General features: G+C 43.8%; 1 protein-coding gene across 1 annotated transcript; it reads left to right on the top strand.

The window, feature by feature from the left end:
- Positions 1 to 116,528: 116,528 nt before the first annotated feature.
- KCNMB2 (potassium calcium-activated channel subfamily M regulatory beta subunit 2) lies at positions 116,529 to 257,748 on the top strand (the record flags this gene model as incomplete). Its single annotated transcript, XM_082287914.1, has 5 exons — positions 116,529 to 116,617; positions 242,871 to 242,981; positions 248,987 to 249,157; positions 251,626 to 251,821; positions 257,464 to 257,748. The coding sequence occupies exons 1-5, from the start codon at positions 116,580 to 116,582 to the stop codon at positions 257,746 to 257,748; spliced, it is 801 nt and encodes a 266-aa protein (XP_082144040.1). The 5' UTR covers positions 116,529 to 116,579.
- Positions 257,749 to 288,358: the final 30,610 nt, after the last annotated feature.

The following is a 288,358-nucleotide window of genomic DNA, read 5'->3' as shown; positions in this document are numbered from 1 at the left end:
GGGGCACAGCATCAAGCTCAGCAGCAGCAGCACCAGCAGCATAGTCTCCAATGCCTGGAGCCTGGGAGAGCATCCAGGAAGGGTCCATATGGGACAGGACATATCAGCCCCCCCACCCCAGGAAGGGCACAGAGCTGGATGTGGCTTTTGGAGGATGTATGTTAATGAACCAACAGCCTCAGTGCAGCAGTGTGTCCAAGATGCTTTAAGAAACGTGCCAGATCTAAATAAGTGACAGGGGAAGATGGACAGCCCTCCAGAGCTATATCTACGCTTCACATATGAACCTCAGCATGTGAGGCAGAATAAATATACCTGTAGTTTAGCAACCTGAGAGCTGCACACCTTTCCTGTCTGGTTTATACGTTTTATTTGCAGTGAAATCGAGGCTATCTGTACAAAAAACCAGAGAGCTGCTTTTTCACAGCCTGCAACCTTTGCTGCATGTTCCATATAAATCGGGCTGCTGCTGTTTGCTCTAAATGGAGGATCTCATCTGCGTTTTTGCAGATGACCTGTCTCACACAGACATGACACATAAGCATTTCCAGAGACATTTCTGTGACCCACTATCATGCCATAAACCATCTGGCTACCTCTATAGTAGCAGAGCTTAAAAACGAGGCCACTCCCTCTGCAATCTGTGGAACAAAATAAAACAAAATTCTGTGAAGGGTTGTGCTGCCACAACCTCAGGTTGTCACGTGCCAGCCTGGAGCTGCAGCAGCATGTTCCAGTCACAGCCAGCACTACATAATGTATTTGTCAGCTCCTCATGGCACAGAGCTGCTGTGTGGGATGGTGCACATCTATCAGCCCTTCCTCAGGTGAGAGCAAGCAGGACCAGGCTCATTAGGTTATGCTTGGTAGAAACATAAACCTTGGATAAAGCAAATTTCCCCCTGCCAGGGGCTGAGCAGGGGAAACACATCTTTTCCACTTCTGGAGGTCATCACTATCAAGCAAGGAGGGCAGGATCAGGGTGGGCTGAGAACCAGCCTGAAACCACTCGTGTGAGTGTCTCTCACGTGAACATCATCAGTGAGATCCCTGTCAGGGTGGTCCTTGGAGGTGTTCAGCAAAGCAATGCAAAAACCAGAAAAAAAACCCCAAATATTTTCATGGCCCAAACACTATGTGAGACTGTTTAAGCTGCCAGAAAGGCCTGGTGCTCTGGGGAGAAATGAAAAGATGTATTTCAAAGCACAGCAATAAAAGCACATTACGGCACCTGAGCCAAAACGTGCTCTCAGTTCACCTTCCAGTGTAAGATCCAGAACAAGGCTTGGCTGACATCCACACGTATAAAGGTTTGGTCTCAGAAATAAGGACTTCCAAGGCTGTTTCCCAGTACAACAAGTTGGGGCACAAAGGTGTTTGTGGTGTTGGCTTTCCCCACGCCCCAGGGGTCTTGCTGTGATAGTTCCAGGCATTACATCCAGAGATTTTCTTGTCTGACCCCTGAGCAAAGCAAGCATAATTCAGTCATCTTGTATCTGACAGCTCTTCTACCTGCCTGTGCAGCTGATTTCCCTTAAAATAAGTATGACAGAGAATGTTTGCAAGGAAGATAACTAAACAACAAAGCCCCTTGAAGGAAACTAACCAAATGTTAGAAATAGCCCCTCAAGCAAAGGCTTTACAAAGCAAGTGCACATCACAAGAGCAGCAGTGGCCTCTGAGATATCATTTCCAAGATTAATTCATGCTTAATAAACAGCACAATAAAGCCAGTTGATAGCAATTCTTTTCTCCAGGCCAAGTAATGCTTACTGCCTTTATCCTGCCTGGTGCATACACAGAAGGGAACATGTGCCAGCCTTGGTATGAAAAGGCAAATTACACTTAATAGGTGAGACTAAAGGAATAGATGAAAGTGTTTGCACGGGGGAAAACAGTGACCTGAAGTGGTCCCGAGGTCAGACCTGGTTTTCAGCGGGGTTCAAGAAAATCCATTCTCCTAAAGGGGAAGAGATAGATCCTGCCAGGTGTAGGTAGGGGCAGCATGCCTCTGTTACCCACGAGAGAGAACCAGGCTGCAGCAACTAATCCTGACCTGGAGGGGTCCTGACAGCCCCTTGGACCCCTTTAGCACCAGCTCCACCACAGACCTGCATCCCTTTAGCCTGGCAGCAGAAGCACACAACCTACACTCATCACACGCTTCTCAGGCTCCTTCCCAGCCTGCGAGTCACTTGTGTTTTTCAGTCTGCTCTGGGTCACCCACACTTGCTTTTTCCCTGAAGAAGGGGAAAAATAAATTAATGAAACACCACAGCATGCAAGACGCCCTCCCCCTCACCGCCTGGCTTCTCCTGTGAAGACCGCCAGTGCTTCACCTCCTATTTGATGTATATTCAGCACAAGACAGGGAGGCGCGGTAGTTTCTGTGGGCAGCAGAAATGAAAGGGAATGACAGAGGCAGGAAAAAAAAAAAAAAGGAAAAAGAAAGATCTTACAGCTCTTTGATTGTGCTCGCTCTTTGTTTGAAGTATACAAAAAAAAAGCCCAACCTGCTGAAGGATTTGTCTCCTCGAGATAATAACCTGTTCAGGAGACTTGTCTCACCTTTCAAGCACGGAGTTCCTCGGAAGGGATCCCACCTCTCAGGCGGCCCCTGAACAGCAGGGTTATTTTTGGTCAAGGCTGAGATTCTCTTCTGAGCCCTTTTCGCCCCAGTTTTGCCCCAGGACCACGGCTCACCCATGGGGAAGCAGCCACCCTCACTGAGCTGTGCGTGGTGCTGGGCTGGAGCAGCGACTCCCTGCTCAGGTGTGGTGGGGGGCATCTGCAGGAGCACGCTTGGGAGAGGGGGAGGGGGTGTCCCCACTGCAAAGCCTGGACATCAGGGTGCAGAAGAGACAACAAGCAGATGGACATGTCACAGGCCAGATCCTCATGGGGTGTAGATCAGCAGTCTGTGCCCAGACTCAGAGCAATGGATGTGTGCTGCCTGCAGGCTGCCGAGAAAGAGTTAAATTCCATGATTCAGCAGGCATCTGCTCAGCTCCCAGGAAAGCTTCTTTGCTCAGAAGATTTATGTCAGTCTTGAAAGAAGGGAACCAGACCAAACTAAAGCAAATCAATGGCATCTTAGGAAAATATCCTTTTCCCCCCTGAACTTCTGAGAATTTCCTCATTACATCTGCTATATTAATTTTTTTCCTTTTTGTGACACAGCCCTGCAAACTTCTAGTCCTGGGAATAACTTCAAAACATTTAAATCATTCTCCATTCTTCAACATTTGGAAGTTAAAGTGCTTTACAAGTGTTCGGGGGTGTTGGCCAAGTTTTTCAAAAGCAACTATTTATTCTATGTGCCTGCATTTCTGGATGCCTCCCTTCACTGCAAATTTTTGTAACAGGGCTTCATTCTCAGTGGTCCTGGCACAGCCTCCGCTGATGGACTCAGAGGAACAAAGCTACTTATCTCTTTTAAAAACTTGATCTTTAATTTGACAATACCTTTGTGAGAGAAGAATAGGCAGGAGATGGGGGATACATCCAAGGTCACATAAGAAGGCTGGGACAAGCTAGGCATGAAGTAAACTTTGCTCAAAATCACCTTAATTGCGAGACCATTCTTGTGTTAGCTCCAGTAGAAAAGAAATGCTTTCTTTGCAGGAAAAGGTTGTTCTTTTCATGACCAAAAGAGCTCTTAAGGAGAAACAAATGCACTATTGGCAACTAAAACACAATCTACTGACCTTTGATTTTTTTTTTTTTGGTTTTGTATAATTTTAGCTTTTTGAGAAAACAACAAAGATACTGAGGCAAAAGACGAAAACAAATGTGGGATCAAACTACATTTTGCCAGAAAGACAAGCGCAGAGTCCTGGACAGAGTTTGCCAAATAAAGACAACTTGGCTGATAAGAATGGCCCAGCAAATGAAGCATGTGAAGAAAAATTGTAGTAATCAAAAGGGGCCTCTAGTCCCATTTATTCATTTTTTTAACATATGACAATGACACAAAGGTAGAAAGGAGAAATGACATTTAGGCTTTAAAATCATCACTGCAACCTTGGAAAGGGACTGACTGATGGATTGGGTTAATTAACTGTCCATTACTGGTGTGTCCAGCCCAGCAAGCGCCAGATCAGCTGCCAGCCGATGCCACACGCGGTGCTGGAAGGATTTCACACAAAGAGGTTTGGAGCAGCGAAAGCAGTTCCTGCTTAAATAACTCCTAATGGAGGACTGTGTTTGAACAGTGATGAGAGGCTTTTATGTGCCTTCAGCACTGTGAAAGAGCTTAAAACGTGAACTCTCAGCTCTCTCCTGGCCAGAAGAGATGAATGAAGGTTGTCATTGTTCAAGGCATCATCGCCATCAGAAGAAATTTTAGACTCCGCCGGGAAGGGGAAGCAGTTTTTCATCTGAGAAGCCTTATCTATTGTGCAGAGCTGTATTCACAATACAGATTTTCTTCTGGCCAGAGACAGTACAGCTCATTCTTGCCCCACTCGTGCTCTGGCTGGCTGCTCCGATGCCACAGGTGTGCTCTGCAGGACACTGAAGGACACGGTGACAATGTCCCTGTGGCAGGGGTGGCAGGGGAGCAGAGCCAGCCCTGGTGGTCCTGGCTGTCCCACTGAGCTGTGAGCTGCAGGATGCTGCAAGGACAGGGCACAGGCACAGAGCCTGTGTGTGCAGGGCTGTGCAAGGAAATGGCAGCCCTGGAAGCCTCCTGTGAGCTGTTAGAGCAGCTGCAAACACTGTGCTGACACATATCATGTGTCTCTTTGGCCTTTCCATGAGCCAGAATCCAGAAGGAGCAAAGTTATTATAAAGTTACTATTGCTTTTCCCTTCTGTGGCTTCAATTTCTTTACCATTCTCCTTAGGGAATACAGGATTAAATTGGATACAAAGGTAGGATTTTGTTCATGGCAGTGCAGTGGTCAAGAAGAAGAGATTTGGGGACTAGTAATGCTTCTTTGGTGCTCATCTCTTAGTGAGCTGCTGAAACAAAAAGAAGCATGATTTGAACACAGTTCTTGGGGGACTTTTGCAGTCCTGATTGCTCAAACCCCTACTTTTTTTTTGTCCATTTATGCTCATATTAATCGCACCTTATGTCCCACAGAGTTTGGTGGCCTGACTTGGACCTCCATACCTGTGTGTAAGCTAACATAGTTGTCCATCTTCCCTGGTGAATTAAATTCCATGGGCAAGGAATACCAGTAATCAGTAATGCCCCTTCTGAACAAATTGAGTGTAGCAAGACTTGACCACAGATGCATTTTTAGCCGATTGAGGCCCATGCTTTCAAATTGAGATACCTTTGCATGTACAGTCCAGCTGTAGGCTCACACTGAGGTATTTTTGTAGCCATTTCTCAGAAAGGGATTCCATATCCCTCTGAAAAAAACACCTAAACGGGATTAACACTGTCTGTGTATAGAAAAGCAGTGGAATGAATGAAAGGGATTGCTAGGCTCTGAATTTCCCATCTGCTGGCTGCTAGTTTGTGACAGGATGGTCTGAAAATTGTTCCAAGGGAGGAGTGCATAGCACAAAACATTTCCAAGAATACAGCTCTTTTTCCAGGAATTAATTCTTAATTTCGACCATTCAAATTAACCTGCCATGAGGCCCCCACAGTGTGCACTCACAAACAGGAAGCTCTTCACTCATGGGGAAAAAACACATTTCTGAATCCTGCATTTGACTTAAAGATGTGAAACCTGTAATTCTTCGACTAATTTTAGGAATGCATGGCAGCAGAGCAGGAGACCAGCAGAAGCTGAGAACCCTTTTGCTGGCAGCATTTGGAGCAGAAGCAAACAAGGCAACCTGAAAATTAACCAAAACAGTGCACACTTCTCAGGAAACTAAGCAATTATTCATGCAATGGAAAGGCATTTGTGAGTGGATGAGCAAATAATTTTTCCATAGCTAATGAGCCTGAAGGAGAAAGCACAAGAGAATTCATTTCTGTGGGATATAATTTGCTCAGTGCTGGTGCAAACCCTTGCAAAGGGCCTTGCTTTGGCCCCTCAGCCACAGATGCCCAAGGAGCAGAAGGGAAGCACAAGAGCCCTGGTTCTGCAGGAAAGTGTGAGATGTTCCAGGGACTGAAAACACCGGAGTTTATTGGTGTCCTTACTGCCATAAGGAAACAGCCCCAGCAGGGGAGGTACCACCTGAGGAGACTGCACTGCCCATCCCCACTCCAAGCAAGCCTTCCTCGCCTGAAGCACTCAGGAGCATTTTCACACCTAGTGCCCCACATCTCCCCTGAGTCCGTCAACAAAGCCAGAGCAAAGGTGACATGTCAGGAACAGGGTGCAGGTTATAAAAGCCCTGACCACAGCATTGGTCCAGGGACATCCAACAGGCCAGGGAGGTGGCCAGTGAGCAGAGGAACAGCTGTTCTTCCAAGCCCTACTCCATCCCCCACACTGATGGAGCACAAGTTTGCCTTGGTGGCACCTCAGTCCAATCCCTGTGTCCAACTGCACGGACACAGCGCCTCTGGAGATATGGTGGATCTGGCCTCACTGTTTTCATAGAGAAGACTAAAAGTAATTGAACAAAATCTGTTTCTGATTAAAGAGATTATATCTTATAGAGCTTTTCTCTTTTTTAAATTGCACTTAAATGGCTTTTATGTAGCTTGTTATTTTGCAATAAGATTAACACCAAGGTGGATTGAATTACCTGTTAATTCAACACATAATTTACTGGTACCTCCATGTGCCATCCAGGATATATTTAAAGACGTCTTGACAACGGATCCATAGAGCACACAATAAGGACATCATTACTTAAGAAGATACATCCCCAAAGAGACACATGACATTAACCCCATCTGTAGATGAGTAATCAGAGCTAAATCAGGAACGTTCCCATTTAATCTAAAAGAAATGGTGCCCTATAAATTCCACATACAAAAATCCTAGCAATTTACCACATGATTAAACCATAGTGATTTTTTTTTATACAGCAGTTTTGCTGAAATATTTTAACTTGGGATCCTAAAAAAGAGATTTATAGCTCTGAATGCAGTGCTCCTGCTTGGAATAATCAATACTGATTTTAATATACTTTTTAAAAGATTTATTTTCCTTGTTGCAGAAAAGATTTAAATTGCTGGGTGCCAACAACTGATGAATTATGATTTAGGGCCAAATCTGTTTCACTTGGAAGAATGGTGATTTTAAATTCAATGAAGTTTCTCTGATGAGTAGAACAAGGAAGTTTTGGCCCATATTTTTCTTGAAAACCCACCAATAAAGTAATTATCTTGTCACGATGACAGCCATGTGTATTTATGGCTGGAAAGCTTCACGCCCTGTAGACATGTGACAAACAGGCACTTTCTCTGCAGCTCCTCTCCCAACACTGCCTCCTGCTGTGATGGAGTGAGGGTGGGAGAAGAGCCCAGGAATGCGGATGTCAGGTCACAACAAGTGCACACACAGCTCCACACTTTGAGTGTGTTTACTTTACATACCTGAGGAATACTTTTTAAGATTTTTTAAAAGCTCTGTATCTGGGACCACGGTGGGACTTTCCTCACCACTGCACACTGAGATGGGGTGAGATCCTAGCCAGGGGCCACCAGCCTCTCACTTCAGTGCCCTGCTCTCACCCGAGCGATTAATGCTCTATATCCACAGCACGAGAGTTGGATAAAAACCTGGTATTTAATCTTGTCCATCCCCAAGCAGTTCATGATTGCTCCCCAGAGTCTATTCATGAGCGCTTTGTTCATTCCAGTTTTAAATGACTCAAGAGCTGATAGGGACTCCACCACCTCCCTTAGGAGATAAATCAGTACACTTAAATAAAAGACAAGATGGTATCTAGCATACTGTTCCTACATGATTCACCATTAGTTCTTACCCCAAGGCAAGCATGAAATAAACATTCCCTGCTCCCAGGTTAAGTGCCTGCCTTTCCTTTGGTACAGTGTGGTACGGACTGTGCTATCATCAACATACGAAATTAACTTCTACCCAACGCTGACAGAGACACATTTAACATACATAGTCTGGCACCGCATCCAGCATTAATTTCCCAGCCCCAGACACGAGGAACGGAAAAGCTTTATTAGATCACTCAGTCCTGCTCACTGTTAGGCAAATGATTTGCTTCTTAGTGACAGCCCCTGGAGTTTTCTGCAGTCCAAATTGCAAAATCCCACAGCACAAGGATCACCTCCCTGTAGACTGCACATTTGTCTTCACGTTTATATTTACATCCGTATTTTCTGTATCTCTCTTAAAATTACCTTTATTTTTTCTAACTGCGCCTCTAGGATGCCCTTTCACTAATTCCTTCCCACTCTTTTTTTGGCCCTGCTGTAGGATCTTTTACAAGTTAACCAGTCCATCTCCTCATAATGACTGTGAGCTTTTCAGATTTTACTTCTACTAATTAATGTCTTTCTTATGCAGAGGCCTGAAGGCTGGAGGTGGCATCTCAAGCAGGTTCCCTACAGCCACTGGGCAGATGTGCCCCTATGAAAATGCCTTTGCTGTGTCCTTCCTCCACCAAGGCCAGATCCCAAAGGTATGCCAAGCTCCCTGTTTCCACCAGCACCCTTGCTTCTTTCTGTGATGAGATGTATTATTTCTCTTTACATGGATTAACTGCAATTTTCCTATTTTTAGTGTTAATGGTATTTTACTCCAACCACATTTTCCTTCATATCTAGGCAATTACAAGACAATTCACTGCAAATTTTCATGGGGATAGTTCATTACGTACTAGAAAATGTACAATAATGAAGCATGAAAAACATGGCAGCTTGCAGTGGCATTTCCTTTGCAGACTGTGAATAAAAGTGGAGAAATAGTGTTCTGTAGAGCCTGGGAAGTCTTTGAATCAGGAGAAAGCAAGATATTTTAAAATTGAAAAATAGGGCAGAAACTTCCCAAAGAAATTACAGTGTGACTAATAATGTATCGATCCTACTTCTTAATTCCTCCTACAGCATTTCAATTGCCTTTTAATTTTCATGATTGCACAGTTAAAAAAATCCCTCAAAAACAAAACTAAATGGTAACACATGGCTACATGGTTGGAAACCCATGGCTCCATGATAAATGTACTATAAATGTTTGCTTAATGCAAAAAAAAAAGCAAAATTCAGTACCTCAAGGGTTAGACCAAATTCCTAAATATTGATTCTGCTATCTGAATAAGTACCTTGTGCTGAAATTGTCCTTCCTCAGAGTGGATGATCAAACATCATGGTAACAAATTGGTTTACTTCAGACCAGGTGCTCAAGTCAAAAGATGCTTTCAAAAGGACAAATCTCTGGCAGGAAAGAAATGATTCTAATCACACTGGGCTCTCCTACATGAGCAAGCTCTCCAGCACATACAGACAGAGCAGGCACTGTTACAAGAAATTGTGCAGCAAGCTTGCCTCAAGCATTCCACTCTCCCACAGGCTGTATAATAAATGCAAGAAATGATTCAAAAGGACCATTCTTGCTTCCCTCAGACATATTTTGCTAAACCATAGCAATAAAGATCAACTCTACCAAACAGTTTCTTTTTCTCCTGCCTCATGTCTTTCTGCATCTGTCAACATTAGACTTCATCTAAAGAGTGGGTTTTGTATTTTACAGCTCCTTACAATGAGGCAGGCAAGAGATAGATCTTACACCAGGCACAGGCTTACTGGGGACTGGGGGGGAGTGTGAGAAAAGGGTGTCCCAAAGGTCTTGGGGAGTCTTCTATCTCACTGCTAGCACTTGTGTATGCACCAAATGTAGTATTCCATCACATCAGGTCTGCATCTGCTTCTCCTTCCACTGCAAGGAATTCAAAACATTTTCTGGTTGCTGCCCTTTAGCTATCAAAGCCAGCACTTGGAATAGGAACAAAATATGTAATGGTTTCAGAAAAACTTGCTTCTCACAGATCCCTAAAAATGGAAACAGTTTTAGTAGCAGTCTCTGAAGACGGGATGGACTGGGGATTTTATGGAAGAAGGGGGCATTTGAGGAGCCTGCAGGTGGCTTGCACTGCTCACTTTTAATGCCAGATCTCATCTCCTGAAGCCTGAGGAGAGCAAAGGACAGTGTTGGGAGCCAACATATTAAATGCCTCAGGCTCTCCAGAATAAAGACCAAGAGCTGCAAACAGGCAGAAATGTTGCAGCAAGCTGCTCAAGGACCTTGCTACAGTGACACAAGAGAGGTTCCTGTTGCTGGGCACGTCTTTGCACATCCACAGTTCTCCAGGAGACAGTAACCCTGCTGCCTAGCAAAAGCTGTCCCCAGGTCTTGGCATTTGACCTCTACCAGCTGATTCTTTCAGCTTCCCAGTAAACAATCCACAGTTCCTGCATAACCCCACCCCCAGCCTCTGCTCTGCCCTTGGACAGAGGCTCCCTGAGGATCTGCCTGCCGTGCTGATCATTGCTTTCTCTGCAAACCCTCTGGGGAGTAAAGCCATGAGAAATGCTGGATTTACCTCTGCACACCATTGCCAGCTTGGAAAGGAAGACAGCCTGCTATTCCAGTGGGCAAAGAGTTAAGTTCTCAATTATAAAACTGAGAGAAGAGTTCCTATAAAGTGAAATGAAGCAATAAAATGCAGCTACACATTGTATTTAACCAGATTCTTTCTGAGCTGTTTCAGAGCCTCAGCTGAGGCAGTGAGTTGAGCTTCCATCCAGGGCTGGCTGCTCTGGGGCTCTTCTCCCAGCCAAGGGTGCTCTGTCCCTCTGCCAGGCTAATCCTTCTAGCTTAAAATAGCCTCTTGCTGCAAGGCTCTCACAAATGTTCTCCAAATCACTGATCACAAGCAGCATTCCCTGTATGCATTGCTTATTAAATGCACAGCAATTGCTTTGAGTTCTTCATGAAAACCAAGCCTGTATTCTTCACAGGGAATACATATTTGGCATTTTGGTGACTTCAATAACCTTGCTACTTTCCTATCCTTCCCAAGCACAGAACTAGAGTTGATTTGGGGTGTCCTGATGAAAAAATGGCCATTTACAATTCATTATTCTGAAATGATGAAAACAAAAAGGATGTGGATTATCACACAGAAAACAGACTGGTAAGCACTAGACAAGAGTCCAACAGCACATTGTGTGGGTGAGGTAGGTTGAGGGGCTCCAGTAAAAGTAATAGGTATAAGGAAGGGAGGACTCACACGGTGTGATTCTCATGGTGTCCTGCATAGGGCCACGAGTTGGACTCGATGATCCTGATGGGGCCCTTCCAACTCAGCATATTCTGTGATCTATGACTGAAATACATGTCAGTTGCTAATTTACAGCATCATTTTACCTTATTCTTCATCAGCTACAGGCAGTGCTTTCATGTAACCCTAATAATTTATCATCCTGTATGCAACATCCTAGTGTTGAGCCCTAGACCTTTCTGAGGTGAGAGGAGTGCTGACTGGCACAGAATGGGTGCATGGCAGTCATGCAAATGGACCTAATTTCTGAGAGTCTCCTGACGTGATTTTCAAAAGCACAGAGAACTAGAGCTGTGCAGAGTCAAGAAGAAATGGAATGCTGAGGTGAAAGAGGAGCTCAGGAGTCTCCAGCTCCAACTCTTCAGCTATCATTAGCAAATTCCCTTCTCCTGCTTTCTCATTACGGGTGTTTTTCTGTGAGAGTTAACATCTGATGGGCACTGCCCAGCTCAGGGGCCCTGCTCTGTCCTGCCCTTGCAGGGCACTGCTAACCCAGCCGGTGTCCCTGGAACCACAGCTTGGCTGAATGCCTGCAAAGAGGGCTTCTGGTGTTTTCATTTCTCCTGGAAGTGTGTGTCTGGGAATGCCCAGGGAGCCTTACTTAGCAGAACAATGAAACACAGGCCCATTACTCTGCCTGTCAACTTACTTATACGCTTCTCCATCACTGTAGTACCTACTGTCTTTATATTGTTGTAGATGAAAGGAATTTATCCCCCAAGGTAAGGTAATGTTAGCCCTAGCCTATGAACCTTGAGCTAGAGGCTAAGACCACACAGGGAAGTTTGTGGCTCATTGGGGAAATTCACTGTTCTCTAAACCAACTCCCAAATCCTGCTTTCCTCATCAGCTCTTCTCCATTTCATTACAGCACGTCCCTTGACATCAAATAAGGCTTTTGCATCTATTTTTCTTTTATGTTCCAAAAAGAAACTTCTGGCAGTCTTTCTTGAATTTAATATTTTCCTGAAAAACAATATTTTCACAATGATCTCTAATGAGATTCCACAGCCAACCCCAGAAATAGATCCTGTATTTCCAATTCTTGCATGAAGCAAGGAAGGCGAGTAAGAAACCATATCATTTATTTTCTTAAGGACACAAAAATACAACTGAAACAATCTTCCTGAAACCTTGTGAGAGCACAGATGCATTTGGTCATGACAAACTCCTAGGCTGCATATTCTCCTTGAAACTTTAACTCTGCCTCCAAAACCACTGAAATGAATGATTTTCCATTGGGGTCTACCTGTAGGAAAATTATTATGTACATCAGGGGGGCAAAACCAGGTCTGATGTGAAGTGATGCTGCAAATATTCCTCTAACAAGCTTTAATGCCCAAGTGTGTTTAGGTGGCAAAGTCCACAGACAGTGAGGGCCTTCCTCCTATGGGAAAAATGGCTTAATTTCTTGTAATATCATCCATGCCCAAAGCCAAACATTTGCTTCTCAGGGATGTTCCTACTCCCCCCAGATAACTCATCCTGGCAGGGATGACTCAGCAGGGGATAAATTTCATCAGGGGCCAGGAAATCACCTCATCCTTCCTTTCAATGTAATAGGAGGTTTTTAATCAGGGACTCCTTCTGATTACTCCCAAGTGCCATAAACAACCAGGATTTGCTATCATGCTTTTGGATTATTACCAAAATCATAGTGATATAATACACACCATGCAAAAAATTATTACCACTGCAAGTAGAGAAAATGCTTGCAATTAAAAAGCACTAACTTCCATGCTGGCTGCTCTAAACAACTCCAGCTATTATCATCTCTGATAATAATTAATCCTTATCACTTACACAATCCAGAGCTCCTCTGGCAGATTTGAAAAAGCCCCACTTGGGTTTGTTTGTCTATTTATTTATTTATTTATTTATTTTAAGAAGCATTGTCATCAAGAAATCTGTGAGACCCAAGAAAGAGTTGATGGATCACAAGGTCCTATCTAATGTCAAAGCTGGCCCTCACTGACCTCCCATCTATTCAGAACTGCTTTGATTTAATCTACAAACTGGCTGCCTCTCCTGCCTATGAGTTCTGTCTGTAACCCATGTGTCAGTGTTTTGAGATATGACCTGTTTCACGCTTCATTCATCTCATCTGAAGGACGGAAATTAAACTGGAGGGTCAGCAAGGGGCACAGCTCAAAATACACACACATTAAACTGGAGTCTTTTGTTTGGGCCCATCAGAAGAGTTAGAGCAACCATCAAAAATGACATTCAAGTGGAATTGATTTTCTTTTTCCTATTGAAATTTGTACTACTAATAGATGTGGAAGGGTGGCAAGCCTTGTCACAGAAGAAGGAAAAATAATCATGGTGCCTTCCTAGAGGTTTGTGATGCTTTTAATTGTGTCAGTATATGTGTGTGAGCACCTCCAGGTTTAGTAGTGTGCAAAAGGCAGTATTTCCATTGAAATTCCAGCATTTCAAGCCTTTTTATGATGATCATATTACGGCTTGAGCTGGAACTCAGTGGAAAGTTCACAGCATGGATCACAATATTTTAAACCTCATCTGTCTTACTTGGGTTTTGTTATAATTTGGAAAATGCTTAGCTCCAGTTCTTGCCCTGTGGAACACAGCCAGCAGCTCAGATGGATAATTCTCAGGGGTGACCACAGCTTTACAGAGCAATTTGCATACTGACTTTTCCTTGGTGAGAAGAATGAGTATGAAGGATGAAGCCTCAATGGCCATGCCAGCCTTCATACACTCCTACAGCTCTGTCATGAGCTGCACTGACTCAGAGATGTACTCCTTGCCTGAACTACAGGGCAGGCCAAGGCTCCTTCAGGCTGGCTGCAGGTGGACCAGGTGAATCTCAGCTCCACAGGTACCAGGATGCACCCTGAGATGCTCAGGTGTCTGCCTGCAGCCCAGACACTCAGTAGAACATGCAGCTGAGAGAGCAGATGTTTCTCCTTGCAATCCCTTCTTTCTCACAGGTATGTAAAAATTCCCAGCCTGAAGACACAGTTCATAGAATTATAGAATATCCTGAGTTTGAAGAGACACACAAAGATCATCACTCCAACCCCTGGCCCTGCACAGCACACCCCAACAATGGACTGAGACCATTTTCAAAACGCTTCTTGAGCTCTGTCAGTCTTGGGGCTGTGACCACTCCCCTGGGAGCTTGTTCAGTGCCCAACCACCCTCTGGTTGAAGAGTATTTTCCTCATATCCAACCCAAAATCCCCCTGACACAGCTCCATGCCATTCCCTCAGGACCTGTCAGACAAGGGATCAGTGCCCGCCCCTCTGCGTCCCCTCATGAGGAAGTTGATATCATAATTGATAAAGGTTCATTGCACTAACCTCTTGGGTATGTAGATTACTACCTAGTGATAACATTTAACTAAAGTAGCACCATCCCTGCTAACAAAATAAAGCAAATAAAGGGGCTCAGACTCAGTGCTCCCTTGAGAACATTGGTGGTTGTCACCATTCTTGTAAATCATCTTGTCAGTTCAGTAATATAAAAAGCCCAGATCTCTCTGTTTCACGTCTTTCTTCAACCTAGTATCTGTAAGAAATTAATTCAATTAAAAACCCTAACAATTTAAACTTAAAAGCTCAAGGAGACATTGTTTTGGATGGTATGCTGCTGTTTGCAAATCTGCCTGCCAATCAACAACAGAAAAAAAATAGTGATTTGTAAAGATGTTTCTTCATTGGAAGAAAAAACCCAGAATGATATTTATCAAAGGCACATTTGCCCTTGAGCCTGAAAAAAGAAAGCATGAAGATGCCTTCAAATTCTTTTTAGTTCTAAGGCATGTCTTTTTGTTCATGCTTAACTGCAGAAGAAAAATTAGGAACAAGTGTGTGCATATCAGTGCATGTGTTAGCATAGGCTTTAATTGGCTAGGAGTAAATTAATGGCTGCTTGCAATATTTCTGGCAATCTGTTATAAGCTATGTAAATTTTTAAAAGAGGTTTCTTGAAAAGGCTGGCTGAAATCTTGTAATTCATATTCTGCTGGGGGAATTGATTTGAGAAATAATAATGAAATGTTTTACCTCAGTGATGAATCTCAGTTTTGTAGCACTGCAATTTTTTAAATATTCTTGTAAATAATGCTATGAGTGTTTCTAAGAATAATCTACTTGAAATAAATATATCTGTCTCTGAATGAATAGCACTTTTTTCATTGCTCTTTTTTACCTCTTTTGTATGCTAGCATTCCAGGGGTTCATTGCAAAGCCAGCATTAGCTTTGATATTATTATAATAAATTAAAATGCAACATTTGTTACCATGTGACCTGCTCCAACTGACTTTATTATCAGTTTTGCTACTGAATTCAGTGGGAACTTAATCAAATCTTTAAGAGGTAGGTCCAGTTTTATAGAGATGAGTTGGAAATGGCCCAACACAGCCCTGACACTTCAAGGTGAGCCTGCCTGGGTCATTTTGGTAGGAGCCACTAAACATTGATTGGGACAGTGGAAAAACACCTAACTTGGCTGCTCAGGGCACTCATTAAGGCTGCAAGAGAAGAATTAAAGTCTCTCATGAGGTAGAGGAAGGGCATGGAGCTGAGCCTCCCACAATCACTCTCCTTCAGCACATTCAGGGAAAGGGAAAAGCTCCCACGGCAAAGAACCAACTATAGAATGACCTCGTCTCCTCACTGCACTCATTGATTCAGCAGCTACCCCTGATCCACATGGACCATCCAGGCTCTAGATGGTCAGTGACCAGCCCTCAAGACCAAAACATAGGTCTTTAAAAGGCTCACAATGCAATACCCAGGGTTTCCCTCTGGTTTCCAGGGAAATCACAGCGATTGCACTCCAGCTGAACACACACCATATGCCCAAGCTAGTTTTAATTGCTGTTGGCCTGAGGGACGCACAGGCAGAAAGAGATGATTCCACTTTTCTGGGGAACAACCCCAGCAGCAGGAAACTCAAGCCAAAGAGTCTCACTCCTGAAACAACAAAGAAAATTGGAAAGTTTTATTGCTTGTCCAAGGCAGGTAATACTGAATGTCTTTGGAGGAAAGCCCCAAGACAGGAACTGGCTAAAAGCAAATTACTGGTATAGCTTTTATTATGGCTGTAAGTATAGCTCCTGTAATTTGCCTGACTGCCTTAGCTCCACTTTTCCCTTATCTTGTATATCTGACATTTTCCTTTTTATTGCTTAGCAGAATGTAAGAAAGTATCTTGTACTGTCAATAATGCTGTTATCCTTTAATAAAAAATTAGAAGCTACCAAAAAAAAAAAAAAAAAAAAAAAAAAGAGTGAGGGAGGGAAAGAGAAGGCTGTGAAAAAATATGGCTCAATGCCTAGAAAACTTCAATATGCTGTAAAAGGAAAAGACTGCTAATTAGGTCTTGTGTAGCCTATTCTAGTCCCCTCCATGCTGCAAGAAATTTAACCCAGCTCACTTGGCTGATGGTTGGAGAAGTGGGAATAGAGTGTGGGAGTTCTGGAATCAGATTATTGAGATGATCTATGAAGTAATGAGTCAGTGAAATGCAGCTGGATGCAGGGATTTCACTGTTGGGCTCAAAACACAGGGAAAAGGTTCTCAAATTAAACAGAAGGCTGGTCCTCACCCCATGGCTCATCATTACTCTTGGCTGTATTGAAGCCTCCCACCAGACTGGCCCCACATTTGGTTGTGTGCTGAGTGATGCAAAGCAGGGGGAAAAGGCTTTGGAAAAGCTGACTGCTACTCCAGATGCTCTCAGAGATCAGCCAGGCTGTTTTGGAAAAGAGGAAGAAAATGACGCAGGGAATAACACGACAGCTCTGCAGACCTTATGAATGGCCACCTTGAGCTCCCAGCTTTTAACATCTCCATCCAAGCTCCATGTTTCTCTGGGACAAGTAGGATACAAACCCACGTGGAGTGGAGAACATGACCTGGAGTTTGGGAAAGACAAATGGGATGGAAATGCACCTCTCAGAGCAGTCATCCTCAGAGTTCTCAGCTCTACTCCTTGCACCTCCTACAGCCCAGGTGGGCTTTCCCAGGAGCCACCAGCTGGATCTGGTCCCTGCTTATCCAAGGGAAACCAAGAGGAAAGAGGCTCTCATGCAGGACCTCCAGCACAGCTGCTCATGTCATTCCCACCTGTTATTCACTGACCTGCTGGTTTGGGAACAGCTGCTCCCAAGTCATTTTAGGTTTGATAGCGTTGGGTTTTCCTCCCTGCACTTAAAAATGACCTGCCAGCAGCTTTTGCTGCTGTTGTTATAATGACCTGGGTAAATCTGTCATCTTGCAGAGATTTTGATGACTTGAAGTTGGTAAATGGTGTCCTGATAATGATTTCACTTGGGAAGGATGATATTTTGAAATCTAACTACATGAACTTAGCTGGAGATCAGCAGCTCAGTTACAAACATTTACAGCCATGAAAAAGTAGTTTGAAAAATATGAGAACTTTCAGCGTTGTATCTTTGGGCAGAGGCAGGTGAAATGACATGCACACCTTCCCTGCTACCATGCAGAAATAGAGATGAGTTCATAAACAAGAACACCAGCTACCTGCTAGACCAACCAGGCAGTAGGCTTGGAAAGATATATGTATACACGAATAACACATGGCTTAATTTGCATACTAATTAATCTGTAACACCTTATTTGCATATATATTAATCTGAAGGTGCTATATAAAATACTTGCTTTTAAGGAGTGCCAGTGCATACTTGACAGTCATGATAATCTTCATTTTAGCTTAAGAAAGGAATTAATAATGACTTTGGCTATTATTAAAATGCAAGTTCAAAAAGACAAATGGAAAACATCAGCAGCCTTGAGTCATTGGGGTAAACACCATTGAGGCTAAGGAATTTATTCAGCCTTTGCAGTTCACTGAGGTGACTCAGAGAGTCAGAGGGGTTCATCACAGCCCTGTCTTCCCCTGGGCAGGTCACTTGTGCCATCAGCCACAGAAATATGGTAATTCATCATGAATTTAATGCTGTCTCTCCTCCCAGAAACTGCAGCAGGCATCACAGGCCGAGCTGCCAACAGGCAAGTGCTCAGGGAGATGCTTCAGCTCAGCCAAGGCAGGGAAGGGGCGATGGGAAAAGCCAAGGTGGATCTGCTCAGCCCACAGCCTGCATGGGGCTGAGGGGGGCGAGGTGTGTGTGAGGCACTGGATCACTGTCCCAGCCTGGTTGTGTGTTTACACCAAAACAACACGAACCAGACATGCTGCTTCATCCAAAATGCAACATTTTGTGGAGTTACAGCCAGTGTGAAGGCATTTTCTTCAGGAAAACTTTGGGGACAGAAGGCTTCTGGGGCACTCTGGACCACATGCAAAGCTGGACAGAAACTCCTGCCTTCCTGACCCACATGCCTGGGGACATGGTTTCATTGTCAGGAAGGGAATTCTCAACTAGATGAGTTAAAAAATGCCTAAACCCATAAAAAACGGTTTAGTGGCAGTGGTCCACTAAATCTTTGACCCCAGATGTAGACAACTTGTGTTCACATTACTGTGGGGTGCAGGTGGGCTTCTGCTGCTTGTCCCAAGCAGCACATATGGGTGAGGATCTCCTGGCTGGAGCAGTCATTGCCCTGCCTTTTGGGAGGAGTTCCTGTCACAGGAGAGAGTGCTGAACAGGAGTAAGATGATTTTAAGACAACTATTATTTACTGCGCAAGCTGCCATTGTAAGCTGTGATTAAAGGTGCTCTTTTTGCTAAGACAGAGATCTTTTTTACTGCAAGCTCTGCCTTTAAATTCTGCTGATATTTTGAAAAGGACAGGTGCAGAGGGAGTGCAGTGGGGGTTGGGAAGCATCTCCAGGCAGACCAGGTTGAAATGGCTGCAAGCACAGTGTGCTTTTCTCCCTGGGGCAAGGAGACAACTGTGGTGGCCAAGGAGATCGATATGGCTGTTGATTTTGGGAAGAAGCCTGTAGTGTTCGCATTTCACAGAAGAGAAAGCTCACGTACTGAGTGATACATTCCCAGGTGATGTTACAGACCCATTTAATCCAAAAATATTTAGCAAATCTATACTGAAATCAGCTCCTGGGTAGGCTCATATGTAACAGTGCCATGGTGATAAAATCAACCCTGTGTGATTCCTGTCCTCCTCACTGGGGTGACTGAAGGGACTCAGGTTATGAGACCTGGCAGCTGGAGATCACTTCTGGGGACCTTGGCTTGTGCCATGCAGCAAGAGGAGGGTAGAGGGGACATGAACATCAGCCTGCTAAATGCTCTGCTCAGTGAGATCTTGCCCAGGGGAAAAACCTTGCAAATCCTGCAGCTTGCAGAGCCAAGGCAGCAGCTCACGTGGAGGCAGCTGCCTTCCCCTCTCCCATGGCCACAGCTGTGCTGGAAGTTCAGCTGGGGCCAGGGGAATCCTCCTCACTCAGGGCTGCTCCCTCTCCTCTCTGCAGCTGGTCCCTCTGACTGCCATCTGGAAATACCTTTCCTCCTGCTTTGGTGCCAAGGAACAGCTTGCTTACACCTTGCTGCTTCTGCACTACCCTCCATAGCCCTCCTTCTTGCCAAATTCCTCCCTGCAGTCCCCAGTGAACGCACAACTCCCTCGTTACTGATTTGTTTTTACTGCCTGCCTACAAGATTTCCAAAGAGTGCTTCAGCCTTAGGAAAACATCCTTCCCCTTAGCAATTTGGATGCTGTTTGCCTGGCAAAAGCCTTCAGGGGATACAGATTCTGGACCATCACAATTTTAAAGAGGGCCTAGAGAGATCATAGTGCTAATTTTAAACAGATGGCCTTGACACTAAGAGATACCTTGATTAAATTAAATCTGTGCTCAGCAAAGCTCTGGCATAGCTACAGTGACCCTATTTATAGAAGATGCCACTGTACTGATATCTGTAACATGGACTCTGCTTGGGTTCAGCTTCTTATCGCCTGAAGGGAATAAACAGCACTGGGAAAATGCAAAATCTTCTCTTTTTTTCCTTTTTTTTTTTTTTTTTTTTTTTTTGAAGTGAGTTAAGCAGCAGGTGAGGCTTTCTCTGCAAGGAAGGAATTACACCCACGTAGCAAATGCCATGGGAACGGTGGAGCTCCAAGCACCCATTCCCAGCTGCCTCCATGGGGAGGTCCCCAGGGAGGCCCGGCCATTCCATCTCCTGCGCCTCGGAAAGCGCCAGAGAACCCAGCCCGGGAGAGCCGAGAGCAAACATGCAAAATATGCATTTAAACTTTAAAAATTAATGTTGGAATTTATTTAAAAATGAGAGCTGGCAGCTCTCCAATGGTTCACCAAGTACATTAACTTAGTCAAACGCCCATTACTTCCTCCCCTTCCCACTAACAAGAGTGTTTTGAAGAGGCGAGCTCTGCAAGCTCCGCAGCAAAGCGCATACCCTTTCCTTTTTTTTTTTCATTTAAGCTGCTAAAAGCAAAGACTATTTATAGACAGTGGATCAGAGACAGGCTTGGAGAAATCTAGATGAGGGTGCCCTAAAATTTACAAGTGAGAGAGGATTGCCTCAGAGTCAAGATGTAAAAAACAGGAACGTGGGTTCAGACTTGCCTCTGTGCATCCCAGCACCCAACAACCCCTCCTGCTCCCCCCAGCCCTCCTGCAAGGCTGGGATGACTTGGCACACTTCTGCAGTCAGTGGGCTCTGATCTTCACTAGCAGCTACGAGAGTCACAATAACACAAATAATGTCCCAGGCAAGTTCATACCTAGCTTTGTCCCTACTATCCTGCTATCCTGACACGACACTGACCCTGGAATTTCCAGCCAGAGCTGTCCCTCCCTACACCAGCCGCAGCTCCCAAACTGTTTTTGACAACAAACACCAAGCCCAACGCTTTTGCAGCACCATCTGTGATATTTGGGGTGCAGTATTTCTTTGAGCACAACTGTGCAGTAACGAGCACATTCTGCAGCTGTCTGTTGGACACGGGAGATGTAACTACAGAGCTACTTGGGGAATTTCTGGTGCATCCATTGTTATGGTATCACAGCATTCAGACATATGAGCTGACAAATTTTGTGGCTGTAAACAGCAGAGGCTTGCTGAGAATCTGGACACTGGTGTATAAAATGGGAATACTTTCCTAACGTGAAGACAAGTGAAATCCTTATGGTCTTTCCAGGAAGTCTCTCTCAGCCCACTGGAAAGCCTGCAATTGCTATATGGGAATAGTGTAATTTCAATATTGCCAGATTCCATAAGGACTTAGCAGTGAAGAGTGCATTAAATACTAGTTTCAGAAGCCAGATTTGTAAGCCTATAGAAATAGGTTTTAGGCTATGCTGATGGAATGAAATGAGAAAGGAATATCTTTATATAAATCTTTTATGATTATGGGTATGTTATCTATAGACCTTTGATCTTCAGACCTGCTCTAAGTAAAGAAGCCAATTATTCTCCAGAAAGAGAATCCAAAAAGACAAAAATCACCACCAATGTTACATTTCCCAGTAGATAATGGGTCAGATTCTGTGCTCTTTTACAACTAAGGAAAGGTAGAATGACTGGAGCCCTTGGCTTCAGTCCCACAAAGTTACCTCAGGTTCATGCCAAAGCAACAGAGATCAGACTTTGGTCCAATTTAAATTTCTAATTACTTTTCCCCTCAACACATGTTTTCTTCTGAAAAAGGATGTGGTTTCATTTTTGAGAAAACTTGCCAAAGTGCGTAAGGAGCCGAGCCCTGCTGTGCTGGTGATAAAGCTGTGAGGAACCACTGGGGTTCCGGAGGGAGGAAGGGACCGGGAGGGATGAGGCTCTACACACCACAGATCCAGCCCACCCCTGCTGCAAGGGCTATGAATGCAAAATCCATTCATAGTGTGCCCTTTTGCACATTGCTACTGCTCCCATAGGTTGTACTAATATTATTAAACTATTTAAACCCAGTTGGGAAAAGCCCAGCACCTTCCACACAATGCTGGGCACGAGGAGGAAATTTGGGGCTCTCCCATTCAGCATCCAATCCTTCTCCCTGCACCAACCACAGCAGCAGCCTCACGGTTGGTTTGAGATGAGATTCCTGCTTTGCTGACCCTGTACACTTCTCCTACACAAAGAACCTTTACACTGCTTTGGAGAGAAAGGGGTGGATTTTACCCAGATAGCAGAAAAATAACATTGCAGATTACTGCCATTGAAAGCCTTGTTAGACTCTTGCTGTGCAATCTCTGCCATATATTTTAGCAAAATACTCGCCCTACACTCCAAAATCTCATTAAAAATCAAATTTAAAATGGAAACATTCACCCTTTCTATCTTATAAGCTTATTGCATGTGTTACATGTGGGTGGTGAGCATGTTAGGTACAATTTAGAACATAATTTCCAGAGAATTGAAATGTCACCAAGGAAAGGATTGTAAATAATGAAAGTTTGAAAGGAATCTGAGATCTTCATAACAGATAATCACATTTTAATTCTGACTTATGGCTCATCCAATTGCCTACAGTTAGAGAAAAACAATTTCTTTTTCTTATTATATGGAAATCAGATGAATCAGATGAAAAGCCATCAACATCGCAGCTTGGAAAACATATACCAATGTTCAGTGGTGTGAGCAAAGCCCATGAAACTGCTTCAGTTTGTGACCCTTTTTATTGGTTTTTCCTCAAATATTTGTAAGAGATCTGTGTTCATAAAAATGTTAGTTGTAAAGTTTTCTAGAGATATCACAGATCACAGAACTGTTGAGGTTGGAAAAGCAAGTTCATGGAAGGACTCCTACTGAGTTAGGCTGCTAGGAAAAGCTGGAAATCTCTTTTCCTCTCTGTAGGCTTTTCAGAGAGTCAGCCAAGGACCAAAATTAGTATTAGATCACATGGTTTCTCAATCATGGGGTTGGAATGACTATTGAATGGTAAATAGTCAGAGTGAATGGTTTATCCATAGCCCCAACAGGCAGGAATGTGCTGGCATGATGCTTCAGATCTGATTTGAATATAAAAAACAAAATGCAGAGACATCAAACACTCTTTTAGTAAAATTAGGAAAAGTAAAATTGGAAAAAATGCATCAAATAAATTATTGCAAATGCTTTGCCTAATGACTGTTACCACAAAGACAGGCTGCAGTGTCCAAGAAAAACAAGGGCAGAGGATTTCACTGCATAGACATGTTCTGATTTTGGTTTAAGCCTGTTTCTCTCTTGTTGTTCCCCAAAACCTTGAAGCTTTATACTAAGGAATTGTCACTAACTGGGACTTTTTGCAGCTGGGAGACCCGCTCAGGGAGAATTTCTGACGTGAGCCATCACCAACAAGCAAAAAAGGTAAGACAAGCCATAAAGGTAAGATTTTGTGTAACATCCATCCCCACTGCAAAGAAAAGCTGTATCCCAGAGTGTCCATCAGCCCATGAGCAGAGAGGGAGAGAGGACCTCAAGATGCATTTGCCTCCCCCTTGTAATTTTTTGCCTTTTGCCACAGCCTTGTGAATTTTCCAGTTCCCCTTGCCCAGGGCTGCTGAATTAAACACACACTGATGCTCATGCACGTACACACACCATTTGAGGGAGGGGAGGAAAAAAAATAGCTGTAGAGCAACTTCCAAGTAACTCATTTTACTCATTAGGTTCTCCAGGTATCTTACTCTAGGTCCTCTCTGCCATCCTGCTTTTTGCTAAACAAAATTAAGATCAGTGCTTTCTCATTCCCTTCCTAAAAGAGACTGTACAAAACTATGGCCAGGCCCTTCAGTTACCGACCCAGGAACACTTCACAAATGTGGATGGTACAACAGGATCACAGAGCAAGCCCTCATTGCTCCCAAAGGCTGCATCCCAGTTTCCACTGGCCTTGCACCAGGGTCCCTTGCCTGTCCCAGGAGTGGCTGTGCAAACCCTGCTGGGTGAGTGTGCGTGTCCTGGGCTGGCCAGGGGACATCCAAGACACACCACAGACCTGTAAATAACTGTTTTTCCTGTTGAGTGTCTAACCCAAGAGTTAGGGAATGAAAAAAAAAAAAAACCAAAAATCACTTTGTATTGATTCAAAGCAGCATTTTTCCATGTTTTCTTGGCAAGAGATAATTGTGGTAACAAGCCAAAAAGAAAAATGGTATCTGTTTAAGATCTGACTAAACAGTCCATTTGCATTTGTTAACCCTTGGCCTGATTGAAGCTGGGCTACTCCTGTACCTGAGAATACCATATCGAATATTTTAAAAAGGAGTCAATTTCCCCCCCCCTTCCCTTGTTCTCCACCAGGCAAACTCCAAAACAGTTCGCTGACAAGCACCCTTTGCATCTTCGTGACTCCCTTCCCACCCACGTCTTCCTTTTTCCAAGCTTTCCTTTCTGCTGAGAACCCGCCTCTCTGGGGGGAGATGCTTTGCCATAAAGACACGATTGTTTGAGATCCCAGTGTTGGCCTAGTTCAGCATTTGATGTCATTCCTTCAATTACCAACACTGAATTGCCTTTGTATTAAACAGGACAAAAACAAGGAAATGAATGAAAAATCCCATCTATGATGATACAAGACCCCGTCAGAAATCATCAGACATTCCGCCTCTACTCATATCCTCCAGAAAAAATAGCCTTTCCATGAATTTAGACCCCTGATGTCAACCACAGGCTGCTCTAGGTAAACACAAGGAGACAGAGCAAAAGCACGGGTTTGGGGCTATCCTGGGATGCTTTGTGACAGCAAATGAGACCATGTTACTGTTAAAAAAAAAGAGTATTGTGTGGATATGGAACGTTTCCAAACAAGAGACAAGGTGAATTTCTTACACACTGCAAAACTGACTGGTAAATTTTTTTAATAACTACGTGTGTTTTATTATCTTGGACTTTTTAAAGCCTCACATCTCTAATTGTAGTAGTAATTATTAGGTCAGTTAATGAAAGCTTTGGAAACAAGATTGTGTGGGAGTATTTTGAGTCATGAGTTAAGTCTTTTAACTCAGTAATTGCCAAGGATTAATTCATTTTTCCGTTTAAGCGCCGAAAAGCTGAAATATTATTTCCTTGAAATGTATTTGTGCTTGGCAGTTCTGAGTTAATTACAACTCCGTGAACCCCTTTAAATCAAATTCAGAGGTTTCCAGGTGTGCATATCATGAGGTCCTGGTAAATCCTTCAACATCTGCTTGGAAAAGGATTACTGAACTTGAGTGATGATGCTGTTCTTCTGAAGGTCTGCCTGTTCTGTATCTACAGCCATTAAAGGCACTACAAGTGCAATGGCAGTAAAAAGCTACGGCTTGTGGAAGTTCTCACATAAATAAGGATTACGCTCATGAACGTCTGGTTTGGAAATCATCCACCTTAATTTTTCTGGATGGAGACAAGGTCTTGGTCAAAGCCCTGCAAAAATACAAGTGCATAAATCACCGGTTCACCTGCTATGACTGGTGGAAGAAGCTGCACTTCCATAAGGAAACTGCAACAACCACAGCTCATCTCTGAGCTAACCTGGGCTGACATTTGGCCCATTTCTGTCATTACAACCACCCGTGGCTCTCTCTGGCCTCTCTCTGTGGCTCTCCCACATGGGGAATGAAAGAGTGCACAAAGAGAGGGACACAGGGAGAGCCAAGAAGGTGCAAAGGACACCCTGCACCAGTGGAGCTCTGTCTCCCTGCACACCCTCAGGCCCACAGAAACAGGGGCTCAGGGCAGCCCAGCACTCAGCACCAGCTTCTCTTGCCTTTCCCACAGTGCTCCTAGCTTCCCTGCCACGACCATATGGAGGCATCTTCCCTCTCAAACTCAGAAGGACTGAGAACAGGAAAGGGACCAAAAGGGCATTTCTTTCCCAGTGGCAAGGAATAATTTCTTCAAAGCCACAGAGAGCATCTCCTGGAGAGTGCTGATCCTCCTGCTCCACCATGGCTCTTTATCTATCCCTGGTGGTGATTTCCTCTTCCTTAAGGATGCTCCCAAGCACTAACACATCCCCAAGCTGCTTCCTGGCCCAGGTAACCTTTGCTTTCCTGACTCAGGGCTCCGGCATCTGCTAACCCGGAACCCTCCCTGCCCTGGGGACAGCAGGGTTTGCCAGCACAGCACAGCACTCTGCTGTGATGCCACAGTGGAGGAGGAGCCACATCACCACAGGGAGAGAAGCAGCCGTGTCAGTAAAGGCACTGACATCTGTTCTGGGTCCCGAAAAACACATTTTACAATTCCTGCAATGCACTGAATCCCACTCCTGGGCCCTGATCCTTGCTTCCAGCACAATTTCTGTATTTTCTCCACTGAGATTCAAACATAAAAGACCAAATTTGGTCTAATTTCCTTTTTTTTTTTTTTTTTTAAATTATAACAGTTGCTTGCAATCTAGGTGAGGAAACCAGGATGCTGATCCAACTGGAGAGAGGTGTCTGCTTGCAGCCCTGCTGCAGATGCCTGCACAGACAATATTTAAAGTGTTGTCCCATCCTAGGTATATCCTGTGGCTCGCTCACTCCAAACTGGAGACATTGCCTAGGTTTCCACTCCACACTGCAGGAGAGAAGCCAGCCAGCACTGGGATGTGGTTGTCACCCTGGGTCTCACCAAATGGCAGAAAGGGTGGCAGCTACCTTGAAAATGCCCAAATCACTGAGCATATCTAACCCTCTGCCTTTGGCTAAGCCTGGCAAGGAGATGAGAGAGTTTCCAGGCTGAAAACTGTTGGAGCAACCTGTTCAGAGACAAACTGACTCAGCTAGAAGCTGGACTGGGACGAAAAAGAACTCCTCGACTTTCAGCTCTCTCTCTCAACTAGAACATTGTATTCCCATATTTGTTGTGGTCTATTACTCCTTATTTTTAATTCAAGGTTTATTAAAAATTAACATCTGTTAACCAGAGACTCTTATCCAGACTTTTAAAATTCTTGAGTGCCAATTACCCTGGACTGCTAAACCAAAAATGTGTAACTCTACTAAATCTTGTTGAGCATTTTCTTTAGTGGTTATTAATCTGAAAATTATTTCCTTTTCCTCATCTAGTGTGAGCACAGCTCTCTGCTGCTGTTTCAAAACAGCACAGAAAATTTTAATCAAACTTGTTTGGTTTTTCTCTGCATCATTACACTAAATTAAATCAATAACTTTCAGGTGGGAGGGAGAAATCCATGATTTTCATGTTAGCTCTTTGTGCAATTATCTTTCTTCATTAAAGACACCTGAGACCCCCTGCCAGAATATATATTAATATATATTCCAACTTTTAAACTGCTTTCTTTATTAATGTTTTTTTTAATGCTGTTGCTAACTGTCACATTAGAGGTCTGGCAGGTTATAAGTGGGATCATTAAAAATAGCTCATTTTAGTAATAACACAGCACTGTTCATATTTTATTCGGTATTTAACAGTCCACAGGAGACTCTCATGCTTTCTCATTTGCCAGATTGTCTCTTCCAAATGTCATTGTCAACCACTCACATCCAGTTCATCCTCCTGAGCAAAATGGCTTTCATAAAGCCTACCATAACCAAAGCAGCTAAACAGATGGCAGACTGCATCCCTGCAATTTCCTCAGGCTTGAGTTTCATCCCTTTAAAATAATAGCTCCTCTTGAAGTAAGTATGTTTCTTTGTATTAAAACATGAAATATAATAAATACAGAGGCTATGAAACAATTCTCTCAGTCACTGAATGAGCAAGATAAATAAATGCAGGAGCAGGTAAGGAGACTGGAGAGGGTCCTACACACACTGACCCAAGGTAGTCTGGGCTAGATGCTGAGAACTAAACTCAAATTTAAGTCCCTGTGTTTAGACTCACTGGAGCAACGCTTTTCTGGAGCTACTCAACTCCCCGTGGCAATTCCTTATGACACAGAGGTGAAAAGAGGGAATATTTCAGCACAAGAAATGGAAAGCAGCAGTGACCTGGATGTCTCGGTGAGGTGCCATCGCTGGCACAAGCGCCTTCACACCCTCTTGTCCCACAGCCTGACGGTCACAGCTGTGCCAGGGTGATGTAGATCCTTCTAGGATATGGGTTCTGTTACCTGCTAGTGTGGCCTTTGTGCTTCACTACCACTAGGCCTAAAAACCTCAACCTGAGCCTCACAACAGTGAGGCAGCATTAGGCACACAGGAAATAGAACAAGGGAAGTGAGGAAAATGGGTGAAGACACATGAGTACCTTTGGATCTGGGCTTTTGCTCTGAGGGAAAACTAAACTGCAGCCCATCTCCTCTGTCCAGAGTCTAAAAAAATATAAATCATGAGGTCCTGAAGATGGGGTGTGGGCAGCCTCATGCCAACAAAACCATGGCAGCTTCATCCTGGGCAGGACCAGCCCTGCTCTGCTTCCTGCCCCCCTCCCCCCCGCCCCATCACCCTCTGCTGTCCTGCTTTCCACATATGTTCAGGAAAATGACTGAGAAAATGGAATGCCCCTCTGCTGGACCTTCTCAGCCCCACAGCGTAGGTTGTAAACCTCTTACAGAGTGAAGACATTTGTTCCCACTGGAAAAACAGCTACGAGCATGGGTTCCTGAAGAGAGACAGGAACAAAGCCGTATTTGGTCATCCCAACAGATCTTGCAGTTTAAACTCTGACTTCTAAGAGTTCAGCACCTCTCAAAATTCATGCCAAACTCCTGAGCTAGTGCCAAGGAAGGGGCAGGTGGATATGGGACAGCCACTGCTGCCCTGGCTGAGGCTGGTGCTTGGCTCGACACATGCAACTCAATGGAGAACTGCTGGTCTTCCCAAAGGTGAAGCCAAAGGGCTGAAAAGATTCTGTGCATCAGCCCCTGCCCACTGCTGCTTCAGGAGCAGCTTTCTATGGAGCTTTAACCCCACTAACATCTGCTCCTGTGCTTTGAGATAACCCAACCTTGAAAAGCTGCCCGTGAGACTTTTGCAAACTGGCTAACCTGAAGCCTGGATCACAAAGGGGAGTTAAAAACGTTGGTTCATGCAGCCATAGCTCCTAGTTTGGGATGATTAGTTCTATTTTCATCTCCTTGCCTATCTGATTTATTTCGATTATAAACTGCAACCCTCACTACAGTTTATACAGTTCTTAGTGTAAGGAGATGCTAATCTCTGTGTGGGTAACTGAGAGTAAATCAACATCACAAGAATATATTAGTTAAACTGTTTCATCCAAGGAGATTAAGAGAAGAAGATTATACTATTATTAAACTTTTAAAATTTCAATAAATGCTGTCTACGTGCCATTTCCTTTTTCCAGGGATATTATTTTGTTGCAGGTTTATACTCTATCCTTGCAATGAGCCTCTAAGCCCTTCCAAAGGATCTTCCTTCTCTGATACAGCCACCTCTGGGGCTGGCCCATGACAGCTGTTCAACATCACACTGGGGTACAAGTAATAATAGTACTCACAGCACTGACATAGCATTTTATACTTTCAAAGCACTTAAATTAATTAGTTACAGAGCTAAACTATAGGTTCAGGCAGGATGTGAAAAAGAGAAGTATATCCAGTGGAAAGTACAGGGGGAATTTAGGGAAATGTAATGTAATTACCCAGTTTGGAACCTGGCCAGAGCAATGCTGCTCCAAACTCCAGGGGACTTCTCTGACCACACATGGTCCGGACCTCGGCTTCGTGTCTGCTCCAAAAGATGAGGACAGCCCTAACAAAATGTGCTCAGTCATCAGGTACAGGAAACAGATGACTATATAAAATCCAGTTGCTCCCCCAGACACCTCACAGCTACAGGAGCCCGTATCGACTCAGACCTCAGGAACTTCCAAACCTTTTCAATTAAACTGTTCCAACTTTTGATGATATTTACAAATGATCCACCTCATAATTCCATTAACTGGTCTTAATTGGGTTAAAATCCCCAAGCAATTACTCATCTCAGCCATTCCCCTCTGCACCCCCCTCCCCCAGCACACACATGTACCCTCATTTTGGCTAAAACAAGCACCTCAGGTGGTTGTGTTGCTGAGCTACAGCATTGCTCCAAGCCAGTTTGGAAATGTTAATGCCATGTAGACATGCAAATGTCACCAGGGACCAATTTTAGGATGCACGAAAGAGGGACCACTAATTGGAAGGAAGTGGGAGAAAGTGATTACAATTCCTGCTCACCTCAGCGGTGCCGCAGGAGAGGAGGCAAAACGCTGACAAAACCCAGTCAGTCCTGCTGGCAGTGCTTGATGTGTGCCACATGCCAGAGTGGTGGGGACAGGGCCATTGCAGCTTCACACCCAAATCAGCACGTGGTAACCCCCATGTGCTGATTTGGGGCAGAACACTCACAGCCTGATGCTTCTTCACACAGCTGGATCCTCTGATGTTCAGCCTTCCAGCAATACCTGGATGTGGGTCCTGAGGGATCACTGGCTAAAACTGAAGCAAAAAATGCAAGAGCTGCTGGCAGTTACCTTTCCAAGCAGCCAGGGAACTCAGCTTAGCTCAGAGAGCCCCGGAGCAGCTCTGGGAAGGTCAGGGGGAGAAAGGGGCAGATGGGGAACCTGTCTGGAAGACTGAGCACCAAGGGGTCTCTTGTGCCTGTCAAGGAATTTGGACTCTCAGGTCTCATCATCAGTTATCATCACACTGACTACTGAGTGCTGTGAGTGTAGAGAGTAAGGAGACACTTTGTTATAAACATTTAAAAACAAAAAGAGAAAGAAAATTGACCCTATTGATTTATTTTTCTCAAAAAATGTTACATTTTGTTAATGGAGTTTTCCAGCATGTGGAAAAAGCTCATAAAGGACAGCTCTTGGTAATATCACACTCTCCTCTGACAGACTGCAGGGACCAAATCCTCTCATTTACACCTCGGTCACATAAGCATCACTCCATCAACTTCTACAGATATATTCGTGATTCTTACTAGCGTAAGTAAAACCAAGCTCAGAACTTTGCTTCCATTTTCAACTTTCTAGTATTCTCATCTCTTGCAGATCTTTTAAATCCAGAGCAGAGCATGTCTGGAGTTTATTTACCCAATACATTAATTGTGGTTGTGTTTGCAAACACTGTCCCTGGTGGGGAATCCTCTCCATGCCTGAACCTCTGCATTTGCCGTGCAAACAAGTCCCAAGCTCAGATTGCTCTGCACGTGCATTTCTCCTCATCACCACAAACACAGCCCCTTCTGAAACAACAATCCTCTGCTTATAGGTCTGTCCTGACAGCTCTAATTAGGTTGTTCCCTCAATACCCAGCTTTGGCCATCATCGTGTTGGCATTTCCCTGCTGTGGTTTTCCATGCCTTGCTTGAGCAATACGGGACCGTGCTACCCCCAGCACCGGTGTACCAAGGGTAGTGTCCTCCACCCAAAATGACCACACCACAGTAACCAGTGAGACCTCCAAGGTATCTCCTCTGAAATTAGACTTGGTTTTGTGTAGTTTAGAGAACTCTTTTATAGGATTAAAACTCACTTGTCCTCATGCTTATTATAACTTGGAAGTGACCAAGCAGCAGGCAGGAGGAGGAAAGAGACCTCTTCTCATTAGAGGCTGCTGTTTGTTGGGTGAAAATAACAGGTCTGAACCTAAACAACTCTGGGTGACTCAACAGGACCCAGCAAGGATGTGGGATCCAATCTCAGCATGATGGATGTGTTCAGCTCTGTCACATGTGTGCTGTAATGAGCTGCCAGGGCACCGGGGCACCAGCAGCACTACTGGTTTGCTGCTACTGAGAAGGACTCGGTGCTCTGGTTTGGGTAATGATCTCCCTTGTACACACAGAAACAGGCACAAAAAACTGCTCTGGCTGTCTTCAACAGCACAGGCTCTGGCAAATACATCCCATCTGACCTTCTACCACTGCACCAGCCTTTCACAAAATCTGGAGTCATATTCAAGGTCCAGCTCCTGTTATCTCTCTGGGAGGGTCAGATGCAAATGTGGTGCTGTTAGTGGGGTGCACAAGGAGTCATAGTCCATCTGCACAGACAGCCTTTGCCCCCAGGCATGCTGCCCTAGGCCCTCTGCAGCCATGCTGGTGAAGCAGGTCACAACCAGTGGCTTTTCACTGTCAGATGCCACCAAACCAGAGATGCATCTTCTGTGGATGTTTTCATGTTTTGCAGTTTTTGTAGAAGGGTTCACTGGCTGGATCTAAAGTACTCCCAAGAGCATGGGTACGTTTCACATGTTTTCTTTTAAGCAGATATTTTAAAGAGAGCCTTTATGTTATGCCCAGTCAGTCAGGAACTGCAAAATAAATTAGGGCAGGGTGCTGGTATACTGACTTTAGCAGATCCCACAGTGACTTCAGCAGGAGCAGTGCTATGGACAGAGCTCACCCTCGAGTGACCAGGGTGAGAGAAAAGGCTGTGTGTGTACAGCCTACCCTTGGGAGAGGCTGGGGCACCATGAGTCATCCCTAGTCCTACTTTACCCCTTTTCTGGCTGCATATAGCAGTCAATAGTCACAATATAAAAATGTTGCAGTTTACTCCCATGGCCTTCCACATTTCCTAGAGAAATAAGCCAGTTTCTGTGCTCATCAGAGGTCGGGGGAAGCCAGGAGAAGTCCAGAGGAGGTCTGACTTCCCAAAGTAGCAGACAACAATAGTGCACCTTGTTCAGTTGGCTTTGTTTTAGCACTGCTTTGTGTCTGAATCTCTCCGGTAACACTGAGGCTCGGGCACAAAGCAGGTTGTCACCCCCTGAGCTGTCACCTCCCCCAGGAGGGATGACCCTCAGCAGTACTGGGGAGCCCTGCATCCCTCTCTCCAGCACTCATCCCGCTCCACACTTCCACACGATTTTCTTGTACATCAACCCATTTTACTCTGGCAGATAAGCTATCTTTCAGGGAAAGGAAGGGAATTAGGTTTCATCAACGAGCTTTTCAACAAGTTGTCACCACCTCAATGATTTAGGGTAGGCAGAACACCTCATATTCCCAGCTGCCCTCATGCCACCACAAGCTGCCAGTCAGTGTGAAAGCATAGCCCACTACAGCATCTGGAAAGGTCAGAGTTGAAATGTTTTCACAGAAAGATAATCAAGCCGTAAGATAAATGCCTCATCAGGAGGAAATGTCAGCTTTGAATGAGGACAGTTATTACATAAGACATTTCTTTACCTAAAGGAAGCAGGTTAATACACCTCCAAATTACTATTTATCACACCATATAATGTTCAATTTCCAGTGTAATTTCCACCATGCTCTCTACTGCATATGTGGAAATCAATTCAGAGATGAGTGAATCCTTTCTTCTGTGTGTTTACAGCAGCAAGTAAACTAATTAAGACGCCACAACAAAGCAAAGGACCGTGTGACAAAGAAAAATAATAATGTGAAGTGGGCTTTTAAAAAAATTTCAGCCCTTTGCAAGGCCTTGTATGTCCAAATTTAACACATCACTTTAACACATCATCTTTTGCAGCTCTAATAGGAAAGACTCAAGAGGGAGTGTGCTTGGGTTCCAGCAGGGAAGGCAGAGGGGCACAGTGCAGAGGAGCTCGGAGCAAAGAGCTTTCGAGGAGCACAAAAGGCATTTAAAAAATGTCTCGAAGGACTCATCAGCAGACATGAGGTATAAAAGCATGAGAGAGCTCACACAGGAGCCCTGGGAGAAGAGTCAGAGGCAGCTTGATGTGAAGGAGGCCGACAACTGTGTAAGAATTGGAGAGGGCTGGAAAAAAGCCACAGAAGTGCTGCAAGGGAAGAGGGCAATGCTGCTCAGAAGAGCTGAAAAGTTAAAGCCAAGTGTGTTTTAGAGTGCCACACATTAGGAGAGTGATGGAGTGACAGTGGATTTGAGAGTCTCAGAATGAGGAGTAATTTCCTTTCAGGAAATACGCGACCTTTTAAAAAATTCCATTGATGAACACTTTCCAAGGGGCTCCAAAAAAAACCCCAACTCTTTTCAAGCTTTTAAATGACTTGCAAAGCAGCCTAGATTATTTTTACTGCAATGTCCTTCTCCTTCGTTTCCTGGGCTGAAAGTCCTCCTTCCCAGGCCTGCTGCATGCAATTATAGGAGCCTGCTCACAGGGTCTGCTGAGACCAATGCTTCTGAAAGCCCTCCCTGCACAGCCTCTATGGGTACCTGGGAATAAACCTCCACCAGCCTGACCACTTCTTCAGCAATTAAAGAGAAAATAAAGAATGCTCACATGTGCTGCTTAGAGCCCCACAGAATTAGCAACTTTAATATTGCTGAGCTCTTTCCTGATTTCACTCTTATTTTTACAGCCCAGCAGTTTTACATTTCCAAAAGGTATTCTGTGACCAGCTCCCAGGCATCTTACACCTGATCAGGAGATCCAAACCAGATACATTTCCTCCTCAGCAACTCTCAAGTCATTCAAGAGATCTATATTTTTTTGCCTTGCTGACAAGATCTACTTTGGGCTATGTTGTTTCTCACCCACCACCTTGCTCTAATAACAGTTACATTTTACAATTTTCAAAAGCTGTCAACATCATCGATCTTCCAGACTGAATGCACTTGTCTTCTATTATATGTGTTGAATTGCTTGTGCCACAATTAAGTCTTTATTTGGCTGAAGGCAGCTTACCTGTACGGCAGCATGTCATTTGCTCTCCAGCAGAGTAATAATGGTGTAGGGCTAAAAATACATATGTACATTAAAAAAAAAAAAAAAAAAAAAAGACTCCAGCAGGGTCTTGTGAGATGGACACTCTCCACATGGTAAACTATCAGTCTGGTGGGATAATTGGTTTGGTTTGATCAAAACTGCGTGCTCTTACAGAACGGAGCGTCTGGCAGTACTCACAGCTCAGCATTAAAAGAGAAGATTGTCTTTGTCAGATCTGTCATGAAAACTGGAAAAGGAGAGACTGGACTGCACTGAGCAAAAATGAAGGGATGTCCTCTAAATCCAAAAGACTGTGTGCCTTAGTAATCCTAGTGCTGCACATTTAGTCTCTACTGTAAGTTCTCTGTGATCTCTTTTGAGGTCTTCTATTAAAGGCAAGGAAAGCTGCTAGCAAAGACATCCCACAGAAGGCCTATCCATTTCTTCTTGCCTCTTTAGAAGGGCCACAATGACCTGAGCACTGCTAACTCATGCAGGCAATGAAAAATGAAATAATGCTGCCTGCACCATTAATTGGAAAATGCATATTGTTTTATTGCCACCTAGAAAAATGACTGTTCAGGTCTACAGCTGACACACTCCAGGTTTGCACACAGGAAAGGGTGCAGAGAACATGGCAATTAGCTGCCCTGATGGCCTCATCTCCAGCTACTTCCAAGCACTGGGTCCTGCTTGTGTTGCAGACCCTCTTCCAGAAAAACACCCCACCTTGGTGGCAGTCCTGGGAACACACAGCTTGCAATGCCCAGTTCTGGTTGTTTCTAAAGCCATCTGCACTCCCCACAACCACCATGCCTAGCAGCAAGTTACTGGTTATTCATCATATCTCCCAGACTATCTGCACCTGGATCTTTTGTGGTGACCCTCTAACACTCCTGGCATTTAATGAGATCCACGCCTCACTTGACAGACATTTGTAAAAGATGCTATGTTTTGATATGCAGAACAAAAACAAATTTGGTCTAGAATCCTGCCATCTGGTGACTCCAAATAATTTTTGCATATGGTTACAAAGGCTTGTGTCTTTTACTTTGCTTTACCACTTGTCATTTATCTGTCCTTCCACAGCCCTTTACTCTGTGTATTGCAAAACCCTTTGAATAAAAAAGGTCCTTTCAGCTGAACACAGCACTTTTGTCTTCATTTTACAAGCAAAAATATGATGACGTATAAGGGCAAGAGTCTTGGCCAAAATCACTCAGCATGTCAGAAAAAAGGGATGCAGTCCAACTCTCTGAATCTTCTGCATCCACCTTGGAACAACACTACCATCAGCCCACCAACAGGCTTGTTTCGTTTTAATAAGGTAAACTCCTCTGTTAAAATAAAACCAGAAAGAGAAAAAATCAGATGGTGTCTTCATGATATTAGACAGGAGATGCATCATTATCTTGACAAATGTTGTTTTTGTCCCACTGCTCAGTGTAGCAAAATAGAAACGGGTTTAGAAAAGAGCTGGCATGAACCCTGGCCCAGGCGCCCTCTCATTCCAAACTCTGCTTTCTCTGTTAAGTCCAACAGCAAGAACCTGCCTGTTGTCCCAGCCCACACAAAAACAGGACACCTCCCAATTTCAGCCTGGAAACAAGAGGAAAACCCAGCCCTGGGGCTGAGTCGGTATCAGTGAGTGATGCAAATAATCTTTAAGATTCAGATCACGTAATTCACGCACACGTGCTCTCCTGCGGCAGGCACAGGGACCAGCTCTGCAGCTCGCAGCTCCTCCCTCTGCCTTCAGGGCAACCAAGAGAGTTACACCTCCCGAGGATACATGCCATGACTCTTATTTGCAAAGTCCAGCATGTGCCACAATGACGTGAGCAGCAGAGATGTCAGACAGTCTCAGGCTTTTTCACAAATGGGGGAAAATACAATCCCAGAGAGTGACAGACGCTTTGAAAACATCCCGAACCATTCCCTGTCAGGAGGGAAGGAAGGATGGAAGGAGAGTGCTGCAGCTCTCCAGGGCATGTGAAATTGGATGTTCTCCTTTCCTTCTCCTCTCCCCCTTCTCAGAAGGGTCCTGAAGTGCAACTTATCCCCAGAGGTGCAAACACATACTCTGAGGGTATCCAGCTTGACATCCTGCAAGGAAACTATTGTTCTTAGCAAAGAGGTGGTTAAACAACAAAACCATGTCTTGGAGGCCTCCTCTCACACTCAACTCAATTTGCTAATATTTTCATTCCTAGCAAAGGGCTTGTGTGAACAGAGGCTGATGCTGATGGAAGAGGAGGAAAACGGAGTTAAACTGCATCTTCTGCTGATGTCAAAGAGTCTAAAACCAAAAGATAGGAGCAGACTGGCCTCAATGTATTACCATTGAGATCCTTGGATGGACAAAAAAGTATTCTTATCATCCTCATTATTGCCTTTCCACGTTTTCCTTATGGAGCTGAAGCACATGGCACCTGAATGCCACCAGGTCCCCTGAGGTCAGTGCCCCAAACCCCGAATTCCAACACAGCTCCACTTCAGCCTCCTTCTCAGCCCTTCGCTGCCTTCCAGAAGCTCTGCCTGAAACCAGAGAGGAATAGGGGCAGCACTCTGTGTCTCACAGCATGTGTCCATGGAAAGGCAAAGAGCATATGTGATCAAACCCTCCCTCCCCTGGGCCGCCCAGCTTCAGACCATGTGGAGACAAGGCTGGAGATGGGTGGGAAGCCTGAGCACCAACAGGCAAATGCACATTCAACCATCCCAAAGGATGGAAAGTCTGTAGCTCTGAGGTTTTGGTCCCAGTCCCATACTGGGTGTAGCTGTGAAGGCAAAACAATGTTCCCTAAAGTCAGCATGATTAGGCTTTCTCCATAAACTTTATTTATAGAGGGCTGGGCCCTGTGAGTGAAAAGCTGGGGCGAATTTTCATTCTGCCTGAAGGACTCGCAAAGATTAGGTGACAAAGTTTAGTGACTGGGAATTCTGCCCAGATTCAGCTTCAGGGAAGGAATTAGCAAACTGTTTTAATGGATCAATCTTTTCACTCAATTTCACGATGTGATGGTGGAGATGTGAAGTTTGAAGGAGGATGTGCATGTCCCACAGAGATTTTCCACAAATTCGTGTCTGACTTGCACACCCCCATGTGAAAGTGAGCTACCCCCCCGCCTACAGCAGCCTGGCAGGACATCAGAACAGACCAATCCAATATGTGAAAAATAATTGATCCAGCTGCCTAAATCTCTGCCATTTTCTCACTCCAAGAAGTATATTTTTGCAATTATCACACATGTTGAGCAGCTAAACATGGATGAAAGTTCGGTTTTGTCTCAGTTCACTGCTTGATAGCTATAACTGTATAACTATATATATATACTTATTTATATATATATATGTATTTATGTATGTATGTAAAACAGTGCTCCCAAATGACGTCTCCTGAGGAGGAAGCCAATAGTTGGTGCATACTCTTTGCTTTAGGTGGATTTTTTTCCCCCCACTATTTGCAGAAAACAATAATAAGGAACAGACAAAATAAAATTAAAAAAAAAACGAAAGAAAGTAGTGAGAAATAGCAATTGTTCTGGAGGGGATAGAGGAGATGAAGGGAATGAAAGCAAGTAATTGATCCAAAATGCTCTGCCATTTGATAGCCAAACAGCTCACTTTTGAGTGCTCTGAGACCTCTCAGCACAGCTCAGACACCCAGTAAACTGGGTGATTAAACAAAGCTCATGTAAGTCTTTGGGAATGAATCTGCCAACCCAATGTTGGTTCATCCTTTAGCCATGCAGATGATAAAATTTGAATTAAAATGTTCACACAAAAGGAAAGGTGTGCAAGGCGTGAGAGGAGGGAATGTTTCTTGTATTAACACTTCTGAAAAAACACTTCTCCTGCAGCTCCCACTAAAACCAGGGCAGTGAGAGCTGGTTTAGGGATGCCTCTCCTTGGGGTAGCACTGAAGCACATTTGTCCACTTGTGATTGAATATGTCCTTAAACATGGCCATAAAGTAGGGAGAAAGTGCTTAAAGCAGTTTGGATCCTACAGGTGCCTGGGGTGTTACAAGTCCATGTGCAGCTGAGCTCCGTCTTACAGTGACTTCTTATCATGGAAAAACTTGGGAGAAAAGATCAACAGGAACCGAGTCAAAGTGCCCTTGATGCCCTGAGAGCCACAGAACATACCCACTACAGCCAGCTCTGTTACATGTCTGTTGGGGCAGCAAAAGCTGGCATCACCTCTGTCACTTCTGGAAACCTGGAGAGAGATTTTCCAATTTGTAATTATAAATTTACCGCTGCTGTGTGCCCTCTACTTCCAACACCAACTCTGTGGTCGCCATTGCAAAAATGCAGGATACAAAAATGAAGGCACCAACACTGTCATTACGGACCTCACTCTACCAGCAGCAAACCCCCTAAAAATTACCTTAAAAGTCACAAATGTGGCCATTAAATGCTGCCTGATGTCTTTACTGAACACCTTGCTCATGGTGCTCTACCCCTGGACTCCAGGGAAGCTGAAGCCCCTATGATCTTGGATCCCACTGGTGTTGCTGGACCTGCCCCAGGCTCCCATGGCACAGAGCATCTCATTGATTTACCCATCAAAAAAAACCCCATCAGGTTTTGAAAACGAGCCCTGTGGCGGTGTATTTAATGCAGGAGTGATATCGAGTGATAGACCACCTGGGAAAAACGGTAAAGAGAAACTTTCATTCTTAATTTATGCAACTTTTCTTGCATTTAATTAGCGTGGGGGTAGAGGAAAGCTAAGAGGAACACTCTTCCTCTCCCCCACACGCTCACCCCGATCACCCGGCTCGTTATGAGCTGTATCTCGCAGGCACTTAAGCAAAGCCGTGTTCCCATGGATACGCCGAGGATTCTCTGCCGAGGATTCTCTGCCGAGGGCTGCACGCAATGCGAGCACGGGGAGTGACTCGGCTGATGCCACAAACACGGAGCGGAGTCCCCTTCCAGACCCACGGATCTGTGTGTGTGGATAAAGGGATCTCTCCCCCCGCACCACCGCAGGCTTCACCTGCAGGATGCTCTTGCTGTGGCACCAACCACGCTCCGCTCACTCCTTCAGCTGCATTTTAAACTGACACGCAGGAAGAGAATGGAAAAAAGATACCTCCCTAAAAAAAAACCTGAATTGCCCCCTAAAAAGCAGCCAGAGCTGATGCTGTGGCTACAGTACATACTGGGCATAGAAAATTTGATAATGTGGGTAATACAAGCAGGGCAGGCATCTCGCTGAGCCACAAAGAGAGCCAGCCTATTGTGAAACACGTAGCAGGAATCCAAGGTGAGACCCGAGAAGGATAGTGATGGTTCAGCTCACAGCAGCTGGAAGGAGGCAGGAATTTCAAGACCCAAGGGAAAGAAAGGTGTTTCCTGAGTACGGTGGGGAGCACACAGCACCGCCCACCAAGGAACACCCAGTGAGGGAGCAAAGCAGTCCCTGCGAGTCCTTGCTCCTAAAGCCAGGATGTGTCCACATGGAATATATTCTGCATGTTGAACTACTTAAGAAATTATCATTTCCCTATAAAAGAAGCAAGAACAACATGTTTATATGAAAGTAATTTGGAATCTTTTTTTTCCCGGGTATCTTTGGCAAGAATTATGGTAATAATCAGATATTGGGCTGGAAAGAAGGAATTAGTCCATCCTTCTTCCCAAAGCAGACCCAACCCCATGCACATACTTCTCAAATGTCCCCACATGTTTTTAAAGGTCTTCAGTAGTGGATACATATGGTGGTCCACAGAAAATAAACTCCATTCTATTTTTAAATTCAAGTTCATCTCTCCTGAAATACTTTTGTCATTGATCACCAGACCACCATTACACACAGAAGTCGTTCTCCTACTCTGGAACATCAGAAGCTTCTCCAATGTCATCTGGTGGCAGGCAGTGTGGGAAACAGCTGGTGTTCACTGCATACTAAATCTCCTTCCTCAGCCTTTGCTCTGCCTGACAGGAATGCTCCTAAGAGCCTGCTCTGGGAATGATAATTAGTTTGTTGATTAATCATCAATGCTCAATGATAGAGTGTCATTCCTGGTGCTTTTCAGCTTGGAGAGAGCTGTCCCCCTCGGCAGGAGGAAGCCTGGGATGGTGCAACATCAACCCAGCAGCACCTGGAGAACAGCTCCAGCCAGGGGAACGTCTGGAGTGAGACCATCTCCCACCCACGCTGCCTCTCAGCAAAGCCAGGGCAGAGAACCTGCAGCTCTGCACAGCGAGCCCACAGACCTCACCTGGCTCTCCCCCTTGCTCCAACAAAGCACTTGAACATTTCCATGGCAATTCTGGTGGTTTCCGCCCCCTCGCAAAGGCTGCCTTTGTTAATACAAGTTGTAAATTTGTTTCATTTTCTCCAGGAGCTCCCACACCATCAAGATCAAATTTAAGGTGTTAATTAAATGGAACGTGTAACACTTTACAGTCCAACAGACAGCAATTTGGGTTAATGGCAGTGGCTGGAGGAGGGTTACAGCTGTGGGCAGGGAAGGCTCCGATTGCCCCCTGTTGGCTTCCTGCTAAGGAATATTCCTGTTTTTCTATATCTTCACCCACTCCTTGGATTCCAATAATTATTTGCCTACACCTCACTGACAGCACATATTCAATTTAAAGGCTTTACTTGTCAGCATATCTGCAAAAATAATTCTCCGTGTTTATGGTTTTCAGCTCCTCAGCCTCTCAGGTGTCTTTAAGTTCAACTTTATTTTGCCATCATCTTAATTCAACAGCTGCAGAGGAGCACACAGCAACTTCCAGGTTAACTGGTTGATGGGTTTTAGCCAAACATCGTAAAGAGTTCATGGTCGACCATAAACTCATTTGAGGCAACAACAAGCACACCAGGTCACAATTTCTGCATGACAACAAGCTGCCTGCAGCAAAATCCAGCTGCAAACACCTCTCAGAAAAAAAACCAGAGTGCCCCAAAAGTGTCCCTGCATTGCCCTGTTCTGTCCACCCTGTATGCCAATATAAAAATTTATTTTAAAGTAATTTTTTGCTTAGAAATTCTTTTCTAATGGTGGTTAAGAGAGTTTTCCTGGTAATCAGATAGCTTCTATTTTCTACAGGTTTGTATGAAAGGCTGAGCTGATTGCTCAGAAAGCATAAGGTCTCTTTTAGGTATGAGCTGTCCAAAAGCAGCATCAATTTTCCAAACAGGTTTACCATCAGTTTGAATACTTTTTGTGACAGTTGGAGCTGTTCATAAGGAATTTGGTATTTGATACTGGAAATGCAGCCTCTTGTTCAATTATTTGGACAAGATACACACAGATGGCGGTGTCTTACTTTGGCCACTCTCAGAGAAAAATTTTCCAGTGTGAGTATTTGTCTGTAAAAGTTCAAAATGTCTTTTTATGCACATTCTTTGCCACTGACCTCTAATTCCCTGCTTATGCCAAAGTCTTTGCAAACAAACTGATCTGTTACAATCTCCTCAGAGCAAAATACAAGATGGGTGCAAGCATCAGCATTGCCAATCCAGGGTTTTATTTACTTATTTACAGATAACTTGGTGAGGGATTTTCCCTGCTTCAGTTAGCAGCTGCTTTGCTTTTTTTGCAGCAAACTCATCAGCTTCAGTTTCTATCGTGGTGGAATGGCAAGCCCAGGAGTGAAATGGGGGATAAAGCCAAGAGAATGCATTAATGTAGTGCACACTGTTTGCTGCCTAAAGCTATGCAGTTCAGCTCCTGTTTCCTCTGTCTTAGCTCAGTTTTTAAGCATCAACAGCTACTCTGCTCTATTGAAATGAAATGATAAATGTTAAAAAAAAATTTCAATAGAACCTTTTTATCCTGGAAGCTGCATTATAACCCATAATCACATTACCACACTCATGCAATCACCAGCATCCCACATGGAACAGAACAGGTTAATTTTTCCAAGGCTGAATCATCACAGAATTCATCTATAATAGCCCATGCAGAATAAAAAGCTAGAGATGCATTTAAATACCCCCAAAGTAATTTGGTTAGTCAATGAACCACAGTATCTTCCCCCCACTCTCTGGTTCACTTGGCATCCATCACTTTTATTTTGTATCAGATACTCATTGTCTGGAGTGATAACAGATATGTGATCCAAAGAAAGGAGCATCCCATTGAATTGCTGGCACAGAACATAACACTGTCATTATGCAGCATTGTGGTGCAAGCCAAAATACCCGTTTTTAGTGTGTTCTCTGCAAAGAAATGATGGCACCCACATCTCTGCTACATAATCTCAGCATGTTATTAAAACCAGTAACACTCTAGATTTGGTTTCATCCTGAGAAAACTAACATAGGTTGGTCGTAGTTTTAAACTCCTAATTCCACAGATAGAGATGATTTGGACACCTCTTCCTTTTTTCTTTCTTCACTTCCCCCCCCCCCCCTTTTCTTGCAGAATAACATTTTTAAGTTGACATCAAGTTTTCAGATTTTCACAGCACAGAAGCTGTGAGCACAGTGCTTACTCCTGAAAACGTATACTGTAAAGCTGACAGCTTAGGAAGAGGTGAAAATTGGATAAATGACTAGCAAAGATGGCACGAAAGTAACAAAACACCTTTCCACTTGCAGCCGTGGGTACCAAATGTAGCCAGGGAACTCAGCTTCCCTTACTGTCATGGCCATAGCTCTTTTCTGCAGCTCCCAGCTCAATTTCATTTCCCTCCCATCTTCCTCCAACAACTGCCCCACTCCTCTCTGCTCATCCTCACCCCAAGCCTGTTCTAAAGATGTGTAGTGTGTTGCACAGTAGGAACATAGCACAGCTTAATGGTTAAATATCTACAAATATTTCTTCCATATTTCTCTTAGCAAAAACACACAGTCTGGCTGATGCTCACTCCAAAGTACAGCAGCCCTACCCCACCACTGTGTCCCTTCTGGCACGTGCCCCAGCAGAGAGAAATTAGTTTTATTCCACCATACACCCCAGCAACACAGATGCTCGGAGAAATCTTCAGCAATCTCGGCTCTCAGAAACATCATCTGGCACCAAAATTTCATTCAAAGGGAATTACCTGGCTCAGAAGAAAGGCTGAAGTCAGAGCCTCACAGCTTACTTTGCTCTCTCCACCCAGGAAACCTTTAAATCCAGCATGACTGTGCCAAGCCCATCGCCGAGGGCTTAAATCCTGCTCACGGGTAGCTCTAGGCTGTTATAGCTGCTCTGAAGTCACAGGCCCTGCACCTCATTTAAAATATATCCATATAGGATTTCTCCTTTAAGTTTCTGTAACCTATTGACCGCAGTGAAACCTGTGAAAGGTAAAAACACAGAGAGACCACAGTGGGTCCCAGGATAAACCACCTCAGGAAGGGCAGGACAAGAGGCTGCAACAGAAAAGTTGGGGTTTTTGGGGATTGCACTTGGAATGCAGTGGGGAGGGTTGCCAAGGTGACAGCAGTCCTGGGGTGGAGGTCCTGTGGGGTGCATGGAAAGTGGCCGAATGCCCTTGGTTCAGGACCTCTAGCACTTTCAGATGGGAGGGGAAAAATCTGCAATATCGCAGCCTAATTTCCCACTCTGTGGAAAACATAAGAAAACCAGAGATGACTTAGCAAAAACTGCTCATGCAAATCATCAGTGGGGGCTGCCCTGGGTTCCTGCAGCATCCTGGGGTCTCAGCAGGCACACTGAGTGCTGCAAACCTCTGAGCACCAAAAGCAGCCAGTGCTTCAGTGCAACAGATACCACAGCTGAGGCTCAGGGTTTTGACTTTTACTCAGACACGTCCAGACTGTTTTGATTCACTGATTCCTGGCTTACCCAAAAGGTAAAGTTTAAAGGTTAAGTGAAACAGCAACAAAAACAAAGCCAAGAAGGATTGTCATTGATTTTTTTGAACAGGGTGAGGGAGCACTGATTTGCACCAGTCCTCCAGAAAGGGAATAATTGTAAATAAACATCCTCCACACCTTCCTCCCACACACACAGGCAGACACACTCTAAGCTGCTATCTCACTTCATTCAGCTCCAACAGCTCTGAGTTTCAAGATAATTAACCCTTTTTATTATTAGTTTCAGTGTATGGCATGCTGGCATTTTGCTTTTATATCCTGAGGCTTCTAACTCAGGCCAATTAACCTCATAGGATGAGAAGGGAAGCTTGAAAGGAGCTCTCTCAGTATAGGATTACACTCAAGCAGTCCATCCATCACATGGGGACACAGGAGCTCAGCTGGGGGACCAGTGCTGTCCCTTCACTGCACGCAGAGCCAGCACCAACACACGCTGTTCTGCAGACAAGAGCCACTTCTGAGGGTCTGACCAACCTCCATGGACTCAGGCACCATCATATTTACCCCTACTGGTCATTGAACACTTCTGTTGGTGTAATATCCATTTGAACCCTAAAATACCCACTGCTGACAGCATTATTTAGGTCCCTTTAGCCCAAAAGAAGCCCTGTGGCAATGACCAGTTCTGGGGAATAAAGGAGGCAAACCTGCTTCCCACCTGAGCTCAGCAGAACCTGTGTCTCTGCCTTTCATTTCTCTCTTCATCACTGTTATTGTCCAGAGAGATGGGGCCATGCAGTCAACACAGATTTGGGAGATAATTTCCTTCCAAAAGAAGACACTGCTGCACAGCCACTCCCTGGCCATCCAAGCTGGTTCTCCTGAGCAGGGCTGACTCAGAAACAGCATCAGGGGCTGACAAGCTGCAAATTCCCTTGTGCAACACAGCTGTCCGGCTGCAGCAAAGAATTTAAGTTTATTTCTCCAGTGGGCATTTTTCCACTTGTACAGCCTCAGCAAGGATGCTGGGCTTGGCTGCAGAGCTGTGGTGCCTGCATGAGCATGGCTGGGAGCTGAGATGGGGCTGGGCACCAGAAAATGCTGAGCCAGTGTTTCGCCCCCTCTCTGCCCTGTGCCACTGGGACCCAGCCTCTCCACAGGGCAGGGAAACGCTCGGCTGCTGTTATGAAAGACATCTGAGAAGGGGTTTGTTCCACACTCAAATTACGACAGCCTTGACCTGCTTTGGAGGCATCCTGGCTCTCTGCCAAGCTGGTGAATCAAGGGATGCTGAGCTGCCAAATCCACCGAACATCAAAGGAAATGAAGCTGTTCCCATGGAACTCATTTTGCTCTCTGGCCACAGAAACATTTCACCAGAGCTTCCCTTTGAAGAGCCAGGCAGTGAGGTGTAGTGGGATCCCCAGCAGCTCCTCACCTCAGCCAAGCAGGGCTTTATTTCCTCTGCAAAATGTCCAAATGACCAAAATGTCTCAAAATAATTGTGAAAAATCCTCTGCAAACACAATAGGAATAAATCAAAGGAGAGGTAAAAGTAGCTAAGAAAAGGGGAAAGGTAGTAAAAGAATTAAGGCCATTTCCAAATGATTTGTATTTCCAAATAAATTCCTTACTGGTTGCCAGCTGTCCGAGCCCTGAAACTTGGCATAACTACAACAGACACTGAATTTGATACAGACATTTGGTTCCCTGTATTAATCATGGAGAGTAGAAATAGAATACATGGTTTATGTATTTGCCTCATCAGCTAAGGCTTTATCCACATTAGACTTAATGGAAGCCTTCACTTTCTTTGTGGCCAAGATTTCAGCTCCAGAGCACAGCTCCAGGAAGACACTGCTGTGAGGAAAAATCCCACGCACCTGCATCCTGACAGAGAAATTCCAGCAGTTCAGGCTTGTCTCCTGCATAGTCAGGACTAAAGTGGGCTGCTCTTTTGTCCTTTACAGAGGACAGAAATCCCAAAACAAAGGAAAAGGACATCAGAATCAACGAGCTGCTTGTGCTGGAGGGGAGAGCAAGTAGGTGGAGGGAGAGCTGGGGAGCTGTGGGATGGCTGGTTCACCCTGGGCAGTCAGGACATCCCTCTCTAAGGGAGCATTTGCTGGACTGGATTATGTCAAGTGAAGTAAAATGTTTCCACGTGACCTTAAAATGTATTAAAAGGTCAATGTCTATCTTTGTGGTACAGTGAGAAAAAGCTTTTGGAGTACCACCAGCCTTGCCCACGGTGAAAAAGCCAGGAGGGGAAGAAGTGACTCACTGCAGTATCTCTCCTTTCTCCTTCAAACACCAAATACACACACAATTACCCTAAAACCAGAATGTATCAGGGGGTTAGCATAATAATACATGTCTTATGCCAGTATTGTTCTAGAAATGTCTTTTTTCTTTCTTTCAGCTACTCCCCCAGGGCAGTAAGCACAATGCATGTGCATGTGTCTGGTGTGCCACAGACATCACAAAATGAGTCAGGTCCTCAGCTGGTTTTATTCAACTTGGCTGTCCTGATGGCTTTAATATTTATTTTTTTTACTATTTCAGTTACTCCTTCCAAACATTCTCCCCTCTCACATTCTGTATGCAACAATAGCACCATAATATCTAATTTTATCATAAGCATCTCTGCAGTAGCTCACAAAAGAAAAACAGATGTGTAGATGTTGCTGACAAAGCAGCTGTGTCTGACTGGCATTTTGTTTAACAATTCCTGACATCAGATTCCAAATCCTACCTTCACTTTCCTATATAAAAAGAATTTCTCCTTCAATTCTGGTTATCTAATATACTAATCCTGAAAGTATGCTTTTGAATATCTTCATGCTGGGGGTGGATTCTCAGGTTACCCATGGCTGATGCACGAGCACAAGTCCCTTCCTCTGCACACACAAGTCTGCACATCACATCATTCCCCTGCACCAGTGATCATTTTGTCCAATTAGAGTTACTAGGGTTTATTGTCCTGCTGGATAGAAACTCTTCTGATTTCCAGAAATGTGAAGCTTTTCCTTGAAGCATTAATTCCATGTATAAAAGAGGGTGTTTTGCTTGAAGTTTTTGTCACTGTTCTGGGGAGGGAAAGCACTTACATTTAAAAGGCCCACTGACGACTTTGGTTTTGGTTTCATGTTGCATTCCTATACCTGGTGGAAGTCATCACCTCCTTTTTTTGTGACCTGGAGAACTGTGTTGCATCCAGCCATGCTGCTGCAAGGCCCTCCTATGTGTTCCATCTTACTGAACATAACCATTCCATTCTTGCAAAATGTTACCTTTTGCTCCATTGCAGTGCATCCCAATACAAGAACTGTCTTACCAACTCAGATCAAAGGTCATTCTAGCCTGAGCCCAGTGCCTTACTGTAGCCCAGGAGCAAGTAAAGATAGAGGAAAAGCTGCTTTGCTGCACTAGACTGTCCTTCCTTCCAAATGTTTGCCACACAAGGACTTCCTAGATGTTACCTGTGAAGTGTTAGCATCAAAATAGCCCTGAATAAAGAGTGCCACATTCCAACTGCATGGAAAGCATCCGTTTCATTTGATGCTCACCATCTTCATTCTGCTCCACAGCTTCCCTGGAACCAGATCCTGGAAAGGAGTGCCAGAAAGAGGGACTCTTGTGACAAAGTTGCCATATGACTTCATGACTCAGTCTTGTGGCAGCGTCTCATGACAAAGTTATGGTGGCAACATTCAGTGTGGCCATTTGTCACTCTCTAGAAGTGGCTCCTACCACCCCTTGCTCCTGAGAAGGCCCTGGCAGCTCCCAAGGGCAGGAGCTTCTCATTCACAGCCAAAAATGCCAGGTTTCGTCTCCTGGGCCTCCCACCCATGTCACTGCAGGGTATTGTACACAAAGACCTGCCTTCCATGCTCCACACACCAAATACCTGTGACCCTTGAAACACACTGTTCTCAAAACTCCTGTGAAAGAAATCTGCTCTTACAGCTACTCCTTTATTTAAAGGATTGCCCATAAGAAACACCATAGGGCACATCCACCTTCTACCCCCCCTAACAACTGAGCTCCCATGGTAATCATAATATCATTTGATTGTTTCCTGTTAATATGGAATGACAGATTCAATTTCTGTCAGCAAATACTGGATATAGGGAAAAAAAGCCAAGTTATAAACTTTTGCCTATGTATCAATCTACCAGCAGTGTGACAAATAGAAAAAGAATGGAAAAATTATCAGTGTGGCTCATCTTACATGTAAGTGTATAAAAATAGACCAAGCTCAGCAGGAGAAGGAAACAAAATCCATTATTATCCTTTTCTTACTTAAGAAACCACTGCAGTGGTTTCTGAAAGCACACTCTGATGTGTTGGGATCTCTATGAGCACAGGAGGCAAAGATGTGTGTTAGTTCACACCACTGAGCTAAAGACTGTGACACCACATCCTGGGGATCAGCACTGGCCTCCTGCTCCCCATTCGTGCCAGCCCAATGTGCTTCTCCCATTTCTTGCACTTAAATATAAAGGAAGAATCTAGACAAAGCCAAAGATGCCCCTGCTCTTTGGCATCTCTAAGTCACAATGCATCAAAACCCTCTGGCTCTAAGGAAACCCCCAGGTGAAGTGCACAGACTCAACAGAGTCTCAGTGTTTGCTCCCAGAGGCCAGTCCTGGTGAGGATGAGTGGTGATGGTGCATGGCCTGGATCTGCAAAGCCTACACTTCCAGGATCCAGATTACCAAGGAGAAGAGCTCCCACAAAAGCTCTTTTCTCTGTCAGTACCTGTTATGGAATGAGGTGCTTTCCATGATAAAGCTTACAAAAGTAAAGCCACCATGAGCTGGGACACATTTCTTCCTTACCCGTGACCATTCACAGCCAGTGGGGGAAAGGAGCAGAGGCTGGTTGGCAGCAGAGTCATTCTCTCTGCACCACTTGGCTTTGTCCCACAGAAAATCCTCGTGTATGGGAGGAATACTGAAAATCAGCTTAGCAAAGGGGCACGAGGAACCCACTGCAGGTGGGGCCAGAGCAGTTTGCACAAGATGAGCACTGCATTATGCAAGCTGAGCTGAAATACCGGTCAGAGGCAAACCTGTCTGTCTCCTTGTCTTTTCCAGTGTTTCATCAGAAGCTTTACTCTGCTGGAGAACCATCCAAAGAGTTAGGGCAGCCTTTGGAGTAGAGCAGAATTGCATAACTCCAGCTATCTCACACACATCTGTGCCTGTTTACACAAGAGGGGCATCTGGTCCTGTGGTTTCAAAAAACGGATTCTGAAAGATTACTGTTTTATTCTCAGCATTCTGAGAAGTCAGGTAAAAAAAAAAAACCCAAACACTGGAAATCAGGTGAATGAGTTCTCTGCAAAACCTGCAATTTCTGCAATAACAAAAAAAATTGTTACACACAGCTCCAGGTCTTATTTTCCCTGGACAGCCAAGTGATAGCATCTTCATTAAATTCAGCAGCACATTTCCACCTGGGAAGAACATGAACCACTATTCCCATTTAAAGGGGCAGTAAAAGAAATGCCTTTCCCATAAATCTTGCACCTCTATTCCCCTCTACCCCATCAAAAAGCATAGAGTGAAAACAAACTCTTAAACTTTCACATCTGCGATGTGAAGGCAGAGTATTAAGACACAAAGCTGCTTTATTGTTTTTTTAATCTCCAAATTAGTAAGAGGATAACTCCTGAAGACTGACTGTGTTCCAGTGCACTTTCACCTAACCCATTTAAATCCTCAACCCTTCTGAAGTGGCAAGATCTGCATGCTCCTTTTAAAGAGGTGTTTTGAAGTGCTGAAGGGTGTGTTTGTTCCTCAGCTCTACATGAATAAATTTAATATTTCAGTTGCACATACTCCTTCCCCCTCCACATTGTTGTTTGGGATTTGCTTGGGAAGCCCAGAAACAAGGAACACGACTTCAGTCAAACTCCTCTGGAAGGGTTTCCTCCATCCAGTCTGTCTGTGCAAAGCCCATTTTGGCTTCAGCAGTTCTTTCAAAGGAAGCTCTTACAAAAACCACATCACTGCTGGGAGCAGCAGACTGGGCTGTGCCAGGGAGTTAAATACTTCCATCATTATGCTCTCTAATGCCTTCTTTAGACCAGGCTTGTCAAACATTTTTGACATTATGCATTTTCCTCATACTGACAATGCTTTGGATCTCTTGAAGCTTGTCTAACTGCTGAGCTTAGTTTCAAAAGTGAACTGTGCATGAAGGCACTCATCCAGACAGCCCTGCTGCTCACTCAGGCCAACTCTCACCTTTCTACACAGCTGTCCTCTCCAGCTTTTCCTGACACGGGTAACATGTTTGCATGTGTTTTACACTTGCAAATACAAAAGCCACAAAAAGAATCTCAGTTATTAACATGATGAAAAAGTCAGAAAGAGAAGCTACAGCAAAAATGGCACCTATCCCAGACAGTTGTAGGACAAACACTCTCTGTTGAACTGCAGTCCAAGATTTGTTTGGGATGATTAATAATATATAATGACAGATGATTAATATCCCAAGAGCAGCTCCATTTCTCCTACTTACTCCATGAGTCTAACAGAGCTGACCTTTTCATAATGCCTGGTAATTTTCATATTACATCCTGAAAACATCCTGAAAATGAGCGTGCTGAAGTGCAGTGTGGGACCACAAGGGATACACAAAGCAGGGAAAAAGTGTGAGCAAAACGTGACAAATTAGTAATCCACAGCTTCACAGACCGAGGTTCAGGTCCAATTTGAGGTCCTGAGTGATATGTGTTTGATGGATTCAGCTGGGCTGTATCAGAGAGACTGGGCTATAATCCATTTATAACTGTCACACATTAGTTGATAATGCTTAGGAGAGGAATGGCAGGGCAGAATGTCACAATAACAGAATTACCTCCATCGCCCACCTTGCAAAACTGTATATTGAACTCAGATCAGAACAGTGTTCAGGACCTCATCACAACACACTTTGTTCAGAAACCACATCTCAGTTGCACAAATAACTTCTTTTTTTCTGGCCTGCCTGGCATTTAGGAAAGTTTGAAAGTAAAAACTGTTTTGGGATAAAAAAACATATGATTCACTTTGAGCTTTCCAATAAAAGGAGGGAGGGCATGAATTTCAAACCCACAAATGTTCACTTCAAATAAAAATTTCAAAACTTGTAGTTTTGACAAATATTGAAATGAAACATCTCAGTCATTCTGCCTTTTTTTTGTGACAGGTTGCTTGGCTCTTTTATTTCTTACTGAAAAATTACCTGAGGCTTATATTAATTTTCAAAATATGTTGGTTAAAGCAATTTTTCATTTTTCATCCAAAATTATCTTGGAATTACAACTGCATTTCATGGTTTTTTTTACTCCATAGACATCCTATCTTTCCAGGAGGCACATGGGATTAACAAAGTTGAATGTAGGCTGGTGGTGATAGGCCAGAGATACAAATAACTTCCTGTCAACTTCTGCAGCCCTCAGGTTTATGAGAAGGGTGCTGCAGGTCCTTTCCTCACATACTCAGAGAGGAGTTCTTTACATGGGCAACTTCAGTTTGCAGATAGCATAGGCCATGTGCAACAACTTGTCCTGCTTGAAAAGACTCAAAGCTGTAGCTGAAATAGTTGTGTCAAGACCAACCATTTGATCAGGTCTGTCTCCTTCCTTCCTTCCTTCTCAAGTGTCTTTGTGGTCTCCTTCACTCTCACTCCCCCCACTCTCCTTGGGTCACCCTTCACCCATTGCTTGTGGAAAAAGGATACAAGAAGAAGGACTATTGGCAAAACACAAAATATCACAGGGCAGGGGTCTGCAAGAAGCAAAAAAGGCTTTTCGGTAACTGCTGTGGTAGTCCTTAACCACAGCATTAATTGCAGCCATGCAGCTCATCTCTTCCCCCACAGCTCTCTTGGACTGTGCCCATTTAGACTGAGAATTTGTCCAAGGATGGGCTTTGTTCCTGATTTGGGAAATGTTAATGCAGAGTGGCCTGAATAAAATAGTGCCAAAGCAGTTCACCTCACATCCTCTGTGTACATCTGTGAAGTGCCAAGAACACCTTTTGGTGTCATACAAAAATAATAAAGATAGATGTAGTTAATAAATAGGTAAGTTCATTTTCAGCCCTCTGAGCTCCTCATTTTCTTTCAGCATAAGCCCATTTTTTACAGCTGACTGCTGTGATCTTCCAAGGGATGTGCTGATGTGGCTTGAACCAAGTTAATCTGCTTCCTTTTTCTTTTTTTTTTCAGGATTGCAGATGTCATCAAAAATAAACAGTACCAAGAGGGGGGAGAAAGAATAGGCAAAGCAGAAACTGATTCAGAAACTAATTAAAATAAAGGATAGTTCTCAAAACCTCTTTAAATTATTCAGATGCCACAATCAAGGAAAAACTGTTCTTTTCTAAGCATTCTGCTTTTTTACCTTTCTTCTCCCTGCTGAAATAATGAATCTAATTAAATGTTGAAGAAATCTCCAAGTGAATTCAGGTTAACACAGACATGGTTTGGGAGGCATACAAAGATTTCCCAGTTATAGCAGTTATAGCAGTTTTGAAGATTTAAGTGCATTTTTTCCCCAAAAGTGGTGAAACTCAGGACTCAGGAACTAAAGAGTGGGGGGCCAGGAACAGCTGCCAGTAGTCCCTGGCCTTGGTGAAAGTTATAACCAGGCACTGTACAATGAAGGGAGCAGGTCCAGCACATCTGGAGGCTCGGGCATGATTTATGGCTCAGGGATTTACAGCCCCTTTCTCTCCACTTGCCGTGAGCACAGAGGATGGACGGGCAATGAATGGCTTCTGCTGCTGCACCACTCCACCCCCTCTTTGTCCATTTGCTTGCTCCAAAGAGTGTCAGATAAACATGCAACCACTACTGCCATCGTGTTACAACAGAGGTACCAAGCAGAGGGATGCTTGTTCAGCTTCAACCCATGGCATTCAAACTGTTCTCTTGCCTTGTTTGCAACAAACAACATGAATTCCCAATAGATAAAATAGTAGTAGATTAGTGAGCTCTTCAGAGTGAATTCTTAATCCAAAGGGTGTTTCCACCAAGATGGCAACTTTCTAAAGCCTTCTCTTCATTTCACATCTCCCCAGCAGGGAATGCAGCACCCCTAAGAGCAGCAGGACAGGTCAGCATTTACCCACCATGGCAGGAATCCTTCTCCTGCCAGACCATGGGTATTGCTGAGCTCTGAGCCTTTTACGCCTCCAAGTGGGAACAAGGCCTTCAGTTTTGGGTGGTGAGAAGAGACAAAATTCTCTACCATGACCTTTTATGTCTGTGTGAATATTTCAGGGAAACACCCAAGGAAATTGCTATTTCAGGCTGGTTGTGGGGATATTTGTGCTGGCTGAACATGCTGGAAATGCATTAAAACTGCAGCAGATCATAATTCTCACTTAGCCTACTTTATATCCCCAGCAATTATCACTGCTGCTGTTGCACTCCTTCCCTAACTTACAGAAAATACCCAAATTCAGTAACTTTGATACCGCACCTCATTTCTGGTTGTACCAAGACATAACCTCCAGCATGGGGCTTCCCCCACCCGAGGAATCACTTCTCACATCCCTGATTGCTTTTCTTAATATTCTTCTTTGTGTTACCAGTGTGCAGCCTTGTGTAAATCCTCCACCCATTTTTGCCCCCAAACCCAGCCCCTGCCCATGGGTCTGGAGCTTCCCTCACCCGAGAGTGATGCTGGGAGCAATCGTGTCTCCTGCAGCTGTTAATCTGTCATTAGTGTGCCATAAGTCACCCAGATATACTGCAACCATTACAGAACCTCAACAGAGTGGAAAAAATCATTTGCTTTACTGTCAACATAAAAACTTTTTTATCTTCATTGACAGTTTTATTTAGAAAAATCTCAGCTATATTTTAATTTGGCTCTAATGATAGCTCTCGGAAAGCAGTGTCTGTATGTTAAAGTTTACTGCAATAGCAGCTGCTAATTTTCTTTTTTCCACTTTTTGGTTTTGTTTCACAGATATTTTTTAAGCAAGGATGCTTCTGGAGTATTTTTGTTCTTGTGAAAAAGCACATATTTCTGACAACCTTGCAAACTGGCTAATTATCAATGGTTGCTAAAATCGGATTCATCCATGTTACCATCAGCACTGGAATTTAAAGGGACATATTTAAATCTTTATCTAGGGAAACACCTACAAATTTACTTCACAGAGAGAATGTTACACATTTTAGTGGAATAGCATCCTGCCTTTGCTCTGTGAATATTTATCTCCTCTATAACAACAAAACCAGTGACTTGAAGTCAAATGCAGGGGCTAGGGAAGCACTTTTGTATCTGTAATTTCAGTGAGCAGGCTGGATGCTGAGGAAGGAGGTATCACCAATGGTCTGAAGCCCTGCTTTCTGAAAAATAAGGAAAAGAAATGAAGGCATCCATGCTTTTGAGCTCATTCTGTCTTTTCCCATGGTAGGTTAGCCAGATTTTCCTGGTTCATGACCACAGTGAATTCATTCATGCACGAGGAGAGTACATAAAACAGCAGCTAAGGTTCTTTATTTAGCCAAAACCTGTCTGCCTTCTATAAAGAATTTCCTTTGGAAATATCAAAGCTTCTACTGGGCTCAGCTCTGGGATTTTGTGAATCAAAGTTAATAAAAATCTATAGGCTGGTGGAAGTCCTTGCTCATAGAAAATGGCTTGCAACAGGCCAGAACTCTGGTTGTCCCTCCCTCCAGCCACACCAAACATCCATAGCAGTTCCAGTGCCCTGGAAAAGCAGCCTGGAGATGGGGACACGGAGACAGTCAGCAGTTTTGGAGTAGTTCCCGCCACACCAAGGTCCATGTAAAACCCTAAAGTGTATCAAATTAACCCACTACACTCTTCCTTTAAGAGTTATGCGTGGCACAGGATTCTTGGTAAAAATTTGACCAAAAAAAACCCCAAACCCCAAAAAAACAGAGGCTGTCAAATAAATAATGTTTGTAAAAGAAGTTCCAGGGGGATTGTGCTGTCTTTGACTAGACACGGACAGCAAGAATGGCAGATGGATTGAACTTCTTCAGAATCTGGTTTTGTTTGTTTTATTTTAAATTGTAACAGTATGAAACTGATCTTCCAAAACACTTTCTTTTTTCTTTCTGAAAGATAAAACCCCAGAGCAAGAATATTTGTGTTGGAAAAAAAGTTTCTCAGATGAATAGCTTTGTACAGATGAGGATAGAATTGCCTGAAATAGCTTTGTTTTGAAACAATATATTGTCTCGCAGGAATTTTAGGCATTCTTTATGAAGGCAGCACTTGGCATTATATTTCATGCCTTTCAAAGTATCTATTTTCATAGGAAATGAAGGAAGGGGATGGGAAAGATGTTTTTCACCAAACTGACTTCGCAGTTGTAAGGATCTCAAGCAGGAAGATGCATAAGAATGGACAGAAGAAAAAATATTATATCCTATTCATCCCAGATGGAACAGGAAAAATAAAGAAATGCTCTCTCCAGATTATATGCATGAAGAGAGATTTTCTTTGAAGAAAGTCTTCTCTTTATTGCTGAAAACATGTTTCAGCTTGACTGATGAATGCTGGAGAACTGCATAGGTGAATTCAGACCACAGCTGAAAAATATCACACCAGGATATAACATTCCATTAGCTCAAATATAGTCTCTAGGTTTTCCTAGCAGCTTATTTTCTGCGTCAGGCATGCTTGTTAAGCATTTTTTTTTTTTTTTTTTTTTTTTTTTCCCTAGAGAAAATGTCATGCAGTAATGTTTGGATATGAACCCTATTTACAGTGCCTCCAAAATCTGGTTCATATCCATCTGTGTCTAAACTCCAAGGCACAAGCTCCAATAGCTTTACCATAGCCCTGTGGATCCAGTATTGTGGTCTGGACTCACTTTAGAATTCCCCCAGGACTCAAATTTCACCTCTGGAGCATCGTCATCTAATTTCCTCATGGTTCCATCAACTGTGGGAAAGCACCACAAAGAAAATTTACAAAATCTGTCAGGTGCACAGAAAATTTCTCTTTCTGAGCTGCAATCTTCACACAACACAGAGTGTTTTTTCACTTTGTAGTTTATTCCTGTTCACTACCATCTTGCCAGAGGGCTGGCTCACACCTCAGCCCCCCAGCTTCATTTTCAGCTGGTAGTTAAACCCATCATTCAAATAATTTTTCATTTGCATATTTCTTCTGAAGAAAGGTCCATTGTGGGCACATTATTACTCACTCTCTATTTCCAGTATAAATTTTAAGTCACCTCTTTGTCCCTTGTGCTGCCCACACACTGACGCAGCATCTTCTCACACCTCTCTCCCACACAGGCAGCTCATGAAATTACACTCCTAAGCCATGAAGGGGATGATGGATGGCTGGCATTTCTCTATTTTATGCAGGACTGGCTTACTCAGAGGCTGGTAAGAGAAGTTTTAGCTGGCCCAAGCACCATGCAAGATGCACTGGCTTCCTACATATAGATCCTTAATTGCTTAACAAGTTGACTTCATAAAAAATATTTCCTTGACAGACAGCTCTACAGGCAGCCTTGGGCAAGAAAGAGGTCAAGGAGCAGAGGCAGCTGATTGCCATCTGGAGCTGAACACCACCAATTCCTCATTTGGGTGCTGGAGCTGCTCCAGAGGAGCATTGCCTAAGAGGGGTGTGCCAAGTGATCCGTAGAAGATTTCTAGAGTATACAGCTGCTGGAAGGATCCACAGAGAGGTGGAGGAGCGGTTTCACCAGGGAAAAGTAGAGCTGAATATGGTATTTGTGCCCTTGTCAGATAATACTACTGTGCAGGAGTGCAAAAACAGCTGTAGAAATCTGTTTTTCCACTCGTCCCTGCACATCAGTAATTACTTGCAGGAAATCACCCCACTCCAGACACGCTGGTAAAATACAGTCACAGCCCGTCTCGCTTTCATGTTGGGTTCTTTCTCTTCCTTGCCAAGGTGTGGAACACGAGGCCAATAAATCTGCCTTGGAAAGGAAAAGAATTAGCTTGGAGGAGCTGCTTCATCATCTTTCTTCTGCTTTTCTCTAACAGTCAGTGTGGCAATATCCGCTTAAGTTTAGAAAGCATTATTGTTACAGGATGTGTGGGAACCACAAATACCATTTGAGGCCAAGTTACAGTAAATCCTATTCTTAGTGTCATTAGTGGAAGTGCTTCCTTCTCGTCACAAAAGCAAACGAAAGGAGGTCCATTAATTTTTCACTGGTGGAGCAGTAAGGAGGCACTTTAGAAAAGGAGAAGAAGGACTCCTGTCAGGTACCCGAGTGACTACAGACCTTGGCATGCTCCTGAGCCCAGAGGCTGGAAACCAGATCTGTCTGTGAATGGTCAATACCTGAGTTCTGCTTGTTACTGTATAAATATCTTAAATATAGGCTCAATTTGAATCTGTAATTATGTTTGTGTTAGCATGATACTAGTTAGTAAGCCCAAGTGCTGCAATAAGGCAAATCATTACTTCTGCTGTTCCTGGCCACTGAATTACAGTAGAATAAACCAGAAGAAACACATTTTCTACTATTTTGAATGTAATAACACATAAGACAGTAAATATTTAACTTGGTCTTAGCATTTACACTTCCTGGACTTGGTATTTCCCTGATTTATGCCAAAATGAAGTAGGTTCAAATCCATCAAATTCAATGGAGTTAAGCTAGGGTAAATCAAGCCCTCTATTACCAAAAATCAATTTTCCATTTGTTTTAATACCATTAATTCAAACGAACTCACTTGATATTCTCACACCTCTGATATGTGCAGGCAATTTATGCCAGGAGTAATGCTGGGCAAAGCTGGGTGCTTAGGGCTGCTCAACCCACTAAGATTTGAATGACTAGTTCTAATAAAAGTATTAATAGGATTTATTTTTTGATCTTTTATACTGAAGCCAAGAGCAGGCCATCCAGTTAACTTAAAAACAACCTAGCAGAGCTCAGCCAATCAAGCATATTATTGTTGCCCATCTCCTTTATCTTGGGGTCCACTTGTATTTCCATTTTTAACTGCACACTGTTTTTGTATCATGGCTGTAAAGGCTGGAAGAGTTGTCACTCAGAAGTCAGGGTCACTCAGACCCCACTCCTGAGCCTGCCTGCCTGCTTTGGGGGTTAAGCTCTGCCTGCTCCCTTGAGAATCAGACCTGAGGGAATGTGTGGGGAATGTTTCTCCTCCACTAGCCCCAGGCAGTTTGTACAGATGTGCTTGGTCCCATGGCTCCTATGAGGGCAACAGCAATGGGATGTCTCATTCCAGGACACACGTGTACAGGAAAAGTGACAAAATCTTACACCTAAAGCTACATGACTCAAATGGGCTTCTTCAAAAAAGCTCACCCAGTGCTGCATACAGGGCACTGGTAGATAACAAGAAGCATTGTCCTTAATAAATAGGAGATCTAGTCCCCTTAAAAGTCCATCCCTTATTGCTTCACAATATTGTTGTGAAGATTGATAGTCATAATAAAAAATATCTTGGTGTGTCTGCATTTTCTTACATACATTAGGTAGATTAGCAGGATACTTCCAGCAGAAGTGCCGTAAACAGAAATAAATTACGGTTTATGTACCTTGTGAGCTGCTGGTATTAAAAGTTTAAATATTTGATCAGACACATACATCTTCACATTTCTTCTGCTTGGCTGATAAGGCAGAGAGTAGCCAATAAGAACTGAAATTAAAACAAAGACCCCTTTTGAGATATAGCTACAGAGAAAGGGGGAGCTCTGAATGGCCACAAGACCATGGCAAGACCTGAAAGGTCCCTCTTAGTGAACCACTATGAATTAAAATTCATATTGGCTTTGTGAGGCACCAGCTAAGCAGTGACACCATAAACAAGGGACCATGTTTTGGGGAATGGACCCAGTTCTTTTGGCTGTGAGAAGAAACACTCTGAGCCTACCTTGAAACATGTCTTGGCTTTCTGCAGGAAATGTGCCCTGACAAAGTTTTGCCAGTGTTAGGACATGTCAGTGCATCACTGCAAGGACAAAGACATGAGAACAGTAAAGGCAGCAAAGAGAGGAAAGGATGGGAAAGTGAGTTGTGAGAGACAAGGGAAAAGGGAACAATAAGGAAAGAAAAGCGAATTAAGGAGGGGAATGAAAGCAAGTACAGGAAAGTGCTGAAAAAGGGCCAAGGAAATCATCCCCACACGACAGTGCATTCATTTCCATCATTGTTCTGCTCTGAAGTCTTGGTTTCCAGATTCTGCATCACTTCTGACTGCCCAGAAACCCAGCCCGGGGAGAAACAATGCAGCTGCCTGGGCCGGTGGCCAGGATGCTGTCTGCCTAAGAACATTTTTATTGAACTTGAAGTTACAATTCTTTGTTTCTGAAAATGTAACATTTGATATAAACCCAGCATGCTGACCTATTCCTTTTGAAAACGTAGAAGTCATTTGAGTTTTAGATCCAGCTTTTGATTAAAAAGCTTTTAAGGGAAAACCTCAAAAAAATTCCCATGAAAATTCCATGCCAAACCCATTTTGTGGCCTTTAGTTTCCAATAACCAGGGAGGAAACAACAATAAAAACAGGGAACAGAGACACTATAAGTAACTTCCACAAGATTATTAATTTTCCTTAATAAGGGTCTTTAACAGCATGAGGACTCATGCAATATAGATAAGCAGAAACAAACCAAGAAATTCAATAGAAATAGAAAACAAATGGAAAACTCAGAAGAAAAAGCATTTAATAAAAGACTTGGTGAAGGGGGAGGAAATGAACTGGTTCCTCATGTAACACAACTGCCTGAGGGTTTTCTGCCCTTCCTGGGCCATTTCTTTTGCCTATGTTTTTTTTCCAGTACAGTAGAAGTCCTTGGGAGTTGGTAGAGCTGTGTCTTTTCCTCTGGGGATGGAGCTGGTACAATAAGGAATCCAGATTCTTCCTGTGTGTCCTTCAAACACGTAACTAGAGACCCCTCCATCACCCATCTGTCTGTTCTCTTCCAAGCAGAGAGCCTGGAAGGAACTGGCAAAGGACTGCTGTGGGGAGTCAAAATAGGGAGCATCCTCTGCTGAAAATACACTACAGTCATGGAAGAGAGATCTTAGCAGAATGTCTATGTCTGGGATTGGTTCTGTTGCACTTTTAAATTTGGATTTCACTTTGATTTATGAAAGAGGCCCCAACAGGGACAAGTATCTGTATTTTTTGGGGGGTTCAGGGTGCTCCAGTCTGGGCAGATCAGTACAGCAGTACTTCTAGACCTGCAGCAAGGGGTGGTGTGATTTGCACTCTTAGATCAAGTGCACCTTACAGTATTTCTACATGTTATCTTCTTTGTATTTAACACTGTTATTTTAGAATTTTAGAAAATATCAGAGCTAGGTGATACACTCAAAATGAACAATGACTTAATTAAAGCACCACGTTTCTGTTGTCTTTCAACCTGAGAAAATGCTCCCACTCTTTCATGCCCATCATTCCAGCATTTGCTGGGGCTTTGTTTTAATGATGACAATCTGTTGCAGCCCAGACACAGAACTAACATTTTCCCCCAGACACCCAGTCATTTCTTTCTTTGTGTGTGAGCTTTATTTTTTATGGGGCCAGCTGCTTTGTGATCAGTGAAATGTCAGAAAAATCATCTTACCATAACAAAGCTGAAAATAAAATATTCAAGGAAGCAAACTCCCATGGAAATCTTTAGAGGCCTAACAAGGGAGAATTCTCATCTCTGTGCACACGGGTGACTCACTGAAGTAAATGGGAATTACGTGACTGCATCAAAGATTTTGGGATGAAGAACACAGATTTTCTCCCAGCTTTGGCCTTTTGGAATGAACTCACAAATAAGTTTTGATGAAGATTGTAGATAGAGAAAGACTTGCTCAGTGATATCAGCCCTGACCAGAGTGATTTGATGGAGGTACAGTATCATCCTGTCAAGATTAAGTGCATGCTTAAGATATTACCTCCTTAAATGCTTTTTATAAATTGAGTGCTCACATTCAACTGTCCAATTTGAAAATGGAATGAATGACACTTCAGGGTCAATACAGGTGTGTCTTTGCAAATTTAGAGGTTAATTGACATAAAACTTGTTACAGCTTTGAATATGGAAAAAAAAGCTGTTTCTGCAAATATTGTAATTAAACAGAATGTTGTTTTTCTAATTGTTGGAGAAGAAAGCCCCAAATTACCAGGAGGGAAGAAATTAGAGCAAACAGATCTGCAGGAAAATAACCCTATGAAAAATTCACAAAGATATACTCATGATGCACCAAATTACCCTCTCAGGTTTCATAATTCTGTGAGCTAGTGCAATTAGTTAACAGTGGTGTTGTTATAAAGCTACACACTGTGGCTGACGGGTTTTGAAACTACTCCAGAAACCAAAGTCTGACGCTAAACAACCATTGTGTGTGGGTTTTAGGCAACAGGAAATCTGCCTGATGATATCTGAGTTACACCAAGCCCTGCAGCAGCCACTCAGACACTATGTCCATTTAATCTGCAGATGGCAAAGCAGATACGCCATTCACAGCTGCATGCATGAGGATATGACATCTTTGTCTATATTAATCTCATGGCTGCCTTCACATGACTCATTCAACCTTTTCTTCTATTACATGAAAGGGAAGTTAACTAGCAAGACCTCTGGTGATTTTTAAATAGGTCCAGCCCTGAATCTACGTTTCAAGCAAGAGACCACAGAGCTCCTCTCCCTGTTCCTAGAGCTCTCATTCCACACAGTTGTGCAACTCCACTGTAGCTATGCAAATCCCCCATTTGTGCCATTAGCTCATTCCCAAAACAACCTCTCTAAAACACACAGGCTCTGATGCCAAGAATATGATAAGTGGGTCAAATGTACTAAAGTCTGCACTGAGGGAGACAACATCGGCAGGCTTTGTTTTTCCAGTTATCAGTAGGGAGATGGAAGACTTCAATATATGAACAACCTTAATTTGAAAAAAGAAAAAACCTGCAGTATCTCTGTTCCACAAAGATAAGCTGACAGCTAAGGCAAAACAGGGTTATGCCCAGAGGCAGCAGGAGCAGTGTAACAGGTCCCCTGCTCTCCTCATTCTCTGTGGCAAGATTATGAAAAACACCATGGGTTTAGCTCCAAGTGGTTCACAGGAGAGCTTCACTGTTCAGAGTAGCTTGTTTTTGAGATCTTGTGCTCTGCTTTTCAATCAGAAAAATGCATCTTCAAAGTGGAATATCACTGGGGGGAAAATATCAAGCTTTTCATCATCTTTTCTTGCAAAAATGCAAAGAACACTCGCAAGGTTTGAGGATGTCCACACAATAGTACTTTTTTCAGTTATAGTAGCTCCTCCAAGCCTCAGATAAGGTTTTGTTTTGAAGAGCAAGAGACATTCCCCTCAGGACTCTCTTATCAGAGAAATATCTTCTAGAATTAGGCAAGTTACTGAAAGTGAGAAACAGAACAGAGAAGCAGAGAAGCTCTCATGGTTGGCAATGGACATATAGACCCCTCAGGGCAGGGGTTAGCTGAGGATACAAAATGATATGGGGAAAAAAACAAAAGAAAAAACTTTCTTAAAGCATTTTCATGAGGAAAAATAAACATTTTCATGAGAAATTCCTATTCTGAAGTTCAGAGACCAAGTTTTTCCATAATAACCCCATCCAGCCTTATGCAAATAAAAGTAATTAAACAAGAGTGGAATATGTCCCCCATAAATACTTGTCTCATGTGGACAGGAAGCTCCAGCTGCTTACAGAAAAGTGGAGAATCCAGGGTCCAGCCATAATGACTAAGTTTTCAAGATGTTCTTGTTTGCATCTCTCTGCTCCATTAACAGTGTGCTGCCTGCTGAAAGATGAGGCGAGTAAACTCAGGGAACAAGTTACCTGTAAAAAATAATTTGTGGAGAAAACATCTGCTCCACAGAAGTGGAAGCAGACTCTAATGAAATGTTTTAAACCTCCCAGATTAGTACAAAGAGCTGCAGGCTTCTGTAAAATATATATCATCTCCACTTTTTCTGTATGTAAAAAACAAATAAATACTTAATAAACTTTAAAGTATTTGAAGATGTCCAGATTCTTTAGGAAGGTTAAATTAAGCTTTTCAGAAGCTTTTTGATGATCAATAGCTAGATTAGCTCTGTGATTGAAGCAGGCTCACTAGCTATGCTTGGGAAGACTTTTAACTTCAAAGATTGATGTGCTTAAGGGATAGTGAAAGAAATGATTTGTTAAAAAAAATAATCTAAAACCAATCAGTAAAACTTTGATGGACACGTGTGTTGATCTGGGAACTGAATTGCAGGAGCCACATTTGTAAGTTATCACGTGTTTAAAACAGAAGTCTGTGCCGGATTTTGAAGGTCAAAAATCCAGAGCTTCCCTTGTATGGAACAAGGACAGATCCCTTGTATGGAACATATGTGTGTATATATGTTAATGTTTTTCTATTTTCTTATTAAAGAAGAGCAGAGATGCTGTTGAGTATTCCTAAAACTCTCCAGTGACAAGAGCTACAGTTCTGTCCCCTGGCAACCTGTGCTTACAAACATCTTTACCTCTTCCAGCCCCGCAGTGTGTTGACCTAAGGGAGCAATTCCCTTTCCTTTAACAATGCTTGTGGCACACAGATGAGCAGTGATGCTTATTCCTTAATCCAACCTTGCCATTACATTTTTGTGCACAAAAATAAGGTGTTGATACCAAATTCGGAAACCATGAAAAATTAAGGGGGCTTAGAAGGTGACAACAAAGACCACAGCAAGAAGAAACGACCTTGTTTGTGCTGCTGGTTCCTAGCAGGAAATACCACAATGTGGATACAGAGATGGACATTCACATCTCTGCTAAGAGATCTGCAGGGGCAAAGGTGTTTTAGTCAAACCTAGAATTTAATGTCTGGCACGAAGGTAGCCCTGGACTGAATTCCCTGCATGGAGCTCTGGTCAAAATTATTTGTCATCTTACCAGGTGATAAAGCAGCAGTATTGCGACAAGATAACCACATGGCTACTCTTGTTTGCAAGGAGCTGCTGTGTTCTTACCATCCATCCATTCAAAGGTACTGTGCAGTGCTTCTGAAGATCTACCTCAGTAAATAACCTGTCAAACCTGCAGCAAGCCCCTCAGCACACAGGTCACTATCCCTGCAGGGGTACCCAGCAAACAGGAGCTGATCCCTCCTTTGGAAACAGCATATCACTGAAATCTTGCTGTATTGCACTGAGAAAAGCAGAAATACTTTTGAAATTGCTTTTCATCCTTTTACAGTGCTGCTCTTACCTCTTCACTCCACTGGTAGGAAATGGACATTGGCAGCCACCGTCTCTCCACTGTCAAACCTGACAGCAGAATTAACAGCTCTGGTAATTAGCAGGAAAAGTCCCTTGCCAGGCACAAAGCTCAGACTGCAAGGTGATCTAAAGAAGTTCTTTCCCCCCCAGGGTCAGAGTAGGGGCAGAATCATAAAAATGGTGAATTGCTTAGGATATGAAAAGAGACAGCTGAGCTACAAATTTCAGCTTGGCAGATTGTAGTCAGATGCTCTGTAAAGACATCGGTTAACCTGTACCTCAAAGCTTGTTAAAGACAAAGCAAGCATCTTAGAAACCCAGCAAATTAGATATACTGCAGACAGTTAACAGGAATAAAGGAGGTTAAATGGCCACTAGTCACACTTTTAAAACCAGAGGAGAATTTAGTACTCATCTGAGCTGCATGTTTAAACTGGAAAGCATTCCCCTTCAGATCAACAATACCTTTTTGGAATGTAAAAACTGAAAATTTTTTCAGAGAACCTGTTGGTGATTAATTTTTTTATTTTATTTTTGCCGCAAGGAGGACATACAGCCTCCCAATCAGTTGATCTCACTGTTCATAATGCATAAATATCAAAGCAAAACAGGAATATGGAAACGGTATGGAAATACTCTTGAGGAATGACAGACTACCTAGTGGCCTAGTCTGCAGCTATAACTGAAAATTACAGTAAAACCCTCTTTCTATAAAGCCATAAAAATAATAAATGAAAAAATTTGCTGGCAAACCAGAAAAGTCTTGTCAACTTGCAGGCTTGAGGGCTACACCATATCAGGAGCAGCCTAGGAAAACCCCTTGGAGACCATGCATAAAAAACACAGTGATTTAGCACCGGGATTAACATGACATGGCAAAGCAGCACAATGATACAAACATCGTGAAGGAAGAAGTCCCCTCATTTGTTACTAATTGGACTTTGGGTAATACTGCAAATCAATATTTGTTCAAATTTTAAACTGATTTTCCTTTGTATTTGGAAGCATTATTTTTACGTATGTTAATACTAATCAAGAGAAGCATTTCTGTGTGTCAGCAGCTACCCTGGAAAATAATCAAGCAGCCGTTGTCCCTTTTGTGCTTCTAATCTAAATATACAGAGAAAGCACTGGGGAAAGGAAATGTTGTTATTCCCACCTTGGAGCTGGAGAATTGAGACAGATAAGAACTGAGCAATTTTCCGTCCTTAGAAGGGAAGTCTGTGTCACAAACTGGGACAGAATGCAAATTTTCTACAGCTATTCTCAAAACAGGTTTGTTGGCATAATTGTTTTTCGCCTGCACATGTTGCCAAATTCTGAGAAACACTTATGGAAAGCAAACCTTAAATATATATATTCAGCAAAGAGCCCTTTTGTGTTAAGGTAGCGATGGAGAGAGAGATTCTGTGCAGCTGATTTCAGAAAATGATAGTGACAAAAGTAAATGGAAGAAAATGCATGATCCAAGCAAAGTGAAACACAGTCGTGTCAGATCCCATAAGCCCAAACTGCTGTGCCTGTGTGGAAGGTGATACCCAAACACAGCTGGGTGGTCTCTGGGCAAAATATCAACTCAAGTCACTGAAGTGAGCAATGCTACTGCAGCGAGCTAAAAGCATTATAATGCACTGATTAACAAGGTGAGATCTAGACAGAGGGGCAAAAAGACATACAAATGTATGGGGGCTTTGCTGAGAAAGAGCTCCTATAAATTCTGAGTGTCATAAGCTGATACAAAGACAAATATAATAAAGCCACACACACGTTGTTGGTACCCAATGAAATAAGTGGATTTCCACCCTATGGTAGAGATAAAATTTCAGGATTGGGTGTGACTAAATTCAAATGCATTGGGATTTCACTGAGGAAGACAAAACTACAGGGTGACTGTGCCGCAGACCACAGCCACAATACTGATGTAGTTTGACCTTTTATTGAAACCCTCTCCAGAAAAAACACACTGTCTTTGGTTCCAGTGTCCAGATTTGGTACAAATCAATCTATTTTGTTAGGAGCAACTGGGTTAAGTATAGCACTTAAAGATATGTCTCGAAGGATTGGCTCACAGTTCTTTTCTGCTTATGGGATAATAAGAGGGTGGATTTGCAATTAGGGTTGCATTTTCCTAAGATTTTAAATAAAATACTAATATTTCTGTGCAACTGCTTCTCTGCTCTTTAGAATCAGAATGGTTTGGGTTGGAAGGGACCTTAAAGATCAACCAGTTCCAACTCCTCTGCTGTGGGCAGGGACACCTTTCACTAGATCAGCTTGCTCACAGCCCCATCCAACCGGACCTTGAACCATTCCAAGGACGTGACAATCACAGCAACTGCTTCCAGTGCCTCACCAGCCCTACAGTAAAGAATTTCTTCTCATATCTAATCTAATTCTACCATTCTTCAGCTTAAAGCCTTTCCCCCTTGTCCTATCACTTCACGCCCTTATGAAAACCCCTTTCCAGTGTTCTTGCAAGCCCCCTTCAGGTGCTGGAAGGCTGCTGGAACATCTCCCTGGAGCCTTTTTAGCTGTGCTATTCCCTGGATGCTTATGATTTTTCATCCCTTTAAACAAAAGGATGCAGACCAAGTAGAGCATTTGTGTGTCTGCTCCCTGGCAGGGGCTGACTCAGATCCCAGGATGATGGGTGGCTTTGCTTGCTGCTATGCCCCATCAGATCTTCCTTGTGATGACTTTGCCTGATAGACTCAGCAGAGTTCCTCCCAGGATTTATCAGCAGAAGCAATGTCAGAATAAGACCCTGTGCACTTCTGCTACAGCCTGTGGCGAAAACATGATTTCCTATTTGGGAGTTCCTAATCTATCACACATTAATTAACCATATAGAGTGTAGATAGAGCACAGTTGAGCAAACTCAGTAGAGAGGAATCTGAAGACAGTCCAATATCCCAAAGGCTTTTCATAGCTCTGCCCTCCTTGCTTGGGAATGTCATTCTCTAAAGTAGGTCTTACATCTTCAGAAGATGAGTGTGGGGAGGAGCTCTCATCTGGGATACAGAGACAGTTTCAGGCAAAATAGCAAGAGTGGCTGCTCTAGTTTAATGAGGGATTCCTCATTATATTCAGTGCATTTCAAATGTGAGAGTTTGGTTTTGTAATGATATTTCACATCATCTTTGAGCCTCCAGGGGCTGGATATAGGATACCAGAAATAAATATATTACCAGGAACAATTGCATCTTAGGGGAGAAAAAAAAAAGGAGTTACAGCTTTCCTGATTGATAGCTTCTGTGTGCCACCTACAAAGGCTTGTGTGTCTCTGCTCTGGAGTTTCCCAGGCTCTGGGGTACTTCAATTAATTGTCATTTATATAAGCAGTGCATCCCTTTCTCAGGGGCAATGAAAGCTCTGACTCAGGAGAAAGTCATCAGATCCCTTTCATCACTTGGGAGCAGGACCTGTGCCTAAAAAGCATAATATTTCACTTGGGTTTAGTCTCATCTCTGCAGCACATTGTAATCTTTGCTGCCTAGATTTTGTTTGCTGACTTCAGGACTGTACTTCAAAAGCTCCCTGTCCTTCTAATGACAGTGCTATGCCTGTCTTTTATCATGTCCTTTGTTGTAAGGTTTAGCCCATATTCCCAAATGGAAGATGGAGAGCAGGAAAACTTATTCAGCATGACAAAACAGTCATTGTGTTATAAAAAAGTGTAGTGTGTGTATAAGTGAAAATGTTAGAGAGAAAAACTCCCAATAAAGAGAGCAAACCTACTGAGATATGTTGTTCTTCTAACACTGCCCCTGCCCTGAGAAACAGAGAGAAGACAAACAGAAGAGACATGTAGAAAGGAAAGGCCCATGCAAGTCCAGCTTTAAGGAATCCTGCCGAACGGGGTTGGAGGTATGTGACAGGACATGTGGCTCCTCTGCTTCTCATGAGTCCTCTACCCTCAGCTCTATAAACCTCATATACCAACTTTATTGAGGTCAAAGAAAGACAGTATCTAAAATAATCTTTAAAGGGAAAACAAGTTTTGGACAAAAAAAATCTGTATTTGTAAGGTGCTTTATTAAAAATACTTTTCCTTGACTGATTTCTGTTTATCCAATTAAATATTTTGAGGTGTAGTAGTGGTTTGTAGTTTTATCTTCAGGATATATTTTTGATTGAGTTTGAAAAGGTAAGACTTTAATAGAAAGACTGTAATCTCAGGATTATTTATGTCTCGCTATGATTAAAAAATTTAGTATTGGTATGTAGCAAGCTCAGTCTAGTCTTAGTGTTCTTCCTGGTGAAAGTTACACAATACTCATACCTACCTCCTAGGTCTGATTTCCTTAACAGCACTTTGGACTGGATTTGCATCAGCTAATTAGTCATTCCAGAACAGCACAGCAAGTACCTTTCAATCCTAATCTCTTTTTGTGTAATTTATAGTGGCATTTAGTTAGAGCAGAACATGAATAGCTTCCTATGCTACTCTGAAGAGCTACTCATGCTTCATGTGGCTTTTGTCTCTTAAAAGCCTGATTTACCTGGGTTCTGATCTGCAGAGTCCTGGCAGGAGGGCACACACCACCTCAAGTTTCTTGAGAAAGTACAGTTAGTGATCACAGCTGTATGTCAGATGTGGGGAAAAAAAGATAAAAAATGGCATCATTTCAGGAACATCGGTGGCATCATTTGTCATAGCTCTCTACGAACCTGCTTTATCCTTTTTCCCTTCCTTCACAGCTGGCAACTTAAACTGGCCTCTAGTCTCAAAAAATCCTCTTATTTATAATCTGGCTGGCCTTAATCTACTAACTCAAACTCACTCTGGATGATTTGTAAAATGTACAAAGCAATTTTTAGGCTTCCACAGGAATCTGAGCCCTTTTTGTTCTAGTTTGTTAATTTATCTCTATCAAGAGCACAGATCTCTGTGAGCCTGAGCAGGTTACAGATCCCTGGTACTCATACACCTTTTTTAACCTGAAGTGTCTCCAGTTTAAAGAAATTTATCTCTCTCACTTGCTCATTTTACTACTTGACTTCAATCAAAACTATCTCCACTGAAGTAATTCTAGATATTTCATTTCTCTGCTTAAACACACCATCTATCCTCACTTGTACCACCTCCCTCCTCCTACTCATTTAAATGGGCTGTTATACCAGGGCAGATTAATGTCACCATCGTCTCCCTTGATTTAAATGGTGTTTGATTATATCTGTCAGGATATACTTCTCTCTAAGTATGTGTTCTTGCCTGATGTGTTAATCTGATGGAGTAAATGGGCCTAGAGACATGGCCTAATCATTGCACAACATTAAATAGTTAAGGAAAGGTTCAGGCCTCCAGGTACAGACTTGCTGTACTGGCAGTCCCCGCAGGCAGAGGAAAACATGCCACATTTTGATAATATAATAGCCAAAACACAAAAGAAAAGTAGCATTCTCCAAGTATGAGGTAGTCAGCAAATATCACATTTTCTACATTTTTACATCCCTCCTTTTTCTTTTTTTTTTTTTTTTTTTTTTTTTTTTGAGTGAATCTTAGAAAAAGCTGCTTTGTCTCCAGCACAATTTCAAAGCTGGCACGTCAGCCATGAAAGCTGCTTTTCCTGGACCTAAGAAGGAAAATTAAATTTTCACCCTACAGCCAGTCTCTCCCTTTCCAACCCTCCCCTGAGTGAGGAGAGACCATGTCACCTCCTTCAGCAGAGATAGCTTCAAGGTGAGGTGAAAGAATAGGACATAGGCAATGGGAAAAGCCCAAGGAAGAAAAGCAAGGTCTCCTGTTTTAGGCCAGACCTTACTGGAGGAGATCTGGACTCTCCTTCAGAGTAGCAAATTTTATTTGTCATATGGCATAGAAGGTGCAGTGTAGACCCCTTAAGGCCTTACCAGTCTTCTACCATAATTAAATACTGTTTTTATACCAACTTCATCAGCAAGGCTGTCCAGTCTAAGAGTACATTTCCTATTGGAGAATCTCTGAAAAGGTGGTAGAATTCCGTCATTTGCTGAGAACTCCATAAATTTGGGAATTGGTTTTAATTCCAAAATAGAAAGTAAAACTTCAACCAGCAGAGGAATAAAACTTCAATATTTTTTAACTTTCTACGTTAGTTTTTGCTTAAATATTAATTGAAATAAGCTTTTGAGACAATTGCTTTCAGAGGAGAAAAATTGTAATTACAATATTGGAACAGACTAATGATATTATTGAGGGGGTTTTTGACATTTTTCTATCTAGAATTTTAATCAAAGTTAAACCAAAGACATTCTTGTCTAGTTAAAAAATAATTTAAGTAGGGAAAATTTAGAAAATTCATGCAGAAATTTTTCTGGGATCTTGAGTAGGAACTCAGTGCCATTAAAACATGCAAGTTTTAAAGAAAGCCCCAAAATCAAATTAAAGTCTAAGCAACCCCCACAGTACTTATTTTGGATTACATCTTTTGGGAGAAGAGTCTTATATTTATTGTATCTTTCTTGTGACACTCTCTGCCTACCAGAGATGTCCCCCTACCACAGCTCTGAAGTGTTGCACACAAGAATTCATGGGATTACTTTGTTTTCCACATCTCAGCTCAGGGTCAAATCCATTGTAAAGCCCCCTACTCAAAACTGCTGCATCCCAGTCAGATTCATGCTGTATATATGAAAAAAAAGGAAATAACATGAAGAATAGGCTTCTTCCTTGAAATGAATACATCAGATAAGGATGAAAATCTTCTCTGCCAGAAAAATCTTTCCTCAGCAACTCAGATTTGTGATAGGTCACAAATGAGGAATCAAAGAAACACTGAGCATAGATGATGGCATGAAGGCTTCCTAACAATGGCAGATGCACTGATTTTTCTCCTTAGCTGCAATTTTATGACTAAGCATAACTTATGAGTGATAATAGAAAGGAAGCATAAAGCTGACAGCCTAATGTATGACTGTGGTCTAAAATGCTAGGAGATAAATGCACAGGGAGAGAAAAAAGTCTAGTGTGGTGAGGAATTGTTCTAGAGCTCTGTGATCACGGGCTTGTTAATCAGTTTTTTGCCAGTTACACCCACTATCAGGTGTACATACTATGGAAGTAACCACAATAACGTCAAGTTTCTCTAGCACCTCCTTTCTAGATGGATCATTATTTATGTAGTGCTTGGTGCTGGGCTAGATGTCCCCTACAGGAATTTACAGTCTCATTTTATTCATGATGTTCAGTTACTGCAGTGAAAAGAGCCATTTATATCTAGAGACAGGCAAGCAGTAAGAGTAGCAAACAATGGGGGAGGCAATGCAAGAAAAAAGCAAAAAAGTCAGGATCCCACAGGTTTTATGCAATGAGAAGTTTGGGATGACTTTCTCTAGCTACAAAGAACAGCTGCTTCAGGGTGATGCTTTATCATGTTATACTTTACATCAGTAGAAATCCTTCCTGTGCATATTCCCTGTGTTCATATTCATTCTTCATATTCATAAACATCGGATTTAGCATGATCTAGGGGAGAGCAACTTTCACAGCAATGTGGGACTGTGGTTATCTATAGGCCAAATATCAAAGGATACCCACAAGGGACTGCAGGACACTTCATCCCCTGTACAACTCTGGCAAACAAGACAGTCCTGCAGGGGTGGGAGAACAGATGGAGTTGTGGAGCCCACACTGCAGCTGAGTAAGTGCCATCAAGGAGTCAAGATGAGCTGATCACAGGAGAGGAGGCAGCCCCACGCCACAGCCAGCTCTGCCTCCTGTCTGCGACCCCCTAACTGAGCCCAGGCCCTCGCAGCCCAAGTGTGAGAAAAGTGCACAGACCCCAGGGGAGAGCCCAGCAACAAACCCCCTTCTCCACAATCCTTCATGAATTATACAGGGGAAGAGAAAGAAGTGATATTGCAAATAGCACAGAGCGTTGCAATTCCCAGCCCTTGACCTCTTGTTTTATGTTTCATTACCCACAATATCAACGCTTCCCAAAGCCACCTGCAACAGAGCAAAAGTAAAGTGCTTTCTGTGTCTCCTGAAATGAGTTATATTTTTTTAACCAAGAAGGTTTTTGATAGTATAAATGTGAGGGAAAGAGCTACTCCTAATTACATCCTTATAAGCAAAGAGGGTTTGGGGCAAGCGGGAAAAACACATGGAATTAGAACAGCTAGAAAGAAGGCTTGAAAGGATCCTCCTTTCTACAAAGAGAAGCTTATTGGCAACAGGAAAAAAAACTGAGAGAGAAAATGCTCTAGCAATAGGAGTAGCAGTGATTCACCATTCCTAGAATTAGATCTGGCAGTGTTATGCAAAGGCCCACCCATCCATTTACTCTTTTTCATTATCATCATCAGCTCATCCTGGCAAGGGGATAGTGGTATTTGCAATGCTGATACACAGGAATGATTTCTGGTTAACCAATCAGACTTTGTTACTGGTTAACCACCATTTACTTTGTTACTCTCACAGAATGCCACTACAAAGATATGTTATCATCCTGTATTATTTTGTGTACATGTTGTATCTACCCTTCAACCCTTTGTCCTTTCACACACTGGCTGCACAGTTAACCATGCAGGCCCCTGTGTAGCCAGTACTACATCATTAATGCACACATGTAGCTGTGAGCTACTCGGAGGCACAGAATTCCCCATGAACATGGCCTATAACTATTTTGACAAAATCCACAAAGAAAAAAAGATACTGTACTTACTATGCAGATAAAAAAAATGTTTTTCAACTAGAATGAGACTGTGTGACTTCAGTCAGAAGCCAAATACTTTTTGCTGAACTATGTTCTAATGCCGTTCTTTACACAAACATTGATTGTGTACACAGGATAATAAATGTTGGGAGAAAGTTTTTAAAATTGCTCATCTAGAATGAAAGGTGGATGTTTCCTAATCAAAATAACTGTGCATAGAGAAACGAATGAAAGGAAAACAAACCCAGCCATTATCCACACTTGGCCTCACGAACAAAGTGTTAGGCTGAGCCAAGCACTGGTATCAATTTTCTTTGCTTAATGAAAAGGTTTTCCGAGATGTAGTCCTTTCTGCTTCACTGTGGATTGACAATGCATTCTGACCTAATGGAGGCTGATTACTGTTTCCATTATGCAAGGCTGACAGAAGCAATATTTCTTCAAACCACAACCTGTTGTTGAGCACAGAGTTATTGTAGTGTGACTCCAGGCCTCAAAGGCCTTTTCATATCACATGTTCCTCATCTGCTTTGAAGCACCATACGTCCTCTCACGTGACGATGGGAAGACCTGTGGGGCTGTCCTGTGTCACTGCTGGGATTTCATTGCTCAGGATTAAAAATAGAACCATGTGGAAGTCTTGGTTCAACATGAAAACCACATGTGACCCACACTACACTTCAATTCTCTAAAGACAAAAAAGCACTGAGCACCACAACTGAGAGATTAACTGGGAGGGAAGTCCTCAGCTCCTCCTGGTCTCCCCAAGGCTTAACTGAGCACTGCCAGAACTGGCACAGGAAACCACATCCTTCTTGCAAAACAGCAAAGAAAAAATTAAACTGTGTACATCTTGTCCCTCTCCAAGAGCAGTTTCTATTTGGAGGATTTGGGAATTCACCAAAGCAGCGGCAGAGCCCGGGCTGCTCAAGCCAGGCCTGTGCTCAGAGTCACTACACAACCCTGCCACTGCCTCCTCTCAAAGCCACTTGTGTACTCGGCGTTTTGTTTGTATTTGTTGATCACATGAGTCAATGATCTTTTCATCAATTACATTTCACAGCCTCACAGCTAAAGCCAGCTCTGCCAGGCTCTGATGGCACACTGGATGCTCATTTTGCTGGGCGCACTATGGGCTGCACATCCCAAGGGGAGCTTCACATGTCCCTTCCCTCCCCAGCTAGTCAGCCTTGCCAGTGCAGGGTGCAGCTAAACTCACAGGACTGTGTGAAGTACAAAACCAACAGGCTGGTGTGCTGTCACCAGCAATGTGTCCCAGGCACCAGGAGAAGTGGGAACGGAGGAAGTGAATAGCCAGTGTTAAAGTGACAAGCTTATGGAAAGAATTTGAAGAAAAATTAAAGGTGGAAACCTCGGTACCAGAGGCAGAAGAAAGGGTATTCAAGTGGGGAGCAGAGATGAGCCCAGCATGTCCCGTGTCTGAGCTGTCACTCAGAGCTGCTCTGAGGCTGCTCAGTGTTTTACCTCCCTCTTTCAGCATCAAGTGTGCTGGGCAGAGATTTCAGGAGAGACCCTCCACAGTGCTTTGCTTTGCCCATGTGATCAGTGTCACTACAGCTTGTGGGAGCCCTCAATGTCCTCTAAATTAGATGCATCCTTGCTAAACCAGCTGTGAAACACGCTTGTGCCTGCAGAGCCTCAGGAAAAAAGTAAAAAAAAAAAAAAGAAACCAGAAAAACCCACTACCAACATGAAAAGAAGCCTTTTCCAAAGAATATTAAAGGAGAGCTAACATGGTTCTCACATGCTGGGTGGGGAGGCCTGAGTCAGCTTGAGGAAGTGGTTGTCTCTACACCACCTCAAACCACTCTCAGCCTCTGAGCGAGTCTTCTCTCAGAAAGAACAAACTAATGCTAAAATATATTCCTTAGGTTTAGGTGCATGCATTTGCTCCCTGTTTGGATTATATTCCCCCTGGTTATCTGCTATCAGAAAAACATCACAGCAAGTGGCAGAGCACAGTCAGTGCTGGAGGGCATTGCCTGGATCTTGTTCCTGTGTGTTGTGCAGCAGAACCCATCAGTCACAGCTCTCTCCAGCCTCTGCTGACCCTGAGAAGAACAAACCATCTGTGATTGCTTGGAGGATTTCTCCCTACACTTCTGCTGTGGCCAGAGCTTCACCTGCAAAATGGTGTGTTGCTGGGTGCTGGGATTTTGTTAAGCTGCACCCAGAGCAAAACCATTTGTTGCTTTTAAAATAACAACTAGCAGAGTGCGTGGTGGGTGAAAAAAGCCCAAAAAAACCAACTAACCATACAAAAATATCACAAAACAAAACAAAACAAACCCCTCCCAACTGATAAAAAAGCCCCCAACCAAATAGAAGAAAACACATTGCTGCCTGTGATTATTCTGCAGGAGCATAATTGCTGGCATGGTGCCACCAAAGACACAGCAGCTGAAGGGCAGAACCACATGAAAAGCCAGACACCAATCAATTGCCAGACAAGAGTCATTACTTGTGCGCTTGTGGCTTTATTTTTCTGGGGACCAAAGGGGACATAAAGTTCTATATCTCCATGAACTACAGATTTTCACACCGGGTTGACATTGCAGGTAATCCCCTTCTGTTAATGAAAATACACTGCTGTCCTAAACTTGCCCAACACAAGCAACTCACACTGTTTTACAGCTCTGCACAGCAAACTGCCACAGAGAGGACAGTACTTGTCTTCTCCTCTGGCCACTTGTCACCTTCCCTGAATATGTGTAGCCAGGCACCGTGACTCCTGCCAAGCACCCAGGGGTCCAGCTTTGCTTGTCAGTCCAGCCTGAGATGGAGGGATTTCCCTAAATATTGCCATACGCATCCTCTGAGGAGCCACTGAATGGCAGCCATGATCAGCAGCTACAATGTCCTGTCTGTGGAGGTTTCCTGCTTAAACTACAGAAGGTAGAGAAGAAAACCGATGAAGTGACCTCTTTAAAATCAAGCAGAACCACGAGTAAAACCACAGCTCTCCCTAGCTCTGTGCCACAGATTTATTCTCAGAGCCACAGACCACAGCATTAACTTGCTTGACTTCAAAAGCCTGTGTGGATGAATAAGAACAGCAACTCTTTCTAGTTCCCTTTTGCCGTGTAAGACAATCCTGGTATATCTCACACATCCTTGAAGCTTCCTGTCACTTGGCTGGCTTTCCTGTATGGGATACTTCTGATTATCTGCTTACCACCTTTCCTGGTGCTCAGGACAAATCTGGGTTGTGAATTATTCAGAGTGCTGTGCGTGGTGAATATGAATTTTGTTTGCCGTTCTCGATCTACTGAGATCCTACATTGATGCTGTGTAGGAATCAGCTTTGGACATATGCCCAGTGGACAACTATGCCTTGCCATCAGTCTGCAAGACTGTACACTCTCCTAAAACTGGCTGAATGTGGCCCATGTAATGCCTTGGCCAAGGAGAAATGTGCCCACAAAAAAATTCCATAAGACATGGACCCACACTGGTATTTTCATATTTGTATGCTTCATTTAAAAGGGCCTGCTATGTGTTGTGGCTTATTTTCCAGGCAAGGCTAAGCCATATTTTCCTAACTCTTCAATCTGCAGCAGTTTCACTCTCCTGCAATTCCCTCCAGTTTGCAGTGAGCACTGCTGCTGCAATCCGCTTCCATTTAGAGGAACAAATAAGTGGCACGGCCCCTTGGAAACTGTTACCACAGGTATTCAGGAAATAGCTGGCAAGAAGACTGCTGCAGTTCACAGCAACCCCTGGGGCAAGCACAAGATTGGCACAGTGCAAAGCCAAGCCAAAAAAATTCATAAATGCAGATGAAAAGAAAATTCAACATAATCCTTTCCCAAAGCCGGTCCTTCGTGAACCTTGGAGATGACAGGCTGAGTACTCGCCTGGCTTTCTGCTGCCATTATAATGGCTGATAAGACTTTGGCAAATGAGCAGCAGGGAATTAGCTGTGCCTGCAAGAGACCTCCAGTTGCATCTCACATAACCTGAGTGGGAAACTTCACCTCCTGAAAGCAGCACTACAGCACCCTCAGAAACAGAGCTGGGGAGCTCTGCTGTACCAGGGGAGAATATTGGTTCATGGAAACAAAACCACTCTGCAGAAAGATGTTGATAATGGCAACAAGGCAAATCAGGAAAGCGTGCAGCAGAAACACAGCGAGCACCTTGTCTGCTCAGTGTCCACAACCCCCCTGCCAGGCTGATTGCCCACCAACCTGGACGTTCTACCTTCTAAAATCCCACTTTCTTTCATCTCTTTGCAAATTAGGCTGTAGCTCCCAGGTACTGAACGCTGCCTGGTCTCTGATAACGCAGAGGAGTTTCCTCAACACTTCACAGCAGACAGGTTTCTGGTATTTTTTTTTCTACGTCCTGGTTTCAAACAGGAGTTTCAGCTTCTAGCTAGCTTTATTTCTAACAATAACAGTCAGATGCTTGTTTGCTATAGATGATTATCTCCGTAGAAAATAAGGATAACACCTGACTAAAGGTTGTGTTTCAGAGAGCAGTGTGATCTGACGTCCAACTCAGGTCTAGTCAGGCCAGGATTTGGAGATCTTGGGGTAGAAATTATGCATTCAGATTTCTGTCAATTTGGTGCTTGACTTTTAGCCATAGACTTCTGTGAAAATCCAAGTGCTCTTAGACTGCATGATCTTTTATCACATATTATTTTAAATATGTATTGATTGTTGTTTCCTCTTTTGGGTCTCTGTAGAAACAATTTTAAAGAAGCTACCCAAAAAGCAAGTTATATGCAAGCCTATTAACTTCCAAGTAGCCACACTGACTTAAATGGAAAGACTCCAGCTGACTTCATGGGAATCTGAATCAGGTCAGTAATGAAGGCTGCGAATTCAGGTTTGGTTCAGGCACACAGAAGTTCAAAGGCTTGTCTAGATCTGTTGAATAAATGTAATCACCAAGACTTTTGCACTTTGCAAGAGCAAACGCCACCATAAGAGTCTTGAAAATGAGGATACTGCAAGACTAGCTCTTCTCACAGCACTGCTGCTACACTGAGAATCGAAACAAGAAAGGCAAAAAAGGGAGCATTTGGTACAGAGGTGAACACCGTCTCAAAATGAGGATTTTTTTTCTTCCCCGTTCCTGGATGCTCATCTTTATTTTTCTTCCTTTATGGCATTGACTCTTTTCATCAGGAGAAACAGTATGCTCCTCTCTGCTTTCTCCTGTGCTAGCCTTGCTCCAAATTACGATCTTAGCCACACACACTATTAGTTACATGTCCATGGCAATCAGCTCCTCTCCTCAACAAAAGGCTTCTGCTCCCCTATTAACAATATTTCATCGCTGCATAGATAGATACAGAATGACAAAGGCATGTGAAATAATGAACAATGCAATGAAAGCCCCTTGGATTTTCCTATTCTGCCCATAGTACAGGACATTTCATGAAATTAGAAAGGCTGCAAAGGCTGATACAGATTAAAGGGAAACCTTTCCTCTTTAAACATAGTTTATAACCAGTCTGTGAAATTAACTGCTGCCTACTCAGAGCAGGACAAGAACAAGATCATATTTTCTGTGTCCTTTTTCTAATGTGGAATCTAGTGACATTCATATTATCAAAGCACGTTTTGAAATAAAGTAGCAAGGAAATATTTTAGTTAAAAGAAAATACGGAACAGGAGGCATTGGTCTGCGTAAGGCCCTTGTAGGAACTTTCAGTTTTCTGGCTGGATTAACAATGAATTTAAGATAAGGAGGCTTAGAATAAGATGCTTGAAAGACATTCCCCTGGAGAGATGCAGAGCCAACAAGCCAAAGACCTTCAGATGTCTAGGTAGATTCTGGAGTAGGAGGGGCAGCTCCCTCTATCCTGCAGTGGGAAGGATGGTCGGGACAAGTCAGAATTGCCTTGTTGAACAGTCAGGAACAGCAGGCACAGGGGACACTGAGCTGGCACTGCCTGGGGCAAGAGGGGCAGAGAAGGCAGTGTTGAGCCTCTGTCTTCCAGGGCACAGTAGCTAGGCAACTCTGTCCAGAAGCAGCCCAAGCTCTGCACTGCTCTGTGTGTTGCACTTTGCCAGACAAACCCATCAGTGCCACCTTCATTACTCAGGAGTCTGCACTGTGCTACATGGTGCCAAACATCTCTAATTAAGAAAATTAAAGGCGATCTTTCTCTCTGTAAATGTATTGGTGAAGTTTTGCTCAGCTCCTCTTGTAAGCTTGTTTCTGTGCTTATAAATCCCCAGTGCTAGCTTTTGATTTACCTGATGCTACTCCTGACAGCACTGCTGGGAACCACCTTCTCCCACCACTGGCACAAGCAGCTGTCCTGACTGGTCTGGTTGGGCAGTGGGACAATACAAAGACTATGCTGGACTTCCCCACCAGCTCCTTTTTGTAAGGTGAAAATCTCATGGTGTGTTACTCAAAGATTCAAAAGCTCATTGCAGTGGCTTAATATCCACTGGCAAAATTAAAAGTGATAAGGGATGTTAATCTTCATGCTCCAGGGTATAAACTAATTACCATCTGGAGTCACAGGAGGAAGCTTTCCTCTATATACTGATACAGCCTTTTACTGTTGCCTGGGAAAATTATGGGTTTGGAAGAGGTTGTTCCTCTCTCTGATGCATTGACCTTTGTTGAAGACTGGATTCTCAGCTAGTGGATCAATGGCCTATTTTGGGATGACATTCCTGTGTTGATATATCACCTTCCATTCAAATTCATCCACTTGATTTAACATCCATTAGCAAGGTAATGCCCCAGAGCCTTGTATTTGTCAAATTGTTTGTTTACCCTTTTTATTCCGGAGATTAGTGCAATCTTACATGCAAAGTGCAAGTGAACACGTTCGTGGCTCTGTAACTTGCCTCTGGTCTGAAAGGTTCCTGTTCCCTCCATGCCTTTTGGAGGCAGCAGCAGTGGTGACACTGGTACAGACCTAAGCCTTTTATCAATGAGCAGCGTGGCAGGTCTATTTGTTTGAGCCCTTGCTGACACCCACACCCTCTGTAATTCAGTCTGACAGATTGAGGCCATGTTCCAGATCTCACAAAAGAAGCAGAGGCGGGTATTGATTTTTCTGTTATCATTGGTGATTTGCTGCTTCATTCCTTTAACAAATGTAAAAAAAAAAATTAAAAAACAAAAATATATATGGTAAACAGGAAGGTCACAGCTGCAGGCTGGCAGAGCACTGTGCTGTTCCCCCTGTTCTTCTCTATCTCTCTGATTCAATGGGCATGTTCCACAGACCCTGAGCAACATCACTGGGTAAATATGAAAGAAATGGCCATGGTGCTGCTTACAACCCAGAGCAGAGGGACTCAGGAGAAGCATCTTTCACCCTGTGACTTTGAGTGATGCTCCTGAATGCCGAAGCAGAGCAACATCTGCATTTACAGTTTTTCCTGTGCTAACTCTGGCATGGAGAGAACCTTCAGGTTCATGTGGAAACCAGGCCCCTCAGCACACTATGCTCAGGCTTGACTCTAGCTCACCTCAGGTATCATTTGTCAGGCCCAGATACAGTGCAGATCCTACCACAGATGTGCTGAACACTGCTGGCCACGTCCCCTCACTGCTCCAGGCACCACATGGACACCTCTGATCATGTGCATCCCATCCTGGGCATCTGCTACATTTGTTTGGCAAGCTGCACATTTGTAGCACTTTACACCTGATGTACAATGAGTCAATCTCTCATCTAAACCAACAGAACTCAAACGCCTCAATCCCTTTCCTAATCTACTCTATTGGTTCCTGTGCTTTTGGGAGCTTTTTAACCTCCAAGCATACTAAAGTAAACAAAAAATTAACCTTTATGGGTCTGTTGCTTCTATTATACATCACCCTGAAATGTTCAGGATTTCCTTTTTTGCAGCTAAGTCAGGACAGAAGCTGTGCAGATTCAGGTTTGAACCTCCTGGACAGAGTGTGTTTCCAGGTGCAGAAATTAGCCATTTGTAGTAATCTCACTAATTTATTACCAGTGTCTTCAGAATTCTCTTAGAAGATGCTCTACACTGCTTTGTGTTTAGCACTGTGTTAAAAAACCCAAATAAATAAAACAGCAGACAGTTTTAGTTGCTCAGGTTTAAGATATTTTGTTTCTTGGGGAAGTGGGATGACGTGGAAAGGCTGGAATGCTCCTGCATATCCTCAGTGGAGCAATGGATAGCAAACACTGAGCACTTCAGTGGTATGCTGATGCCTCTAACATAATTACAAAATATATCAGGGATTTTTTTAGCAGCCTTTCAGACTTTAGGAGAGAGCAGTAATATCTTGGTACTGTGAGCAGAGCCATTTTCACTATCACAGGGCTTTGACAATCAGCTTCCTACGCAGTTTGTTGTGCTGAATGTCACTAAGACCATCTGAATACTGATACTGTTCATGACTTTTTGTTATGTTGCATGTAAAGATTTTATGTATGCAATTTAGAAAAGGCATTGATAAATGGATATAAATCTTTGGAGAGGCCACTGGAAAAACTCATTTAATATCACACTGATGTCTGTGCTGTGTTAGGCTTCAAAAATATTTTCTACCCTTTTTATGAGCTCAGTGGCACTGCAGTGATTGTTCTTAAAGATGACTGAAAAACACAGTAAACTCCTGGGAACACTGACATAAATCTGGAGTAACTTTTTCCTTCTGAAGGAGATACCTGTGCAATAACAGGGAGTGTTATTCAGCCCAGGGATTGTGTCATACCTGCACTTACCAGTAAGAAGAAATATAGCTACTTAGCCTATTGCATGTGTTTGCACTTTCTCTTTGAAATCCTTGGCTTACTTGCCAAAACAAGTATTTTCCCTTCTCCATGGGAAGTGTTGTGCAATGACTTCTTCTGGCACTGGCTCACAAGGAGCATTTTCTGTTCTCTCAGAGGATGAGGAAGAAGACAGCAAATGAGAAACCTTCTCCTTCATGGGTCACTGGTCAGACAGAGGGAAGCTGGACCACCAAAATCAGCAGAAATCGTTGTTTCTGTTGCTCCTGGCATTGCTGGCTTGCACGTCTTCCAACACAGCCTTGCTCCCATCAGCTGGCTCCATGGAGAGCAGGAGGGCAGGTCCTTAATGGCCATTCTGCAGCATTGGCCTCAGGGCAGCTACAGGCTGGACAAACATCTGCTCCAGCCAGCAAACACTGAGCTACCAGTGGGTTTGCTTTCACCACTGATAACCCTACCTCTTCTACTGCCTTTTTAAAGTTTTGCATTATTTTTTACATTTGAAAACCAGTGTGCTGCTTTCAAGAAGGTGAATCTATGCTCCCAGTCAGGACAGACTCCTCTTTGAAAGGCATGAGGTTTACTTGCCATGGAGCCACTGCATTTTTTGGACACCCTGGCCTGGAGGTGATAACAGTGGTGAGGGCTCATCACTTTGCACCTGAGGATGCTGGCACATCAATGAATGCAGCTTATTAACACTCCTGCAGCCCCGGGAAAGGGAAGGTGTGACTTTCCACTGCTTCCATGAGCGCTGTGCCAAGAGGTCACTGCAGCAGCTGAAGGGAGTAGGATCACACCAGGCTGTAGGAACAAGCAGAGTCCCAGCACCAATGAGTTCAGCCAAATATCAGACCAGAGAGAGATGGGAGTAAAAATGAAGGCACAGAGAGGTGAAGTGATTGACCCAAGGTCAAAGCCAAGCTCTTTGCCAGAGTGGGAAACAGCGCTCCTGAGTCCATCCATGGAGCTCTGCTGATAACTCCAAGCAATTTTGCCACAAGTGAAAGAAGTTTCGACAGTCTTTTATTGTGTACAACTGTAACTGTGAACTTGTCATGGCAAATTTCTTGGTCCTGTATGGGATATTACTTTTTCACAATACTCAAGTGATCTAGTAGGAATGCCTTACAAATGCTATTCATGATACACCTCAGGAGCACGATAAATAAAACATAAACGCAACAAACACCCAGGCACATTAATGGAGAAGGCTGTGGGACTTCAGCTACCCTACTTTTCCATTTTTCTCACAGAAATTGTTTCCACTGATATTTTGATTTAAATTGGGCTGAAAGGGAGGAAGGAGGCAAGTTTAATCAGAAAGTTGTCAACAAATTACTCAAGTGGGCAGCATCACTACTCTCAGTTTCAGACAGAATATGCCTTTCCTACAGATAAATTGTTCTGTGGCTTTCTGGAGAATGGGGGAGGAAGAATAAAAAAAGACCACTAACACTGACAGTATTTAATTTTTTACTTTGTTTTGAAAAAAAAAAGTTGCTAGGATTTTTTTCATTGCTGGCATGTTTTTGCAAGAAGTAAAAACCTTAAACTGGTATGAAATAGGATCTAATGTAGCATTACCCCTAATTATCACATAATTTTCCTCATTGTTGGGAGATTATTAGAAAAATGTTAGAAAAAGTTGTGCTAACTGAAAGAAGGAAAACCATGGAAACACTTTCTGCTGTAATAGATACAATCACTGATACAATAGACACAATCACCCTGTCAATTAAGCAGGTGAAGAGCTGTCAGCTTTGCCTTTTGACTTCTCTATCCACAGCAGCTCCCACCCTCTCTCCTGTCACAATCCCTTGGTGCTTTCAGCCCCTGATTTACATCAAGAGCTCTGTGGGGTAAGGACTTGTCTCTTGGTATAAGTCCTGTAGCATCTCCTATTCCTAATTCCCGCAATTAACAGCAACACCACAGCAACCAAGACCTCAGATGCTGCCCAGTTTAGTGTCAAAGTAAACATTCACCATTATCTTCAGTCTGAGACCACTATGTCACCTGGCAGCCAAAGGCTAATTCCAACCCAACAGGCTCAAAATCCTCCTCCAGAAAAGTTTCTCTTCCCATCGAGCACCAGTGAGCAGTGGCCCTACTTCACAATATCCTTTCCTCTCTTTCACCCACACCTCCTCTATTTCTCTAACCCAGATGCCCCTGTAGCAGACTCCACAGCCTCTGATCTGGTGTATTCACCAATAGGCCATTTTTATTGCAAAATCCACCAATCCTTCTCTGGAGCTGCTTCCTGCACCTTGCCTTTATCTCTCTAGTACTGGCATGATCTTCTCTTTCAGCAAGAAGATGCAGCCAGGGATGAAAAATAAATATTGCTCATCTTGGTGTAGTGTAAATTTGTCAACCTAAAGAGAGCTTTCTTCCCCAGATTAAGTCTTGTGAAGACACAAGGGATGCAGGATGTCAGAAAGAGGTAACACAAAGCCAGCCAGCTCTATTGCTCTATTTGCATGCCATTACTTTCTCCCTGCCCACGCTGACCTGACAACAGCAGAGTTTACAACAGGAGATGAGCCAAGTGCAGGAGCGATGGCAGGGCTTGGCAGCTTGGTAAAAGGGATTTTAGGGTAAGTTTTGCTAAACAAGTGATCTTCAACAGCATTCCTGCACTGACAGTTGTGAAGTGGAAGCCCCCAGGAACTGGGAGGAGTTTGGAAGCAGGGGATAGAGGAAAGATTAATGTCTGGAACCGTCATGCACTTCATTGTACAATGATATAATGGTGACTGCACGGGTTCTTTTAATCAAAAAATAAGGTTTGTTCTTTTAAATAAAACACTAGTTCAAGGACAATAGTAAATACCTGCAATACAAGTGGCAGAAGAGATGGAGAAAGCTGGCCCAGAATACAAAAAGCATTGTAACAAGAAGCAAATTAAGAAGTGCTTATAAATTGATAGTGTTAAAGTCTGGGGAACAGTAAATGAGGAACACTCCAGTCAGTTAAAGAACGACTTAGATCATTTAGAAGCTAATAGCAAAGACAGTTCAAAGCTGACAAACACAGAATAATGAGGACTTTTAAATATCTAATACTCTGTGAATCTTGAAATGCACAGATTAAAAAGGTAGGAAGCTCCAAAGAGACAATCTAAGGGTTGTTTTGGGTTTTTTCTGTTCTAGAAATGAAGAACAAAATGCAAGGTCTTTCTTGGGAACAAGTGTGCTAAGTGCCCTTACACTGGGGAGAAGTTTAGCCAAAACAGTTAAATTGTTTAGTAGGTAGCATAAAATCTAAGGAGAACAGCAAGAATAGTTTAGAACAAAATTACTTGAAATCAACAGAAGCAGGCATCCTGGTTAGTGATGTATTCTTGAAAATTGTAATAAATTCCTTTGCAGATATGGCCTTCAAGCACTTAGAAGTCACATTTCATATAGAAGTCAATGTACTTAAGAGTTCACTAGCTTAAATCATCCTCAACAGTGAGATTAAGGCTTCTGAGTTTCTCTAGTGCTTTGGAAAACACCACTTTGTGCCCAAACACAATCCCTGACCCAGTCTGTACAAATCACACCCTCTAGTTCCTTCTGCCAGACCACACCTCACATTTAAACACACTCCATGTGAATGTTCAGAGAGTAGCTTTCAAGCCTACAAGATCCTGTTGCTCATAACAGAACCAAGCAGATCTACCATTACTTGTCTGGTGTTTAATTAGGTGTTCTAACATTTTTCTTGTTTCCTAAATCATGTTTCTTCCCAAATGAGACAGCTGACACGTAGCTCCCAGCAGATCCTGGCTGTTACGTGGCTTTTCCAAAAACATAAAGACCAGAGTCTCTTTCTCCACAGTGGAGCTATTCCACAAAAGTAATAAGGGAGCATTTTCCCAGGATCTTCTACGCTGTGAAATCAAACTCTGGAGCTGACTCATACCTCTCCAAGCTGACCAGCCTTCATCACAGAGAGGCATTCAGTGACATCTCTGAACAGCTCCAGTGCTTCATTAAAGCACTAAACTGGTTCTAGACTCAAAGCCCTGCCTGGCCTGTAAGCTGCAGAAAACACCACAGCTCGACACAACTAAAACAGTGGTTGGTTACAATATATTAAATAACATTAATGAAAACTTTACTGATCTTCTACAGCACAGTGTACAAGCTTGGCCAACAAACATCATTAAGCTTTGCTTAATAATCTTGTAGCATTTGGCAAATATGCTGTTTAATAAGTGCCTTATAAATTTAATAATTTAATTTTAAGCCTTCCTTTGAGATATGCAGTTCTAAGGGTGAGCATGTATTTTACTATAAGATATGAAAAAAACCCCATCAAATAGAGTAAGTGATTAAAAGACCTCAGAAGATTAAAATAAAAAGGAGGAGGAAAAAAAAAAGAAAGAAAAAAGTCAAACAGAGCTACTTGAAGACGCTGGAAAATGGTGCTGAAAATTGCCTGGATATGGAGTTTTCAGCCATTTTGTGGGCTAGACAGTGTCAGAATGTCATCTGTAGGTATTTAATGGCCAAGCATGCCTGTGCTGCTGTGTCATTCATACATGAAATGCGCTCCTATCAATAAGATATGGGGTAATTTTTGGAGGATTTCACACTCCTGTAGACATGGTCTTGCAGGTACTGAAAGGACAATGGTAAAAACCTGTGCTGAAGTCATGACAGGAACCATTTCCCATCAGCTGACCAGCTTGTTTGCATTGTGTAGGTGAGAAAACCTGAACTGGAAGAAGGATAATTAAGTAAAGCACCTTGTATTCGGGATGAATTGGTGAAAAATAGTTGCAGTAATAGATGTAAAGAATGGCTGACCAAGCCATATGGTAGATTAAAAACAAGAGGAAATTAACCTGTAATTATTAGAAGCACAAAATGTAATTCCTATAAAGTTTCAAAAATCACCAAAGGAATGAAATAAAGGCACAGGGTAATGTCTCCTTCCAATTCAAAAGTGAGTCACTGGAGAACAGCTTAAGAGTTAAAGCCATGTATTGAAACTGAGAGAAAGAATAAGTAGATTTTTATAGTTGTGTTCAAGAAGGGAGAATTAAACTAAAAATACAAGATTAAATAGGCCAAGTATGTAACTGCTGCTGTAACACCACATTTAGAAACCTCATTGAACTAAACAGCTAAAAAATAACAGAGGTCCTGTGTTGCAGGTCTGTTGTATCATGTTCTCAGTTGCTACACACAGGCCTTAACACCACTCATTAAACTCTAATGAGCCAGCTCCACTCACCACACACAAGGACGTGGACAACACAGAGCATCCTAAATACTTTGTCCATCCTTTTGCCATTGAAATGCAGAAAGTATGATGATGCAATGCAAAGATCCTATGCTAGGATGGAGGAGCATGCCAGGAAATCAACATCTTTTCCATAAGGAAAACTCATGGATAAAATCCTTGTCTATATTTTTAAATGGGAAAAGCTGATTATTTTTTTTTCCCCCCACCAGGAGACTGAAGTTGTTAGGAACCTTTTCAACATTTAGGTATTATCCAAAAGCTTTCTAACTGGTTTTGCTCTAATAGATACACAGAAATGAAAATTGCGACAAAGATATCAACTGATGGCCCAGGCTGCCGCAGTTTGCAGACCCCCTAACCCAGGATCTGAACCTTACCACATGAAAAATAGTACTTGTTAAGAAACACCCACACAAAGAACTTTCATTTGCAATATCTTGTCCAGGTAACCCACACCTGGCAGCCTTACAATACTTCAATTTATAAGCCTCAGAAAGCTGAAGGAATGCCTTTTGAATATCCCTGAACTGGTGTTGGTCTGTGTGAAATCAATAGGCAGCATTCATTTAGCTGGAGGTTGAATTCACGCCAATTATGACTGAACTGGAAGATCAAATAAGCACAGATATTTCAAGATTAAGGTTTGGGAAAATTAATTGACCTTTCATACTCTTCTCTAAAATTACATCTTTAGTTCTGGAAGCAAATAAGGGGAGCTGGAGCTCTACAGTGACTGAATCACATTGCTGACATGTGAAGTTACTGTCCATAGCTTTAATTTAAGGAATGATGCCATCAATGACTAAGCACAGGCATAAACAGGCTCTGTGGTTTCCTCACAGCAATTCATGTTTTCCAGCCAGTGCAATGGCTTCTGGAGGAGAGAAAGGCAGGTGCTATGTCCTGCATTGGACAAATAAGTAAATAAGTGGCTGTCCTTGACAAAGCTCTGGCTGCTGCTGCATTTTCATTTGGCATTAGTATGTGTATGTGGGGGAGGCAGTCCTTGCCTGGAAGGGTTGGCCACCTTAATGACAAGGAATGGGGATGAAAAACCAAAAATATCGTGTCCCTCACCCTTGGCCGTGGTCAAACATACCCCTAGAAACCACGCCTGGTCTTCTAGTCTCAGATGTGCACCTCTGTCTCATCACAGAGAGGAAAAAGGTGACCTCTCCCTTCAAAGAGAAATCAGCCCCAATCACAATAACTCAACATTCCTCAGAGTCACTTTCTGAAGCTGGGCCAGGCATGAAGGACAAAAGAAAACCGGTGTACATAGTAACTGTTTCACAACATTGCTTCAAAGTTTTTCCAAATGATCCAATTTTTATGCTATTTATCTGTGCAAGAAGGAAAATACAGCTCACCTGAGCAGATTATATAGAGCTGCAGGATTAAGACTTTAAGCAAGTCTTGTCATCTTTTATTAGGCATAACATAAGAACACACTGGTAAGGCATAAACTGCATCATTGCTAGGTAACATGAGATTTTTCAATTATTATTGTTCCAGTCATCATCGTGCTAGAACGTGTAGAGATTTAAAAGGCAAATACTGTAATTATACTCACAAGAGTATGTACATGTACATGTGTAGGGGTGTCCTTGCTGGGTTCATAGGTATGCACTCTTGGCAGGTCTGTTTTTTTATATGAGATGGTTTTTTTAAAGGAAGTGCAGCAATAATTCAGGCATTCAGACTTCCATTACCGTTTCCTTCTTGTAAATATTCAAACCAACACGTTCAAGTATAGGTTAACTTATCCCATCTCATTTATTTCAGAAATCCTAACAAGGCTATAGTTTGATAGTAATCTTACTGAGATTCAGGGTCTGGGTGGTGGAGAGAGAAACTCACTTTTCCTACGAATAATCAAGTAGCACTGGTTGCAATTCAGTGGCTCTATTTGAATGAAATTCAGGTCAAGAAACTGTGGGAAATCAATGAAACTGTTTCACTGAATTCCTGAAATTTTGGATAAGGTTGCATTTGTGCAGAGTTTAGCCCAATGCTGCCAAATTCACAGGTTGTGTCCAAGACACAAAAGCAGGTAAATAATTTAATTTCTCCTCATCTTCCGTGACCAGCAATTCTGCCCAAAGCCTGATCCCAGCACTTGGTTACCTCTGAAAAAGAGAAGTATACCTCAATCAAACCAGTAGGTGTGGCCATACCTACTGCTGCCCTTGCTTTTCCCTGCTGTCTGTAGATGGTTTCAGTCAATATAATGCATTTCCCCCCCCCAACCCCCCCCCTTTAATCCATCACTCTGTTGATCTCTGAACAATCCCAAACTGGAAAGGTACTGGAACAATTTAACATTTCAAGCAGCACAACTGCCCAGAACAACTTCTACTGAAGAACAAGTGGAAAGGAAAGGTTTAAAACACTCCAGCACTCAGCACCTGGGAATAAGATCCCAACACTAGAAATCCTGCTCCTGGGCTGTGCACGTCAGATATTTGACATATTCATGAAAACCCTAAAAATAAATTAATTGGAATTTTAAAGGCTTTTGTATCCCTGAAGGCCAGCTCACCACCACCAGTACAGTTTGTTATCTGTCTGAGCAGTTAACAAACAGCAGGAGCTGCACAGCCTGGAATGGTCAGGGAAGAGTCTGGAGCTGTTCTGCTACAACAGGAGGGAAATCAGGGATAATTACAGGCTGAATGAGTTGCATAATACAGTGTGCATCCTCAGCAGTACATTGTGTCCTGATTACCAGCATAGAAGCTAGAGCTGCCACTGATATTATGGTTTTAAATTCAGCTGTCTTTTTTTTTTTTTTTTTTTTTTTTCCTAAGAGACTGAATGCAAGAGGCAGGAACAACCAATTCCAGAGATGAGCAAAAATTGGTCAGGGGCTCAGAAAGAATTGTATTGTCTTCTGGCTGGCAGTCTGACAGCCACAGATTTCTGTGTAGCTCTGTGTCTAATAAATACGTGGAAAGGTCTTTGAACAGGCTGGATGCCTCTTCTAAGCTCTTCATTAAAAGCTTTAAATTTCAGGACACCACTCTCCTCTAGCTTCCAAGGGGTCAGGAAACCTATTTTCAGTGACTGCTGCCCAAGGGATAAATAATGCCAGATCTTGGCACAAAGAGAAAGGACGAAAAGAAAGAAACAGCTGCTCAGTCTGATGCTGAGAGGCTGCAAAAGGATGGATTTTAAAATAAAAGTTACCTGCCATGTGCCAAAATGTCCAAATAGGCTTTGGGTTCAGTTCCAGATCTTCAAAAGGAATATTTTCAATCATGTCTTCACAAGGGTTTGAAACTTCTTATTAGCCTGCTCCTGAAGTGATTTTTCTATTCTCACCTTCTAGAGAGGCTTGTCCCTTGCTGAACATTCCATGCTCCATCTCTTCTGGAACTACCCCCACCATCGGGACAGTTTGTCACAGCCATTTTCATTTGGTTTTCATGTAATTTCTCACTGTATTACATTGCAAATGGATTAAACTAATTTACCTCCTTCTTATGATAACAAACAGTTTTTAGTGAAGTCATGGCTTCCTTCAAAGACATTTTTTCTTTTCACATCTTGCTGTACATAAGATACCCAAAGAGCCTCTTCCAGATTTCATTATTTAATCACTTCTGATGGGAAAAATCAAAGGTATATAGGACTGATAAATTTGAATTTTCCTCAGAAGCAAACATCAAAATGTCCCACCACTGGTTTGGCACAGACATGCAGGTATATTTGTATATTCAGATCCAGGTGTGTATATATATATATAAATACACACACTAGTGGTCACCTTGCATTTATGCTCTCTAGAGTAATTCTTCTGAATGTGTGCATTGTGTATGGTATTCAGGTTGATGTATACACTACAGAATTTTAATTTTCATTCTGAATTAATTAAGAATTAATGACTACTCAGAGTGCTAGTCATGTCTTAAAATGCTATTTTTCTCAAAGGAAGGCAGTGGCAGAATAAGTCAACTCTGAAGAGTACAATTAGATGCAGCTTCATGAAAAGCATGAAGAGTTCAGCACATTAAAGGATATTATTTTACTGAGCATGTTATATGCAGCGAATGAACCTTTTGTATGTCTGCAAACCATTTAAAATTAATTTATTTTTCATTCTGTCTTACATATTGTATTAGAACTTCAGCTATGCAAGTACCCTTCATTTCTTCAGTCATTAAAATTAATATATTAGCATACTCTGAAGTAGGGCTGGACCTAAAGTTAGAACAGTTTCCAGCACTGCACAGCAGAAGTGCTCTTAAAGGATGCAGAACCCTGTGGTCATCATTTCTCCAATGTACTACCAAGTGTTACACCATTCCCCCCTCTCCACGGGAGGGTAAATCAGCAACAGGGAGGCAGTAAGGAATTTTAAAAGTAGCCTGGTTCAGCAACATTTCCGCTGTACAGGATTCCCTGTGGGTGTGTTTCTTGGGCTGGCGGTTGGAGAGTGTGAAAAGAAACTTTCAGCTACAAGAGATACTGCACCTGGGAACGAGCCCCTGAGGCAATCCATCTTCCTTGGCTGGAGATGAGGATAAAATAAGCTGGGATCCCGAGAAGCACATTATTTCCAATGCATTCTCCACTGAGGATTATTAAGCACTGACAGTATGCTTCACCCAGGGTTAAACGCATCCCACGGAGAGGAATTACGCAGGCCCATATGCCACGTTGCCAGAGCCAAGTAAATATTTTTCAGGCAAATATTTTATTCACAAAAAAGGACTTATTTCTCAACTGAAATGATTTGCAAATGCAGATCAAATTCACTGAACTGTCTCAGTGGTTTAATAAAACCAGGGAAAACAAACTTCTAAAAAAAAAAAAGCGCATATTTTATTCGGGTAGTTTGAAACAACAAGTCCCATCTTTCTGTTTTGTGTCAGAATTATTTCTCTTGCATTTGGCATAAGATATTCCAAGATCTCTGGAAGCAGAAGCCTTCCCTCCCTACATTTTGGGTCAAAGCTTAATTTCACACAAAATTATTTTCAGAGGTTTGTGGGTAAAGGAGTCATCTTTATTGGAAAAGGCAGTTGCTGTTATAGTACCCCAATGTTTTAGGACCTGATAGTAATTCAGGTAAGTGTAAAAAAATATTTGTTCAAGTGAAAATTGCAAGGCTAGGCCAATTTTTATGAACTGTGAAACCAAGGTGCTAAAACATGGGCTGTGTGTCTTGGGCAGACGAGAACATGAGGAGAGAAGCAGAAAATGAAAGAACATCCACTGAGATCCTACAAGAAACAATATCACCGCTTTTCGAAAAGCTTCAAAAACTCCCAAGCCAACAAGACAATTCCCATCTTAAAAATGAGGAATGTTCTTACCCATACTGAGGTTTAAATTTGCTAAGGCTAGGGATGGGATTTGGGCTAATTTAATCTAAGACAATGGGAATACAGAAACTGTGCACAGAAAACAAGGGCAGCAAGACACAATCATAATAACAGAGTTCAAAACCCTCCAGGAGATGAACAGATGATGCCAGTCATCAGCGGAACAAAGGAAAAAAAGAAGATGAAATTCGAGGGGAAGAAGCATTTTTACAGCTCCAGCTAAATAAAATCTCTAACTCTCCTACAGCGTGTTAATGTTTATTGAGCAACAGAAACACAAAGAAAAATGAGACAGCGACGTTACAGCCACCCACAGCTGTCCTCGGGTTATGCTTGTAGGGATAAAAGATGAAGTGGTTTAATACCTCCTAATAAGATTGAGTCATACCACCTCCTCTCGTCTGCAGCCTTTGGATCAGCACAATGGGAATGTCCTCACCTCGGCAGGCTCAGGGATACCTGCACTGTCACAACTTCCCATTGTGAGAGCAGAACCCTTGGGAGGGAAAGCGAATATTTCTGTGTCAGACAGGCACAGGCAGCGTGCCCACACTTATGAAAAGGATTGTGTGGTACGGGAGCCCAGGAGAGCACAGGACCACATCTGCCAAAGGAGAAGAGCCCTCCCCACCTTACAAACACACTCACACCTGGGACTGGGGCCCTGGTTGCAGACACAGTCTGGAAATGCTGGCTTGGACATGAGTGGGGATGCAGCCACAAGCAGGAGACAAAGGAGAATCTGCTACAAAAGCAGAATTTATGATAGTCACCTCCATTAGCAAGTGGATCCCCAAAACACACTAACATGTATTTCACCACACCACTTCATCCGTGTCAGTCCTGGGGCTTGAAGTCAGCAGGAGAGGTGACTTCAGATCTCCTTTTAATTCATACTCAGAAAGTCCAGAAACACCAAAGGTATCACTGCTTTCATTCCATCCTTCTATACATGGGACTATAATAGACGTCCTTCTCTGATATATCACCTTTCTTCAAGAACCCTGGCTTATTAAGTGAAAAGGGGGGAAATCATTTGCAGGAAGAGCAATTAGTCAGTGCTTTCCTTAGATATCCTCACTTGGAAAAACCTCTCAGCCTCTTCCCTCCCACCTCTCTCGAGGCTGAGCTCTGACAATAGCACTGCTTGTTTCCTTGTATGCTTAACCAAAATATGGGACATCACACAGCCTTTGCATGATTCATGAGGAATACAACACACATCTTCACTTTTATGAGCAGCAGTATATTGTTGTCATTTTACAGATGCAAAACTGAGATGCAAGGGGATTAAAAAGGAAAAAATTTCCCTTTGTTCCTTACATTTTTAGGATAATTACTTTCCGCACACATGAAATTATGACAGGGCCCTAAAAACTGAGCCTTTTGGTGCCTGGTGGCAGAAGGCTCAGCAGCTGAATGGCCCCCCATCCATCAGTGGAGCTGTCCCTCCCTGCAGCAGGGAGGACAGGCTCAACACCAGAGTCATGAGGGATCAACCTCTGTGAGGCTTGAGTGCACACAGGAGGTCCTGTCACATTTTCTGTTTGGACACTGGGAAAGCATCTCCAGAAGGTCCCACACAGCCTTCACTCAGCATGAAGGATGTGTGTGAATGAGAAGTTTGGTGTTCCCAAAGCAGGCAGCCTCTCCTTCCATGGGTAAGACAGGTCAAGCTGTGGTGTCTCTGCATTCTGTCACTTTATTGCTCCTGCAAGGCTATCAGGGGATGTTATCAGCTGCCAAGGAAGCAAACCCAGTCCTTCCCTAACAGGTGATAGCATTAGAGTGAATGGCTCCTAGATCTCTGCTGTTTGAAATCTTGAGTGTAACTTCTAATTTCAGCCCAAATGATTAAAACCTGGTGTGATTAGAAAGAGTTAAAGCCAGAAGGACCTACAGTCAGTCTCTCCCATGATGGAAAGCCAGTGAATACTGAAAGATGCATGTTCCAGTTTGGGTCCTAAAACAAAGAACAATACAAGGTTTGTGATTTAGAAGGGTCTATGTTTGCCTCTAAGCAGGCACCTTATTCAAATTCTTGCTCCCCAGCCCTACTCACTGATAAGTGGCATTGGCAGCTCCTCTGAAAATGTATCCAGAAAAAGAGCTGGAAGCAGCACTATAAGCATGAAGATTTATTACCAGATTTTGACATGAACTGCACTTGTCATTCTTGTCCATGACAGAGAGGATAATCTTCTGAGAATGGTAGAAGGAAACATAGATCTGAAGTAGGGAAGAATGTTTTGCAATATGTTTGCTTTTCCTTTTTCTTTTTCCTTCCTCTCCTCCATGATGATATTCACCTAGAGAAGACCAGTTCCACAGTTCTCCAGACCCACAAACCCTGGCACATATAAGCAGAACTCCTTTGTCTTCAGCACAGAGAGAGTTTCTATCAGCTGAAGTGTCTGAACCGAATGAATGTAAACACAATCTTTTACAGCACGTGAAAAAACATCTCAGCAATAACGGCAACTATCTGATGAAAATTCACTAAAAGCATCAGCATTCATCAGCATAAAATAAATTTTTAAAAGGCAGGAGGGACCAAATACTTCTGAATTTTAAGTGTATCTGCACTCAATTCAGCTGGTTTCAGGAACATGGTTATCAATAGATCAACATGAGCTCCAAGTGAAAAAATTCTCACTAAATATGTCCAGAAAAAGGTATAGTCCCTCTAGATTCATTTAACCTGGAATGTAATACAATTCTCACTGGGACAGATGGCCAGGTGATGTCAATTTTAGATTACTTTCTTTCCTGAAATAGAATCTTATCTATATATGCAAGTGTGTTTTCCCTCCACTTGGCCACCCTCCCCACTTTACAACAGGTTTTACAGTATTAATGATTGAAATTCCTCTTGGAAGCATACTACTCTGTGAAAACCTTGGCCTTCATATTTTAAGAAAGTAAATTTTAGTCATTAAGGTTGGACACAAAACCATGAGACCTCTGAGGTACTGAAACCAGCTTAGTCCAACTTCACTGAGGGCTTTCAATTTACAAAGCCTAGGAGCCCATCGCTTGTTTTGTATTTTTCTGCCCAGTCTTGATTTCCTCTACAATAACTTCATGTTTTCCATCAGGGCAAATAAAATGCATCCCCAGACTTTAGTTTTGATAGAACAACTCATCTGAAAAACCCAAGGTCAATGTTAATAATACCTCGTATGTTTTAAGTGCAGTGGAAACAATTGTGGCGAAACATTCTCCAGCCATGGCTGTGATTCAAACATGAACTGGGGCAAGGCTAACTCAAACCAGATGACAGGAAATAGTGATATGTAAATAACAATAATGTGAACAGTGGATTACACTGTCTGCATTGGGAGAAATGTAAGCAACCCGTCTGTTGTATTTATGGAATTTTCCAAGTTTTAACCTAATGTTTTACTATCAAAGAATATTTATCATCTGTGATGTGAAAATTTTAATCAACCAGTGTCCCATTATAAACTGGGGTTTTGAATATGGCATTTTTAATAAATTTAACTGATCAATATATAGATTAACACAGCAGTCCTTTATTGCTAAATATATTTATATTGATATCAACAGTACAAGACTTCAGGTTTCTAACCCTTTATAACTCAGAAAGCTCTATATTGTTTGATTGTCTAATTCTGTAACAACAAACATGCAGGAAAGATGTCATTAATTTGGAAAGTAATCTGAAATCCAATTCTTTCAGACAATTTATTCCCCAAAATAACTCCCCCAGCTTCAAATATTTAAGAACTTTAGTGCTGTTTCATTCCCTGAGTGAGCTCATTTGAAGTCTTTCTTTTAAAGCCATGCATATTGGCATTGACTGCTCTGAAATTAGTTTAAGTTAGATCAGAAATAGATCTATTGCCTACAAAAACCTTATCTACTATAGATCAGTGGTTACCTCATGGTTACTGGAAAATATTTCTCCCTCCCTCTTTAATCCTGCTCTAATTGGGTTTTTTCCTCCTTCTTTAGAAAATAAACATACCGCATAAAAGTAGAAACAAGAGACAATTAAACTTCCCCACCCCTGTAATTCTGCATCACTGCAGGCTTCAGATACTGTGACCCAATTCCCTCAGGCCTCAGATCCAGGAGTAAGACAATTCTTTCAACACAGGTCAAAGACCTATGAAAGCAATGTTGTTGGGAAGGGCTATAGCAACAGACTGTTCAAAGTCATCCAAACTCCAATAAAAAGGAAATATTAAGAGGCAGACTTAGGACTTTTTCTGAGTTTAAGGTAGATGAGAATCTGGCCCAGAATGAACAACGAATCATTTGTTAATTTCCTTTCAAATAAGAATTGCAATATCTCACAGGTTAATTCTGTTCAAATATGATTCATTTTACTTTTGCTACAAAGCTATTTTCCATCATCTACTCCACATATTTCCAGTTCTGTGTGGGTCTCAGCAGACACTGAAAAATACAAAGCCTTTTTCTTTCCTTGGATTCAGGAAGCTGAAGATGTCCTTGGCTCAGAGCATCCAGCCCTAGATTACCTGTTACCAGCATGTGCCTGGGACTCAAGTTTCATCTCTCTGCCCTGAGCAGTGATGATGTGGATACGTGCATTACTTTAACTGTCTTCTTAGTCGTCTTGGTGATTATTTTTTCAGATACACAATACCTGGAAATATGCTGGGTTTTCCTGATAATACATTAAAATAAATTTGCCTGTAAAAGTAGTGCTGAAGTTTCCATTCCAAGCTGATAGCAATCACATAATCTAGGCCAGAGTTTACATCTGGGATAGACCAGCCGAGTGCTATTTAAATCTAAAAATATATGACAATTTATATCAGTTGAGAATCAGACCAGCTGTTTCTAATGGGGTTTCATTTAAAGCAATTAGAAAATGTAAAGTTGGAAATCCTATCATCTCGTTAGTTTTCCAAGGGCTATTATCTAGTCTGTATCGCTTCTAGAGGAGTGGAGATCTTCTCCAATTACTCATTCCTAATTCATATGCCAGACTCTCCAAGCTTCTCCCTCCACGACTTCCCGGAATGCAAAGAGAAGCTGCTGCATCACCTAGTGGCTGAAGCAAAGCCTTCAGGGGAGCAAGAACACTCCTGAGAACGGGTTTCTTCCCCCAGCGCTTCTGTCTCTCACTTTTATAATGCACAGAATTAACTGTATGCAATAGGTAGATTTTTTTTTTTTTTTTTTTTTTTTTGGTGCATATTTTATTTAGAGCACTACTATTTGAATATCTAAATACATTAAAATAGCTCCTCAGTGGGGACTACATTCCCTTACAGGGTAGAAAGCAGAAGTTACCACACAGAAGAGGAGCCAGGCAGGTCCTCCTCAGTTAAAGGTTTTGCCACCTGACCCCAGGCATGGCTTGAGCCACCAGAGCAGAAAACTGTTTCTTCTCTCAAGCCCAGCCCAAGTGCTACCATCTCACATGCTACTCACCTCGTCCACAAAACTTGGGTGATTTCACTGCACATGAATTACCCTCAAACCTCAGCCTCTGAGTAAGAGCCCTACAGAAAGGGGGTTCAGCATTATTTTGGATGCAGTTGAAGGACAGACTTTTTCCACTGTGATTGAACAGATTGTTACAACACAGGTAGAAGGAGTACTTGCCATACTATAACTCTGAGTACAACTATTAAAAAAAGAAGCTGAATTCCATATTATTAGTGGTAGAGAAGTTGAATTCCATATTGTTATTATTAGATCTGACTGAGAGGTTTTTCCTCAAAGTGATTTGCAATGAGAAAAAAAAGTCAATTAAGCAAACCAAAAAAACCTCAACAAAATCAGATTTTCCCAGACTGGAATTTGCCTTGGGAAGTACTTTCTGATCTCTTCTCCATGTTTAGTACTTCGTGGAAGCTGTGAAAAGGAGTGTAGCATGCGACAGACCACATTGCAAAACCACCTAATCCTGCACTTGGATAGAGGGAAGAGACACCTGAACTACATTTTCCATAACATGTTCCCATAACATCACACTGGCTCTAAACAAAATGTTAAATATTTCTATACTACAGTGCTCTTCAGAACTCCCTGTTCATAAATTTTTTCAATATTTATTTCAATTCAGGACAGAAACATGGCAGAATATCAGAATTTTCTATGGGTAATGATTTCCAGTGTTGGCATAGCTCAAATAATATTTATATTTTACAACACAGCTTTTCCCCCAGAATATTTTTTGTTTCAGTACTCTCAGGATGACAGGACAAGCATTAGAAATTTGCAGACAATTACGCTCTTTTGAGATCTTAATTTTAATAGCAACCCAGAGCATTGTTACTAAATACAAAGTGATAACACTCTACCTATGTAAAAAAGTTACAAGTTACTCGATACAGGTGGTTGGCTTGGTTTCTTGTCACTATCTTTCTCCCTCTCAGTGATAGGGAAAAGCAAAGAAAACCTCTAGGAATCGTGTCTCCTAGAGGAAAATTAAATTCTTCCATAGACAGGCCCCAGCATAAAATCGTTCGAGTACCAAAAAAGCTGCCAAGAAAAGTTTTATATCCACACATGCAGGTTGTTAATACTCGTGGTATTTTCAAACCTGACACCTGGAGCTTCGTGACACATGTCAGACTTTCACAGCCTCCCAGGAAAGCTGCCTGCTCGGTGAAGCCTTTGTCAGACACTTCCTCTGATTCATGTTCTCTACGACATGTGCTTATATCACTGTGATTCTGGTTAATAACCTGACCCTGAAAACTGAAAATATACCACAAATCACCACCATGGAAGAGCTTATGTCTCAACTTCCTGACTGGATTCAAAGTTCAAATGATAAACTCATCAGTGGGTGTACTGCTTTCTGTTACTAGTGGAGAGCTATTAATCTTCCAAAAAGAACTGCAATGACTTACTCCGGATGATAACTTTGTGATGGGGAAAGCAAGAAAAATTGTATGGCAATCACTGCTGACCCCTGCCATTAAAATGCCATTTAGCAACTCTTCAAACCAGGGCTTCAAACCCAGTGGGCAGCTTGCCAACAAGATCAAAGTCAGTGGGAGCTTTGCCCGAGTGAGTAAGTATTAGTAAGTGTCCAAATAAGGCACTTATCCAGAATGCAAATATTTCTTCCTTATTCAGCATGTGGAATTCCCATTGATGTAAATGAAAGTACCATGTGTGCAGACAATGCAAACGATATCTACAGCATGGATCAAGGGAAGGAATTTTGCCTGCAGTGTTACGAAATCTCAATCATTCATCCAGCTCAAGAACCCCAGGCTGCGGCAAAAAAAAAAAAAAAAGTTGCACATATTCTGTGTGAGAATCACACCATCCACCATCTCAAAACCTTCTGAACTAGAATAGGGCTGTTTTTCAATTGCCAAGCTGAAGAAGTGAAGAAACTTGATGGGTTTTGCACGGTGACAGAGAATGAAGTTTATCAAATAAAATAAGCTATTTCTTATACATGAATAAAAGTGTCAGGATATTTTTAAATGACCTTAGCTTAGTTCTATACCCCAGAAATGCAGTGTTTCTAATGCTAATGTGCAGGCACACTGACTTTACCACCACATTTATAACTCTTTGAACAAGAATACAGTACCCGCCTCTGTGTCAGTCCTAGAGGACACGAGTACATAATTTTAGTTCACCTCCCTGATATGGAAATCAGAAAACTTGCTCCTCTGTGGCTGAGTTTCAGAATTAGGCTTTATTTACAAGTAAATCAAAGCTCAGATGGACTGAAAGACACATCATTCATAGACAATGATTTCGCTTGCAGACCTAATGGATCTGGACAAATGACAAACTGACTGAAATACATCTGTAACTAAATGGCTGAGATGTGAATCATTATCATTCATAGAGGTCAGACTACCCAGGCTCCAGCAGTGTTCTTCTGACTGTTAATATTCTTGAAAATGTTTGCAAATGCCCCAAGTTGCATGTTGTTTTCTAGTTGTCATTCACCATTTGCTACTCCCTGTCAAAATGTTTCAGTCATTAAACCAGAGAGCAGAAAATATACCACATGTCCAATCACACATTGTGAATAATAAAAGTAGACAATTTGTGAACAAACCCAGAACCAGAATAGAATTCACAAAAACGATTTAGCAGACATCTGAATAACAGATCTCTTTCCAGAGGACAGCAGTGATTTGCAGGTTGCTTCTTAATTAAAAAGGAAACAGTTAAATCCATCAAACTTTGTGTTTTGAAAAATTCTATTACTGTAGTCCAAATATTTCATCTATATTTCTGCCTTCAAAGTGGCTTGCAAGAGACTACTTCAATTTAACTTTTTTGTTTTGACAAAAATAACATTTATTAGGATTCAAGTTAAAAATGCTTATCGAGAACATATGACAAAATATATTCCAGGGGAATATTGATTATCTCAGAAGTAAGAATGCTAAGCCCAGGAAATGCAAAGAAAAAAGTTAAATATTACAAGAAGTCCAAGTATGTAAAGATAAGGAAGATTTTGATGGGTTCAGCTTTAATTCTGCCCATCACAGTTTTGGAAACACATCCCAAGAACTGACTGAAAAACTCAGAGTTCAATATGCATTATGCACAGTGGCTTGGAAGCCTGATCTCTCTCAGAGCCTCTTCTCTTCTCCTACTGAACCAACATGCAACCATTTTGTAGCAAAGGTAGATGTGACAGCCCAGTTCTGATTCCCCCTGAAGTCACACAACAGAGCTAAAAAAGAGTTATTTTTGTAAGCACTCATAACACCAAGTGTGAATATTTGCAGAAAGCCCACCCAAAAGTAAAATGCCTCTGAAGGACTGGTAGGTGGGATTGCTTTTGGTGTTATCAGCCACACAGCTCATACACAAATGGAGTAAATCACCACAATGCCTGGGGTCTGCTCGTTACTCAGTTTTTCCATTTGTTTAAAGATTGATATTCTGGCATCTCTTTGGACCAACATCAGTGCATCCTATGGCAAAACACAGCATTAGACCTTGATAGTGTGCGTGCTGCAACATGAATCTGCATTGCCCACGTCTGTTCTCGGTACAGAACACCCCTGCCCTGACACAGGAGCTTTACAGCTGATCAGATTCCACTTTCTGTGTTCATGGTGCTCATTCTAGACAGGATTTGTTTCTACACGGAAGATGAACACGCGGCTATTTAAGCCACAATTAAGCCTTCAGAAATAGGCCTTAAGTGACGCATAGGCTGCTGTCAGCTCCCTAAATTTCACCCTATGTAATTTCTGCCATCGCCCACTCACATTATGTTATTGTCTATGGCTTCAGAAAATTACTACTAGTGCATGCAAAACTTCCATTCAACAAAGAGCCTCAATGATTGTTTTCTTAAACGCCCTCTGAGCTTCCCATATTGGCTCTTGTGCTTTTACAACAACATTTCCCCAGTATGAAACTTCTCTCCCATCTCATATGGGAAGGAGTATGATTCAGAGTTCACCCTGGAACATCTCATCAGGGAGCAAGAATTGGATATGCATCATTTCCATTCCTAACACTATACTGACCTCTAGAGTAAGAAGCGCTGCACACCTGACAAATCGGCTGGATAACTCGGAGAGAAGGAGAAAGTGAGACGAGGTCTCCCAGAAGCTGTCTGCCCTTAGAACAGGTCCCAGGAGCAAGGCACTGGGACAGCACAGAGCCCTCAAGGCGGACATGGATCTGGTTCAGCTGATAATTTGGATTAAGGTTCTGGCTGTGCCTTATCCTTCATGAGCAGGACTGGGAGTCTCACAACACCCCATGCAGCATTTTTCATTCTGATTCATGTCCTGAGGATTAGAAAACTTCAGGCTCATATAGACTGGCAATGGTTCACACAGCTTCAGCTCTTTACTCCCATTTTCACTTTTCAAACAATAGTGTTTTAAGATCTGAACATGTCCTCAGCTATATCTCCTCTAGGGAAAGCAATATAAAATACATTCACAGTTTTCTCTAATGATATCAATTTCCTTTGCCTTCTCTTTTCCTTTTTCTAAGCACTCAACTGAAATATTGATTACAATACTTTTCAAGTATGCATGAGCTTTTTTCAGGAAAAACTTTTCAAGGTTTCAAAAGCATATTCCAAAAATACTCAGCTTGAAAGGAGGCTTTACTTGTCTTCACCTGGATTTCTCCAGGAAACCTCTATGGTCTCTTACTGGTAAAGTATTAAAATGTGGGTGGAAAACAGCTGCTTTACACCATATTGCCTGGGCTGTCTCTTAGGTATAGTCAAGAAATAGAAATGCCTAAAACACGTTACTAAGGCTGAGAGAATCCATTAAGAGACACATGGCTCCCATTCAGGCTCTGGACAGCCCACAAGAGCAGTACAGACAACCCCTGCCAGTTTCAAGAACTGCCCACAGAATCAGCTGGCTAAGTTACACTGTCAGCCAAATGCCTAAAAATTTCATTTTACATCCTGAGTACAAAGTTCTCTGGACTTTTGAAGCTGTCTCACAAATCAGTTAGAGATATTTTGGTGTGATGGATTTGCACAGTGATCGCCTTCAACAATTTGTGGTAGTTTCTCATATCCAGCAACAATATCTTTTTCCTTTTTTTTCCAGTTTAAGTCAGCTATTTCTGTTCACTTGTTCCCTCAGGTGAAGTCAGACCAATCTGTTATAAACAGGTATAGTCACAGGCAAGACCTCTGAACTTCTACTGACTGCAAGGCAGAAAGCCACTTTCTTTGATCTTCTGCATTACTGCAGCACAGCTCACAGTAAATTTAAAAGTAGCACTGGTAGAAGTTTTTCTATTAAAAAAAAAAAAGGTTCTGTAAGAATTACGTTGATATTTTAAAAGCCCTCCCAAGATGTATGTGACACTACAAAAAGCTTTTCTATGATTTTTAAAAATAGCAACTTCCAGTGAGAAGTTAAATGAAAAGAAAACCTCGTGCTTAAGATTTCAAAAGGTACACAACTTTGCTGATTTTCTGCATTAATTCCCTTCAGGTTCAAAAGCAGCATGTAATTTTCCACAAAACCATGAAAAGCCCAATTGTCAGTAAATACAGGTCAGCATAAAAGTATTTCAAGCAGCCAGGAGCTAAGCAACAACAGCAAGTGAAATTGCAGGGCCACAACCAGCTTGGTGTTAAAGCATGGGGAGCAGAGTTAGAGCAATAAAGGGTACAACAGGTTTCCGCAAAAAGTTTTAATTTTTTTTTCCAGACTAGGTTATACACCAAGTACCTGGATAGAAGCACCTGGCAGCTTCCAGCAGAAGGGGCTCAGTAGCTCATGCTGAGACCATTCTGCTCTGTGGGAACAGGCAAACACAGCACCCACAGAGCACAGACTGCAGTCACTCACAGCAAAGGCAAACACACAGGTACTCAGCTCCTCTGCAGCACAGCTGGCACCTCGACTGCCCCCAGGGGCAGAAGAAGAAGGCAACAAGAGGAATCAGATCCCACAAGGACAATCCCCCTGACTAACGCATCCTTTGCACCATCATATGCCCCTGAAGACCCTTTCAGAGCTCAACATCCCCTTGAAGATCTTACTGGGCAGCTAAAGATAACACTGCACTTGTTCTGCTGGGGGATACTGTGGGGAGAGATAATGCAAAATGCCCTCTGACCTGCTGCAGTGGGGCTGTGGGTGCTTTGGTTTAATCCTAAAGATGTCACAAGGAAGTTAATGGATTGTCAGCCCTCCAACTGATGGACCTTAAACTGCATTATATTTTATTAACAGGGCTCACATCTGAAGGAATACATACAGTTCTTCTTTGAGCTCTTCTTTTGGTCTTGCTCTCAGTACTGTGTGAGCCTCCCAGCAGTCCCCGGGTGTCTCTGTGCTTGGGTGCTGAGATTTCCCATTCCCAAGCCTTAGCACACATTCAGGCTGATGAATGGCCATGGACAATTGGCTGATTATGGCAGCTGTGGAGCACAGAGACACTCTCAGCACGTGGATTCAAAGAAGGCAAGCAGTACTGAGGGCTGGAGGTGTGTCATTGTACCATTTTGGAGTTAAACACACCCAAGGGTGTGATGCAAATTACATCTTCAGAGAAAGTTTACAGCAGGGTCAGTGTGGGGACCTGCATTGCACAGGCTACTGAACATTGCTATGATGAGGTATCAGTGATGGAGAAGCTGCAAGGACCTAGAAGGAAGCCACCAAAGCCTGCATTTTATTTATGTGTTTTACATGTTACCTCTTAAAATAAAAATCCATATGTGTCAGACCAGTGATGTTTAAATGGATAATTCCCTTTCTAGTAAGCTGATGCTCCCCCCTTCCTGCATGATAAATGGTTCTGGGAACACAAAGAAGGAAAAGACCTTGGAGAGAAGATGAGAGGTGCTCAAGAGACTTGAGGTTACAGGAGGAGGAGGAGGCAGAAAATCAAACTCACTAGCAAACTACTCAAGGTCAAAAACCAGTGTGCATTGTTGAGATGTGCTGCTTTGTTTTCAAATCCCAGAGTTATGAGAAATAGAAGACCTGACCCGCTGTTTGCATCCTCCAGGGAAGCACTGGGAGGGGGACAAGTAGATAAGTAACCAAAAGTCAGCAACCCAGAAGACAATGAGAAAAGCAGAAAGGAGAGTGAGAGGACAGGGCATGTCAAGAGGGGGAGCCCAGATCTTTGAGAAGTTTCATCAGGAGCTGAAGGAAACACTCTGCATGGGGGAAATACACAGGTCAAGGGTGAATCTTCATTCCTGCTGCCATGTGAGATGCAGTTATCTGTTTCAAGAGCTGCTTGGCTGATCAGCAGCCAAGAGGAAGCCTAAAGGCTTTTAGTAATTGGCACTATGCTGGGCTTTCTTGGTTTTCCTTCTAACCACCATGCTGTTCCTATCATTTTATTTTACATCTCTAAATGTGTTTCAGTCTACTGCTGACCCAGAAATGAAAATAATTAACCCTGTTGCTATTATTCATTATCGACTCTCTCATTTAGTAAGTGCTTGGCTCTTGAGTGAGGAGGAGAGGACAGTGGCTGAAATCCTGTGGGCCAAGCTGGGGGAAACTGCCAGAAAGTTTTTATAAATATAGGTAGAAAATATAAATATAGATGATGATGCATTGGATGTTTTACTTTGTAATTGTTTGTAAGAGCCTCAAAGTGTGCTAGGTTTGTATCTATGCTCTGCCATGCTGCTCTTTGCTGAGTAACTGGCATGTCAAAAAGCAGTGGTGTTCCTCTCTCTGCAGTGGCACACACTTGGCTGCCAGCTTATGTGATTAGATCAGGTTGTGAATGTACAGGAAAATGCATCAAGAGGCAGCACTGGGGACATAGAAGTGGGGGAGGACAAAGCCATTTTGTGAACAGGAATGTCCCAACTTGTACTGGTCAAGGGCATTATTTGATTGACTTTTTTTTTTTTTTCTGGTTCATAAAGTTAGGCCAGTATTTCTACTGGGGACAGAGAACCACTGGCCAATGTATGTCCATGATGGCACACTCTCAATCCCACCTGAAAATATACGGGATATGATGCTATGCTGGGGACTACTGGTGCCACACACCTGCCAGGGGCACTCAGGAGATGCCTTTGCCCCTGCAAGGGAAAGCATCCACATCCCAGAGAAGTTAAAACACATTTGACATCTGGGGCAGTCACAAACTTGTTGTTTTGGCTACACAGCAGTTCCTCTTCAGGAATGGATAACAATGATTTTACAATGTCATTTTTCAATCAGATTAAATCAGTTTGCACAGGCTGCCAGAAGACAAACTCTCTTCCAAAACCTCTCTGTGCTGCCAGCTCCTTTCTGTACCAACACAAGCATTTGTCTGGCCAAGATTTCCCTTTGTAGTGTTAGTTTCAACCTAGATCAATTTCTTGGCCTCCTTCTCTGAAAGAGCAAGAAGGGACAGTGTACGATGAGGGACAAGAATGGGCAGGCAGCAGCACCAGCTTCCAGAAATAGTGGCAGCTTTTCATTACTTTATATGATTGCACAATTATGGCACACGTTGCATGACACCACTCTTGAATAGCTAGAACTTCCTAAATACAGATTACAATCGATAAATAATTACTGAAGGAACAGATAATACACGACAGGCAGTTAATACCTTTTCTGGGAACAAACGTCAAATAATTCAACTCTTCTGAAAGACAGTAATTTGTTAAAACATGTATGTGATCAAGAGAAGTCTGGGGTGAACATCTGAGATGTTTCAATAATGATCATGAGTGTGGTCAAGGTGCACAGTCACTGAGGACTGAAATAATGTCATTTGGACATGAGCAATGCTTTTGTGGCATTCAAACAGTTCTCTGAAGATTTTATGAAGTTCTAAAGCTTTGTAATGTCAGGCTCCTTTCTGGCATTTGGAAGCCAGGTATCTTGAAAAGTTCAGAGGGGGCAGGGGGAGGAGAAGAAAGGAAGCAATGAAGAGGAAAAAACATAAAACATCATGGAATGGCCACTTCTTTTCAGCTCAAAAGAATCTGTTGGGGTAAAAATGGCAATTTTCTCACTGTACCCTGATGCCTTGCTACCTGAACTGCGAGCTTGGAATCCAAGAGTTTCCTCACACAATCCTCTTTAAAACCACACAGATAATGGTGTGTGCTTATAGTGACAGTCATGGGAGGAAATTTCCAGGGATACTTTGAAACATTACTGTTTACTCCTCACTGTGGGAACAGAGAGGCTGTGAACTAAACATCCACAGAGACATGCTTTGAAACAGATTTGAAACTCAAGCTTTTTGTCCTCACCTAACTTCTACTAGAAGCCAAACTTTATTTGTAAGTGCAACTAGTTTGGACCAGCTTCAAGGCCCACCAGGGGAAAATTAATAAAGTCTCTCTCTTTTGCTACATGGGCTCAGGATTCAGCCTTGAGGGCAGATTTTCAAAAGGTTTCAGGGAAATTTTCAAGTGTTCACTATGCCTTTCCAGGGCTGTTACCAGAAATGCTCAACCATCTGTCTAGGGGACACCTGGCACCCAGGCTTAGACTGTCCCTGAAGGCTGAGTTAGAATTTGGTCACTTTCTTGGGTGCTTATATGGAAATTATCTTCTCTGCAAATCTTGCCTAGGGCAAGCAGTGCTCTGTACGGCCTCAGAGAACAGGACTTGCCAGCTTCCAGGTTTGTCTAGGTTCCAAAGGCATTAGTCATGCAAAATGGAAAGAAATTAAAAATAAACAGGAGGTAAAATAAAATGAAGACACAACAATTCTCTAACTATATTAAAACCTGACACAAACTGTTAACAACCCCACCATAGTTACTGATTGTCAAACAGCATCAAGTCAGTATACAAGGCAGAATTGTGTGATGTAAATATGAAAGGGTATCCCAGACAACTGCAGCATTCCCCATGGCAACATCATGTGAACTCTTCAGAAAATGTAAATAAAAACATAAAGTCATGTCATTGTGCACAAAAATTCCTGCAGAGTGGATGCCCTACAGATACGAACTCTGTAATAATCTGTCCTCCTGGAAGCCTAGATGATTTTCTTCCCACAGCTTTTTGTGTGTGTGTCTGAAAGGAGTTTCCTTCATTTAACGGCTCGCATTCTGTTCTGGGGCTTGTTAGAGCAAAGGAGACAAGTCTAATTTTGCTAATCCATGCTGTGAAGAGAGTCAAACAGCAATTCCTACACTCACTGCCAGTAGGAAACAAAATCACACTTCTATCAGGTTCTTAATACTATCTCACAAGATAAACTTCTGTTGCTAATAATATCTGACACTTCTATGTATGAACACACCAAAAATACTTCAGAACAAATTGATCTCTGGTGTAACTGTATTGAACTTACTGGAATTAAAGTGGTACTAGGCTGGCATGTTAGGGGGTCAAAGCAATAAGTCAGAGAGCCTCTTTCCCCTCAGGCTCCCCTGACAGTCAAGGTTAATGATGCCAAGCAGAGCTCCCAACACTTCCCTACAGCCACCAAAAGCTTGAATCAGGATTACACAGAACTGAGAGAGAGATGTTTTAAGGCTCCTGCTTTTCCTTCCTTCTCTTCCCTCTGCAGAAACCTGGGCAAGGAAGAAGGGCTCAAGTCAGTGTAATTCTCTGATTCCTCATGCCGGGCTGGGGTAGCTGAGTGAGGTGTGTATCTTTTTCTTGCCTTAATAATTAATATACAAACTTCTCCTCTCCTGCCTCCAGTGGAGAAAATGAGAGACAGAAAACTGTCAGAAATTCTCTGAAGTTAGGAGGAATGTTTTGTAAATATGAAGTTTGTTCATCTGACTACTGATCAAGGATATTTTAAAAAAATAAAATTCCCCAGGGTTCATCTCCATGTCCTGGAGTAAGAGGTCTTGCCTGGCAGTAGTAGGTCTTCATGTGGCAGTAAGAACAGAAAGATCACACCAGTCTCCTGAGGTGTGCATCTGGCTGAGGTATCACTGGGTATTGGGGGAATACACTTGGTTTGCAATTTATGGCATCACCTCACAAGGGTTCATGCAGCATTTCATCCTAAATGGCCCACTCAAAGTAGACAAACCGAGGAACTGCTTCCTTTCTGGCAAGGTGTTTTACAGTACAGTGTGAGTTCAACAGATTGAAAATTATAACAGCCTATTGTGATGTTCAAAGCTCCTCTGACACACAAACAAAGGTTGTATTTTATACATCTTCTAACTGCAAGGACAGCAATTTACAGAACGTTCCTGCAGCTCCTGCAGACAGCACTGTGACTTCAAGAAAATCTATTTACAGCACCTAAGGGAGAGGGAAAGGCCCAGTGGCAGGGACCCTGCATTTTGGAAATCATAATGCAGCAAAGGTGTGAAACACATCCAGCAGACCCAGCCAGAGATCCCAAGGGGTTTGGATACCTGGCAATAACCAATGTGCTGCTGAGCCTGGCCTCCACTGCCCACAATGTGAAACTGCCTCTTTGGAGAAACTCCAAGCCTAAGCAGTGGTTTATGTGATTTTGTCCAAGAACAAAAACACCAGATCTACATATTAAAGATAAATATGTATATAAAAGGAGGTGGACCAAGTTTTTTTTTTTCTGGGGCAATTCCCATGAACATATTTACAAAGTGACATCAACATAAGAGAACCCCAAAGTGCTACAGGAGTGGGTTGTACACACACCTGAAAGAAGAGAAAGGCACAGAGGAGGCTGCAGATGCCTGGTTGTTTCAGTCTCTCTGCACTGATAACCTTCAGTGACTGAAGATGATCAGACAGGCACATTTGAGGCAATATTTGTTCATTTATTGTTATATTTATTTGGCAATAAATGGCAAGAATATGACCATTATCAATGAATAATGCTTCTATAGAATGGCTCTCTACTAAAGCAATGACTCTGGAAGCAGATACTGTAGTGTGTATAATAATTAGAAAATATCTATTGTTGAAATAACCTTTCTAAAAAGAACATTGCAAGCCCAGGTGTCCTCTATAGATGTTAAAGGAAATCCCTCATCATTGTCACCCCAAAGAAATAAGTGCAGTGAGAGGATTAACATTTGGATAAGACCCCATGTCTTGGACACACCAAATGGTAGCCATGTCTTCTTGATGTTTTAGTTGTGTTAAAATGTTTATGGCACTTTCATGAGCCACGTGGAAACCTCTCAGTGCCATTTTCAGTCCAACAAAAGGACAGCTTGGAAGTTATCCAAAATAAACCATTCGAGACTGCCATTCCCCAGTGGCCAAGGCTGCAGAATCTTGGAGCACAACTGTACTAATGTGTCCTGCTCCCACTAGCCCCATGGCTGCCCTCCATGCCCACCTCCCACATATGTGCACTGCACAGGTATTTCAGTCCACAGACAGAGGCTTTACAGGAAAAGAACTTCAGTGGAGCAAACAGGCAGAACCAGTGGGAACAGGGCTTAGAGGCAGCAGGTTCACAAGAAATTATACCTGAAAACTAAATGCCAGAGATGGAAGATGTGCTGGGACAGCAAAGGGAAGTTGAAAGCAGAACCACAAACCTTTAAACATTCAGAACAGCAATACTGCAAGGGAGAAAATCACAAAGGCAGTGTCGGATTCAAGATGAGGTCTGAAAGAATCAGCTTTAGGGTAATAAGAAGACAGGAGACAGATAGCACAGGGGAAAAAACCAGGAAGAATCTACCAAGAAAAATCCATCGTAGAAGATCTGACTAGTCCTTGGTGCGCTGCAGATCTTAGTTCCCAAGACAGGGTGCCAAGAGAAGGCACATGCAATGGAGGTGCCTTTGGCAAGGGATGCCAGGAGGCTGACAGCAGAGCCCAGCAGAGAAATTAACTCCTGGCAACAGGGCTAAGGACAAGAACATTTCCATGTGAATAAAGGACAGCCACAGAGGTCACGCTGAGCATAGAGGCCCCAGGCGGAAAACACGTGGATTTTTCAAGGCATTAGTAGGTCTTTTGTTTCCTTTCCAAACTATTACACTGGCAGCAGTCGCATACCCAGCCGCATCTATGGTAAAAACCTAAAGGAATAGGGCAATAACACAGTTATTTCAAAGGGATTGGTCAGTCAGGCTTTTGTATGCCAATAGCAAGAAAAGAATCTGAAATTCTGTCCTGTTTCTCTGGAAAGGTAAATATCAAGTTTGTTTGTTTGTTCTCATATGGTAGCTGATGTTTCCTCTCATGTTTTCCCATGGTTTACTCATTCACATCACAGACAGCTTGAGTTACAGGATTCAGTTTCCTCCCTATTAAAATGCAGCCCTTGTAGGGTGGAAATTGCAAGGAGAGACCTTGTACAGCAAGTTCTGATCAAAAGTTTGCAAAACAAAGTGTAAAAGTTACCTGGGCAGGCCTCCTCCAAGGTGGTGGTGCATAAAAGAGGCGCGTCTAAGCCATCAGGATGCTGGGTGTTGTTTTCACCCGAGCACCACACACAATCTCACTACCAGAGCTCACACTTGGGGCTGGTGTTGCTGTAATTTGGGATAACAGACACTACCCAATACTGCTTCCCTCCCAGCCTTACACTGCCAGCATTTCCTTCCCCTCTTACCAAATAAAATCAAAATGCCACAAACAGATGAAAGCACAGCAGATATTCCCAGGATTGCCCAAGGAGTGAAAACTCCAGAGAAGAAGTGCATCCCAAGTATTGCCCATGGGAAAAGCTGACCTATTTTGCCATTTTGCCTCAGGCTAAGCTAGATATGATGGATAGATAGATAGATAGATAGATAGATGGATAGATTGATAGATAGATGGATGGATAGGTAGACAGAGTGGGTGGGTGGGTGGAGAGGGAGGGAATCAGCAAGGATCCCCATTAAGCTATCCACCTTTGTGTGTAAAATCACAGGGTGAATTTGTATCACCAAGGGGCATTTTAGTGAAGTACTGCCTGGGTTTGGAAATATGCCTTCCCCTTTCATTCCCAGTGCACCTGTAACCCAACATTGTGTGGTTTTTTTGCAGAGGAGGTGAGACTGCATCTTATGCCCGCTAAATGCTGCTCACAACCTCCCAGGAAATTTGGCTGCATGAGGAATCATCCAATATCTTAGAATAGCCTCTGGGCCAGGGTCACTTCTTTAATCTCAGTTGTTCTAAATATTTTTTCCATGAGACACATCATTCCTTTCACGCACCTAACCCCTGGAAGTGTTTTCTTGGCTGCTTTTGTTGATCCTACATGAAACAAACTGTATTTCAAAAGTTCTGGTTCTGGGTCCTGGTTTTTATCAGAAATCCTCAGGAAATGTAGCAGAAACATATTATTTATCAAATATAATTTATATATGTAATGTTTATATGTAATTTATGTATTTATTTATTTTCTTTTTCCAGGTAATATAAATGTGGCCAATCCACCAGAGTCCAGACTGGTGATTTTTGTTTTAATTGGTGGCTTTGATGACATGTCATGTCCTCAAACCCATCCACTACAGGATTTTTAGGTAGGTCACATTTAAACTCCCAAGGATGGATGGCCAAGAAAACCTCCAGAGAATTGTTCTGACAGCAAATTCTCCTGTTAGGATTTTGCAGCTTCTTGCAAATCTGCATTTGACTAGCTTCATTATCTATTTACATTCATTTTAGCAGACTAAAGATTTCCTTGTTTTTACATTTGTATTTTTTCTGTAGGGTGCTTAAGACTAATCAAATATTCCTTAAATTCTTAAGAGCTAAATAGATGGGGCTGCCCTGAAAGTTATCCCTGCAAGTAAGGTCTTCCGAGGTGTTCAGTGTTTTCATGGCTCTTCCCTCCCACATTTTCAACATGCATTTGGACCTCCTGCCAGGAGGATTTGACACCAAAGGCACTGAGAAATGGGTTTGCAAGGGGATACTCCCCTATCCTGTGCAGCATTCCTACCTGGAATCAGGGCAGTACATCAGCCCTTTCCACTTCCCACATTCATGCTTTTAATACTGCTGTCGCAGCTGGAATCCCCTGCTGACAAATCATAAAACAGGAATGGAGAAGAGGAAGAGCAAGATCACTTATTAACATGCAGAAGTCATTAATGAGGATACAGATCAAATAAAATTTAGTGGAAGGGGGAAGTAAATTAAAACTGACACCAACAGATGTTTATGAACAATGGACAGAAAAGAGGCTGTAAAGATTTGCTGTGTCTCACACAACATCAACAAGAGATGCACCAGTGAAATTAAACGGCAGCAACCAGCAGAAGGAATGATAGGGAATCTTTTTTTCCCAGAATACATAATTAATTTGTGATGCATCTGCTGTGAATTACTATGAGGTCAAATTAGCAGGACTCAAAAACATTCAGCTGTTTCTATCAATAGGAATATCCAGATTCTTTAACCATGAATAAAATGTAAGAGGGAATTTCTCTAAGTGCTGAAATACAACTATCACAGAATTTCAGAGGTATTATCCTCTGAAAGCAGATAGTGAAGCACCACAAAACTATCATGTGCAGGGGATTTTCTTGAAGAAAAAGTGGAGTGGAGGGTGTTCTGGGTCTGTCTTTTAAATAAGGAATAAAATAACCTGAAAACGCATGGGGGAAGAAAGGTAATGGTGATACTCAAAACGTCAAAAGTCAAAGGCAAATCCCAAAGGCAATACAAAAATGTCAAGGGTCATCCAGAAAGGTCAAAGGTCATACCAAAAAGTGAGACAGTTATCAGAAAGGTCAAAGTGTCACTAGAGATGTAAAAAGTCACTAACACATCAAAGGTTACATAAAGGTAAAATGTCAAGGACAGGTCAGAGGTCACACAAGGTTCTCTCACAATGTCAAAGGTCACCAAAAATTCAAGTATTAGGCTGAAATGTAAAGTGATCCAAAAAATCACAGGTCACAGAAAGGTCAAATATCACCCACACAGTGAAATTTGTTTGCTGAAAAGTCAAAGGTCACCCCAAAATTCCAAAGGTGGAAGACCAACCAAATGTAAAAGGTCATCCCAAAAGATCAAGGGTCATCTCAAAAGGCCAAAAGTCATCCTGAAACATCAATGTCCACTCAAGGGGTCAAATACTCCCTCTGAAGGTCATAGAACACTGAAAGGTCAAAAGTAATCCCAAAATTCAAATGTCACTGAAAGGTCAAACGTCTGTTGCTCTGTGCCTTCTTAGAGACCCACCCAGAGAGTGAAATGGGCAGAGAACTGAGTGACTTTGGTGCCACTGACCCCTGAACCAGCACCCTGTGAGAGGGCAAGCAGTGATGCAAGAGGGGCATGTACACACTGAGGTGTAATTATACAATTACAAAGCTAAATATACATCCTATTCAAGTATTAATAAAAGTAATATACAGAAGGATACAGAGAGGGGACAGCAGGACAATTTCAGTATTTTGGGGAGTAACCAGCCTCTGGATTGACTATAAACCCTGTCCTTAGTGCATGCAGAGCCAGGTTTGGTACCTAAGAACATTACCCATGCTTCTGACAGAGCTGCATTAATAATGAGGAAGAAAATATTTTGCTTCAAAGGCCCTTTGAAAACCAGTAGCTTAAATATAATTGTGCTGGAAGTACTCCACTGATTTTCCTCCGTAAGGTGACCAGCTCTGTGAACAGTGAGAAAGCACAAATCCTTTGCTGGCAATTACTCCAAACATCTGTACCAACCAATTTGTATGCTGGGAGGCTTGTAAATTATGTTCTACCATTGACCTGGCTCAATTATTCAGAGTTGACACGTCAAGCTTTTAACCAGCTACAAAGGCAGCAAGGCCAGATGCTTTTTCGGAGAGAAAATGATAAAGGAGGGCAAAGTGTGCTGTCATGTCACTCCATGTTGTGCCAGACCAAAAGGAGCATTCTTAAAGGAATAATCCAAAAAGAGTAAAAAACCAGGATGCTATGTTCTTCTAAAGGCCTGGTTTTATACACAAGGACTTTAGTGGTGTAACTCAATTGTCCTGTCCCTCTAAAATCAGTTCTCACCCCTTGTACAGTGTTTTAAGTCCTCAGTTTTTAAACCTTGGCCAGATGCTGCTCTAAGGTTTGCACAACCACTGCATTGGAGGGGAAGATTCAGGTTGCTCCTGCCCAGGGAGTAGTTCTCACCTTGAAGACAGTGGCCAAGCCAGGGCTGGGGACACCTCTGTCCCTCCTGGGTTTGTGTCCTCCTAGGCTTGTGTCCCAAGGCCATCCCTTACCTTGCTTGGCAGTGTGGATGGAAAGACTTATTGGTTTGCTCCTGGCTGAGAGGAATTCACATGGGGAAGCTCCTTCAGAAAACAAGACTTGGAGGAGATGCTGACTGCAGTTTTCAAGGAGCACCGAGGGCACAGGCATTCCTGCTCCATTGGGTCTGAGGAGATTTGGGAAGCAAGTGGATTCAGGTCTCTTTTAATATTCCAGATGAGAACCAGATGACTCCTTTCTCCCATGATCTGACTTATTACCTTTTCACATGACCTGTGTGTCTCCTTAAAGTAACTCAACTTTTTAAAAGTCCACCAGCACATGGAGAGGAAAAACAGCAAAGCAAGATGTCACAGGGTTACAGGGGCACAGGGGTGGGGGTTAATATTACATTTAATAGGAGAACTCCTGCAGCAGTTCTTTCACACCTCTGCTACCACATACAGCATTTTCTGGCTCTGGGCTCAAGGCAGATCTTATTTACCCTGGTGAATGGGACCTTAATTTCTCTCAACCTCCCTGAAGTATTTCCAGGTTTATTCTGAGGCAAGGGAAGGACCTGATACTGGCTTTTGGAAAACAAATGAATTGGCTACACCCTGGGAATTTTCAAACACGATATATCCATCAGTTCTCCTTTCTGACTAACATTTGTCAAGATGTACCTGTCAATTTTTTTTTAATTCAAACCAAAATTTGTTATTTCTTCCAAGCCACACACTGACTGTCAGCACAAAAGTTTCCACACTGCTTCTGTGGGCTCACACACGGAGCTACCCTATGACCTAAACCGAGGAGCAGCCCTGGCACTTGGAGAAGCTCAAATCCACTGAGGCAAGAGTGTGAAAACACAGCTGGGCCCAGCAGCTTCTGCAGTAAATCCCTTTGCCCCTCCACACTTTTCTCTACTCTGGAAGTCTTTAGAGGTGAAATCATGAGTTCTCCTTCTCATTGCAGTTCTGTTTTGGCATTAAAAATCCTTCTGAGGCAAGAACAGTTTGGCATATTTTCCTTGTCTCAAGGTCTCAATCAAGCTCTTAAAAAATTAAGTCATTAATCATCTAACATTCAACTCTGCTGCACTGAGGGTTTCTAGCCAGAAACCCCCACAGGTGGTTATTTCAAATATGACTCTGCTTCTGTTGAAGACTTTTGAATTAAAAAAACCCAACTCTGAAGTATGGAGAAATGCACCTTGTGATAATTACTGCCTAGCAGTGTATTTTTAAAGCAGTCAGCTGAGCTTCTAGTTTATATTTCACTAATTTGCTTACTTGGTAAAAAAACAAAAACCCAAAAAAAACCCTGACAAACCCCACATTCATCATGTAGTTTATCTGAGGTCTCCTCTGTGGCAAAGCATTGCTTGCAAGAAGGAAGAGAAGCTTGCAGGAAAATTGTTTTGTAACAGATGTATCGACGGAAAAAGTTACTAACTGGGAGTGTTCTTCCCTCCCCAGTCTCGCTGTTAGTGCCGGCCTGTAGGGTGTAGCTTTCCTCTTGGGCTTCTGTGTTTGCTTTACGTGTTGCTTTCCTCTTCCTTTTGGTCAGGAGCCTTTTTACAACCTGGCAAAATAACACTGAGCAGCAGCACCGAATCTGCAGGACAAAAATGAGCCTTTGCCTTAAATATCCCAGAGACAAATGGAGGTGAGTAGAAACAAGTCTGGGCTGGGGAATTGCTGTCGGTTTGCTGCTCAGAAGTTATTAGCAACTAGTATATTGGATTTGTTTGGGGTTTTGCCCCTATTTGGCTGCAATGTTGAGAGTTTAACTAAAGTCTGGCATGGAAATATAGTGGAGCTGTAATTGCATCCAGGCCTTGGGTAGGGATTACAGAGTTGGCTGGGACAGAAATCCTTTGAGCAGGGTTTCCTGGGCCCTCGTGGCGGACTCAAACACATTTTCCCTCCTCCTTTTCCCTGGTCTCGCAGAGTGTTTCTGTGTTTCTGATTCCCTGTGCACACTACACCTACTGAGAGCATTTACCCTGCTCCCATCATCTCCCTGTACCTCATGTATAATGCAGAGGTTGTATTTGCTCAGCTGTATTGAATCCTGCTATAAAAGCAGGGTGCAGAGGGCAGGTTCTGGATGCACAGTGAATCTCTGTAACTAATAAAATATAGCACCTGCCCTGCTGGAAGTATCAGTGTGAAACCAGACTTGACAGGGTAAGTGATCCCACTTCATAATCCTCTAATGCTGGTACAATTTGGTGGTACTGGTATAAAAGTGGTACTGAAAGCTAAGATGGACTTTGAGATAAATTAAAAATGGTGTCTTTAAGGGAAAATTACTCAGTACAGGATTTGATGACGTGCAGATCTTTTACTCATAGGTTATCATACCTAGCAGTTGGGTGGATGAAAATGACTTTGTGTTGTACAAACAAGACTCCACACGTGAATCAAGAACAGAATAAAAGACTAAATATTCTTGACACTCCTTCTTCCTGTTTTCTAAGTTATCTTTTAAGTATCTTGAAATTTACTGAGATGGAGGGTTTTTTTCTGTACTGTTCAGTGAGTATTTCTAATATCAAACTTGTAGGTTACATTAGCTTTGCTTGTGTTTATGGTATGTTTTTGGTCTCCAACTGTATTATCATGGGGTTTGGAGCCAGGTTTCCCAACTCAACTGCCAAAAAAGAAAACATTTGTATTTCCCGTTTGCTGATTGTTCAGTCTAATGTCTATTTGAAAGTTTTCTAGGAAAATACTGATAATAAACCATTGCAACTCAGAGACCACAGGGTTAGTTCATATATGAAGCAGAATGAACATATTTCTAAAATATTTGATATGATGTAGGATCAACAAACAATTCTAATAATGTAGAATCTGCAAACTTTTTAGATTAGTTTCCCCTTCAGTTCACAGAGACCAGACACTGTGCTCACTCATGTCATAAAGCACCAGAAAGCGGAGCTGTTGTTTTGGTGCATGAGGGGAATGTAACTTCTGAGGGGACACTAACTCAGCAAGGGTTTTAGAGAGGGACAACCTTGAACTGGGGATATAAAAATTATCTTTCTGTTGGCCATCACCTCTGGCTTCTCCCTGCTCTCTCGTAAACCCAGTGTTCCTTGGGGCAGGGACTTCCCCTGACTGGGTGTTCCTACAGAGCTCTGGCTTTATTCATCCCTTTCCACGGCAAAGAGTTCACTGCAGTTGATGGAAGGTTTTACGTGCCAGTACCAGAGCTCACAGGATGCCTGTTCTGTTCACTGGCTTCATGGACACACTGAGTTTAGCTGCCTTTTTGTTGGCAAAGCCAAGCCCGTACAGCTGAGTCACTCCACACAAAGCAGCAGCTTTGAACATTTGCTTTCCCACAATACAACATTCCTCTTTCACCGAGGCTTCCAGGACACTTCTTGCTGCAGAACTTTGCTACACTGAGACAAAAACACAGGCAGTCACACACTTGGCAACAAGGGAAGAGAGAGAAAGTCCTGTGTCAGGAACAAACCCAGAAGACAGGCCTGGATCATGCTTAAAACCTTGAACGACAGACACAGAGAAAGGAATTAAAAATAACCTGTATAGTTATTTTCACAACCTGATTTTTGTATCAGGGAGTATTTCTAATGGTTTTTCACTTTCTCTTTTTGGACAGCTTGAAATACTGCCCACAGCCTGGGTAAAATTTGAAGGGGAAGGTTTTGGGCACATGAAAATAATCTATTGCAGTCATCAAAGCCACATCAAGTACTCAAGGTGATGTAGGAGCAGTCACCCCTTCTCTCCTGAGCTCTCTGCTGGAGCACAGACCTTGGATTTCTGCTGTGAGCAGTTCATGCTCACAAGTCCCTCTGCTACAGAGTCATTCTAGCTGGCTATTATATTAGTTAGTTTAGACTATTTTAATAATTACTCTACTCTGAAAAAAAAAAAAAGGCAGAATTATGCTAATTGTAGAATCCAGAGATTAAGAAAAACAGCATGTGAGGAAGAGTACACAAAATATCCACCTGTAAAATAAAAATGTGCTGGGGAATGGAGAGTGAAGAGAAAGAAACACCAAAGCAGCCAACTAGAAAAAAAAAGGCCAGCATGATACTTGATAGTCACAGGAAGATCAAAAATAAAATGAAAATACTTTGAAACCTCTCAATTGAAACATTTCAGAAGAGCCACCTAGTCTCAATGAAAGCTGTCAGAATGGTATATTGAATTCAGCAAGCAAATTTGAACAGGAGATGTCTTAAAAACAAGGGAGAACTATCCCTATAAGTAATATCTGACATGCCAGAAAGTAAAGTACTTTTGAAAGAAAAACACTGGGAATGGGCAAAAAACTGAATTTGAAAATCTTCCATCCAGTGTGTTACTACCTGCTGCTGGAGATCTGACAGCCATTTAAATTATTTCTCAAGCTCATTTAAGAAAAAAAAAAAAAGGCTTGCTTTCCCATCCCCTCAATTAGAGAAAAATCATCACATCATTTTATGTTGAGAGTTAGTTGATGAATGTGGTGTCATATATCACTGCCTCTGCATCTGACAGGAATCAAAGCAGACAATTTGAAAGGCAAGTGTCTTTGAACTGCTAATTATGCTTAACAAAGAAAGTGTTTCACATGTTGATTCTTAATGAAATTTCTGCTTTTACCTAAAAGGTTTTTCTCCCATCTTATTTCTGGACAGCAAGAGATTATGTTGAAACTAACAGTAGTCTATTTATTTCTGATTATACTGTCATGTTTAAAAAAGTGGAGAAAATATCCGGTGCTTCTTGCATAACAAAAAGCTTCTGGAGATTTGTTGAGAAATACTGGCAAAGGTAACCCCCAGATATATATGTTTCTCTTTTGGATATGTGATATTAAAGGCATCTGTGAAAGTTCTGAGTGTGAGAAGCGTATTTTAGCTCAATTTCTCTACCCCCATGAATTTCTTCTTCCTCAACTTTCTCTTTGGGGCCTTATTCTCAGAGCAGTGTAAAACACCCAAACAAAAGCTACACCAAACCAAATCTTCTCAAACAAGAGTGATTACCAAACAGGAGGATAAGTCAGAGGAAGAAAAAGGTAGCAAGTGTTGGGCCAGCAATTTGGCATTCTCTCTAATTCCACCACATTTCAGTGCTTTGCATAAGGTTCAGAAAAGAAAAACCCACAAACAAAATAAAGCCAGCAAAACCCAGACAGACAACAACCAGCCAGAGGCAGCACAACCCCTCAGAGCTTCAAATCTTTTGACTTACATAGTTCTCTAATCTTAAAGCTCCTGAAGTGATGCCAAAAAGTGAAACTACAAGTCCTGGGTTAGGAAGCAAGTGGTGTGTATGTGTTGGCTCTGCTTTGATCTGCCAGAAAAGAGATTGGTTTTTATGGTCAACATCAAGCCATATCTTTCAAATTAGGAGTGTTCAGTCTAGGAAAGTACTGGAGTATGATACTATGATGAAAGTCCCACTGGCAAGTCAGGAATTGATGGAAAAACCTGCAGTACCTGATATGAATAAATAAGTTTTATACTTTTACTCCCCGTCACTGGAATCATGGATTTTCCTGCTGATTATTTTTTAAAATTATAATATTCTCTGATTTATATTCCATGAAGAAGGGAGTGCAAGATTTGTGCTAGCTCCTCAGACTGTAAGAGACAATGTTAACCTCAAGAGTGTTGATTTTCATTTTCCTTAAAACTGCTTTTAAAGAGCTTTACATATACAGGCTGAATAAAAATGACAGTCAGGCCTGTTAACTACCTTAGAATTGCTCCTTTCCATTCCCAGTTTGTCCCACATACTCCTGTGAAGTATGCAGCTTTGGAAAAATGCTTAAAACATATAAATAGTACAATTCAGTCAATTGCTCTTCATCAGTAAATAAGAGAGCATTCAGAGGCACTGTCATGCAGCAGAGCCTGGGATTAGCTCTCAATTGCCTCTTCTGTGAAATCTTCCTGCTGTTTCCTCGCATCCATTCACAAACATTCTTCCTCTCCACCCACTTACAGCCCCTTCAAGAGTGTTTAGGAGCTCAGCTAATTTGGCTGGGATTAAGATGTGGACATTAGATATTAAAAGCAATTTTTAAAATCCATAATGTGCTGGCAGTATCCTTAAATGCTTCTGTTACCCTGGCACTGACTGGTATGGGTTCTGAGATGGTGCCAGTTTGACAGCATTGGTGGGATGCTGGGTTGCAGGAAGCAATTTTGGTGCCATTCCCAGTAGGTCCTGGGGAGAAGTCACTGGATTTGAAGTGTGGAAAAGGCTCACCATGGAACACCCAGCGACCTTCTCCCAGTGACTGTGGCACTGAGACAGGGGTGGTCCCTTTTGTGGGACACTTCTATGCACTCCGTGAAAATGTGCTCAAGGATGAAAAGCAAAAGGAAAATAAGAGGATGAACCAAACAGAGAGTTAGTCCAGTTTTACCTTATGCCTTGGGAAGGTAAAGAAAGAGAAGAGTGACCTCAGTGAGATCACTAATAGAGCACTGCCTGAGAGCTGCTCAGTATGTGCCAAACCCCATTTGCTACAATTAAGGTCTTAAAGACAACTACATAAGGACATTAAACCAAAAACCCCATCTAGCTAAAATTCACGTGTACATTACCAACAACAACCTCACAGGCAAATATTAGCATGTATCTCCCCTTTTCCAGTCCTGAGATTTGCATGTCTCCAAAAGATCAGTGTGAGTCCTGGAAGCATAAGGAAATCACACAATGGATGTGTTGTCTGTCAGATGAACATCTAAGAGAGCAGCTGATGGCTGAAGAGTTGTGTTTTTCATGAAGCACATCTTTTACTTTATCCCTAGTGGAGTGATGGGTGATTTGAGAATTTTGGAAATGATTTTGGAAAACAGGTTAGGCAAAACAGAGAGAAGTGGTACAGGGAAAGCTGAACCTGCCGTGGGGCAGTAGATGGACCATGTGACCTTTGAGGGGCCTCCCAGTCTTTCCTTTCTATGATTTCTCTAATTTAATGCTTCTGTTTCACTAACTGGACAGATGGCCCTGTATTAGTCACCAAATAAGACAAATTATGGAAGATGGCTTAGGTGGGGCCAGTTTGGACTGTTTTGCTTGCATTCATGAGCAGTCATGAGCTGTCATGAGCTCTGGAGGAGCACTAACAGGCTCCATGCATGGCCAGTTGTTGTCTGTGTTTTCAGACAATTGAAAAGCTGAAATCTTGCCCAGCTAAAGAAAGGTTGTGCATGCAAACACTATCCATTTCACAGCTTCTTTAGAAAATACGCAGTCGCCTACACTAGTCTGTGATACTGTTTGTGTGACACATATTCCTCCATCACATTAGTATTCCTATCACAATACTGACTTTTAAGTGAAGAAATGGACTTCATCTGTATGTTTGGAGGCAGAAGTTCTAAAAACTACTATAAAAAATGTCAGTTTCTGACCTTATCCTGCAGATGAGCCCTGAGAACTTTGGTCTCTTTTGAGAGGCTGCTATCAGAGTGCTCAAACATGAGCCAGGTGAACGCAGTTGACCCTGAACTCCTGACTTTGTCCTGGCCTTGACTGCCTGCAGGATAATGAGCTCACTGCTTTCAGGTGTTGAGGCTGCTTGGAAATGATGCAGCACTGGTCTGTGTGTCACTGGTAGCACTGGGAAAAGGAGCACAGGGACAGGAAGGTCCATCCATTCCACTCTCACCCAGACTGGGTGGAATCAGTCACAGCAGCAAGTCCTGCTGTCTCCAGTGAGAGTTTCCCTGAATCCTACTGCAGTGCATTTACTGTGTTCAGGAGTTTTGTTAAGAGATTGAAAGCCCTGGATTTAGAGCAATCACAAAGCAAATAGTCTTGAAAATAATTTTATTTGAGCAAGAAGAGCCAAGTCATCTCCCCACAATCTCCCCACATCAGTCTTTCTCTGATTTGCAGTCCCAACTGTACACAGGGGAAAATTAAGATTTATCTGAGTCAGAATACACCTGCATTTTAGTTCTTTCACTGTTGAGAAATATGTACAGTTGTTCCCATTATTTCAGAAGGGTTTGTTTGTTGGTAGTTTTTTAACATCATCCCCTGGTGTCTTTTTAATTTTATTTTTTTGAAAGGCTCTTAGTTTTGGAGCTTAGGAGTCATAATGAATAAAAACCTGGGAATGCAATTCAGTTCAGATCCACGTGTTGAGTCATGGGTTCCTCTTCAGTATGTGCAGGAGTCAAATCATGTCCTTGTAAGGGGATTGGCAACAGCTTTGGAAATATCTGTCCTCTTTCCCAGTCTGCAATCGTGAGCTGTACTTCCAGCTCAGTTTTCTATAAAAGCAAATAAACATTTTATCTGCAGGCATCAGATATTGTCTTGGTAACCATCCCTGTATCTGTGTGCAACTGCACAGGGTGGGAAAGGAGGCTCTGAAATATGTTATATGGTCTGAGTGTGTCTTACACTGTTCATATTCATGCTACTATTAGGAGACCCTTCTCTCCCTCTCTCTTTTACTCAACCCAAACAAAGCCAAACACATGCTTCCCACAGCTCTCTGTCATCCATCATGTACCTGCTCTTTTATCATAACTGTGCAGCATTTTCAAAATCAATGCTTACATTTTCTCAGTTATTAATAAACAATTTTTCAGTGCCCTAAATCCCTTGATTTGGAAAATGCCCAAGCTAATAAGGTGAACAGAACCAAACCATTTCAGGCACTGTCAGCTCAGTGAGACCTGCAGCTCTGTTTCTGAGCTCCTCCTCACTTTGAAGAGCTCACTTTGCCTCTTGGAGTATATTCCTGACCTTTGCCTCCTTTTACCTATTTGAAGTATATGTTTTTGCATATGTTTTTGCCATGCAGCTGCTTGGGCAGTAGCGCCCCATGGAAACAGCCAGCGATGTCTTTGTGCTGTCCTGGGGGTAAATGTGACCCTCACAGTCTTATCAGCACACCAGACAGACACACACCTGTGTTTCCCCCGCTGTATTAATAAGGTGAACCTTATTACACATTTGTTAAGCCATGAGTACAACAGCAATCTTAGGCAGTACAACCCAGTCTTGACATTGATCCTAATCTAAAGGCAAAGCTGTGCTCAGGCAGAACAGGCTTTCAGGTTTTGATGGCTGCTTGTGTTTCCGGGTTTTGGTAAGGAAAAGGTGTTGAAAACACACTTGAAACAATTTATAATCTACTTTCGTGACTTCAAATAGGTCAGATAAACATCAGAGAGAATTTGTTGAGGAAAACAAGCTGCCATTCTGAACAGCTGGAGGTATATCCATCCCCAGAGCAGAGTCCATCAAACCCAGAGATGTGGCAAACTGCCAGACAGCTGCATGGTGTCATTTTGATGGTCACACAGGAATGCCCTCTGGGCAGGAGGGGATTAATGATAACTCTCTGAAGCCCCAAGTGCCTCATTTTTGATCTTCCTATGGCAGTATATTTCTTCTTCCATTTTCACTTTGTTCTCAAAGCTTCACTCTTCATTTAAACCCTCTAAGGAAATGCCTTGCAAGATAGATGTACATTACCCTTTCAGTAGAAACAGAATCTCTGTCAGAAAAATAAATACTGAAATCTGTTTAATTCATGTAGACATCTCCCTCTCATCTTCTTTAAATATTAGTTTAGAAACCAGCTTTAATTTATAGAAATTTGCCATAATCCAGATAGCATGGATTATTTCTATAGTGATGCTCTTATGCTAATTTGCAAGAATGGGAGAAAAATTGCCATCCTAAAAAATTGGTTTTGTCCTTGGATGAAAGAGGCAGCAAAGACAGTGCCCCTGGCTAAGTGAGGACATGAGATAGATATGCACAATGCTCTGTAAGTGAAGTCTAGTGTTGGAGATGTTAATAATTTTCAGTTTAACTCCTACAAAATTAAAACTAAAGATTTATACTCATCTCCAAGCAGAAACCTACTTGGAAATATCCTGACTTGGTGTTTTGAAAGATGTCAAAGATTACCTCTTCATAATGACCTTGGACGTGTGGATCCAAATAATGATGTCTGGGTATTTATAGGAATGGCTCCTCTCAGAGCTGCCCATCACAGCTAATTTTGCCAAATACACATGAAGTTTATAAAACCAGAAACACTTTTTATTTAATCTGATTCTGTCCATGAAAATGAATTGAATAAGCCCTAAATCTTAGTCCAGCAGTCTAATGTAAGACTTAAGAGCCACCATGTGGGATACAAGATTTGGTGGGTGCTGTTCTTAACTACAATTAAACTCAGTGTGCAAACCCATGTGCTGATGATAACACCAACCAACCTAGACACTATTTGTACATCACCCTCCTCCTTTTCTAAAGCAGGGGTTTAGGGCTAAAACTGTGGGTGTAAAAAGATTTAGTTTCATGCTTCAGGCTTGATACAGGTACAGGGCACAGTCACCATGATTCGCATTCCTTACTTGGGGTTCATCCCTATTCAGTCCAGCTGAATAACTGGTTTCTTTGAAGATGTCAGACTGTCCCATCTCACACATCTTGCAAGCACATTCCAGACCAGCCAGGAACACACTGTTTTACACTGAAGCTAGAGGTGCTTGGGCAGAGCTGTACCAATCCTTCTTGGCTGCCAGAAGGAAGGTAAAATTAGGAAAAAGACTCCTACAGAACAGTACAGAGTTCAAGAACTGAGTTTGTCTGCAGACCATGGTGAGACAAGAGTGCCAGTCAGCCAGCCTGTCCAAAGGCTGCTCAGTGGGGGCACTTGGGTGCAGGACCAGGGGCAGGAGACAGGACAGCTGGATCACTCAGCTCTGCCAAGACTTGATGTGCATCTTGGCTTGTCAGGAACAAACAAGTTCTCCTCTGCCCATGAACCCCAGAGCCCAGCGAGCAGATCTAGGCCAAAGTGAGAAAGCAGCACCTGCCAGCATATTTGCAAGACCTGTTGTGAGTTCTCCACAAATATTATTTGTGGGGAACAAAAAGAGATTAGCGTCTAACCACTGGCTCTCAGTAGAGTCACCTTCAGACCAGTCAGGCACAGTCCTACTTAATCTGCCTGCATTTCCAGAGCACTGATCACTATGTATCTTTGCATCATGGCCATCCATCACACCACCAGTTTCTCATTTAAATACTGCCAGCAGCACTGTGAGCAGTAACACTCCCTCCTTCTCCCTCTGCATCTTATTATTGAAGTTGCTGCTGGCAAAGGAGAGTGGCTGTGTCCACAGTGACATTAGTAGAACTGTCAGCTTAATCAATGCTGATCCTTTCCCCCTCATCCCTGCTTCTCTGCCCCTGTTCTCCTTTTGGAGGCAGCAGAAAATCCATATAAATTCACCACTGTGCACAGCCATCCAGCAATCCTGCTCGTGTCCCATGGGACCTTTGGTACCCTGACTGTCTCCAGCTCCACATGCCATGTCCCCCTCAGCCACGCAGGGTCCCCCAGCAGAGCCTTTGCCAGGGCTCCCAGAGGCCTCCTAGACAGCAGGAGCACCTCTGGGAGCAGTCAGAGCAAGGAACCCATCAGCTCTCTGCAGTTTAGTCATCACAGAGGAAACAGGATTCCAGCAGCACTAAAGGCAGAGCAGGGCACGGGAGGCTGGGTGCTTTGATAGACCATTCTGCAACCAAATAAACTTGTAGCAAAGTTTTCCAAACCCTTGGGAGCTGGAATGTTCATAAATAGTCCCTAGTCAATTCCATTCCAACAAAACATGCATTTCCAGTTTGGAAAGGAGCAGGTAAACCTCCACTAGCAGTGCAGCCCTATTCAGCTCACTCATCCCACTGGGCCATTATGGAGAACAGTGTGGTCTGTAAAGGGGAACAGAGCTGCAGACAATAATTCATAACATGAACTGCAGAGGATTCACCATCAGGGGACCATCCAGGTGCCCCATTAAGTCAGGCAGAACTGGCAGACACCTGTGTGGGCTGAGAGCAGCTGTGTTTGGTCACACAGTTGTAAAGCATGAGTTACAGAAGCAGCTTGTTTGGTATTTTTGGTTTTGTAGGGTTTCAATTTTTTCAAAGACAGTTTTCAGAAATGGGGATTTTATTTTTTTTCTCCTCAATTCACCAGGCTGACACACAAATGATGGTGTGCCTTGTTTGATACCATGTGTCAGTCAGCTGGAACTGGATTTCACATAACAAACCATTAATAATGTACTTGGGCAGAGAGCATCATAGCAAAGATAGACATTCTTGGAAAACTAGCATTTCAACAAGTTTCAGCATCCATAATCCTCCCTCTATGTCTTATGTCCTGCACATTTAGAGTGTGGGTGTTTGCACACCGTTGTCTCTCTCTACCTCTTGTCAGCTCATTGCAGTTCTCAGCCTACTGTCAGTGTCACTCTCCCCTGTTGTCATCTGACATTCCCTACAGTCTGGAAAGGAAGATCCCGAGTGCAGTGATCTGCCCCACTGTCATTCAGCCACAGGACCTGCAGAGGAAGCCCAGGCCAGCAGCTTTGACTTCTGGTCTCTCCTCCACCCAGCCCATCTGAACCACAGCCAAGGCACAGCTCGTGCCAGGGACAGGAGGGATCATGCTCAGGGGCTCAGCACCCTCAAGAATTCTCTGTCCTGCAATTTTTCCCATCACAGAGTAGATATGGCCTGACACTACAGATGTGTTCCTTATATTCTTATTCCCTATAAACTTTTCCACTGTGTCTCCATTGCTTCTCTGACATTATCTTCTTTGCAAAGCAATCAAGGAAAATTTAAGTACATGTTATTACACCAGGTTTCCCTTAGATTTGGGGGTCAGAGAAGAAAAGGTTTGTTTCTTCCCTCCCATGACAGAATGACCCCCTCCAAGCAGCACTGCAATACTAGCAGGTTACTGCATTTCAGGAGGAGTAATTCCACCTGGTCGACATTCCCACCAGCCCAGCTGTGGAGAGCTGGTTGTTTAACATCTCTAGATTGCACAGTGATATGAACTTAATCAACACCTGTCTCAATTTTTAAATCTGTTTGAAAACCATACTTTGTCTTCCTCAGCAGTACAGCTTCATTTTCCTCTTCCACTGAGCTATTATTTGATTCACTGTCAGTAGCTGGCACTGACTGGAACACAGTTCATAGGATTAACCTGGGGCCACAGCCCAGGGCTCAACAGTCCTACAAGTTTGGACAAAGCACTGTGGCCCTGTTTCCTCATCTTTGACATAAGAGTAATGCTTCTGCTGCCAAGGGAGGCTGGAATAATTATGCGTCAGGAATATTCAGTGCTAAACACTTCTACCAGTCTATTTATCATGCTTATAGAGTAATGGCTTTCAGGAAAACGAGATTAGAGAATAGCCCTGTAGCTACAGGGTTGGGCTGGAGTACAGGAGATCTGGCTCCTGGCTCTTAGGAAACAGGAGAGACCCTAGACAAGATTTGGGCTTAAAATCTCCTCCTTTAGGATGGGAACTACAACCTTTCCCTCTATGGAGGCTAAATAATTCCTATTTGTGAGTTTGCAAAGAGAGCAGTTACTGTCAGTTTTTAAGTGAACTGTCACTTGTACAGTTCCAATATGGATTTAGTTTATAAATGAACAATAAGAAGGAATAACAGCAGTTAGGAGGGGATTTGCAGCACTTGGTCAATGTCTATTTCTTGTATTTAATGAAACCTTGCACGCCAGAATTAATTCAATGAAGGAAATGTCTCTTGCAGCCAATGTTGGCCTCAATAGTCATTCATGCCATTGAGCAAGACAGCTATTGCTTGTGTCCTTTCCACTGAAAATAAGGAGCACACCATCAGACCAAATACCTACTGAAAAACCAGACAAGGCTGCTTACAGTCTGGAAAACCAGCAGACATGCTTTGTGGATTTCCCTGTTAGCACGATTTCCAGACAAGCCTTTCTACCACAGTTCAAAGAGTTAAAGACATGCCATGCCTGATCTCCCACAGAAGATTTGAAGGAAAAGCCCAGCAGATTTGATTGATGCCAAGTGGTGTGTGCAGACAGAGCCTGTCCTGCTGCCTCCCACTGCCCAGCCCACCTGCTGCCCACCAGCTGCTCCAGCTGCCGGTGAAACTCCACTGCAAATGCTCTCGCTCTGCTTCGTTCAGTGTTTCCTGAGGAAACACTCACTTCATCTGCTGCTCTTTAAGCAATTAATGGACTCCATGAAGCATCTGGTGAGCAAGGGCTCTGCAGGGCCCCTAATTTGCAGCAGCTCACCCCCTGTGGCACACGTGTGCTCTGGCCTTATGGCCAGTGCCTGACCAACGGGTGCAAACCAAATGCTGCGGAGTTGCACTGACACGTGCCAGCTGGCTACCTGCCCTCATCAATATTCATAGGTTTGATAACATACACACTCATATTGGTTTATTAGCATCAGTGAAGTTACTGCCAGAATTGGCCTCTCTGCAGAGCAGTGCCTGGGCCTGCACAGGACACGCTTTCTTTGCAATTGTGCAACTTGCTCTGTGGAGAATATCTTCCTTTAGCCCTCTTCATCTTCCCCATAGACAAATATTTTAGACTTAGATTACAGAAAGCTTTTTCTTTTTTCCCAAAAGGTTAAGAAAAGCTGCAGTAGCAAAGATGCTCATTTGAGAATACCAGCTAGATGCTGGAAAGGAAAACTTTGGGTAATGCAAAATGTGCTTCGGTAACCTAGTTGGACAAGAAGATGGGATTGAGCCACCTCTCTTCTCCCAGAAAGGAAAACCAAGTCACAGAGCTCAACCTTTTTTAGTCTGATAAGTTAATTAGGGAGTAAGAATCAAAATTCTACTGGTTTTATCCCTTTGAAAGTCAGAAACAGAGACACATCCTTCCCTGCAGTATGCTGCTCTCAAGAGCAAGAAAGACTCTCCACTTGCTGTTCAAGTAGGAGAGAAAGCAACAGTCTCAGGCATACCTGCACAGTCCTGATCTTTCCAAAGCATTCCATCTGCACAGAGTTTTGTTCATGAGTATTAACAATAAATTTTTTGCTGACATGCTTTATTTACTATGCTAGTCCTGCCTGGTTCTTTACACAATTTCTTGCTGGAATATCATGTTTTGATTAAGAAACGAGGAGTTTGCAGAGCTGCACAATGTTGCTGCTCATCACATGAGAGTGATGGGAATTTCACCTTCCCCTTCAGTAACCACAGCTCAGTGCTGTGACCACACCACCTGCACCCTGTCCTAGGGCCCTCCGTGGCAAAAAGTACCCAGTAACACTGGTGAATGATTCAGCAGTGGCTACAGGAGTGAGAAAAGGAGAGTCCTTGTTTATTTCAGGTTGGTGACCAGCACATTAGGAACCAGCAAGTGAAAATACAATGGCCATTATGGCACTGACCTCCAAAAGGCACTACCTTCCAGTTTGCCAGGAACAGGGAGGGCTCTGATGAATTCCCTTGCTAGTTTGATGATGGTAGGACACACTGAAAATACTGAGTGTCCACAATACCTGTGTTGCATGAAAGTTTTTGTACAAAGTGTAACCACAGCTTGTGTAGCTTGAGGGAGATGGAGAGGATGGAAGGAAAAACAGGGTGAAAGAAAATGACTGGTTGCAAGGAAAGCACAAGAAGTGGGGTGTCCTGTGGCACAGCAGTAATGAGGGGCTTGTCTCATTTGTAAAAATTATTTCCATTCTTCTTTCTCTCTGGATCTGTCTCTATTGCCTGTTTGCCCATTTTATGCCAGGACTGTCTTCTAATGCACATTTATACATTTGTCAAAGGTTCTGTGCAAAGGGAATATGAACATAAGCTGCACTTCCTAGATGTGCCAGCATAACACCATAAGTGACACTGGCCACCAGCAGACAAGGAAAGCCAGTAGGATGTGGCACAGAACTGAGGCCCTGCCTCAAGGGATATTCCTGACCTTAGTGTTGTTCTGTCTGTGCTAGGATTAGGCTTAGTTTAAGATCAATAGAAGGATTGGAAAAGCACACAAAGAGCTGGTCTGCTCTGATGTGTAGCAGTTTACAGATATATTGCCCATCCATCCTATGCAGAGTCCTTCCATCAGCTCTGCTTTTGCCACAGCCCTCACTTCAGGGGTTGTGCAACTCAGGAATGATTCATCCCTCAGGATAAAAGGATGAGCCCACCACTGACCCAAGCAGTGACAGACAAGGCAAGGTCTCCATGGACTCAGCAACTTTACCAGAGCATTGACCGAGTTTCTCTTTTCCCTGTCTCATTTTCCCCAGCAGAGAGGCAGCACAGCTCTGTTTGGGCAGTGAGTGTCATTCAGCCATCTCATCCCTTCCTTCAGAGGTTTGAGACCTTTCTCCTTGGGCAGAAGCTAACTGCAGTCTTACACTGGTCATGTGCCCCTTGTGAAGGGCTGCACTGACATGGCCCTCCTCAGACCTCCTTATCCTCTGCTAATTCCATGTCTTTGCTCAGACCTTCCCCTCCTAACCCCCGAGTGAAAAAGTGTCTCTCCAAGGCAGGCACCAAAGGCATGCTGAACTTCTTGGCTATATTAACATGGAAATTAAGGCTAATTGAAGGAAGTGTGGTTACCTCCATATAGCATTATAATAAATTGCTGCACTATTTCTAGCATCCCTATTTTCTCCAGAATGCTTAAATACCAAAGCAAGTGCAGATCCATAGCATTGGCAAAAAGCTGCAGAGGATGAGTTTGTTTCTTAGCTTATAGAACAGCTAACATCAGAGAAGTGACTTAATTTGAACACAAAACTAGTTTTGTGAGGAAAAGAACAAAATATCAGGTATGAAGAACTGTTTAATCTTTCAGAAAAAGCTGGAAGAAACAGCCATCTAGTAGCCAGCTGTACCACAGTGAGTGGCAAGGGGAACTTCCAATGACTAACCATGTCAGCATGGATGGCAGGGTTCTCCCTTCTTTGACCATCAGATGACATGCCCGACTTCCAGAGAAGTTTTAACCTTTTCATATCAGGATCTCCAGACACACACACAAAGTGTTACTTGAAAGAAGCTCTCCCCTATAGTGGAAAAGACTTTTCAGTGACAAGGCTGTGATTGCATCCATACAGACATGCCTTCCATGGGGCAGAGCTGTTCACATGACTTTTCTAGGATAACTTGCTCCAGAAATCATCTCTGGTGAGTCTCTTCAGTCTCACAGGGCTAGTGGGTCTGGTATGGAAGGTAGGAATGGTCCTGAGATGTGGGAAGGTTGGGTCCAATCTGCTTCGACCCCAAATCCTCTGGGACACTGGGAAAACTCTGGGACAGGCCGCCAGAGCCCTGCAGTTTTGTGGGTGCCCCTTGGGACCCAGCAGCTCCTCTCTTCATCCCCCTGTGCCCTCTCTGTGCAGACCCCCCTGGGCAGGACTGTCCCTGGAATTCACCTCTAGGTGCTGCTATACTACCAGCTATGGATTTCCCGGCAGGAAAAACGGGAGAGGGATGGCAGCAACTTCCTCATGTTGCAGGAGGAAACTGCAGCAGTTCTGGTTCACCAAAATGTGCCTTTTTTTAAAGCATCATTTTAAGTCTTGTGTAAACCAGCACACCGGGCACAGCTATCCCTCCACATCTCCTGCAGGGATTGTGGCAGAGGGGACACCCTGAGCATCACCTTCTGCATCATATTTTGAGTGAGAAACAGCTGTAGCTTAGTTTTTCACACGAAGGAAAAAAAGAGGTTAAATTGAGCTAGTGGCATTGTCGGGTTAGGAGTTAACCCTGCCAGGTCAAGGGCAAGGACAAAAGTGATTTGTCACAGACAGCAGTAATGCACATGGGGCTGATTCTGGAGGGTGAGGCTTAAGGCTCCAGGCATTAGCAAATTAGCATTTTGTTAATTAGATATTGATCACTATCACAAAGCATGTCATGACCACTGTAAGCATACCACAATGTGATGGAATATTAGAACATATAGCAGGAAGTACATTCATTCTTCCTCCTCCAGGAAGTTTACTCAGACATTTAGCCAATCTGCAAGTCTTATCCTGCTGTTTCCTAAATGAGTGACAAACATTCCCTTGTTTCCCAAGGGAGCCCTCAGTTTTGCTCTTTACTGCCATACAATGATTTTTATCTTGCATTAAGGTAAGATGTTGTTCCTCCTTTCCTGATGCCCCAAGGTACACAAATTTAAGGTGTTCCACACCCAGTTGAACCCATACCAGCTGTGACAACTGAAGAAGAGGATTTTGTCTCCCCACCACTACAGAGATGCTGTATTAACTGTGTTTTCCTCTGTGTGTGTCCCATGCTATGCAGGACATAACACAAGTTCTTTGTGGCCAGATGAACCCTCAACACCATCCCACAAATATGCTGTGAGCATTGGGACAGTGGATAACAGACCTCCCTGTCCCTGGCTAATGAGAACTATGGAAGTTCACGTTGCATCTCTGATAGCCCACGTACACTTATATAAGTGGTTTATTCCTATATGTGCTGCAGAGAGAAAGAAGCAAGAAGATTGTGCCTCTTATAAGTTTAGCCTGGTTCAGCTGGTCTGCTGGACCTCTCTGAAAGTGCCCACGGGACACTGCATTTCCTTTGAAATATTAATCTCAGCTTAGGGCAGGGATGCTGCGTGATCAGGCACAAACCTTGGAGAACAGCTCTCTAATTTTTCCATCTGGGAACTCTTCCCTCAACAAATGCATTTAATGCCTATATGTGATCTCTGGTGATCTTTGCATGCTGAAATGTGAGAGTTGTGTGATGCTGCTCATAGGATGGGAAGGTCAAGTCACGCCATGAGAATTAGTTGGGTGGCAGAGAGCTGTCTTAGGGCACAGTGATGGGAGCAACCGGCAGGTGCTCTTCTGGAGCATAGTCTGACACAGGTGACCCTGAGACACAGGAGGCAATGCCTCAGGGGAGGAGAAGCCTTGTTACCCTTGGGATGTTTAGCTGTTGCCACTTCAGTATATAGGAAATACTCCCTGGCAGGAACCACACAGACTCAGCTACAGCGGTGTCCAGGCAATCCAGCAGGACTAGCAAACTGTGGGGAAGAGGTCCTGGGCAGATACCAGCAACAGCTCTGCATGGAGATGAACCCACAAAAGAATGGCCCCTACCCACTGCTCTGCCACGTCAAACCCTGTCCTAAATGAGAAATGGTGCTTGGGAAACAGCAGGGAGCAGAGGTGCTTTACAGCCTACGGCACAGGCTGTGCCACCTCCCTGACAAAGCTCTGGACAGCTTCCCTGCACCTGCTGGAGAACTGATATCCCTATTTCTCCTTTCTCTATAACGAATGGTGATGTTTGCTCTGAGTCCCTCATGGAGCTGTGATGGAAGCTGAGCGCTGGCTGTGGGTACCTGAGTTCTCTCTTGGCGCCTGAGCTGGGGCAATGTTTGGGAGCTGGCACTGCTGCACTCAGCCACTGACGGCTCCCACGACCCGCACACGGCCACCACGGCAGACTGAGCCTTGAGTGCTGAGCAGCTCCCCCACAAAAGTGCATTTTGCAGCACCTTCCCTGCAGCCTAATTCAGAGCCATGCTGTTACCCCGCCTTTGCCAGCCCCCTCATTCCTATGCTGTCTCACATAGCCGATAGCAAACTTCCCGCTTGTGTGAACACACAGCCTCCAGGCAAGACTGTCAGCAAAGTGCAGCTTCCTGGTGCTCAACAGGGAAGGGCACCTGGGGAATCCGGACCTGATGCCAAAGGTCTCAGTGCCTGCAGAGACACCAATGGCCCCCACAATATTCTGCTGCCTCAGGATGGGCATTGATGCCCTGACTGACCCAGCTGCCATCTCTGCCCAGGAATGAAGCTGCTCCTGATGCATAGATAGACAGGCTTTCCAAATATTATGTTGTATAGAATCGATCTTGACTTCTCACCTATCAGCCAAATCCTCACACTTCACGCTGTGTGCAAATACCACAGCTTCTTTGAATTGGGGACTGGAATGTTATTTCTAATTTTTATGGTATTTGTTGATACTGCTGCAGGTGTTTGGGGTTTGAGTGCAGAGGAGAGAAGGCAGTTCATTCTTTTCAATACTGGAGTAGGATATGTCTGTGGAGATGTTCTGCATCTAAGGCAGTGTTACTGACATCTGGGAGGTTTTTTTCTGGAAAAGAATGGATACCAAACCCTGTCTTCTTAAGCATTATAGGCATCATCTCTTGCCCTGTCTTGCAGTACCTCCTGTAATTAGCTTTTACATTAGAAATCAGAGTCCATTTTCTGTGTCAGACAATGCCTCAGCAAATTTTGGCTAAAGATTGAGGATTGGTATCTGTGGGAATTGAGCCAGAAGTTATAGCAGAAACACAGGTTCTATTTTTCACCGAATTATATCTTAGCAAATGTCAGCGGGTGTGATAATTACTTGCTGGATGAAATATACTTTTTTAATCACATCATTTGTTCCAAAACACTGTTTCTAGTATTTTCTCCAAGGGTTGTTTATTAGTGACACCTCACAAGCTGAGAAACTGGGACTTTTCCGTCCCAGCCTTTAACAGGAATGAAGTGCTGTGTTTGGGGTTACTAACTCAGACTCACTGCAAGCTCCCCTAAAATACAGATACAATTATCTGCTTTTATTGCAGCAGATGCTCTTACAAGACCTCCTGTAACTCTGTGTTACTATTGGCCAGTGATTGCCGTGAGCTACACGGTGCAATCAGAGGAAGGGCTGTTGAACAAGCCCAGGCTGTTGAGCAAGCCCAGGCTGTCCTCCTCTAGTGCTGGTGGCATCCCACCACCTCACACTGATGACCTGGTGGGAATCCAGCGCGGCAGAACCTGCTCGTAACTGAGTGCAGCTTCCCTGCAGCTGGAAAACACTTCCAGTCAGAAGAACAATCACTGCTAAAAATGGATTCAGGTCAGCTTTTTCAATGCTTTCTCTCAGGCAGGACATTCAGTGATTTGTCCTAGGCTGGGAGCACACTTTCTCTGCCCAGGGTGGACAGGCAGCGTCCTTAATCAGGAGTCCCCTCACGTCACACGTCACAGCTGTCTTTCTGGCCCCTCTATGCTCTGCATTCCCATCTTGGCTTTACTTTTTATTGAGTTGATCCTTAAAATCCTTCTCAGCATAAAAATCTAACAGTTGCCACCGTGACAGGGTGACATCTGTGTCCATCTCAGTCAGAGGCAGCTGAATCCCGCTTTAATTTCTTCCTCCCCCACTCTCTTTCTCTCCTCTTTTGCCCTCTCTGCAACTGAGTGTAGCCTCACAGAACACAGAGGTTCTGCTCAGGAGAACTAAGGGAAAAAGATCAAATACAGGTCAGTCATTTTTACTGTAGGTGAGACATATATTCATACGACAAATTGCTCATTTTCTGAGGACAGAAACTATATTCAACACAGGAGGAACCTTCCCTGGGGACATGTAAGACACTGGGGTATCCCCACAGATATTTCAGGCTCTCAGAGGCTGTTAGGGTCTAGCATTAACTGTGCTTGTTGGCCCAGCCTGCGAGCACTGATGTGAAACAGACACTGTGCCACCTCTCAGTTACAGATATTTTATGTCAAATGCTGAGATCCAAACGTGTAATATGGGGCCTGATTATGTTTCAACATGTTTTCTGACAAATTGTTTCTTAGAAATAAAGCACTAAACAAATGGGAATTATAATGAAAGAAGACAACAATGATAATGCCGTTGTATGTATCTGGAGTAATGATGGGCCTAGATCAGATAATGAAGGTGTAAAATGGATAAACATTGGCATCACTAATACCCATAATAAATTCTAGGACATTGAAAAACTGCACGATATCAACAAATAAAGAGTTCATAACACTAACAATAACAACCTTATAGAAAAAACAATATTTAGAATTCTAGTAGTTGAAGGAAAGTGTTCCAAAATGCAGAAACCACTAAAGGACCATATAAAATGGATATTTGCACATTAAAAATAATCACAGCAACCCTCCTGCTGTTCCTCGGCATCTTGGCTTATGCTGGTATCTCATAAAGCACCTTTTGCTCTTTGGTTTCATCCTTGCACGTGCAATGGGGGTGACAACTGCTAAAGATAAGAGTGACTTTAATTCCCATGGCTTTGGCATTAGCAAATTCTCTGCAGATACCTCTGCCTGACAGGCAGGAAACTTTGTTGTAACAAAATGTGTTATGCTGCTTAAAAGTCCCTGTGTTTATAATGATGGGAGGAAAGGAAAGGAAAGGAAAGGAAAGGAAAGGAAAGGAAAGGAAAGGAAAGGAAAGGAAAGGAAAGGAAAGGAAAGGAAAGGAAAGGAAAGGAAAGGAAAGGAAAGGAAAGGAAAGGAAAGGAAAGGAAAGGAAAGGAAAGGAAAGGAAAGGAAAGGAAAGGAAAGGAAAGGAAAGGAAAGGAAAGGAAAGGAAAGGAAAGGAAAGGAAAGGAAAGGAAAGGAAAGGAAAGGAAAGGAAAGGAAAGGAAAGGAAAGGAAAGGAAAGGAAAGGAAAGGAAAGGAAAGGAAAGGAAAGGAAAGGAAAGGAAAGGAAAGGAAAGGAAAGGAAAGGAAAGGAAAGGAAAGGAAAGGAAAGGAAAGGAAAGGAAAGGAAAGGAAAGGAAAGGAAAGGAAAGGAAAGGAAAGGAAAGGAAAGGAAAGGAAAGGAAAGGAAAGGAAAGGAAAGGAAAGGAAAGGAAAGGAAAGGATATTCTGTGCCAGTCACAGGGGAGGATGTGGAGCACAGTGGATGGGGACAACATTCCTTCTGATTTGCCCACTTTCCCCTCTTTCTCCCAACATATGATGGAAGCAACAGAGGTGACAGGACAGCAAACTGGGGACAGCAGCCTTGCAGGAAAGGGCTCCGGGAGCTGCACCCACGTCTGGTGCAGCACCACTCAGATCACACTTCCAGCCCACTGGCTCAAAGAGAAAGGGATGGATATATCTTTCTTAACCATCCAATCCTCACCTCAGAGTTCACTGTTTGGCCAAAATTAAACCAACAAATCTGCTGAGGTCCAACAACCCCAAATTTAGCAATATATTGTAATAAGCTGTAACAGCTCTGCAGAGTCCCTCTGGATGTCACCGGGGATAAAGAGCCAAGGAGTGAAACCAGATATCTGTCAGCATTAGCAGACTAATAACAATGTCTCACAGAAGGCAGGGCTCTGACTTATCCCTCTCCTTCAGAGCTTCCTCATCCTTTTGCAGCAAGGGAACAGAGGCATAGCAGTGGTGTTGGTAAAAGAGATTCCTTTAACCATGAGATCATCCTCCAGGAACAGCTGCCCCTGCAAGAGGGCAGCCCAGCTTAACGCCCTGAAACCAGACCCAGCCACGGGGAGGCTTCATCATCCCCCTCCTCCTGAAAGAGCAGTCAAATACACCCTGCTGTCACGTTGGGCTTAGCTTCGCAGCAGATGTGGTATGTTTGCAAGTGATAGCCATCCCTGTCATATATTGAAATTAATTTCTCAGACAAAAATCTGCTTTATTGGGAACGAAAATGAGCAGCAAACCCATCAACACAAGCACAAGTGTGTGGCCAGCGGGACAGCAACAACATTTGTGATAAAGCAGCCTTTCCCACTGTTCCCTCCCTCCACATATGACAGTTTAGTTATGGTGCCATTTTTCCAAGACAAGGAAGTGCACATATTTTTATCTTTTGAGTTGACTGCTGTGGAGTGGCTACACTTTAGAAAATTAGTTTTTATCATTTTAGTAATCTAATTTTCATAAACCTTTTAACGCAAAAACAAAAACTACTTAACGCACAGCAAGATAATTAATATTGAAAATAGACTCTGCAGGAGAACTGTAGTACCTGCTGCCTTGCATTAGGCTCCCAGAATAATGAATTAGCCAGGAACTTTAAGTAAGTTTGTAGGAACAATACGAACAGTACCAACACAAACACCACTTTCACTCACATCAAGAGGCTACTTAATATGTTGATTGCCTGACTTTGAGAATAACTTCACTGGTGTCCCTGCTGGAAACATAGTAGCTCTTAAAAAACAAAATCATTCATATTCAGAATTCTAACATTAGAGGTGACAGCAAAATATGTAATGGTTTACATGGCCTGAAGAAGAAAATTTGCCTTTTTCTTACCCCACCAAGCCATAATAGAGTGAGGGAAGGGTTTGCAGCTGGAACATGGAATGGGGCAGACTAGCTTAGCTCTGCCCTCCCCTCCCCCCCCCCCCAGGACAACAACTGTCCAGTTTGGACCAGGGGGCCAGGATGAGGCTCTCTGCTGCCCTAAGGGAGTGGGAAAGGTGGATATGCCCTTTCCTGGCAAACAGTAAGTTCATTTGGGTTTCGGTTTTGTTTTTCATAGACTGTGGGGAGAGATAGCAATTAATCCTTTCTGCTGAACACATCTACCCCTAAGCAATGTCACATAATTCATTAATGCTGAGAACCAGGCACTGCCAGCAGAGACTGAAAGGGCCCTTATATGCCAAAAATAATGTGTGCACTTATAGAGCACTTAACACCTTCAAAGTACTATACAAATATTAACTGATTATTTAAGGAACTAATTACTGACAGCAAGAGGTTTACTGCTTTTTCTGAGCATCATGTGTATGCCAGGGATCCTTTGAAGGACTTGAAGGGTTTGCTGGGACTTCTGCTTGCTCTGGGGGGTTAATGGCTGATGTTTTGGGGTGGGAGCCCAGCTTTAGCTTGTCTGGCTCGTGTGAAGATGCTCAGCTTAGGAGGACCCAGTGACAGTGGTCCCTGTCCTGACCCAGGCCCTACACCCATAATTCACAAGGGAACATTTCCAGAAATGACCCCTCCAATCTCTCTGGCAGCCAGGGTGCACAATCTGCATGACTAATAAGTGTGCACGAGAAGTTTGTTATCTGCCACAGTTACAGTCACTCCACAAGGGACTGATCAAAGACGTGAGGTTAAAATCCTGTGCTGAAATGGGAAACGGTGGGAGGGGAATCAAACAAGAATACAGATTCCTTTAAAGCTCATCAGGGAATGATAAGGATAGAAAAAAAAAATCATAGTGAAATAACGCTGTCAAAGGTTTTAAAGGGAATATGAAAGATTCTTATTATATGAGTGTCGGGGGAAGACAAGCACAAATCCTAGACAGACGATGTGTCCATTAATTAGTAAACTAACTTAGTATGAAAATAGTGATGACTAGAATCTGTCTTTAATAAGACAGATAAAATAAATGTGAACAATTCAGGAATGAGGAAAAGCCAATAAAATATCTTTTCTTAGTAGCACGTGAGAAAATACTTCAAGGAAAATGAGCTGATATGTAAATCAGCTGATACAGATGAGCCTATATTATTGGGGGAAGTGGTGAAAATGCCAAGCTGCATGTGATTATTCCTCCTAACTAGTGACCAGAAGAATTGACTAAAGAGAAGTCTATACTTAAAATGACAAATAAATTATCCCAAACCCTATTTTCTGAATGTCTACCTTATACCCTTTCTAAACTAATCATCATTGCTCTGGAAGGTGGTGAAGGCGAAGAATACAAAGGGAAGTGGTACAATTAGGCCCATCAAAAGTTCCTTGCATGGCCCCTGGGTGGTGGCTGCAGTTCCTCGTGGCAATGGCCACTGCTGCCAGCAGCTCGTTGCTAATTTTGTGATGAGACTCCAGGCAGGAGATCCCCATCCTGGCCAGGCACCATGCCCTGGGAGTGCCAGCTGGCAGGGACCAGGATGGGGAGCAGGATAGGGAGCAGGATGCTCTGCAGGTGGTGCTGAGGCAGAAATGCCTTCTGGGGTCTGTTGGGTGACCTCACCACAACAAAAGAACTGTTGCTTTCAGCAGCTGGAGGGACCACAAGCCCTGGCTGCAGCCCTCCAGGAGTGAAATTACACCCCAGGTTGCTGTACAGGATCCCAACATTTTGGGACAGAAATCACAAGTCAGTATTTTCACCTGGGCTTGCATTGCTACGTTAAAGAGAGAACTGCCAATTAGCTGAGCCCACGGTGTAGAATTAGCTTAGCAGTGCCCCCTAAACAGCCATTTTTAGAGGTGTTGACACATCCAGCTACCTCAGAGACACCTCTGGTCATGGGTGTTTGGTATCTGAGAGCTGGGGCCAGCAGAACAGAGCCTCCAGCAGAGCCAGTCTAGCAAGAATAAATCTCACCAGACAAACTTGATTGGTTTTGTGATAGAAACAGAAAATTAATGGATGAAGGGAATGCTGGAGCTTTAATATATTTGCATCTGAGCAGTGCATTTGATACTGTGCCTCATGAAATCTTTCTAGAAAAATTAATTTAAATCAGCTTGGAGATGAACACTGTCTTCTTAATTGAAAACAGGCTGGAAGTCTATAAAGAGAGGTTGACAGAGTGGCAAAGCATGGAGTTGGAGGAGACTGTAGAAGAACCACAAAGCTTACTCTTAATTTATATTTAATATCCTCACTGTTCATCTAGAAATGGTGAAGCAAACAATATTTTAATAAGATATGCAGATGAGATGAAACTAGGAGGAATTAAATCCTCCACAAAAGATGCAAATGGATCCAGGGGGACAACAGCAGCTGGGTCAGGATGGTATAAAAGGACCCCAGGGTTAGTTACAGAGAAGGAGACTGTGACCAGTTTTCCCGTTTACTGGAACAAACAGGTCATTAGTTTTCATTGGTAGGAGGAAAGGAGGTTTGGGTTCATCATTTTGAGTGTCTGCTTCTGCAGATGTAAATCTTGTCAGCCTGAAGGCTTGTGAAAATCCACTTCTACCCCAGCATGTTGTACAATTTAGATATTTTCTAAGTTAGTGACATAAAGCAGAGTTTGACTTCCACATGGGTGACATGTTCAGACTGCAGTCTTCAGGACAGATGTGCACACTCAATAATACTTGCTAAAGAAAAGAAAAAATTGAAATTTTAGTATTTACTCACTAAACATCTGAAACAGATAAGTAGGTGAGTTCCATCTACTCTCTTCAAACTTGTGGGCACAAGTTAGAACCAAGCTAGAAATGAGCTATGGCAGCAAAAGGGCAGTGCAGTTTGGGGCAGGACAGGTTCAGATCACCTTTGTGCTCTTCTGCTGTTTCTACATCTGGAACATTGTGTTCGGTTCTGGGAAACTCATTAGCAAGGAGATATTGAAAAATTGCTGTGAGTTCAGAGAAGAGTAACAAAAATTATCAAGGGGATAGAGAGATTCATTTATAAAGGAAGATTAAAGGAACTAAATCAGTATGAGAAGAGCTGAATTTGTAATACACTTACTCAGAGAAAAATGGCTACAGAGAGATGTTACGATCTAGTGCTGAAAGGTACAAACACCAAAGACAGGGAAGAATTAAGTGATGGGATGTAAAAGGAAGTATGAGAATTGGAAATGAGAAAGGGAAAGAGATTAAATATCCAGAAAGAACTCCTGACAAGAGAACTCTCATGTTGCAACACTTGAAGTTAAAGTGAAGAAAAAGCCAGAAGATGTGCAATGGAGGGTGATCACCCAGTCCCCTAGAGAGCCAGGAGATCACCGTGCTGCCCCTTGCTCTCCCTGGGACTGGCACACATCCCTCTGGGGGTGACATGAGAGTGAGGAATGTATGAATATGTATGAGACTATTGTTCACTCTGAGCTGTGGTGACAGGATCATTTCCTTCATATAATTTCAAATTTCCTCTGGTGAGCATTTGTTCAGAATGGAGAACTTGGGTTCTGGTCTCTGGGCAATTTTTCCCTTGATTATCTGAGAGATTTAATATTTGGTGGTACCGTGGGACCAGGCACACACAGAGGTTTTCTTCTCCATGTAAAATTTCCAGTTTAATCTCCCACACTTACAGCCACTTGCCATCACTCTACAGAAGTGCACCTTTATGCTCTGTGCCAACAACATCAAACTCAGGGCAGATATCCTTAATACCTTGTCCAAGCCAACACAGATTCCTCTTCAGGATTTCAGCCGCCTAAGGATTGTGTAGCTAATTCAACACAGCAGCTTGGGTTTCTCATCTGTTTTATTTTACTTCACACACTGTACTGCTTTCACCTCACAAATATTGATTAAGTCAAGCCAAAGCCTTGCACTAATCAGTGCAGCACAGTTTGCATTGTTAAACACGTGAGCCCGTTGTAACTGGTTTTGTAAAGCAGCACATGAGCTATCTGTTTTCCAGAATGAGACAAGGTCTGCGTGTTTTAGCTGAGATCAGCTCTTATGTGTTCTGTATCACCTGTGCTCTCTTCAGGAGCAATTTTCTGTGCATTAGAAAATGTAGTTTGGCCCTCCCCCACTCCTAATAATAGTTAATTAAACCAATTCATGTGAAGTAAACCACCTTCCATGAATGACTGAACAAGAGGAAAGATTGGATAGCTGCATGGAGTCCTTGAATATGAGCAGATATTGTCAGAGGAAAAAAAGTGGAAATTCATTAAATTAAGCATCTTTGGTAGTACTGTTTGTCCCCCACCCAAAAAGTAGCAACCTAGGAGAAGGAGATGCTCTTTTAGAACAAAGAGCTGAATTCTTCTGTCTCTTGCACCAGGTGAAACTCCTAAAATGAGCAAAGCTTGTAGGGAGCTTATCAGGAGAGGAAGCACAGACCTGCTCTATGAGCAGTGGCAGCCAGTGGGGTGAACTGTGCCTACCTCGTTCCCAGCAGCTGTCAAGTGTGAATTCCTAATCCGGAGATGGAGTCAAATGACTCTGTGTTACTGTCATTTGTATTCTGCCTCCGGATACTTTCATTCCTCTTGCTTTGAGTAATGTTTTTTCAACCTTGTCTTCCCATTAAAATTTCCTCTTCATTATGGAGCATTTCAATATAATTTCCTCCTGAACCGAGCTCAGGGTACAGCCCAACTAATAAGAATTGCATGATCTGCATTATTATGCACACATAATCCATTATAATTGAATCTTATTCCACTTTAATTGCACATGTTTACAAACACTGCAACAGATTATGTATTTTAGTTGATTGTGCCATTAATGATTGAAAAGTCAATGCCATTTTGTGTTAAACCCGTTTTTGGCTTGCATAACAAGTGAAATAACATAAAACTTCTGGAGAGTCACAAGACACATTTCTAACTTTCTCTGTTTTAAGTGATGAGAAGAGTTCTCCCCAAACTGAAGCCATGCATCTTTAAAATTGCAACACTTTGTGTCATCCAAACCACATTCAGTCTTCCAGAGTTTGGCAGGATTTTAGTTAAACACTTGCTCTTGGCTGAATTTGGAAGCTAAAGGTGCTTTAGTGACACAGACTTTGTTGTTTGCCATGATTTACAACTGTCCCACCACCCACAAGCTGAGTGTATTTCCAGAGAAGGGCTTGGAAACCCAGAGCTCACCCATTTCTGAGCGTGCTGAAATGCCCCCACTGCTTGCCTGGGACTTCTGCTTTTGGACAGTGAGATAAGATCAGGAGATGCAGAATTACTTAGGAAATGGACCTCCTGAGACTTCAGATACTGAAGAGAATTGGAAAATTTGGCAGCACACTGTGCTGTTTTGGTGCAAGGTCAGTTAGATAAGGTCAGTCAGGATGTTAAATCTAGCCACTGCCTAGTTTGTCATCACGTTTTGTAACAGGAACAAGGAAGCCTGATAGACCAGAATCCCCAGAAGAAAAAGTATGAAAACCAAGTCAGTATTTTTACCGAGGTTTATAGAAAATGTACCTCTTTTTATGTGCCTTTTCTCAGATACATTTACCCCATGTAGCTTTAACAGAGATAGATGTGCTTTATCTGGGCTCTGTTCTGCTTTTCTTCACGTGTTTATTCTGCTGCTCTTTAAGCCTCTGTGCAGGGCATTTCCTCACCCTAAAATCTGTCCTTCAGACACGAGTAAAACCTTGCTGAAGATACTGACAGGACCACCAATTGTAAGCATCTGCAAAGAGTCCTCAAAACTAGCAGCAATTTTTTTGTCACCACTGCAATCACAAATCCAGTGGCTTTCCCTTGAGCCTCCCCTGATCCAGAAAGTCAGTAATTGGGAGCTGGCTTCATGGCCCCAAACATGCATATTGACTCATTTAAATTACATTATAACTTAATAAAATATTATTGTGCTAGTGAAGGAGAAAGGGCTTGTGGAAGACAGGTTTTGGCAGAAATCAAAATGCAGGTGATGTGCTCAGCATCCTCAGGATGCGATTGTTTATGTCTCTGACAATAAATAATACATCACAGGCATTGACAAATGGAGCTTCACAGAAGTCTTGTGAAGTAAATCAGCAGTTGTTATCCAGGACAGAGAGGGAGATGGGGCATAAAAAGGTTAAGCAACTTGGCCAAGAGGGTAGAGCAACCTGTGGCAAAGTGCAGCTCCTGGAGGTACCCTGGTCTGTGCTGGTAACCACAAGCTCTTTCCCTCACAATTTCCTTTTGGGTACCAACTGCCAAGAGATGGCCACTAATAATGTGTTTGGATACTAAGTTGTCAGGAAGATGTTAAATCAGGAGATAAATTAATGATTCTTATGCTCTGTGATGGATTTACAGAGAATCTCAGAGGCTTTAATTTGGACAGGCTGGGTTCTGCCATGCCTTTTTGTTTCATCTATTGGATTTTTGATAAATGTAAAGCTCTCCAGTGGGACTGGGGATCTGGGGTAGAATTAAGAAATACAGTATGAGTCTGTGTTTATACCAGCAAGGCTTTTGTTTTGTTTTTTAGGGATTTGGGCAGGAACCGTGCCCTTGTCATTAATTGTTGTGCATTATGACTCAGAATAAACTTACTGCATTGTTTAAACTATTTTCTAGGCATAATGAAATGTTTAGACATTTCATATATGTTGAAGTGTGAGATTCTGTCCACCTCTACACAGTTGTGTCAGATTCTGTATCGGGGGGTATGCTGATCATGCAGAGGTGATCTTGGAGGTGTTTATATTTACTATTAATTATGGCAGTTTGCTGTGATTTTAAAACGCTTTGGGCCAAATCTGGTTAATTCATGCAGCCTGGATGTGGTAAAGGCAGGATTTCGTTGCTGTAGCTACCTTACCCCTTCTTCCTTTCTTCCCTCCATGGATAACTTCCTTCTGCTGTAGCCATGTCCAGATCTCTGCTCCTACAGCTCAGTGCAAACAGGCCACATCCACAGTGGGCATTTCCCTTGAGATTTGCACTCAAGTCAAGAATTTTTTTATGCTTTTAGGGTGGAGGATGCCAGCATGCCCCTCTGCAGTCAGGACCCAGTGCTAATGAAATGCTCTGCTCTCCTGTGATGAAAAGTGTGGCAGAAGTGAAAAGCATCACTATTATTGCTGTCCTTTCAAAGGTGTCCCTGTGGGAGCTGACATTTGAAGGATTCCCTGTATGTGGTGAGGTCTGGTGTCAGCCAGGGAAGCCGGGATTCATGAGCAGTGGCTCACAGGTACTTTGTGAGGAGCTAAAGGTTTTGTTTGTGGGGAACAGCTCTTCGGAGGCCTGGAAGGAGCAGCTCTGTAGCTACAGGAGAAGAGTTGGTACAAGGTCAGAGCCTCTAGAAAGGGCAAAGAGAAAACAAACCATGCATGCACTGCCTGTGTGCATTTGCATGCATGTGCATATGCAACTAGGTCAGTGGGTGTAATTTACTCCTCGTTCCTGGGTGCCTTTGGAAAACAAAGTGTAAGTTGCAGGATATGCTCTTCTCCTTGTGAGAACAGAACTGCATTAACCTCAAAAGAGGAAAGAGGAGGGATTTAAAGCACTGCAATAGGCTGTACTGTGGCTGAATCCCTTGCAAAATCCTCGTGCTAAATCAAACCCGATTCAGTTAAATAAGCTCATACATTCCTCCATCACACAAACTATTAGTTTTACACTCTCAGTACTGAAAAAAAAATGGCAAAAAGTATTATCACTGTTTTGAACCTGGCAAAGGTATTTGCTACTGTCCTGAGGTGTGTCTGCCAAGCTTCTGGACCGAAGCAATTTTTATGCCTGAAGCCTGGTACGCACAAACCTCCGGGGGCAAAAAAAATAAACGAGGGTTTATCTGACAAGGTGGCACAGTCTTAACTAGTGTTGAGCAGCTAGAGAATCTGGAAAGCACATCAGGCTTGGAGTCAGTGGGGAAAAGAGGAAATTCTGCAGTTACCAGAGTCTTGCCATAAAAGGAACAAATTAAAGGGAGAGGTGAGCAGGCAGAGCACATCAAAGATGGAACAGTCTGCAGGCAAGAAAGTGCGTTGATAAGACCATTAAAAGCCAGCTAGCAAAGTGATTAATGGAACGGAATTGCCTTTCAGTTCTTGGGATGAACAGTCAATTGCATCCCAACAGGATCACCAGAGATCTGAGCACAGAAGTCAAGCCACCACTGAAAATCTGTACTTATTCTCAGTGCCCTCCCAAATACCTCTCCTTCCAGCAAACGCTGATAAGCTGAACTTCCCAGCTCTACTGGGGTTTTAACGGGCAATGTTGGTGGAAGAGGAAAAAAAGCAGAGAAGTGAGGGAATAGGATTGATGGCATGCAGAGCTTAAGGAAAACATTTAGGAGTTCACTGAGAGGGAACCTGGATGTGAGGACAACTCAGGTCCCAGCCTAGGAATTCCCCAAAGTCCTGGGAATGCCTGCGATGCAAACCCCATGGCAAGGGTGGGAGGTCACACCTCAGCACAAATGTTTTCTGTCCCTGCTAGGCAGAGTGCTCTGAGCTGTGGGGCAGCTTTAAGCTCATACCCAGGAGCAAATGGAGGGGCTTTCAAGCACCAGAAATACCCAATGATTAACTCAGCAGTGGCTGAAATAAAAGAAGTGTTGTGCATGGAAGAATATTTGGCATATTTCCAGGTCTTAGCAAATACAAAACCCCATCAGTCTAAAGAAGCATTAGGAGTTTATGATGTGGAAATAACTGGCTGGTGTGTGACGCATTTCCAGCTTATGGTGAGCTATCTATTAGAAGAAAATGTTTTAGACATTCTGGGGCTGGACTCAACCTCCCTGCTACAGGCCAAATGCCATGGACATGAGGCGAGTGTTTCAGAAACAGAATATCCTGCCATGTGCAGAGAGGGAAGAGATCAGAGAACATTAGGCATAATTATTTCTCAGCTGTTTAGTGCTCAGATGAGGTGGTAGGGAAAAGTCTTCTGTAATAGCTGAGTACGGGAAGCTTCTGTCTGCTGTGGTGATATCTTTGCTGGCTTCCTCTCACTCTGAGGCATCCACTGGATGCACAGAAACCTTTTACAATTTGACCATTTGACTTGAAGGAAGTGCTCAGAGTAAAAGGGAATCTGCTGAAGTGGCAGGAGTAAATGAACTGTCCTCAGTGCATCTATTTTAGCAGCAAGGAAAAAAAAAAGGTGGCTTAGTCATGTTCAGCAATCAAGGTCAGCATGACCTTGGGTTTGAGTAGCAGCACTCCATCCTCTCCAGCGGAGTTGGGGAACACAGAGCATTCCATGGACACACCTGGTTTTACAAATATCTTCAGCATCAGGAAAAATGCTTGCTTTACAAAGGAGCAAAGCAAAACAAAAGGAAATGCCCAAGAAGTCAACAGAACATCCAGCAATGACAGACTATGGCTACCAGTCCATCTCTGTAGCTGCAGTCTCCTTGGGAGTAAGATGGGAAAAAGTATCAGTATGTCACTGACAAAAGATGGCAATGAGTCCTTCATCACCAGGGTAATTCCAAATGGTATTTAGAAGTTCTGTAGCAATTTCCTTAATGGGCACTCTTTGAAGAGTGTTTATCTAGAGAAGTTCATCATTGGAAGGAAATCTCAGGTAGTTTCAGGAGGGAAAGTCTCTTCCTTCCATAACCCTGGGAGGGCAGGTGTTGCCCCAAGGTGTCTGCATTCTTCCTGGTGGTAGCAGACCCAGCAGTGCACCTCTGACTCTAAGAAATGCTGGCTTTCATATAGAGAATACAAGAAAATGGGAGGCAAAACTCAGTCAAGCTGAAAAATGGGCCTGTATCTCTTTTTTTTTTCCTTCTTTTAAACACTAATTTTCTGTCCTCTGGGTCTTTTTAATTCTTCTCTCTGCTATTTTTGTCAAAGACAAGATATGTGCTTTTTATTTGACACAGTCTTTTCAGTTTCTCTGGAAAAAAAAAAAGAAGCTGTAGACATGTCAGTGCCAGCTACAAAGGACTACAGGGAAGATCTCTCTGCTGGAGAAACCCTAATAGGTGTCACATAGTACCAAAGGAAGGGAGGTTTGGACTGAGCTCTTCACCTTTGGGCAGGCTTATTTTCCCATTTTTAGCCCTGTGACACTAAGAACCTTCCCAGAAGTAAATGTTCATTCTTCTCTCCTGAAATACCAGGACTTGTCAAAGGCATATAGGATCTGGACACTCACACACATACATGCTTGTTTCCATTTCAGACAATACCACCTGGACACCATGCAGTTACTCTTCATGCCCTGAACTTTATAAAAGAAAATGTTCAGACATTTGCAGGAACAGAGTCCCTTTTTCTGCCTGACTTGAATACCATAGAAAATTTATGGACTTGGCAAGTACCTTCATGCTCAGAAGGCAGGATCTGTTGCAGGATGAGTTTTAATATGGAATCAGAGAATATCCTAAGCTGAAAGGGACCCACAAGGATCATTGAGTCCAGCTCCTGCCCCTGCACAGGATACCCCAAGAATCCCACCATGTGCCTGAGAGCCTTGTACAAATGACTCTTGAACTCTGTCAGGCTTGGTGCTGTGACCACTTCCCTGGGGAACTTGTGGGAGAAGAATGTTTCCCTGATACCCAACCTAAACCTCCCCTGACACAGCTCCATGCCATTCCCTTGGGTCCTAGTGCTGGTCACCAGAGAGAAGGGATCAGTGCTGCCCCTCTGCTTCCACTCAGAAAGGGAAAACTGAGGAGGTGTTTGCTCAGACAAGAACAATTCCTTGACTGGCAACCTCGCTGCTTCAGTCACTCCTTGGAAAACGTGTCAAGAGGTACTTTTGTGGGTAACACAACATCTTAGCCATGCTGTTTCCCAGCTAGCCTGCTTTACATGAGCTAAAGAGACATCTACTTCATGCCAGTAGAAGGAGAACATTTCCCCATGAGAATGGTATCATTCAGCTGAGAAGCATTGCTGTGGCACGGAACTATGGCATTTTCCAGCAGACATGGGCAAGCCCAGCAAGGGCAGCCTCACGACATGTCACACATCAGCACAGCCCTGACCTGACCCTCACATCCCTGTGCCTTGGTGTGGCAGGAGCAGGAGGCCAGACCTGGGCTAACACAGCCCTGCAGGGCTCGGTGCAATTTCACATGAGCTGCTGACTCTCTGCAGGAGCCTGCGCCTGCGAATCCTGAGAGCGCTGGGCTGTGAGCAGCACTGCAGCAAAGCAGCAGCCTTGCCTGCAGCAATCCTCACTGCACCTGGGGATTTCACAGCCTTCCCAGGGACGTGGCTGGGTTCAGTGCTGTTCCCTGGGTGAAGCAGTAAGAGCTGGGGGTCACCTACTGAAGGACTGAGGAGGGAAAAGGGGAGAAGAATTGCCGATGCTGAGCTGATGCCTGCCTGCTCCTCCTGCTGCTGCTGCTGTTTCCTGGGAGTTGAGGCTCAGACCAGTTCTATTTTCAGGATTTAGATAAAAGTTTCAGTCACAGGTCATGACTCCCTGAGTTAATAGGAATTCTGACCATTTTTCCTGAAGGGTGGGAACAAGAGGGCAGCTGCTCTGCTGTGCCTGCCAAGCTCTGTCCTGCCTGGCTGGAGAGCCCAGCTCAGGGAAAGCTGCTTCCTTCATCCAGAGGCCGTAAAGATGCTGACATCCACAAACGTGCACACCAGGGATATTCACACATGGTCTCCCAGAGCTGGCCTTCAGTAGGTATTCTCTGTGCTCCTGACTTGTGCAGTCTCTTTTCTGAGCCCTCCTCAGACAGTGCGTTGCAAGGCACAGGATTTCACAGAATCACTGCAAAACTGGAGCTCTCCTGACAGGAGCAGAAAAACAAAGGGCTGGGAGAGGGTTCTGCATCACTGAGCCCAATTGCCTGCAGTCACAGGCCATCATTTCATAAGATCATTTTCATCCAACAGTGAAGCTGTTATCCTAAGACTAGTTTTACCGAGTTTACATAGTTTCCTTTCTTTACCTCCACCTGTCAAGAGGACTAATTTAATGCCTCATTCTTCTGATGGCTGTAAATCTCAAAATTTCCAGCCTTCTACCTATTTGTTCTTGTGTCAATGCTGTTCTTGAGCTGAAATAGCTCTTCTCACCCTCCAGGGTTAGTCCTCCTCCCAGCTGCATTTGTAGACAGCAATGACATCTCTCAAAGCCATAGAAAGGAAAGATTGCATTTGCTGCACTTCTCTGCAGCTGTTCCTGTTTTAATAGACCTTTTCTGAGTTTCTGTGCCAGGTCTGACTGCCTGGTGCTCCAGGTAAGAGCTCATCAGGCCCTGGAGCAGGGATGTTCACACTGCATGTCTGATGCATCAACATGGATTCACAAAGTCTCTTGGGGGACCCCAGAACATCTGAGTTCACTTTTTTCTCTATTGTTTCTAAAAGGTAAGTCCCATTGCACAGAAATACTGTATGGCAGGATTGTCTCAGTGACCAGCCTTGCCCTTCATATGATTGCATCCTTCACACTTCCACCTCTCCTGCCGCAGCCTTCAAGTCTATCCCATTTTCTGAATAATTTTCCAAACCTCCATTATTGTGCTTATCCATCCTGATTTCATCTCAGCCACAAATTTTAAAGTGTCTCCTTTTGTGCCAGGAAGATTAGAATTATAAATGCAATCAACCTCCCCCGCCAATCCTAAAGGGATGCCAGGGGCACCACTCCACCCCAAACCTTCCCAAAATGTACTCTCCATAGTTCTCCAGACAATTCCTGCACAATTCCACTAATCCCCGTTTTCTGCAGTTTGGCCAATCTTGTCACCACATCAAATACACTGCAGAAGTCCAGAGAGATTAGATCTACTGCACTGCTTTTGTTAAGAAAATCAATTATTCTATCAAGTAAAATCATCAAATGCATCTGACACAACATTGCTTTGGTAAAGCTTTGCTGCATTCTTTTCTTCAAAAAGAAGTCCTTTTACTTCCTAAAGTTTTGTGTAAAGCTGAGGTCAGACAAACCAGCCTTTAGTCACATAGATCATATTTTTCCTTTAAAAATATACTAAGTGAGTACTACACAAAGGGCTGACAGGAACAGTGCCCATCTGGAGCCAGATTCCGTACAAATTGGCTCTAGCAAAGCCACAGCAGAATAGCACCTAACCTCTATTGCCTGCTTTTCTACCTTTTCTTCAAATGTTTGGGCTTTTTTACATTCTTTAATTCAAAAGAGGTTTGAAATTGTGCTTTTACAGTGTCAAAGTACAGACTCAGGGGTTTAGGAGTCAAGCAGACCAAGTTCCAGAAAAATAATGTAAGACCTGGATTTTCACAAGACCCGTGGAAAAAAAGATGGTGAACCTTTTCCTATGGCAATGAGGAAATCTCTTCCCTAAAAGAGGCCAGAGAATTTGAAAGTGCATAGAAGCAGGTGATTAGAATGAAAATAAGATCGTGAATATTACATGTGTTTTGATTGGCTTTGATCCAAGGCCTCTGGAAGGTGCAGGTAACGGGCTATTAGATGTGCACAGCCAGAGATCTAATTCTTAAACATTTCCATATCCTTCAGTCACTCATGAAAATGGACCTGGATTTGGATTTGTGTGCTAAATTTATATTACCAAGCTATCCATATCAACATATTTTCTCTCTGTTTTCCCTCCTCCCTTCCTCCTACTCACTGAGGAATTCCTTGTTCTTGCCTCAGCCAGGGCAGCTTTTATTGTTTTCTCCCTGAAACCTCATTTTCGTAGTGTTACCCTCCCTCAGGATGACCAGATGTGATTGCAATGTCAGCTTTTCATAGCTCTGGTCTGTGAGGAAGCCCTAAAGAGATCATTAACCCACAGATGTGCAGTTTATGTGAGGGAGGAAGATGGGGGCAGAGGAGGGTAGAAGGCCATGAGCTGGAGGGGTTTCAGTGCCAGAAATGCTGGTTTTTGCAGGTCATTTCACATCTTTATGATCCTTTTTCACTTTCTCATGCCTGAGAAAGAGTCTATCATTCATTGCTTGCTCCTCTACTCCTCCTTTGCTCGGCACAGCCCTTGGCCAGGCTCTGCATTCCCTCCTCCTCAGTTTTAGCATCCACAGGGACTGTTCCAGTAGCTGCTGAGACAGACCTCCAAGCCAGACTGTGCAGGTCTGCAGTATGGTATTCCACTAACTGCTTGTACTACACACAAACAATAAAGATGGCAAGTTCATGAAAATTAAGAAAAATGAGGACATTTCACTTGAGCTGCTCTAGGACCATCTTAAACAGCCTTGCATGGGCAATTTACCTCGTACTGCTGTTAGAAAAAAGTAAAATGTTCAGTGACTGGAATTAGAAGAGAAAGTAATGGAATTCAAATATGATTATTATCAAAGACAGGCTCTAATAGGATACCAGAGTCCAGTTAAAAGTTCAGACAAATTTGAACTTAGTGGCAAAAAAAATCCCCACTCTATTTTCTGTTTCACAAAACAGTTTTATGAACCTAATAAAGAAATTTTTAGCAAATCTGATTGTGCAAGGAAAAAACTCTTGTCGTAATTAATCCAACTCAGAAATCGGATGCCAGCAAAGGGGGAAATTTCCTTCTCATTTATATTCTTGTCAAACCACTGAAATCAGAAGAGCTTCAGGAAAATTTAAGACTTCCTTTGTAAAACTATATTGCTTGAAAGTAACAGGGCTCATACTTACATTTAGATGGTTCTCCCATCATACTCAAATATTATTGACTGTTATTATTTAATGGACAAAAGATCTCTGGAGGAAAATCCCATGCCAGGATAGAAGTTTTTCAAGGCAAAATGCATTTGTATCTCTGGAGACAGAAATTAGAGCAGACAGTACGACTGATACAGTAGAGAATATAACATCTATATATCATACCAAATACATAAATGTAGAATCTTGATCCTCTATGTCATTAAAAACAGCTATACTAAAAAATTAATGGCATGAAATTTCTTCACAGCACGTCAGATATCTCAAGGAATATTCTAGTACATAAAATATTGAGAGTTACTGAAATAAAGCACATAAATAACATTGGGCACACAATGTCTTTTTGTTCAGTGGCTGTACTGCTCTTGACACAATAGAGCAGTCCCTGGAAAAGAACCCTGAAGGGACTGAGCTGGCCAAAGTAATTAATGCATATGATTGTTTTCTTTGCAAAAGAGAGGACAGAAAAAGCACATTTTCTGCTTTTGGACCCAGACCTGTATCCTCATTGTGGTGTGTGGGAGAGACATCACTTGCAATCAGTCTGGTAACACTGGGTCCCTGTTTAGCTCCACATCAATGTTCCTTCATGCCATCCTACATCCAGCCATGCCAAATTCTGCCTGACACAGGCACAGGTAGGAGCATCTCCATCGACTGCCAGGGAGTTGCTCTCTATTTACATGGGTGGAGCTGAGAGATTAATCATGTCGCCATTTCTTTACCCCTTTGATAGGTATAGTTTGGATTCCTCTGTCTTGAAATCCTATCTTGACAAACACTGAAGCATCTCTGGCCTCATATACAGCCCCTCTTTTTGTTCTGCCTTGAGTTTTCTAACAGAGACAAGAGGGGCAGCAGTGATGATGACAGCCCAGATGCTGCTGGCTGCCCACATGCCCACGCTGCTGCCCATGGGAGCCCTGCTCTACCTCTCAAACAGGCCAGTGGTTGCTGTTTGGGACTGCCTTTCACACAGGTATTTCAAATCCTGCAGGCTCTGTGAAGGCAGGAGCCCCTCACTCCTGTAGGAAGTTGAGGATCTCGTGCCCTGTGGTCTGGGGAACATACAGTGCCCTCTTTGCTGGGAAAGGCCATGCCAGGCTCAGGAGGGAAGCCTGGGGAAACAAATCCCCATCACAGGGTGCTACGTGCTCCAGGGCCATCCCTACCATCCCTGACATCCTGTCAGTGCTCCTTTGCAGCAGCTACCCCACACTGTGCCCCACACACATCTGCAAGGACAGAGGACACCAGGCCTCCACACAAGGTAGCTCCTTTCACACTTGGCTGGTGCCTACTACACCCTTCACAGCTTCAGAGCCCTCCCTGCTCACATGGGCTTCCCAACCCTTCATATCCCACCAAACCTGATCAGAGCAGAGGTTCTGCATCAGACCAAGAGGGACAGAGGTTCTTTTCTTGTTTGGTGGATTCACTCAAGTTAGATTAGGGGAGATGTCTGAGGATCTGTTATGCACCTGTACTCTGCAAACAGCATAACCTGTCTGGAGAGCCAGGCAGGCACCCCAAGGAGTTGCCTTTGCTTTCCAGAGGGATTACATTGGAGCTTGCTGCTGGGGGCTGAGCCCTGCTCAAGCCCACCAGACTGGCAGGCGTTAAAGATCCAGCTGGGACCACCAGGAGAGCAATCAGGAGCCAGTGAGCATGGAGGCAAGAAGGGGGAAGAGTTGTTTTAGTCCTCTGTGCAACTCCGAGGGGAAAAAATCCAGGTAAATAGACGTGGTGTGTGAGATAAACGGGACCCTGGGGATGTTTGTTCCTGCACTACCAGATCCATCATGCTTCCCCCAAAGGGTATTACATTTTCAGGGACTGGGTTTTTTACTAGTTTACTGCACCAAGAGGCATTTGAAATCAGAATGGAAAACCAAGTAAAGAAAATGCATCCTTCCTGCAGTGGCTGTGGGTGGGAGGAGAGAGGATTACAGGAGTGAGCCAAGGGTTAAAGACACAGTGTGTGCCTGTGTGTGTCTGTGAGGCACATCAGAGTGCCTTTATCTTTAAACACAGGCAGCTGGGGCCACAATGCATTGCCAGAGCCTGATCCTGCAACATCCTGGTCACACTGGAGCAGGAGCATTAGTTGCAAAAGTACAGGCTTCCTGGGACGGTTTTTCCAGGTCTGTTTTATTCATGCCATGAAAACATAACTGGTTTCTGTGGTCTGAAGCTCCAGCTGGGAGCTGCTACAACAGGGGTTTGAGCATTGTTGGAGAAATTCTCTTGCAGTGAGGATATGGCCCCTCATCCCAGCAGGGATGAACTCCACAGCTTGTAGTGCATCTTCTGTGCCTCTCTCAGAGGCCACAATTTCGAGTCAAGGTTACTTCTAAGACTCCGAAAATAGAGCAAGTACAGACACGAAAACTTAAATAATCTTCTTAAAACTTTTCAGAGCAGAGAAAAGGTCAGATTACAGGTCTACCTATGGACAACTTGTTCCTTTTTTAAAAAATTATTTTTGTTGTTTTAAAAACTCACAAAAGTAGAGAAATAATGAAACATTACTTCAGTACCCATAATGAGTATAAAATCATTTCAAGCAAATGTAAACAAATACCGTTAAGTAATTAAAACCAGAGATAACTGACTGGCTAAATTCCTCTGGAGTCCACTTCAGCTTTTGATGATACATTAATATTTTTGCATATACAGAATTGAAAAGTTCATCAGAGAGGGTAGAAAAAAGAGATCTGTTTTATCAATGAAAAAATGTGTGTTTATGCCAAAGGAGTACCCCTGCAGCTTGTCTTAAAAGCAAAGCTTTATCATTCTGCTTATTTCCTCTTGGAAAGCCTCTGCTTGGTTTCCAAATACCATTTTTCCCCAATTAATTTATTCATAAACACATCCTGTGTCCTCAGCTGCTGTTGATGCCTTAGGTTAAGGCATCACTGTGGTGATGGGGAAGAGGTGGCAGGTTTGTACAGGCACTCTAAGCTTTTCTTCATGGAGAAGAAAGAACTTTGTACAAAACCTTTATATATGTGGAGATACATGTTTAGGACCAAATGTTGCCCTCAGAGGTATAAATCCCAAACAACTGTACTTCAACAAGTATAGTCAAATCCCTCTGGTCACTCTGCAGGAAAACTGAGAAGGTATTTTGAGCTTTGGTGAATATTTGATGTTCAGAACCATAAATCCTGTGCTGGTGGATTTATGTGCCACTCTGAGCACCTGCTGCAGAATATAGATCAGGAAAAACAAAACGTGGCGTCTTGTGTGAGGTTTCTCCTGTCCCTACCAGCAGACGTGCTCTCCAAACAGGCTGGGCTTTGAATCCAACCCAGGCAATGTCCCTCCTGCTCCCTGGCTGCTGTGAAGCTGCCACCAAACCCCTCTTTCACTCTACAGGCAGGGCTGGACCCCCACAGCATCTCCCATGAGAGTCTGTGGTATTCTCAGACAGAAGAGCCAGGGGACACCGAGACATTGTGCCTTCACAAGTGGACGTGTGTGTCCACACAGCACCAAACACCCTGTACAATGTGCAGGCTACTCAGGCAGCTTTAGGCCCTTGCTATTCTGAATTTAAAGTTCATCAGCAAGGTAATACAAGCTTAGCAAGGCTGAATTTCAGCCATCTTGTTTCAGTTCTCAGACAAATCTCACAAAGGAATTTAAAGGCAGAGGATTACTCTTAGTTTACAAGTGGGGAAACTGAGGCAGGGTGCTACAAAACAGCCTCTCCACAGTTCTGCTCCTGGCCTGGCCATTTACCTGTCTGCTTCTCTTACTGCTTCACTGAAAACCCCCTCACTGGGGCATGGCAAAACCCCCTTCCCTCCCACTCTCTCCACAACCTGATCTTTCCAACTTGCTCTTTCACTCCTGGAGTGTAGAGCTCAGTATACAGCACCAAATCACCAAAGAAACCCAAAGAGGCATATCACTGATGCAAAGCACCTTTTAAAAGAGAGAGAACAGAAATAGAAGCATGAGCTTCATCAGATGGGTGACTATTCTGCCAAAGCAAGGCAGCAGCAGCTGAGTAAAGAATAAAAGGAAGAACAGATTAAAGGAGATACTTGAGTCCTGAAGAAAGGAGAGTTCTGCATAGCAAATGATTTGCAGAGGGATGGCAAAAAAAGGCAAAAGAATTATCTAGCAATATCTTGCTAAAGTTGCTGGAGAAGTAATGTTAACATAGGAATAGGGAAGTGTGGACAGAAAAAGCAATCAAGAGTTGGAGAAACAGCCAGGCACTGTGTGTAAAATCAGCGAGCATCTAAGTGGCCGCTTTGGTGCTTCTGTGAAAGGTGATAGCACAATGCATTATCTGTCACAAAGAAGGGAAATCACAGCAGTGCCGATTGGAGCAGTGCTTCAGGAAATTATTGAACAAGCAAGAAACAACCTCTGATCGTGGCATTCCAGGAGAGGAGTAAATCCACAGAATTGCACACAGGGCTTAGACCAACGTGGCCTGCAAATGTCTGAGCAGTAATCCATTGCTTAACAAATGGGAAAGCAGCAGGCAGCAATTGCTGCTCAGAGCAGGGAACCATCTCTGCCCAAGAGTCTCACACAATATCAGGCTCTGAAAGCACTGAGAACCAGGCTGAGGAGAGTAAAATTGCTGAAGTGTGAAATCCTGTTGGAATTACTCAACAATCGCACTGGAGACTGGCCCCAGCAGCTGGGTGTGCATCCTCAGATACATATTTTACCAGCCTTTAATCAGGAAGCATTCCCTGGGCCCAGCAAGCCGCATTGTGTAAGCAGCCTGTTTTGTTGGATTCTGGTTTGTTGCTGTGCAAACTTGCAGTCAATCTTCAGTGATTTACTGAAGAGGATTGGGCACACCAGAAATCATTTAATTTCATCGACTCTACCAAAAGAATTCAATAGTTTACACTACCATTTGTTGTGAAAGATGATCAGTGAGTCTGGATTTCCCCTGCAGGCAATCACAAAGGATGCCTGACCTGTATCTCAGTGGAAAGCACAATAAAGTCAGTGGTGTGGCCCCTGTTTGCACCAGAAGGAGCAGTCAGAAGAGGAAAAAAGGTTTATTCTGGTGTCTTTGCTGATAACGGTCTTAGATAAGTTCCAACTCTGCTGCTCCTCAGTACCTCAGGACTAAACACTGTTGCAGTATGTGAAAGCTTTGATGTTTCTGCAAATGAGCTCTGCTTTAGGATGTACTTGCTCTAGGTAACATCCTGACTGGCAAGTATTAATTAATTGGCTCATCTAGAAGTGCAGGAAAACCGTAAACTCTTGAATATGGAATGGAAAGTTAGGGAAGGGTTAACCAGCCTGTATTTTTGCCAGCAACTATACGTGCTCTGTTCCCCATCCGCCCCCATGAAGTGTGAAATGCAGCAGATGTTTGATCCTGATCTATCAGCCTCCATATAAATGAAGGTTGAATTAGTGGAGAAGGAGGCAGAGTAATGTTTGCCAGAGAAGAGCAAGAAGATTTCCGACACCTGGGCAACTTAATGGTGGCAGATGGCAAAAGCTGAAGGCAAAGAGAGGGAGCGATGTGCACCAGCAGCTGGTGCACAAATGGGGAGTAGAAAGGCCTCCACTGAAACTGCACAGGGAGAATTTAATACCAGCAGTTCTGTAAGAATGATAGTGTGAATATACAAAGAGGAGCCTGTGTTTTAACTCAGACAGCTATCGTCGGAAGTACCCGATGGATTGTCAGCCAAGGAGATTTTCACAGCAAGGAACCATCTATTTGCATCAAATACTGTCAGTCTGCAGAGCAGCAGCTTCTGGGTCATTTAACAACACTCCAGATGTAGTTATTTTCTCTTAGGCAAGTGGCTCAAAAAGAGCTGTGCAAGAAAAAGGCAGAGCTGGCATATAAGGGGGGACAATCAAGCAGCATGTGGAAGTGATTAGCCAGTCACTGTGATGTAACTCAGTTAAATGAACACTTGGGCGTCCTGTGGTTCTCAGCACAAGACACTGCAAAACTGTGGTCAAACACAGGGTTGCATTCACACAGGTGATGCCTGTTGTGCCACAGGAAAAAGAAGGGAAACCAGGGAGAGCTCTAAATGTGGGGACTGACATCAACAGGCTTTCTTGATATTTTTTTTGTTTAAATGACAGAGGTGAGATTAATGCTTGTTGCCAAGATAATTGTTAGGAATTTATCTTTCCCCACACTGGATTCATCCTTTTTAGGGAATAGGTGCCCTCTGCAAAACTCGGGTCTGAGTTTAGGCTCCACAACACCCAGGAGTATTTAGATGTGCATGACAGAATTTGGCCCTTTCTGGAGGATCCCTTTTCCTGCTAGACTAATATTCACTGACAATGTGTTTATACAGCCTAAACACAACCTGTTACCTGCCGTGCACATCACACCTGCAGCCCTGCCAGGCTAAGGCTGCACTGAACACTGACACTTTACAGAGACACCCAGCGTGGAAGAGCCATCAACAGATCATTCCTGCAATTCCTTTAATACAGAATTCACACCAAGTATCTATGGATTAGTGAGACTACCTGCTGGTGTTTCAAAAAGACTCAGCAAGTGGGTAGAAGGAATGCTGTCTGATAGGTATGCAACTTTGAAATATGCTCATACTGTTCCTAAAGAGTTTGTGACCATGGGAGGAGAAGAGGTTATTGTATGTGCAACCTGAACCTTTAATTATATCATGCCCTTTCCTTTGCAAGTAGAAATGGGAATTTGTAAGTGATAGTTACACTTGCTAGTTATGTATCTATCAAATTCCTGTTATAATGAGGATGACTCATAATGAAATTATGCATTAGTTGCTCTGTTCATTATATTGTTTGGCTTACTGTCAGCATGCAAGCTGCAAATCTGAATTCCTCCCATCCTTCATCCTCCTTGGCCATTTACTAAGTAAATACTGATCAGAAACCGACAAAGGCACTTTAAATTGTTGCAACTCCTTTGCAAGCAATGGGTATTCTCAGAGAGGGTGCACTGCTGTACAGCTGAGCAGCAATCTCCCCTCCTACAGAACAGGTTTTTCTTGATGGAAGGCAGAGTGAAAGCACATGTGAGCCCTCTGCTTCCCTGGACAATCCTACTTTGCAACATTCATACAGTGCAGGAAGACAGGAAATTGGCATACCCGATCAGATCACCACTCCACTGCTCCCTGTATCTTTTTTCCAGCAAGGAGCAGATTGGTGTGCCAGAAAAATGCAACAGCAGTAGGGCCACAGTAAGGAGAGGGGGTACACCAGTCCCATCACTGATGGCAGCTGCTGTTCCTGCTCAGTGATTAGAAAAAGCCTGAGGAGAAGGGGAGTGTCATGGAACATCTCCCTAAGACTGAACCATGTTGAACTCATCAGCCCCAGAAGATCTTTCTGGTCATTTGCTTTCAGCCTACACTGCACATCTTGAGCAGTTTATTCCCCCCTTCAATTACCACCCAAGGTAAGAACCTCTCCTCTCCATTCAGTCACGCAGCTCTCACGGACAGCTGTCACCTGCTGCCCCACAAGTCTGAGTGACTTTAACTTACTATGAAGGACTGAGGCCTTTGGGATGACCCTGGCAGAGATGTCCATGTGGGAGGGGGAGCTGGGATAGTCATCTGTTATTTATGAACCTCCTTATATTCAGCATACACAACTGAGGAACTGTGAACGTGGGTGGCAACTACCACCTGCTTTAGCCTGTCATTGAACACTCTTGTGTCCAGTTCAGTATTGAAATCTCTCAAAAGATCACCAGCAAAGTCAGGACTCCTAGGCCTGTGTATCTCCAACCAGATTCTTGTGCCTCTTGAACTGCTGTGTCATCCCACTTACAAATCAATGGCACAGCGAGACCCTTAGTGAGACAGAAGTATAGTTCTTGGGACAAGGAGAACTTTTCTGTTTTTCCCTTTTCTTTTTCTGCCTTAAGGTGAATGAAGGGCACACAAAAGATGCAAGATAGGTGACAGGGAAAAAATTTCTTTAAATTATTCAGAAAGCAGGTATTGTTCAGTCAGCCCTGCTATCAGTCAGCATGTGGTTGCCCACCCTGAGATTCAAAAAAATCTACAAAAATTCAAAGTCCATTTTGCTGCCACCAATTCTGGGAGAAGCTTGATGTGCTAATAATACCCCAGTGTGAACTGAGAAACAAAACTGGACCCTTGAGTCCTCCCCTCCAACCCCCTGACTGTGTGAGGAGCAGTGGATGAAGAGGGGAAGGGAGGATGTCCAACAGTAACAGCAAGTGCGGGCATGGGGAAGCACGGAGAGCAAAGGCAGCTCTGTTGGGAGCAGCATTGAGTCAAAAGCAAACATCATGCCCGTGGTCCCTCCAGATGCCCCCATCTATGGCTGGCTTGCACCAGCAACAGGCTTGCTTTCACTCATAGTTTGAAGGCCAGTGCAGGAGGAGAGACCAGTGGCCCATGCTATGCATGAACACTGACTTGCTGTTTGGTAAAGCAAATCTGCCATTAGTGCTATCCTAACCCTTTCATTCCCAGGGTGTGAGGCAGCCATAGCTAGAGCTGGGGTTTCACTGTGATCTGCTTTCCTCCTTAATCTCTCCCAACACCATTCATTTCTGAGATGTTTCCTGCATGGTATTTTCATCTAGAGCAAAGGGCTGTGAACCAGGCGGTACTAAAAAAACAGGCAGAAGTAGAACAAGCAGCAAAACAACTAACTCCCCACTTGCTCTGTCCCAGCCTGCCTTGGCTCCAGGGTGCCTCTCCAGTCCTTCAGCCCATGTGTGCCGTTTCTTCTGGCAGAGACACATCTGTGCTGGTGGCTCTTACTTTTGTCCACTAGGGACCAGACTGAGATCAGCAACACCAGTGATAGCAGATGTTAACAAGCCTCGCTGCATCTCGACCTGGGCCGGTCATTAACTGGCAACCAAGAAAAAAGAGGCTCCAAGATCTCCGCAGAGCACTAATATCTCTGAGCTGGTATCTGGCGATTAGCACAGCTTTACTGAAAACAGCAGTGTCCTGTAGCAACTCTCACCTTCCCCACGTCACAGGCACCTCGAATACTGTGTATTGCTCTCATTTCTTCTGCCCACCCTCATCCCAGGTGCTGCTTACTTGGAAACTTAGATTGCAAGAGTCCCTGCCATCTGCAAACAGTATTTTGCCTTTTGAGAAGCGCAGTGCACATCTGTGACTGTGCATACAAAGCACAGCGCAGTCCCTACATCTCCCTCGTTCTCTTTATGCCACAGCTGCCTCACAGAGTTTTAAGAACTTTCAGCTTCCAATCGCTACTTCCACTAAGTCCTGCGCCAGCCTCAGCTTGCGGCGGACGCGGATGCTGCCGGTTCCTCTTGCAGTTCGCATCAGCCAGGAGAGCTACGGCACCTTCCATTCCCGGGAGGGATTTTCTCTTTAGTTTCAAAACAATGTGTGAAAGCCTGCTCTGCAGAAACAGTAGCCTCAGTAAGTTTAAGGATGACTGAAGCTGTTTCCTCTCCCTGGGAGGTTTAAGAACTACGGAGGGATGAATGGAGTTAGACCTATCGCTGCATTCCTAGCAGCCAACCTATTACAGCCCTGAATAGAAGCAGGAATGGCATGTCTAGCCTAGGTTAATAAACCCCACAGAGTACATGCCTAAAAGCACTACGAAACAGCCTTAAGTCAGCTGGGGAAAACTAATTTCAAGCATGGCTGTCTAGTGTGCTTGTCATTCCTATTGTCCTTCCAAACTATTTCAGACATTTTGAGCAGCGAGTACTAAGCGATGAGTTAGCAGGGGTTGTGACATTAATGGTCCAAAAAGGTTTAAGCGCCAGGAGGGAACGATGACAGCACTTAACAACCGGTGGCAGTTCGGAGGATTCCGCTGGATCTCTGTGTGTTAATAATTAGGCTTCGTCTCGGAGGAAGATGTGACAACTATCGGAGGTAGGATTTGCATGGGAAACAAAGGGAGCTGTTGCTGTTCGGTGCCCGCTGTTTGTGCTTTGCTCCCCGGCTTTCCGAGCGCAGCCAGGTGCGGCGGCAGCGCTGGGGAGGGGTCGCTGGGATGGGGGGAGAGCCGGAGGTGGAAATACCGTGGACAGTCCTGTGTTTTATGGCAGGAATACCTCGAGGACAAATTGGCTCAAACCTTGCTGCCTGCTGGCCGTGCATTCCACGTTGCGCTTCCCGCGGAGTAAAATACATAGAGGTCATGCAAGAAAACACTTTACTCCTTTTCTACCGAGCCAGCCGGGCTGTTTCTGAGATGGGAGAAGGGAGAGGGGGAAGCTGCCCTAAAATAAAAGGGGAAGAGGAAAGCCACGGAGCCTGTAAGACGAGAGAGACATGCTATTAACGTGTAAAATGTGTCTGGGGTGCCACCGATGTCATTTTGAAAGGGGAAAAACATTCGCGGGGGAAGGTGGTGGGAGGAATTTTCCGGGTGAGGAACTCCTTAGGTTATAACCTATTGCAAAAGAAGGCGTGATGTGTCCATCCATTTTGCATAACCAAAGCTTTCTCTGCACTGTTGGCAATGTTTTGCTGGATGAGAATTGTAGTTTCAGAGAGAAAAAGGCATGATTTCCTCCCGTGTCACTGCCAGCCTCTTGGCACTCTCCTCCCCCTGAGAAACCAGTGTGGGGAAGGACGTACACAACATTCGGTTGGATGCTGAGAGGGCTGTGAGCAAGGGCTGAGGGGGAGAATGAACACTGAGTAGGATAACAGGAAAGCTTCCCCTTGAAAAAGCTTGTTTCTTCCCAGCCAGAAGTCCAAGAGGTGATAGGCAAAGTTAGAAGCCTCCTGTACTTTTTTTATGATGTGCCTATTTAGCATCACCAGGCAAGAAAATGTCCGAACATCAGAGTCAGGTCTGCGTGGCCAGACAGGGCAGTGGGGTCTGCACAGGGTCCTGGGCAGGGCTGGGCTGTGAGTTTGGGGTTTTGTCAGTGTGTGTGACCCTTGCCAGGATGAGCAGCAGGAGCACAATGAATGAAAATCATATTCCGTGCATATGCAGGGCCCTTATTGTTTGGTGTGTTTGATCTGAGTGTGATGTTCCCTGGGTTGATGAATTGTTTTGACTTGTTCATTAAAGTTTCATTTCCAAACAACAGAGAGACTTCAGAGTGAGTGGTATTTAGCAACAATAAAATGTTCTGCTTGTGGAAATGCTTCTCACAGGACCTATTAAAAATGCACTTAAAGAAGCTGAGAGTCATATCTTGAAGCAAGAGGTATGGAGTCATTTGCTGTGCTAAATTTGAAAATTAAGGTTATGATGCCATTTTAAATCTACTTTAATGTGGATGTCACTAAGGATACTTTACAACACTGTTGTCAAAAGCTCACAACTTCGAGAATTCTGTTAGACTGATTATTTTCATTAAATCTTCATCAGAAAAAGAATTATTATATAGCAGGGACTTACCAAGTAATTCAAATTTACTCATCCTAACTAATGTTCCCTTTAAGGAGAACTTCAGTGTGTTTTACTGCATTGTAAACAGGTCGTGATATAATTAATTTAAAAACAAAACACCAGTGACAATTCAACAACAAAATTGCTAGATACATTCAGTCTAAGTGAATATTGGTTGTGCCAAAAAGAAGCAATATTGGATCAGGAATGGTAAGAATTGCTTTTCAGAAACATAAATATTCCCCATTTGATCCAAGCAAGAAGAACTTTTCAGTTAACTGCATTACTTTGCATTGCAAATTTGGGGGGAAATAATTTCAACCTGTGTTATGTACTCTACAGAGTACATAGAGATAACAGTGAAAACTTTCTTCCAAAGAAACTGTAGCAGTTTGCAGTATGGATCAAAGCATTATTATGCAGAGATATTAAATCTGTGCCAGAATGAGCAATGCATGTGGAAATCAAGTACGTGGTTTTTCTTCTCCATCTCACTTTTGTCCAGAAGCTTAGACAGTTTTACTTTTTGTACCTCAGTGCCTCTCTGAGGGAAGGGTCTGAAGGGGTAAAACCATGAGGAGGTGGGAGACTGCATTCAACCTGTGCCCAGATTTCTTAGGGACACTTGGGCAAATCCCTCAGCATCTCTGGGAAATGGGCAGTGCAACAGCCCTGCCTTGTAAACAAGACTAATGTGGTAATGATGTAATGGAAATAGAGACCGTGGTGCTCAGGGAATGAAACTGAACACAGGGCTCCAGATAGGGCAAAATGCAAAGCCAAATTTTGTGGCAGAAGGAGGTTAATGTTTCGGGCATTTTCAACTGTAAAATATGGCATAACTCAAATCCCGGGATCCACAACTAAATCTGCTCTCAAAATTATCCCAGACAAATTGGCCACTTACAAAAACTTCTGCCAGGACCAAATACTCATTCGTCTGAGAGCCTGTCAGAAGTGACTCCAAATCTCTCATCATTCCATCAATGTGCAGCAGATAGTGAAGCAAACTCCATCAGATTGATTCACGGTGCTAAGGAGTGATTTCCCTGTTTTCTTCAGAAGCTCAATGGCTACTTTTTGCAATGAATCTCACTTGCCTTTTCTGTTATGAATTGTCTGCGGAGGTCATGCAATTTTCTAATTTATTTATTTGGTATTACTTTGGGCTTTCTTCAGCAAACAGCTCATGGCTTACAGATCTTTTGGGAATGGCAAATGTTTGCAAATTCATACTGTGTTGCTTGGTTCAATCCTGTGGTGTTCCTTGATTAGCTGATTTGTGTAGCTAACTGGCAGAAGGCGAATTGCAAATTTCACAACCGAGTGTACTGTTTCATACTGGATTTCCATCACTCTCTGAGCAGTCAGGTTTAAAATTCGCGTTTTGCAAGTAGTCATATGAGCACCACATAAGCACTGAAGTGCTCCCACCAGACAGATGTGAGAGCCAGGTTAAACAGCTTTCAATTTCATATGAATATTCATGAAAAGTGTTCAAATTCCTGCAGCTCTCTTAAAATGAATACTTGGCATCATCCATCCTGCGCTGCATGGGCCGTTCTCTCACAGCACTTGCCATGTCCCCACAGTCTCCACAACTCTCCAGTGTAAGTCCACAGTGCCAGTGGAAACTGTTTGTGCAGCCAATTTAGAAGGAAAAAACACCATAATGGAAATTTCTAAATTTTCTGCATTATAACCTCTCCTGTTGTGCCTTCCTTGCACATTCTGTGACATGAAGGCAGCCAACAGGGAGGACAGCAAGAGAGCATCAACGGTGAGGCAGTGAGTGCAGGAGAAAACATCGGAAGAGGGGAAAAATAAGGGTGCCTGGCAGAAGGAGGGATCAGTGACACATAGAGCAGGAACAGAGGAGGTAGGAATGGGAACAGCAGGAACACCTAATACGCAGGTACCATTTTTAACAATGAATCTGGTGAATTTGGGTCATTAATACCAAGGTCTATGGTCTTACTGGACTCAGCCCATGGCAAGCCCTGGAGATGTTGCTCCCAATCCCTCCCTGTGCTCACCAAAAGTGCCACCAAGAAAGAGGTGACACAGCTTACCTTTTGTCATGCAGGGGTCTGATAACATGCCATGGAGGTATGGAAGAGTTGTGGAAATGGCAGATGAGAAGAAAACTATCACCTGGTACATGGTTTAAAAGCAGTCAAAACCAGCTGGGTGAAGAATTTCTCTCAAATGTATTTCCTCACAAACACAAAAAAATTTCAGCTGTCAAAACACCAAGCTCTTTTACTCAGAAACAAATCAAGGGGAGGAGGTTATAAAACATGAATATATTTGCCTTTTGAGATATTTCTGCACTGTACTTATGTCATATAGGAGGAAACCTCATGTCTCCCACTGAGCGAGCTCTATTGTCCATATTCTTTATATAGAAAGTCTGGTGTGAGCTGAATCAACAGGGTTTCTAAGACTTCATAGAGTCAACCAGCAGTTACACCCCCGCCAGATGGCCCCTTTTTACCTTTTCAATGATTTCAAAGTCCAATGATCCTAGATATCCTTTTCTATTCTAAAAATAGAAGGGCCTAAATTGCAAGTGCTGTGAGTCACACAGTAAGAGTCACTACAGGCAACACACGTGTATTCATATTCTGTCAGGGCACACAGAACACCAGACTGATACTGCCTGGGGAGAGTCAGAGAACGAGAAGAATTAGAGGAACTAAAGTCAGAGCAAATACAGAGAATCTCTTTGCTAGGACAAAAATTGACTCTATGTAGTCTGGAATTAAATCCCAACTTGAAACTCCCCCTAGATACTGTTAAAACTCCTATTATGTCTTCAGATACTTTTTCTTTCATAATACAAAGCTGTCCTGCTACCCATAAATAACTTTCATCTCTGCCTGTGCCAAGTGGGATGCCCCAGCCACCCCCAGGCACCCAGCAATTTTGCCTGAATTCAGTGTTCCTCCCACTCAGTGTGCCACTGCATTGTCCTAAATCAACCACTGCCAGAAGGGTATTGAAGACCAGAGGAGCCAAAAGAGCATTTGTCCCACTTCCCCACTTCCCTGTCAGAGGATCAGAGCTCAGAGTGAAGTTTCTGCTCAAGCCCAAAGTGATTCATCTTTCCAAGATTGCCATCCTGGTGGGCCCCTCCATATATCACTGTCCCTGTGTGCCTGCTTAGGCATGGTACCAAAGAAGGGTCAAAATAACATTGCCTGGCTTAAAAAAGTGCTGCAGAAAACATCCCATGTACATGGCTATGTTTTACTCGTGGGTAAGCTATTTTCCACCTCAGCAGAATGTTACTCCTTACTGACAGCCATTAGTTATTTGCAGATTTAGTTAGGCCTTACAAATGCCAGGCTCCTGAGTGCATAAATAATGTTTCAGAGTAGTAACTTGAAATAAGTCAAACTAGGAATGGTGAGAAGATCTGGAGTATGGTCCCTTTGGGACCTACTACCACTTCTAATTAATATCTGGTACTTAAAGCATCACAGCCCATGGTTAAATCAAAGTCAGAGGGAATAAAGGAATATTAAATCCTCCTGGAGACTTGTGTCTAGGTGCTCCTCAGTGCTGCTGCCAAATACACCAACTCCCTGACCTTGGTTAGGAGTGTAAGGGGTTTTTTGGGGGGACAGCTCAGGGAACCCATCAGCCAGGCTGTCCCAGGGCTGACATTGCCCCTTCCTCTCTTGTTGCCTTCCCATTCCCATCTAGCCCTCCACTCCTGCACCTTCCAGGCTCTCCTGGCCCTCCAAGCTCATGGAACCTCCTGAAAATTGTGCTTTGGTTTTGACTCTTGAGGGAGGCCAGTTGGGAGTCAACGAGCTCCAGAGCAGGTGCAAGAAAAGCAGGAGAAGAGCGGTCAGGTGCAGGCATAGGGAGCAAGGAGCAGTCACAGTCCTGGCACAGCTGAACACACCCCTAAACTGCTCTGCCTACATGGCCTGGTGAGACTGCTGCAGAAATAGGCTTCAGGCAACCACAGGCTGACCACAACAATGTGTTGCAGAGCCCAGCACCGGCTGGCTGAAGGGCAAAGAAGGACAACAGTGTGTCTGCACTCGTTGGTCTTTGATTGTCAGGGCCCATCTGGTTATTGATGAGCCCTTTTTAAGCTTATATGTGGAATTCCAGAGCTGCTGCTGTTGTGGTGATAGGGAAAGAATTGATTCAGCTGTGAAAACCTGTCTTTGTGGAGCAGGTGGATGGAGGGCTGTTGTGGTTTGGCAAAGTTCACTCCTCTGGCAAATAAGAGTTTTGGAAAGAAAGTCTGAGGGGAAAGCATCATGTTAACTAGGACATATTTTTATTCCTTCAACAAAGAATATATAATTCAAGGCTTAGGGAGCAATAACCCATGCAGGGAACAAAGGAAGTTCATTTGTAACCACAGCCTTTCATTAACTGGAGAATACACAAATGAAAGGTCCCCTGACTCTTAAAAACCACTCTTAGAGATGCCTTAGGGTATATCGAAAATTTCTGACAAATTCCCCCTTTTTTGTTTGCTTCCATACAGCAAGTTGATCTGGGTGCCACTCTGGTCTTTAAAAGCTCTGCTGCTCTCCTAATTATTAATTGCCTGAAACACATATTTTCCCATCTTGCTATAACCATCATGGGACAAACTCTCTGGATATGAAATATCCCAAAAAGTCCAAAGCAAAATCTCTTTTGGTCGAGTTTAATTAAGATGATCCAGTATTTTGTGTGCAGCTGATTTGGAAGGATTTTGTCACAGGTAAACAAGCTTTGGGAAAAAATTGCTTTTATCTCTCCTTACTTTCTGTTCTAGTCGTTTTTCAAGTGGATTAGTATAATCTTTCCTCGGCCAAACTCCATGGCTAGTCTATTCCATCATTGTTCTAATTTTATAAAAGGAAATGACTGAAAGCAATTAATTAAAAAACTCTTCAGAGATGCATATGTGGATGCGTTTATTCACTAAGAACTCAAAACCCCCCTCTGCATTTTAAAACAATTTATCTGGTGCATTAAGCATGAACAGGATGTCTTTGTTAGGTGCACCTATCTTTTGATGTTTCCCTACACAAATATGCTCATTCTGTAGAGGTATCTGCAGTAACAGCTCAGTCAGAGAAGAGCCCCTGTTAAAGCAGGTTTGAGCTTCAGGTGGGTTTCAATTTTCTTTTTTCCTGTGTGATAAAGTTGATTGATTTCAAGTGAAGAATCTTTCCCTACTGGGACCTGAGCTGTCAAAAGCCATCACTGAACCTGCAAAATTCTGTCATAACACCAGAAGCCCGAACTCTGCTCCAGAACCATCAGAGTTCAGGGAAAATTCCCTGTAATTGACAAGTGAAGTTTTCTTAGCAAAGAAATTCTGCCAGACGGAGCCATTATTTTGTGCACACACGGGCACCCACCTGGGGGACAGTGCTAACACAAAGAGTAAACTCTATTGATATGAGTGAATTCAGCATCACTAAGATGACACGAGGGGCTTCACAATAAAGCCCTGGACTAGGCTATTCATAAACCCTTCAGATCCATCAAAAGGGCAAATTCCCCCATTGTAAAACATAGCTGATTTCTTCAATCAAATAAAACCTCTAAATTTCCTTGAATTCAGGGGGAGGGATAAGTCAGAACTCTTGACCCCAAAGCTGTGCCTGCCCTTAGTAAAACTCCAGCACATCTGAGCTGTGAATGCAGATAAGTGCTGGCATCCAGAGCAAGGTGCAGAGGTTCTCCTGGCAGGGCAGGAAGAAGTTTCCTCCGCAGAGGTGTTCCTGCTCTGTGATGAGTGTTCATCCTCAGAGTCAATGCAGCAGCCCTGCTCATCTGCAGGAATACTTCCCAGACAATTTAAATATTCCTAGGGAGGCTCCTAAAAGATTTAACATACCCTGCTTCTTTCATCATGAAAACCTGAAGAAAAGGCATTTTTCCATCCTTTTTTGCTTTTCAGTTCATTCATACCCTCTTCAACCTCCATTAAAAGATGCTGGTTGTCTACTCTTTCCACTCTACATTCTCTTGTCTCTATTTAAAACTCTCATGTATCACAGCCTGCTGGTCACTAGCCAGATATCCAGATGGTTCTTCTGCACCACATTGATAGGTGCCTTAGAAATAGCAGGGAGAGAGGGGGGGAAAAATATCACTGAAGACTTCAGATGCTCTTTTTGATAAATGGCAACTGTAGATCTAATTAACCAGCTCCATCCTTTGGAGAAGCTGGGGAAACAACAAGAGTTGCAACCCCACAGAGCAAACACACCAGGACATCTCTCTCACTGTCAGGTTTTCAGTTTCCTCTCAGAGCAGTGTCAGACAGTGTCCATCTGTCCATCCCTCTTCTGTGAAAGAGACCAGGTTCTGTCGGGGTTTGAAGGTTTGTCTCAGAGCCCATCACCCTCCTGCCTCAGCACCACTGCACTGTGTCAACTACTTTTACACAGACAACTGGTTTCCAGAATAAAGAGCAAACACTGCTCACCTTAATTGCATGAGCATCCCTCTGGCAGTAATCAGGCTAATTGCTTCAGTCAGGCCAGCAGGATTTGGCTCCAAATCAACCACCAAAATGATTATAGCATAAGTGCAGGAGTTCCTTTACAACTCCAAGCCCCACTTGTTAAACATTATTTACACCTCAGAAATGCTGTTTCTCTCTTTCATTTTATCAGGAGAAAGGAAGAAAGGTTCCAGAAGCACCCGTGGGAGTGGGGGGCTGAGCCCACCCCAAATACAATGACAGAGGAGACATGTCTCCTTCCCCTTTGCTGAAATGCCATGACAAGTGTGCCCTGGGGAACTCCCAGTTGCATCATGTCTGGGAATCCCAACAGCCAGCGCTCCTCCTCCCAGGAATGGCACAAAACTGCAGAGCAACCTGCCAAGAAGGGAACCATTGCCTGAATCTGCTGTAACTGCATGTTTGACTTATACCTTAAAGCATGAGATAGCGGATCCTTGGAAATATTTAGCTTGCCCAATAAAATGGATAGATGCTCTCTTTACCTGCAAAAATTTCTAGGAGTTTTTAAAAATCCTATTAAGCAGTTGGTGTGTATGCTGTGGCAAATATTTTAGCATTATACAGAAGTTCCAGCAGATTCATTTTAGCAGCTGGTGCTGGAGAGGACAGGGAGTTAAAATCCCCAGAGCCAGCTAGTACACCGTGCTGGACAAACCCAAACCAAGGGACCTGGGTGAGGACCTGACAGGAAAACCTTGAAATCCCATTTCCACCGAGAGGTTTGTGGGATAGAACCAGCTATCAAGGGCAAGACCATCAGTCTGTATTTTAGAGAGCTGTGCTCTCTATTTTTAAATAGTGTTTTGGTCCATTTTGACTGTTTCCATAACCACCAGTCTCAGGAAGAGCCCAAGCTGGGTTGGGGTCAGTTGGCCTGTCCCAAAGCAGAGTGTGATCCTCAACTGGAGCAAGAGCTGCCACTCAGGCCCACAACCCTGAGATCTGGGGCCTTGAATTAAAATCCCAGCTGGTTTATAGAGTTCAGGGGCCCTGAGGGTTAGGGAGGAGGTGAGCAAGGTGATCAAGTGACCACGTTGAGCACCTGCAACCTGACTTGGTCCTGCTGAGCTCCTCAAATCTCCTAGTGCAGCTGAAGCTTTTTTCTAAGCAGTTCCAGCCCACTGCCTCCCCTCTTATAAAAATCTTTACACGTCTCTAATCATTTTTACTGTCAATCTCTGCACTCTTTTTATAACCATTAAAGACTTTATGAGATAGGATGACCAGAAATGAAAAAAAGATTCTGAGGATAAAGCATGCAATTGATTTATGTTAATGGCACTGTAATAATATTTTCAGTGTTTGATTTCTTTTTCATTCTGTACACAGCTAAAATGACGATTACTTTTCTATACATCTTTCACTTATGGAACAGCCACTTACATTGGGCTCCACAAATTTGTTCTCAGGTCTGTTTCCAAAGCAGTTAAAATATAATTAATTTAAAATCTGCCAACACATAAGAAGTTGAGGCAGTTCTCTCCAATCCATCTTACTAGAATTCATCAATGAATTTCACCAGCTGTCATGCTTCTTGTGCATTTGTCTTTGTAAAGCTCCTCTGACTTCACCAGCTTTGACACACTTAACAACTGCAACTGTCAATATGAAAAAAACTCCCACTCTAATTTCTATTGAACCACACCATCAGCCTTAGAAGCCCTCTAGATGTGCATGAATAAATATCATAGTCACCTGTGACAGCATCTTTAATGATTTTAACATTTTTACAGTGGTAGCTTTCATTTCTTATGCATAAGTCAGAGATAAAAAAGTGAAGTGTGCCAAGATATGTTGGAGTTTATAAAGGAAATCAGAGAATAAAAGTTGTTGCTTAATTTTGCTTTCATAATAGATTCTGTCTTGAAATATTAGGTGTCAAATCACCTTACCCTAAAAGGATTAGGATATGAAAAGCATCTCTCAGTGATGGAGGGGAATAAACCCTGACTATTTCTATGATAAACCAACAGAAGGGATTTTACAGGACAGTGTCGACAATAGCCAGAGACTAAGCATAAATAGGATTTTAATCTGTTTGTCAGCTAAAGATGAACAAAAACCAGCCCAATTCCCATCTCAAAGTTGATACAAAATCCTACACAAGTATTTCATCAGAGGCCTGACAAAGTCACTTTCCTTTCTTCTTTTTGTTACAAGGTGGTTGTGGCCCTGCCTTATTCTAGCTGGTGGGAGACAGAAATACAATATCACAAATTTGGCATCTCTTGGAAGCTGGAAACACCAACAATAAAAATATTTTATCTTCTAAGAGTTGCCAGAATTAAGGGCTACATTTTTCAAAGCAGCTCATCATTAAGAGTGCCTTCAGACTTCCCTGGGAAACAGAACTGAGAACAGGGGCACTGGTCTTTCATTCCCAGCCTAGAAAACAACTAACAGCCTTCACACCTTCCCTACAGGCTAGAAAACAGGCGAGATGTGGGCAAGTGATTTTATGTTAAGGGATTTCACAGTTGCAAATGGTCTCACCTAAACCTGTTTTGTAGGTGTCACCTAATATCGAGTCTATTTTTTGGGATGAAACACTGGCATCATTAACTGCTGCAGGCACAGGAGCCCATCCCCAGCACGAGGTCTGAATATGTGCCTGTGTGTTCAGCTCATGAGGCCCTAAAGCAGCTCTGGTGTGCCTTCATGCATGATACATAGCATAGAGATACCAAATAGCAAGTACAATTTTAGCTAATTGCCATATTTATTATTAATGTGTGTGACACGGTAGCCAATTAAAGCCTCATGTTGAGCCAGGTGGAAGACAAACATGTAGCCATAAAGATCAATTAAATGTATTTAGAGGTTGCACATGAATGCAACATACAGCCCAAGAACGTGCTGGGCCACGAGCCAGTGTGTCTGTACAGGGAGGGCTGCACAGGCTCCAGCACCTCCACATCACACACCCACACACACACAGAGCCTCTCTGCCTGCCTCAGTCTCCTGGAGGCAGCTTTCTGAACTCCTTGGTGTGAGCAGCAGAGAGGAACGAAGGATTGGGACAGTAGCAGCTGCAAATGAATTGCCATATCACAGGTACTGAAGGATGATTTTGCAGCTCACTGAGGCTGGGTGGGTGATAAGTAATATCCTGGGGTGGAGAGAGGGAGAGCAAAGTGGTCGGGCCAGGCAAGTGAAAGTCAGAAGAGTAATTAATTAGGGACCACACAATTTTCTAGCTCTTTCCCTCTGGCAATTTTTTTTCTGGGTTGTGTGTTTACAGCATCACGGTAACTGGACTATCATCAGCTTTTCCTTCAAAGAGTCTGCTACCTGCCAGTAAATTGCACTGTATAATAGCACAAACACAGCAGAATGACATTTTCACTCATGAGGTTTCATAGTAACTACATAAAAAAATCTTCCCTCTCTGAAGCAGTAACAGCCTTTCGGATTCTCAAGATCTCATTTCCCAGGATAGCACTTTTTTTCCATTTCTTCTTATGTGTTTTTTCATATGTTATATTTCTGGCTTTCATGTGCACATGATTAGGACACATTGCTTGTCCAAACAGAGTGCCTTTTCCTCTCTAACTCACCCTTTTCATCTATAACTTATTTTATTGCCAGACATGAAAAAACAGCTACAAATTATATGACAGCATCTCCCCAGCTCCTGAGTTTTCAGATGTCTCTTGTGCTGTGGTATCTCTTTCACTAAACCTGTGAGAATAAGACAGAACATGTGTTGCAAAAGAAGTGTTTTATCATAAATTAACCCTCATTTCTTCATTCAGATTCTAGAGATATTGTCAAATTACTTCACCTTCTGCTAACTCTTGGTTGTCTTTACTATCCATCCTCACAATTGAAAAATCAAACTACCAGGTTGTTATATGTGAAAAGTAGTTTTTACTGTAAGAAAATGAAACATAAAAATAAATGCTGAAACCAATAAACTTCAGAAAAAGCAAAGCTACAGCTGTCATCCTTATCATCAAGAATGGCAGCAGCATCACAGCTAAAAATGAAAATCCTCAAATTCAGTGTTCCACAATGCCAGGTAGTGACTGTACCAGCCCACAGCAGGAACTGATCCCTACTCAGTGAAGGCTGTGTGTTTTGACTGAAAAGGTGTCAGAAGAAGGATTGTATTTTCTTATTCGGAAAGAGATGAACAAAGGCACAGAAAACCTGCCTGTATTTGTACCAAAACACATAGGAAGCTTGAAACAAAGTTAGCAGTCAGTCCCCCAAACCCCAGCACAATTACTAAACCCCAGTTAATGGCTCCTACATTCATGGAGTCGTGCCCATTTTTGCTTTATTCCCCTGGGTCAGTGCACCTGGTGTAAGAGCTGCCACCCACGTAGGACAAATGCTCTGCCTAGATGTAATCCTGCCTTCAAAGCCAGCCAGTAACAGCCTTCTGAGGAAGCTGCAAGAAATTCCCTAACTGGTAAACACAGGATAATCTATGCCAACAGTGGTCTTACCCTGACAGAGATTAACTTTAAGCCTTGAAGCATGAATTTTTACGGAGTTCCAAAATTTAATTTATTAGTGCTAAATATTATTACTCAAAGCACCCTTGTAGCTCACAGATGTGCCCATTCTATCGCAGGAGCTGCACTCCCATGCTGAACCATCCAGTTACCTTTTTAATTAGCACAATTATTTGTGATGGACATTAGAGGATCATGTGAAACCCAGAGGTTCATCAGTTAATGAGTAGCACAGGTTAATGAAGGAGGAGGATGGAGAGGAGCACAGCATATTTTTGCCTAGTCCTAGTATTCACAAGTGAGATTATAGAGGAAGGTAAATAACACTGAAATGCTGCCAGCCTCGTTTCCCTGGATTTCTGAATTGCTTCCCCTTCGCTGTTGCCATGCCAAGCTCTGAACTGCTTTATGCCAAACTGCATGCAAACAAATGTGCAGAAAATTCATTTCAAAGTCTGACTTAACACTAATACAAGCAACAACCAAACGTGAAAAGAGTGTGTCTAAGCAGTTGGGCTACGGCTGCTCTTTCTGTGATCACTTAAATGCAGAAGAGAAACAATAAAGCCAGATTTGCTTTTATCTCATCGCAACTAAGCCCTGGATTTTGTGTAAACAGATACCAAATGCACCTAAACCTCTTAAACAGCTTTTTTTTTTTTTTTTTTTCTCCAAACACACAAAGCAAAGCCTAGCTTTGGGGTAGGAAGAAAAGGAAAACTTTGTTGTGTCCTTTTAGGAATATTTTGAACTGCTTTTTCAAGGGTCATTTTTTCCCATTATGGCTCCCAGAAAACACATAATGCTGCAGTTGAGATGAATTGCATCAGGCAGCTGAAGGAAATCTGTGACAACAAACCCATGTGGAAAAACTGTTGTTTTTATATGCACATTTCTAAAGTTTTATCAAACTAGTGGGAACCACAACATTTGTTTTCCCCCAAGTATCTGAATTTACAAGGATGCCCAAAGCAATTCGGTGCTGAGCAGTGGGGGAAGAGGTGTGCAGGTGGTGTCTGGCCACAGGCAGCAGGAGCAGCTCCTTGGGCATCAAATCACAGCTGCTCCCACTGGGGCCATCACCTCCTGGGGAGAGGTGAGGCTGGCCAGAAAGCTGCGGGCAATTAGAGGTAATTAACCCAGCTGGAAACGAATCCCAGGCTGCTATTAGTGAGGCACTCAGGGGAAGGAAGGGGTCCATGAGTCCAGACTCTGTGTTTCCCTTTCTTGAGTGGCCTGCTTGACAGAGAAACATCAGCAGGAGGATCATTTCCCCCTTCCTGTGCTAAGGAAAAACACCCCAGGGTGGGAGTCACCCACCCTACTGCCCTCACCTGTCATTACCACTCGTCCTCCAGGTACCTCCAAGTATCCCAGGTCATCTTTTACCTCTCTGCTTCCTCCCATGGTCTCACCAAGAGGTTTCCTCCACCCCAAACCTGGGCTGTGAGGGTGTTCACTGCACAAGAAGGAAAAGGGTATGGCCAAGACCATGAACATGCTTTCTCTTAGGTACCTCATTAGAGACACACAGCTGTAAAATAAAAGTAAAAATGAGGCAAGGGTTGAGGCAGAACTGTCGTGTTTCAGGGACACCCTGTCCAAGGGAAGGCAAGGACTCCTAACAACCACGTTCCACAGACCTTGGAGAATGCAGCACTTCCCAAACCTCCTTTTCTCTTCCACTCCCCAGCACAAAACAAAGCTGTGTGTCATTTACCCCAATGGCAGCTGCAGCTTATTAGGAGACAGCCCAGTTTCTCAGATTTGCAATTGCATTCATGGACATTTAGCTGTTTTGTAAAAAGGTAACAAGTTCAGGTCGGCTGGGGACAGGCCAGGGCAGCTTCTTTCCCTCTGTAAAGCTCCCCTTGCAGTGAACTCATGCTTGGCCTGAAAGCAGCCTAGGCAGAGGGGTTCCAAAGGCAGTAATTCAGTTATCTCTTCCCTACAAGATACACAGAACTCCCAAAAAGTTGTGCTTTTTTGCTCAAGAGAACAAAGATGGCACAATTCCTTTCCTCACAGGCAGTGTTGACCCTGCTCCTTCAGCCCCTGCTATGCAGCCTTTTAAAAACAACAAACCATTCAACCAAATGCCCAGAAGAGCCTTTTTCAGCTTCTCCTTCACTGTTAGACATGTGAGCAGCATGACCTTGCTGCCAGTGAGGGTTGGCTGAGATGGAGCCCACATGAGGAGCCACTGGTGCCCTGCACTAATCATTTGTCACTACCCAGCTCCGCGTGGTTTCACCACGGCAATTGCTCTGCCCTCCAGCAGATAGTGACTTTTGGGTAGTGCAATCCATACACCTTCTGCCAGGCAATCACTGGTCACTGCCACAGCTAGCCAAGTGCTCTGCTTGCCCTGCTCATCTATAATCCACCTTGGCACCTTTCAGAGACATGGGTAAAAAGCAGATCACTTCGGTAAAATCACCCCTCTCTCTTCCCATCCCATTTTCCCTCATTATGTCCTTCCCCTGACCACAGTGAGTAGCTGATCTTTAGCAGCACATGCCCCACAAAGGCAGGGGACATTTGTAGTGCCACTCAAGATAAGTTAAGGCCTTTAATCTTTCAGAACTATTTGCCTCACCAGATGTTCACTATAAGAGTTTGCTCCAGCTGATTAAGGCTCTCTGGCATCTAAATGTCTAAAAAATATAGTACACTTAAGACATGTTCTTCTGCTCCCATTAATCCTAGCTAGCAGTGGAATATACAAATATTTGCAGTCCCTCCAAAGCTTCTGAGAAGGTGAAAAAGCTCAGAGCAAAACAAGCGCACAGGGTAAGCAAAGTCTAAGGACCAAAAAAACCCAAACCCCACTTTTAGGCAGTGCCATATCAATCCACTGGCTGCACACAGACGCAGAGCATGGGTCTGAGCAGTTAAATATTTCCTCTTTTTTAGGCAGCAGCCTTTCCTGCCCAGCCAGAACCATGAAGCTGACCAGCAAGGAGCACAAAACGGTTCCCTAGTGCTGAGGCTATCCACACAAGAATAATTACAAATACAGAATAGCCAGAAAATGGGGTTGACAGCATGGAAATGTCAGTTCAGAACTCAGTGGGGGGAAAAAAAGGTATAAATCACTAACTTTTAAGACAGGACTAGTCTCACTAAGAAGTACATTTAAAGTTAAATTATCTTGGCTATGGCAGAGAAAGGTCAGTTAATCCCTTTATTTGGAGCACACAGCTATTCCCTAGGATGCATTTTTTTCCTTGTTCCATGCAAGTTTTTGTATCATAGGGGTCCCAGCCTTCAACACAATTAAGAGTAATTGAATTTTCATTTGCACTGTTGCTTTGTTCTCATCTTGCTGGACTAAACGCAGTTTTCAGCCCCACTCCTCCACGTATTAATTCTTCCATTGGCTTTATGGAAGCCATCAATTTACTGCCTGGCTTTTCTCATGATTTAAAAGCATCATCTCGGTAACATTGTTATCTACCAGCCACATTTCACAGATATTGTGGAAGTGGTTTATACTGATATCTTACTTAGCATCTGGCTGACAGGACAATTCAGGGAAATATTGCCAGAGATATAAGGCCATTTTGCCATAAATAATGAGCTTTAAAGCTTAACAGGTTGTTTTCTTCAGAAAAAACCATAGCACTACTCCTATGCACAAAATAGCCACTTGCCATACAAAGGCTGAGATGGAAAGTGCCTCTTAATGCATTAAATAAGTCCTAGAGTGACCAAGCAACAGCATAGTTCTGATCTGAAGCTTTTCATGGCTTCTTGAATTATCTAATTTGCCAGAAGTGAGTGACTGCTTCTGGGAGTATATGTTAGCTAATAATGCATTCCAGAGTTATTAAGGTTTATCATGTAAATCTTTATTTGAATGCTTTTAAAATGCATATTACTTTCTTGATAAACTATGATGGTTCCTTAGGAGCCATTAATACAAATTAGGGTGCATACCAGATGTAGTAGAAGGCCTTATGAAAAGTACTTATTCCACATGCAGAGCAATCAGCTTTTAAATGATATTAAATACTGCAGTTGTAATGTTTTCCCCCAGACTCACGGATCAGATCACTTTTTAAAACATATTTCTTACTAAATTTCATTTCCTCAGATAAAAGCCCGGTTTTCAGTTGTGAAGCCAGGAGGTGAGATGTTAGAGACTGACAAATTGCAGGGAAGGGAGGACAAGCTCCTTTCATTTGTACCAGTTAGAATTCCCCAGATACTGTTCATAAATAATTTCCATAATCTAAAAAATATGTTGCTTTTGATCAGAAACCTCCTATGTACATGCAGAGCAGAGTTTTTTGGTTATTATTCTTGCCTCCAGGTCCTTGTGTTCGGTGCCTTTTTACAACATGCCACAGCTACCTCTGCCCTGCACAGCGAATCCACTGCAATAAATTTATTTTCCATAGTCATAGTGGGTTTAGGTTTATTCACCACACCGTAGCACTGTTGCAAACATCATCCCCACGTGGAGAACCCTACCTTGATGCATGTTAAATGAATATGGTGAAAGGAAGAAAAGCTGCATTGACTTCAGCTAGAGTCAGGTCAAATCACAGCATCTCACCTTGGCCTCCTCCGAGCTCCTCCAAGGTAAAATGAGGTTTTGAGCCAGGCACACTCTGCAAGGCAAAACCAGGGGCTGTGGAAATGAGTCAGTTTCTGGGGGAATGGTGCAAACATTACCTCAGCTATAATTTCAGATGGCTTGGCTGAAGGAGATCTTTGCTGTGAAATAAGAAAAAGAGAAAAATCTGAGTAAAAGTCCCGGGATTTGCCCCATGATGGATAAAGTGACCTTGTAATCACTGTGACTGGCTCATGACCTTCACAGACTGGTTGTCAAAGGTAAAGGGAGGATGGTTTCCTTTGTGTATTGTGGCAGATATAAAAACTGGATAAAAACTGCCTTCGTACAGGAAAAGACCTGAGGATGGGTCCTGTATTGCTTTCTAACAGAAAGAACCCCAAACCTCTCCATGAACTGTCCTCACAGCTCCATTCCTGCACCCCCTTGCCAGGGGGGAGGCAAGCAGCTCTCCTGCCTGGGTGTGGAGCAATGTCACTTTGCAAACCTTCTCAGGTGCTTGCAAAATATTGCTGGATCAAACTAGCCATGAGAAATTGGCAAGAGGGTAACAGGGAGAGCATCTGCAGGCACTTGGGGAGCCATAAGCTGCTGCAGCAGCACTCATCCACCCTACGTGTCAGCTAAGTTAACTCAAGAGGGGCTACAAAACCAGGGAGAGAAAACTCCTTCTGTCTGGCAAACCCTGCTTTCTGAGCATCAGTTACAATTTTTGCAAGCTTCTGTAGTGTTACAACTTGGTACCAATTATGCATTTGAAGACAATCTGCTGGGAAATAAAAGCTGTTAGCATTCCTTGACATATTTCTGCTCATTAGACTGCAACAGGTAGCAGGGGACTATGGAAAGAGAGGGTTTTTTATGTGTTAAATCTGCAGGTATTCACCTACAAAGTCCTTTATTCATCAGTGATGTATCATGCTGATGTTGAGCACATCCTGTACACACAGATATATCTTCTTGACAGACTAAGACAGGCAGGATTTGGAGAGAAATTCTGCTTTTTAAAACCAACCTCAAGCAAACTGCCCATATCAGATTCAGTTTCCCTTGTTTATGTTTTTGAGACCCATCTCCATTGTTATCACATTCCTACTGAAACTTGTGGTTTCAGACTTTGCCAAGTTCTGTTGAAAGCAAGATAATTGAAACGCATTAAAACCTTTTCCAACGGCTCCTTATTTCATCACGGATCAAGTGAGACTATCTGAAGGAGTGTTTTCCTTCCCTGCGGCTCTTACCTCTATTATTTCCTTTCCTATAATGAACCTTCTTGGTCTAAGTTCAAACTTTTACCTTTTCACACCCTTTGCATGAAACAAGTTTGGTTTTACTATGGCAACCGTGCGTCAAAGGTAGGATCTTTTCTCTGTCTCTAGAGACAGACGTCTCCAGTCTTCTGCTTCTCTCTCCTTTAAGCAAAGATTGAAATATACATGGCAGCAAGGCCTGTAAGATTCAGCTGCCACAGATGTTGGTGTGAACTGTTTCTGTGTTTATGGACAGAGCAGGCAGATACAGTGTCAGATTAGCTCTTCTCATCTCCCAGGTGTGGGGTAGATGGCTCTGGATGTGCTCCAGGCAAAGGGGCACTCAACAAAAGCTGTCACAATAATGCTGCGTTTTTATTCTATGAAAAGCAGTGTGAGGCATCAGCTCTCTTATTGCTCCTTGCACGGTGAGGAGCAGCACTATGAAAGATTATAGTGCAATTGGGAAGTATAGAGAAGGTGATAATTTATATTATAATGTCCAATAATAATGTATGTGCATGTGTTCCCATAAAAGCTGAGACACCCTCAGAGTTCATCACTTTCTGCACGATTTTAGTCACTACACAGTCACACACGAAGGCCTTCAGCTGCCAGCACATGTTGATATTTCTGGGGTTTTTCTGTTAAACTGAGCAAGGATTTGAGCAGTGTTCCATTAACCCAGGCCTAGGAGGTGGTTTTGGCATAGGATGCTCCTGTTGCTGCCATATCCAGTGGCTCCAGTCACTGGCGCGGTGCCTGCGCTCGACGCGGAGCAGACACGGGGCCGTGTGAGGCAGGCACTTGTAGGCAAACACACTGCAGGGCTGTAAAATTAACACCTAAGTGGCAGGGAGAGCGTGAAAGCTAAAAATACTCACTGCATGCCCACAGCCAAATTTAGAGCTTGCATTAGGCAGCCTTGTTTCTTACCCCGGCTCCAGGCTGTCTCCTCTCAGAATCTGAGCCAGCCACACTCAGCCACTGCCCCAACAGCTTTGGAATAGTCACTGATACTCCTTTTTGTGGTCCTCTCAATGGGAGGTGGCAGATGAGCAGCTCCAAACCTCCTGGGAGGTGCAAGCAAGAGGGCTCATAGGCACTTTCCCACCTTGCTTTCCAGATCTCTCCAGGGAGATCAGCAGACTGAAAACAATCGAGTCCCACTTCCACACCACTCCAAGAGGGTAGGAGCACTGGAGAGAGAGAGAAGCAGAGAGAGAATTACCCTGCAACACATCTAAGATGATTACCATTTAATATATGCTATTCTGCTAGAGAGACTCACAGCCCTGTGCAATGGCCTGTGCTCTCCCAAGAACATTTCCTTTAAAGTGGTCTTTGTGACTATGGCAGACAGGTACCTCCCAGCTGTGTCACACTGGGACTGCTCTCAACCACAGCAGAGCAAAGAGGGGTACAAATTCAAGCATAAGCAGCAGGCAGAAGTTAAATTTTATACAGAGAAGAGGTTTATTCAAAGAGCAATGTGTTAGGGAAGCATTTTGTTTCCTTTCTCTGCAGTGCTGCTGTGCCTTTCATTTAAAATTATTGAGAGGTGGAGTTAAATTTACAAGCAGCAAGGACGTAGGAAAAGTTGATAACAGCCATGGGCTCAGTCTGTAGGGATTGATCCTGCCAGTGATTGAGCTGCTTTCCATTTAAAGGGCTGACAGCAACGCTGGGTGTTCGATTTACCCTTCCAGTGCCAGGATTTTTTACCCAGACTTCCTCTGTCCTCTCCAGGACTGTCAGAATATCTTTCCATACTGCTAAATACCTAATTTCCTTGATTACTGTAGCAATCCAACACAGTAATCGAGCAGATGCAAAAATTTCTTGAGCAGACATTCACTGTGACCACAGTGTCCCAAGGGCATTTCTGATAAGACTATGAAGCCAAAGAGGTTTTTTACAGTTTTAGAGCTCCCAGAAATGATCTTAAGACATTACAAAAATTCTCCAGACCTGCCAGTCATAGCAGTGCCCGGCAGCCCACATTGATTTTCTTGAGTGGGTAGCTTTATTTCCAGAAGTGCTCACACATATTCAGGTTGTTGCAATAGTCCCAGAGGAGATGGTCTTTCAGGAGGGCAAAACACTATCACCATATACTACACACAGCTCTCCTCCACCTCAGACCTCTCCAGTCTGCACTCCCATCCCCAGAAAGTCTGGTCTTATCAATCCATCTGAGGTACTTCAACTTCTCTGACCTGATACCAGTCAACTAAGTGACCAAGAGGTTTACAATTCACAGAATCACAGGGTATTCTGAGTTGGAAGGGACCTGCAAGGATCACCCAACTCTTAGATGACTGGTTTCCCCTCAAGATAAAAATAAAACAGCTAATAGTTGCCGAACTTTTGAAACAAAACACCAAATGCCTGTTAACATATCCCTGGGGTTTCAAAGAACCTCCTTTAAAGCTGTCATTCATCAGAGTTCCATTTAGCCAGCTCCAAAGCAGCGTGTCCTCCAGCAGCAGCTCACCAGGTGTCACCCCTATTGACCCACAGCCACATGTGCAGTGGCTGGGCTGGGAGAGGATCCCAGCCCCCACCAGGACTAAGTCCCACACCGAGATCTGAGCTTAAACCACACAGTTATCTCCTGCTACCAAGGGGTGCAATGAACTGCAGCACTGAAGGGAGGAAGCTGGAGGTTTGCTGCAGTCCCCTCTTTTCCTGCAACCAGTGCAGAGAAATAATGGAAAACACATCACTGAGGGACAAGAAATAAGTAAGACCCATGAAAAATTGGGACCAGGTATCTCTCTGAGAAAACCAATGCAGAGATTAGCACTGGGTAGCTCCAGCCTCAACAATCTCAGATGATCTATGACTGAAGTCTGGAGTGCAAGGCAGCCAGCCAGGAAGGGGAAATCATTTCAGCTCAGGGTTATTTCTATTTTTAACATTTGTGTGCTTATTTCTGCCTTTCACACAAAATGCAGTGCAGACAACTACCTGTGCACCGAATTGCAGAGGTAGCCAGGGTGGCTGCAGATTCAGGTGAAGATGCAGAAGGAGACGTTTCTTAAGTGGAAAAAGCCAGTGATAACCAAGGAAATTAAATCCCTTTTACCCACTTGGTAAATCCCTCTCCAGGCAGTTCTGGGACAAATTAGCAATTGGTTATAAACCCCAGAGGTATATTAGGAAGCCTACATTCCATCTGATGATTTTTAGGTCAACTCTTAGAGATTCACATAAGAAAATGTGTTATTGGCCAAATGTAAATATTTCTCCCTCCAAATTTTAACAATCTTGCTCCTGACCAAGGAATAGTTGGCAAATAAAGGAGCTGCCATCTTATGCACGGGAGAGGGTTCACCCAGGCATGTTACTGCAGACAGCTACATTGTAGGGAGTAGTTAGCAGTAATGAATAATTAATGAATAAATAATGTATTTGTGTCTCAATACCCCAAGGTCTTTGGGCACCTTCACAGAAAATAATTAAAACAATAGATTACAAATAAGATGACAAGTCCCCAGGCAAGTGGATGTACATAAACCCACAGTAATGTAAAAACAGAGAGGACGTGAAGGCAGGAGCTAAAAAGTTCTTGTGCTTTGTTCTACAGAGTGCACAGCTCCTGATGGTGCACTGTGCCCTGCCCTGGGATGGGGAGAATCAAAAACCAAAGACAAATACCGGTCCTAGCAAGAAATATTCACAAGCCCTACTGTCAAAAGCATCTCAACATTAAATAATGATAGTTGGGGAAGGAAAACACAGGTTTACAGGTTTCGGAGATGCCTGAATCCCTGAGTGCAACTGGTATGAGATGCAGGTAGTTCCTGGCCATGTCACCTGTGAGGGCCATTTTCAGTAAATTCTCCAGCAATTCAAATGGTTTGGGGGGAAAAGAGCAATTCCTGAGTATTTCCAGCTTTGTGCCTCTTACACAGATCATATACCATAACTGCTGATAGCTGGGCCAGACACCATCATTAACAGAAAGCAGCCCAGAAGCAGGTTATGTACACAGTCACCTTTGATCTTTGGGGTAGTCAGAGCCACCCCCAAGCACAGCCTGAATTGGGAATTAAAGTGAGCAGCCACTTCTCCCTGCTGTACACACACACAGAGAGACTGTTTTCAAACCCCTTTCACACCCACTTGAATAGCAGGATTGCCGTAGCAAAACAAGACAGTCTAAAAGCACCTTTTCCCAAATGACCCAAAGAAAGGCTTCCAGCTACCATTTGAGAAGCCACAGGCATAGTATTTAACAAATTCACTGGTCTGAGTGGTTATGGGCAAAATGTGGAATGATTCTCGCGTTGCTAAGTCTTGGGGAGCAGAAGGGGAAAGTGGCTGTTTGCAGTCTGGAACACCTCTGTCCTCTCTGTGCAGATGCTCAAGGAAATCTCTTCCCAGATTTTAATTTCTCTTGATGGTGCAGTATAAAGGTCCCTGGAATCTAAAACCCAATATTAAATACTTTCAGTTATTTGTCAGCATTGTGAAGCCGATATTTTCCCACTGCAGAGAAAGAGCATATTTGTCATGTATGCCCACATAGCCAACTTACAGCATTGCCACTTTCCACATTACACTTTCAGTTGTACAGCAGTTTGGCAATGCTGCCACTGCACTTCATCTTAAGCAGGACCAGAAATCTCCCACTGACTTAAGCTCAGTGATCCACCCAAAAACTAACCCCACAAGTCTAAAGAGAACTCAGCCTGCCCCCTGTGTTATGGTATCAGGTGAAGAGACAAAGACTGCAGAGCCAGGAGATGAGACAGCTCCCTTCAGCAGTGCCCACAGTTAGTTCAGCTTCAGTTAGTCAGGAAATTTCACCTTGGTTTTCATTGTTTACCTCATTCCATTCCCTATCACATTTGTAATTCTCTCAGTGAAGCTCATCATTAGGTTTCTCCATCATTTCTGAACTCCTCCCCAGGGCTCAATGCAGCAATGGGGAAAGTGTGAACAGCCTCACGAATTAACACAGCTCTTCCCAACATCAGTGCTCCCCCTCCTCCTGAGGCAACGACTCTTTTATAGAGGAGACAGAGCTGTAAGCCTTGGTTGAACATCTGAAAACCTCTGCAGAAAAATCAGGACCCAATTTCACGTGATCCCACAAAACCAGCAAAGTGCATTCAGAGACACAATAGCATTGGTGGGAATTGTATGTCCCAGCCTCCCACCAGCCTCTGCTTGGATTTGGGGTTAGACCTCCCCTGTCCCTAAGCTGGAGAAACATCAGCATGCATGTGTCGCTCCTTCCTCTTGCTGTCACTAAGCACGACTGGCGGGGCAGGTTACTTTCCTTTGCTAAAGAGTGGATCTGTAACTCCTGGAGGTCACACTGCTTCCCTTCCTCCAGTAAAGCTCAGAGTAATGGGAGCAGTTATGCCTCTAGGCACTGTTGACTCCCAAAATGAATTTATAAGAGACTTACTGAACATTTAGAGATGATCTATGAAACCATCTCCAGCACCAGTAGGTGTCATGGCTTGGTGTGAACACTGCCATCGGGTGAAGTTACTGGCCAGCCTCGGCTCAGCTGCCTGGATGGAGGGTGCTGAGTCCTGGCCACACCTCACTACCAGCAAGGTGAGGATTTAGGTACAAAGCACAGTTCCAGACAGGTTGCCATGTCCTTACACTTGCCAGAATATAAGCTTGGGGTGCAACAAACCATGTACTGTTGGGTTTAGGGGTTCTCCTCCTTCATACTTGAATGCTATAACTATTTATAAATAATTATTTTATGTCCATTGTCTGGAGAAGTGGGATCAGTATGTGCTATAGCTCTGAAAGGCATAAATAATTACTGCTTCAGAGTTGTTTAATCAGGCTGCCTCCAATGAGGTTTTTGGTGAGTTTTTGTTGTTGTTAAATTGTTGTTGTGCTGTGCTTTGGTTGGTTGTTTTTTTTTTTTTTTTGGTAGATTAAAGGGTTATTTCTATTGGAAACAGACATCTTGGTAATACTGAAAATGAAATGTCCCAAATCAGAGCCTAGGAATGCATTATTTCATGCACTAGCTACTGAATGATGAATTAATAACAGTATCTCAAATACATCTTCCATCAATATGCTTATTCAGATACCATCAGCATTTAATTAACATAAATTATATGACATTAGGAGGATTCAGGCAGTCATCAAAAAGAACACTTCTCTTGTAAGCTACTGAAATTCTTGTGGTTTCTGCAAGGCAGCAATTTTTATTTTTATTTTCCTCTAGAAATTCATCACAAATCAAATGTTTTCTCAGCAAATTTAGAGCTGACTTTTTCCTGATTTTCTGAGGATGGGATATTAGATCTCTGGCTTTGTTTCAGGTGTTCTAAGTTTTATGCCAAGGAACAGCACTTATAGAAAGGAAGTAATGGCAGCATCTAACTACAGAGGGACCTTCAGCAGTCCCTGTAACTCTACAGTGAGGCGGAGCATCAGTAAACCATGCAAGCCACTTTTCATTTAAGCATCTAAAGTCAAGAGAAAATAGTTATGAGTGTCCTAAAAATACTGCGTTGGGTTTTTTTAATCTCATAGCAATACAAAAGGTCTTGCTGTTCTGCCTTCAGAAGTGTGCAAGGAAAAGCACACAGAATCCAAGAATGGGAAAGTTTGGGTATGTGCTAGAAGTGTCAGCCAAGTGACCAGAATGATGAGGAGGGAAAGAACAGCTGTAGCCCCCCCATTGGGCTGAACAGCATCCAAACGCTCATTTGCAAAAAGAAGGGAACCAAGCACAAAAGGCAAGAGTGAAAATACAAGGACATACAGGCACCTGATGACAGAAACAAGGATATCAGCTTTTCTGTGCGCCTTTCTGAGGCTAAAAGAGGGGGATGCCTGCTTTAACTTAGCACAAAGAACTAAAAGTTGGCAGAGTTAAACTAATAAAAAGCAATTTGTGTTAAGCATCACTCTAAAAGTACATTTTGCTGTTGTTTTTGTGGCTTGTGCTTCTGCTTAATTGTATTCTTTTGTCCTTAAATTTTATTCAGTGAAAAAGTTTAGTCTGAAGAGATGTGACAAATCAAAATATTTTATCCTGACGGATGTGGTTATTCTTTAAACTAGGACAGGGGATTGCCAAGAAGTGTCCAGCTCCCCAGGCTATTACTCCAGGGAGGCAGGTAGCACGGTGCACCATCGTGGGTGCTGCTGTGCAGGCTAGGATGGCAGGGCTGCATGCTCAGCTGGAAGCAGCTTTTTCCAAAACTATGTAAAAATTTCCTATGCATGGTAAGGAGCAGATCCCAGCCCCAAAAATCTTTGGGGAGTTTGTAGCAGGGGGGTGACTCTCCTCTGCATCACATGAAGGAGAAAGAGTGGCAGTATAGATAAATGGAGTTAATGTATACTGCAAGTGGTGGGGAAAGGATGAGCCCTGCATTCCATTACACTGTTCTAGTCCATAGAATCCACTCCAAATTACTCAATATAAAGCTCACTATCCAATAGCCCTCCCTACTATTGTTATATTGCCATATAGTGACAGCACTAAGCACCCTCAATCCTGCAGCAAGCAGCTGCTCCCTCTCCAAAGCATCCACAGGGGACCAAACAGGCAAAGGGAAAATAATAACAGCACAGAGTGTCCAGGATTAGGTGGCAAGTCAGTAACTGAAACAGGAATAAAGCCCATCCCATGTCCTTCCTGCCCTTGCTGCATGCAGTGGGCTCCACATCGGCCCTTTGCTTGCATAGTTCCACTTGATGCAGGATGCTGTGTTAAGACTCCAGTATTAATAACCACTGTTTCCACAGGCATCATGCAGGTCTGTAGAGGCTGATAAATAAACCAGCAAGCATGGAATGGTGCCTTGGACAAGACAGTTCTTCCCCAGAGGTGGCAGAGAATGTGTGTCCCCATGGAAAGATCAGAGATGCAGCCCTATTATGGGAGCCTGTTTTCAAAGTGTGCCACATTCATGCCCACAGTCAGAGTAGCTGTGGGTATTTGTGAAGCCTCAAAACTCTGACCACAGAATAAGTCTCATTTGGGTTCTCCCCATTGAAGCAAATCACTTGACATGCTTGAGCTTCAGAGCTTGGAAAGGGGACCTGCAGGACCATCATTTTTATGTTGTCATTCACTTCCATCCCATCCTTTTTCATATCCAGAACTGAAGGGCTCAAGAGGAGTTCTTCAAAAACAGTAGTAGTGGCCCTTAATCATCCTCCCACCTTAAGATACTATTAAAAAGAGGGAAGATGAAACTATCATCCTTCCTTCATCTGCAGGGAAACACACAGCAGCTGTATGTTTACATGACCTACACGTCTTTGGGTACACCTTCACAGCACAAAATACTCCCAGGAGCAGCTCCCAGGAGCAGAGGGAGCAGCACAGGTGGGGGATCGGGCACCACTGAGGCTCTGGCATTTTTACAATAATGACTGAGATTTTCAAAGGGGAAACGAACTGTCTAAATCAGATTTTAGCTCAGTGTGAATTGGACTCCCAACCTCTGGGGTAATTTTTTTAAAACATCCAGATCAGAATTAGTAACAAAAGCATTTGCCTTTTTTTATTCTCCCCCCTTTACTTCTGCATTTTCCATTACACAGGTATGAAGCAATACTGTACTATGACAAGCAGCCAGAGCTAAGCTGAAACACTGCTCCTGCTATAATCCCTCTCTTTCAGTTGCTCATTTCCCTTTCTCATTACATTCCCAAGAGGATTATTAATAATAACTGGGGACGGAGCTCTTTTCTATCACTAACTTTGTAATGGGTAAGTTTTCCATGGAACATATTACTGACATTTTTTTTGCCAGACATCCCCCTGCCATGCCCCACTCCTCAGGAGCAGTGGTATTTCCAGAAATAAGTTAGCTCCACTAATTGTGTTATACCTTCCATTCTTGACAAACCACCCTTCACTGCCTTAATGTTCCCATTATGTTTGATACATTGCATCACTGTTCATTTATTATGGCATTTTAACTTAGGTTCAGGTTATATATCACTGGTGGAGCTCTCTGGGATAAAGGGCAATGAACGTTTTAATTGCCTGATAAATTATTAAGGACACTCCTTTAATTGGGTAATGTGGTGTTTACATCTTTGAAGCAAACACTTATGGAATCTGTGTGGGTGCAGATTTGTCTAAACACACAGCCAGCAGCCTCTATCTCCCCTTGAGAATAATAGTTTTATCGGGCTATTAAAATAAACACCACACAGGATAGGTTGTACCAGATGCCAGGGGAGATCAGCAGCTGGAAAAAAGAGATGAGCTTCCATCAAAGTCAAGGGAGGTACATGGACTTGCATCAGCCAAGGGACTGGTCTTCCACGTCCAATGGATCTCACTCAAAACGAGGCAAAATAGCAAAAGACCTACAATTTCCACTGCTTTAGCTAACCTAGTTCATTTGAACTGAAATGGGTCACAGTGTACCCACACAAGGAGTTCAGCAGCAAACCTGACTTCAGAGGGAGCCCAGGGAAAATGCAGCTGGGGAGAGAAAGTGCATATTATGCTAAACAGCCTGCTATGGCAGAAACCTGGGCTTCTGGCTTCTCTTGCATGCAGGTCAAAAAAAAAAAAAAAAAATCCTCTTTAAGGACACAAACTAAGCAGCCCCTTCCAGCCCACAGAGAAAAGATGGGACAGTACAGCTGGGAGACAGCACAATCCTGCCCAAAACCTCACTGCTCCCAGCTTTCTCCTCTGTCTGTTCATCTCTGTACTTTGAAACTGGGATTTCTTCAAGTTTTGCAACCTCTTTCCTGAGCTGTGCGAATGTAGAAATATTTGTTGCACTCTTTCCAGACAGATGCTATGCTTCTTGCTTATTAAAATAGAGAGAAGGGAGCAGATTGTCTAGGATGAAGCTTTATGCTGCTTGGAAGTGTTGAAGAAATAGGCTTTTTAGGATAAGTTAACATTTCAAAGGTGTTTCATATCTATTTGTTATCAGCTTTTGGTAACACAGAGCGCCTGAGCTCAGTCCCTGCATACAAAATTCCACTATAATGAATTGTACTTTATCTCGCTCTGACTTGACCCCTGCAAGTCAAGCTCTGCACAGGTTCAAGGTAAAGAGGTTCCAAGCCTGCAGGGGACAAAGCCACTTTTATTTCTGTAACTTTACTGTGGCTCCACTTACAGCTGGCTTTGAAGCAGTATCCCTGTGATTCAGGGCAGTCCGTGTGGGACCCCTGGGGCTAAGTGGCAAGCAATGGGCACGAGCATGCACAGAGCCTGTGGGGAAGGCAAAGACAGAAGAAACAAGACCATAGTATTGCCTGTTTTAGCATTTTGGGTGCAGACATCCACTGCTTTCATTACAGGGGCCTGGCACTGGCAGACAGTCACAGCAAAGGGCAGGTGTGCTTGCACCCATATGAGATGAGCTGGAAGATGGGCAGCACCATCACTCAGCAGATGCAATGGGGAGCCTGTCCTGTAGCCCTTTGGTGCATTTTGGGACCTCCTTCTCTCCCTAAAAATGTTTTCACCAGAATTGCAGGGAATTGGGCCACCTGGCTTTAACTTTATCTGAGGCTTCACTCTCATTCCTGTATGGCCAGGGGACAACTAAGCAATTTGATAAGAAAATACATGAACGCATATACATTTACATGTACATCTTATGTATCTAGACACGTTATTTTTCCTAAGAAAAGATGACACCTTAGTGTCTTCTTTAGCTGTCAAGAGGTCACTGTTTTTTGTTTGGGTAGGAATCCAGCCCTATATCATGCCACATGACCCTGTCACACAGCAATAGCTGGATTAGGCCCCCACTTCCCACAGCATTTGGGTGAAAATACAATTCAGCCTTACAAATAAAAGAGCCCTCTGCCCTTTCAGGGGCTGCTGTGGAAAATGCAGTTGCAAACCTACTGTTTACTGCTGGTGAATCTCAAAACCAAAGCCAAATTAGGTGAAATCCCAGTTGTTGCCTCCTTACAAAAGCTGAGGCATCCAGAAAAACATCTGATTCAATGCTCAGGTCTTAAGAAAATCAATGCTTTTGAACATGCACCCAAATGAAAACAAGCGTAGATGGAGAAATTCCTCAGGTTAATGTTTCCAAACAGATCAATGCACAAATGCCTGTGGATTGATTTCCTGGAGTTTCAACCCCACAATAGGTCTTCAGGACAATCCTAATGAGCCATGAAAACAGGGATTGGGGCTATTACAGTTTCTTCTCCCTACTTCTCCAGTTCTTCTTCTTTTACTTCCTGACAGACTCGGGCTGCTTGGGCACCTGCTCCAGGAAAACCCAGGACAGCCCTCCCTGTTCCCTCTCCATCTTGTCCTCCACTGGAGGACACCTTTGCACCAGGACAGTGGTGGAGGTGAGCCCTACAATGTGCACCCTGCTCTCCCTGGCAGCTCAACTGCTCCAGAGGCTGCAGCTGAGTAATTTGAAGGATCGTGTTTCAGCAGTAAAAGCGAGAACATTGTGGGAAACAACCTTAGAGAGCCATGCTGCAACTGCAAGCATCAGAGCACTCCGGATCTCCTCCCTTGGCATCAGAGCTGCTCTGTCAGGAAAGGCAATGCAGTTGTGCACTGAAACAGCCCACCTCTGCTGCAACACCCAGCAGGGATTCCCTGGGACAAACTCCTCCTGTGGCCAACCCAGCTGTGCTCCCTCCCATCCCTGGGCCCAGAGTGGGCACTGGCAGAAGCAGCACCTGTGTCTGGAGATCAGTGTTTCCATTTGCTGAGCATCCAATATCCCTTGTAGAAATGGGCAGATAATGGAGTTTCCAGTTTGGTGGACAAAGTAGGTCAGAGAGGAAAAATTTAGTTGCAGTTGATCCGAAAAAGATGTTTTCCATGTAATTAATAAAATTCACATTTCATTTCAAGTTTACTTTAAATATTTTTAAATACAGGCTTTTTTGTTAAAATAAGGGACATTTTAAAACTAGAAAATTATTTCAAAACTGAGTCCAAGAGTTTAATTGAAATTATTGAAACTGTATTTTTTAAGCTTTAAAACAGAGAGAGAAACAGGTTTGGAAGTTCTGAACCAAAAAGTTCTGCAACCAAAAACATCACTCTGACTTAGGACATTGTTATGAAAAGTCTGAGCAACACTGAAGCAAAAAAATTCCACTGAAAAAATTCCACTTGGAAAGAGTTAGTGTCAACTTCTGCATCCTGTTGCCCATTCTTTCCCTCTCTGCACATCTTTACAATGAAAACATATCTAGAAGGGTCAGCAGCAGAAGTGTGTCATCTACACTATCTGCAGGGATTAGAAAACTGGTATGAATTATCCTTTTCATTAATTACTTGATCCTACCTAATCCCCAGTAGATGATGTTGACCTCAATAGACCAAATCTAGGTTTCTTAGCCTACACAACCCCTTTACAGCATTTCCTAGCTCCCACTGCAGAGACACTTCCCAGCTGTGTTACATCCTGGCTTGCTTTCACTTGCTCAGAAGTTCCATGGCATATCCACTGCAAGTCCTGCCAGGTGCCCTGGGCAAACCCCAGCCCTTCTGCACCACTCTGTGAACTGGGTGTGTCTGCCATACTGCCCCAAAATATTGTAAATCCTCCAGAAAGGACGAGGAAATGTTTGAGATGTGTGTCCCTCTGGAAATTCAGGGAGATTTACATCCTCCTGCATGTAAAATCCCAGAGAGCTGTGAGCTGTTGGACATCCTACGCCAAACTAACACCAAAAGAAGGGCATAAAACTCCAGCATAAAGTGGATGATCCCAAGCCACTTCTAAGGAATATCAGTACTCTGACATACACAAATTGATTTTTCAGACTAAGCTTAGTGGCTACTTATCTCCAATAGCAAAACTACATTCAATTAGATTTGCTAAATAATTCATGGCAGTACATTTGATGTGGCAGGAAGTTCCAGCAGTGAATTGCCAGCGTTTCACATTATCGTACTGACAATAACGTGGATTGTTTCTTACACTAAGACATTTTTCATTGTTTCATCCATCCACACCCAGATTCTTCTGGGGCTTGAAAGCTGTCTGCTCTTGCCTAAGGCTGCATTTGAAGGGATAAAAGGCACCTGCAGCCCTGAGGAGAAGGGCTTGGGAATGTTCATTGACAAGAAGCTCCACATGACCTGGCAATGATCCTCCCCCTCTACTCTGCTCTCATGAGACCCCCCCTTCAGTGCTGCATCCAGCTCTAGGGTCCCCAACATAAGAAGGACAAGGACCTGTTGGAGTGAGTCCAGAGGAGGCCACAGAGATGCTCAGAGGGCTGGAGAACCTCTGCTATGGAGCCAGGCTGGGAGAGTTGGAGCTGTTCAGCCTGGAGAAGAGAAGGCTCTGAGGAGAGCTTATCTCACCTTCCAGTAGCTAAGGGGGCCTAAAAGAGAGCCAGAGAGGCACTTTTGACAAGGGAATGGTGACACGGAACAAGGGGGAATGGCATTTAAGTGAAAGAGAATAGGTTTAGAATGGATATTGGGAAGAAATTCTTGACCCTGAGGAAGGTAAGGCCCTGGCACAGGTTTTCCAGAGAAGCTGTGGCTGCCCCATCCCTGGAAGGGTCAAAGGCCAGGTTGGACAAGGCTTGGAGCAACCTGGGATAGTGGAAGGTGTCCCCACCCATGGTAGAGGGTGGAAGAAGATGATCTTTAAGGTCCCTTCCAACCCAAAATATTCTATGATTCTTTGAAAAAGAATTGTTCCTATTGCTGTTTTTAGCTTAAAGCAATTTAACCATACATAGAAGTTGGATTTACTGCTGGATTTTTCTCCAGCAATGAAATGCTTTCAAAGCTCTGCAAATCTTTTGTAATGAAGTGATGCAGAACCACTGTTTAGTCATGCAAATGAAATCAGAATTAACTGTAAAGTATTCTGAGGACCATGAACTTTTTGCCAGAACTCATAGCAAAAGATTTTTATTGTCAATCAAAAGGCACAAACACTTCAAAACTGTCCTTTGTGTATGTGCATTGTTGGGAGAAGGGCAAATGAGACAGAGTAAACATTTTCTGCAGTCTGCAGGATACACAGGGTATCAAATATTGCTGGAAGGATGAAAATCATTTTCTGAGAAACCTATGAACAGATACATAGAATTACTACTACAAGCTGAGAGGGAATAAAATTTTCCATTCATTTCTGAAGCACCCCAACCTTTACCAAATCCATTCATTTGCTATCTCCTACGTAAGACCAGAGCAGACTTTCAAAGAAAAAGATTTTGGCAAGCAAGCTACAAAATTCACTCTGTTCCGCTTTGCAGTCTGAATTATGTTTTCTGTTGGTGGTCAGATAAACTGTTTTTCTCCCAGGGCAAACCCATTGTCACTCCACTGAAGCCTAGGGAGCAATCCCAGGCTTGGCCCAAGAAAGCCAAAAATGAGCTGCTTCCTGGTCTCAGTAACTTTCTGCTTTGGCATCTGAAAACCTTCTCATTAATTGCTTTTTCTAAGACACATATTAATACACAGGGATCAGAGAAACAATGGCTGACGCATATGTTGGATTAGAAGCTAAGAACCTGCAACTGTGCCTCCTGTTAGCTGGATGGTTTTGTTTATTTGTGCCATCATGTTTTACACCCTCCCCTGCATAGGAGTGTAATTAAAGTCACCTGGAAATGAGCAACAGCAAAGCCTCTGACTGCAGTCCTGCATGAGAGTATATTCCTCTAAGTCGGTTTTACATCATCTGTCAAATGCAACCTGGCTCCATGTCTGCTCCCAAAGAATGGGAGATTCTGTAAATACATGGTACCACCTCCTCAGCTACACTTTCTCCCCTGGAAATACTGGGTGCTGGGGCCAGCAGTGCTGGCCTTCAGCTCAGAGCACCCACACACTGCAAAGTCAGACTTTCAAGGCACCACACACACACATTTAAAAGCCCAGCAGAGGCAGGGAGGAGGGGAGATCCCTGTGCACCCCACACTGCACGTGCAGCGCTTCCCTCTTTGAACTGAAGCATTGTGTAAACATGGTTTAGCAGGCTCTATTTAAAATTTGAGCTCTCTATTACCCTAATCTTAGAGATTACTACAGACTCTCACATTGCTAAGGGATCAAAGATGAATAGCCATTTTAACCTGTGCTTCCACAGCAGCTTTTACAACATGAGATGTAATGACCAGGTGTTCAGCTGGCATAAACTGCTGCAACTTTCTCTGCTAGCAAGAACAGCCAGTTCACATCATCCAAGGACTTCTTGCAAGGTTAGTATTAGGCAAAGCTGGTGATGGTCTCACTAAACTCTCTTGCATTTATTCTTTTCTTTTTGGTTTTTGCTGGGACCGCCACTGATGTAAAACAATTCAGTAAGATACTGTCTCTGCTGCAAACACTTGAGTTTTTTGACCCACAAGATCGGCAACAGATACTCTAAAAGAAGATATATAAAAAACCCTTCCACCACTTGCCAGAGTGCAGCTGACACAAAGGGACTGAGATCCAGTGGTCCAGCAGAGCACGTGGCAAGGAAGGAGCCCAAGTGCTAGTCCCAGGTACAGGTTGTTCCCAAATTCCTGGTTGTCCCTGTTTGCAGGATGTGCACCCAGGGTTACACAGAGACAGCTTCAAGCCCAGCCAGGGAAACAAGGCGTTTGTCATCATGGTAGCAAGCAAACATTGAAGCTGTGGACTCATAGCCTCAGGCTGTGGGTGTCTCCATGAGACAGACTTCGATACTCAAGAAATACCCAGCTGGTTGGGGGTGGCTCAACAAGCAGCAGCATCCTGTGTAATGAATGAACCAGTTGTACTCTGCACAAAAATCCCACAGAATTTGGTTTATCTCTTCCTCCAGTTCAGTCTGGAGCAAGAACTGTCTATGAAAGCGAGAGAGGAAGCCCAACTCAAAAGCTTTTGAAAGGGAAAAATATAAAACAAGTCATACAGGTGTTCCAAGAACAAAGTGTCACCTCAGTCTCTGGTAATGTAGCCAGGTGACTGCAGTGGGGCTCATGCCCTGCAGTGGGAGCAGGCAAAAGTCTGAACATCAGAGGTTAAAAGATACATTGCAGGAGGAACTCTTGCATTATAAAAGAGTTGGTGAATTAGACAGAAGAGATTGGCAAAAGACCGGAAAGGCTGGAGAACACTTGAGCATGTTGCCAAAACCCAGAGCCACTGAATGGCTCTGCTGTTTTGCAAGCTAAATGACTATTCACACTACTAGGACCAAGAGTGACAGCACTAAGATGATTTATCACAGAGCATCTACTCTGGACTCAATGAAGAAGTGCCCCAGTAAAAACCTGCCAGCTCTGCTGACGTATATTATCTTTATTAGAAAGACCTCTCTGATAACCACATTCATTAGGAATTTTAGCAATTCATTTCTTCGTCAAAACTTCTGTGCATGAATTCAGCACAGGCAGATGTGAAGGGGAGCTTTGGAAAGACAGCATTATACTAATTCAGGGCTATATTTGTCAGTGGCAAAGAGAAAGGTTCAAAGTAGTTATTTTTCTGCAAAGCACATTTGTAAGTGAGATGGTAAATTACTGAAAAGCCTGTGCTACCGCTGGAATTTGTATTCAGCCCCCCACTTAATCCCAAAGTCAAATGCAGCATGGGGACACTGAGGCCGTTACCCTGAGGGTGCAGTAATTAGTGTTCTTCACCACTCATTTTTCTTGACCAAAATCTACACGTGTTCCAAATTAGACACAAAACCAAAAGCAAGAAACTTTCCTAATGGCAAGTCAGTGAAGCAAGATGGAGCAGGATCCAACACCCCCCCTCTGAGCTGTTGGGTCAGGAGATGGCAGGCTTGGCTGTGACAAGTGCCATCTCCCTGCCAAGCCCTGGTGAGCAAGGATGGGGAACTGCAGTAATGGTCACCTCCCATTTTCTTTCCAACGTGACAGTGCAAGGGCAAAAAAGGAGCAGTTTGCCACAGCTGTCCTCGTGGGGCAAAGCAGCCAAACACAGCCCCTGGTACATCCCCTGTTCATGGAGACCTCAGAGTGTCTCCCCATTCCCAACCTCCAGCCTATCCAGGATTTGGCTTCGTGTTTGCTGCTCTGCACAGGCACTGGGTGAGCTCCAACCTGCAGCAAAGCAGGATTGAAAAAGAAACAACAAAGAAGTGACTCTTGCTGGGGTGCAGGACTTCCCAGCTGCACCTGTCCAGGCAGCAAAGCTGCTTCTCAAGCTCAGACATGATACATACAGCAAGGTGTCAGCGAAGGCCACGGGGACAAGGTGACACACCTCTAACACACCCCCCCATACCACAGGGCTGTTCCATCCCCAGGCTGCCCTTAGACAAGGGTGTTTCCAACCTGGGCCATGGCAAGAGCTTTTGGGAATGCCATCCCAAGCATGTAGAGTGAAGCAGCAGTTTCCACAGCCGCTCATTCAGCACCCAAAGTACAGCAAAAATTTAGCCCATGCACAGTTTCAGTGTTATCCCCTGGTGCCACAAGATGAAGCTTTTAGCAGCAAGGTCACACAGAAACTCCCAAGTTTGCCATGCAACATCATCCCACTCCCACACAGCCTGACAGGGCTCTCAGAAAAGGAAGCAGCACCTCTTGTTTAAATCTGTATGCATTTACGAATTTCTCATCTCCCCGTCTACTCAAAAGGTCACATCACGCTTTAAAGGGTCAGGAACAGGAAACACAACACCCTTTGCCTTCTGGCAGCAAGTCACTCCTTTAATTCTCACAGCAGAGACATTCACTGTGGTGCTGAGGGCCTAAAATCTACCTAGTCCTACTGCTGAACTAAGGACATCACTAAATGCAGAGAGATATGCTACATTTGTAAGCCACGAACCATCAGTCTGACTGTTCCACAGTCTCTGCCAAAAGACACAAGTCAGGATTTCTCAAAACCCAGCCCCTCCTTCCCCCTGGACAGGGGTGAGGAGACAAACATTCATATCACAGCAGCAAGGTATGCTGAAAAATCAACATTTCAGGCCGGTAAATCCACCATCTTTAACCTGTGAAAAAAGGGGCTTAACCTTGTAATAGCATTAATACAGATCTCACAGTATAGGCAAACAGTGACTTCATTTTAGTGGCGTATTTTTGTCCCTGGATGGCCAGTCTTGCTAAATGGCATGTCTAATTCTCAAGAGGGACAAAAACCAGCAAAACCTGCAGCATGTTGTTATTGCAACCGACAGGTGAGGAACATCACCATACAGACCCAGGAGCCCATCCCACGCAAGGGGACACAAATGATGTCAGAGGTAGCAAGAGCCACAGTGCACTTAACCAAAACTCTGCTGGAACAAGGGCTGACAGACCTGTTCTCCTAACAAAAAGTTCATCGTGGCCCTCTGTGGAAATGAGGTGTCCTTCCCTGCACCAGCTGGCAAATGTGAAGAGACAAGGGGAGTGGATGGACTGGAATTCCAATTACGTGGTGCCAGGTTGGGCATGGGTGCTACATCCAACTTCACTTTAATACTTCAAAACCCTTCAGAGGCATTTTTAAACAAAAGGCTGAAATGCAAATCTCAGTTCTTGCCAGCTAGAAAAGAATTTTCCACATTCCTCTGAAATATTAGGCACGTTATTATTAATGTTGTGCAAAAAGTGGACATTAATTAATGCTGAACTGCAAAGAAATTCCAGTAGTATCACATATTTCACTCCTGCTGCTGCAGCAATGAGCTCATTATGAATAAAGAAATTAAAAACATATATCAGAAGGCACAATTAATGACCTTCCACTTATTATTAACTATGAGCAACATACACCACCAGACTAGAATAAACGAGGAGGAACATATCTCAGCTTTTGTTACAGGATAAGATCACAGCCCAAAGCACACCCTTTGCTGAGAACAAAGTGTTTATCAAGTGACTTCAAAGATATTCACTGTGACCTTGAGCCAAACACTTAATATCTGCCATCCAGTAGGTTTTCTATCTACAAAGCAGTAACAGCAGTACTTACCTCCTGCAAATTCGAGGTTTAGGGTGTGGGGACACCTTTTCTGCTCTGTCCTTGCAAGGTGGATACTACAATGGTTGGAGACACCCATAAGACTCCTTCAGCCACAGAAAGACGACAGTGAAATTACAACTCAAGGTAGCCTGGGAGGTATTTAGGAGCAGCCCCGGTGAAGGAGGAGCCGGGGGAACCAGAGACACCTGGGCATGGTGGCTGACAGCACCGAGAAGCAAGGGGTGGTTACAGACAGTCTGGGGGAAATTGGGCTCAAAGAGTCAGAGGTGAGACAAGATCAGCTGAAGTGGGTGAAGCAGATCAAGCAGGATAGGGTCAGTCAGTCAAAACTTTGGTTTTCAGCTGCCAGGAGGGGGGTGACACTTTTTTTTGCCAAGGTGTAGGGTTGCACAATCATCCTTAAAGACAAGAGCCAAAGCCACAGCTGCAGTAAGTCACTGATGCTCCAAGGACACCTGAGTGGCTCAGCTCCACAAGCAGATCTGGCTCAGGGACACCAGCTCTGTTCTTCAGCATTTGCCCGTTCCCAAGACATCTGTCACCTTGCAAATTAACCCAGGCTGACATTCAGCCAGGCACAGTGAACCTTTCAGCAGCTGCAGTGAACCTTCCCTGCAAGTTCCCATCTCAGATATTTATTTCAGTACTTCTTCCTTTCACATCTCTACTATTTTTACTATTTCCATCAGTCTTTTTGGCTTGAACGGAACTGTTTGCCTTCACATTACTTCTGTCATTGCTCTGCCCATATCCAATACGTGTGTCAGTGACTGCAAAATTCCATGAAGCTTAACTAAATCCATGTTTTCTGGTAAATAATAGCAGCGTGTCCCCCCGTTCAAAGAAAATTATGAGAGATTTATTAATGTAGCATCAAATGAATTTCTATTTTATGTAATTATGCATTGAATTTAAAAACGATGTCATGCAGGCAATCTTTAGAGTCATAATAGACAATCTGTAAGAAAGAACAAAGGAAAATAACGTTAATAAAACATTATGCCCTAAGCAAGAAATATGCTTCATATATCAAACATGAGTAAAGACAGTTATTTGATATAAAATGGAGGTGTGACCTTGTTGCAGAAGTGTTCATTACCTAACATTGCAACAAGCAAATTAATGGATTTTGGAATGGTGCAAATAACAGTAATAATAATAGTCATTTTGGTTCCTGGCATTTGCTTGCTGACAGCCAGATTTAGCAGCAAGTGGTTTGCGTTATTTTTTTATGAAAGGGATTTCAAATAGAATTCCACATAACCTTAAAGACATTACAGATGCATGTGTCTAGTGCAAGGGTATTGATGAGTAATCAAGGCTTTGCAAATGCTCACAAGCCAAGCAGTGGAAGCCCATAAACAAAAGGCTGGCTGCCAGAAGAGTGTGTGTTTTATGCAAGGACACAGGTACGTGTGGTACTCTCAAGTACACAACATCCTGACACTCCAGTCCCCACATGGGAAGGTGATGATCGTGGTTACTATGGAAGTTACGCAATTTCACGTGCATTTTGCATGTGATAAACGGTGATGAACAATTAGTCTGTTGATGCTCTTTGAGGGAACTGTAGCCCCATTGGGAGGTGTACAGTTGTCAGGTTTGAACTCTTTCCTCTCTGCAGAGTCCCTTGTTAAGCAATGTTGTCTAAATTTCCTCCGCCAGTAGGTCCCAGTTCAAATTTGGCCCTTCTGGGCTGGACTGTAGCTGCCCAGAGCCCTGTTAGCCAACACAGCACCACCTCAAATTATCAGCAAGGAACTTCATCTTCAGCATCTGATGGAGAAGGTTTGCCCTTCCCACCCCCTCAGCCTGTCTGCAGAGCACCGGGAGCAGGCCACAAGAATGATGTGCTATTCCAGGCAAAAATTTACTGCAAGAGTGACTGCTGCTCCTGGAGGAGTTGGACAGATAGGGAAAAGCTGATGGCACTGCAGTGATAGAGAGAGCACTGAAGCACACTGCCCCAGCTGAAGGATGTGCTGCCAAGATTTACAAAAGAGAGCAGGAAGCACTGTGCAGGGGGTTTTACCTCATTAAACCTCACAAAACCTAAACTGGGCCTCAGGAGCAGCTTGCAATGGAGCAAGTATTCTGTGTGGACCTGGCAGGGTTGCCTTTGTTTTTCAACAAAGATCACAAATAGATTTCTAAAACACTTTGATGTGTTCGAAATGGTAAAGTTCCTAGGCAAGCAGGTACAATAAAAGAAACATCTCTGCAAATGGAAACCCTCAGGCATATATGCCTTTCTAAATGCTATTGGAATTTTAAACTCTGATAATTGCTTTGTAATGTAAGTAATTGCATTATGAGCATGAACACCACAGCTCATGCATCACCACAGCTGCACTTTCAGCTCTGCCTTCAGTCATTTCTCTCAAAGTACACTCTGATTGCAGTAGGCTTCAATCTAACTCATGGCAAGTGCTAAAGTGAGATCATTTAATGGACAAACCTGGTTTCTCTGCAGCTATCTGTTCAAGACTGGCAGAGGGAGGAGGCCCTGCACTGTGGGGCAATGCTGGGCACCAGCTCCAATGCTGGGAGCCTGTCCTGGCATGGGAAAAGAGCTCCAGCAGCATTTCCAGAGGGCACCTAATGCCTTTTGGTGTCTACAGCCGTGATTTATTAGAGACCAGTAGGACAAGGCAACTTTTCTAACACAGAAAATTTCCCTCCTCAAAGTGAAACAAATTAAAATGGAGAAGGCTGAAAACAAACCTGGTTGCACCTTTGCAAGCTGTTGTTTCATTCAGACTTGCTCTGAATTTAGAAGCTTCAGAGGCTGCATCTAAAATATATTCAGTCTGCCCTGGGTTCTGTGCCTTTCTCCTCACCCATCACCACGCAGGCTGATGTCCAGCTGCCCCACACAGCCTCCTTGCCCCAGGGGAAGGTGCCAGGGCAGACACAAGGAGCTGCCTTCCTCCCCTCCACCTCTTCTGTGGACTAACATACACAGTAAATCACAACCCCCCCCCCCCCAGCTGCATCAGGGAGGGAATGAAATGAGGAGGGAAATTGTCTGGAGGTTCAGGAGATGTTGGATTTGGTACGCGGCAACCAGCAGCTCCCCAAAGCTGCAGTAGGATCTCCATGGTGCTGGGCTATAGGTGATCAACCTGTTGCTGGTAGGTCCTCCCATGAGTTTGCTGCTTATGCTTTTCGTGGAATTTGGGCTGAAATTGTGTGGTGGGTGCCTGCTGCTGAGTTTCTAGGGTGAAAGTTTCACAAAATAGCATCACAGTTTATGAGCAGTGGCCTGGAGAGGAAATGCTGTGTTTTCTCTGTGTTAAGGGCTCTGAAGTATTTAATTGAAAATCTTTAGCAGCCCTGTACTTAGGAAGAGGAGCTGGGAATTTAATGGTCGGTTTTTAGTGTCAAATGTGTGCCTTTCACTATTTCTGGGGAGAAAAATAAAAAAAGCCAAATTGAGACTCTATCCTGCTTTGCAAATACCCAGTAAAGACCTCAAAAAAAGGTGCCAAATTCTGCAGTCAAGCTTTCTCCTAGATGTCCTTCTCCCCTAGATCCCAGGAGGGGACATGTTCTCTCCCAAATCCTTGGGTTTTGGGGCAAAAGCAAAAACTCCTCTCCCTGTGTCCTTCCAGAAGAGCCATCCCAGGTGCACCCCGCAGCTCTGAGCCTCTTGCTGGGTGCTCAGGACTGGGTGCATCCTATCATAACTGGGGACGGGGCAAGGGCTGCACTGTGCTCCCACAGAGCCCAGCACAACAAGCAATCATCCACATTTGGGATAGGAGTGTGTTTTAACCACACCTGTACCCGTGCCCCAGACCTTTTGGCCATGCTGCAGTTGTAGTCATTATCACCCCTGAGAGTGCTGTGATCTTCTGTACTTTCAGTTCCTCAATTACATTGATTATCACATTAAACATTCCTGGTACTACAGGAACAAACTAAAAATAATAAGCTTGTATCTTCCTAATACAAATGAAACCCATTTGTACTACTAAAAGTGTAGCAGGTTCATTGTTTCACAGTAATGAAGCTTTCATCTCAAGAGATTCAATTCATAAAAAATACTTGCCAAGGCTTTGCACATTTTCTTTTTTTTTTTAACTGCCATCAATGGTCCTTTAAGTTCATATCTTATTCAGCATTAGACCAGCAATTGAAATAAAAGGGAAGAGACATAAAAAAGCAGAAAAAACCCACCATTTCTGATGGCAGGGACCCCACATCACCCTCAGCCAGGCAGCCCTGTGCCCACCCAGGCTGAAGGCATTGTGCACCTTCCCCTGCTATAAATAGCTGCAGACACCTTTGTTCCACTTCCCAAAATAGAGACACGTTACAAAGGAGATAGGAAGAGCAAAGCACTGTACATAAGCTCTGTTTTTATATCTATAAATATGAATTTGTAACCAAACCCACACAGGCTGGGCAATAGCCCAGCTGAGGAGATGCTATCTGCAGGCATCTGCAGGGGAACCAATTGAAGGATGAAGACACCAGGTGGGGATTGAGGAACAAGCAGGTTTTTGATGCTTTTCCACTTCTCCCCATGACATGGTTCAAGTCACAACACTGCTATTAAAATGTATAACATAAAAATTGAGATCTGGCCACTCCAGAGTTTCAGCAAAGGTAAACAATCCATCTTCAGGTCTGCTCGCTGCCCCATAGGTCAGGACAGACTTCGAGGGAGCATTTCCTGCTCCAGAAGAGTTGTGTGGAGGCACATGGCACTCAGGCTCTGCTCTGATGCTCCCCTGGGGGAGATGAACTCCTGCTATCCCTAGGCAAAACAAAATGATCCTGCTTTTCCCAGCCTGGTGGCTTCTGGTGACAGAATGGCACTGGGTGACAGTGCTGCTGGACCTGACCTCTCTCCATCCTTCCCTCCATGAAGGGATCCTGGAGATTAAGCCGGCCAGGACATGCCTGCAGACATCCCTCCCATCAGGGGCTCCATCTGCTTCCCTTCCATCAAGAGGCACAGGCTCAGAGATCTGATAGCAGCAAAGGCTTTCAAGTTTCAGGAAGAACACAAAGGCAGGAAAGAGGTGGAGGAGAGGCTTCCCCTTGTAATTTCCCTTCAAGCCTGAAACAGCAGCACCTGACTCCACACAGTGGGGTCTCACCTGCCCTCACCAAGCCTCAGCACCCACAGCGGCAGCAGGAGAGCAGGAAAGGGAAGAACAAGCTTCAATCTTCCCTTTCCTTCCTGACTGGGTGGAAGTCAGGCCTTGCTTATAACAACTTGGATTATCTAGAAACTCATCCCTTAACCACAATGAGGTCGTGTACCCGACATGCTCAACTGCATGAACAACGGGCTTGAATATATCAGCCCTCACTTTTCAGAACCAGTTCATTGTCACCCATACTCCTTGACAAATGAAGGTCTGAACACTTTTAGCTTTGCTGGTATGGGCAACACATTTGCACTCAAGCTTTTTCCTGCTAAAATTAAAGACCTTGAAACCACAGGTCTGAATCAAACAGGGCTGGATCAGGCCTCCCCAGATATTAGAGATGCCACACCACCTTATGGGAACACAGATTTTGTCCCAAATTGCTGACATCCATGGAGTATGATCTCCTTACTGCCAGAGCTGCCTGGAAGAGCCTTCCTCCAGCTGCTGGTGCTTCCCAGGGCTGGGCAAGCTTTCACAGTGAGCTCAAAACCCTCTTGCAGGGATGGAAAAACATCTCATGGATCTGGTGCTTTGTTGCTGTTTGTTGTGATGATTCAGAGGAATTAGTGCCATGGGACATAAGGCAAGTGAGGAAATATAGAGAGGGCTGTGGGTTACCCCATGTCTGCCTTGTGAACCTCCCTTGCTCTTCACCCTCCCTCTGCTCACTTCTGGCAAGGGCTGCTGGAAGGGTTTGGAAAGAGGAATCTAGGAGTGGTTTTAATTCCTGATTTATCTGGTAAAAAGCATTGGAAGCAGCTCAGTTGCACTCATTTAGTATTTTATGTCCCCTCCACCATGCTGGTGGGCTCGGCATCACAGAAAGCCCCACACAGAGCAGGACAGTCCCGCTGGGACAAGCACAGCAGGCACAGGGAGTTGGAGCTTTCTGTCTGGTGCACAACATGAACACTCACCTCCAGTCCCAAACCATTCTCTCATCCCTCAGGAGCCCCAGGCAACTCTCACCACAGAGCTCCCTGGCCGCCAGCATCCTTCACTTGCACTGACTTGCTGAGCACAAACACTCACTATTTCAAACACAGAGCATTCTTAGCCACACCTTGGATCAACTTTTCCAGCAATACTCGTTCCTAGGAAAAAAAAGTCTTCAGTGAGCACCTTCCCTGCAGCTTGAGCAGGCACCAGAGCACAGGCAGCACTTTGCTGTTTGTGAAGAGGGGGTCAGGCAGCAGGGGCTCATTACCAGAGCCAGAGGGCAACCAGGCAGCATCAAACCCACCAGGAACACCTCCTGCAGAAAGTCACCCTGTCTCTGAATCTTTGTACTTGGTGATCAGTCCCACGCAAGGCCAGAAAACTGGCTTATTAAAGCGGGAACTGCTGAGCCCCTCATTAAATGCCAACCTCATCTTCTCCTGGGGTATTATTTACCCTGCAGATGAGGTTACTGACCCTGGAGCAGCAAAAAGGATTTCTAGCACAGATGAGGCAATTGGGGCACATTTGCCATCCATAGGGTAATACCATGCTGTCTCACAGAGAAGCTGCTTCCCACACACATCAGAAAATATCCAGTATAGCTGCATGCACACAAGGCATATGTTTCTGTATAAGGTATCTATATAGTGTAGCTCCCCTTTCTGCTTTCACTGTGTTTTATCTTTAAATTGGGAGAGCTTTTTAGTAGCAAATCATCAGAGAGGAGCTGCTAGTTACCAAGGAGATTCTCTGATGAATCAGAGACTGACTGGTATAAGATCTAGACAGGCTGTAGCTTCTTAATTTGCAAGACCTTACATTTTAAACAGGGGAAAAAAAGATCCTATCACAACCAACTGTGGACCTCACCAGCAAAAGCTGCTTTTCTTTTTGCCATAGAAGCGAACAACAAGAGCACAACATGGGAAATCAGTGAGCAGCCAGAGACGAACGGGAGCATCTCTCCAGCACATTCTTGACTCAGAAAAGCAAATACCACCCAAGGACAAAGTGGTCTGATGGAGGTGACTGAGGGAAAGGCTGGGAAACCCCTGACTCCACACCAGCACGGGCAAGGGTACGCAGGGATGAGTGAGCTCTGGAGAAAGAGCAGCGCGCCTGCTCCCGCACAGCCCTGACATTTTGGGAGGCGGAGGGTGCACGGCCAGCCAGGTGCTGCCTGTTTGTGTGCTGGCCAGGGGCTCTGCTCAGTATTGGGACTGCCCCAACCCTGATCTCGTTTTTCTGCCTGACTCCTGCAGCTTTCTTCCAAGGAGCAGGTGAGAGGGATGAACTTTGCCAAATGACAGAGAAGGCACCTACTCCACACCGAGCATCCTGCCCTGATGGAAATGTCCATCATGCCCCAGAGGAGTCACGGCAGCCAAGGATGCACAGGCAGAGCGGATTTCAAGAAGAGTTTTTATAAATGTGGGGAGAACAAGGAGCTTCGTGAAATAAAGTTTGGAGAGAGAAAGCTCAGCTTTTTTTGGGTTGACTTTATTCAGAGGGTCTTCACACCCACTTCCTTCTGACAGCTTGTTTCTGTGTAGTTGCTGAATTCTGGTGCTTTGCCTCTATTTAAAAACCAAAAGTAATTAAAACTTCCTGGGAGCTGTGAAAGCAGCAAGAAATACTTGGACACATTGAGAGACAAGATATTTGGAAGCCTTCTGCTGGTAGATAGGCTGTTTTCCCAAAGGTGGCAACTACAGAAGTATGTAGATGAGAGGGAAAATCTCCCTGTCACATCCCATTGAAATCTCCATTTTAGGCACTGCTACTCCGCTGCTGCTCAGGTAAACCTGATCCTTATGGGGGGAAGCTGCTGGATGGGCTGAGGCATTTGGGATGGGAACAGCGGGAGAACTTAGGGAAGTACTGGGAAATGGAGAGTAAAGCATGTATTAGAGCAAATTCAGGTTCTACTGCTAAGTGTACACTGGAAAAGGATTTCCTGGGGCGGTTACATCTGACAAGAGGCTGGCACAAGCCAGGCTTTAACTGAGGAGTCGGGTGAAGGACATTTTTTTAGTCAAACAGTTTCAACTGCTGCTTTGAGTTTAAATTACACTTGTTCATCTGAGGAATGAATTCGCTGTTGGTAGCATTTGTGGGCTGGAGCTAGAGGCTTACAGTAATGTCTAAGTGATGCATATTGTGATGTTTCAACTTATTAGTGTACCCTATGGACCTCATTTGGAAAGCAAAATACTCCAGAATGCTGCAATAGAGACTGAAAACAACATATGGGGTAGGGAAGGGACACAAGAAACACTCCTTGACAGCAAGCTGCTCTCAGAACCACAAAGAAAAACTGCCAGGAAATTCCAGGCTGTGGCTCACAGCCAGGGGGGAACTCACTGTCCATTCCCCTCCAACTTCACACACAGGAGCTCATACAGCATTCACTGGCAGCGCTCCCCAGCTGTGTCAGGCAAGCTAAAGCTGTAGGAGTAACAAATTAAAACAGGCTGCCAGCTTTAATGTACTTATTGGGGCTTAGGGTCTTATTGACTTCATATTTATGATCTGTACTGGTTTTAGGGTGGAGTTAAACTCATTTACATGTTTGCATGTAAAACAGAGAAGGACTAAGGAAGCAGTAACTGCACACAAACTTCCCACAGGCAGAGCACAAACTTCCACACTCTTCCCAGCTTCCAGGCATGGCAGTATACCACAGCAGTGCCATTACCCCAGCCCTGGGCTGGTTGGGAATATCCATATTCCTCAGAATGCATTCAGAGTTCATTTTTCCAAATGTGTACAAGCAGCAGAAGCCGCTGGAACAGGAACTGTATTAAACACAGTAATTTTAATCCACACAGTGGTTTTAATCTCAGAGTAGCAAACAGGCAGGTTAGGGATTTACAAACAGAAAAACTGAGGCAGTGAGCATTTAAATTCTTTGGATAAAAACTTGAAGCTGAATAGAACAGGTGTCCAGATGGGAACTTAAATCTTCACTTGCACTTTGTAATAACATACTCTGGACATTGCTTGCTTGTGATTTTTGCTGCACAGCACCATTGGTCTGAGCACAGGGACCAGCAGTAGCAAAGCCCCTTGTGGTGTGATCCCTGGGCTGCAGGAGCAGCTGCACTCTGCCTTCCCTTGTGAATTTTGACTGCAGTAAATGAGTAGGAGATTGAGAGTTATCTAAACCTAAAGTGGCTTTGGAGTTAGGTTTGCCACCAGCACCATTTGCCTGTGTAAACACCTGGAGTAAGGTCAGGGAAAGAGGTGGGGATTTATGAGGAATGTAAACTGCCAGGTGAAGGGTGGTTTCCACCAAGCAGTGGTTCTTGACAGCACATTTGGTTCCTCCTACTAACCTGGTGTGGGAATGAGGAGAGATTTTGTTAGATAACACTAAAATACAAAGAGACTGGCAGAGCTTGCTCCAGACCTCCACACATTCCTACATGGTGTTTATCAGTTATTCTCAGCACACAGAGTGTCTGTTGCTGAGCACAGAGTCCAGGCACTGGGGAAACCTATGAAACAGCCATACAGATTAGCTCTCTGTCATAATCCACTCAGTTCCACTGGAGGAAATCCTGCCTTTTCCTAGGAGGCCTTCATTGCACCACTAAAAACCTTTTTACTCTCCAGCAGCCCCTTGGCAGAGCAGGTGGGTTTTGCCTCACAGGGATACTCAGCACTAGCCTCAGGCACTGGGTCTTTGCCACCCAAAAAATGTGGGTAGATAGATGCCACAAGGTATTTTCCCTGTGTGCCCAGCATGGTGTCCCAGCACTGCCTGACCTCAGCCACTACCCCAGGAGCCCCAAGGCTGCAGTGGGTTGAGTCAACCAGGTTCAGGAGCAGGACTCAGGACCAGCGTAGCACATCCCTTGCCCTGGAAGGCAAAGCTCCATGCTGGAACAGCAGGGAGGTGCAGGATCATTCCTGACAACCTTCTCTGAATGACCCACATTGCATCAAGGGCTCTGGAGGGAGCCTGCAGCCAGCGCTCTTCAGATGGGAGCATAGCATTTGCAACATGGGGCCCAAGGGAGACAAGGAGCACAGCCATGGGCAAGGAAAGCAGAAGGCTTCAGCACCTTTCCCACCTTCAAAGCTGGTAATTGTTTCTTATTTCCCTCTCTACTTTTTCTTTTAAAGGAACTGGAGAAGTCACCCCTTCTCTGTGCTGCTTTGCATGCCAGGTGCAGGCTGCTGGGCAATACCAACACCAAGCACTGAACCTTCCGAGTCCAGTGCCTTTCAGGCTACTATCCAGAATGCCAGAGGAAACCCAGCAGACTGGAACATTGCATGCGTCCAGAATGGCCCAACTCCTCTCCCCTTTATCCTTCAGGATCATTTGGTAGGTCAGTGCACCCATAGCCAGGTGCAGGATGTTGTGCCAACAGAGGGCAGGGATAGCAAGGGAGTCTCCTGGTTTTTTGCATGCTTGTTCAGAGGCTGCAAATGCAGAAGTACAGCTGCTTGCAGCACTGCAGGTGAAGGGCAGGCAGAGGCAGCAAAACCCTATCAATCAAGGGGTCTGCATGAGCTTCCTGAAATGATGCATGGGGGGGGACATTCCAGAAGTCTCCACTCCCACAGGATTGTCCCTTTGAAACACTGCAGCTCTGCAGTGCCTCTTGGGCTGAGCAATGCTTTTGGCTCATATCTAGTTTAAATGCAACAAGCATCCTCCCCTACGCAGGTGCAAGCCACAAGCACCATTATTCCGGACATATGAGACACTTACAGCAACACTGCCTCTCTCTTAATGGAAGAGAGGCATCACAGCAGTAGCTACACCATGGGCCATTAACTTACTGCCAGGCAGATTGATCCCAGACTTTAACATGTGTTTAACTAGAGGTCTAGAGCAGAGATATCGCAGTGCAACTGTAGAAATGCACTTTTACAGGAATAGCTTTAGTGCTGGTTGAACTCGGTGCCAAAGCTGACTCTGGCTTCCATGTGGTCAGGGACTCACATCTGTGTTCCCAGGCAAACACTGTTGGGTGGAATATTTGGTTGTTAACAAAAAGTATGAGGCAGTGTAATTTCATTAAATGTTTCACCAGAAATTAGGCAGAAAATCACTTAAATGTCATTTATGTAAAACTTCCCCAGTACAGAACTGAAGATCTGCACTTCTGATGCAGCCCCACAGATGCTGGTAACTCTTGTGCTTCAGGCACATAGATATTCCTTGCTGGGCTGCATCCAGATCAAGTTGGCTTCACTTAGCACAGCACAGGCACATACCTGCCCCTTACTGCCCAACCATCATCTCCCAGCTGCACTGTTGGGGTGTGCAGGAGGGATAAGAGGCCAAATTTCTATATAATGTCAGTCAGTTTAATTGCAATTTGCTCAGCAGAGCCCTGCCCATTTCTAAAACAGGTCAGTTGTACCCCTCTCTTGGTGAGCTGGTCTTGCTAACTGGTACGTGTCCAGCAGCAGTTATTTTCCTCCTGATATCAATGGATTTAAAATTGCCTTTCATTTGAGCTTTCAAAAGTCCCACTTTGTTTCTCAGCAATTAGCTTCTGTTCTGGGTTTGAGCTGAACAGTAGCCCTCCACACCAAAGACATGACAAACTGTCCATTTTTTTTTCTGCTTTAATTCTTAACTCTGTTTTTGATGTGTAAAGGCTGGTGGGGAGATGAAATGTATCCCATATGAGGGAAGCACCAAGTTAAAACCTCAAGAATGTTTTAAGCCCATCCATGTCCCACTCACATGCTTACAGTAGGGTTTATTCTCTAAAAACTGAAGTCTGGTCCCTGCTAACGACACAGTTAATTATCTCTGAGTGAAGCTGTGAGGTTCTGAGGAGCACTGGATATTTCAGAGGCAGGGGAGCCTGTTGGGAAGAACTCCAGCAGTGCCAGATCACCTGACAGGTCTCAGCACTGCAGGCTCCCCTCCAGGGACCAGCAGGTCAGCATTAGGAGGCAAAGGTTGTTCCTGGGATTTTCTGTCAGCACAAGGTCCGAGTGTAGAAGGAAAAGAGCTTTCACCCCCTCACCTCATCTCCAGCCCTCTCACTTCCCACTCAGCACATGTCCATCCTTCTGTGTCTCCCTGCTCTGTCATCTTTATCAGATTTCATACCCAGGCCTTATTCTACCTCCCCAGCTGTCCTCAAGCTAAGCACTACATCTGACACTGCAAATTGCCTTATTCTCACTGTCTCTTCCCATCCCTCTGCTCTCCAACCCACGGCCTCCTGCCCTCTGCACTGCCCCCACACCAGCTCCAGAGCCATCATGACATTCTTATATGAGGGATAGTGTGCTTCCAGCACCTTGAAAAAACCCTCCAGCCAAACTCTTAAAACCATTTAATACCACTTCTGACTCATACAGGCATTGAACTACTTAAAATAATTGCATTTCTCACTAGTTACAGATAAAACAGACCCTTTTTAATCATTTTTTAATCATTAAGATATGGCCTAATGTGCATTACGAGATTATTAACAGCCCCATAAGTGATATAACAGATACAAGACCAAAAGCTAAGTCATAAATGTTCTCAGATGCCTGTAGATTAATCATTTTATATCTCCATAGGAGCATTCACCAAGGCTTTCCATCATCCTACAGCCTTAAAGCCACAACACAGCTCTGCCTTTCCTACAGGAGGCAGAAGGGAAGGGAGGCACTTGTTTGCCTCCAAATGGAAGTTGTTGAAAAAGCTGAAATGGGACATAGAAATTTTGAATCTTCATTTTTCTGTTTCACCCAGTGACAAAACCGTGCCTTGGTGTGTCTATCCTCTACAGCAATTATAAAATTAATACTGCTTTTAAAGTGTTTTTTCTTCAGCTCTGTCTTGAAAGTATACATCTTCCTTTCGTGGGCTCACACTGTACTGTTCGTATTTTTGAAATTGATTGCAGACTCCTGATCCATAAAAATAAGCAATGCCATCAGCAAAACAAGAGCACAGGTGCTGCTGAAAAGTGCAGTCACTGCTCAGAATCTGAGCTTGTGGTTACACAGCCAGAGACAGAAACCCACAGCCTCCTTCCTGCAGCACTGGGGCCAATTTCCCTCTCTTGGGGATTAAAGAGATGCCCACACAGCAGTGTCTGAGCTCTGTGTACCCCTATCGAGTGCTCTAAGTGCTCAAGAAGCAGCACAGCTTGGTTTTAATTGCATAAGCACACAGCTTCTTCAAACTCCACTCAGGCCCACACTGAAGGATCTGAAGTGGTCTTGAGAGCAGTCACAGCCCCAGATGCATCAGCCTCCTTTGCATACACAGAAGGTGCTTGAGAGCTCCCATGCTTGCTCCTGCAGCACAAATCACAGCGTTTCATTTTATGCTGGTGAATCAAAAGGACCAGTGAATTACTGATGTCAGAGTGGTCAGGGAAAGCAAGACAAAGCTTGAGCAGAAAGGTTCTACCAGAATTCACTGGAAAGCATCAGATGAGTTTAATCCATCTCCTTTTTGTCTTCATAACCACACTCAATGCAGAAGCAGTACATTTCATCAGGGCACCAGTAAGCCACAGCGCTGCTCCCAGCCCAGTATCTGCAGGAAGAACCATCGTGCCACACACAAAAACACCCATTCCAGACTGGCCATTTTTGGTTTTTTGTTTGCACCTGACACAAGCACTGAGCCACGCTCACAAGTCAGTCAAAGCATCTGCAGCTTCCACAGGCAAACTCATCATGTGAGACAAGTGGCTCACTTGTTCTCACCATGGCTAACGACCATGAACTTGGAGGCTGAAATTTCAGTTCATGCCAGGGAATACAATAATCATCAATAAATTCTGTCCACAAATAACCAGAAAAGTCCTGAGCTGTGCTATGGACCAAGGATGGAAAGAAGACTACTTTATGCCTCAGTTGTTTGTGATCACTCCAACACTCCCAAAATCGGCTACTTAACAATTATATTTAATGAGTTATTGCTATAGCCTAGCCCAGAACAGCTCAGTGGTATGTCATTAGATCTGCTGTCTGACACTACAGACAGCTGCTCCCATCCAAAATCACCCATTGGAGTGCATGCACTTTTCCAGCCAGAGGCAGTGCCTTCAGAGCTTGAGCATCAGGCCAAGACCAACCAGGTACTCAGGTCAGGCAATTAGAACCATTAAAGACCTTCTAGACAGTCCTGCATATGCTGTAAGGAAGGGTTGTTTGTTTAGGGGAGGCAGCCAGCAGGGAAAAGGGAAAGCAAATGCCTCATCCCTGATGAGAAGCATTACATACTGGAGCTCCCTGTTGTGGGACCATGGCCAAGCTATTGCTCCTCCAAGGACCTGGCCGAAATCCAGCCCTTAAAAAGCACTATCAGTGGCATGTTGTTAGGTGTCCTGAGGAAGAAGGTATTACAGATATGGGTTATCACTCATTATTGCTGTCAATTTTATAGGACAAGTGTCAGCAAAACACAGCCAGGGCCTCGTGCTTCTGGTGCCAGCAGGAGCCCACAGCCCTGGAAAAGCAGGTCAGGCACCCTCATGCTTGGCACCAGCTGGGGACAGGGCCACTGCTGAGGGCTACCACAGACAAGCCCTGCCAGAGCTCAAATCTGTGTAATTTTATATCTTTCCCAAAACTCCTTTTTCTTCCTGCAGCTTTAACTGAAAGCCGCGACTGTGCTTTTCCCAGTGAGGTGACTCAGTGCCCACATGTATCATCTCCTGGCTGCACCCTCACATTTTCCCCCCAAGCTGCTTCCCCATCAGGGGCATCCACAGGAGCACTCAGGCTCAGTCTCATTCTACAAACCATCTGGTACAGGCAGCATCAACCAGCTTCCCTCAGGCAAGATCTAATTATTAACAGTGGAATTTTCCAAATATTGATTCATTTTAGCCTAAATAATCTCATTCTGTTATTATTGCCTACAAAGCTGGTTCTGCTTCACCTTCCACAATACTTCAAAAGTGACTTAGCTGCATCAAAGGTATCTCACATGTAATAGCAGCAGAGCCAGGCCAGGTTTAGTACAGTCCATCAGCTAAACTGAAACTCCCAGACCCCCACCTGCTCCTGTCAGACAGTGACAGGCATAAATCAATACACTCATTTCTGCACTCCTTGTCCATGACTGCATGCCAGCAACAGGGAGGGAAGTGCATACATTCAGCCTCATTGAATTTTAATGTAGATTACAATGAACACAAAAAGTGGCATCTTTGTGCAATACAATATACACATTTCACCCCAGAAGGCTGCAATGCAGGGACTAAAAATATTTAGGAAACAATGTACATATAAATAGGAAATACGTCAGACTACTGGACACAGTACCTTGGATCACAAAGAACAGTTTTCCACTTGCTTGCAAGCATTCTTCCCCATGTCCAGCACCTCTCAAAAAAAAAAAAAAAAAAAAACCAAAAACAAAAAAGCCAGCTCTCAAAATTTCTTGAAAATATCTCACCAAGAAATACCCCAAAACAAAACCCCAAGACTCCCTCTCTCCTGGGTGAACTATTTCCCTGATCTTCATCACCCTTGATCATAGGCACCTGGAACTCACAAGCATCCAGCTCACACTGGGCTGATTGCTCTGAATTGCCATGGTTTCATTAACTTCAACAGATCCCTAATGATAATCAGTGTCAGCTGAGGATGCAGGAGCTGTTTCTGCTATTTGTTTATAAACCCAGACAGTGTTTGGAGGGACTAGATAAAATAGTTTTATGTTATTTTTCTTATTAAGCCTGAATTTGGGAGGGTGGTAGCCAAAGTTAACTTGCAAGCAAAAGGATTTTCTTTGTAATACATTGATTCTAGCTCTGAAATTCAGGTGTGAGGTTTAGCATCCATTTACTCATAACAACTTCAAGGAACAGCAAGCAGGAGGTAGAAGATGTTTTGGATGTTTTCCTGTTGCTAAGGGAACTTTCTTGGTGGGGGCTCTGTGCTCACCACAGCTGGGTCACTTGGGCTTTGCTTCTCTGAGTAAGGGGTGAGTCATGGCTGGAGAGTAAATCCACAAACTTCCCTAGGAATGCCTTTATTGTGTGCTTCCACTCACATGTGAAAATAAAGATTATTAATAGTAGCTCATAATAAAAAAACCTCGAGCAACTCTATATTAATACTTTCATTAGTAGTCACATGCTCTATATTACCCATTGTATCTAACCCTTCAAATACACACAGGAAAAATAAAGCCACTGTCTTTACCACATATTTTTACAGGTCCTCTTGTTAGGGAACGTCCTGCCAGTAATGTCTTGATGTTACAACACTTTGAATAACACTGCTCTCTAGTTCCCCTCACATGATACAGCCAAACCCTGAGTTACTCAGCACCAAGTCATTTCTGATACTATTACCAGTAATAGACTGCTGTGTGTGAGGCACTAGTGGTGGACATTAGGTTTCAATTTGCTGTCACAGTGATTGCTAAAGAAGAAAGTTGTGCTTATCAATGTTTACCAAACCAGTTGGGTGTGCTGACATACAGGAAGGTGCTGGTGCAAGAATGTGACTCACATATGACAGTTACATACACTCTCACCTGTAAATTTTGTAGTCCCTTTACACCCTTGTGTACCCTGTCTCTGACAAGCCATCAAAGAAATTCCTCCTGGTTTTGTATGTTTGTTTCGGGTTTTTCACATCTTGATTTTGTTTCTACAAATAATGATGAGCTTGACATAGGACCAGGTGTTTTTAGGCTATCATGAAGTGTGGATATTACAGAGGTCCATTATAAGGCTTTTGTTAATGCTAGCAGATATTGTATCTTTCTACTTAAGTCTCCACCTGGATAATCATCCAAATACTTAGTTGAGCTTTCAGAGCCTCATAGGTCTTCAGCACGGCCTGAAGCTGTTCTGATTGCTCATGGGTTGAAGTAGTTACCAGAAGTTTGAATCAGACCCAATTCTGCTCCTTCTTGAAGTTCTGATCAAACCTTTGAGCCAGACAGTAGCAGCTGGTATTTCTCATCTCAGTTTTTCTTCAGCAACCTCATGGGTCCCCTAGTTTGGGCAATACCTGTTCAGTATTGCCCTGGAATAGATCAGGAATGGATCCCAGGGACCTGGTAGAGTTTCTGAAGAATCAAATAGTTCATCAAGCTGTGCTGAACTGAAGAAATGAGCATTCAGTGACTTGTTTAACTCTGCTCGCCTTCATGTAATGCAGATTTCATTTACACTTGCAAACTTCTAGATTTTTTATCTGACGTTAACAGAAGAAACTAAGGGTTAAGGGCTTAAGCAATGGAGGTCATTTTTCATGTCTGCTACCACACAGCACTGAGAAAGCTGGAAATGCCACATTCCTCTTTCCTCTCCTGTTCCCCTTGTCAAGGGCTTGTTCCCTTACATGGGCTTTAGGACCTGAATTGCCTATTTCTTCATTTTGCTGTCAGACAGTTCTGCAAGTGTTAGAAAAACAAAAGTCCAAGGTACCACTGGCAGTCACCCAGGAAGAGGGAGCTGCAGGTTTGGTGCCTGCCAGAGCCCTCATCCAGGGACCTGGCATTCTCAGTGCCAGGACCTCTGGCTCCAGCCTCCTGTTGGGGTGTTTAGAGAACCCTCTCAAGGAAGCCAGGCAGGTTTTATTTTGTGAATGTAAATCACCATGAAGGAATGGTGAGGGCTGAGTTCCTGCTGTGGAGCCTGAAGGCAGTCAGAGGTTAGGGGTTTAGGCTGCCTGGTCCTGCCTTGCTTGACTCCTGGCCTCTCTGCTTAGGTAAACAATGCAGGCTGATCGCTGCATGATGCCTTTCCTCAGGCATCTGGCTGCTTTCTTTTAAAGCCTTCTTACTACGGAAGTTTACAAGTGCCAAGATAAGCATTTAATCCTGCAGGGCTTGTGTTCAGCACGGTCAGACCATCTGCAGAAGCACTGCTGCTCGTGCCAGAGCACCCACACCAGCAGGACAGCTCAGACAGCTCACTTCAAGTGCCTTTAAGCAGTGAATTTGGGGTCCAAAATTTAACCAAAGACCCTCAAATGAGCATTTGACTTGATAACCCACTGATTTGGGACCTGCTCACGCCCTTTGATATTTGTCTGGCTGCCTCCTCCAGGCAGGCTGCCTTGCAGCAAGTCCTCATCATTCATTTTAAAGGAGACATGCCAGGACCTGCATTACAGTTGAGATTTTAGCACCCTCTGAGCCTCCAGGCTGGACAGTCTTGCAGTGCTCTTCTCCCACCTCTGCTCACCTCACTGTTTTGCAGCAGCCACTAGACAGGGAGGATGCTGGGATGTTATTAATTTGTGGATCTCAACAAATGCAGAGGGTGTCTTAAGGTCAAGGATCCTCCACACCCCTACAGCATCTCCTCCTCCAGAGATGTGTTGAATTTATCAACACAATCTTTTAATATTTCACAGAATCATTTAGGTTGAAAATGACCCCTAATATCAAGTCCAGCCATTAATTCAGTACTGCCAAGTCCACCATTAAATGTCCCTAAAATATTTACCATGTCCCCTAGTGTCTTTTGTGAAAATGTACTTTGGCAAACACTTACCATATCTCATTTTACCCCTGGCTTTATAGGCTTTGCCAAGGACGTTGCCTATATGCTGTGTTTGGTGCTTCCATTTGTTCGTATATGCTGCTGTTTCCCCAAACATCAAAACATCTCCAGACCTCTATGTAAAAGTCTCTCAAAAGTAGAAGAATGAGTTTTAATACTGCTTCTCATTAGTTTAATGGGAAGTTTTCTTGTTTTTACAGTAAAATAATTGCTGTTGCAATTTATCAGCCACACAAACATAACCTTGTTATGGCTTGGATAGCAAAGCTCACTGTAAACCTCTGCTAGGTGAGCTGTAGTACCCCCTCTTAAGTTTGGGGTGTTTGGCCTTAGGATTCCAAATTATGCTCTGAGTTTTCAGACATTCCAAAGCTCGGAAGTTGAGATGAGTTAATACCCAAACCCACCTCTACTCTCGAGGCGGCACCTCTAAGTGAGACCTGATTCCATCAGACAAACGATAAATTTATCTCTTGCTGCCAGCTGTGAAACAGCAGGGAGCTTGAGATGAGCATCCACAGCATTCAGCCCCGCAGGCCAGGGTGTTCTTCTTTGTTTCTAGATCTAGATAAAAATCCATCAGCCTTCTGGGAAGGAAAAGGGTGCAAGGGTTAATAGCACAGAAGTGCCACAAGCTGCTAGGTGACTGTTCTGCCTGACATGATGGGACTCTTGTGGAAGCATTGCCTTTGTGGTATTTTAATTATTTTCTTCAGCCTATCTGCAAGAGAAGAGCTAATCTTATGTGATATCAGCCACACAGTCTCAGATGAGAACATGTGGAAATTGTTTATGCTACACCCATGCAACCACCAGAACAGAGAGTAGCTTTGGGTGTGAAGATTCAATGACAATTCCTCAAAGGCCCTGCCAAAATTTAACCCAAAGCCCTCAAGCAAACATTGCCTTTGTATCCACTGATTATATTTCTAATTATTTATAAAAACAATGACTGATTTCTGAACCAAGACTTACTGAAGATTTAACAGCTTGGCATTTGAGCATCAGTGACTTTGTTTCACTGAATTTTCCCATCCACTCCCTTAATTTGATGTTACCTCCAAGCACAGAGTTCCAGGGCTTCACTGTGTCATGAAAAGCTAGCAGGCAGCACATGGTGACATTGGAATAAGGCAGTAAATTGTCACATGTTGTTTGGCTACTGACTGCAGTTGCACATGGCTCAGAGAGGAAATCTCAGAGCAAGATCCTCTGCCCTCCTGTCAATACCTGCATCATGCAGCAGGCCATGGGTTGCCTCCAGGACAGACAGAAAACTGAACCCAAAACCAACCTAAATTCATTTGCAAACTTTGTGCTTCTCCAAAACGTGACTTGCTCTAAAGATAATTCCATTTGTTTCCAGATTGCCTTAAAAAAACCTTCACCTAACTTTGACCTCAAATCCTTCTGCTCCAGTAAGAGCTGAGAGAAGATTGTTCTTTAGGACTCCAGCACTTGTTAATTCTCTTAAAGAGATTACTCAAATCTCCTAAACAAATATCAGAATAGATTCTGGATTAAGCATGGGTGCTAAAACGACCTTGCTGATAAAATCAGCATCATCAAATCTCACAGACTGAAGAGGGAAGCCTTGGATGTAATTTTGACTCGGTAGCTACTGTCATGGTAAGTTATCAGACTGCTCTGCATCTCTCTCCCCCATCTCTAATACTCTTGCAATGTTCCTTGGTAATCAGTACGAGAAGTATCAGATCTTCCAGATCCTCATGGCAAAAGCAATATACTGAGACAGTCACTGGGGCTATGCACCACCCACTCTTTTCTTTCACTAATGCCTATTGCTTTTTCCATTTTGTGTATTTGAGTTGTCTGGTTCGTTTTGGTGTCAGCACGAGGCTGGTTTGTGGAGCGTCCCAATTCCTGTGTTATTCAAAGTGCCATTGATCAGAAGTGGATTCCGTTTGGTGCATTTGGCAAAGTGCCCTGGCACAGGTGCTCAGGCATGTTGGTGTACCCTAGGGTCCAGCACAGACCATCTCCTTTGCCTGCCACCTCTGGGTGATTTCCCTCGTTTGCAGATAATACGCAGAGTTATTTATGTCCTGTGTCTGTGTGCAGTTTCCTCTGCATCTCACTTGGGTTTCAGAAATAATTAATCCTGAAAGACTGATGTGGATTTTAGCCTTGTAACAGATATTTTCTTAAGAACCAGAAGTGGGTTGGTGAGGTTTGTGTGAAGTATTTTTGTCATTATGTTGTGGCCAGGAATGAATCCCAGAAATTTTCCCAGGAATCTGTGAAAGCACTTCACAAAAGAGAGGTCATTGCATCACTTTCAACCTACATCTCTTCTGTTGCTGTTCTTTTACAGTTCTTCTACAACCCTATCAGATTTCTGTGCAAGATCTCTAGAGTCTGTAATGGGAAAAATTTTAAATCAAATAAGAATTCACAGGCTATTTAAAAAAATATTCCTTGGAGGGCAAAGTCCCTTATGAGTGAAGAACTTACATTTACTTCCACATCTCTTTACCCAATTTTCAGTTTAATTTAGTCATTTTCTAATCCTAATTTTCCAGTACTGTGCTTACAATATCTAACCAAATATCATTCATGTGGAAACACGATAAAATTCTGCAACAAGCTGGAATTTATGGCCTCTGAACCCTTGTCACTTTGCTTCTCAACTGTTAACATGTAACTGCCTCCCTCTCCTCAAAAGTGTATTAGTCACTGCTCCCTTCCTGAGCACTGTGCTCCATTTCACTGACACAGTTGTCCATTATGGCAAAAGTCTCCCAGTCCCACCAAACTTCAAGGGCACCTGATGCAGGAGTACAACCTTTTCCAAAAGATTTCTTCGTATGTTATTTTTTGGGTTTCCTTTGGTCTTAAATAATTTAATACATTTGAATGTTGACAGTGTGTTGTGTTGTGCATAGAAACAGCAAACAATTGTACTGTGTCAAAATAGTGGGAATAGTGTGATTTGTGCACAGCAGTCAGAACTGAGAAACTATGCATTGCACACCCTTGACTCCCAAGTAAAAGGATGAGCAATTTGATCTTGCTCCACTAAGGAGGGCTGCCACTTGAACAGGCAGATCCAAAGGCTCCAATTCCACCACACTGCCCCTGGTTTGCCCACTCCAGATGGGGTGGGGCTGGGACTCACTTCTGTGCAAAGAACACCATGCAGGGGGGCCACGGTGGACCTGGTCCTCTGATCCCAGCTGGGCTCACAGGGATAAAAGTGTCTGTAAGGACCCCAAGCTGAGGCTGAAAGTGCATCTCCAGATGAGGCAGCTGAGACACTTTGTACTCAGTGCTGCTGGCTCCCTTCCCTCCACAGCTGCCTCATTCGCTCTCTTCAGGGGGTTAGATTTCTGTGAGCTAATTTAAGGAGAAAAGCCTTTTTAATCCAGTATCTTACAGACTCAGAGTATGTACATTTTTATATTTTGAATAAAATATGAATATTAAGCTCTTTAGGCAGGGACTTTGTCTTCCGAGATCTCTTTAAAGCCCTTAGCATGCTGCTGGTATTACAGGTGTAAATAGTACAAATGATATAATACGGTTTGGATCCCAGAGATCGGTTTCATTGGGAATGGGCTCACAAAGTGTATCTCTTTGTTGGACAGAAAAGGCTCAGGAATGAGAAGAGCTTTCGCAGAAGTTAGTGCTGAGCCTTGACCTGGAAGAACTTGGGGTCAGGAGACTGGTTTGATTTAGGTTTCCTCATAGTTCATGAGGTTTTTCTTGCTTTGGTTCCAGCAGTAAGAAAGGGACAGCCTGCCCAAGGAACAAAAATACAGTTTAGCATACAGAGCTCTCCTTTGAGAAGTGGATGAGAGCTGTTTAACCCTGCCAGATAACAGCGTGTAGTAGCTCAAGGCAGAAACGGAGAATGAATTCCCCAGCCAGATGAAGGCAAAGAGGGGAAAAGGACTTAAGAAAGTAAAACCTTTGTAGAAAAGAATATATTATTAACTGAAAAAGTAATTTAACAGAATAGTAATGTTCTCATACCACTGAGCAAATCTAATACCAACTCTGCAAATTTAATAAAATCGCTGCAAAGGCAGAGAAGTTCAAGCTCAAGTGCACTCTTCTGAGGCTGAGGCCAATGCCCATTAAGTACAATAAAAATACTTCATCAGCTTCAACACCAGCTGGATCAGGTGTCCACTGGATTTAGATTCTCAGTGGCTGTTATTGTCTCTACAGGGTAATCCACTCAAACTTGCCATGGCGATTAAAGTAACATCCAATTTCCACAACAATATAAGCAAATTCTCAGTATGGAATAATAACATGCTTTAGACTGGAAAAGACCTTTAAGATCATCAAGTCCAGCCACTAACCCAACACTGCTGAGTCCACCACTAAACTATGTCCCTACATGACCCCTCTACATCTCTTTGAAACCCTTCCAAGGCTGATAACTCAATCACTTCCACGGGCAACTTGTTCCAGGGCTTGTCAACACTTTTGAAGAAGGAATTTTTTCTAATAGCCATTCTAAACCTCCCCTGGCACAACTTGAGGCCATTTACTCTTGTCCTCTTGCTTGTTACTTGGGAGAAGAGACCAACCTCCACCTGGCTTAAACATCCTTTAAGGAGGCTGTAGAAAGCAATAAATGTCCCCTACACACACCCTCCAGCCTCCTTTTCTCCAGGCTAAACTCCTGCAGCTCCCTCAGCTGCTCCTCACAGGACTTGTGCTCCAGCCCCTTCCCCAGTGCCATTGCCCCTCTCTAGACCTGCTCCAGCCCCTCAATGTTTTTGCTGTAGTCAAGGACACAAAACTGGATGCAGCACTCGAGGTGTGGCCTCACCAGCGCTGAGTACAGGGGGACAATCTCTGCCCTGGTCCTGCTGGCCACACTGTACAAGGTGAGATGCCCTTGGCCTTCTTGGCCACCTCTGACTCATGTTTGGCTGGCTGTTGACCTGTACCCCCTTTTCTGTCCCCCGACCTGTCCTTTTCTGGCAGGCACCTTTCCATGCCATAATCCATGCAGAATTCAGCAGGCTGCAATGTACATGGAAAACTCTGGCCACTCACTGATATTTCACCCAGCTACCTTGGTTTATCACTTTTTGCAGGTCTCAGCAATGTCTCCCAGTTGAGTGTTCCATTAACTTTTTCACCTCTTACTTCCTAAAAAAGCCCAGAAGTAATCTTAATCCCCCTTATCTTTCTATGCTATTATCTTGCTGCCTTCCTGGTGCCTTCACTCAGAGACTTTGTAGAACTGTGTTTTTTCACTTAGCCCAAAATTGGCTTGGAGGAAGACAGTGCAAAGAGCTACTTGAACAAACTAGAAACAGAAATTAAAGCCTTAGTTTGTGCCTGATTTTAATTCAGATCAGATTAGAGCAGGTTTTGTTTTGCTGCATTTTACTAGAAGGGAACATTTCTCATTTGAGGTAGGAGATTGATTCCTATTAGATCCTCCCTTTAGATTAGTCCCTTGGATGAGCCACACACTCTGGCCTACTGGGACCAGCAATTAACCCAAACCTGTCAACTCTGGAAAGAATGTCACCATGACATCAGTGGTATCCTTTCCCCTGATGAACTCAGGGTGTCTGTAATGAAAAAAATGAGGTGTAAGATTGGCAACAGTTTAAATAAAAATGACCAGGAAGAAAAGGTAGAAAATCTACTTCCTTTAGCATGGGATTGAAGTAATTTTGTGGATCATACATCTGTTATAGCTTGCTGTATTAATAAATGCAGTACAGAAGCTCTCAAGTTCAAAGCAAGTCTCTCAGTTTATTGCTTCAGAAAGTACAGCCCAAAAGCTATTGATCTATTTGTACAGATAAGCACCCCACAGAGTTATCAAAATCAATGCAAACATTCAGGCAAAAATTCAATGCAAATAATAATAAATAAGTACAGGCCCAGGAAATAGAAATGTAAGACTGAAAACTAATTGAAATTCTGACCCAAAGAAAAGCTCTTTATATGCATTTCTTCAAAGGCAATTCCAAGAAGAGGAAAAAGAGTGCAAAAAGTGGTAATTTCAAGGTGGTAGACAAGAAGAGACAAGCAGCATCCAGAGCAAAGGAGATGGGAAAGGGCTAGGAAGTGGTGGAAGTAACATTGGATTTTTAAAATTATATTTAATATATATGAATTTAAAATAACTTTGTACAAAACAAGATCTAATTTTGTACCAGTGTTCTTTTCTGAGTTCAAGAAATATTTTGACATGAAACCTGTTTCTGTATTGCTGAGCCATTTTCATCTGCATTGGTTGTCTCTGAAGCTGCCAAGGAACGGGATGGGATGAGATGGGATGGGATGGGATGGGATGGGATGAGATGGGATGAGATGGGATGGGTCGGGTCTGGGCCAGTCACCACCACCAGTCTTTAAAGTACATATCAGCCAGTTCATCAGTTCAGGATTCCTGCTGATGACTTTATGGTAGGGATTGGGTCATGCCTTTCCTGAAATCTGAAATTATTTCAATTCTTCTTCAAGGCCTGATGAATTCCAAGAGCTCCAACTGGACTGTGCTGGGTACAGCAGTACAGAAAGGCCATCCCCAGCCCTGAATAACTCACAGCTTGCTCTAGTTTCATTTCAGGTGTGGCCCAGACAGAAATATACAGGCAGGTTCAGACCAAGTGCTGCCTCACCCAGTACAGTGCATTACATCTTACCATATAAAGTAAATCCCAGTTGTGAACAGCCCTGCTTTGCTTGGCTTTAAATGAGGAATGGCAACAGTGTGGTTTTCTGTGGAAAAAAGGTCACAAGACATGTATAATTTCATCCCATCCACTTTAGTGTGGAGAGCTTGCAAAGTTTACAATTATTACCAGCTAAAAATTTTCATTTAGCCTGGGAAAGATGAGTCCTTCGGGAGAAGTTCATCAGGTTTCACCAGAAGGAGTTAAACTTTTCCTAAAATCAAGAAATAGGCTCTATTGCAGGCAGTAGAACAGACATATGTCTTGTGCACTGTTGCTGAGAACATCAGATGTGAATCAGCACTGCCTCATCCCAGGTTGGCTCATCCCAGGCTGGCTCACCCCAGCCACCAAGTGCCTGCTCTCGCTGTGGGCAGCCTGAGCACACCAGGAACGTGAGCAAGCAGGAGTTTGGCAGCAGGCTGCAGAGCAGAGCTCCTTGGTACAGCCACATGCACACGGACAGAGCCAAGAGCTGCCATCTCTGCAGAGGTGACAGGGCAGTCACTCTGCTGGTAGAAACTGGGAGGTCAGCAGAGGTGCCCTGATGGACACTGACCCTGGGCAGTAACAGCCAAGAGAAGAGATCCAGGTGATGGTGAGAAGGAACAGAGTGGGGAGAGGCAGCAAACACCAGGCAAATGGGAGAGGAGAGGAAGATAAGGAGTGACCTCAGGTTACCACGCACAGTATTTAAAAGAAACAGGGAAGATTAAGCTCTCTTTGACATGGAACATAATTAAATGGTGGAGCTTCTTGGCAAAAGACCCAGTGAAGGCGACAGCGGGAAATGACCTGGGCCAAAGACCAGCTCTGAAACCTGCCAAGCACAGGATACCAGGAGGGTCTGAAAGGTCCCACAGGCTGCTCACAGCCCTCCTTGCAGCTTGGTGCAGGTTCATCCATATCTGCTATTCCTCACACCCATCCCCAAGCACCCGTCAGCAGGTGCTCAGCACTGAATGTGCTGCACCTGGGTTTCATCCAGCTCCCAGCTCCTTAAATACTTTCCAGGTGGAAGAAGCAGAGGGCAGGCCACAGGCTGATATAATTCAGCTCCACTGAAATCAGACCAGACAATCCTGGAGGATGGGGAACACTACTGAGTCTCATACACAGTCCAAAGGAATCTTAGGGAAAGAAAGAGAGAGAGGGGCTCAAAATCTAAAAACATTTTGATAAAAAAACCAAGACATAGTCAAAATATCAATCTGAAGCCAAGATTTGGCCAGATCTGCTCTTGTTTAACCTTCAGCATGAGGTCAGGTCTCAATCTTTCTATTCTTGGTAACAGCTGATGAATGCAGTGTAACAAGGTATTAATAAACATCTGCCCAGCTCTTAGATTAATATGGAAGAGAATTAATGGAGGTCTTAGCACGTTCATATTTTCTAATTATGGCAGATGACTTTATTTATAGAAATAATAGAGAGAATGGAAATTGTCACTGACACCATGTCAATATAGGTAACGAAATCCAATCATTTAATTGCATTAAATTTGGCTACGGAGTCACATCAATACAGGGCCCTCCTTAGTCAGAGCAGTTCAGTGGTCACTACGAACTTTATGTTAGAAAGCTATTAGGATTAATTTTCAATGAATCATGAGTAAAATAAGTCTTCTCAGACATACATATTCCTGTACTTCTGACCCTGAGAGGGAAAGGGCTGGGGGCAAAGCTTTCCACCACAAGAGGGGAAGGCCACTGCCCCTTGAGCAGCTGATTTTCATGCTCATCTCTGGACAAACTTTGCTTTCAGTCCCCAGAGCATCCAAAATAATGAAATAGCACTGAAACTGAGGCCTGTGCTCTGTTTCAAATGTCACTGGCTATGGCTAAGCTAGCTCCTGCAGCAGCTCTGGTTCGTGCAGTGCCTGCCTCTCTACTACAATAAAGTATCACCAGTGCTTCTGTGGGAATGGTGACACACTGCACCACTGAGATAAATAAAGCATAATGTTAAACCTTGATATATTTACACCTCCTAAGAGAGGGGAAAGAAGCCTATAAAACTCCGCTAAAGGAGCCAGTTGTTCAGATCATTTGTAGCTTGATAGGTAAACACTGCAGCCTGTTTCTATTGGGACGTGCTGGTGCTGGTCTTAGAGAGCAGTTGGGGTTTAAGAAGGCTTTGCACTGTGTGGCTGTTTCTTGAGGGTTTAAAGTACATTTCATAATGTTCAATTCAGACAGGTAACCAGGGAAGTTTGGATCTTTCCTCCCAGGAGCAGGGAAAAGTAAAACAAGGCTACAATTACGGTGACAGTTGGTTTGTCACACACAAGGGCATTGCTAGTAATTTTGCTCCTTACACATTGAAGGAGATCTGGAGTGATGCTGAAAAGACAAGGAAGTCCTTTAGTTCTCTCTTGTTCTTCCAAAATGTGTTTCCTAATCCATTCTGGTCTTCCAAAGCTATCAGTCTGGATTAATGAAAACAGAGCAAGGGAATGATACAATTTCTATTAATTATAGAGGCAGGTTTGTGCAATAAACTGAATTCATATCCCTACAGTGCTGCTTAAGTACCTATAATTCAGCTGCCCTGCTCAAAACTGCAGCATCTTCTTCACATTGTTTTACAAATTAGCAAACCTGGAATCAGCAGCTGTGTACAGTGTGATGACATTTAGTTTAACTGCGGGGGATCTGAGCTGCTGAAATCCACGGGTGGTCCTCCAAGTGCCGCTTTTTGCTGTGATTGACTTACATCTCCCAAATTAAGTGCTCCTAGATCAGCTAAATGTTTTCCACAGAAGTGAAAATATAGACACTTAGGAAATAGTATCAGTTACTTATTGTGACTGCTGATACTCTTCCAAGTACTGCCAAGCTAACACTTGGGGGATTGCCCTTTCAAAGACGAGCAGAAAGAGGGGTCAGGGCACTGCTGGAATGAACCTGACCTTCCAGCTCAGCCAATTGGTTTGTGTTTACAGCAGGGTACATGGAATAGGAACCCACACATGGATATCTTTCACATACCCATACTCCACAGGAATTTATTTTGTGCATCATAATCTGCAGAACAGAACAGGATGTGCTGTCTCCTAGTCAGCCCTTTCTCTCCCACCACCAGTGTTAGTGTCTTCTGGGGGGACTGACAGTAGCAATGGGCTGGATGAGCATCTTCTGTCACATCAGACCAAGCCTGGGACAACAGAGCCTCAGGAGGACCTATCTGCCGAAAGCGCTGCTGCTCCAGGTGTGGTGAAGGAAGTGAGAGCTTTGGAAGTGGTGACAGACAAAAAGCAAGGTTCCTGGGGGCATAAGGAAAGCTGGAAAGGTGCAGAGCAATAGTCATTCTTGTTCCACTCCTGCTTTCCACTTTCCAGCTTAAATAAACTTTGCTTTTCTCTGCACTGAGTGAGAGGAAGCAAATTGCTGCTTCCCAGTTGGCAAATGTGTTTGATAGCAGAACTCCTTCACCAGCAAACTGGTCTGACTGGGGAGCACTCTGGTAATGGAAACACTCCAGTAGCAACATTTTCTAGCCCCTGTAAGGTGCCAGTAGCAGACCACTCTGGTTGAAAACATGTTCTGATTGCAAATGACTCCACTAGGCTACAGAAAAAACAAAAAGGCACTTCTCTGAGCTATGGTGCAAAAGGTTGATTTTTTTAACTACTCACAGTGCTGCTGGTGTTACATTTAAAGCATCTGACTCAGGGAGTCGAGTGGAAAGGTGATAAAATCCTTGACTTTGATTGAATTTCCATTGTGGCGAAAGGTAAAAATAAATACAAGCACTATGAAGAAATAGGAAAGGCTACTATTGGACAAAATGTTTCACATCATTTTTTTAAATCTGTACAGATACTGAAAAAAAAATCTCTCTTTTTTGCCTTGAATGAAGGTCAAAAATCATCTTTCAAGCATTCTTTCAACAAGCATTATGTTTAAATACTGAACCGCCTGCCAGTTTAAAGAATATATTTCTTCAATTACATCCAACATCAGTGCAGCTGTTAGGATTCCCTGAGGGACCACTGAAACTGAAGAAATGCCTTTGCTGTGGTGCTGACAGGCTCTGTGGCATTGCCCTGGCCCTTTGCTTGCTTCTGCATTCAGCTGCTGACCTCGCAGGTGTAAATAAGAAGAGAATCAAGTACCCAGTCTCTTCTGAGTACATATCAGAGAGCACTGGAATGACAGACTTCATTAAGCTTGTACAGCAGCTTTAAAAGAAGAATTTTGAGAAAGCAGCTCCAGTGTAAGGAAGAAGAGCATGTGTGGGTGAAAGTTAAAATTTTCACCCTATACAATAAAAGTGCAGTTCCTGATAATTTTGAATTATTACTATGAAATCAAGAGGAGATAAAAGCCCTCTGAACATATTAGGAGTAAGACTACCAGCTTTTATTTACCTAGTACACTGTATTAGAGAGAGAGGCACACACTTTACAAGTCATGAGCAGGGCATTAGCTGTTACCTTCACACATTTCCTTACAGGTATGTCTGCTTAAATGATCCAAACAGTTTGAAGAATTCCAACACCAGCTTTTAGGAGCAAGGGAATATCTCCATATGAAAACCATTTTTGGTTACCTTAGCAGCCTCCTCAATCACAAGCTCTGCTGTAAAGCACCTTTATAATGGAAATGGACTTTGGGATTTCAAGGTCAATGTGACAACACAGTTTTTCTGCATTTTGATTCAAATGTAATTCACATGATCACTGAGGCTCAGAGGTTCTTAAGAGAGATGGAGGCAGGAAGAACATCCACAGAAACATCAATTTGGGTGAAAATTAACATGTAATTGTTAAACTTTCCTAAAGAGCAGAGAATACAGACATAACACCTATGGTCTGATTTTCAGCATCTATTTCCTTGTTTCATTAGTGGCAGTATCAAATGCTGAGTAAAAGCCTTTTGCTGTTTGGAAGAAGGCGGGTGGAGGCTGGCCAAATGATGGACACCTTAGAGACCAGGGAAGGTGAGATGGTGCAGGCTGTATCTGTGGTAATTATTTGAACAGATCCCATCTGTGTGGCACTCAAGGATAGGGGCAAGCTCTTGCTCTCTGGGCAGGTCTCCTATGTGTCTTCAGTGCACATTTTAGCAGCCAGAATATGTTTTTTTTTCTCCCCTGTGGCATTTGGTGTGTTAGGACAGTGATTTCTGCCTTGATCCTGATCGTTCCTGTCATTCAGCAACTGCTGGGTGGCCACTCCACACAAAGCCAGCAGTGTGGAGAGGTGATTGATCCCAGGGAGGTGCCACAGGGCTCTCCAGCTTGAGAGTGTCCCCAAAACAGAGGTGGGATGTTCCTCTGGCTCTGACTCCTTGGTGGTGAGGTGTTTTTGAGCCTGCAGCACATGAACCACTTTGCGCTTTGGGAGGTCCTTCTTACTCCAGGTGTTGGAGTAACACAAACAAGCTTCCCCTGAGCCTCAGAAAGGGGGTGGTGCACAGAGCTGCTGGAGGAAAGTGGGGGCTTTTTCCCTGAAGGAAGGTACATGCGTGGACCTCACACATCCACACAGGGGACACGTGGCCTGTCCTGGACACTGCCCCTGTGTAAAGCTGTGGGAGGCAGGTGGGAAGGAACCCACCCTCCCTGAGCTGCCCGTGCACAACCTTGAAGTTCTCCCCAGCAGTGGTGGGGATCAGGATGGTGCTGAAATAGTGGGATTTAGAGAGTTTAGAGACCTGAATTAGGACCTCTCCTGGATCTGCAGCCTGCCCTGGTCAGCACAGCCAGATGTGGTGAGGTGTACCCGCTTGTAGGGGAGAAGCTGTTCAGTGCCAGACCTCCCACTGGCTCTCCCAGAGTGGCAATTCTCACTGTGTAGCTTGCACTGGAACTCCAGTACTGAGATGGGTATCTTCCCAGATCTATTACAAAATAACTTCCCACGAATAGCCCAGCAACCCAAAATCTATTCCTGCAGCCTGACAATTTCAGTGTGTTGCCAGCTCACAGTTCTGCTGCCACCCATTCCTTAAGGCAGTTTTGCCCAGCACTGTTGAAAAGGAAAACACTCACTTTGCCCTGGGGGAAATGAAGCATGGAAGTCCCGTTATCACTGACAGAAGTTTTGTCTCTAATTCCCCATCTGCTCTTCTGAATGTTAACCTACAGTGCTGGCACATCAACTTAAATGATAAATAAGAATTCCAAGCAGGAAGCAATAAAATATTAGTCAGATAGGCTGGTGGTGTCTGCAAAAATGTGGAGTGGATGCTCATGTTTCAAGGAAGAGAAATTATAGGACAAAATGATGTTGTTATGTTACACTGATCAAGGGAAAATGCTGTCACAGAATATGACAAAATAATGCTCAAAACCAGATTTATTTATATTATACCTTTTACACATATAGGATCCTGCACAGTTCCTCCTTCTTATTGTTACTTGTGTTTAGCAGCTGAGTAAAATAGCACATGAGGCAAGAAATCTGTGAGGAGGGTAATAATGTGATGCATAGTGTTAACTTGCTTGTTTTGGAAATATCCATTTATCTTGGTTAAATAGAAGCTTGGCCCAAGTACTAAGCCAAGTAATCATGATTAGGGAGAGAAAAAGACATTCACCTCCTTGGAAGCTCAATACTTTTCAACAGTAATAGCACTGCAGTGACATTGTTCAGAGCTGGATGCTTTGCAGTAATTAATACACATTATTGTCATATGAGGAATGGAAGCATCTGTGCCTGCTTCTACCATTGCTTTCATTTCTAGACCAGTTATGAGACCAGAAATACACTGGGGTTTTGTTTCATGGACATGGCCCCTTCTCTGCTCCACTGCTCTCAGAGAACGGCAGAGATTTTGTTCCCTTTTTTGTTCAAAGCTGCATTGAGGGCACATGCACACTCCTGTTTTAAAGAGACTTTGCTTTTGTTCTTTCTCACTATCTTTTTTCCTGACTTTCAAGAAAAATTGGTTTTCTGCTAAAATATACTACAAGAACATATCTGTAAGGAGATTCATGAAGTCCTGAGCTATTGTTTTCCAAAGAGGCTGAATCTGCATCTGTATCATCCAGCATATCACACACTGAACTCATCTGCAGAGCAGGTGCTTTAGAGTTTACACCTGGTGTTTTGACCAGGTGCAGCACTGTGCTAAGCCCAGTGCATCATCCTCATCTGAGCAGTCAATCAACTCCTCGCCTCACCAGATTTCCCATCCAGCTCACACCACTGCTTTGTGCAGTTCATTGCTATCTTGCTGCAATCTGCTGCTGTTCCTGCCCTCTCTTGTGTGGGCACATCACTATTCTCTTTCAGGTTGTGGTCCCTATCTTTCTAACACTCTGCCTTAATGTGACCCACTTAGTTTCCCACTTTCTCCCTGCCTTGCTCATCAGGCTGGATTTGATCTGTGTCCTAACCACAAATGACTCCACTAGAAAGGTTTCCTCCTTCTTGCGCTGGAAATGGATCTCTGGGACATGTACCTGCCCTGCAGGAATTAGGCATTTGTACTGTTCTTCCAATCAGCCAGTTGGCTTCTGTCCCTAATATGTGGCTTGGACATCCTTAACGTCACTCCACAGACTATTACAGAAGATACCTGGTCATACATGAGCAAAGGTCCCCAGCTGGCAAGCATTAGCCATGCTTAATGGTCACTAGAAATATTACTACAACATTATTCCCAAGAGTTGTTCTATTTTGCTGTCAACAGTAGAATTACTCAATGGAGAGACCTCCCTTCCATTGAATTACTGTCTTAATACTGAGTTCATTGTTAAAACAACAGTTCCTTGCCACTAATCAGAAAAAAGCACTCAGGCAAAGCAAACAGGGATCTCCAGGGGCACATGTGTGAGTTCAAAGGTCCACAGAGTTGTAGCTGTGTTGCAAATGACTTAGACTCAGGAGCCAATAGGCAGCTGCACCTACAGAATTACATTTTAAAAAATAAGGACATAAAAATTTTAAATTCTGTGAAATGCATGTGAAATGCATGCAGGAAAAAAAATATGTCTGGAACTTTTCTACAGCACTTGAGCACAAAATTTTGGTTTTGGGAATCTGACACAGCAATTGATCATATTCAACTAAGAGGGCTACAGATGGTGAAGTTTGTGTTCTGAAAGGATGACAAGCCACTGCAGAGTGCTTAAGATGCAAAATTTACCCTTTTGTAATAAGACAAAGAGGAAAGATGCTCATGAGAACCAAGCTGGGTGTTTGTTTTTACCAGAGAGCTGCTTATTTCACAGCTCCATGACTCAGTGTCAGTAATATTGGGTATTACAACTGTCTTTCTCCATCAAGCCCTTTCCTTAGTTTCAAGGGAGACAAGTGATTTCTACCCAGTGTCTGTCTTAACCAGGTTTCTAAGCTGATGTTCCAGAACTATTCACAACCTACCTGTAGACATTCCTCTACTTTCAGAGGTCCTCCAGCAGGTCTGAGACCAGTTGGGGAGGAACACGACTGCCTGTCAGCTGGAGCTACACACTCAAGCTCCTCCTGCTCCTCCAATCAGGCAGTTTCTGACATTTAGATCTCATCTATTCCTTGAATATGTCAGCAGATGTAATACAACATTTTTCACTGACAGACAGAGAAACTAAGCCAGCAGCACAGAGTTAAGTCATTTGCTTGAATTTCCAGGTCACATTGGCAGGGCTGATCCAGCACACCCAGTCCTCTTCCCTGCTCACTGTTTTGGTTCAGATCTTTTAGGAACTTGCCTGCACAAACACAGTGCAAAAGTGGTTGCCTGCAACAGTAAAGTAGCTTTCACAAAGCAGAGAGCCAACCTGCTTACTGGGTGAGCATTGCAGGCTGGAGTACTTGTCTGAACCAGGGATGACACCCGGGAAGAGCTTTTGTAAATCATGTCCTTGCTGTGCTCTGAGTCTCTGTGTCACACCTGTACCTTTGCAGCATGAACAGATGTCTCTGGGTGATGGTCTTTAGTAAGATGGGACATGAGAAGCTGCAACAGTGGCTTTGTACTGGTGCTGACTGTCCACCCCTCAGCAGAGCACAGGTCCAGCCAGCTGCCCTCTGCCAGATGCTCATAAAAATTAACAAGAAGACTAACTTCAGACTGCTGTATTTTACCACAGAAAATTAAGTCAGACAACAGCTAAAACTGGGGAGGGTAGGAGGGAAAGGGGAGCACAGAAGACAGACCAAAGGCAACATAACTGTTGTATTTATTTTCTAATCCCATCTCTTTTAGTGTCTGTGATGAGCACTGTAACTAAAGAAATCTAACTGAATTAGAATTTCAGTATGACCTGAGCAGATTGGAGCTGTTTCCATTCATGAGCAGCACGTCCCAGCTGTAATTGCCTGCTTGCTTATCCACATAGCTCTTTACAGCTAATCCAAATGCAGACTCAAAAATAAATAGTGCCAGAGCATTCACTTCCTGCTGGGCAGTAGTTTCAGCTCTCCTCTGCCTTTGCTTTGTTCTGGCTGGTGCTCTCCATGGCACAGGGACTGACTCAAAGGAGATAAAGGATGATTGACCCACTCAAGGAATTAGATGACAGAAAAGCCACTCCTGACGTATCTGCCCTGCCTGTTTGTGCTTTTCCTCTGGGTGTTATTTTGCATCTGTTTATCTTTCTCTGCCCTCACCTCTCTCCCCAGCCACATCACTCATGCAATATGCTTCTCCTTCATGGTTTCCCTAAAAGCTGCTGGTGTCCTCTGTGTCCCCAGAAGCACATCACTCTTCCTCTCCCTGTGCTCCTACCTCAAACACACTGCCAGTATTTTAGTGCTGAAGCAAAACCCTCTTCAGGGACATTTAAAAGCCATGTCCTTCTCAGATCAACTTCCCTGGAGGGGTGTAAAGCTGAGGCACAATTGCACAAAGCTGGACAGGGTGTCCCCATGGATGGGACTTGGCTCAACCACATAGCAAGGCTCTGCCTTTGCTCTCTGACATAGTAGTCTGTACATGTCTGGCTCTCCTCCCTCCTGCTCACTGGGTGGAAGGTGGTTGTCCACCATTTTCAGGCTGTTTTTTCAACTACAACCACCACAGACTTCCTGAGAGCCTTTGGCCAAGTCTCAGCAGCCTCTGTGCTTCTGTTCATCACCTCTAAAAGAGCACTGCCAACACCCTGTTTCTTCATACTTGGGGTGTAAATCCGAGGTCCCTGAGCTGACAGTGGTGAGTGGACATAGGAGTCAAGTCTGAAGCCACCTCACTTCAGTGTAGTCAGAGGCATTCAGCTCCCACTGTGCAACAAATTACTCTTAGAAATAGATTTATTAGTATCCAGAAGACCGTTCTTTAAGGTCTGGTCTAGTAGGTACTCACAAAATCTCAGCTGGGGAGAAGGTCACTCCCTCTTGATGACCATCAAAGAGACTGACCTCAGCATGGAGCAGTGTGCCTCCATCTCCTTTCTCTCACCCCATCTCCATCTCCCACTGGGTTTATCAGGGCATAACCATGAGCAACAGAACCTCCTCACTGCCACCCACATGCACTTCCCCAGCCAGCCTGGCCCAGGGCTGTACAGCCCTTCTGGTGCAGTGCAGCACCCAAGGTGATATATCCCTCTGCCATTGCAGAGGACTGTTAAGATTTAAAGGAGAGCATCAAGTGAGGTAGTGCAGCACTTTCACTGCCTTCCTCCTTACCCCCAGAATCCTTCTCCGTCAGACTACCTGGTCTTTGGCAGAGTAGATCTCCCCATAAAACTCTCTTGGCTCAGCTGGGTAGAAGCAGATTGTAGGGAGGTGACCCTGCCCTTGCACTGCTACACCCCCTCCCAGAGCCAACCCCATTTTAGAGGCAGATTGTGCCCCTCTCTGAAGCCAGGGAGCAGCTGAGATGATGAATATAGTGCTTGTCCAATGTGTCACTTGCTACGTAAATTCAAATTCAGCACAGAAAGCTAAAAATGTTTGCAGAATCCTGACAGGCAAAGTGGACAATTATGTTCAGCTGTTCCTCACAAATGTTGATCCTCATGACTGCAATGTGCCAAGAGAGGCATTGCCTCGTGCTTGGATTGCAAACTCACCAGCACCAAAGCATGAGGATGGTAACAAGGGCTGGCTCTTCACTACGTGCTCTGTCCCCTGGAGATGGCCTGAAAGCATCCTCTGCCAGGTACCCAGGTGGCACCAGCACCTCTCTTGTACAGACAAGGAAGCTGAGGCCATAGTGCCAGACTCCAAGGCAACCAAAAGGTCACCAAAGAAGAGAAGTTGTGAGTCTCTTGCTTACAATGACAGGCAGTAGCTCCCTCCTTTGTAGCTGAACTGGGCACACATTAATTTCTTCAAAAAGTTGCTGTTTCAATCAACTAAATCAGAGTAATTGAGACTAACGCAGTGTGGCCAAGGTGAGTGAAACAAGTTATCACTGGGATAGTAATGTATAGGAAGAGATACTTGGGAAAAAAATAAGAAAATTGGGGAAGGAAGTTAAAGGTAAAAAGATCAAGAAGAATAAAGGCTATAAAGTCTACAGCCATGCTGGATGGGCTGCTTGGACTAGGAAGGTAGTTCTTGGGAAAAGGGAAGCCTAGGGATGAAGGGCATCAGTAAATGGAAAGGCTTGAAACTTTTTCAAAACACAGAAAGTCCGCACCGGAGAGAAAACCATCATGAGACGGAAACAAAGATTCAGAGGTTACGTTGGAATATTTAATTTTGAAGTGTGAACATACTGTTACATAGCAGGGAGATACAGATACCTCAGCCTTTCTGAATACCTCTCTTTCTCCTGTATATACTGGAAAGAGGGAATCAACAATTGCCAAGAATTACTTCAATTTTAAAGAACTATTGCCTTAGAAATCATACCTAAATTTCACTATGTTCTACACACTGTGTTTTGCACCTCCATGCGATGGCTTCTGTTGTCACCAGCAGCTCCATTCTCCTCCTTTGGAATGTCCTAGACTTGTCTGTGACATGGGAGCCCAGAAAGACCACTCTATGTCCAGGATGTCTCCCTCATTCAACTTAAAATCTAGATGGAGAGCTCAGCTCTTAGCTCTGTGGGGATTTTGGAGCAGGGTCAGAAATAGAGGTGAATCATTAATGAAGCATCATTAACCACCAGTCTTCTTATACTCATGTCAGTATATTAGCACCAGCTGCCCATTGTCCATTTTCCCCTTGCCATAAGGAGGAACCCCAGATTCAAGGTCATCTGCTGGTTGAAGTAGTCTGTCAGTACAGCTGGAGCTCCTGAGATGCTGCAACAAGAGCAGCAATTAGTGTCACTCTGTCCTGCCCCACGCCCATCAGCTGCAGAGCACCAAAGTTCCCTCACGAGGCACAAATTCATCCTTTGATGTTGCTTTTGCTGCTTCTCAATTCAGAGCTGCTGCTGCCAGAGCATCAAATGTTCCCTAAGTGGTGACTGTCTTCTGCTAATGCAGATGTATTTCTTTTGTGAGTTAGCTTAATTCTGTCCTTGGTGTGCGTTTTCTCTCTTGTTTTGGATGCAGACAAGGGTTCTAGGTACAGCTCTTTCATTCTTTCAATACCGGGACTGGAAAACTGCCCTGGATCATTTCCTGAATCAGACAGGAGCATCTTAATACAGTAGTTACTTCCATCACTCTGCCTGGGAAACTCTTCCATGCTCTTCCAAGGCACCTGAAAGCCAGGCTACCCTCCAGTCAGGCTACACTTTACATCAAAAATTCAACAATTTATTCTCCCATCCTTCATCACACACCACTTTTCCCTTTTTTCTGGCTCATCAAAGCTACAAGAGAATATTCTATCACCAGAAAGAGGCACGGGTAAGACCTATTGGGACACAAAGTCTAATTGTCCATATTCGGTAAATTCACCTCAAAGTGAACAACTGCAGGTTGTTCCTTGCAGGTTGTCTTTGATGTCTGGTTTCAGTCTCTTCCTTTTCTCATGGGTGATGGTGGGTGGGACCACACCAAAAAAGGGTCTATCCAGGCGTGAGAGACCAAATATTTCCCATCACTCAACAGCAACTGACCCGTCTGTCCAAGAACTGGCACTGGCAGCTGTGTGGTGGCACAGGGAGACGTTAACATGTGGACTAGCAGGAAAACTTTGGGGTTTCCAGAGAACTGCATTGGGGTTCAAATGAATCCTCTGGCCAGGAAATAATGGGATAAAGCATCCAGGACTTGTCAGCATGGACAGGGTGGACGTGGGTATATTCAGACAGAGCTGAGGTGGTCAGTGATTGTATCTTTAGGTGAATATTTAGCTTTTGTTGCCTTTTGATTACTCAGGGTGTCTTTTATGAGGAAAAATTAATGCAAGTGCTTCTCTTTTTACAGTGGCCACATTGCCCAGGAAATGAAATGTCATAAGGGGGAAAAAAACTCATTAGATGGTATCATAAATGGCTCTCCAGGGTCTCAGAAAACCTATAATTAACATAAACGTAGACAGAGGCAATGACAAGCAAACACACATATAAAAGCCAGCTTTCTATCCAAAAACATGGTCTGCAACATGTCTCTTGGCTGTTCACAGCTCTGGGGACCTGGAGGTAAGGGACTTTTATACCAGTCATGACACAAACTGAAGACAGAGGGAGGAGAGCAGCCAACCCAGGGTGAAAGTGAGGACAACAGAGCATATAATATAGTCCCCAAGGTACCAGCTAAGGGATTTTGTGATTCACCCTTGGAACTACATCCTTTTCTGGAGCAATTTGAAGCAAATGCTATCCTGGTGTGTTTTCTTCACACTGAAATCCTCAGTCAGGTGGTTGCTGTTAGGTGGACATGTTGATACTCCTTAGGACAGGGCAGAATAGTTCTAATCTTGTAAGAGCTATCTCAAGTCTTCATCTCACAATAGCTGAAAAAGTGGAAATCTTGTCAGATTTTCTAGTGAGTTCCATGAAATCCACCAGAAGGTAATGTTCAAGAGGAGGATGAGAACAGGAGAAGATGGGAGGAGTGGGACAGCATCACAGACTCATGTATTTGTACCAGACTGTGCACTCTTTCTCTGCATTTCTGCCTTTAACCTTGAGCATTTACTCAGAATAGACTCAGATATGAAGAATGAGGTGTGTTTTGTAAAAACCAAAGCTTGGCCTCCTTGCCTGTCTCTGTAGCAACCGTGTCAAGAGACAACTGCATTGATGCCACACTGTGTAAAGAGTGAAGGAGACAGAGAAGTTCAAGGAAGGTCAGGCAGAAAACCCAGAGTCCCACCCAGCATCCTGACTAACAAAAGTCACATCAAGTACAGCAGTATGTGGACAACCTGCCTTACAGGAATATCCCCCACAGAGTCCAAACAGTCAAAAAGCAGCTTGAAGCATCTCTTCTCCACTGTTTTTAACAGGTATTGTTGTGACTTTAGGTTCTCCGTCTGTTCAAGCAATTACACAATCCACTCCGAATGCGAGGCTCACATCCTGCAGTAATGAGTTTCACAGGCTGATTACTTGTTGCATGATAAAAATAAGTTGCCAGCAGCTGACTCTAAAAAACAATGGGAAAAAAAAGCCAAGAAAAAGTAGTGATACTTGTTTTCTCAGAAAAGAGAGAGGGGGCAGGGAAGGAACAAAGTTCTCAATCCTGCCCAGGGACTTACCCAGGATGGGAGAAAGGTGTGGAAGTTTGCTAACTGACCTGATGGGGCAGGGCATGCTCATGTAGGTTGCAACGTCAGAGGTTATGAATCCTCCAAAGGCCTTCAAAGATGGGTCTTGGGGAGGTTGTATTGTTGCTGGTGCACAAAAGATTTTCATCTGACATCTAACCCCTGTCTGAAGGAACCATGGACGTCAGTCACTTATGTCCACCTCTGGAGCAGCATTATGATGTCATCAGTGTTACAATTTTACACAAAATTAGGTGTGCAATTGTGTGTTAAATAGTGGTAGTTAGCTTGGATTGCTCAACTAACGAAGCAGGCAGCATTAAAGCTGTCACATATGGACTGCTCCAGGGCACTGGCACTATAAGGGAGTCTGAAATCACTCCCACTTCACTGGGAAGAGAAGCATTCCTTTTCCTTCTCTGGCATCCCCTCAGTGGGACAGATGCCCTGACCCAGCTCACAGCCCAGCAGTGCTCCTGCACTTTGCTCTGGAGCTTATAAATCTGCCTTGCTACCCAGGGAGTCCTGCCTGAGTGTCCCTGTAGGCTCAGACAGGTGGCAGAAGCTGCTGATCACCTCTAATGTGTGCCTAAGTTTTGCTTAATTAAGAACAGCCTCTCTAATAGCATCCATCACCATCTCCTGATGGCTCTGGGACCACTCAGGCTGTGGCAGCACAACCAGCCAGACTTTCCTGTCGTGTGTGACATCCTAAAGGGTGCAATGGCAAATATATAATTTTATTTTCCAGCATTAAGGGACTCAGCCTGGGACAGGCTCAGTCCAGAATCTGATGTGGCCCTTGGGTAGTTTGTCTGACCCCTCCTGTACGGCTTGGAGCAGAAGCACCAGCTGGGTGGTCACTGTGGTGTTGTCTGAGGTAATGTGGATGAAATCTTACCCAGCAGTGTGAGGATTTGGCTCAAGGTCTTACAAGTGAAATTTCTGACCAATATCACTATAAAAACACTTCGTTTTGGCTGTATTGATTAGATCCCAGCAGATGCTATTTTACTATAGTTATTTCAGAGAAGAAGTGCCTCATCTTGTAGTTTATTCCCCAGTACTTGACTACAGTGGTTGTAAGGAAAGAACAGAGTTGTTCTTGGCCTTCAGACTGCAGTGATGACCACAGAATCAGGGAAAGGACTGGGGGAGCTTCCACTTCTTCCTCCTCCCTTCTTTTGGACCATCTTCTTGTCCAATTTACTGTTCACAAGTGCAGTCAAAAGCTTCATTAAATATTGCCACCTCTTGTTTTAAGCAAGGTCCTTGTCTGCAGGTCCCAGTCCCAAGCCAGCATCTCTGAGCATGGCAGCAGGATCCCAGCAGGGAGGAGGTGGCAGGAACGCCAGTTTGGCCAGTTTGCCCAGACAGCTGCCCAGCCAGGGTGTGAATTTGGCCTGGGGCTGTGTCATAGACCCTGTGGTGGGGGCTCTGGGCTGACTCCAGGTGGAGTGCCCAGTCCATCAGCACCCATCAGCCTGTCTGTACAAGGATGGATTTTGGCTCTTGTCCATGTCAGTCTTCCCCTGCAGCCACCTCTATAGTATTTAAGTATTCTCCTGGTTCACCACTATGCAAATATTGAAATTAGCCCTTTGCATGATTATGGAGACAGTGATGTTACAGTCTTTCTCAGATCATGTGCCTTCTCTGCTGACAGCATCAGCCATCAGGTTTATTCTTCAGTGAGCTAAAGAATGGCCTTCAGTGTATGAAAAACTTCACAATGAAGTATTTGGTATTTGGAATATTTCTTTTTATTTTTTTCCTTAAGCTTTTATCTGAATGCATTAAAAACACAAAGTATTGTGCTGTGAAATAATGCAAAATACGGCCCTCATAAGAATGGCCCAATTCTCAGAGATGGAGATTTTTAACTGGGCCTCACTAAAATCAGAAGAAATTAAAAGAGGCTACGAGGGGAGCCATAGCCCCACTAGCAGGTCCAATATAGCCTGAGCCCCTGAGAGAAGGCAGCAGGTCTCATACCCTGCAGTGAAACAAAGAATTCTTGGGCAGGGATCTAACTGGTCTGGCCAAATGGCCTCGGGATAGGAATTTCTCCATGGGAAAAAATATCTTTGTCATATGGGTTACACTTCCACAAAATGTCGCATTTACATCTCATACCTGTGCCTCATTCTGACACCTTCCCTGAGAGCCTCACCTTAAGGAGAGCTGCAGAACAACAAAATATCTGTAATGAGTGTGCATGTGCTGAAACAATAGCCATTTTGTCCCCGAAAAATACTGCCATAAGAACATTGGACACAGCTATTACCTTTTCTTAAACTACTGATGATTTCTTGCCCGTGGTGTGAATCCTTTGCAGTGTGGAGCACAGCCAAGCCTGATTAGCCAGCCTCGCCTTTTGCCAGTGGGACTAAAGGGATTTATTCTCCATTCTCACACAGGGATCTCTCATCCCCATTATTTTACATTTCACCTCGAGTTAACACATGGTCCATCTTCAGAGCACGCTGGGCATGGCCACAGGGGATCTGGCATGCTGGATATTGTGTGCTCTGCCATGTTGGATGGGCAGTGACAAAAATTATCCCTCTTCCCCCAGGTCCTTCCATCGTCCCACTGCAGCGAGCAGAGCCAACACTGGGCAACCCTCTAAAATGTTTATTTGGACCAGTGGCCGGGGATCTACATCTTACAGACATGATGAGAAAAGGTAAACGGCACCTGTGCTGACTGTCTCTTATGGGTTTGAATATTTATGGATGTGGCCCGTAGCTTCTCCCCAGTGGTGGCACTGGAGAAGTAGGAGGGATGCAAAGGCTGTCCTTCCTGTGCTTCACAACCCCGGCTGCTGCTCCACCAGGCACAGGAGTGCCAGGGTTACTGTACCAAGCCAAAACAGAGCAGAGGGGCAATGCCAGAGCCACGGCCAAAGTCTTCCTTGTTCTCAGGACATGAGCAACACACCGTGACCATCTCTGAGGTCAGCACAGGTTTAAAAGCACACTAATCCCCAGCCACAGGTGTGCAGCCCCAGCTCCAAGCCCTGTGAAGCCTTTATACTTTTTGCAGGTGTCCTGCTTCCAGCCATCACCCACACTGGCCCTGCACCCCCTCCGGACAGCACACAAACACAGTGCTTCCTGTCCCCCAGCCAGATCACTGCCCCACACAGCTGTTACACACCTGGAGGATGCTTCCAGCTGCCAGAAAGGTTTTCTGGTTACACACGTGCACACGTGAGGATGAGGGTGTGTGCAACACATTGTGCAGTAGCTGGGGTTGTTAAGCTGCTTGAAAGTGTGCTGGTGTCTCGCCAGCCCACTTGAGTGGTGTTGCTGGAGGGAACAGGCTGAAGCAGACAGAGGAATAAATGAGTTACTGGATCTCCCAGGGGAGCAGGGAAATATGCCAAAGAGAAAGGAAGGGAAGGAGAGGTTTGAAGTCCACAGACAAAGGCAGTGCTCAGCTGGGAACGAAAGAAGTTAAATATCAATGATGAAAGAGCAATTGTCGGTAATGCTCAGACTCATCATTCCAAAATCCCTCTCCTTTGTAGTAAGATTTGCTGGACAGCTTGTCTTGTCACAACAAGGACACATTTGCCATTCTTTTCTTTCCTTTGCCCCTTCCCACCTCTTCTTCAGTTCCTCTTGCAGTCATTATTAAGTGTAATCACAAAAAGTCAGACTCCAGTGAAACAAAAATGGATATCAATGTATCTACAGTGACAATTAGTGAAACACACCCTTCAGTAATTCTAATGAGACATTACTGCTGGCATCTGCTCCGGAAAATGCACTCCTGAATTCAGGAGCAGAGCTACCCTCAGGACCCTGAGATTCTTTGGAAAATTGGCCAATTCACTAAATGTTTCTGCAAAGATTGCATAGGTGTTCAGCTCTTTGGATTATCTGATCCCAAACAGATATTTTGAAGACAAAAAGGCCAGCTTGGCAGCATGAACTTTCATTGAGGCTGGTTGTCTAAATGCCTCCTGTACTTCTGCAAGTCTCTTCTTTAATCAAATTTTCCCCAGGCTAATATTCTTCTACATTAGGACACAGTCATGGTCCAAGGTTAGACACTTGGAAGAGATATCTACCCACATTTTGGGCTGGCTGGAAGCCATGTACTCCTGATTTGCACAGCCTTTGACTCTCACCATGCCTTGAAGTTGGGCTGAGGGTTCACCAGAGTCTGGTCAGTATAAACCCAGGCAGAGCTCATCCCTGCCTGCCTGCAGAAACAGGGAAAAAGGGAGCAGTATCTCTGTGCCTACACACCAGCCATGGTAAATTCAGATATCTTGACAAGCCATTGGGTGGGTTTGTTTCCTAAGAGGGTCTGTAGAGCTCTACAGAAGGACTTCTTTGTATCTTGTGAGTGATTAATAAAATGCAGGAGGGAAAGGGAGGAAAAGAAGATGGAAATAAGAGAGTGTTGATGGCAGCCTGAGGACTGATGGCAGCAGAGGAGAGGTGTGAACACAGAGCAAGTGCTGTTAGTGGGAGAAACTCATCCTCCAGTGTCTGGCAGTGATTTTTAACACATGTAAGGTCACCAGTGCCATCATTATATCCAACAGGTGGTGCCTTTTAGAGAAATGACTCACCTTAAATGACCCTTTCCTAGGGATTTTTTCTTTAACCTTCAGACAGGAAGATTGTCATATGGATCAGCAAACTTGTCACCCAACATATGCTACGACCACAGAATTTTCAGGGATTGCACCATAATATTAACTGTGCTGCAATGAGTCACTTGCTCTAGAGGAATCACCTCTGCCTGGGTGGAAGGTATCTCTCAGGCATCTCTTTTTGCAGGATCAGCACCAAAATATCTGTATTTCATTGCCATTTTAGCCATCAACTATTCCCCAGCTGCCACATTTTATGCTTTGAAAAACTAGACAAGCCCTCATTCTTTCTCAGCTGTCAAAGAGGCTCTGCACAACATTGCAACCATTGGAAACACAAGGCACTGGTTTGGTTTGGTTCAGTTTTGTCCAGCCTGGTGAGGAAGAGGGAAGGAACTGAGTGAGCAAATCTGTTAATATCTATAGGAATCCTTCCACAACTATCACTGAGTCTATTCTGAGAGCTCCAGAGATATTTCCTGTTGCCATAGGTCTACTAGCAAAAACTGATGCAGCCAAACATACCTGTAAAGAAAAATGTAAAGAAGTTGGCTTCTGAGCAGAAAAATCCCTGAGCACAGGGAATTCTGCAGGTAAGATGCAGGAGTAGTATCTGACCATTGCATTCAAGGATTTCTGATATCAGTAAACACCTCACCGTGAGGTAATCTGAATGACATCTGCATAACCACTGTGATAGTAGAGAAGTGAATGGGAATTCAAAGTCATTCTGAATTATTCAGGCAGGCAGGCAACTCCTGTCTGACAAGCCCCACAACTGCGTGGTGCCAGAGGAGGCAAGGTCTCCCTCTGTGTCACTCCATGGTCTCTTTGCCAGGGGAGGGCTTTGAAGGTAGGTAATTTGTGTTTATCTGAAATAAATAACGTAATTGCAGGTGCCTGGTTATCCTAGCTTTCCCATGAGGACACTTAACACTCTTTACAGAGCTCCTAGAACTGCTCATTTTGGAGCAGGAGATACAGAAGGATCTGCTGACCACATTGCAGAGGGATCCCAGCACTGCTGCTGTGCAGGAACGTGGAGAGGGAAATCTCTGCTCTGTCCCCAGCAGGCACAGTCACGGCTGAGATTTCCTCTCTGGCATCTGAGGCCAGGGAGAGGAGCCAACCCTTATTCTCTGAGCAACTTGGCAAAAAGGACATGGAAATTAACCAGGGGAGAACTTCAGTTTGGAAACGACCAAGTGCAAAAAGACCTTTTCTCCTTGGAGGTTTGCTTCCTATTAAATGTCTTTGCACAGGGTGGGGAGACCCCATGTTCTGACAGCTGGGACTTCTTTAAAAACAACTAGCCCCCCTTGAGGTCGTATGAGGAGCTATCCCAGGTAACCACAAGCATTAGACGGAGTCACCCGGACGAGAGAGTCTGGGATGCAGCGATCTGTACTTAAACACAGCACAGAGGCAGCTGACTGTGGCTGTGCAGCTCTGGGATCCAAAATCAGCCAGCTAAGCACGGCATTCTTCCAGCTGACCGAGCAGAGAGAGGCTCCTGAGTTGTGCCAAAAGTTCACAGGTGCACGAACCCACCCCGACACGGCTGCACACCCTTGTGCAGGGCACTGCTGCTGCCCCAGCGAGGGAGCTGCTGGGGCTGCCCTGCCACTGGCCAAATACTGGGCACAACATCTTTTGTTCCCGAAACCAGGGCTCTAAGGGGCAAAAGTGTGAAGTTTTGTAACAGCAGATGTTCCCAGTATCACACGGAGAGGATTTACACCTCCCCAGTGCAGGCACAAGTGTGAGGAGGAGGAGGAGGGAGGGTTGCTCAGTGCTGTCTCCTGTGCTGTGGCAGGACTGCTGTCATGGGCTGGCATGTGCCACACCACCACCCACCAGGCAGGGTCACCAGGCTGGCTGACTCCTGGCAGGGATTGAGGGGAAAAAGCCCTCAGTGAGGTGTACCAGGCTATCACTTTGCTGTTGCTCAGGGCTTTGAATAACAAATATTTACAGAAGAGCAATGGAAGCAGTGCTCCAAGCCTGACCTCTGAGGCAGAGCCTTCTTTAGTTTTATTCCCTATGGTAGGTGAGCTTGGAAGGTGCACCTGGCAGGTGGTCACTAGTCACCCTTGCCAGGTAACTCATTTCCACCACACACCCTTCAGTCGACCCTTTTTTTCCCTCTTATGGCATGTTCCTTGGCTCAAGGCCACATGGGAAGCACTTGTAACCAATCTCAATTAGCTATTTGTTTTTAAATTGTCCATTTGTATCCCTTTTATATCCTATGACATTAGTGAGTGATTGCACTGGGCCTGTTTTATGCCTCCACGTTGACATAAGTTATGCTGTGTGATCATTTAATGTGCTGGAACTGCATGACAATCTCTGCCTTCCTGTCTGCTTCCATTTGGGAGCAATGCAAATCCTAACAGCAGCAGTTAAATACAGTTTGATAAATAATAATAGAAAAGTAACATTAGATTATTACTCTACATTACTTCTTTGAAGGCAATTGCATCTGCCAGCTTACAATATATTTTTTCTCCTGAACAGCAGAGAAAATCTTGACAGGCTGAATTACCATTTCATTTCCAACTAGGAAAACACTGACAAGCTTTAAAGGATGGTTTTGAAGAGAAACCATGGACATCTAAAGATTTAAATTACATAAAAAAACCTCAAGGGTTCTTAGGCACAGGAGACTATTGACTGCAGTACCATCTAAGCAAGATTTTGCTATAAAACCCCACACCATATGTGCTTTTCCTGACTGTGACTCATCATCTAAATAGAAATTCAGTTCCAGTCTCATGGAGTCTATGATTAAACATATTTTTTGCTGTTGCTTCTACTGTGTTTATGTATGATTTTACGTCTGTCTTCTCTCTATTTCTTTGTCCTTAATAGTCAATGTAAGTTCTCTGGTTGGTCTGACTCAGTGAATTTTTTTTCCACGGGTGAGTGAAACTTGGTGGCTTCAGCTTAAACGAGTGGTGGGTTTGCTAGAGCCCAAAGTGACGTTGATGTTGCTCACCTGCCATTTTGCAGACAGTGGAAGAGGAACTTCTCCCACGTGTACTACTGTGTCCATGTTATGGTGGTGCCAGGGCTCAGAGGTGTGCGGTTCACATGCTTCCGGTGCTGCCTGGATGATTCAAAAGAACCATAACAGAAAACACAGGAGATTTTGACCAGCCTCAGGTCTGTAAGTACATTTTAAACCCACAAAGTTTGAGTGTGTTTGAAATGTACTCAAATATTTCCTTCTCCACCATTGTGTCCTCATGACCCATTGAATCATCAAAGGCTCGGAGATGAAAGAAGGACTTATGGTTAGAAAATGCAAAGGACTCTCTGCTGAAGGGGGAATGGTTTGTTGTATCTTCCTTTTCTTTTTTTTTTTTTTCTTTTTTTTTTAATCCCAGAACAAATAGCTCTGGTGGATAATTCTCTGAGAGGGTTTTCACTGTAATGAGTAACTGGGCTTCCAAAAAGCTGGTTTATGAATAAAGTAAATAAGATTTCAATAAAAAAAAAAAAAAAAAAACACAGAAATCAACTGCAAAATCCCCACAGTGTTTCATGAGCTTTGAGTCACGCTCAGGGCGGAAAATTGCCCAAACCAATAGCCTGTAGTGAATCAAAAGAGAGCATGGTCCTTTCAGATAATATTAATGATGACTTTCTTCAGGCTATATCCTACATGTGGTAACATAAGACCTGTTACCCTATCCAGCTGAAGAAAAAACACCTCATACACCTGAACATCTTCTGGTGGCCTAAGATGGCACTGGCAGGTCAAAGGCACCTCTGGAATAGTTCTACTGAGCCAAAGAGGCTGTTCCAAAGAACGATTTACTGAGCTGGCACAAGTGTCTAACTTTTTTATTTGCTCTAAGGGGTTTTTACCTTTTCAGAAATGGCTGTTATTTATTTTAGAGATGAATAAGTTTCCACCAGGTCAGAGTGAATCCGTTGAAAAAGGACACCTGAGGACCTTTAAGCCTTTCTCTCCATGAGATGGGTATGGAGGTGGAACTGCCCACCCTGTAGAGGTTGCATTGATGATTAAATATGAACTTCACATAAGAATGTATTATTTTCAACCTCAGAAATATTTACCAAAAAATCAGGGATCATGACCTACTGGACAAAAGGAAAACAGTCACAGCCCTAAAAGCTGGAGAAGACCGGGCCATACTCCTCGGGCTGGCCATGATGGTGTGCTCTATCATGATGTACTTCCTGCTGGGAATCACGCTGCTACGGTCCTACATGCAAAGGTAATTTCATGGTCGTCCCTGGTCTCACACCCCTGCTCCAGCTGACTTCATGTGGCTTATTCTTTTGACTCTTTTTATTAAAGTTTTATAATTTTTCCTTTGGTCAACATAAGCCTGACCCTGCACTTCCTTGCCCCAGTATAAATCAGGCACAGCCACAGTGAAAAGCAATTTGAGTAATACTGGCATAAAGTGAGGGAAGAATTAGATTCCTGTTTGACAAAATCTTGATCCACAGGCTTTAGACTTGGCACAGTTTAACACCAGTATAATATCCATATCAGCTGGCCTGCAGTCTGCTGAACCTTATAAGCTTCTCAGGGGCTGTTGCTGCAAAGCCCAGACTCAGGACAAAAGAGCAAAAAATAATTTTCAGCCTTGAAAAACAGCACACTTCCAAATGAAGGATGGAGAATTAATTTGGGAAAGAAATCAAGCTCTTTCTAACATGTAGCTTTCCATGTTGGTTATTAATTTAATTTTAAGAAGTGAAATCCTCATGATAGTAATCTGCTGAAAGTGGAAGACCATCTTTCATCATTCCTGCACTGCACTTAATTTTTCTAGGCTTTCTCTGTCTTCCTCCTCTGCCACCGAGCAGAGAGTTCGTCCTGTGATTCATTAACAACATTTGTAATCAGTTTTCAAGCATCAGCTGTATTTAAAATCCAGCACAGACTGCAATAAAGCTGTCAGGGGTGGTTTTTTTCTGCCCTGATTTGTGGAGCTAAGAGAATGAAAAGTGTGTAATGAGGCATCAAAATATTAGTCTGCCGTGCCCCAAACCACACTAAGGCAGGGGTACATACCTGGCACACTTTGGGTTAAACTCCACAGGCTTCTTCTTTAGGCACATGCAATAAGTGCCTACAGTTAACAGGTATGAGCATCCTCAAATATACTGGTGCACATGCATGAGAATATTCCCTCTTGACCCTGCAGTGACAAGGAATACAGATGAGGATGAGCTGTACTGATTGGCAGCATCTTATTTGTGTGATAAAGTTATTTGTCCCGTTTTAAATCAAGGCAAAATTTAGATTTTGAAAACTGAGATGAACACCTGTTAAGTTTCCAAGAGCATTTGCTCTTCCAAATTGCTTTCCCAGCCCTTTCAGCAATATCAGGGTCAATTGCAGAGGCTGCTAAGGTCAAAATTGCTCACATGGAAAGAGTTGATTTATATTGTAAGATACGTGGAAAAAGAATTGCCAGAAGATATCAAAGCACCTGCAAAGTATCAACTATTCCATCTTCACAAGTCTGTGGTGGGTAGGTGTTACCTTATTACCCCCCTGCATGAATAAAACAGCAGCCAGAAAGGTGAAAGTGAGGAGAAGACAACCCAGAGTCCTTGCTGTCACTTTTTTTCACACAGCCAGATCTCCTCAGGGGTTCTTCTCTTTCACAGCAATACCCCTCCAACAAATACTTGCTGTGAGGGGAAAAAGATCCTTTCATTCCGTTTCCCCCCAGAAAACATAGCTTAATTTAATACAAATGTGAAACAGAATATACAAGCATAATTACTGCTAAAGCAAAACAGCAATAGAATTAGTCAGAAATCTTTGATATCACTTACTATGTAAAGCCTCTCATAGGTTTTGTGAGGGGCAAGCAGACCCTCATCCCCTTCATTGTAGGGCAGGACAGCCACACTGGGAGCGAGTTGAGGGGCTGAGCACGATTAAAAGGGAACCCTGGGTGAAACCTTCCCCCAGGCCACAAGGGCTTTTTGCAGAGCCTTCAGTTTGCCCTTTCCCCAAGGAAAACACAACTGTAGATTTTTAAATACATGCTAGTGAACATTGCTAGTGCACAGCCAGGCTCCATCATTCCAGTTTTAGCCTCTGGTGAATTGGAGATAAGACGAAATCCTCCAGAAAAGTTACAACCACTGACTTAACTTACAGAAAACTGAGCGAGCTGCCACTAGGAAAAGCTTTCCCATAGGTACGGCTGCATGAGGTACCACTCGTGAGATCCTGTGTCCTCATGCATGTGAGAATATATACCCTGCTAATTCAAAATTGTCCTCTCAACCTTCACTTTAAATTGACCTGGACTTTTAGTTAACCATCAAGTCTTGGCTCAGGGTGCCTTGTCATGCACAACTGTGTGTGTCATGCTCTCCCCAGCGCAAGCTGCTCAGTTTTCTTCTCTCTCTGCTTGACATCCTTTCAAATATACCTTCTTCAGGGTCAAAGTTCCAGTTCACTTTTCATTTATACACAGGCATAGGTGAATAGGGTAGTTTTGTGCCCAAAGGCTAAGCTTTGGGTACTACAGAATAAAACACTCTCTGTGATGTGTGACATGAGACAGCCCAGGCTTTGCTCAATGCCCTGCAACACGTAGCCTCTCCTTTAAGACGCCCCCAGTATATCTCTGATGGGAATCCTGAGATGGCTTTAGTGCTTATTTGCCTATTCTTGCCATGCTCTAATTTCTCTTTTTTTCCTGCTTAGTGTCTGGACAGAAGAGACTCAGTGCTCGCTTCTCAATGCATCCATCACAGAAACCTTCAACTGCTCATTTAACTGCGGTCCAGAGTGCTGGAAAATCTCCCAGTACCCCTGCCTGCAGGTGTATGTTAATCTCACCTCTTCTGGCCAGAAGCTTCTACTCTACCACACTGAAGAAACAATGAAAATTAATTCTGAGGTAGGAGCACGAAATAAAATTTGTTCCTAAATGGGTTTCTGGAGGGCTTCTCATCTCATTATATCCATTCCTCACTTTAAATCAATATAAGGCTTCCAGCTCCTGCTTCACTGGTAAATACAGAGCAGAGAAAGCAGAAATCAGTGCACAAACTGAGCTCATGTGTCTGGAGAGGGGCAGCTTTCTGCCTCCACCCATTCCACAGAGGGTGCTGTGCCCCAAGGGCGGGAGCCTCCCTCGTCCTTTGCAAGTGCTTTACAAGAGCAGGGGAGCACAGAGCACTTGTCACACTGATATTCTCATGGAGCTGTGGACAAGTCACTTCCTACCCAGGCATGGCTCCCCATGACAGTGAACACCCCTAGAAATGTGCAGGGAGCATCCATGTGGCAGTGAGAATGGATACTCCTTTCGGCGAGGCCAGGCAAGGTGGCAGGGAGAGACAAGAGTCCATCTCCATCTCTGGTGACAAGCTCTGCACCTGAGCAGCTCCACTGAGGTCAGCTGAGCTGCTGGGGTCCAGGCACAGCACTTACCCTGCAAAGTTCCTGAAAGTTTGCTGAGTGACGACTGCCAAGACAAAAGCAGCAGCACAGAAACAAAAGGCCTGGCTTTGGGGAGTGAATAAGCCAAGGAGTCACCCCATCTTTACAACACAACTTCCCTGATTCCAGACATTGATCTTAAAGAATTATCTTAAGCAAGTCTGAAGAATTCCCCTCTCTGCCTCTGCACGTACACGCTCCAGTGTAACGCCATCCAGGTGGGATGGAGAGAGCTCCTGTCTGGAGGCTGTAGCGAGGCAGCAGATGCAGAGAAGGCGCGTCCCCTCCAGTGGCAGTCACAGCTGTGTGGCTGGCGCGGGGCTGTGCATCACTCCCGGCCAGTGCCCGCCCTCGCAGGTGGCTCCGCGCTCCTTCCACAAAGAACGGCAGGATGGGACAGGGAATTGTCCCTCTCCCCACCTTCCTTTTCTCATGCTGACAGCGCCGGTATCTGTGAGAATACAAGCTGGAGTGAGCAGGCACGCAGTGGAATCATTAGACTTACAGGTGCCAGATCTGCATTAACTGCTTGATTATCCAAGGTCACTGAACCCCAAACTGTGGGCGCTTGGCAAAGCACACCCCGGAACAGCACAGCCCTGTTTCAGGCTGCTGACAACGTAACCTATTGTGTTTCTATTTATGGCAGCCGTTCAGTAGACCAAATTACTTCTGCATATTAAGATGAAGTGATATTAAATTTAGTCAAAGCACGGCATGGTTGCACTAGGCTGCTTATTCTGCTGGATAATTAACTCCCATGACTGAGAGATGGAGTCCTCTGGATGTGAGTATGAAATGGAGAAGAGTCCCCTCTTTTTCCCCTCTGCTCTGGCATTAGTGCAGGAAGAGGCACTCATTGCGTGTGAAGCCTGAGGCAGGACGGACCCCACTTCCTGCTGGGGCACAAGCAAAATCATGATGTGCACGCCTCAATTTGATTAAAAGAGATCAAATAAATCTCTATGCTCCACTGATTCAAATAAATCAGGAGACTCAGCATAAATCTCCACATTGTTATTGATAATTTTTGCTTGCTGAAATGGACTTTGAAATTCTCCCAGATGCCACCTCCTCTTAATTTAGTGTAGGCACAGTTAATACTTCTCCAGCCCAAGGTTGTTTTACAGGTTAAGCTCTGCTCTCAGGAGGATTCCTAAGTTTTCCTGACATGCTGCTGGCTATGTGACCTGAATTCAAAAGCAGTTTTGAGTGGAAGTTTGCGACGTCTATAAAATACCTGGCTTCGTGCTCATGGCTCAGATCTGCAGAGTTTCCAAGTTCAAATCAGCACAACCCACCTCATCACTCCAGATATGCTTTCCCTCTTCCCTGGCCAGAGAGCATCCCCATGCAGCAGGAAAGCAGTCCTGAGCAGCGCTGCACGGTGATGCTCCAGTTGGGTGCCAGCTGTCTCTCTCCATCCACCTACTCAGATCTGTGTTCTCTGTCTTTCCCCTTGCCAAATAAACAAAATAAAAAAACCCGTGCCTGGCTCACTGAGCTCTGACATGACTGTGAACAACACAGAGCACTGTCCTGACACTCCAAGGCCAACACCAGTGACCTTGAAAAGGTCAGCACCCCTCCAGCAAGCTCTCTGCTTTGCTGAGCACCCACACACACACAAAGCAGCACCTGGAGCCCATCTCTCTCCTCTCCCCAGCCAGCACGGACGGAGCAAAATCCTCTTTGATCTTAAATAATGATTTATTCAGGAGAATTGCTGTCTAACCTGGCTGTCAGCTCAGAAGGTGGAGTAAGGAGTAGGTACAATTTATACAGAAATCTACAGCATGCTGCTGCCAGTCTCTGGTGGGAATCAGTGGGAAGTCAGTGGATACCTGTCAAGCTGCTCGAGTCTTTTCAAGAAAAGCACATGAGATTTTTTTCTGGCTTTTCATTGCTCTCACTGTTTGTACTTTAGCCTTTAGGACAAGCCCAGCCCCTTGTCAATACTACAGACAAAATGGTTTAAATGCTTCCACAGCTGCACTTTTCTTCCTCAACTGCCGGAGGCTGTAACAGCCTCTGTGAGAGGTAAATTGGCCATGGAGCCAGGCTGTCACCATGAGGAAGGGCTGTGGTAGTTAAAGCAATTAGAGAGGCCCCTTTTTGATCTCATGTTATGTAATTTTGATTATTTTCATGTCATCGGAGCTACTGCTGATTTATATCAGTTCTCCATTAGTGAGATAACAAGAAGGATTTAATCACCAAAATCACCTGTTACTGCCTGAGACTCAGAGATGATGGGGATTCTCAGGGTTTGCCACTGAAGGCTCAGGTATTTATAGGCCAGGAAGGAGTTTGCCTGGTGCAGGGAGGGGAAGCAGAGGTGTTCACCTGTGGATTCCAGTAGACCCATTTCAGGGCTGGAACTGGAGAATTCCATCTGGAGGAATCAATTCAGGACAACTCAGACACAGAACTCCTCCTTCAACCCTTCTCCAAACCTGTTGCCTTTTCCAAAAGAGATGTAAATTGACATCCTGACCACTTTCTCACAAAGATTGCCACAGCACATCCTAAGTTTCCAGGCTCAGCTTGGACAGCAATCCCAGCCACAGACATATGATAAGAGTTGTGTATTTCACTGCCCAGCCTGAACTGGGGGCTTTTGTGGCAACAGCCTTTTCAGTGTAACATCATTGATTTAGAGGAAACTGCCTCCAGCTCGCCTGGAGAAGTTGTGTGGACTCCATCCTTGGAGATATTCATAACCTGACTGGACAAGTTCCTGAGCACTGAGCAGAGCACTGGGCTGGATGTGTCCAAAGGTAGTTCAGACAGGACACTTACCCAGTCCTTTATATTAGGAAAGTAGAGATGAAAACGTTAATAACAACTTCTATTTGTAGGAGTCTGGTAGATCCTTCTTGTGCTCAGATTGCAAGGAGCATAAGAACCACCTTTCTCATGCTATATCACAGAATCTTCACCTGAGGTAGAGCACCAGACATTGTTTACTTGCAGATTTCCAAGTGTTGGACAATGCAGAAATGCCATAAAGAGGCATAGATTTAGTTGTCTATATGCACAGGTACAGCATAACAGTTGTGGATATAGAATTCCTTGCCAGGCATTGGAGAAAACTACTGAAAATTAAAGCTATTGAAAACAAAGAAAACATCAATACATCCCATTATTGAGTCTTCCTACTTGTTTGCCAATCACCTATGAAAAACAGCAGAGCCAGCCCCGTGCTATGCCTGGGATCTCACTGGGGAAGCCAAGATGTTGAAGGAGGCCAGGAGCACTCCACAACCACAATTTAATGTCCTTGTCCTAGGGACCTACTCAAAGCCAAGGCCAAGATGTCTCCAGCATCTCAGGAGAACCAGGGTGAGGCAGATAGCACACAGAGTACAGGGCACACATGCCTTGGAGAGCACCTGGGAGACCACAGCCTGGAGAGAGAGATGGCTTCAGCACAAGGAGTCTGCATGAGAGGCAAAATAAACTTCCCTAGCACAGCTGCACTTCACAGTTTCATGCTCCCAGACCTTCCATCATGGGCAGCCCAACATGGTTGGTGCTCTGTGCCAGCAGGTGTAGGAGAAACATCTCCAATTCTCCTTCAGCATCAGGTCCCCTTTGAAAACACTCGGACTTGCTGCACTCCTGGGAACTTCCACAGATTTAGACCCCAGGAATCTTTCCTCATTTAGGCTTCTATGTTTTCCATTTTCTGTCAAGGGGAAATTGTATTTTGGCAAAAGTGGCCAAGTTCTTATTTAATCACCTCGTTCAGGATACTTCACGGCAATTCCAGAAATAAAAATGTATAGCACAAAAATGACAAGAAAAAAAACCCCAAACCCCCCAAAAAACCACAACACAAACCCATCTGAACTGGAAATACTGCTGTTATGACAGTGATAACAGATAATTTATTAAGAGAAAATGAGGAATGTTTCACTGAGAAATTTCCCCTGCTTAGTAGATTATGATCTATTAAAGACTCATGGGCACTGGAAAAGGGCTCGTGACTTTGGACATTTAAGACAAATTTGGTCAGAGTACAAGAGAATATCCTATAGGGAGCAGACATGCACCAGCAGGAAGATGGATGAGATATTAATGCTCTGATATTTTTCATCTCTAATTTCCAGAGCTCTATGAAATATTCATAATGGCAGTGTGGCCACGCTCCACCATTAATGCTGCAGTCTGCTAACGCCAGACAATCTCTCTGCCATGCTTCAAATCATATTCTGTGTTAATAACTTGCCAATGAATCAATCATATCCTGTTACGAGGTTAATCCTTCAATCATAATTAGGACTAGAGATTTGTTGCAGTGTGTTACTAAAAAAAGTCACAGCACGTCATGAAAAAGAATGGAGGGACATTTACAAAGTATGTACATTAAAACAATAATAATCAAAACCCATGGGTCACATTATTTTAATCAAAACATCTTTTTTTCCTTTGCAAAACTCCCTTTCTCATTAAATTATCAGAAAGAAGGAGCTGTTGGACTTATGCTGGGGTCAAAAGCAAAAACAGCACTAAGAGCCACCCCGGCAACCAGGTTGATCTTCAGCTAGAGACTGAATGAGAGTCAGTAGGAAGACCTAGACTACCTCTTTGTCTCTAACTGAGGCATTACCCCTGTGGGAAAATTTGTATAAAGGTCTCCCCTTATCCCTCTCTGCTCTGAGTGAAATCCCGTGCCCCCTGTGATCACTTTGATCCAAGCCAAGTGAGATCTAAACTACCAGATTCATATTTACAGAAAGTCAATTACCCATCTAACTGTGAGCATATGTGTGCCACTTAAGATGAAGAGGTACTTCATCAGTTCTATTTTTGCATGCGTAAATTAGCAATAATAATATATTCACCTATCTCACAAGGCACCGTGCAGATTAATGCATTAATGTTTGAACAGCACTTGGAGGTTCTCCAATGGGAAATTCTGTAGATGTGGAAAATATTGGGTTTTGCTGTGATAAATTTATTATTAGTGTAATAGTATTCCACTCTTGTTATGAAAAGCATAATCACCTCGAGGTTTCCCTGCTTGCCACCTGAAAACAGACATTGCAACAGCTTTGGAGACGTGTTTTTCTCCCTGTGATTCCTTCCCAGTGTTCGTACATCCCCAAGTGCGGGAAGAATTACGAAGAATCCATGTCGCTGGTGAACGTGGTGATGGAAAACTTCAGGAAGTACCAACGCTTCTCCTGCTTCTACGACCCCGAGGGCGTTCAGAAGAACGTGATCCTAACCAAACTGTACAGCTCCAACGTGCTGTTCCACTCCCTGTTCTGGCCCACCTGCATGATGATCGGCGGGGTCGCCATCGTCGCCATGGTGAAGCTGACTCAATACCTTTCCCTGCTCTGCGAGAGAATCCAAAGGATCAGCAGATAGGAAAGGAAACTTCTCCGAAATTTAATTACAGCGAAAATACTGTTTTTCTCATTCTTCACCAAAGAACCTTAAGTTTGTAATGTGCAAGTCTGGTATAAGTTCCTTACTATATTCTTCTAAGTAGAGCAATAATGCAAAAGCTGTTCTATATGCAAACATGATGTTATTATTATGCAGACGACTGAAAAAGTTACTGTTTTGTGTTGACTGTCTCTATGACCTTGTTTTATGCTGGGATTAGTACTTTCTTTTCTACACCCAAGATAGGGCTCAGTGTGACCATTGGCCAAGCTTTAGTCAGTTGATGTTTTCTCTGTAAAGGGTTCTGGGGAAAATTCACTGCTGGACAAAGGGCAGCCGACCACTTGTGCATCATTGAGGTCTCACATCTGCCTCAGTCCATTCCTTGGATTTGTGGCTTTGGCTTTTTAAATATTGGCTGCAGAGGGGGGTGAAAAAAGCATTGATATAGAGGTTTTTTTATGGTAAAATGGCACAAAAGGGATGTGTTTTGAGGTCAGGATAAGTGTACAGTATTTTCAGCCTCAGTAGGACTTGGTGATGCTTTGTGTTTGCTCCCTCAGTTCAGAAGTCAATTGTACCCTATGGTGTTTAAGGTCTTTTGGAAAACACTTTGGAGTTTTATTTTGTGTAGTGCTATGATTTTCCTCTGTCTTATCAACATAAGTTTTTGTCACTTGCAGAAGCTGTAGCCAAAAAGCAAAAAACACCTTTTTCCATTTTGTATTCTAGTCTGAGCCCTATTGATAGAGGTGGGACCAGAACTCCTTATGTAAAGGTTTATTATTCATTTGTCTTGTATTTGCTACCATATCACTGTAAAGAAAAAAATAACACTATCAGCTATTTTTTCATTTTTTACTTCCAACTATTTTAGATTTTTTTACTTGATATATATACAGATATATATATATAAAGAAAAAGCTATATTATATCTAGTTGTGTATTGAAACTTGTTTATGGGGGTTTTTTTCTTTGTTTTTACCCACTGAAAAATGAACAGTACAACTCATGTATTTGTAACCTTCATCCTTGGATAATATCATAACATGGAGGAGCAGCACTGCGGGATCTTATCCAATATTCATGATGGTGTTTCAGTCAAAGGTCTCTGTTGCTATGACATGGGAAATGACAAAAATCTCATCCAATTCTATGGCTCTATTAACTGAATTGTTAGATAATCATCATAACACATTTGGAAATCTCTCCTGACCTTATCTCACTATGCAGTGCTGGCTGACATGAATTATGATTTACAAGACCCAGGTGCAATGATTTATTGGAAAAACTGAGAATCTGGCTAAATTGTTGTCCTATCTGTCAAATATTTACCACAGTATACTTGCCAATTTAATTTCATACACACTGTAGTCACAACGTCTGCATAATTTATTTTTATTCCCCTATAGAAAACATTCCTTCTTATGTTTTAAAGACACCTGTCTCAGTTTCTCATGTTGCACCCAGCCTGAAGGACAAACACAAGGCACATCCTGGGAGAAATCCTGTGAACTTATTACCCAGTAGCTCAAAGAAAACACATACAGGCCTACTCAAACCAAGAAAATAACATTTTTCCCTTCAAAAAGACTGAAAACCAAGTATTCTGCCTGGTTCATCTATATATATAAGTACCTTTCCGCATCATAGCATTAAAAATTTCAAGATGTTACAAAACAAGTCATGCAAGTGTAATGTGAGATGTAAAAAAAAAATATGAGTTCTCAGCAGTGAAAATAAACCTGCAATCTTGTAATCAGTAGTATAATTTTCCTTAGGTAATTAAATTCCTGGAGGGTGGGGGGATAATGAAGGTTCCAAAAATATGTAATAAAAATATTAAATTAAATCTTCCAGATTTCAATATCTTCTGCCTTCAGATCTGGCTTGTTTCATCAAACTGTTTTCTGTAGCTTCTATTACCAAGAAAAGAGGAGTGCTGGTGGACCAGGGAATTCATAAATGTTCATTTGCAAAAAAGAGGTTTTGGTCAGTATGCTGGAATTGCAGAAGCCGGCACAGGGACACCTGAGAACCTCAGCATCAGTGGGACTGGACAGTGCTGCCGATCACAATTCCCAAATCAGGAATGCTACATGGCCCTGGCAGCACCGAGCTCTGGTGTGGTGGCTTTTCCACACCATCACCAATACTTATGCTGGCCATTTGCACTGTGATTTACGTGCCTTGTGACATTTTTGGTGCCTGTATTTGTGTATTTTCGCTCGCTGACAGGGAAGCTGATTGTTCCTGACATTTACACATCAAACGCTGCTTTCAACGTTTCGTGCCATAAAACATTTCACCAGAGCTCCTGTGGGTGAAACATCTTGCTGCTGTCGTAGGCTATAATCATTTTGTTGACATTAAGAGAGAGATCTGAGGGATAGCAAAACAACTTGAGTAATTGGATGGAGTGAGGTAAAACAATAATTTTGAAGGGAATTATCCATCTGATCCTTGGCACTGTTAACCCCCTACTGAAGTGTTAGCACTGCAAATGGGATTTTTGACAACTCCTGCTGCCCCAAAGAGAGATGGTGTTTCAGCAGGGATGTTAGTCTGTGCTATTTCTTTCTCTACTCTATTTTAATATCATGTTTTCCCCTGCAAAAGGCATTGATGTTCCTATAGGCAGCTCAAATGAATGAGAAAAATATCTAATGCAATTCAGGAGCCAGGCAAACCTACCCTAACACTGGTTCTGACTCTTCTCAGCACAAACATTTCAACTCTTGATGTCCCAGCTGGGCATTTGGGATAGCAGTAGGGAAAAACCTGTCCTGGAAAACCCTGGAAGGGAAAGGTGCAATATGAAAAAGGTTGTGCAGTATACCCAGGCATCAGAAGCCTATGACAAGCACCCTTGTGTGCTTTAAAGCATTTGTAAGTATTTCAGGTACCAAATTCACATGGCCTTTTAGTAGTTGTTATTTTCTTAATTAGATTGTATATGTGAAGCCTTATTTCTATTCTGGAACATCTAAATCTGAAGTGTGAACATCCTTGCTGTAATACTTTGAAATTTGGCACCTTGCAGCAGATTTACTAAATGTCACCAGCTAGGACAACAGAGAGTTTATTTTGATTTAGTTTTCCTCATTGAGGAGACATCAATTTATCTCACAAAATGTACCCAGTGGAAGAATACCTATCTCCAGGGTGAGCTTGGGTGAATGCAGCAAGGAGAGAGGGTTCACAAGAGCCTGCAGATCTCAAGGAGACACAAAGGCAGTGACTTCCCACCTCAAGGAAAATAGGGAATAAAGTCCCACCTTGTAGCCTCCTTTTTTTTTTTCCTTTGTACAGAGGATGGGAGTGAACTTGGGTAATTAATTTTTAAATTCTGCTTGAAAAATAGGGTTAGGGTAAGGGTTAGGGTCAGGGTTAGGGTTAGGTTTTGGGTTAGGGTTACTGTTAGTAAGGGTTAGGGTCAGGTTTTGGGTTAGGATTACTCTTTGCTCAATGGAAGAAGTAGCTGGGAAGGAACTGGCTGGTGTTTGTCTGTTCTGTGACGATTCCTGCTCTCATTTGACTGTAAGACTTTTGACCTTACAGCAGTACAGCCTCTATTGTGAATGGCACTGTCAATTACAATCACCTTAGAAATCGTTCAGCTAATTTCCCTTCTCATACAGTCATGCCATTATAAAATTTGCTCCAGGCATTCATGGGGGTTATCCAATATCTTTGCAGCAGCACAATTTTTCCACAGACTCTGAGCATCTTCTCTCCATTATCCACTGTACTGTTCATCATCCATCAAATATTTGGGAAAAAACCCTCACTTTTCTGCTCCACTGAACACTTGTCCCTTCCCAGCACTCAATTTTCAGAGGAAAACAACGCACAGTTTGTGGAGTTCCCAGACATCTCACAACTGAATGCAAACTTTGCCAAATTGATTTTTTTGTACAGGATAGAGTGAAAAGCGAGGGTAAATATCAATTAATTTGTTTCAGTGTTTTGAAAACAAGATGTTTCCATTTTTCAGTTTGAATTAAAGAACCTTTTTGAAATCTAGGGCTGAGGGAAACTTTTTACATAGGAAATCTCGAAAAAATAAACATAAAAGTTACTCTGATATGAAGCAAAATGATTAGCAATTGATCAGTTCACTGAATATTTTGAGGTCAGGGTTTTTTGTGAGGTTGACCAGCAAGGTTCTTTCATTTTTATCTCCCACCAGTGAAGTGCAGGATCCATCACAAGGATGCAACCAGCAGCAGCCCCAGCCAGGGTCCAGCCAGGCTCATGTGGGTGATGGTCATCTCAGGGATCACCAGGATGAGTAAGGCAGAGCACAGCACTTCCTCAAAGAGTGTAACAGCTCCTGAATTGAGCTGTTTGTGTGGGGACACTGTGTTTAAAGTTAAACCAAGCCCCCTTAATTTTTTTCTCTTTTAAACACAAAATGGTGAGGCCATGTGATTCAATTATTTGAGCTCTTATAAATTAGGGAGGACCCTACATGCAGAGGCCCTGGGTAGTGGATTCCATGCCCTGATAGCCCCAGGAGTGCAGCCAGCACAGCATTGGGCACATTATGGGTTGGCTCTCCCAAGCTCTGTCCTCTCCTGTGTTTGATAAATCCCAGTGAACCAGGAGAGGTGGGTGCTGCTGCCCTTGGCCATCTGCTGGTCCCCCAACAAGCCACTTTTTGTCCCTGATCTGCAGCTGCTAAATGTAAAACAAACTTCATTTCACACAAAGGGTTTCTTCATCCTTCAGATATGATAAAAAAAAAAAAAAGATCAGCAGTGCTGCCTGGTGAATTTGCACCAGGATTTTTTAAATAAAGCAAATTTCTCCAAGCACTGAAAAAAATGTGTTAACATTAGCAGAGCCCTCCACACAGCCTGTCTACTTTTTCTAGTTCTCCATTTTCATAGAAAGAGCTGGTAGGTGAGTATTTATTTTTAACTGAACTGCATTTGTTTAGGTAAGAATTTAGTGTATTTCATTTCTTGGTGATTCTATTGTAATATAGACGGTACGAGATGCTCATTCTAAAGTGCTCTGCAAGCTCTATTGAAACATGGCCATTTCCAGGCAGAAGCTCAGCAAATGACTCATAAAACATGGGCAGAGATGGGGGACCAGCTCTTATTAAACATACAGAAAAAGTTTGTTTAAATTGGAAGTTCAAGAAAAGTGGGTGAGAGTTAGAAGCATCTCCAGAGGCAATCAGGCAGGTCAGATTTAGGGAACCATGTAAATATATGTTCATCCCCTTCAGTATAGCACAGCAGGATCAGGCACTGCTATAGGTTGCAAAAAAAAAAAGTACAGCTTTTTCATCCAGGAGTGCGCTCCATTCCCAATACATTTCAGGGAAAAATGTTAGAAAACTCCTGAAACACTGTATTGGACATTCAGTACACCCAAAAACTAGCTTCCTTTTAAAAGATACCATTTCTACTATGCCATTTTTTTCAAAACTTGGTAAAAATGCAAAAGTGAAATCTGAACCTCAAGTGATCTACCACTATCCCACCTAACTCTTTGTATCAACCCAACTTGATTTTTTTTCCGGGTTTTTCAGTCTGCAGAAGATTTTGAAGATTTTCTTCCCATTCACAGCTAAATAAAATATTGTGGAATTGAAAACGTTTCCCACTCAGCTCAGGCTAAAATCTTGAAGCCTCCTAGGATAGGTTTTCTAATATATCCTGTGGAAGGTGTCTTCTCCCATGAGGGGGGGTGGAAATAAATGATCTGTAAGGTCCCTTCCAAGGCAAACCGTTCTGTGATTCCACTGTGTGGAAATGTGTATGAGGACAGTGGGAGGTTTAATCTTCTCCTCCTAAAGTCTCCACCTTGGCAATTCCTTTGCATAACTGCAGGTACCGTTCTGTATTCTGTTACCAAGCACTTTTTAACACCCAGCCACCTGCACAGTTCACTCCAGATCACAAGCAAAGGTTCTGTTGTTCCAGAGGCTGCTGAGCAGCTCAATCCCCAAAATCCAGTGGGCAAAAAGGAAGAGCACCTTGAAACCCTTCCATGGGGGAGGCACTTACGATTTCAATCACGGTGCACTTAAGCTCCGTTATATTCATCAGAAATTAAATAGGAAGCAGAGTCTGATGACTAAGCAACAACACCTTAATCACACCCCTTAGAAGCAAGAGTTCAAAGCCATTAATACAGCAAGACAGCTGAACAATGCAACGGGAGGTTGCAAACTCTGCAGAGGCTGCAAAACCCGACACCGAGGGAGTCCAGGTGTAATTAGTTGCCACTTCCTCAGCACCACTTCACCATGTGCTCAAAGGCAGTGGGAAGGCAAGGCTGTACCAGCAGCAGCTCGTTTTCCATCACTGGCAGCTCCCTTTCCTCACCAGCACATGCTGGCTCCCAACCCTGCACAAAGGTTTCTAGGTCTCAGCCTCCAAATACGAGACAAGAGCTCCCACCTGGGAGCAAAACAGAGGCCAAGAAATCTGTCCCAGAGCAGGTTCTTTCACAGCATGTAAAGTGCCACTAGTCCAAGGTTTCTATTAAACAGCCACAAGGAAGGAGTGGGAAAGACAAACAGCAAACATGAGTAAATGAGATATTCTGCTTTACTCAGGAGGAATGAGGATTTTCTGCTCACATGCAGGGGTTTCCCAGGGCAGGACACACTCGAGGGGCTCATTCTCTGTGGGCAGAAACATCATGTTTGGATATAGCATCCAGGTTTTCATTTCTTTTCATTTTCATGTGGGCACAACACACAGCCCTTCACAAATCTCTGCTTCCCAAGGAGTAGCTGCTTACTAGGCCCACTGAAACAGATGCTAAAAAATTTGAGTATTCAGTATCAAAATAGATTTATTCAAAAGCCATCTGGACAGAATCCTGGGTAATGTGCAGTAGGGAAGCCTGCTGTAGCAGGGGGTTTGCACATCCCAACACCTGGTAGGCAAGTGCCCTGAGTACAGGTCTTGTCAAAGGAACAGGAGTCAAATCAGGAGCTGTGATGGACTTGGCTGTGAGTGGAGAATTTGGTTAACCTCATTTAAAAACCTGATTTTCTGCTAATACTCCATCACACTCCATTTTTCACTCTTTTAACTCAAAGCATCCAGTGAAAGACACAGAAGCAGAGCTGGCAGAGCTATCCAGGAGGCTCTCCCCTGTTAAAGAGCACCAAAATCAGAACTGGCATTAGAGGGAATCCAGATCCTCTACTGTCAAAACCAGGAGGCTTTACCTGATAACTCCAACCAGAAGGTTAATCCTGAGACAGAAGCCAGGAGAGAGGGACTGCAACCCACATCAGAGAGGGGCACAGGGGAGACCAGGCAGCTTCAAGTGTCCCTGTCCCAACCGCACAGGGTGCCTGGTCCTGAGCACCCACAGCTCTGAGGACGTGATCTGGGCACAGGAGTTTGGGAGGCACTCACTGCTCCTTGTTTTCCAGTGTCCTGCCGTTAGTGATGCCTTAGGTTTTAACTTTCATGTTTTTCAAATATTGTACTGCTTAGTGTGCAACTCTGAGGTTTCTTGTAGCCTGTTCATTTCTGCTCTCTTGTGCCAGGCAGACATAACAAAGCCTCTCCAAGGACCATCCTAGGCCCAAAATGTGAACCAAAGCCTCTAAAGGGGGGGGGGGGGGGGGGGGCAAGCTTGGCAAAACTACATCATTAACTGAAGTTTTAATTGGAGAATTAGCCCTGATATGCAAATGAACCAAACTTATAAAAGTGTGGAGAACTCGTGACCTGTTGTCCATCTTGGGGTCCATTTTGAGAGTAACCTCTGGCTCCCCAGGGTGTACCTTTGAAAGCCCTTCAAATAAACACCTCCCTTTATTCCCTTATTCTTGTCTACTCTGTGTTTTAAGGTGGTCTCTCAAGGCATCATTAGCTCTGTGCCACTCAGCAGTCACCTTAAGAGAAGACCTCTGCAGTCCCAGATTTCCACTGCTGTCCCTGGCAGTCCTTCATCTTGAGCCAATGACACTCTCACTGCAAATTACAAATTAATGATCTAGAAAATCAGTTGTTCTCTCATACCTTTCCAGAGTCCTCTCCCACGCCTTCTGGCCTCCCTCCAGGTGAGATCCTGGCCATGCAGATCAACACATGCAGGAAAGCAGGAGAAGTAAAGCCAAAATTCCATCTACTTCCCATCATCAGAGCCGTGGAAACTGGATCAGCACTAACCCACGTTCAGAAGCTTGGGCAAGGAGACTTTGGTGTCAGCAGCCCTTTGAGTCTGGTGCTGACCATCACCACCAGCAGCTTGTTATGGACCTATCACCACAAATGAGCCAAGGTCCCTAAAGGGGACAGTGAGGAAGGAGCATCCAGGGCCCTCGCATGCAATGGTTGGTCAATGACACTTCTACTGAGCTGACCCACATCCCCAGCTCCCAAACCCTGCTGCCTCATGCCTGAGATAACCCTCAAACCTTTCACACCTCACACTAAGAGCAGGACAGGAGGTGGCAGGACAGGAGGTGGCAGTCCACTCAGGACATGCCACCATTCCCATGGAACTGAGTAAGTCCCAAAGATCACTTCATTTCTTCAACACCTGTGCTGCAGATACTTTGGTGATGATCTTCAACCTTCAAGGTGCCCCTTCAAAGTTCACAAGGCATCCTGCCTGCTGCAGAGACTGTGTGTGCAGATCCAAGGGGTGGGCTTGTCCTCTTCTCCACTTTGTGGATGGGAAATGCACATCTTTGTCCTTCCCTCGAGTCGCTTGGCTGCTCAATACTAGCCTGACAATTACTTCCAGCCTCGGATAAAAATCTCCTGCCCTGATGCTGTTAAATTATGTAGAACAAGATTATAATTACATCCTAAAAAAAACCCATAAACTCTATACTTAAAAGAACATTATTCAGGTTGCAAAAACAGGCACTCCAAAGTTACAAAATGCCAGAAATAGAGCTGCCTGAATAGCTTCCATGGTGCACCACTTGTATATATGCAGGATGATACAGGCTCTAACTCTACAGGGATATATCATTTTCCACAGGACCCCTGGCCCTGCCCTAGTGAGTGACCTTTAGGCAGGGTCACAGCCATAGCACCATATAGGCAGAGCAAGAGTGGAAGAGGGAGACATTGCTGAGGTGTCTGTGAGAACACTGCTGAGGTGTCTGTGAGGGTGGGCAGGGTTAAGCTGAGGGGGGCTGATGGAGAGCCCTCCTTTCCCCAAAATACTGTGGATCCTTTTCCTGCTCAAGATTCAGTGAAACTGCCAAGCTGGCACAGAGCAAATACTGGGCTCTGTCCTGAGCAGGGCTCAGCTCAAGATCACCTTCCTGCTGAAAACAACTTGAAGCAAATGCTTTGACAGCTCCAAACTGATCATCTTCAGATATTTTTGACCCGTGGGAAGCAGGGCCAGTTTACTATTCGTTTTTGAACTCCTTTGTGTCAAAACTCCAGCAAAGTGCTGCTGCACAGAAGCCTCCATTAGCTCTCCTGCCATGCCCTGGCAGCAGGGTTCAATTTACCCTTTGCTCTGGATGGCTGCTGCCAGCTAAGTGCCCTGTCACCAAATCTACCCACCCCACCCCACAGCCAAAGAGGTCCACGGTGAGAGGCTGCTCTCCTCCACCAGCCCTGCTCCAGGAACCCACAAATGCTACCTCACCTCTCCCCAGAAAGACCTTTTGACTTGTTTCAAGGCTGAGCAGATAGACCAGAATCAGACAGGCAAATAGGGGGATTCAAGGAAGGCCTGTTTCTGTCTATTCCTCAAATGAAATGAAAACCTATTGACACAGAGACTCTGTAGCCACCAAAACCCAGGTTCCTCCAGTTCATCCTGGCCTCCCCATATGCCAGGCCAAAGGTCAGGGTGTTTGTGCACTCAGTAAAGTTGAAACTGGTCAAAGCCAGCCATCAGTGCCACAGAACAAATCCTGTTCCTCTCACAATGGATTCTTCTCTGACAAGACCCACAATAAGCCATGAGGGTCCACCTGGATTTACCAGCAGTTGCCAACCAGCAGCAGCCCTGGTGCACATGACCATGTTCCAGCAAAATGTGGTGAAAGATGGTAAGACAAAGCAACAATCAGGAAAGAATTAAGCCAAACTAATTGTCTTACCTGGGTTGTTTCAAATATTTTTTTGCATGGTGACTACAGCATCATCATGGAACAGACTTTCTCAATGGTCCTTGTTTTCAGTGACTTCATGCTTGGGTTTTTTAACATTTGTTTTGAATCTGGCAAAGTTCCTGCTCAGTGATTCCAGAATATCTCCAACACAAGAAATATAACGGATTAATGCAACCTCAGTGCTTAACACATTTTCACTGTGCAGTGTCTCCAGTTTCTTGGAAAAAAAATAAGCATATGCAAGTTGCAAATACCTGAGCCTTCTGAACTGAAAAAAAAAAAAATTACATCTACCTTCTCAATTCACAGTTCGATGGAGGATGAGACAGTCTAGATGTGGGCTATGTAGCAGCTCAAGAGTTTCCTAAGTGTCTTCATGACTGTGGGTTTCAGTCTGGACCTGAGCCTCACCTTCCATGCCTTCAATTGGCCTTGGGGTGTCCCAGAAATACAAGCCCTGTCACTGGCTTTGTGCTTCAGAACACTGCTGTAAAAATAGGAAGCAGAAACCCAGAAAGAATAAATCCAGCAAAACTTTGTGGGAGCCCAGGACCTCACTTTCGGAAAGTACTGACACAGCAAACTGTCCTACAGCAAAGTTTTTGTCTCTCCCATCTAGCCAATACCAGCTGCTTGCTCCCCATGCCCTGTGGTGTCCACCTAGGATGTCCCATCATAGACCATGAGCTCTTTGGACATAAAAACATCTTCTGCTCTGGTTTTACAGAACTGGGCATGGCTGAGCCTTGACACACACAGCTGAAGCTGCCTTAGTTACAAAAGTAATCACCAGCCTCAGTGGCAACTTAATGGCTGATTTTCCATAAAAACAGTACTAAAAAACAAAAGAAGCCTCTCTGCATGAGGCTGGTGGGGTCTCTGAACAATTTTCCCCAGGCTGAATCCCTGCAGGATGGGAACTGCAGAGGATACAACTACAACACCTCTGTATGACCCACAAGCCACAAGGAAGCAATTTTAACCCATCAGCCAAGAGCACAGCCAGGATGCAAGGGGCTGTGTTGTCTTGCCAGCCCTGGTTGGGGTAACACGTCGAGAAGATGTAGATACTTGCCTGAGAATTTTTTTCCTTTTCACTTTCAGGATGTATTTGCAATGATATTTGTCACATCTCTGCAATCTCTTTGTACAGCATTCATCTTCTCACCGGTGATGAAAGGCAATGCCCTTAAGGACTTTTTGCTGGCCTTTTAATTGAGTTGTTTAAACTGATAATTTCAACTGGGGAAAACTGTCTGAGGAGTGATAATTTTATTAAATAAGGAGAGAGTATGAGCATCTCTCAGGCTACAGCCAACCTGGAGGAGCAAGTGCTGGGACACAGAACCACTCTCCTCTCCAAGTGCATCTCTGCAGGACTAAAGATGGTGGGGAAAGGTAATGGGGGCACCAGCAATGCCTTGAACCAGCACCCTAGAGAGTTGGAACACCACATCTGCATGTTCAGATGGTCTTTTATGAGAGGGACTGGCAAAAGAACAGCCTTTAAAAATTATAGTACATTCCCTTGCATAAATACAACCTGTAAGTATATATGATTGTGCTGGTCAGTGGCATATCTTTCTTTCCCCAAATTTGGGGACTCACTTTCATTGCTGGAGTATGCCTCAAATAGTAAAATGCTGGTCTGTCTTGCAGAAGGGATGTGCAGCTAATAACGGGTCCTTCCACAGGGTGTTACCTGGGAAAATTAGTAATGAGAAAATCCAAGTGTAGAACATCACTGTTCGGAACAAGTTTTGCTTTTAAAACCTACTACAACCTCTGCCTGCTATCAGTGAATGTACCCCAGGGCCAGGTCCTGCCAAGACATTTACCAGGCAGCATCCACTCCTTCAGACACTGTCTTTGGCAGTGAATATCTGAAATCCAGGCTTTTCCAGCCTGTTCTGACACACAAAGCTGTTCTGTTCACTTGGGACAGACACCAACACTCTCCAAACTCAGTCTGAGTTTTAAATTACCACGAGTTCAAGACCCAGATTAGACCCGGGCTCATGGGACCAGCTGACAGCACAATGCAGCCAGACTCCTGGGACCCACCAAATCCCACCTCAAATCTTGATTTTCTCCCTGGTACTTCAGTTCACTTGATGTTTTCCCCTGTAGATTTTGATCCCTTGTCTTCCTTACCGTGTATTTCCTTAAGTGTTATTAAGCATTCCAGCAGCTCCCAGCCTAGATCAGATTTTCAGGGAGGTACCAACTCCTGCAGAGAAATTCTGCCTTGCTCTAGCAGAGAAAATATGCCTCCTGCTCCAGCCAGACCTGACAATCTCAGCAGAGGAATGCTGAAATATTGGAGTGCATTAATATCAATCAACCTGAAGCAAAAAATGAATTCCCTGCAGGAGCAGTACACTTCCTTCCTCAGAGAGCTGCTGATTAGCAAGGTTAATTGTGTACCTGCCAGCAGCAGCCAGCGTGAGTTCACCCATGCCTTGTAAGGGACACGAGCTGATAACAGCATCCTTGCTGTCCTTGGGTGTCTGAGCACACACCAGCAGCTACAAGCTCCAGCTCTGCCAGGCTGGACTGGGAATTTGACTCAGGCAAGTCAGAAGCAGCTGTGGCTTCATGTACAACCACTGGAAGTCTCCCCCAGTAACACATCTTTCTACAAGCATCAGATATTTCTCTCAGAAGCAGAATAAGCGATTTTTCAGCAAAATATTTTTCTATCAGATAATAGTATTTCTTATCCCCAAATTTCCAAAGGTGGATTGTGATAGTATCAAAAACGTTTTATCTTAAAAGATACAAAGAAGGCATTTGATCTCTTCAGATGAGGATTTTCTCTTTGAAATTCAAAGTAACATATTTCTTACTTTCATTTACTCTCTATTGTAAACAAATCAAATGTCATTTTGGTACTGAAATGAGATATCATCCAGCTGTGGCATCTGCACTAAACTGAATCATCACATTGAGAGAAACCACAACCCAGATCATGGTGTAGAGCAACACATTCCGGGCTCCAACTACTGCACTCAGAGCAGGTCTCTCATGCTCCAAGCACCCCAGAACACATAACTCTGCTGTTGGGCACAAGGGAAAAATTTGGAAAGTTGCGGCCTCTGGGGATGTGGGAATCGCAGAGCAAAAGCACAGTGGAGAGGGAGAGAGAGAGAGAGCAGAGAAATGGCTGTTGTATTTGGTCTGGGAGACCTGGAGGCCTGAAGGACTCAGCTTTGTCGAGGGCAGTTGGTTTTGGTGTGGAGCAGAACCTGCAGCAGTAACAGCTCAGCAGGGAAAGTGCTCAGAGTCTGGGAACGGCTTGGGCTTGAAAGCTGAAGCTGAATTGGGTTATTTCAACTGCCTGGGAGTCCCTGAGCAGGCCAGGGCTAGAGCTGGGTGCTGCAAGGATGTGATGGGCAGAGCAGCACATTCCAGGGCCTGCCAGAGAGCTGAGATGGCCCATATGAGAAGGGAAACTGAGGCACGCTGTCCTCAGGCATGGGAAATATGTATTTCTCTTACAGAGGCACAGTTTCAAACTCACGTGCTGAGCTGGCACCCTTGGAGTCACAATTTGCTCATGTCTGTTTGGAGATTAAACTTCTGTGATGATTTCTAAGCATGGGCTGCCCTGCCCAGCTCGTGCTGCAGTGTGGACTCAGGCAGCTGAACATCTATGGTCTGTTCTCACTAAATTGCCTTAGAAATGTCAGATGTATGCAAAAGTCAGGGTTTTGAAGAGCCCAGAAGATCAGGGCTGTGTCACAGCGGCATTTTCAGAGGCTGCACTAAAGCCATTTTGGCCACTCAGCCCCTGAAAGCCCTTCCAAAGCACAAAACCATTTGCTAAACAGCCGAGCTGTTTGGGCTGTGCCTGCCAGTCTGTGCCAGGCTGACACCCCTCATTAACAGCGTCCCCCCAGCCTCTGCATTCCAGCTGTGTTTCCATCTGCCACACTGCTGCCAGAGGAGCCACCAAGCAAAGCAGGCAGGCTGTGAGGGACCTCTGAAGGAGGTTTCCACTCCGCTAACCTGGCTAGAATGGCACGGAGACCTGTGCAAGAGCTTGTCTTCCAGACCCGATCAACAGCCAGTGCAAAGCAGCACCCAACACAGCTCCTGGAGGAAAAGCATATTTTCCAAACATTATCCTCCAAAGGCAAAATAACATATAGCAGGAAAGGGCTGTTTGAAGATATCAGTTCTTAAAGTGTTCTTATAAATAAGACTCTTATGACCACAGCTTACTTTTTTGTTTGAAAGATGGGTGCAAAAGTAGAGGTTAGGCAACTATGCCTAAACAGCTGGAATGTTGCACTGGATCGGTACAGCCATTCAAGAGAAAACTCAGCAGCAAGCTCTCCCTTAAAGAAATAAGTAATCCCAAGACTGGGATAAAATGGGATAATGAATGTCCCATGTGACACCCACAACGAGCAGGCTGGGACACAGCTGAGCTTCTCTTAGTCCAAGTCAATCCCATCGCTTTTCTTCTCTGTTTGACATTGACATTTGCTGCAGAGGAGGTGTTGGACCAGCATCCATAAAGCAGGACTTCTACATGAGTTGGGCTGTGGCTCCTCACATTGCTGCAGTGTGTCCCAGGCCCTGAGAGCTGCAGATTAGCTCTGACATTGCTCACTGCTAAGAGTCCTTCACAGCAGAAACTACAGGAATTTAATATATACACCTCAGTCAAATTATCAAAAGCATTCAAGATGTTTAGGTCATTAAGCAGCAATAGAGAATAAAAAAAAGCCCAAGCTTGCACATCATTACTATTAACTGCAGCGTGCTGTGTAGTTGAAAGTTTCCAAACAAAACACTGCACAGTGAAAACAAGGGAGGTGTGAAAAGTGAAGAGGGGAAGGTCATGGAGAAGGGAAGAACAGAGTCAGGTCTGTCCCTCAGAGCCAGTGCACATATTTGACCACTCCTGCAGCCTCTCTGCTCATTTACTTACTTTGGGGTGAATTCAGCAGGGAATTCAAGCCCAAACAGCAGACAGAGACCCCAGCACTGCCAGAGGCAGAAGCAGGGCAGGTTTCCTTCCCAAGTCTGAGTCTGCCACTGCCCCTTGCTCCTGATCTGGCATATCCAAGGGTCTTTCTTGAGCACTGGCTCCAAAGCTCATCCCATAAAAAAGCAGAAGTGGCCTGGGAAAGATGACTCAGATTGTGTCTAAAAATTCAGGTTGCAGGGATGGTAAACTACTGGATGTACTCACTGCACGTACTTCAGCACAGTTTGACCTCTCCTCTCTGTGCCCCAAAATGCCTCAAGGCTTCTTTGCCTTCACAGCACTACTGGGTAAGGCTTGAGGAGGGCAGCAGAGGCTTCGAGTTGTGCAGACCAGCACACAAGTCCTGTCTGGCCACCAAAATGAAGCAAAGTCTCTGCAACCTCTGTCCAGGCAAAAGATTTTGCAGTGTGCCCCTTGTTGGCATAGGCTCAGGAAGCTGAGAAAAAGAAAACCTCAATTTTCCTGACTAAAAATGCAAAAAGAAGTCCTCTTTTTCTCAAAAAAAAAAAAAAAAAAAAAAAAACAAACCAAAAAAAAACCAGTTAAAACCTTGTAGTTCTCATCCCCTTTTTGTAAAATAAAATCATGAGAATCTTTGGCTGGCAGATCAAAAGCAAACCATCCTTTAACAGAGAAAATTAAAACTCTCATTAAACGTGTTTCTTTCTTGTAAATTTCAGTTACACAGAAAAAAAAAGGTCTCAAGAGAAAAAGGAGTTCTAAGAAAATTATCATCAATTCTTCCCAGGATGCTTCAAAACTTTTCCACAGCCAAGGTAGCTGGAGTATATTCATAACACCATATGGCAAAAAAGGTGAAATATTATGAAAGCCTTTGAGCAAACAGTCAACAGCTTCAATTCCAAGCCTGGCCTTGGCACCACATGCCCTGCACAAGTCACTGCCCTTCTCGCCCATTTTCACCCCACAACAGGAGTCCTGTGGTCCCTGCTCACTCCACAAACTGCTGTGGAACCTCACAGTCCCAGAGAGCTGAAGGGTTAACACGAACATTTGGGTGTTTATTTTGAATAGAGCATAAAAGCCTGACAGGCCATAATTGCAGTGTTGATAAGCAGGGAAAGAATATTTGATGTTTCAAGCATCACATGACTAATTGGTGCTGGAACAGATGTGTGTGCAACTTGGGGATGCTGCAGCATGTCAAGGGCTCGAGCAGCACGCCTGGGAGGAGGGGGCTTCACACCAGGGCTGGACCTGTGCTCCTTCCTCACATGCATCCCCCTGACACCACCAGCACACCTTCCCCTTAGTGCATTGTCAAGATGAATGAATAGAAAAGTGAAGAAATAAACACCCATTTGTATTCTTTGATTACCTTCTTGCATTGGGGTTCTCACCAGAGCATTAGGGACACTCCAAAGAAATGCTGATATTTTTCAGTCATTGGGCAACAGACCACTCAGAGAATCCTCAGAGGATGCCCTGGACTGTGGAGAGCAAGGAGTGAGGCAGGTTTCTCTTGTAGTAAAACCCACCCTCATTCCCGCATTCAGCAGACCAAATTTTCTTGTTTTGAGCTAAAGATAATAGCCAGGTACTTTAGTGGTCCTAACAGCAAAGAGCTCCAGAAACACCAGAAAGCTCAGAGGGACAGGGCCACACCCTGGTGGCACTGCCAGCCTTTCTGCACCCTTCACAGTGGGTTGGTTCAAGCCAGAGTGAAACTTCATTGTCTGTTCCTTTTGCCCTTCAACCCTTCTCCTCCCTAGGGATATCTTTCCACACCCATCCAGCTGGGATGTTAAACAAGTTCAGGTATTCATTTAGAAAGGGGTGAATCTTTCACCGCCGTGAGTCTTCCGGTCTTCTTCCCTTTCTCTCTCTGACTTTGTCTCTCCAGATTTCCCCCTCCAACTCTCCTTGGGAAAGGTCTCCCCACCCAGCTTTCAGAAGGGGTATGAATTTCACAGGCTGTTCTATCACACATTGCTTTAGAATCACTTTTTTCTTCTGTAGTCCAGGGGGAATGGTGAACTATATTTAAACCAAAACTTGGTGTGATAAGAGCTTTTAATTACCAAATACAATGTGTGCACCAGGGTATGGAGTTTGATTCTTTTTAAGTCTCTTTAAGGAAGAATTAACATGTCTATAACTGTTCATGAGCAAAAATCCTGGTATTCACTGGTGGGAGCTATTTGCAACATGAAAGGCAAAGAGAGTGCAAGAAAGAGAGGTTAAGGGAAGAGCATCTGACCCAGGCCAAACTGGGATGGGGCCAGTGACTTCCCACAAAGTCTGGTATTCACCACAACAGGTTTGCTGATGCCAGAGCCTTCCAGTACTGACCAGAGAGCCCAGTTCATGGATAAAATTCAGAATGACTTTATAACTCTCCTCCAATTGCGAGTCTGTTCACACCATCCCGACCCACGTGCAGATGGAGTGAAAGAGACCAACACTGGGGCACTACCCCCAATGTCACAGACACTTTCTCTAGGACAATGTGGCCATTTATTAGCATTTCCATGCACCCACAGCTCCCTTTGTTCACAAAAATCTTTGGTGTCATGCAGGGACAGAGCTCCTCCCTATTCCCAGGGTTACCAATCCATCCACACAACTGCCCCAGGACCATAACCTCCTCACAGCAGTTGGATACAGCCAAAAACAGCTAACAAAAGGGCGCTGACAGACAGGTTGTGACCCATTCATTAGCAGGCAGATTTGGCATCACAAGGAACACCTCTGGAGTGCCTGACCACCTGCCAGGCTGGCTGGGACATCCTTATCTAGAGCCTTCAGCAGTTGCTGATGGAGTCAAACCAAGAGCCTAAAGCTACAAAAATTTTCTACAAGGTTCATCTTTCCTTCTGTGTAGTCAGAAGACCTTTCCCTCCAGGAGCCACAACACAGCACCACAAAGAGCATCAGGTAAAGCTCACTTCCTGCTGCCAGGCATGTGGTATGTACCTGAGGAGCACCCTTGGGAACAGGAAACAAGGCACACATGGCAGACAAGGCTGAAAACATCTAAAAGTGAGGGTCACGATTTCACCTCTTGCATTTTGCAAAGCTTGGTGTTTTACTGTAATTATGTTTTGGCTACAAACTGCAGAAGAGGGAAATGATTATGGGTTTTACTATCTCTTAGAATTCAGCACAAGAGCCACAGAGCAGCTGTGGCTGAAATGATGAAGTATTTATATTGCTGTTTTTCCATCACAGGTGTTTCCTAGCATAAAAAAGTTTCCCTTGCACTGCACTAATATGTAGGTGTACCCTGATCAGAGCTACTGGCACCTGGTCTCACAGCCAAGAGGAAAAACAATTTGCAGGTCATTTTCTATTTGTATATTTATAAGCTCACCAGAGTTATGTATGATATCGTTGTATCTATGCCTCATGCAGCAGTAATGCAGAGGGGTTTATTCCCCAAATAATGTTACATCGTGATATTTTCACCAGTGACTCTCTGTGAGGTAAATCAGGATGTCTCTACTCAGATTTAGGGAGGAAGAGGGAATTTTTACTGTTCCCTTTGTTTGGAGGGGAGGATACGTGGTGTGCTGTACTCTATGGAATGGAAAAACAGCAATTTTTTGTGGGAATCATTCTGGAGTAAATCCATTGTGACTGAAGGTGAGATAATTTAGTACTTAATTTAAAATCCACTAATATTGATTTCTGAATGCTTTTCCTCCCCCAGGGCTGCAAATCAGGTAAAACTCTGTCAGGGCCTGGCAGCACACACAGCAGGGTCTGTGGTCAGCATCTCTTCCAGACCTCAGCCAGAATGCAGCAGCCCTGGGGGCAGCCCTTGGACCCAGCATGGCTGATGTGGGCTGGGAGCTCTCCTGCACCTTCCAGCCAGGCTTTGCAGCCCTTTCTGCAGGTAAGGGGACATTATCAAAGCAGCTGCTTGTTTGGTTTTTTTCATCCTGATCCATGGGTGTCATGGATTGGATCCACTTCACTCAAAGGACTGCTGTAACCCACTGGGGCTCAGGATGTTCTATCAGCTTCTTTTTCCTGCTTCCTCATTCACAAAATGATGTGTGTGCCCTCAAAAGCTTTAGCAGCAACACCTCAGCTCCTTGCTGGGGTGGGTGACACAGATGTCCCCAGCACTCTCTGCTGGTGTGACCGTGGCCTGAGTTGTGCCTGCAAACTGCTGCACCTTTGGGGTACCTTGGGCTGCCCCAATCTTCCTCTGGTGTTACAGCCCAGGAGTCTCACTGGGCTTTGCCCCCACCAAGGGGCAGCTCTGCCTAAAGCCAGGCCGAGCAGATGCCACATCCCTCGGAGCCAGCCGGAGATAATGGGAGAGAAAATGCAGAGCTGCTGCTCTCTGGGCATCAAAGCACCTCTGGAGTGCTGAGCTCTCAGCTCCCCGGTTACAGGGGCCTGGGGATGTGCCCTGAGCACGGACCTGCTCCGTCCCCACCCCACTCACGGAACTGCTCGCTGATTCATGTGAGTAGGCGGAAAGGAGAGAGGATCCTGTGGGAGGCTTTTTCCTCAGGATTAACCTCTGTCTGACAGGGTTGATATCAAAGTGAAGCAAGTGGGCAGTAGGATAGCTAATATCCAATACCTGTGGTGGTGGTGGTGGAGGAAAAGACTCACCCAGGAGACACAGGTGACTACTGGCAGTGAAAGATTTGGGGATGCTGCAGCTGTGAAAGAATAAAACGGGAAAAGGAGAGAAGAGTTTCCAAAGTCCAAAAGCTGCTCTGCCTCTTTGCATAGTTTGTGTAGCTGTCCAGACAGGAAACAAAAAGGGCAACAGGATGTGGAAGGCTGTAGATTCAGGAAACAGAATTGAATATTTAATAAGCACCCCCCCTAAAAAAACCAGAATTCCTCACAGTTTATGATCCGTATTGGTGTTACCTGTTTACCAAGGGCTATTTCCCAGGAGCTGCCTTGGTTATCCCACCATCTGCTGCCACAGGTCACATAGTGGTTAGACTGGACTGGCAGCAAGGCTCATCCCTAGTCATGATCTAATTCACTGAAGTTTGTGCAAACTTAAGCTAAAAATTGAGCTGGTGATGGTTTAGAAAAAGCCTAGACTGGAAGCACAAAACAAGCATCTTGAAAGCAAAATGAGGTTTAACTACAGCTGATGATCCAACTTTCAAGCAAATAAATTACTCTGCAAAAAACCGGTACAGCCAAGCCAAGCTAACTCAATCAGTTCCTATTCTTTTTAGATAGATCTGCTGGGTGTAAATGAATGTGTATAATATGTGGACCATTTATTTCCAAGAACATTGCAATGAAAGTTTCTTTATGGATTTGCTGCAAAATCCTAAGTAAAGAAAAAAAAATCAATAGCAAGTATCCACCTTTCTTAAAAAGAAAAGCCATTTTTCACCCTAAAGTTCAATTCATTTTGCTCTGGCACTTACTGACTTTGATTAAGAACATTTCAGTGTTTGTGCAGGAGCTTTCCTCCAACCTCCGTGGCAGAAGTTTCAAGTCCTTAAGCCACAGAGGTGTCTACACAATTGGAGGGACTTTGATGGGATGTGGGGGGAAATCACAAAGCCGGAACTCATCTCTGCAATGAAGGTGACTGTTGTTTTATTGTTCTTAATTGGGGGCAGGAGTGTCTGTGAGTGTTGTCTGTATTGCAGCATCAGCTCCAGAGGCTGCTCTGCTCCCAGTATGACCAGTACACCTTTGGTATGACAGACTCAGGAAGATGGACCAGCCCAGTCCAGCTTGTGGTCAGCAGATCCCCCCAAGCTCGCCTGCAGCACCCTGACTTTGAGACATTGTCTGAGGCTTGGGGGCTTCGAGGGCCCAGCAGAATTCGTCATTGAAGTGTTGGTGCAAGTCCTGAGGCAATGAGTTCAACAAGGGTCCTGGGAGCAGAACAGTCCTCTTCTTGGTCTCACTTACTTAAATACTTTGCCTTGATTTGGCAGAGAAAATTGGCCCCAAAGGTTTTGGCAGCATCTGTCATGACAGCACTGGGCAACACGTCTGTCCTTGGAGATCTGAGCATGAGTCACCGGCACTCTGGGAGGTGGGTGGGTACCAGCAGAAAGCAGGAGGCTCTGCCAGCTGCTTTTTATCTCTCTCAAGGACTAGCTTGGCTCAACCACAGTTGTTAGCTAGCAGAGTGAAGGGTTTTCATCACCAGGCAGCTGTAAGGAGGTGGTTGTGCTCACTTGGAAAGGAGATAAGACATGGAATGAGTGGATCTGGCGTTTCTGTGAGCTGCTCATTCCCCTGCACCTTCCACCATGCACAGCACAGCTCCTCACAAGCGCTGGGCTGTAGGAAGGGGCAAGACCCTTGTACAGGGAGGTAATGCTCTTTTTGTGGGTGCTGGGGTGTCTCTGCAAGACAAGAGAAGCAAAGAGTGAAAGCACCAAACAGATCCTGTGCTCGTAATGAGCCTGAGGTTATCCTGTGTCTGTGTACAGAGGGAATGGAAAACATCAGGCAAACGTAAAAGCACCTGTACACTGCCTTCATCCAAATCCATCCAAATTCATCCAAATTCATCCAAATTCAAGGGATGGCAGATGAAGCAGGTGCAGGCAAGGACAGCAGCATGCTTTGTAGAAGACTGGGTCTTCTCACAGTGCTTGCATTTTTTCCAAAGAGAGTCACAAATAACTTCAGGCTGAAAAAATATTTGGAGAGAAATATTTTGCTTAATTTCCTGAGATTTCCTTGACTGAAAAAAATCCACAAACTCATCATTGAAAAGAATATATCTTACCTTTGATTAAGCATTTTTTCATTTCCTTTTGCTGGTGTTAAGTAGGAGGTCAGAAGAGAGGCACAAAGGAGCAAATTATTTCCTGAGGTGATTTTCAAAGCTAAATATATAACTCAAGGCACTCTAGGTGTTGTCTAAATGGAAGTCAGTTGTTCACAAATAATATCGTGTAACTAATTAAACATTGTTCCTCAGCTGTTGTAAATGAAGATATAATTGTGGTTTCTAGTAACAAGTGTCTGGTATCTGATACTTTTACCTATCTCTGGGGTTGGGGAGGATAGATGTCTCAGATTAATTATCAACCAGCTAGCAGATTAATGTGGGAAAATGTCTACTCTGGCCTTAAAAATGTCTGACTATTTTACACTAATTGGCAGTCAATTAAATTGCGGTAAAAAGTGTCCAGAGTGGACACACTCAGAGGAAAAGAATTCACTCTGTGTGCTGTACATGTTAATTTAAAATCACTATAACAGCCATTTCAAAGCAAAGTCTTTCCCAGCGTGACCAAGGATTAATCTTCATTCGCATTCCAAGGGGGATAAGTACACTGCTGTTAAATAAAGCCATTTTTCAGTTTCCCAAGCTAAAGAAAGAGTTGTGACCTTTCTGTCAGAATATGTACCACAATTCTGGGTTTTTAAGTGACCAGTCTTTGAAGTTGTCCTCTGGAGACTCCGTGTCAGACCTTGTGATGTAACAGGAAAACCCTACACAGAGTGAGGGTTTCCCCTCATCCCCCACCTTACCTGTGGAAGGCACGTGAGTTACTCAGGGTTAGGGAGGAAACTCTTCCCCTTGATGAGATGGCTCCCATGAACTGAGCACCAAGAGTTCCTTTTTCCCTTCTTGCTCAGAAAATTGAAAAGCTCAGCAAATAAAAAGTGTGAAATAAGAATTAAGAGCCAAACAGGGAACTGTATATATTTTATTGCAAGAACTTTCAAAGGGACATTAGGGGTTTTGCTTCATTGCAAATTGTTATTATGAACAATATATTAATTTCTTTTAGACCCTTTTCTTCGTTCTTTACCTCAAAAAAGAGAGGCATTAACAGTGCTCTCAACTATTAGGGAATCACTTTGTGCTGTCTGAAATTAATGTAAATTGAAATCAGAGCCTCAGGTGCTGAGGCAAAGTTTGAAGTTTTCTGTGATGTGAAGAAAAGAAAGCTGAAAAATCTCAAAGATACTCATCAAAATGGGCCATTTTATCTGGATGGCTTTTTCTATTTTCAGAAGGCAGCAGAGGTGAGATTAACACAGCAGTTAAGAGAAGAAACTGAAGTTTCATTGAGCTGGCACATCTAGATAAATTAAATCCGGTTGTGAGATGTAAATGAATAAAGAAGACAGCAGAGATAGAAGGGGGGACGTTGTTTCTCTCTTTCCTGCCCCTAAATCCCCATCTCCTGCTTTGACAGGCAGTCCTGGCTAAGTGGCCACAAGAATCACAGAATGGTGTGGGTTAGAAGGGACCTTAAAGATCATTTTGTTACAATCCCTCAGCCGTGCCACCCAGTAGATCAGGTTCCTCAGGGCCCTGTTCAACCTGGCCTTGAACACTGGGGTACCATGCTTGTATTTTGTGGCGGCTCACATCCTCTGTCCTGGAGGAAAAGCCCTGGATCTGTCCATATTTACTGTGGTCACACTGGACTGTGCTGGAATGGCTGAAGAGTGTCCTTCAATGTGCAGCAAAGAGGTTAATAAATGAGACTGAGATTGTTCTCCAGAAGGAACATAGGCCAGCTCCATCACACTTAGATACTTCTGTCTTTTAATTAATGCTAATAGGTTCATTCTGCTCTGGAGCAGCCTGCCTTACCTACATGGACCAGCTGCTGGCAGCCCTTGCAAACCCTCTGGCAGAGGAGCGCTAGCTGCACTCCTTCTTCCAGATGCTCACTGGATCCAAGAAAGAGAAAAATATAAATTAAAAGGTCACTTTTCCACATGGACAACTGCTATCCTTGCCAAGAGGGTCTTCTATCTACTCAGATAAGGAAAATGGAGAGAGGAGGTGAAGTATAAAGCTCCAAGGGGAAATACTCCTCTCTTCCAAAGAACAGGTTTCTGTCTGCCTCTCTTTCCCACATGCAGAATTAATTCAAATGTACCACGTGGTTGTAAAATACAGTAGTATAAAACACAGTCAGGAGTTTAAATAGTGCAAATGTAATATAAGCTTTAGGGACAGAGAAAAATAGGTGGCAGTCTGAGTTTTCAGAGTAGAAAACAGACTTTCCAGAGGATAATCTCTATTAGATTGAGGAGGGATGTTACAGTAAATTGCCAGTGCTAAGCAATTTTCTGATTTAAGGCATTGGAGGTTTATAACAGCCCCATGTGCTTTGGTTTAGATCATTCAGTCTGTTTTGCTAGCAAATACCACCATGTGCTGAGCAGCTAATTTTCAGCAAACCTTGGTAGTCATCAGGGAGCCAGGTTTGTTCTGTGTTTTAACTTCATCAAAACACTTTCGTTCTTTCCTTTTTTCTTTTTTCCTTTTTTTCTTTTTTCTTTTTTTTTTTTTTTTCCTTTTCTTGACTGAAGCACTGCAAATACTCTGATCCCAATCTGAAGAAACAATCTTGCACAGCAAACACAGGCTCCAGCCCCTGGAACCTGCATTGCAGCGTCCAGGGTCCCCCTTGGCAGGTGCTTTGGAGGAGTCATGATGACACATCAATCATTTCAAGCTCCCTTGGTGCCTCCTCAACATCAACTTCAGCTCCTTGATATACAGCCCTTGGAGCAGAGTAAACCAGCGCTGTTAGGGCCTGGCTTTCCAACCTGCAGCTTCCCAGCCAGTTATCCTTCGCTCCCATGTGCTGTAATCGGCCTTAGAAACCCCCATGTCTTAATTTCTGGGCCCCAGCCCAGCTCTTAGGGAAAGTTCACTGCATGCCAAGGTTGCTCCAGCCCTCAGCATCCAGCACGGACAAAAAAGGAGGAAAGGCTCCCTTTTCTTTTGATGTAATCACATTTCTGACACTTTTAAGTTATTCATTTGATTGGAACAGGGCAATTAAACCAGATGTGCTGTGTCCATAGTTTTGGTAGAGCCTCCCCCTGCTCCTCCTCCTCCTCCAGCAGCATTCGGAGAGCCCGTGACCATCAGTGGATTCAACCCAAATCCCTGGGGTCTGGCTCCTGCCCATGATCCCGCCCAGCCTCTGTGGACCTGGCTCACTTGGAAGAATTCATACAAACAACAGGGCAGGGCTGCGCTGTGCCTAATTGATAGTAATGTTAAAAGACTGATCGTAATTTGAATGCTAATTAAGGAAGATAGTTATTGATTTTAATGGGAGACAGAGCAGGCTCTTGCACATCTACCACATAATGAGAATGTGTTGGGGTTGCTGTCAGTGCCGGGGAAACAATCACAATAATAATGTGCTGAGAAAAATGCAGCTTCCTCTTGATAAACCACTTACAGCAAGAGTGGCACTAAAGAAGAAAGGATTTTCTGTTCCCAGCCCTGAGAAGTTAACTCATTTCTTTCTGTATAATTTACCATAGTTATGACAGCACTTACAAACCCCAGTAAACACAAATATGGATGTTAGGTGGCCACCCACCACTAAGTTATATGGAAAACTGGAGCTTTTAAGATGCTTGCGTAAAATGTCACTCTCTCCCCACTCACAGCACTCAAAATTCTCTTTTTCTAGTACAAAATTTTGATTAAAAATTTCTTTACTTTTAGTGGGTTTAGTGTGAGCTGAGGTCAGCCCTCTGATAGTACTAATTAATGCTTCAACACCAAGCATCCAAAAGTCAGCACATGGTCCATGATTTCAGGGAAATTTAGAGAGAACATTATTTTACAGTGACATTTGGAGCTAACTGTTTGGTTTACAAATATCCTTCCCCAAAATTCAATGCCATAAGATCTCTCCTGTCATTTTTACTTCTATCAATTAATCTTTAATTTATTGGTCCCTTTTTTAATAGCGGGGGGGGAGAGGAATGAGGTGTTCAAATTCCATTCTATCAAGGCCCTCACAAATAAATAAGAGCTCAAAAATCCATAAAATTGGCCATTGTCTTTCAGCTGCAAAATCCACATTGCATGCCAAGAATTACCACAATAAAAACTTCTCTGTCTTTATTGCTACAGAGCTTATGATTCATTGCAAAGTTTCCCAGGAATATTTGTATTTATGCACATGACTCCATGTTAACTAGAGAGGGTGGAAAATCTCCAAGCCCCCTTTGGCCAAATTAGATTTCTCAGCTGAATTGTTGAGATTATACTTCGATTTTCAATGTTGGTGCTGGCATTTTTATGACAGTGGCTCTGGCTTATTAACAGAGCATATTGAAACCAGCTTGGTGATTTTCCCCTCCTTCTTTTCACTCTGTTATACCAAAGAACATTTATTACTTTTTTATAAAAGATGTACACTCCTCCCTTAGGAGAGGGGCACTGAAGCAGGATGAGATGGCTCCTGCCTTTGTCACTGTCTCCAGAGTAACTGGGGGAGGGCAGGAACTGGAGCGTAATCATTCAACAGAGTGACAAAATCCAGGGCTAAAGGAAAAAAGCTTAGATTAAATAATTCTTCGGTGTCCCTTATGTCTTCATCTATTTCTCAAAAGGCATTATGTGCAAAGCAGAAAATGGTATTACTTTTTTGGTGTTAATAGCAGAGATGAATCATCTAATGCCATTCAACATTTGGAGCTAATATCAAGATTCAGGTTTCACAGCTGGCTTTGAGAGAGACAAAGAGGAAAAAGTTGCATAGATCAAAAGACGTTCATGTTTTGGGGAAGGTCCCTCTCCAATCACTCAGTCTGTGAATTCCTCTGATCTTGGAAATCGAAGCTCTCCCTTTAAAGCCTTCAAATTTAATTCTTGCTCTGAATGCTAGACATCCAGAGAGCCTTTTTGGGATATGCAAGGAGGGCAGTGTGGGCTTGCTGCCGTTTAGTTGGTCTCCAAAACTGCAACAAAACCTTTGGAAGGATGATGACAGGGTCCTTCTGGGCATCCAGAGCACCTTGTCAGGCCAGCAGCAATCTCCTGGCATCTCCATGAAGGTTCCAAAGAGCCAGGTGGTTGCTAAGGGTGCAGCCCACCAGCCCAGCCTGCCAAAGACTCACTGTCCAGGGACCAGCTTCCACAGCCCACCAGCCCCAAGGACCTGGCATGGTCTCCATGCACCTCTGTGAGATTTGCAGGAAGCCTGGGGTGAAAATTGGCTGTGGAGCAAGGCATGAGTAGGTCTACTGGTAATGTCATAGGGTTTCCAGAGATCTGTGCTTTTTGGGTTGTGCACTCAGGGTTAGAGCCTGAGGTGGCTTCACCCCATGAATAGTTCTCTCTCATTTAGATTCTGCCTGGCCTCCATCTCCATCCACGCCCCACCAATCCCCAAATAACCATGTACCAATTTGTTGGTACCAGTTTGGATAACAAACAAGACCATGAAGCACAGGGAAGCAGGAGCTGTTCCACGTGAGGTTCAGCTGTTCCTGCTGCACAGGTGGCACTGCAGGTACAAACTGCCACAGCCAACTGTGTTTAATCCACCTGCATAACCAGTCAGCTTTTCTGTAAAAAGCCTGGGTGTGAGTCCACTAGGACATGATGACTAATCATGAGAGGGGAAATAGAGGGAAGAGCACACAAGAGTGGTATTGTCTCCAGAGCAGGAAGAATTAATTGCTTGCATCTCAGTTCTTTGCAAGTTGTGGAAGTCAGTGTGAGGGAAGGATGCCCACACCTAGCAGAAGGAAGGTGTGTAAAGCCAGGTCACCTTTCACAGCAAAACTTCGTAGAAATTAGATGACAGCCCAACCATGCTAAGAGTTTCTCCACATCAGAGGTTTTGAATTGAGGCAGAATAATTCCAGCATCTGTAATTAGTGCTTCCATTAAATCCTCATTGCTCTCATATTAATTTCAGGAGTTTGGAACTGTCAGGAGCGTTATTAAGGGATGCTCTCCTTGTCAGGAGCTGCAAATAATATTTGAGCTTCTGATTAAAAGTTTAGGGCAGCCCTCATTATTTCCTGCATCAGAAGAGCAGTCTTTTTGGGCTACCCTTTCAGTCAGTACTGTTTCATTATGGAGGGTCTCTAATTATTTCTGCCTTGGAGCTATTTTAAAAAAAAAATAAAGGCAATTTGTTTTTCACATGCTCCTTGGTGCAGCCAGATACAAAAATTCCCTTTTGTTTTCAGAGCTGGAAGGACACAGTGGCACTGGGAAGGTGCTGGAAGAAGTTACTGTTGAGTTTTCCAAATTACCTACCAACTGGACCAACGAAGGCACTGGCAACTATGAGTCCCACATGAATGGGGATTAACTGTCCCTCTCATTAAGAGCCACGTCCAGGATGTGGCATCCAGGAAACACACAATAGACTGGGGGCAAACACATCCAGGACGCGTTTCCATGGGATTCAGGACAATTATTTTGGGTTTAAAAACAGACCCAACTTCCTGAGTCTGGATCCAGCCACAGCCCCGGCCTTGGGGACGTGGGGGAGGGGACTGTGGGTTTTGCATGGGGAACAGGCATCGTGTGGAAAGTCAGGTATGGGAAATTTCCTACAGAAAACCTGCCTGTGCTACAAGGCTGCACTGCCTATGTGCTGTTTGCATACACCAAAAAATAGGTGTACAGGCTGAGAGGGCAAGGCAGGCTGGGGCTGGTGCCAGAGCAGGGATGCTCTGGGGCTGAAATCAGGGCTCAGGACTGCACACTAGATCAGCTCCATGGTCCTCAGCCAAATATTTGCCAGGAAATAAGGATTTGGATGGAATTAACCTCACTGCAATCTCCTGTCAAGCTTCTGTAATTGTTAACACTGGAAATGGACGTTTGAAAAATTAAAATGCCTTCTTTGGGAATTTACGAAGAAAGATTTCACTCCAGGATGATGTTTTGGTTTGGAATTTATACATTTGTTTCGGAATTTATACATTTGTTGTTTAATACAAACTGTTTCAATTAAAAAAACCCCATGCATTTGGGGGATTGAAACACATTTACTAAACCTAATTTTTCCAGATTTTTCCATACATACATACACAGTTGACAACAATTTTTTTTTTCCCATGGGCAGTAAATAAAGAAATTGACTCTTAATCCAGTGAGCTGAAGATGCTTTTTACTCTGTCTGAAGCTGAACATCTCTGAAGACTGAATTCTGTATTCCCTTGGTTACTTTTTAATTACATTGCAATAAAATTGCAAGGAATCTAATTTTGCCAGACAAAACCCAGGGACTCTGTGGAAGGTGATGGGGTCCAGCTATTTCACACACTAATTACACCAGCACAGGCCCTGAAATACTGCGCTATTTTTATTCATTCATGGAAAATAAAAAGCTCTCTCATCTAGATCTGAGTGACTGCTATTTCATTCTCAAAAATAGTCAATGCACTCTTCATTTCTCAAAAAACAGCTACCCTCTTCTGTTTCCAGGGAATATTACTACCTTTCAAAATCCTAATGTGTGTGCTGTTGAAATCAAAATAAAATACCATCACTCTGCCTGCCTCAAAACAACAACCCAATCTCAATAAAACACTGCCACCTTTCTTAAAACCTCTGAAAAGGAGGCAATATTAAATAAGAGCTTGAAATATGGGTCTAAGGAGGGAGTTGTTCTGGATTTCTAAAAGTATGTCTGCAGTGCCATCAGGAGGTGTGATCACAGCATAGGAAAGCAGGGCTGAGCTGAGGCCAAGCCGGCTGGGTGAGGCAGTACAGCCACCAGGACAGACAGACACTGGAGCATGGATGTGGGAAGAGGCATCCCACGTGTGCCTTTCCAGGGATAACAGCATCCTGAGAGCTCCAGGCACCTGTAAGGGTCACCACCAGGTGTTGCCACCTCTGTCGCACCTCTCTGGCTGCATCCAGAACTTCAGAGCCTCAACCCAGCTGAGGACTGATGGGAATTCTGCATCCAGGAGGCTCAAACACATGGAAACATGCAGTCCTCTAAGGGGCTACAAGACTTTTGTAACTTTTTCTCTTGATTTTCTGGAAGCCAATTAGAAAACCACAGCCTGAATCTGCCGTGGGTTAGAGGTTGGTCAGTACTGCACAAGCAGCACATCACAGCCCACAGCAAAGCTGCTGGACCTGCAGGGAGGTGGCAAAACTGGAGCCTGGGAAGGTGGGTACCAACTAATATGAGTTATTTTTGAGTTATGAATTACTGTGACCCATTTCCTCCCAAACTGGCCTCAGTTCTCTATTGTTCTCACTTTTCCAGCTACCAAAGCCATCCCTCCAAGGAACAAAGATTAAACACTTGTTAGAGGATTTCAGGAGGGTGACTTGTCACCTCACACTATGATTGCTCATTCATCTCCTCTGCCCCATAAAATGCATCATTAAAATGCCTTCTTTACTGCCTAGTAAAGAAGGTTCAAGTACATGACTGCATTTACATAAACGTTCAGGGCAGTCGGATTTGCCACTTATATATTAGAGCTTGAATATTATTTTATTGCCTTGAAATAGGAATTAATCCAGCCATCCCACACTTGCTCTTTCCCCAGAGAGACAGGTAAGATTCCACTGACAGAAAAACGTAATGATTTCACCAAGGTCTCATTAAAAAAAAAAAAAAAAAGCAGTGGATCAAATAGGTGAAGGTGGAGCAAACAGCTGTTCCCTGTTCTATGCTCTATAGGAAATCTGGGCATGAGGATGCTGATTAAAACTGGCCTTTTCTTGTGCAGGTGGAAATCTTTTCCAGGTAATAGAGCCTGCATGGACTTAGGGCATCTAGCCTTGTATATGTGCCCTAAATGAACAA

The sequence above is a fragment of the Coloeus monedula genome (assembly GCF_965178545.1).
Source record: "Coloeus monedula genome assembly, chromosome: 10".
In the NCBI taxonomy this organism is placed as follows: Eukaryota; Metazoa; Chordata; class Aves; order Passeriformes; family Corvidae; genus Coloeus; species Coloeus monedula.
This window is presented reverse-complemented; position numbering and strand designations above follow the sequence as displayed.